The sequence below is a fragment of the Phalacrocorax carbo genome, chromosome Z (genome assembly GCF_963921805.1).
Source record: "Phalacrocorax carbo chromosome Z, bPhaCar2.1, whole genome shotgun sequence".
Lineage (NCBI taxonomy): Eukaryota > Metazoa > Chordata > Aves > Suliformes > Phalacrocoracidae > Phalacrocorax > Phalacrocorax carbo.
In genome coordinates this window covers 29353130-29641487 of record NC_087548.1, presented here as the reverse complement: position 1 = coordinate 29641487, position 288358 = coordinate 29353130, and the positions used below count along the sequence as shown (strand labels likewise).

Genomic DNA, 288358 nt, shown 5'->3' with positions numbered 1-288358 from the left:
CTAAAGCCCTAAAGCGTTGCCGGCGATAAGATCGCGAAGAAGGGGCCAGGGCCGGGTTAGAAGCCGCGATATAACTGTGGCTGCCTGGGGAAGCCTCTGCCCACTTTCCAGCCGCCGGGCGGGTCGGCTCACTGCCCTCCTTCCAGGAATAAGCACTATTTCCTTTGTTTCCTCTCCCCTGGCAGGACACAGTGGCAGTGGTCACCCTCAGGTGTTTGCCGGTTGCTGGGCTCGGGTGTCCCTCGGCTGTGCCAGCCCCCTCCGAGCCAACGAACTCAACACAAAAACCAGCCGCCTTTTAGGTTTCCTGCCATTTTGCGACATCTGCAGTGGGTTACTTTCCTCTGCAAAGTTTTATTTTACTATAACATTTTGGCCTTTTGGTTGGTTGGTTGGTCTGGGGCTTTTGTTTGTTTGTTTGTTTTACTACCTTATATGTATTTTTCTCAGCGCTCTTTTTTAATTAAAGATTAAGGAATTGGCTGGGAGCTAAACCGTGTGCTAGTTTATATGCTGGCACTCCTTGCCGCTTCTCTTACCTGGACTGATGGAGGATATTTTCCTTCATCTTGAGAAGGGCGGTGGCTCACGCTGCTAAAAGCAGCTTAACACGCCAGCAAAACACCGACGTTGAACATCGAACGTCCTTAGGCCGAGATCCCAGATATTTCAGAAGAGGATTCCCCTCCCAGCTTACTCTTGTGGGGCCAACACGCGCACACACACAGATATTGGAAGGGTTTACTGGGAAAAAAAAAAATGCGTGTACGAAGTAAAAAGTTTCTGGTACCGAACTGCGCCCCAGTCTACTTTCCCCGCCGAAACCTTTCAGGAGTTGTTATTTCCTTGCGGAACTTATCCCCGGATTAGCACCGTCCCTTAGCGTGAGAAGCCCGATTCCACCCAGGGCGGCAGTCCTGCCCTCCTCCAGGGGAAGAGGACATCTCCCCGCTCTGTTCCCACCAGCCGGGCACAGCGCACCGCGGGGACACCCCACACACATACCCCCCTGCCCGTGCAAGCCATCAAACCTCTCTTCATTGCTTTGATGACCTACAGCCTATTTCCTTTCCCTGAAGGATGCAGTCAGAGCTATTCCTTTCGAAGTGGTCGCTGCACAGCCTGATCGCAGGCCAAACGAGAGTCCTGCGAGAGGAAGTTTAACAATGAGTTTCGGGGAAATGTGCATATTCTTTGCTTGAAACGTGCTCACGGTCAGAAACCCGGGCATCCCTCATCCGGCAGCTCCGCTCCCGGGCATCCCTGCTTCTTTTGGAGCAAGGCACTATCACTTTCACTTCGGCCAGCAGTGCCAAATCAGGAAAATGAGGTGGCGCCTGCACTGGCTCATGCATAACCGCGACAGTTCAATGACGTCTGACTCGCAGACCCGCTGTTTCCGACAGCCCGATCTTTTCGGAGACCAGAAGCGCAGCACAGTTGCGTGAAGATGCCAGGCCAGCCTTAGGGAAGCTCAGCCGCCTCCCAGCAGCCCGATCCCCCGCCTGCGCTGGCGCTGCGGGGCCTGGGGGTGGGGGCCCTGCGAGGGCATGGAGGATCCCCGTTAAGCCAACCCGCATGAAGGGGACGAACATTCCGGTGACAACGGCTCCTTAGTGCCGCTGCACGGCGGGTGCCGTGTCGAGGGGACCCCACAGAAGCAATGCAGGGAGGTCCGGCGCACCCCTCACGCCGGGCGAGGGCGTCCCATGGGCACCGCCGCCCACGCAGGAAGGGCGAGGGGAAAGGGGCGCGAAGCCGCTTAAAGTTGAGAACAATAGTTCCGCCGTGGTATCGGGAGGCTCCCTGCAAAGTTTGAGGGGAGCACTGGTGTATTTGAAGGGGGAGCCAGCTCGCGGGCTGTCCCTCGCCGCCGGTGCGGAGAGGAGAGGAAGGGAGCCCGGATCCCGCTTGGGGGCGGTGGCGGCAAGGACACCCACACCCCCGGACTGTCGGTACAGCCCGGCAGTACCGAAACGTCGAGTGGGAGCACCCGCGCGGTGACCGTCCCGCCGGGACGCCCCGCTCCCCGGCGAGCAAAGCTGTTTGGAAAGCGGTGCGGGGGGGTGGGGGGGTGGGGAGGTGGGGGTTGGGGGAGTGGGGCGAATGGAAAAAGCCAACAACCTAAAACCCACCCGCAAAGCCAGGATGTGAAATTAGGATTTCGCAAGAGGCAGGGCAGGCGGGCATCACCGCCTGCCGCGCACAGAGGCTGCGGGCCCCCGCAGCAGCCAGGGGCCGCTGTAACCCGCCCGGACCTCCCGGGAGCCATGGCCCGCGGGATTCCCACCTGCCCGCCGGCTCCGTGGGCTCCACACGGCTGCTGTAGGGCGGTCCAGCCGTCCTCGGTTTTGCCCGACGCGGGCAGAGGGTTTCCGTGGCGCGGCGCCGTGGGCCCCGTTCCGTCGGCCGCCGTGGGGCAGGCGCGGAGCAGAGGGTCACGCGTGGGCCCGGGTGGACATGCGTAGGAGCAGGCGGGGGACTCCCGCCGTGCTGCTGGCACCAGGCCCGGGAGCACTTGCTGCGGTTTCTGCTTGCCTCGTAGGGCAAAGAGCATTAGAAAATAAAATACCCCGGGCCAATAAATTCCCCCAGCGCGACGCGGACTGAGCTTCCCACTTTAGAAGCTCTCCCCGTGTAAAGAGGTATTTGGGTTGTCTCCGAAATAATAAATCCCAACAGCAGACAATAAAATTTACTATCGCAGGAGTAACAGAAGCCTAAAATATTCCGAACATGTTCCTTGAACAAATAACATAATCCCTGGCACACTGGAACACATGGTTTGCTTCAAACATGTTTCATTTTGTCATCGCATTGAGTGTACAGTATTTCTCTTTGGGTGCAAGAGTGATTGATATCTTTGGAAGAATTGTTTGCAAGAACATGAAAGTTGCCAAAGCAAACACGTTGGAGGGAAGTGTGCAGAAGGGGGAGCAGAAGTATTTGGAGTAGATCTGGGTTTGGGGAGTTCACACAGAGGTGAGACAGCTAGAAGTAGAACAAATAAAAACATTCTGCACACTTCATCTAAATAAATTATATACAAAAATTGCCCTTTTGTAGCCGGCAAAAGCACAGTTACCACGCTTCCCTCATGCCCCTATAGAATGTGGGCTGGAAGCCAACTTTCTTCGGCTAATGATTTGTAACTTTTGCTCCACTTGAATGAATCTATTAATATTTAGATCTCTCCAATTCTGCTCCATACGGGCTGTCAGCATTGTTAAAAAAAATAATCTATTTACCTTCTGTTGTACGTGTCCAGCAGTGGCTTGCGTGGCTCGATGATGTACGTTAATAGGTTTTTCTTACGCTCCACTGCACCGGCCAAGGACAAAACTTCACATATTTTGATCTTTCTTTTCAAAAAATAATGTTTGACAAAAGTCATTAGATCGCGCAAACTTTGGGGTGTTAATTTAATAACTTCCATTCCTGAAGGACAAATATTTATTTTAATTCCCCTTTTATCTCTTTCTACCATCAACATCTGGGGAAAGCCGTTGCTCTGGCTGGTTGAGGTGGCCAGATCACAAGGGTACGTCGGGGGGAGATGGCGAGGAGTGCGTGTTTTCAGACACGTATTTCCAAGGCAAAAATCCATGCTTGGGCAGATCTCCGTCCCTCCGAAGCTCCCCTTAATAAAGCCCCTGACCCTCCACGCCCCACTTTCACCGCGGGAGCGGACCCCGGGGCCCTGGGAAGGGCCGTCCCCCAGCGGGGTGCGGGGGCGTGGGGCCTCCTGGTTCGACCCACTGCCCAGTCACTTTCTGGCCTGTTTCTATCCCGAGTACCCGGTGCGGGGGGCACAGCTCTGTACATCTCTGAGGGTTCCCGCTTCCCCGGGGATGAAATTCTCTGGCCAAGGGGCGGCTCTGATCCTGCGCTCCCCCCCCTCCCCCCCCGCGTGGCATTTCCACCGGGGACTGGATTTCAGAGAGGCTTAACCCATCTTCAATTCCTGCTCTCAGCCTCCCCCGCCCCCAAAACATCCAATGCCCCACCTCTTGCCTTCCTGCCCAGCCAGGGGTGAACGGCACAACTGGACAAGGGACCCCGGGGCAAGGCCACGGCCAGGACTTGCAGGAGCAGAGGATAGGATCGGTGCTGGGGTACAGTTTTCAACTAAACCTCTCAACCCGGAGCTCTGACCCTATGTTCACACTACTTGCAGAAATTCCCCATTTGGATAAAATAAAATAAAATAAAATAAAATAAAATAAAATAAAATAAAATAAAATAAAATAAAATAAAATAAAATAAAATAAAATAAAATAAAATAAAATAAAATAAAATAAAATAAAATAAAATAAAATAAAATAAAATAAAATAAAATAAAATCCCAGTGCTAACAGGGAAATTTGCTGTATAACACCCACGAGGAAAACAATGTGAAACATGTGAAATGTAGACAAACAGCTCAGCCACCTGCTGATTGTGGCGGACTACCAGGCACACAGCTGCAGCTGCCCCTAGGTCTGGACAGGCAGCATCTTCAGCCCTCATCTACTTGTTTTCCGAAACAGAGAGGTCACCAGCATCAGGGCTTCCCCTGGGAATGCAAATTCTGGCCCTGGGAAGATCCTGCGCTACCTAAAGTTAAGTAAACTCTAAACTCGAGTAAAACTCCGCAAACTCTCAGCTACCCCTCACGCTGTCCTCTGATCCTTGCAGGCCGGGCACCCTCTCCTGACTGTCTCTTGGTCACCTCCTGAGCTGCGTTTCCTGGTGAAGGGCCCCAGAAGCTGTCCGTGCTGGCGGCATGCGGGCAGGAGCACAACCAACGGGCAGGGACAAGCTACAAGCCCGCCCTTTGGGGGGGGATGGCCTCCTTCCTCGCATCCTCAGCGGCTAGGAGAAAGTCTCCTGCTCGTCCCCGAGGGCCAAACCCCCATCCCTGGCGGGGGGGGTCCCCGAGAAGGGGCCTAGGGGTGCACCTTGCCCCGCGCACCCCAGCGGAGAAGGGGTGAGATCCTCCGGGAGCACTTAATGGAAAGATGCGCCGAGCAGATCTGCCATCTGAGCTGGGCTCACTTTCTTTTTTTTTGGTGGGGGGTGAGCGGTGGGGGGATAAAAAGAAAGTAGATTCTGCCTCCGTAACGGAAATATTTGATCAGTTTTGTCCTTTGGACTCGTCCTGTCGAGTTCTCTGGCATCAGACGCGGTAGGGCGTCAGCAGCTCCCTGCCTAGACGAGGGTAGAGGACCGGGCGCCTGGAAGGGCGCGGCGGGCCCGGGGCACGGCTGGGGCTGCCCCGCTTCCTCCCCCGGCCCACCCGGGGCGCAGAGCCAGCCCTGTCCCCGCCGGCAGCGCCTCCAGGCTGCTGGGGCAGAGAGGAGTGCACCGAGCAGGCCCTCCCAGCTCCCTCCCCTTCCCTCCCCAGCAGAGGGTTCTGGAGAAAGCGACCTAGAGGGTCGGAAGAAAAGGGAAGGTGCCACTTGGACTTCCGTGCATGCGTAGGTTTTTCTCCCACGGGATCCCACCCGCCAGCAGCTCAAAGGGGCCTCTCCTGGGAGAACGGGGAAAGAACGGGACGCAGATACTTTCCCCTCGCAGATACGACTGTTTCTCCAGGAGGGCCCACCGGGTCGTTTTTTAAAAAATAGAAGACCCCACCTCAACTTTACTCGCCTCTGTTGACACGTGGTGAGCTGCAGCCACCCAAGACCCTAGGGTGCAATCCGCACCGCCAGCCCCAGTCCCCCCCGACGGCCCCAACGTGGCCGCAGGCGCCCCCTCGCCCTTGTCCGCCGGCACAAGGGGGTTGTGGCCCCCACCGGCTGAGGTCGCCTTCAGCACCCGCCGTCGGGGGCTCGTCGCCTGCCAAGTCATGAGTCCGAGCTCTTTTGTGGCAGTTTTGGTCATATCTAGCCCGTGAATTAAAGCATCTGTGTGTAGCAGGCTGGTGTTAATGAAAAGGACGTTTCCCTCCTTCCTTCCCCGTCAGCACCAGTCTTTTATTCGCATTTATGAGGACAAAAATCCCTCTATCGTACGGGGAAGAAGCGGCGCCGCAGATTTACGAGGTGCTCAGACACCGCAGCGCTGCGCTGGCGCTGGGACCCCCCGGGAGCGGTGCGCCCCGAGGGCTGCCCGCGCCCCCGCGCACATCCGGTGTGGGCTGCTCGGGGGGTGCGAACGCGTCTGTGCGCGTTTGGGGGCGTGGGGGCTGGGGGTTGTTCCCAGCTCCCAGCTGGAGGCACGGGGCACCCCCGAGAGAGATTTCCAGCCGCCTCCTTCCCTCACCCCTCCCTGCGGCCGGTTGGAAACTGCCGCTCCTCCGGGGCTCCCCGCAGGCTGCGTTTTGTGGGCAGGAGCCGCCCCACCCCCTCACTCCGCGGCGGGTGACCTTTCCCCACCCGCCCTCCGCCCCTTTTTTACGCCGCCGGTGCTTTCCGACCCGGGCCGGCGCGGCACGGCGGGGCGAGCAGCGAGGCAAGGCGGGGAGCCGGGCTCAGCACCTGCGGGCGCTGGGGCGAGGGGAGGAGGGCGGCGGCCTTTTCCCCTTCTCCAAGTTCCCTCCTCGCTGGCAGCAGGCAGCGGAGCAGGAGCTAGGGAGCCCAATCCAGGTACCCCGCACTCCATCGCTGGGCTGGGGTCGGGTGCATCCCCGCCGCTGAGAAACCTCGAGGATGGAGAGCCCGGGCCTGCCAGCAGGAAAGCTGGGGCCCAGCATAACTTAAGGCTTGGGTTGGAAGACCTCGGCCTAGCGCCATTTTTTCTGCCCTCCGTTTTTATGGCTGTGTTATCTCTTTCTCTCTACCCCCTCTTCCCCCCGCACCCCCCCTTCTTTTTTCGAGGTGGGGGCCGGGTAGTAGTAGGGACAAGTAATTCTGCTGAACAGAAAAGCTAGGCCCGGGTGGGAGTTTCTTTTGACTGATCGGGATGATCTATCCAGGCCCTCTAATTAGAGGGGGATCCAGGGTGGCATTAGTTTCCAAACATTTTAATCGAGCTTTAAGCAGAGCTCTTTTCAATGGCAGGAGATAAATGTAGCAACTGTTACCGTCCCCCTGAATGGCCACCTCCCATGGCGGGCATTCAGCCTTCCTTTCACAAGCCCTAAGCAGTTTAGTCTATGGACCCAGCAACACTCCACATATCTTCTAATTAGTCTAATTAGAAAGGTGGATTGATAGATGCAAGGAAGAGAGAGTTAAGTTAGGAAGATGCTCAATGCTGCCAATCTGCATCGGGCAGCGGTTTATTCTCTGTGGGAGGAAAAAGAAATAAAGGAGAGGGGAAAAAATATAAAAGATAAAAGAAGAAAGCGAGAAAGAAGGAGAATCCCAGAGCCTGACACGAAGGACAAGTCCCGAGGAATCCGATGGGCAGGAGCTGCTGTCTTTTAATTGAGTGGGGTACAGGACTGGGGCATCTTTCCCAGTCTGGTCTTCCCCTGGTGGGTTTGGCTGTTTGCCCTCTGGGCTGGAAGCGCTCCCCGCTGCTGGGCACAGCCCCGGCCTGAGCCGCGCCGTCGGGGCACTGCTCTCGCCCCTGTCGCTGGGACGCGGAGCCCCACAATTACACACGCGTGGAGGGGAAAGAAGATAAGGGGGAAGGGGCCGAGAAGTGGCTTGCTTCACGAGATGGCCCACTTCGGCCCATCTCCAGGCTGGGGCCGGGGAGCCGGGACCCACGGAGTCCCTAGCGAGGCTGCGTTTATGCAAGGATGCGGGATAGGGGTCTGGTCGGGGTGTAGGGGCAGGCGAGGGGCTGAGGAGGGTCTCCGCCCCACATGCCAGCTCACCACCGCCTCCTCGCAGGGAGGAAGGTGCGGAGGGAAAAGGCGCGGGTGGCTTGAGGAAGCTTGAACCTTTAATTGGGCGATAAATCAAGGAGAGGAGCATGGGGCAGTGCGCGCAGGTGTCAAAACAGAGGAAAAGTCCGTCGGCCAGCGCGGCAGGGCAGGGGCTTCCCGCCCCCTCCCTCGCCAATGTCACCCTGGTAAGTGTTCTGCCCGCAGACGGGACGGGGAGGGGAAGAGGGGGCCGGGCAGGGCCGGCGGGTCGCAACTCTCTCCGGGCCACGGAGGGGAACCGGGCCGCGCGTGGGGTCCCCTCTCTGCCACGGCCCAGGCCAGTCCGTCCACCAGTGGGCTTTCCCCTTCTCTCTCTTCAGCCAGGCCAGCACAGAAGCCCGCAGGAGAAGCGCGGTGGAAGGAAGCCCCCCCCATATCTCATTTCGGCACCCTGCAGCAACTAAGCCCCCACTCCTCTCCCCGCTCCACCTCCTTGCTCTTCCCCCCACCCCTCCGCCGTTCCCCCGAACTTGCTTGCTTTCTGGTAGATTGGGATTACAGACAAATTGTGAGCGATTTAAAATTCAAAGTTTCACTCGAGAAAAGGAGAGGGGCGGGGTGGGGGGTGGTTGCTGGAAATTAAGACCCAGCTTGGCAAAGTCCCTAATCAAACTGCTGGCGAAAGGGGATTCACAGACAAAAGGAAACAATGGAACTCTCGTTAGATCATTTTTCTGGACATTGTTTATGGTCTGGAAGGGATCAATCGTTTCAAAATGTTACCAGTAAAAATGATCCTGTGTGGAATGCAGCTAATCCTTTTAGGTTCCTGTCAACTGTTTCCACTCAAGGAATCCGATTTTTCAAATCAAAGGTGCAGAACTCAATTGCCGAGGGGTTTATAGCACTGGCACAGGGCTCCCCGCCCCCCTCCTAGCGCCCCACGGTGTCTCCGAATGCCCCGCGTGGGTGCCGAAGGCAAGGCCGTCCAGAGGCCACGGGTTGTCCGTGTCGGGGAGGTTTATCACCACAGGGCGCTCCCTCGACGGCAGCTGTGGTCTGCTCTGCCGGCGGGCGGCCGGGTGTCCAGCGCAGCCGAGGTAGGGCGGCAGCGTACCTGGGGCCGGGAGGAGGCAGGGAGCAGCCGGGCTCCTCCAGCCGGGCTCCCCGCAGCGTCCCCGGCTCTGCCCCGCCGCGGCCGCGGAGATTTGTGCGTCTCCCCGGGCGAACCGCGCCGTCCCGTAGCTCGCCGGCACAGCAGCAGCTCTGGGGCTGGGTTCAAAAGCTCTTTGTGGGAGCGCTGTGTTTTGGCTTGCCCGTGTGTTAGCAAGTTGTTGCGGGCTTCCTCTGGGTGGGGAGGAGGCTGGAGGGGAAGGGAGGTGGTTTAAAAGCAGAGGCATCCACGTCGCTTGTCGGTAGCTCCTCTCCGGTGCGCGGAGCCGGGGATCTGCCTCATGGGCGGGCAGGGGGGACCGGGGTGTCCCCCGAAAAATGTGTCCCTGTCGCGGAAAGGCAGATGTCTGAATACCCGAGGAAGAGCCATCGCGAAGGGGAAGTCGTGCTGAAAGCGATCTAAAGAGGTTAATTTCCAGAGAAGGGCCGCCCTTTGGCTTCTCGTACAGAAGCGGGAGGCGGAGGGGAGGAGGTCTGCGGTTCGGTGTTAGCGGGGCCGCCGGCTGCGGGGACTGGCGGGACAGTGAGGGGGCACACGCTCGCCTGCGCTGCCCCACGCACAGCGCCGTCTGTACGGAGAGAGACAAGTTAAGGACTTCCAGGATCTTTGACAGAACATACCGAGCTGCCCCAGGCGGGATTTGGTGCAGCCAGAGACAGGCTGGAATTAAGAATATAAATTATTTTCCACAGTCCGTAATTTCCGACCCCCATCCACTTTCGGGCAAGCCAGTCACCTGACACACCTGCCCGTCCTCGCTCTGCGCTCGACAATTGGTTTGGTTTTTTGTTGCTTTCTTATTTTATTTTATTTTCCCCTCATCAATAGTTCCTTTAATCGTGAACTATTGATCCGAAGTGACTGACTTACTTCACCCCTCCCTTCGCGCAGCCGACAGGTGGAATTTCACTGTATACACGTATATTAGAAAACTATCAGTTTCGCCTAGTGGTTGCTGAATAAGCAAACGTGACAGTGTTTATTTTTCGAAAAGAAAACCCGAGGAAGGCACCTCATTTATCTTGATTGTGTGTATTTAATGTATTTCGTGTATAGAGGTGTGCATGTGCTCTCCCGTAGCGCAAGTTGAGAAGCAGACCTACGTCCACCGCAGCAGGAAGAGTCATATTCCCAGGATTTGCAAGGATTTTCCAAAGCGTGGGCATTTGCTGGAGCAACCACCGCGGTGCTATAGATGCGCAGGTCGGTGGTGGCCCCGGGTCCCGGGGACACACACCGGAAGGTACACAAGCGTTTCAGTGCACGCAGATGGCTTTCTATTGCGTGGAGGGGACAGAAATACCTTCGGATTAACCATAGATAAGGCTTTCCCAGTCTCAGACAACAAATTAATGTAACAACTGAAAACTCTATTTATCCTTCTGCTTCCAAGATAAATTGTATAATTTATCACCTAAATATGGGGCCCCGCAGACTTCTGCATGTTGTTTTGCTCCATCAACCAAAGGGAAACTTAGAATCAATTCAACAGGTCTCTTGTGGTTTGGTGAAAGGGCAAGTTTAATTATTTTGATTAAAAAAAAAAAAACAACCCAACTTTCCCTGTGAATTCATCTCAGCGATATCATTTCTGAAATCGGCTAGGTACCGCACTTTAAAAAAAAAAAAAAAAGTTAAGTCTTCCGTAAGTCTAGTCCATATGTTTCTTCCACTTTCTGGGCATCCGGGGCCTAGCCAGTAGGTCTCTCCTCCGAGGCGCAGCCCGCGGCTGGAGCCTCGCTGCCCCCGGCCGCGGCAGCCCGCCGAGCCGGAGCCCTGCACGGCAGGCACATCTTCGTCCCAGGCGCATCTTCCGCGGGGTTCCGCGGTGATTCTCGCCGAGCGGCCGCCGCCGGCTGCCTGCGGGCTCCCACGGGCGGGATCGGCGCGGAGCAGGGCCGCGGCCGCGGAGGCTCTGCCCGCTGAGCAGCCGCTCACATCCCACCCTGCCTCCCGCGCTGCTGCAGCAGGGCGGGCCGCGGGTTTTGCGGCGGGGTTCCCTGCGTCCCCCACCCCCCGACCCCCCGGCCCCTGCAGCCTTTCCCTCTCCTCTTTCGGAGCTGCGCGGCGAGGCGGGCCGGGCGGCGGAGAGGAGGCCGGCGGGGCCGGCAGTCCGCAGCAGCCCTCCGGGCGGGGACCAGCGGCAGGAACCGGCGCTCTTCTGCAAGAGAAAAACAGGAACAAGGGGTTTACCCGTCTGGGGCTCGCCTGCAGGTCTCCGCCTCCCCCCAAATCGATGGGCACCCATCTGCGCAAAGATGCAACGAGCACATTTGCTGCCGCAGCGGGGATCCGAAAGCAGCTCGTTACCGTCGGGAGCGCCGTTTCCCCGCACACACGTACATACACACACGAATCTTTCCTCCGCATCTCAGACGCGCTTCGCAGCGCAGGACCGGGCAGCGAGCGGAGAGCCCACGGCGGCTGCTCGACGTGGCTCCCGGGGCGGGTGTTGTGGAGGGGAAAGGACTCACGGAGAAGGACGGAGAAGTCCTGCAGTCACCTGCGGCAGGTCCCCGGGGCCGTGCGGGTGCGGGCCGCAGACACCTACCTGCTTGGAGGGCGCCCGGCTGCGGGCACACGGCGGCCTGTCCCCGCCGATCCCCTCGGGTCCCGCCGGTGCGTGCGGCCGAAAGGGGAGAGGGCGAAACTTCGCTGCGGATGGGGGAGCCGCTGGTAACAAGCTGCAAAATGGGTCTGCTTTGGTTAGCGAGTCCCGGCGTAGGGAGCGTTTGGCCACGTTTATAATTTCCACGATTTCTGTCAAATACAATATTATCAGAGACTACTGAAGTACTTACTGCAAGTAATGAGGGAAAGGATTACATAGGGAGCGGAGCCTCCCGGCCGTGCCAAGGGACCATTAAACCAGATCCACTTTCCAGCAGATCCCCCGCACAGGCCTGAGTCTCGGCGGGGGCGACCGTGCGCCCTGCCCATGCCACCAGCGCTACAAGAAAGGGAGCAGCTGAGAGTAGGTGAGGCCCTTGCCCCGCCTGTCGCCCTCCGGACTCGGGGACAGCCCTAGACACCTGAAACCAGCCTGCAAGGACGGGGAGTGCACCAGCTGACACCCCGCTGGCCCCAGGGGGTGCCTCTCGCTGCACCAGAAAAATAACCAGCAGGAAATGTACGGCCTGAAGGAGCTGAGGATGGGGAAGGTGTGGGAGGAGGCTGACTTCAAGGCCGGGGAGCCGCGGACCGGGACCCGCCAGGCCAGAACCCCGGGCTGCCCTGCCCACCGCAGCCCACGGCAGTGCCGGCAGAGCCAGCGCGATGTCGGGCCCCTCTGCACAAGGCGGGGGGAGCACCCCGGCGTGAAGGGCGCAGTGTGCGGACGTGCGAACTGATGAGCTTCGAAACGGGGGAGGGAAGGAGAAGCTCCTTTATAGGGGATGTGGGAAGGGACCTAACACAGTCCCGCTTGAGAGAAACGTTATACAAGATGCTTGAAAAGAACTAATTTAAAAAAACTAATTAAAAATATATAAATCACCCAACAGAAACAAAGAAATATGTGGAAGGAAACGATAGAGACACTGTGTGTGGCATAAAAAAGCGATTGAATACATAAGGGCTTCATTAAATTCCCAATAGATAACATTTGGCTAAATCTATCCCTAGATTAAAAGTCTGCATAATAGCACCATAAACTAAAAAGTTTCTTTTTGTGTGGTCCTTCTGGAGGAACTGATTGAAACATTAGCCCCCTCGTAGAGCAATCCCCTCCCAATTCAGCTCCAGTAATTCGTCTCTCAGCCCTACGGGGATATGATGGGAAAAGGAGACGGGTTAATGAATCCACACTTTGTAGCTGGGAGGAGGAGAAGGAGACGACACCATCCTGTTTTGTCCCCGCAGCTTGGTTTTTAGGGCCCAGCCTGTTTTGGAGCAGCAGTTCGTCTGGGCTCCGTCTTTGCAAGGACTACACGTCCCCTCTGTTCGCCTTGAAAGCCGGGGCGCGGGGTGGGAGGCGGGGGGGCACGACACGGCGTGCCATTTACATGCGAATGGGGGGCTCTGCGGCGCGGCGGTGCTGCTGCCAGCCCATTAAAGGGCTGCGGGGCCGGCGCCTTGCCGAGCGGCACCTGCTCCGGCTCCGCCGCCGCCATCCAGCCCGCAGCGCAGCGCTAGGGCGCGGGGAACAGGGACGGCCGGGCCCCGGGGACGAGGCTGGGCGGCTGCCCCGCGGACTCGTAAAAAAGAAGCGAAGGGATCTTCCCCTAGCACCACAGACCCCTTCCCTGACCCCTTTCCTCAGCGCTTAGAATAAAAAAAAAATAAAGGTACACTCCACGTATTGCCATTTGCTCCTGCCAAATTCCCAGGCGAAGGCCCTGCCCGCTCAGGGCGCAGACGACCGCATAAAGCGTCGGACGAACAAGTGGCCAAGCAGTTTCCTTGCCATACACCTCTGGGCACGGCTTTCCTCCGAAGAAACCAGAGGGAAGGGCGGTGGGCACCCTCGGGCCGGCCTCCGGGCAGGGGAGGTCGGCGGGCTCCCCCAGGGTTTTCTGCGGGGAAGCCAAGAGAAACAGATACCGGGAGTCCGGAACCTGCTGTTCCCATGTAACTGCACGGGGACAGCGCAGGGGCTGACACGGCCTCTCGCCCGAGCAGCCGGAGCCGGACCGACCGCAAGCGGCATCCCGCGGCGGGGAGCCGGGGGCCGCAGTGCTCACGGCTACCGCCGCCTTCTTCCTCACAAAAACTCCCCCTCCTTGATTTTAGCCGCACCTCCGAGGGTCTCCCAAGCCGAGCTTGGTACCTCGCGTTGGGTCGGGGCGGCCGCCAGGCCAGGCCCGGGGAAAGCGGGTTGATCTGTCCGCCGTGAAAGGGATGTTCTCTGCACGCAGGCCACGTACGCGGTGCCTCTGGCATCTTTTCCCTTTAGCTTTAGAAATCAAACGGGACTCTACGTCCTTGTCCTCTAAGGGATCCGGGACACCCAAAGAGGCCCTCCAGCTGCGGGCTGTAAGCAGAGGCCAGCAGAGATCTTACACCCAGTCTTTCCACTTATTGCAAACCGCTAATTTAACCCTGCTTTGCTACAAACAAAATAGAAAAGCATCACGAGAATACTCAAAGCCCAGGCGATGAGGTACTTCCATACGTAAAAGCATGTAACCACACACCTTCCCCTCCTCACTCTGAAGAGCACTAAAAGGCAAACCTTCTTCTTTTTCTTTTTGTGTTGTTTTTTTTTTTTTTTTACGAAAATTCACATAATTTTCCCCTGAATCTACTAAATTGTTACAAATAGAGTCGTACTTGAAAAGCGCCTCCCTGGTTTGAAAAACGCATGTTCCCAGTCCACAATCAGCGATCCCATGCCTGCTCATAAAACCTGCGACTCTTTATGTGTCTAAGCTCTGAATATTGGAGGAGGGCTTTTCAGTTAAAAAATTACTGTAGTCTATGAAACAGATATATGCTGACCTTATGAGGGTTAAGATGACAGTCCGGAATTGGAAAAGCTGCTTTCACGGTTTGTTTTGTACTCTTACATATCCTTACTTCCATAGCTCGTGCACTTAATCATCTCATCACACGAGGATATCCCAATGCTCATTTTATATTATATGTACTGAAAAGTAGAAACACATGTCCCTATTATCATCACAGAAACGTAAGAGTCTAGGACAAATCTCTCTGAAGTTCGGTACATGCCCCTTATTAGTAGCATTTTCCTTTGGGCCTCCTGGAAACCAAACTGTGATGTAGTTGTGATTTAGAACACACCCAAAAGTAAAAAAATAGTTTTAAACTGGCTTTTTAATCAATCCCCATTGGTGCCTTCAATCAATCCCCTTTGGCTTTACACCCACGAGAGAGACCTATTTCTGTTTATTCCCTCTTTTGTGTTTGCTCTATTTTTTTTCCTCCCCCCTTTCATTCTCTGCAAGGGTTAACAATGGTTTGACTGCAAAGACCATATTCTGATCTTCTTCTTTGCGGTCAAAACCAGACATAATAAATTTCACGCTGTAAAATTCCTTGGCTATTGTGCTATTAATCCTGAAGAAAAAAAAATATCAGTGTCCCAAAGAAGGGAGAAGTATTAATGAGAGAAGGGTCCGAAGCCAATTTCTGGCCCGGCTCCTTTGGTCTTTGGGTTTGTTTCTGGTGTTTCTTTTCCTCTTTCTTTTTTTTTTTTTTTTTTTGAAAATTAAAAATTTTATTTCCGAAAATGTGTAAAAATTGTACATTAAAATGGTACAATAATAATACTTGCCAGTAATTTTTTAACAATATTCCTTGTAAAGAATAGGCATAAAGTACAAAATAAAAAACTCCGTAAGTCTATTATAATACAAAACACAGGTTAAAATAAGAAATGATAATCTTGACTTCCTTCTGTGTAAACATGTTAATCTTTTCTTTTATAAAAGTACATGAGACAAGTGTACTAAAATGAAAAAGTATTGCTTTGCTGTCCTCCCTCAAGCCTTTTTTTTTTTCCTCCTGTACATTACTGTTTTCAAGCTCCTAGACCTGAGAATCTCTGAACTTTAACGGTTTAGAGCCGTTATTTATCACCATAATTTTTTTTTTTTTTAAGGAGTAAGGAGTAACTTTCCAAGAGCGTGACCACCTGCCCATGCGGCATCTACACCAGGCTTTGCATAAACAGCGGACCCGGGCGGCGCGCCGGCCGCGGCGCCCCCCGAGCCCCACCGCGCAATCCCCAAGCAAAGCCCGCAGACCCTCCGGGCGGCGTCCGCCGGGCATCAGAGAAAGCAGATACCCCAGATCCTACCTTCGGAAAGACTCACAAACCCTTAACAGTTAGAGATCCGGGCCGCGAAGCCGGGGGCGGCGGGCAGGGCGGCGGCGGGGGGCAGGCCGCCCCCGGCGCTCCCCAGCGAGCGGGACAGCCCCGGCGCCGCGGCCGACTGCGACGCGCAGCTGCTGCCGCCCGGCCCGGGGCCCGGGCCCGGCCCGGGGCCGGGACCGGGTCCCCCCCCGATGATGCTCTCGATGGAGAAGGGCGAGCGGGCCAGCGCCGCGCCGCTGCCGGTCTTGGCGGCGGCGTGCAGCGAGGCCGCCAGCGCCGGGCCCAGCGGGTGCGGGTAGCCGAAGGGCGTCCGTGCCAAATCCGCCGCCGACAGCAAGGGGCTCGGCGGCGCGGCGGTGGCGGAGGCCAGCGCCGCGCCGGGGGCGCTGCCGGGGGCGGCGGGGGGCTGGCGAGGCGGCGGGGAGGGGTGGTGGAAGGCGAAGAGGGCGGAGTGGGGGTGGTAGGGCTGAAGCTGGAGGCCGTAGCCGCAGCCGTAGGGTCCGTAGGCGCAGGGCGGCTGCTGCGGGGGCTGGGGCGGGGGCTGTGGGAGGAAGGCGGCAGGGTCCACGGCGCGCAGCAGAAGCTCGGGCGCCGGGAGCTGCTGCCGCTTGAAGCGCTTTCGGCGGCGCAGGAAGCTCCCGTTGTCGAACATGTCGGCGGACTCGGGGTCCAGCGTCCAGTAGTTGCCCTTGCCCGGGTTGCCGGGCTCCCGGGGGATCTTGACGAAGCAGTCGTTGAGGGAGAGGTTGTGGCGGATGCTGTTCTGCCAGGCGGGGAACTTCTCCCGGTAGTAGGGGAAGCGCCCGCTGATGAACTCGCAGATCTCGCTTAGCGTCAGCCGCTTCTTGGGGCTCTGCAGGATGGCCATGGTGATGAGGGCGATGTAGGAGTAGGGCGGCTTCACCAGGCTGTTCTTGCCGCCGCCGGCCGCCCCGCCGCCGCCGCCGCCGCCGCCACCGCCGCCGCCCGCCCCGCCGCCGCCCGCCGCCGCATGCTGGGGGCCGCCCCGTGAGGGGGGCCGAGAGCCGCCGCCACCGTCCCCGCCGCCCGCCCCGCCGCCGCCGCCGCCGCCGCCGCCGCCGCCGCTGCCGCCGCCGCCGCCGCGTACGGGCGACCGCGGCAGCAGGACGTCGTCGTGGAGGTCGCCCACATCCTCCTCGTCCTCTTCCTCTTCCTCCTCCTCCTCCTCGTCCTCAGCGTAGGAGCGGCGGCGGCGGCGGCGGCGGCGGCGGCGGGGCTGCGACTCCTCGTCGTCCTCCTCGTCGTCCTCCTCGCCCACCACATCGATGTCGGTCTCCTCAGCAAGCGCCGACGCCTCGGACATCTCGGAGCTCAGGGTCATGGCGCGGCGGCGGGGCAGCGCATCGGTGGCGGTCGGCGCGGCGCGGCGGGCGGGCGGGCGCCCTCCCCGCCGTCGCCGCCGCCGCCGCCAGGCCCCCGCGCCGCTCCGCCGAGAGCCGCCCCGCTGCCGCCGCCGCCTCGGGCAGGCGGGCCGCTCCGAGCCGCGCCGGCCCCCAGCTCCGCTGCGCCGCGGGAGCGCTCCCGCCGCCCGCTCGGAGGCGGCGGCTGGTTTGGGTTTTGTTTCGGGATATTTGTTGCTGCTTTTTAGATTTCTCTCTTTCCGTCTCTCTTTTTTCCCCTCCCCTCCCCCTTTATGGGGGTCTTGTGGTTTTTTTTTGTTGTTGTTGTTTTTGGTTTTTTTGGGTCGGGGCTTGGGGGGCGAGGGGGCTGCGCCTGGAAGCCGGTTCCCCCCTTCTTTCTCCTCACCTCAGCCCCCAGACATTAATGGATGCGGGGCAGGAGGGAGCGTGCCTAGTCCTGGGAGGAGGAGAGGGGAGGAGGCTGGCGAGGAGGGAGGGCGGAGGGGGCGGCTTGCCGGGCCTTCGGAAAGACGGTGAAAAGGCTGGGGCCGAGTCCCAGAGAGGACGGCCTTCCTCCCCGCCTTATAGCGAGGGGGCCATCACATGGCTCCCAGCGTCAGAGCGCGGCGGGGCGAGCGGCGGACCCGGGTGGCGCCGTGTCCCCCCAACGCGGGGCGCCTCGCCGCCCCCCCCCCGGCCCCCCGCCCTCCGTCCTCCCCAGGAGGGCCTCTGGGGGGCCGCGGGGCGACCAAGGCCATCTTTGGTGGAAAAGGGGGTAAATAAAGACGCACCTCCCCACTGGGGGAAAAAAAAAACAACAAACCCAACAAAAAAACCCCCAAGAACCCAGCCCTGCAAGTCTGCCCCAAAGTGCTGGAGCATTTTCTCAGGAGCCGTCCACAGGACGCCCGGAGCTGTGCGTCTTCCCGGGCTGCCCCCCTCCCCCGGTACGGGGTCCTTCTTCCCGTGGGAAGGAGGGGGAAAAAAAAAAAAAAAAGCAAGGCCGTAGAGGGAGGTGGTGAGTTAATAAACTTCAGACTTTTGTTCTCGGGATGGTTTAGAGACATGTCTCCTCTCCTCCTTCCTCTAACCCTTCCAGAGTTTAATTTATTTAAGAATGAAATCAAATATCTCTCGATGTCGACCTCTCAGGCTCACAAAGAACCGCCTCCAAGGCACACCGCTAATCTCACAGTTTATTTGTAGGGCTGTTGTTTTTAACGGGAGAGAGGCAGCTCCCTCCATTATGGGAAACACTAACAGAGAATTAGCGTTACCTCTTTCGTATGCAAAGGAAGCAATTCACCGGCCTTTAAAATGCGAATTCTCCTCTAAGTGTAGAAGCAACACCCCTGAGAAAGCGACACAAAGGATTGCTTCCTAATTAAGTCCCACGGTTCCTTGTTTTAGGTGACACATGCGAGGACAGCAGGAAAGCGGGGACCCCTTTATGCGAAGTGGCAGGGAAAAAAAAACCAAACCAACCCCCCCCCCCCCAAAAAAAAAAAAAAAACCAAGAAAACCCAAAACAACCAAAACCCCAACAAAAAAAACTTGGACGTAAATGCAATCACCGTGGTCTTAAAAAGGAAAGCTCTGACAGGAGAGTTCTGGCAGTATAACCCACGATCAGGATCCTTGGGATCCTGGGATGGGAGAAGTAGGAGAGAGCACTTCGTGCTCCGGCAGAAGTCGTGCGAAAGGCGGACTGATGCCTAGCGTCCTGGCTGCTCAAATCTCGCTTCTCAAGCAACTCACATACAGTACTGCGTTTTTGATATATCGTCCTAATCCAGAGCTTCAAGCTACCCTGTTTCAAACCCAGTTCCACGGATTTACAGCATAATCCCTTCTACTATTTCCAAATAATCCTATTTACATTTTGTTCACTACTAAGGCGCCTGCAGGAGTATATCACCAAAAGTTACGAAAGAGAAAGAAAAAAAGAAAGAACACCCAAACCCAGTAACCGACTACTATTTTTTTCCCTGTAAAAAGACTGATAATGTCACTTGAGAATTAGTTCATAGGAATGCCTCTTTGAATTAGCTGTGGGGTCCCGGCGCAAGTTACTAAAAGAAAGGCAGAAAGAGGACTTTTCCTCTCCAAGAGGTTTCTCCTCTTTACAAAGAATTAGTATTTTTCCTTTTTACTCCCATTTTGTTCCTTTTATTGTTGCTCTTCTCCTGATACTTTAGGATGTGCCTGAACGTTTAAAACTATTCTTAAAGAGCAAAATCCACTCTCTTAAATAGGAAGAACCGCGGGGTTTAAAAATTTTGGGGGAAGAACCGCTGTAGCAGCAAAGCAGAACCAGAAGAGCTGGATCTGCCCGCGACCTCCTGCTAACGCCCACGCAGGACGCACCGGTGTTTCACTGAGCGTCTGACACCGGCGGCCCTTCGGCAGCACCGGGACCCGGGGAGCATCGCGGCCCCGGCGTGCCGGGAGGGCCCCGGCTGGTGAGCGGGCCCTCCTGGACGGGGTCGGCGGGGGTGGCCTCGGGGGGGGACGACGACACACGACGACAACGGCGGGGTCCCCGCTGGGTGGCCTCGGGGGTGGGGGGGAGGTGGGGATCCCCGGCAGACCTGGACAATACTGCAAGCCCTCGTCATTCGCGGAGTGGGGAGCCGAGGGGCTGGCTTACTGGGGCGCAGCTGAGCCAGCCCCGAGCGCGGACAACTAAAACCCGGCCTTATCTCAGGCCCTGGAGATCGCGACCTGTCTTTGTGCATCTCCCGCTCGCTCCCGTCCCAACCCGGCAGGTGCCTGCTCGAAAGGGCAAGAAAGACAAGCAGCAAGGCGAGCAGCGGGGGCACAGCCGTGGGTGGCGTTTCCCCGGCAGGACCCTGGGGTTCGCCGTCTCCCGCGGCCCCGGCCGGCCCCGCTCCCCTCCCGGCGGAGCTCTGCGCGGACGGGGGATGCCACCTACCGGCAAGGAGCGACGGGAGGAGGCGGGTCGGCCGGCTCCGGACGCCCTGTACCGGGACAGGGCGCTGGCGTGCCCCGCCGCCCAAAGCAGCCTCCGGGAAGGGCAGGGCAAGGCAGTTCAGGACACACACCGGCCCCCGTCTACCCCGTCCCCCCTGGACGCCGCCCGGGAGGGAGTCCGAGAGCCTAAAGAAAAGCAGTGTTTTGGGCGGACTTGAGAAACCCCGCTCAATGGGAAGGATGGAACTTCCCCGACCACCTTCACACCCCCGCCCCGGGGCTCTGCCGCCCCGCAGTCCTCCTCGAGGGAGCGGGGCTGCCCCACCCCTCCCCCCGCCATGGGCCACACCCGTGAAACGGCTACCCCGGGCCCAGGGCATCGGGGGCTGTCTTCCGTGGTTTCCTGCCCGCTGTGAATGGTGTAACATAACGTGTACCTAAACCAAGAGCAGCACAGAAGCGAGATGCGAACTACAGGTATGCAGGTAGGGGTTTATTTTTTTTTATGCTTGTGCATATTAATATTCATTATTAATTTGAATTACTTTATACAAGCAATTCCTGCATGCAAATACCGAACACTCTACATTTTATCAGTGTGATGCATGTATCAATCAAAGCACTCTGGTAATCCACACAAGCAGTCCTGGCGGCTCCTGCTCTTTACCAGAGCCTGTGTCCTGCTGTGGCAACAAGGCTGGACCCCTGGTGTCCATGGGACCGGTAAGGCAGTGAGGACAGGAACTTCCCCCCGAGTCTCATTTCTCAGATCCAAACCTGAGAAGGGATTGGGTGTTTTGGCAGGTCTCTGCAGCTAGAGCTGGCCCCCAGGGTCACTGGGCAGGAGCCAGACTGGGTGGATCCACCATCACCTCCCTTTGATGGGTTCTGGGGGGCCGTGCCCCTTGGGAACCCCTCAGCATCCTGGGCCACACACCCTTCCTACAGCTGGGGAGCCCATGCCTGAGCAGAGCACCCAGGAGCCCATGTTGGGACAGGGGATAGATGAGCCTACAGACCTTCGCTGGCCCTTTGTTCAAAATCAAAGAGCACCCTGGGCACAGTTTGGGGCACTTCCATGCAGCCACAGTGGCACACTGGTTCAGGTGCTCTGAATTTTCCAGAGCTGACCCTGACCATGCAGAAGGATGCCAGACCCTTCTCTGGCTCCACGTGGGTCAGGTGCCTGGTGGCAGTGTGCAACCCTGGGTGATTTGTTGAGTGTTTGACTAGGGGCAGCCTGTGGAAAGTGGGGTAGAACCTGGCCACTGGCTAAACATGCTGGAGCTGAAAAGCCTGCCCTGGGCCTGCTGCATCTTTCAAGACTCCAACACTAAAGGCTGTACTTCTTTTGGCATGGTCTTGTACACCTCCGCACCTGCAACTGGGTATTACCTGTAGAACCAGACTTTCTGTCACTGAAATGAAAGCATTTCCTGAATACTTTATACTTTCTGTCAATGTAGTTCCTTTGGCCAAAGATCAGACTGGATTCTGAGCCGCTTGTGTCATGGAAAGAAAAAACTCTCCAGCAATGACTGTACAGTAGAGTGGTGGTCTCTGTTGCACTGACATCTGTGGCCTCCGTTGCCCAGTATCACGGTGACAACCATTTTAGCTCCTATTTTTTGTGGGTTTATCCCCCTCTTCCCTTTCTGCATAGTTTTGGGGGAAGGTAGCACTTCCCTTAAGCCTTCTGCAAAAGCTTGGATTACAAACAGGGTCTTTGTCACCAGGCTAAAAATCAATCCATTGTTGAGGGGTTGTAACAGTCACCTGAAAAGCTGAAGGCTAAAGGACAATCTAGGGCTTCTTGCCACGCCTACTGGTGAAAAAGGGTTTGTCACCCTTGGTGATGACCCTACCCACCCCTCCCCACCATTGCCAAACTTTGGTTTTTTCTTTTTGGCCAAGTTAATGGCTGAGTTTTTTCTTCTTTTTTCCTTTTCCCCCTTTGTTCTATAATTCTTGCAGGGCAGATACACTTGCTGTGACAGGGGAAAGTCACTTTCTTTAAGTCCGTTTTGGACCTTTAATATCCTTAAAATGTGACAAAATGTTCTCAGAACCCTTCTGCACTTCTCATCTAACAGCATACAAGGAGAGTTTATACCAGGTTAGATCAAGACCCATCTAGCAGCATAAGCTGACTTCAACATCAGCCAATATGAGATGTTTAGGGAAGAATACAGGAATAGGACAAGTGTGCAAAATTGATTCCTAGCTGCCAGAAATCTAGGTTTCAGGGTTTTACCAATTCTGACTTTTACCTGTTCTCTAGCAAGTTCTTAATTGTTAACTAAGACCAACGTGAAAGTCTTTATCAGTCTGATGAACAAGAACTCCCAAGTATTCAGCAAACCTGTTTGAACCATGTTCAGTGAAAGCAGGGGATTCTTCATGTAGTACTTCTGACTACTTTCTAGTTGACCTCTGCAGGGTGTTATAAAGAGGGAGAGGCATCCCACAGCGCATGAAAGGCTTGTGATGTGGCTTCCCATGCTTCGCCAGGTGCACAAGAAGCTGGGAGGGGAGGGGGCACAGCTGAGACAGCTTATCCAAACTGGCCAAAGGGATATTCCTTATCATATGACATCATGCTGAGCATATAAACTGGGGGGAGTGGCCAGGGGAAGCAGTGATTGTGGCTCGGGGACTGGCAGCATTGGTCAGTGGGTGGTGAGTTGTTGCATCCCTTGTCTTTTTTCCCCTGGGATTAATTTCTTTTGCATTATCTTCCTTTTCATAATGTTATTAATATTAATACTAATTATTATTTATAAAGAAATATTATAATAACAATTATTACCATTACTATTTTATTTTAATTGTTAAACTCTTCTTATCACAACTCACGAGTTTTCTTACTTTTGCTCTTCTGATTCTCTTCGCCATCCCACTGGGGCAGGGGAAGTGAGTGAGTGGCTGTGTGGTGCTTAGTTGCTGACTGGGCCTAAACCATGACATTACTCCATGCAGCTCACTGGCGCATCGCACAACACTCTAACATATGACATGAAAACAGCACTGCACTTAAGTTCAATCTTCCTGGGCACCCACTCAAAGTTTACATATTTAGTTTCTCTTAAGAAGTCAAGAATTCTTCAGTGAGCCTTATGTCTAGACTTTTGGAGATGGTTTATTTTCCATTAATCTCTCTCACAACACTTTTGCTCCTGTACCCCATAATGCCACTACTTTCCTCCATTAAACTACTAACATATATGCATATTTTTCCAAATAGCTTAGCACTTTTCCCCTTATGTCCTGGAGCATCTACATTAGGAATGATAACATTATTATTCCCTCTTCTCAATGTACCCTGTTATTACTCTGCAGCACTAGCGATGTCTTTGGGCAGAGATTTTCCACTGGCATTTTGACAGCAAATGTTGTAATTTTTCTGCCTTTAAACTGCCACATAATTTAGGAGACAATTTTCCCGAGTAACCCATTTAATGGTCTTTTTCCACTGCTATGCTGCTTCTGTGCAGCTAATGAACTTTGCTTTACCAATCTATATTATTTGATGGTTCTGAGATGCTTTTACCCTTTTTCAGAACTGAAAAGATGCTTACTGAGCTCAGGCTCCATTTCAGTGCTACAGGCTTTGGATCAGTTTCATTTCGCAACAGAAGTTCTTCAGCTACAACTAAATCCAGGTTTATGTTTCCCATTATGCAATTACAAAAAAAGGACCAGGGAAAACAAGCCAACACTATTTCAGCATTCTAAAATAATTTTTCTCTGATGCAAAGTTTGTTTTTTGAAGGTTTGCTGTTTGATCCAGGGAATGGATCAATCAAATCTCAGAGTCCCTTGAACTGCAGTTCTTGAACTGCTTCAGTTGATTCCTGATACAACTCAGTGATGTGGTTTTCAGCAAAATTTGTCTTCGAAATCTTGCATGAGGGAATATGAGATCATGCCTTCAGCCCAGTTAATCCTAGGCTGATGGCTGGGACGGCACCTTCTACAGCTTCTATCTTGGAATAATTTTTCTGTGACTCATTTTCACTTAGTTATTTCAGCCTATTAAAACATTTTGCAAGTTTGTAATCATCAGTTGGCCTAGTTATTCTGAAATCTTTCATATATATTGATGGCAGACTGTGATAAATCTGAAACCAAAATATTCATTACTTTTACTTTCAATAGCCCACAGTGATTTTTTTTTTTTCATCTTGGCTCTATTCCCTTTTGCTGCAGGTATGCTGCCAATTTCATCTTGCAATAAATTTATAAGCTTTCTTTTTAGTTCAGAAGAAACTCTGTCCTCCCCATATCCCTCCCCAGCTCCCCCCTTCCCCTGAATCTGTTTTGTTCCTTTCCTTTTGCCAGTTCAGATACAGTAATACAGGCTTTCCCCACCCCCCACCTTCTTCTCTGAGCAAAATGATTCACTGATCAAATTTCACAGATACGCTGGACCAAATTTCTGCAGGTTCCCCCACTATCCTTTGCAGCTGTTTTATCATCCTCTAATTTTTGGCGGTGATGTTAGTTTGCTGGGAAGCACAAACTGGTCTTCAGCAGGACCTTTTGGATCATCACCTCCCTGAGATGTTCTATCACCACCAAATGGAGTAATTTCAGGTTTGTAATTCCCTTTTACTGATTACAAAAGACTCAATTTTAACAGTGATCAAAACTTTCTGTACAAATCAACACTCAGCTCTGGTGTAGTGAAGAGATATCAGAAGAGTGAATATAATTTACACATACATGAAAAGCACTACCCTGGTGGAGCCTTGGCTCTGGGAATTTCTAACATGGGAGCCTTAACATTGATGAATGAAGAATGATAAATTAATTATAAACATAGTCTTACAGAAACAAGAACAAAGGAAATAGTTTATTGAGGATATTCCAGAGAAGAACTGGTTTAAAAGGCATTTAAATACAGGATGCAATGGCAAGGTCAGTGGTATTTCTAATGATGCCAGGAGGCCCACTGAGTTCAGTTGTGGTGATGGTGGCAGCAGGACCATGGAGCAACATGGCTTATCCTCTCTTGTGTCAGTCGGTAAGCTTGTGTAGCCCTGATGGGAATGCCAGGCTCCTTTCCCCATAAATCTGCTCCTGCACCCTGCTATGCAGCACAGGTCCAGATCCTGCGAAGACTGCTTAGCTTTTTTGCGTGGTGAGAATGGTCGTTGTGATATACCACAGAAAATGGAATTTTCCACTAAGTAATAACAATGAACCATGCGAGCTTTGCAAAACAGAAACTGGCGGTCAGAGGAGGAAGCTGAGAAATAAGGAAGTGTTTGTTTTACAACTATATCCTTGAAGAAGAAGAGAAAGACTGCAAGAAGGGAACATCCTGCCCCAGAAGATGCCAAAGCTGTGAACTCAATCAAAATGGTGCTAACTAGAGGGAAGGTAAAGGTGGCAGGGGGAGATTATGACCACTGACTCAATCTGGGACTGAGAATACTTACCCCCACCCCCTGTAAGGAGCATGCATGCATGATTTACATAGCTACTGAGGCTAAAACATAGCTAACCAACAGCAGATGAGATTATTAATTAATAACCAATGAGCATGAATTTAGGCAGGTTTTTACTAGTCATGTCACAAGATAAATACATTGTAGTTTCTTTGTGCTGTGTGCTACCTTTGTAGAGTTACCACTAGCACCCATCTTTGTGCAAATACGAAATTAATAAAATACCTCTGCTCCATGGGTATCTTGGCATGCTGCACATCAGGTGAATGATTGTGCTTTAGGGAAAACAGCTGGAGCCAGACACGTGAGTTCCCAATAACCGTGAGACTTGTCCTGCCAGAGTCCTCAGAGAGAGCAAACTGAAATGTATAAGTAAACCTGTGGAGGACTGAAATTGTAGATTGTGAATGATCTCTTCCCTGAGGAACGGGGTTTACAAATACTCAAACACAGCAGCAGCTGCTTGAGTTCAGGCCTTGGAGGTGTGGATTTCGTTCTCAGAAGAGGATTCAGATAGCACAAAGACAGACAGTCCGGGAAAAGGGCACTTTATGACCTCAGTGAGGGAAAATACTGTGACAGGAGAAGAGCTCTGGGAGAACCAGAGAGCACAAGCAGAGCGTGTTCAACAGCGAGCAGAATGCAGTTGTGCAAGGGTGCCTGGTAAGGTAAAAGCAGACACACAGCTGAAGTGACAAACACACACCTGGGATGGAGGGAAGGTAAAAGGAGATAAGAGTGGCCGCGTGGGAGGAGGAAAAGTCAGGGGCACGGGGAGGAGGTTTGCATTACGCAAGCAAGGAAGCAAACACAATGCTTTCTAGGAAGAAAAAAAAATTAGCTGACGCCAGATGGGGGGCGGGGCTGCGAGCGGTGGGTGGGGGAGGGTGGGCCGGCCCCGCCCATTGCCGCGGCCCCGCCCCTCCCCGGAGAGGCCCCGCCCCGCCGCCGCCGCGGAGGGGCGCCCCCCGTCGGGCCCTGCAGTGGCGCATGCGCCGTGCGACCCGCCGTGTGTTGCGTTCCTTCCGGCCGCCATCTCGCTCCGTTCCGCGTGCTGCGGCCGGTCCCGCCGCCCTCGGCTTCCTCCTCCGACCCGCTGCTCTCCGGGAAGGTACAGGGGAGGCGGCGGGGAGAAGGAGGTTCTTGCGCTGCCGAGGGTGCGGGTCGGCGGGCGGGAGCGGCGGTGGTGGCTGGGGGAAGGGAAGGCGATTACGGGCTGGGCCTGAGGGGAGCTCGCCTCGCCTCAGTGGCGCGGCGGGCGCGGAGCAGAGCCCTTGCCGCCGCCGTCGCACGATCCCCCTGCTGGGGAGGGTGTCTGCCCGTGTGCGGTGAGGGTGGCGGCGGGACGCCTTGCGCCCCGGCCCTCCCTGACCCGCCTTCCCGGGGCGCTGTTGTTGCTTCCGCAGATGAAAGAAACAATCATGAACCAGGAGAAGCTCGCCAGGCTGCAGGCCCAAGTGCGCATCGGTGGCAAGGTAGGAGCCGCCTCCCCGCCCTGCCCGCGGGACTGCCTGTCCCTGCACCCACACCAGACCTAGGGCCCTGAGAACTGGGGTGAGGAGCGGCCCTGGGGGCTCTCAGCTCGGCTTGGCTGTCCTCAGGGGAAGCTGCGCCGCTGCAGGGATCTCCAGAGTCGGTTCAGTAGAAGCACTACGTAGTAGCTGGACATCCAGTGTTTTCTGTTTGGGTTGTTTATAATATATAACAGCAGCCTTGCAGCCTCCAGGCTATTTAGAAGGCACGTAGGATTTGAAGTGAGCAGACCTTACACTAAATGAGCTCTGGTTTGTGCATGTTACCAGCGTGTGTGTATTGGCTTTAGAGGCGTTTAATCTTTGTCACATAAGAGTGTGCATTTAGATTATCTCTCTTGCATCTCTCTAGTCAATAAAGGTATTTTACACATATTAAGCAAAGCTTAGCATATGCTGGTGATGCTCTCATTCAGTTTTAAAATTGGCCTGTGATTCTTTGAATGCCTGAACTTGACTGGTTTTTTTTTTTGTAACTGGAAATTATTACTGGGATTCTTCACCACGTTGTCACTATATAGTTGAGATGGGTGTGGAGGAAGTAAAGGGGGAAGAGTCACTTCTTGTGAGGAAAGGTTGCACGTTGCCTCCGATGGAGGACTTCCACGATGTTGCAAGGCTGCAGATTTTACAAATAAGTTAAATATTTTGTTTTGGTGGAGGGCTGTTGTAGTTCTTTGTTATGTGAAATTTGAGATTTTTGTGCAGAATATCACTACAGCTAAATGTCACAGCTCTTCTTCCAAATCTTTTTAGAGGAGTGGCAGATGAGTCTGTAGTATTCCATTGGTGGCCAGCGCTACCCCACCCTCTTTAATATAGAGGTGGAGAGGTGTGAACAGCATGTCTCAGCATGATCAGGATAGAATTTGCTTAGTAAAAAACTGTAATCTTTAGAAGCTTAAATCTGGAGTAGAAAGCAGCAGCTGTTCATTTAAATTAAACTCGAATAGTCGGCAGTTTGATATCTATGTTTAATACAGGTAAAAAGGAGGTACGTGTTCCTACATAGCCTTTGATTCAAGACATAATCTTTTGAAATTTATCAAGAGCTCTTTTGTCCAGAGAGACATAATGTGTGCCTTATGTAGCTCAATTCCTGGGGAGTCAAGGTACGAAAATAAAGCCAGTTCTATTATCATAGAATGGTTTAGGATGGAAGGGACTGTTAGAGGTCATCTAGTTCAACCCCCCTGCAATGAGCAGGGACATCTTCAACTAGATCAGGTTGCTCAGAGCCCCATCCAGCCTGGCCTTGAATGTTTCCAGGGATGGGGCATCTACCACCTCTCTGGGAAACCTGTTCCAGTGTTTCACCACCCTCAGCGTAAAAAATGCCTTCCTTATATCCAGTCTGAATCTACCCTCTTTTAGTTTAAAACCATTACCCCTTGTCCTATCGCAACAGGCCCTACTAAAAGGTCTGTCCCCATCTTTCTTATAAGCCCCCTTTAAGTACTGAAAGGCTGCAATAAGGTCTCCCTACAGCCTTCTCTTCTCCAGGCTGAACAACCCCAACTGTCCCAGCCTGTCCTCATAGCAGAGGGGCTCCAGCCCTCAGATCGTTTTTGTGGCCTTCCTCCGTACCCGCTGCATCAGGTCCACGTCCTTCCTGTGCTGAGGGCCCCAGAGCTGGACGCAGCACTGCAGGTGGGGTCTCACCAGAGAAAAGCAGAGCGGCAGAATCACCTCCCTTGACCTGCTGGCCACATCTTTTGACGCAGCCCAGGATACAGTTGGCTTTCTAGGCTGCAAATGCATATTGCTGGCTCATGTCCATCTTTGCATCCACTGGCACCCCCAAGTCCTCCTCCACAGGGCTGCTCTCAATCCCTTCACACCCCAGCCTGCACTGACACTGCGGGTTGCCCCGACCCAGCTGCAGGAGCTTGCACTTGGCCTTGTTGAGCCTCATGCGGTTCCCGCAGGCCCACGTTTCCGGCTTGTCCAGGTCCCTTTGGATGGCATCCTGTCCCTCAGGCACATCAACTGCACCACTCAGCGTGGTGTCCTCTGCAAACTTGCTGAGGGTGAACTTAATCCCACTGTGTCTTTGATGAAGATATTGAACAGCACTGATCCCAGTACAGATACCTGAGGGACACCACTCGTCACTGGTCTCCATCTGGACATTGAGCCATTGACCACTATCCTCTGGACACCATCATCCTACTGAACCTTATCCACTGAACAGTTTACCCATCAAATCTATTACCTCCCCAGTTTAGAGAGAAAGATGTGTGGGTGACCGTATTGAAGTCCAGATAGATGACATCCATAGCTTTTCCCATGTCCACTGATGTAGTCGCTCAATCATAGAAGGCCTCTAGGTTGGTCAGGCAGGATTTGCCCTTGGTGAAGCCATGCTGCCTTGCATCACCCTCCCTGTCCTCCATGTGCCTTAGCAGAGCTTCTAGGAGGATTTGTTCCATGATCTTCCCAGGCACAGAGGTGAGGCTGACAGGATGGTCGTTCCCTGGGTCCTCCTTTCTACCCTTCTTAAAGATGGGCACAATGTTTGCTTTCTTTCAGTCCCCAGGGGCTTCACCTGACTGTCATGACTTTTCAAATGTCATGGAGAGTGGCTTGGCAACCTCATCAGCCAGTTCCCTCAGGACCCTGGGACACATCTCATTGGGGCCCATACACTTGTTCAGGTTCCTCAGGTGGTCACAAACCTGATCGTCCCTTACAGTGGGAGATGCTTTATCCCCCTGGTCTCCATCCTACGGTCTTGTGGCTTGGGAGGAGTGAGGAGAGAGGTTACCAGTGAAGACTGAGGCAAAAATGTTGTTGAGCACCTCAGCCTTCTCTTCGTCTATTGATACTAGGCCGCTACTATTAAATTAGTAGTTTTCAAATCTTGTGTGTGCAACCTAAGTTGCAGGGAATGAATATCAAACTTTTTAGACAAATGACTAAACTTTTGAACTGTGGTCCTCCAAGTGTTAAGTTTCATGTGAATTTGATAATGTTCCTCATTGTTTGTAACTGGATTATGTTTGATATGATTATATTAGCGTCCAGCCAGTTTTCTGATTTATACCAGTTAACTCAAAACGTATTGTAGCCATTTATACAGCTGGGCAGCAGCACATTCTTGTACTGCTAGCATGTGGCAGATGGGCAACTGGAGTAGGAGGATTTAGATTAGTAGTTACAGTGTATCAAAAGGGAGCTTAGTTTCACCTGTTCGTGGACATTTTATGTCAGATCTTACTGAGGACTGACTATTATGCAAGGAAGCGTAGGATAACACTTTGTGCTTTTTTGTAGGTATAGATGTCTTCTAATATGGGACAGTTATTTCCCTGGAGAAATACAGAGCTGTGTGTCTGTAGGGGAGCTTAACCTTTGCTTGTGTTGCTTTCTAAACACATGTGGTCTGGAATAATAGGTGGAAGTATTTTTTAAAAACATGGTTGTAAAATACTTTGGGAAAATAAATGTTCTTCAGTATGTATGTGTAAGTCCCTCAGATGGGAGATATCTATTTGGAATAAAAACTGAGTATTTTGAGTTTTCTCATATTCATTTGTTAATGATGAGTTGATAACTCTTTCTGACCTCTGACTGTTATAAAAATTTGGCTGCAATTTAAGGAAGGTGATCCAAGGAGAAATTCATAAGCTTCAGAAATTGCCTAAACCTGCTAATTCTTCAGTTCTATGCCTATGATAAGTTTACCCATACCTATTATCTTTTCTAAGATGCTGCAGAATCCCTGTAAGAATTGTAGAATAAATGTTCTCTGGTGCATTGCTTCCTAAAACTGCACGCTTCTGACAGACATGCAAAGCTTGTCTTATGGCAAGGGAAAGACTGCTGCAGTGCCGTTGGAGGGGTGCAGTTTGGTGCACTGTGACACAGAAGCAGAGCTTTGTATGTTAAGTTGATTTGTAGATGGCTGCAGAGTAGTTATGTCCTTGAGGATCAGAGTTTGTGAAGTACTACTTAAGTATTAATTTGTAACCTTTTTTTTTTTTCTGCAAAGGGTACCGCCCGCAGAAAGAAGAAGGTTGTCCACAGGACAGCTACAGCAGATGACAAGAAACTTCAGTTTTCTTTGAAGAAACTGGGAGTCAACAATATTTCTGGAATTGAAGAGGTAATTGCTTCAAAGGAAAAAATACTTTTCTATATATATAAAAATATAAAATGTATCAAAAGCAGTTTCCTGTTAAGTAACATCCTAAACTTGTCTGTAAATTATCAGTAGGTATTTATTGAGCTTTAAGAACTTCAGTTTCCTGTGAAATGGAAAATCTTGCTAAACTGCTTCAGATACTGAATTTTTTTCTTGCAGGTGAACATGTTTACCAACCAAGGAACAGTCATTCACTTCAATAACCCTAAAGTTCAGGCATCTCTGGCTGCTAACACTTTCACTATCACCGGCCATGCTGAGACAAAGCAGCTGACAGAAATGCTTCCTAGCATCCTAAATCAGCTCGGAGCTGACAGTCTGACCAGCCTGAGGAGATTGGCAGAAGCCCTACCCAAGCAATGTAAGTTGAAACTTGAATGCATTTCATGCTGGCAGCTGACATGAAGCTAATTTGTATAGCAGCAGGGAAATGCAGTGCACTTGTGCTGTCTTCAGGGTTATTATAAAATGCTTATAAAGAAATGGAAGTCTTAGATCTTATTTATAGCTCAAATCCAAAGACAAGTATAACTGAATAAAGCAGAGGCACCTGTTAGCATATACTGCAGCTGGTCTAGGACTGGAAAGCTTTAGCCAGACTTGATTTTATAGTAGTTTACTTCGTGGTGTGGCTACCATATTCTTACATACTTTGTTCATTAAAGCTAGGTCGATGAGTTACTCTGGAAGAGTTAGGCTTTAAGAAAAGATAAACTTCGAGTATGTCTGTTTCGACACTTTGAATGGAAACACAAGTAAAGGGGAGTTGAGGACAGACATCTTGCAACTGCTTTGCTGCCTCACTGGTGTGGTGAAGGTATGTTTAGCATGGCCTTTTGATGGCTAGGAGGAAATTACACGGTATTTGTATGAAAGGGATTGTTATCATTTCTGTGTAGAACAGTTCAGAGAATGGGACTTGCATGAGCATTAAGCTAGATACACCAACTTCCTATTCCATTCTTAAATTAGTAAAAGGGCATGAGCACTTTTTCTTCCTAAACCTGCATGGGAGAAGTAGAGGAGGGACTTCAGTACATGCTGTTCGGAAAAGGTGCTGCTGCTACAGGGTGAGAATTGGGAGTTAAAGACAGGCTTGTTGACACTGGGAACATTCCTTGTGTCCTGCATGTACAGCATTACTACTTTCCTGAAATATCTTAAGTGCATTCCTTCCAAGGTATGGAACATCCTAAATAATTACCGAGAAAATGGGAGAAGCATATTATTGTGTCTAGTTTCTGGTAGTTCTGAACTTAATTTTTAGATATTTTTGTTCCTGTGCTTTGCTGCCAGCAAGACAGCCTCTTTTTCCATTCCTAAAGTTGAGGATACTTCCCTCCTGTCAACTTCCCACTGAAAAAGTCCTGCTAGAAGTAGTCTTCAGGAGGTGGGGTAAACTGCTTCTTTCCCCATGGAGTTCATGTCCTTCCTTCCTAATGTCAACCGTGTGGCTTCATTGTGGTAGCAATAGGGCTTGAAAGAAAAAAAAAACTTGAAGGATTTAAAATGATCACCAAAGACCTCTCTTCTCATAACAAAGTTGGGTATATTCTGGATAAGTGAAATTGTGCAGTTTTAATATTAGGGAAGCATGTTTAATATGCTTGTTTTGTATGACCTAGTAAATGGCTATTCCTTTCCACTTTGGGTGGATGCCAGAGTAGTTGCACAAAACTTTCAGTTCAGCATTGTCTGCTAGATTTGGAAGCCTGACACAGAAGAGTGAAGTGTCTGTGATGGTTGCATTTGCAGGCGCTAAAGTAAACTTCGCCAAGTCTTTGGGATGAGAGAGAATGCAGGCAATTCAGGAGGAAATAACATGGTTTCGTTTTAAAATGTTGTATTTGACACTAAGATGCACTTAAGCTGAAACACCTTTCTGTTGTTAAGGAATAAAAGGAGGCTTAGCGGCGACCTTGTCCCAAGCCCTTTCAGACCAAAGTTCATGCATTCAGCTGTTTTGGTTCTCTATAAATCAGGGTCCAGGTCTAGTACGAACTCATCTATTTCCTCATGCTTATTGTGAAAACTGAGGAGGATTAATGAGGATAAAATGGAGAGTATGAGACCGCTTACCCTTGGCAGTACAGCTAAGAATAGCAGTAGAAGTAGTGGCACAGGCATCCAGAGACCTGAGATATCTATTATTAGCATTATACTGCTGCAGTTTTACAGATGCTTATTGGTCTGCTACAGTAGACATGGTTGTCTCATTAGCTCTGGCAAATACAGTGGGAATGGTTAGGAAATTACTGAGTCAGCAGAGATGTGGACCAGAACACATAGTTGCCTCAACCACCTAATTGTAAAATTGCATCCAGTTCCATATTCCTCTGACTTTGCCAGGGAACAATATATTTAACCGCCTCTAGTCATGTGTGTCTGTCTGTAGCTTCACAGTTTTCATGGAAGGCTTGGGATCATAAGATCCTTACTATTCCTTAAACCTTCTTGATGTAAAATACAGAAACCTTGAGCGATACTGAATAGTCAATAAACCAAGCTGCTTTTAAGGGAAATTGGTAAAAGCAGTCACTGCACTTGTAGCTGAAAATTATTACCATGCAAGGCACTCACTATACCTAGATAGAAGATGGTGACTAATAAAACAGTTCAGCATGCATCTTCTCATTTCCCCGCTGGGCTGTTTGAGCATTATCAGTAACAAAGGGAATGTGAACTTCCTCGGTTAATTGAAGATCTGTATTTGGCAGGGGAACTGGATAAAACATTGCAGTTTAGCTCAGACAGATAATGTTTTCAAAAACCGTAAAGCAAAACAACTAATCAAGATGCAATGGCTCACCATAGTGAGCTTGACTGATGCTTTTGAACTACTTGCTCTTGCAGCTGTGGATGGAAAAGCCCCACTTGCTACTGGTGAAGATGACGATGAAGAAGTTCCAGGTAAGAACAAGCATGTAATGGAGGAAAAAGAAGTGAATTTTGCTGAGAGATAACGTGTAGCATAAGATTGGGCCAAGGATGGTAGGAGTATTGACTGGTCAGTCACTGTCACAGAGTTTCTGTGGGGAGGCTATTTCATTGTTTTCAGACACCACGAGGGACTTAGGTGGACTATTGGTTTGAGCTAGCATTTTTGTCCTGTGTAGAAGTAATAGCTATGGCTAAGGTAATTATTTAATATTTGATAAGCATGGGAAGAAACTGCATTCTCAGTATTACTTTGCCCAGTTGTGGGTATAGTGAAGTTAAATGCTCTTAGAATTGTGCTTTAAAACGAACCATCTAAAATTTACTTGGTTGAGCAGGAAGAATGAACCATGAAGCTCTGAAGTTATTTTGTCTATTTTATGGACTGGAAGTTTTTTATGTTATAAGCACTTGATATGAAGTAGAACTTTGGCGGGGGTGGAACAAACCCAAAATGTGTGGCGAAGCAGAAGTGGGTCAAACTTTAATTTCAATGTTCTTATTTTTCTAGATCTTGTTGAAAACTTCGATGAAGCATCAAAGAATGAGGCAAACTGAAGTAAATGTCACTTTCCAAATAAAGTTAAAACTTGAAAAAGCTACATGGAGCTGCTATTTTGTATTTTGACTGCTTTGATCTTAATTTTTATTTCCTGATGAGATCTCAAGATCTGTGATATTTGGATAGTCCTTGAACCTGCAGCTCTTTAGTTACTGCTTGTACACAATATAATTTTTGTGGCCTGATTGAACAAACCTACGCTTTAAAATAAGTCAAATTGCTAACAAACCTCTGCCTAGATACAATTTTTTAGTAACTTGTATACTAGCAAAACCCCGTCTTTAATGAACTTTGACATACAATAAAAATATAAAACAAACTTTCTGGTGTGGCTTTTTGTCAGAAAAGCAGGGAAAAGAATTCAGCTGTAATTATTAGAATATTAAACAATCGTAAAAGGCTTTGCTTTTCTGCAGAGCATCTTCCTTTTGCTGTGTTAGACAACTGGCTTTGAAAAAAAAGTTCTGTGCATAATGGAGCATTTTAGACTTACTCAGTGAATTCCCAGTGTTTGCAGGTCAGAGCTACATATGCTCTAAGTAAATTTGTAATCTGAATTTAAGAAATAGATGTGTAGTTTGGAAATAATTATTGGTGGTTTAATATAACATAAAGCGTGCAGGTTGAGATAGAACTTTGCTTGCCCATGAAGAACAGTGGCATCTTGGCTGTTGGCATCTTGGGGGAACTAGATACTAATGTTAAATTTTTATATTCGGGGAGTGTTTAACAGATATTTGCAGGGTGTAACTATCTAATGAGTCAAATAATGCTTTCCCAGTGTTTTAATTTTACTTATCTGAAAATGTCAATTATGTGGGGGAATGAAGTAGAGGAAGGGGGATATCTTAATAGAATTGATAATGGTTATTAATTAAGTCTGCATTTAGCATCTTCAGTTCTATTACGTAATAAATATATTTGGATGTTTCACGAATATGCTCTTTCTATCACTTGTGTGTGTTCCAGAGGAAAAGAGAATTTGGTTTTTTTCTGGGCACAAGGAAGACAACTTAAATTCCAGTCTGACCTTTGCATAGCTGGAGCTTCCAGGGGTGGGGGGCTAATCTTCCTGTTGGGGAGTCTTTAGTGATAATGATAGATCAGATTGCTTCCATAGCAGAAGCTAAGCTAGGATAGAAGAAGACCTGACTACCAGACTTCTAAGGTTGTCTCTAGAGCAAATACTTCTGGAACTGGAAATTCATCCTGACTTGAGCAGGATAAAATTCAGGGTAAAACTGCTGTAGCCCTAACACAAAGTTCGCCCTGTGCCTGGGAAAAGGTGGGGCTGTCTGACTTGCCAGACACGTTTGTCATGGTGTAAGTCATTGCTGTTGAGAAACAGTGAAGCAACTTGTTCAAGCTGTGCAACTCCTGTGGCTTGAAGTAAGAGCAGTCTGATGAGAGCGTGAGATGGCTGAAGTCAGGTGCAAGAACTTGGAGTAACAATTTCAGTTTACTTGTCTCAGTTTGCAAGTACTTTATCAGTAAATTACACTTTTAGCATTGGATTAATTCAAATTAAGAAGTGCTTTCACTGAATTATGGCAATAAGTTAGAAAAACTAAACTGCAAGTTTGAGTTTTGAAATTAAGATGGTGATTTTAAGGTAATTACCCTGTGAAAGGTGAAACCCAGATGCTACACAGTTGTTTACCACACTTCCTGTGACTTGTCAAGGTAATAAATGTGTACTGATTATTCTGAGAAATCAATTCATGTGTTGCCCATTCTGTGATTCAAATACGTAAGTCCTCAAAAATACTTTAAGCCACTGTAGCCCTTGCTTATGAGATGTTTCCTGCTGGTTTCTGTCCCATGAAGTGACTTAGAGTTGTGCTTGGATGATCTAGGCAGTGTTAGCCTTTCCTCACTAACAGACTTCACTGGTGCTTAAAAAATAAGATCCTTGCTAAAACAGTATCTTTGAAATGCAAAATAATGCTAATCCGGTGATAAGCAGCCATATGACATGTCTGTGTAAGTCTACCTGCTAGGTACGCTCCCAAGCAGGAAATACTGGCTAATCTTTGCAACCCTAGACTGTGACTGATGATCAAGATATGATCAAAATGTGTTCTTGATTATAGCAGATTCTAAATGTAAGTATTTCTCTTGTTGGAAGTTTATAGTAGTCTTCATGTCTGACACTTAAATGCTCAGTCCTGGACTCAATGCTGTGATTATTTTCTCATGGTAAGGAGTTTGGTTATGGTCTTCCTGGTCTGTCATTAACTGCTAGAAACTGAAAATAGTTGTGTTGATGTTTCTCATTAGCTTGAACTTCTATGTAGCCATACTTAATTATACCATTAGAGATCCACATCTGTAGTCTTGCTCAAGGAAAATGGCTTCATATCTCCATTCCAAGTATCTTGGACAATGGAGAAATGAACACAGATGTCTGCACTTCTATTGAAACAAAGGATTGCTTGAACTATTTTTGAAAAGCTCAGGGAATGTTCTGGTTCTGTCATATCAAGCTTCATAACAGCTTTACTCTGATGCAGTAGTGGGTACTAGTGAGACATTTTCATCATTTTTACAAACACCTTCATAATTGTTAATCTCATACTTTTAAGGGCTTTGCTCTGCTTTAAAATTAGTATATTCTAATAAAAAGACAATTAAAACCCTTTTGGAAGATGATGAAACTGTATTTTATTAAGCTAGTGTGTGTGCATATATAAAAAGCTCCTTAATATGGTTTTAAAATAACATCGTTTTTAAAGCTCTTGAGTTATTACAGATTGGATTTTTTCTGAAGTATTGTGAATTTGGGATTGTGTCTCTTAGGAAATGTTCCCAGTGAGAATTTCTCGTCATTAGTAGTGCATATTTTACATACGTGACCAGGGAAGATCACTTGAGTTGCCTTAAGATGTTCACAGCTCAGTACCTCAAATAGCGAATCAATACTGACGTATCTTATGTTGATTTGCTGGGGGCATGGGGGAAGTTCATGCAGTTCCCACTTCTATGAAATTTTGTGCTAATAATGTGTTTTCTATGTGGAAAATCATGTGGACATTACACCCTCCCTAAAACCTAAAGTGGTTTCCTGTATCTCTGCTGAAAACTTAAATGTCACAGGTGGAGTACCAAAGGACATTGGAAATCAAGAGAATAGCATCTATTTCTTGTCAGAGGCAGTGGGAGAGTTAAAAGAAAACCAAGATGTGATCAGAACAGTGGCTAGGAAAAAAAGACGTGTGAGAATGTTACAGGTGGTGGGAGGTGACTGGGGGAAGGTAGTATTTTTCAAGGGAGATGGGGGGAGTGATTGAGAAGCCACAACATGGAGGCTGGTGGATCATCCTATTTGTGAGAATGAATTAGAAAAAGTTACGGAACTAGAGAGTTAACATTCAGCACAGATAGAAAAGCCTACAGGTAAATCTGTGTTGATGATGACTAGACTATAGCCTTAAGTGACTGGTAAGATGGTGGTATGTGTAAAGAGGAGAGATTTTAAAACTAGGTGTTTTTAAACATTAACAAGTTCAACATGTCTTGGGCTTACATAAATATGTGGCTCCTGATTTTTTCTAAGCTATTCTTTGTTCCTTTTCAGATCTATAGTTTCAGCCACATCCAGCAATTTGTGAGAGTTACTGAAAATGTTTTACATTGGATGTGGTAGCTGAAAGATCCTGACCTATCACAAAGACTGGGCTCTGGAAGGAGGTATTTTTTACAGAAAAGGAGCTGACATTGCTGCTGAGCCAAGCTTACTTAGCTAAGGTAGATAGTCTGTAGCACAAGGGAGTTATCATGATTAGTTTGACTGAGTCAAACTCCATAACTTTAAAGATGGATAAGAAGTGGATGCATCTAAAAGCTCTGAGAGCCAGGAGTATAAATGTTTCTGTCTATTCTAATAAACTTAAAGCTGCGGTTTCCTGGTAGCAGAAGCTACTTGTGGTCTTATTGTGAAAGTCTTCCGTTGCTCTGTTAGTCTGCCTTCACTTCATTGCATGGATTATCATTAGAGAATGATGTTACTGAATAGGAGGAAGACAGTTTATGTAATACTGTTACTGTACTGTCTTGCTATAGTCTGGTTTTTTTGTGAGAAATAGATTTAACAGATACAGCTTGTGTATTGTGTATTACACTGAGCCAGTCTAACATTTTTGTAGTGCTGAGATTAATATTTTTACAGACGAGTTACCACCTTTTGTATTACCAATAAATCTGAGCAAATCATAGGTTAATTAGTGTTGTAATGGTATAAGCACTAATCATTGTTTTTATAGTATAAGTCTATTATTTCTTATTTAGGTGGAAGGCAGAATTCTAGGACATCAAACTGTTTTTCAGATCCTGGGCTGGTTGAAGGTCAGTTCGATCATGCAACAAGTGCTTTTGCTTTTAGATCCAATAACCAACATTTGCAACACTTTTCTTACAGAGTCAGGGATTTGATGTGCTGTGCAGGATATTGGCAGAAGTGGGTTGAGATAAGCACAGTTTAATAATTACAATAAAATAATAATGATAATTATTATGATAATAATGACAATAATGTTAATATCATAAAATGGAAAAGGAAGGGAAAGAAAAAAAAGATAAAAACCCCACAGAAACACGAACGATACAACCGCTCACCACCCGCCGACCACTGCTGCCTGTCCCTGAGCCGCGATTGCTGCCTCCCTCCCCCGGCCAGCTCCTCCCAGTTAACATACTGGGCATGATGTTACATGATATGGAATACCCCTTTGGCCAGTTTGAATCTGCTCTCTTGGTTGTGCCCCCTCCCCTCCCGGCTTCTTCTGCACCCGGCAGAGCATGGGAAGCTAGAAAAGTCCTTGACTAGGACAAGCTCTACTCAGCAACAGCTAAAACATCTGTGTGTTATCTCAACGTTTTTTTCCATGCTAAGTCCAAAGCACAGCACTATGCCAGCTAAAGTGAAGAACATTAACTCTATCCCAGCTAAAATCATGACAACGGGTCAGTCAACTCCCATTTTGTTGTGTTACAGCTGGGGGATTCATCTGCCGCCACCAGGCGTGAGTCTCATGTAAACATATGGCAAGGTAGAACTACTGCCTCAAGGCTCCTGATCCTGTAAAGGTAATGTGAACATGAGTGTGTGTAGGATTCATACCTAAACTAAAAATGAGGCGAAGTTGAAAAATTGAACAGTTGTGGCAGTGGAGTGGCAGGCTCATTGATTTGAGGTGTCTGTTTTTGTCCCTGGGACAGCTGGCATCCAAAGCAGCAGGGAGGAGTTAATGTGAAAATTCATTTATTTCCCTCCTGGCTGCTTTGTACCACTTAGTGTTAGGAATCAGGAGATGGTACAGTTCTTTCCAGTTTAGGGAAGTTCCTAAATAAAGTGAAACCAGCATAGCCAGCTTATGCAGCTGGGGTTTGCCTTCAGCATATGTTGGGTGCAGCATTTGGATAAACAATCCCCATGTACGTCTGCAGCATTTCATGCTCCAGTAATTCCGACCTGGGGTGATAATCTTTAAGATTTTTTAAATGTGTTTTTTACTGTTTGTAGCAGCTGGAGTAGCCTACAGGTCTCAGGATTCACTGAGTCATCTTCTTCCACCAGCATACAAAATTCAGACTTGCTTAGATGTGACCTCACGCGCATATACACTGGTGTCTGGCTGATCTCTGTCAGGAGCTGTAGGCTAGATGGATTGTCATTCTGCTTTAGTGGGTCAGTCCTCTCACATTTGTAGAATAGACCCTCTACCCCCATTATATTTGTTGTTCATATTTTAGCATTGTCCTATTTTAATTATTTGTATCTTGAAAATTAAGCACTATTATTTGTTTCAAAACCTGGAATTGTTTTTGGTTTTGCTTTTTCAGTTAGGTCCTATCTCTGTAGCCATCTGGTTTCATCAGGAAATAACAGTAGATTTGACAGACAAACTATGTCAGTGGGCTGTAAGTTAAATTCCGAGGGGGACTTGAGCCTTCAAGGATGCACCGGTATATTTTCTGGGAGGCTGTGGATCTTCTTGAAACCTTCACATTTTCCATGAGCAGAAAAGCATAACACTTCTAAACAAAAGCCTTTTTGGAGATGATGACCATGTTGTTATGCCTGTCATCTTACCCTGTACTTGTGACAGATGTTATAGCACAGATGCAGAATAGCTACGCAAGCCGTTTTTTGTGATGCATTTTCAGAAGCAACTGCATTGTCCTTTAGGTTATAACATTTAAGATAATCTAGTGTTAGCCTAATGGCTACAAATGCAGGGTGCAGGGATTTATAGGGTTTAGCTAGAGCTTGCTCAATTTTCAATTGTACTAGAAACCTGGTGAAGTGCTTGCACACCAAGCTTGCCTGCAGATTGCACACCACCCAGTGTCCTCTAGCTGACAATAACATAGAAAGGTTGAGTCAAGCCATTGGATGGTATGATGTGTCCTCCTGAAATACTTTCAAATGATATATACTAGGATTTATGTGAAAATGTTACTGTCCTGTAAGCTCTGTTTTCTGTTTATGAAATAGAAATGCTGATGTGCTAGAAAAATGTGTGGGCTGTGAAAAGCGTATCATGTGCCTGTATTTGCCATGTTTGGATTTCAGTGGTAAAAAGGAGCACATGCAGTTGGTTTATGTAATGAACCAAAACAATATTCCCCACAATGCAGATCTGGAAAAAAATTCTGAGATTACTTGAGTTTCTTCTGGCAGGAAAACGATGAGCTGCACGGTGCAGTCCCACAGCTGTAATCCACCTTGTTGCTGTGCCCAGTTTACATCTCCCTTTCTGTTGGGCTCTGCCACCTTCCCTGCTGATTTCTGCATGCATGGTTGGCTTCATCACTGCTGATCTGCCGAAGACTGACTGACATGCTTTACAGTCCTGTATGCCTGGAGAGTTGCTAGCTTAATTTGGTGACAAATCAACCTCAACAGAAAGATCTATTCAGACGTCATTCGTAGGACTAACCCCTAACAATATCTTTGATCTTTAAAGTTCCAAGTGAGTGGATTCCTAATTCACCCAGTTGTACATTCATTGCCAGACAGAGCAGTGTACTTCCTGAAAGTGTTATGTGCTGCACAGCAGGAGGTGCATGCAAGCGAACTGCTATAACAATACTAACGATGATCATTCTAGTGATGGGCTGTGTCTGCACTCCAGTGATTTATACTGTTGTTGTAAAGGGAAAAAAAAAAATTCTGTTCCACAATGTTCAGGAAAAACTCTGCTGGAATGCCCCTAGCAATCAGCTTCCTAGTGAAAAATGCAGAACAGATTTTAGCCTATCATCCCAATAAATATAGCCTTTCTCTTTTTTTTCTATCCCTTATCCTTTACAGTTTCATGAGAACATAGAGTTGCATCTGATTCATGCTAGGGATTACCTAGAGCTGTGAATGTGAACTGCGTAGGCAGAACGAGTTACCTAGAATTAGGGTAATCTTTAATGGTTGCTCTACTTCTGACACTTTTAGTTCCAAGTACAGTAATAAAACAGTTGTGGAAAATAAGTAGTAATTCTACCCTTAGTTTACAGCTGTCTCTTAGTTTACAGGCTGTGATTTAAGTAGCATCATCAGGGTTTAAACAAGTGAGCTTCAAGTTTACTTAAAAGTTACTGGAAGAATGTAGGACCAAGGCACTCTAAAAGAGCTGTGGAAATCCAAAATTGGTGCGTGCCATATGTACAAATTTGACTGTGTTGTTTATCGGCCAAGTAAGTATGAGGTTCAGTGGCTGATTTCCATCTCCTTGGAGTTGAGTAATATTATTTCTTCCTGCAGAAATACCACTGGGATACCAACTGCTGAATTCTCTGAAAAAGAGTGCCATGGGGTAAACCCTGCTTGTCCTCTGGCCTTGGGACAGTTCACCTCCGGTGCTACAGTGGGGAGCTGTGATCACCTCACATGGATCTTGGAAAAGGTGGAGAGCAGAAGCCCTATCTCCCATCCCTTGGCTCTAGGCTGTGGGCATCAGCACCCTGTGTAGGAGGTGTAGGATACTGATATATCTATACGTTTGTTTTTTTTTTCTTTTTTCACACCGAGGAAGAACCCACAGGAGACTGAAGGGAGATGAGGCTCTACCCTGGGAAGGTCTGGCAGGAGGTTTTTGCTTTCTTTTACTGTCTCAGAAATACAAGTGGGGGATTCAAAGACAGATAAACAGAGAAGGTAACACAGTGGAACTAGTAGCAGCCCCATGGAGAACCAGAACAGACAGGGAAGAGTATTAAGAAGTGCTCATGAAATTTACATGCAAATAGTAATGCTGGCGTTGTAATGATTAACTCCTCACTTGACTGAATCCTGTCCGGATGAAAATGTATGGATTTAAGGTTATGTTTCTGTCACCCAACACTGAGGGGACAGGCAGCTTTTTTTTAGGGATCCTTGGCAGAATGATGGTGGCACCAAGCTGTATTTAGAATGGAAGTATTTTTTTAAGAGGATATTATGATTAGTGTAGCACAGAATTTAGAATTAGAATTTAGAATTAGAACGGCACAGGATTTCGCCAAGCAGAATCAATGTAGCACAATCTATAAGTAATGTAATATAGAATTTATAACAATTTATGATTTCTAATCACCTAAATACTAACTTCACCTGTGATTTTTAATCACCTGTACCCTCTGCAGATCAGGCTGGATCTCAATACATGGTTTGCTGTGTCAATGCAACAACCATAACCTAGACCTGAAAGTCATATAAAAGAACATGTGTCACTCCCTCAGTCCTCAGAGGAAGCGCGCAATGGCAGAGGTGTCCCTGGCCATGGGGGGTCCCGTTCTCCCTGCCCAGTAGCAGTTCTGGTCCAAGCTACACTTAGGACTTAACTGCTTGGTTTTACAGACAGTGCTCTGGGTGCCTATTAGGCTCCTGTGCTCTGTGGCGGGGTCATCAACACCACCAGGTTGGCCAGGTGCCTGGGGCTTTCAAGGCTGGCCAGGAAGGGAGCCATCGGCCTCATGCCCAGGAACCTCGAGGCCAGCAGGGAGGGGAAAAAGAAATCTCTTTGTTTTGTCTGCTCGATGTACAGAACCTTCAGGGCCTGACAATGAGGGGAAAGGGAATGAATACGCGACCCGGTCAGTACCAGAAAACAGCTGCTTGTCTTATAAAATGATGTTATGCTAACGGTAGTAATGACCAGGGGTTGGGAGCATGCGGTACTGGTCACAGTTCCTTTAAGAATGGCTTTACAGACAGCATCTTAACTTCTTTTAATCAAATATTGACAATCTACTTATGGTTATTCTTCACAGTTATTAGTGGTTCAGTTTCTATCACAACCATTGCCAAACGGTGAGAAATAAGAATTTCTTTGAGCAATTACAAAGTGGATGTGTAAAATTTTGTTTTCTCCTTGGTAGAATTATTTCACACCTGTATTATTGCCCTCTAGGAACAGAGCTACTTGCTTCTTATTTTCACCTCCCTGCCAAACAAAGCCTGTCTGTCATGCGCTGCAAGGTTTCTAAGCTGTTGCCGCCAGTAGTAGCTGTAAATGAATGTTAATTCTGACAAATGCAGTACCCACTGCAGACTAGAGTTCATTTGTTGTGTACTCCCTCTGTTAAATAGACCAGAATACCCTGCAAAGTCAAACATGGATGAATGAGACAAAGACTTTGTGCGGCTCTGAAGCATTTGGCTGTTATGGCTACATGAAACTGTGCTAGGCAATTTGCTTTGTGAGGCAGAGTTCATGACATCTGTGATTACATGCTGCACATTGAATTTGGCAAAAATAAGTTAATCAGGAAAAGCAACTTGTTTGCTAGCACTCTGAAATAGTGTGCTATCATTCAAGTTCAAATGTAAAGTATTTTATTAACATTCCTGCAAAAAAATACATTAGCAGGAGATTTTTGTAAAAAGTTTGGGGAGAATCAGCTTGGAGTTAAGATTTTGACTGCAGAATTTTCAGACTCCTCTATTCATGCGGCATGCTGTGGCGAGGAAGCACGGCTGCCTTCAGAGCCATGGGCGTGGTTCAAAGGTAACTCCTAGTGTCCTCTCCCTGCCATCAAAGGCTACAGAAGTTGTTCACCAAAACAAAACCAGCAGGCTGACATTTCAAAAGGCTTATCAGTGCTGAATCAGGGGCTTTAAAATTTTTACCACTGTAAACAAAGAAAACAATTCTGAGAAGTGTTTACACCGAGACAAACAATTAATCGTTGTGCCTCAGAGAAACGCAGTTTGTGGAGTGAAGCATGCTGTTAATATTGCATAATCTACAGTTGTCTGTGCTTACTTGACAGTGATTTTTTCCAGTGAGTAAAGCTTTTTCTTTGCATAGTTTTTTGGTTCTGCTCCCCCACCCCCACCCCGCCCGCAGTTTAAGTTTTCCTCAGGGTGTGTGAACTTCGAGCCTTTGAAATACTGCTGGCTGTTCCCTGCAGGCCCCTCACAGGAGCCACAGAAAACTTCAATTCCATGCTCGTTGCCTGAGCGGCATAATGTTATACTATGGAAAGAACTCTTAATGCAGGGAACAGCTTCTGAAAGATGACCATCTTCACCTTTGTACTCACTTCTGTGGGATGCATGGTGATGACTATCTAACAACTGCTTGACATTCTACAGCAAAAAGATGGAAAATGTCTTAATCTACTTCCCTGTATTTTTCTGTCTTCCCATAGAATCAAAAAATGCATTTTCTAGGATACACTTCCAGGAAATATTTAAGAATAGTCAGTTTATTTCCTATATATATATTAACTCAATGCTGACTGAAGTTCAAGACAAAATACAAAGCAGATATTGAATATTCATCATTTAGAACAAGTACTTTCCTGTAACACAAACAATACAGAAAAAGGAAATTCTGTTCCTTATACATACTTATAACATGTATACATTTTTTTAAGACGTCTTAGAAATTAATCAGAAATGGCTCAGGCCGTGATATGTCAAGAAAATACAGTTTGCATTTTATTTGCATTAATTTTCAACAAACATGGAAGTTCAACATTTGTTTTTGCAAAGGCCGTTAAATCCCAGTTTTCCTAATAAGCAACTTTACAGTAAATGCCACTTCATATTATTTTAAAATTACTTAACAAGATGACATATTTTTCTAGATTTTGATTATGAAACTACTTCCCTCCCTTGCTTCCAAGGCATGTCAGATTTACTGTTTCTTTAATGTGATTTAATCATGCATGATATGGTAAAGCTGGTCACCTACAAGATCAGGTGTTGCTTCACTTCCCCTAAAGTTCATTCCATTTCAGATTTCAGCTTCATGAAGGAAATGGATCTCTGCACTGGTTCTCACACAAACACCCTTTCAGAGGTTAGTTCTGACCTCATTTACACCTTTTATATACCACAGATGTTTCTGTACAGAGTCAGAGAGAAATTTTGCCACAAATTCAGGTTTAATCCATGTAGGTTTAGATGTTTGTTTTTTACATTTTGCCCTATTGTGTATTCAGTCACTTTGAAAGAACAGAGTTAGCATTTTGAATTCATTTATTTCTCTGGCTCTGACCCAAAGAACTTGGCTGGATTATTCACCAGCCTTCCAGTACCTTTTGTCAGGATCACAGTGTGTGTACTTTAAATAGTATTCATTTCCTGTGTGCATGGAATTATTTTCAAATAGCAGAATTAAACAGACACTATATTAGGAATACAGTAACTTACCTGGGTCCACTCATGTCTTGTGAACTCTAGGTAAATTGGAGACTGGGCTCACTACCCATGGGCTGGGGAAGTAAGGCAGGGATTAGGGGTGTATATATGTGAATAGATGCCAGACCTCTACTGGACACAATGGAGAAATGCGTATGGAAACACATCAACACCACATGGGGGATCCGTAGGTACTGTCAGGGGAAAAGCTTCTGAAAAGTCTCTTTCAAAAGCTTATCTATTATTTGTGCAAAAGTTGTCACATGTCCCATCACTCTGTAGTTTTGATTAAGCGCAGGGATGCCAGAAAATCAGTTAGATTTTTCAACTAATTTCAAAGTCATAATTGCTGTTCTAACTAAACAGCTACACGGGGACATCCCCCCACACTGGGGGATGTGAGGCTGGAGAGCAGCCCCACAGGAAGCAGTCTGGGGGTCTGGGTTGATGGTATGAGTCACCAGTGTGCCCTGTCCTGGGATGCATCAAGCACAGCACAGCCAGCCCGTTGAGGGAGGCAACAGTCCCACTCTACCCCGCACCGGTGCAGCCCCACCTCAAGTATGCCTCAAGTGTGGGTTTGGGTGCCTCAATGTAAGAAGGACATCAAATTGTTAGTGTGTCCAGTGAAGGGTGACAAAGATGGCAAAAAGGTCTGAAGGGCAAGACTTAGGAAGAGCGGCTGAGGTTACTTGATTTGCTTAGCTTGGAGAAGGCTGAGGGGTGACCTCATTGCAGCCGACAACTTCCTCACGGGCGGGTGGCAGAAGGGGAGTTGCTAATCTCCTCTCTCTGGTGACCAGTGATAGGACACATGGAGATGGAATGAAGCTGCATCAGGGGAAGTTCAGACTGGGCTTTAGGAAAAGGCTCTTTACTGAGAGGGTGGTGAGTTGCTGGAACAGGCTCCCCAGGGATGTGGTCACAGCACCAAGCCTGTCAGAGTTCAAGGAGCATCTGGACAATGCTCTTAGGACTACCTATAACTAAATCATATGACTGTGAGGAACAGGGAGTTGCACTTGATGATCCTTATGGGTCCCTTCCGACTTGAGATATTCTATGACCCAAAGGATGACACTTTGGCTGAAGAAGCCTGGAATGCAGTAGGCTCTGGCTTCTCTTCCCACACAGCTGATGCCTGCTTTCAGGCATTGCAGGGAAGGTATTTAGGAGCTAGGAATTCTGCACTGGCAATTAGGCTTCCTTACACCAGAGAAATTTCCACCGAGGACATTCTGGCCTAGTTGTTCCAGGGCTACAACAGGAAGGCAGAGGCAGGTGGAAAGAAATCAGGTAGGAATTAAACTACCATCATAGAAGTCCTTCAATTTATTACCAACTTCTTCAAAACTGGACAAAACCAAAAGCTCACACAATATTATTAACTGGGGAGCTTGAAAACAATCACACATGGTGCACATTTTGGTATTATTAACATTAAAGACATCTACTATAGTGATGTATCTCAATATCTAAACAAATTTCTTCCTAAGAATATGTATCAATGATGTGATCAAGTAGGACACTTGGCACAGTGCTCCCCACGGTGCTCCGTGTAAACATTTAGATGGTCAAAACAGGTTTCATTTACAAAGATTTTCACGCACAAAAGCTCACTTTTTCTTCTAAAAATCATATAAAATATATTTAAAAGGATGACATTGCATATTCCTATGAACACCAATGGAAGAAGAGGAAGCATATTAAAAAGCTTAACTAAAACCAGCAAATAATTGAACTGAGGTAAAGTTACAAAACAACCAACCCTTGTCACTGATGACAGGGCTAAAAAGCAGTTTGAATCTCCAAGCCAAGAACTGACACCTGCAGAAGAGCCAACCATTATTCCTTGATATTTTGAAGTAGCCTTAATAAATGAGACTCAATAACCTGTTGAACTAAAGCAGAGAAAAAAATCAGGTTAACCAGTGTTCAATGTTTTTTCACATCTTAAAGGGTGTACTATTTTTTCCTCACAGATGCCAGGTTGCCCTGTACAATTATTTAATAAAAAACAGACAGGAATAAATTCACTCTGGGAAGAGAGTTGCCATCCCTTCAGAAAATAAAAGCCTCATATAATGCAAAAACAATACACCCAAGTAAGGCAGATTATGGTTTTTGGAGGTAATAATCTGTTCTCTGGTTTGCATAGGCAGATAGCATACAAAAGGAATTTTTTAAGCCTATAAATGGAACGTAGGCAAAAATATTTATTAGAAACTACTTCTGTGGAATGTTTTGAGATTGAACTCTAGAAGTAGTCCTACGTGTACACACCTGTGAAGTTACTGCCCTCCACCCCCCCTCCCATAAGCAGAGGGCTCTGCTTGGAGAAGCCACACATGCAGTGCTGGGCTTATTTTTGGATTCAGTTCATTTCTGTAACGGCAGACATTGCATTACTCTCAAAATGAAGGTAGCATGAGGGAAAAATAGAGAGTCCCTTCTTTGCTTCTGTTTCCCAGAACCAAGTAAGGTAGTGTAATTCACTGACCCTGGCAGTATTACTCTCTGTATCCAAGATAAACTAGAACTAGAGCTAGTCTGACAGGGGAAGAAGGTTTGGCAAACTACATCACATCATGCCAATCAACAGCACTAGGCCAAGGGGTTCAGAAGGGCTGCAGGCCTCTCTTCACTGTCCAGGGCAACATACACTCCTTTGTTCATGGTGGGGGAGCAGCTCAGCTCCCCTTGTCTGGATCACGGCTGCCTCAGCACTACACACCATTATTTGTGCCCACAGATGTAGATCCAGGTCAGTGACATCTTCTTGCTAGGGACCTGTCTTTCTGAGACAGGGATGGAAGCTCCTACCCATTTTGCACCAATATGTTTAGGTGTATTTAGACTTTTAGGACAGGGATCTTCTTAGAGCTGCAAAACCTCTACTAGGCCATCAACAGCAGCTACATGAATATGGAGCAGTAAAAATAAAAATCAAAGAATTTACATTTGCAATACTCACCACTCCGATAGCCCAAGGCTACAGCCAAATCCATGGAATTATAGCCAGCATCTGTTTCAGTAGTTGGATCAGCACCCCTTTCTATGTAAAATTAGAAAAGAAACTCCTATTTCTGACAATGAGAACTCATAGTACATTATTACTGATAACTCAGTTTGGACAGTCTACTTACCAAGGAGAATTTTCACACATTTCACGTGGTTCCCATGAACTGCATATAGTAGAGGTGTGCCTCCGTTCTGCAAAACCAGGGAAAAGCATGACTGAGCAGTCTGCAAATGCAGTTCCTTAATGTACCAGTATAATTCCATGTATCAGTAAGAGCCTTCACAGGTTTTACAAAAAGGTGATTATCTTTTGTTTCTTCACACCTTCCATCTTCTTTTTTTGTCTGCTATTATTCTGTAAGCTCACCTTCTGCAAAGACTCAGTGTTAGTCTCATTCTCCTTTTACCAAGAAGTCAGAACTAGTAGGGCCAACTTCTCTTATCCTCTGGAAGTTTTGAAACTCTCTGATATTTCAGAAGTAGAACGATTTTCAAACCCAAGCCAGTGCTGTTTCAAATTTCTGACCAAAGAACCCTCTTACATAAATTTAAGCCGGAGTCTTACCCAGTCATACTCATTGACATCAACTCCACAGTCAAGCAGCATTTTGACAATATCTGTGTATCCTTTACTGCAAGCCAGTGAGAGGGCACTTTCTCGCCCTTTCCCCAAAATCTGAGGATCTGCACCCTGAAATAATAGTAACAACAATAAATTAAGAATGCTTTTTAAAAATGTGAGGTTTTACACAGAATTTTAAAACTTTTATGTGTGTTGCAGCAGTGAAAAACTTAGGAAGGCAAATTGAACTGAAAGGTAAATAAATTTAAAATTAAGTGTGTTATTTTCCTTACATTCTGGAGGAGAAATTCCACGACTGCTATCTGCCCATGAGCTGCAGCCCACATCAGAGGGGTAAAACCTTCTTCATCCTTATGATTGATTACATTTTCTGTTTAAAGAAAAATATGCAATTTAGTAATCCCTTTCACTAATGCACTGTATGAGCTGTTGAAATACATTGACGTATCCATGGTGAATGGTCTGAGGTACCTGTGTGTCCTACAAGTCATTCTCATCTTAACTCTAAAAACAAAATTCTGTCCCAGTAGTGGTGCACATACCTTTGTCCAACATCCAACTGACCAAAGTAAAAGTTAAGATTTGGGTTTATTTATTTTTTTCAAGCTCTGTAAATCAAGCTCTGTTTTTACTCAGAAATGTTAAAAGTCTGTAATCTGGGCTTTATCTCTGGAAAGAAGAGAAGGGCTGCTTGAATAATAAGGTGGTACATTCTGCATTATACTGTAGAAAGTGGTTTTTTTTCAATAGACTGAGCCACACAGTCTTGTAAAGGATTAGCTTGTAAGGCACTATGGGTAGTAAACCTCCATTCCCTGCAAAGCTCATATGTAATCAATAGGTGTTTTGTGGAAACAATTAAGGTCTACTTCTAGTGCAGCTGGTAGAAGGAACAACTTTTTTTAACAATTATCAGACTGAAATAGTTGAGAGTTGGATCTTTTTTTTAAATATCTAAGTACTTAAAATATGCCACGCTTATCGTAGCACCATAATATGCATTTTTAGCTGCTACTGGCACTCCAGAATCCATTTGCTGTCCATATACATGGTAAATTACAAAGTATATAGACTCTGCGACTCATTACCTGCTTTCCAGTAAACATTTCAACAAAGATACTGTCATGGTTTTAGCTGGGATAGAGTTAATGTTCTTCACTCTAGCTGGCATAGTGCTGTGCTTTGAACTTAGCATGGAAAAAACGTTGAGATAACACACAGATGTTTTAGCTGTTGCTGAGTAGAGCTTGTCCTAGTCAAGGACTTTTCTAGCTTCCCATGCTCTGCCAGGTGCAGAAGAAGCTGGGAGGGGAGGGGGCACAACCAAGAGAGCGGATTCAAACTGGCCAAAGGGGTATTCCATATCATGTAACATCATGCCCAGTATGTTAACTGGGAGGAGCTGGCCGGGAGAGGGAGGCAGCAATCACGGCTCAGGGACGGGCAGCATTGGGCAGCGAGTGGTGAGCGCTTGTATCGTTTGTGTTTCTGTTTTTTTCCCTTTTCCTCTTTATTATCATTATTGTTATTATTATAATAAATATTATTATCATTCTTATTTTATTCTAATTATTAAACTGTTCTTAACCCACAAGTTTTTTTTTCCTTTTGCTCTTCCAATTCTCTCCCCCATCCCAGAGGGGTGAGGAGAGTGAGTGAGCGACTGCGTGGTGTTTAATTGCTGACTGGGGCTGAACCATGACAGTCCTTTTATCCTTGTATCTGCCCCTTATTCCATTCCATCATTCATGTCATGCTCAGGTCCCATACTATTCAACAAAATTTCAATAACCCCTACCAGCCTTCTCATCCTTTAATAAAATATAAGATTTCATTTATCATACCCCTAGTCTATGGACCACTCCTGTAAAATGTCTGTGAAATGTCCATTGAGTTCATTTAGTCCATGACATTGGGCTCCATCTATTGGACCAGTCTTTCAGAGAGATGGTGTGCATGGTGTTGGATTCTTGCATGCTGAAGTCAGTCCTTGTTCCATCACCGCAGCACTGTTAGTCCTTGTTCTATCACTGCTGCACTTTGCTTGGTTCAATGAAAGTTCATTGGCTGTTTTCACCCAAAATCAAATCCCCTTGAGGCACCCAGTGGACTCCTCCATCTTCCTGCATCACCCACCAAGTACACCCAGGTCCTCAATCAAAAGCAATCCCACGAATGGGTTTGCCTTTGCCTGAGGCAGGAATAACCCAGACTGTTTTCCCCAACATATTTTTAACGTGCACTACAGGGACTCTATCCCCTTCCACAGTACATAAGGGTTCTGATTGGGCAGGGCCAGCTCGATTGGCAGATCCCCTCATGTTGATTAACCAGGTGGCTTTTGCTAAATGTGTATCCTAGTGTTTAAATGTTCCATCCCCCATTGCTCTCAGTGTAGTCTTTAACAGTCCGTTGTATCTTTCAATTTTCCCAGAGGCTGGTGCGTGACTCCTGGGTGACTGGGGTTTCCTATTCAAGCCCGCTGGGTGATCAGTGCAACCCATTCACTCCACGTAGCATCAGTTGCATGGTGTGTGGAGGGGACGTTTCCTTTGAACATCCAGCCCAGCACTGGCAGTCGGGGTGCCAGGAGCAACTGTGCCTCAGTACCAACCACTTCTGAAGCAGCTCAAACCCCTTCATATGCTGCCAATATCTCTTTTTCAGTTGCAGTATAGCGGGCTTCGGACCCTCTGTATCCCCGACTCCAAAACCCCAGGGGTTGACCTCAGGTCTCCCCATGTGCTCTCTGCCAGAGGCTCCAGGTAGGGCCATTCTCCCCGGCTGCAGTGCAGAGCACATTTTTTACATCTTGTCCTGCCCGGACTGGCCCAAGGGCTGCTGCATGAACTATCTCCTGTGTAATCTTTTCAAAGGCCTGTTGTTGTTCAGGGCCCCATTTGAAATCATTCTCCTTCAAGGTCACTTGATAGAGAGGGCTTACGATCAGCCTGTAATTTGGAATATGCATTCTCCAAACAGCCACAACGCCCAAAAATCTTGCGTCTCCTTTTTGCTAGTTGGTGGAGACATGGCTGCTATTTTGTTGATCACATCCATTGGGATCTGATGACAGCCATCTTGCCAGTTGATTCCTAAGAACTGGATCTCTTGTGCGGGTCCCTTTACTGTATTTTATGGCAAAACCAGCCTTCAGAGGATTTGGACTATTTTCTTCCCTTTCTCAAAAAATTCTGCTGTGTTGCCCCACACAATAATGTCACCAATGTATTGTAGGTGTTTGGGAGCTCCATCCTGTTCCAGTGCATTATGGATCCGTCCATGGCAAATGGTAGGGCTGTGTTTCCACCCCTGGGGCAGTCGATTCCAGGTGTACTGGACCCCCCCCCCAAGTGAAAGCAAACTGTGGCCTCCACTCTGCTGCCAGAGGGATTGAGAAGAATGCATTAGCGATATCAATTGTGGCATACCACTTGGCTGCCTTGGACTCCAGTTCGTATTGAAGTTCTAGCACATCCAGCACAGCAGCACTCAGTGGCGAGGTGACTTCGTTCAGGCCACAACAGTCTATTGTTAGCCTCCACTCTCCATTACACTTCTGCATTGGCTGTATGGGACTATTAAAGGGTGAGTGGGTCTTGCTGATCACTCCTCATCTCTCCAGTCAGTGAATGAGCTCATGGATGGGGATCAGAGGGTCTCGGTTGGTGTGATATTGCTGCCGGTGCACTGTTGTGGTGGCGATCGGCACCTGTTGTTCTTTGACCTTCAGCAACCCCACCACAGAAGGGTCCTTTGAGAGGCCAGGCAAGGTAGACAGCTGTGTAATTCTCTCCAAGGCAGCTAAACCAAAAGCCCACCTGTACCCCTCTGGGTCCTTAAAATACCCTCTCCTGAGGCAGTCTGTGCCAAGGATGCACGGAGCCTCTGGGCCAGTCACAATGGGGTGCTTTTGCCACTCATTCCTGCTTAGGCTCACTTCGGCCTCCAATACAGTTAGCTCTTGGGATCCCCCTGTCGCTCCAGCAATGCTGATGGGTTCTGCCCCTATATAGTTTGATGGCATTAAGGTGCACTGTGCGCCAGTGTCCACTAAAGCTTTATACTCCTGTGGATCGGATGTGCCAGGCCATTGGATCCACACAGTCCAATAAACCCGGTTATCCCTCTCCTCTACCTGGCTGGAGGCAGGGCCCCTCTATTCCTGATCATAGTATTCGTCACTCACTTCTTGTGAATACAAGTCCTAAGGTTCTCTGTTAAGATCAGAAAGAAAATCAGCGCTTCTGCTCCTCAGTCTGGGGACCTGCTCACTGGAAACTGGAGCAGCAGCTCTCCTCGAGCAACCCCCATAGTGATTATTTTTCCTTGCAGCTCACGTACCTGTGCCTCTAGGGTCGAGGTAGGTTTTCCATCCCACTTCCTCATGTTCTCCCCATGATCATGCAGGTAAAACCACAGGGTGCCCTGTTGTGTGTATCCTCTCTCTTGAGCAAAGGGACACTTAGTCCTACTGGCTGAGATACTGGTCTGTACTGGTGGGGAGGAGGACATATCTTCTTTGAATTGCTAGAACTCCCGGGACAGTTTTTCCACAGCTGAGACAAGGGAGGAAGAGATATTTGCTTTGTACTCCTGGAGTTTAATCAACTCTGCCACTATTGGTGACTCGTCATCTTTCCAGGACATTACAGCCAATGAGTTTCCATGTGTCAATGGTGCGCTCTGTACGACTTCTGCTACATGGGTTGTGCGCACTGGGCTTCATCTGGATCTTTGGATGACTGTTGATCATCCAGGTCACCATAGATCATCTCAAGCACGCCTAGTTCCCTCAGGTACTGGATACCTTTCTCCATGGTCATCCATTTTCCTAGGTGCAATACAATATCTTCCTTGAAGGAGTACCTTTCTCTCACACCTGACAGGAGTTGCCTCCAGAGGCTGAGGGCTTGTTTCCCTTTTCCAATTGCTTTGTCAATGCCCCCTTCCCTAGAAAGGGATCCTGGTTATTTGGCTTCCTTCCCCTCTAATTCCAGACTGCTGGCCCCATTATCCCAGCATCAGAGCAGCCAGGTGACAATGTGCTCACCTGAATGACAGCCAAAATCTTTTCGCATATCTCGCAGCTCACTCAAGGATAGGGATCAGGTAGTTTCCATCTCTTCTATGAGTTCTTCCTCTTTCTCCTCCTCTCCTCGTGATGGCCATGCTTCTTCATCATCCCTTTCTAAACAAGTCGACTTTCTCTTCCAAGATTTCTTCTTGTGTCAAGGGTGACTGATACTGGCATGGGTTGGTCCTCTGATTCAGCTGCAATGCTTGTCACTGGCAGTTGGAGTGGCTGCAGTGTCTGTCATGGGGGTTGGAGTTGCCACAGTGCTTGTCGCTCTCCTTTTTTGTCTTTTTAGATCCAGAAGCTTCTCTTCTCCTTGGGGGTACTGAATAGTATTAAACAGGGCTTGATAGGCATGGGCCAGGCCCCAGCACATTGCAGTGATTTCCATCCCTCTGGAATTGTCAGGGTGACAACACACTTCCTCCAAATATTCTACTAATTTTTCAGGATTCTGCACTTGTTCAGGGGTGAAGTCCCACAACACTGGGATGTGCCCACTGGCAAATGCCCACTGTCTTAGGCATTTGCCCATAATATCCCACACACCCTGCCATGCATAGCTATTGAGCCTTGGGGCAGATCTCTGGATGATATTCTTAAACTGCTTATTAACCTTAGACAGAACTGAAACCGTCTGCCAAAGCAATACCAACAGATGTATCTTAACTACTTAAGGATGTTCAAGATACTGAAAAGTTGTAATGAAGGAGGAGGCATTATATAAGACGGTAGCTAAGGTGCCATTCTGTATTTCCTCCATAAAAAACCTCTCAGAGGAGGTATAATTGCTAATTGTCTCCATGAGGTGGTACCTGAAGTACAGTAATGGCTGTTACTTTTTGCAAGACCCAAATAACCAATAACGCTGAAGGCCAGTATTTTAAAAACAAATCTCCTAGGCAAAACATCTCTGTTCACTGCAGAGCACAGCAGACTACAAAAACCAACAGCAATTTTTAACATGTACTTCAATACTAGCACGGTGTAACTGGACAAACTAATATTGAGAACAGATGAATCAACGCTGTGACCAGCAACTGTTATTATCTCAAACCCTTTGTGCCCCACGTTGGGCACCAAAAAGGACTGTCGTGGTTCAGCCCTAGTCAGCAATTAAACACCACGCAGTTGCTTGCTCACTCTCCCCACCCCTCTGGGATGGGGGAAGAGAATCAGAAGAGCAAAAGGAAAAAAAAAAAACTTGTGGGTTGAGATAAGAGTAGTTTAATAATTAGAATAAAATAATAATGATGATAATATTTATTATTATAATAATAACAATAATGACAATAAAGAGGAAAAGGGAAAAAGGGAAAAAACCAGAAACACAAACGATACAACTGCTTACCACCTGCTGGCCACTGCTGCCCGGGGATTGCTGCCTCCCTCCCCCAGCCAGCTCCTCCCAGTTAACATACTGGCATAATGTTACATGATATGGAATACCCCTTTGGCCAGTTTGAATCCGCTCTCTTGGTTGCGCCCCTCTCCTCCCAGCTTCTTCTGCACCTGGCAGAGCATGGGAAGCTAGAAAAGTCCTGGCAAAACAGAATTTGGTGGCCAGAGAAGGGAACTGAGAGATAGGGAAGCACTTGTTTTATGACTTTATCCTTGAGGAGAGCTGAGAGACTGATCAAAGGAAACATCCTGCCTCAGAAGATGCTGAGAATGCGGTGATAAAAGTGTGTAGTCAAGGAGAACAACTAATTGGGATGTTGATAAGAGCTAAAACGAAGTGTCTGTTACGTGAACTATCCTCATTATAATACCAAAAATCATGCCCACAGGCCAGGAATCTCTCCCCTCTAATAAGCCCCTTACTCTCTGAGCATGTCTGGTAAGCTAAAAGTGAGCTGTATCTTTAAGTTGAAGCGAGAAAGAAATGAACCAATTATTACCTGTGACTGACCCATTTAACTGTATAAATGCCTTGTAGTCTTTTGGTGTGGGGTACCTTAGCCTTGTGGGTTACCACCTGGCACCAAACTTTGCACAAAAATGAGCTAAATAAGATACCTCTGCTCTGTGTGTAGTTTGGCGTTTTGCACACTGCGCAAATCAACCCACTTTTCGGGATAACAGATGGACTGAAATCATGGCTGATTACTCATAATACAATAAGAATATACTCTTAACAGTACTCTATTCAATATGTTATGTAGAGCTGAAATTTTGTACATGTATTCTGGACACAGAAATGTCACACTGAAGACTATCACCCAACTCAGAACAAGCAGCACTACTATACTGCAGGCATGAGCCATGGCTTAAGTTACCAACATAGAATATAGCTCTACATGTTGATTGATTAAATAGAATTGGAAAGCCACCATTTATAGAAATGTGTTTTAAATTACAAAGATAATTTAAAAAAAAATTAACTCTTCTGATGGAACAGACTCTCCCTTCTCATTTCCATACATTAGCTACATAGCTGGGGAGCAGGGGGAAGAAGAGACTTACCTACAACTTAAATTAATACTAACGTTTAATTTAAAATCCAAATCACAGCAATGAATGAATAAAAGACTGATGTGAAACAACAGTCCACATCCCTAAAGAATGCATACCTCAAATATCCTTCAACTTGTACCAGAATTGAGGATTTTTTTTAATACAGCTTTGGGGAAAAAGTCTAGCACAACAGGGTATAAATGGTATAAATGCAACAGGGTATAAATTCAAAAAAAAGCATTTAACCTTCCTCTGTCTCACCTTGTTCAATACGCGTGGCCAGATACAACATTTCTCCCTGAGCAGCCAGCTGATGAACGGATAACGCTGCAAAAATGGAAACAAAAGCATGTGTTAGGCACACCAATTTTCATCCTGCCCTATTTGGAGCTGGGCATAACTTGTCCATTGGCTTGAGCAGTACAGAACTTGGATTTGAGAGTGTAGACAGGTTTCACCTTATGTTCTCAACTGGAATCATGATCTTAAAAACTGAAAAGTTTCCAAAGTGTTTCATAAGTTTAGGTAATTTTTAACTACTATATAAAACATACTAGAAAGTAAAGATACTTCCTACACTGACTTTTTACAAGGCAACATGATCTCTTCTCGGCTGCTTGGTCAGCAACCCAAGATCACATTAAGAATATTTATCAAATGAAAATAAGCATCTTTTGATAAATTAAGGTTGTGTAGTTTAAAAATGACATCTAGGAGATCACATGTATCAGGAGACTTGTCATGCTGCTCAATAAAGCCTGTAGCATGACTCTCACTCACTACAATGTAGAATAGATCAGACATCACAAAACTATAAACAATTTGACATCTACAGGGAAAGAAAATGTTTGTGGGCTTTGGGGGTTTTAATTTTTTTTCATTTTGGGAAAAAAAAAGTACCAAGCATTAAAAGCAGAATAATTCTTAAGAGACTATGAAGAAAAAAATCTCTGATCCCATAGTAAACTCTGCACAGGTACACGTTTTTTACCATTACAACTTGGAGCAGGTCTGAAAGGTGCATGGGAGAAATATGTAATACATTATCCACATTATCTATAAAAAAATTAGCTAATGATTACATAACATGTAAATGTTCACTGTCCTCTTCCTATTCACTACATGAAAGTTTCATTATTTTTCAAAAAGACTGTGTATTTTATTAATTTTTCCCACGCAAGCAGCCTTTAGTTGTTTTTTTTTTGAACACTGGATACAGTTTATAGAGGAAATAGTTTATAGATCAAGTAAATTACAGAGAATTAATTTATAAATAAAATGCTTGACAATTAAGAATAAAAAAACTCCGTAACTAATACTACCATCTTGACTTTCATGATCTGTAACAATCATGACGTTTGCAGTGATCTGTAGCATTTACCGATCATCTAATTTTAATAAATTTTACAAGATGCGCAAGATCTGACAACAAGTATATGGAGCACATTAACTTAAAGCTTAGAAAGGATCAGAAAAATCTTTATCTACATTTTTTAGATAAAGAATTGGATCCTTCCTAGAAAATATGCTTCAGTCATGAATTCGTATGGCAGGTGGGTTACTATTTTATGGTTGGAACCACGTGAAATTAGACAAGACTATCTCAATGTTTTCTTTCTATATTAAGATTCATTACAACACCAAAGAAAAAAATCGGAAAGATCTGTCAAGCATCTAACATACAGCTCACAAAGTAATGATTAAGACAGAAGGATACTTACAGTTTACGAGCAGAGGTGTTGTAGAGACTTCGTTTCCCCTGTGTTTGTTAGTTAGGGTAGTTGACTGTTTTATTGGTGAGAAATGCTTAGTAGTTGATGGAGTATAAACATGTCTTACTTGGATACCAGGAGAAGGAGAAGTGTGGATGTTGCATTCAGCTACATTGAACAGAGGAAACAGACAGGATTCTAGTACTAGTAAGAGCATTAAATGAAAGCCACAGATTCTAAGTCAAACTAGAAAGCACTGGTAACACAAGATCTTTAAAAACCCATGTTAAGTAAGCTCTGTGATGTGCTTTTTCCACTGTGTATTGTGAGAGTTGAATAAAGGGCTGTATTAATTTCTGGAATAAAACTATGCTGCTGCCCCACAGGTTCAGTATGGCATGATGTCACCCAGAGACAGGCTGCTGTCTAAATGAGGTAAGTCTTTGTCTAGATTTTAAACATTCCTCGCTTGGATTTATCAGGTAGGATGGCTCCACTTATCCTGTCGTACCCTCACTTATGCTCTCCAGTGCAATAACATGATGCAGCTCTGGTCAGCCATGTAGTCAGTTACTGCTCAGCTCAACCCTTTGCCCACTCTTTACGCAGTCCCCTACTTGCATGGACATGACCTTCACTAATTTTCTTCACCAGGACTTTTTCCACTCCTGCTGGATAAAATTGTACCTGTATTATGAATGTCTTACAAATACTCATCCAGCAGGAAGAGAAATATTCCACAATCACTTATAGAAAATGCAACAGCAGGCCACCACTTGGAATTCAAGAAGTCATTCAGTGCTGCTGTGTTCATTTTGTACTATTCTAGCTTTCTATTAGAATCTAATGGCATCTTATTGCAAAATATGTACGTTATCTTGGCTTTTAATTCTCCAAAGTAGATTTTGAGAAGTAGCTGAGAAGCCAAATAATTTTGAAGAAGCTAACTGATTAAATACTGGAAAAAACATATTGCAGGCTTAAAGTCCATTATTGGCTAAACTGATTTGACACCCGTGTGCACCAATAATTAATGACTGGAAGCTAATTAACATGCACTCTGAATTCATGCCATAGAGAACTTCATGATCGTAAACCCAAGCACATATTCGGGGACAGAACCAATTAAAAGTAGAGGGTAGCAGCATGAAAATGAAATTACATTTTGTTTGCCAGTCAGAGAGCTACAGATGATGTGATCAAATTAAGAGACCTACCAGGGATTTTTGACCTGCGGTCCCTGGATCCGCAGGACTACTTCTAAGGGGTTCGCAAATGTTACCTAAGAAAACCAACCCTATCACTGATGGGTCTAAATTTGCCGTTCAGGTCTGCAGCTCCACTAGTATGCACTTAGGGCCTGCAAATCAAAAAAGTTTGAAAATTACAATGGCTGAACTGCAGCCAAACAATCAAATCAGAGAAATCATCAAAATCCACAATAGGTCTGTATTTGTATTTGTTATAGGAAATATGTCAAATTCAACCTCATGAAGAGATACATTATGAACAGTCTGAAATATTACAGCGAGCATTGGAAACCACAAAGGGAAATAGACTGGAGTCCTAATTCTGTGGTCCATTAATATTCTCAGCCATGAAAAAGAACAGATCAATTCAATGAAGCTGCCCAGCAATGGCTGGAGATTGGCTGCAGGGATCCAGATTTGCAGCAACATTTGCTTTCAAGTAGTGTTGAGCCAATTGCTACAACTACAGGCTTTGTACAACCATATTGATAAAACGAAGTCAACCACGTGACCTACATTATTTTTGTCATCGTACTAGTGAAAAGATACAATGTGCTGCAGCTGAAATGATCATATAGTGCTTTCAGTAGTGTTTGGTAAAGACACATACATGCAACAATGTGTACATGTTGTAGGACATGCTACACAAAAGAAATAAGCTTTTTTTCATAATCAGCACCAGCTTTTGTTAAATTACACTAGTGACTTTTTGTGCCACTACTTTTTCAATTAAAAAAATAACGTGTTTTACAAAACAATCTTGGGGGAAATTAATTTGACATTAATAATCCATTAAGCGTGTAATAAAAATGTTAGGGGAACAAATCTTAGAAAACTATTACTGATTAATGCACTTGTAAGACAGGGGCTTTTTTTAAAAAAAACAAAACTAACAGCGTAAGAGGATGACATAGTCCACACATAACAATTTGCACCAAAAAGCTCAACCTTTAAATAAGACAGATGCCACTTCAAGGTCAGAGTTAACTTGGTCTTGAATATTTTTACTGTCCTCCTCATTCAAAGATTTCACAAATCGCGAGCAGACGTTCATATCAAATCTATTGGGCAAAATGAATTTCATTCCCATGGCAACACTCTGAGCTGGGCCTTCCTCTGTGCTAGAGTCAAGCTGATGCTCCACTTTAATGTCTGGCATGGGCGGAAGGCTGTAGCCAGTGGGGCATTCTTCTACAATTAACTGGGCCCCTGCATCTAAGTTTGTTGAAGATGCCATGGCCTCAATTACATAGTGGTTTTATGCGAGATGTTTCTTCATAGTTTCTAGCCAAAAGCAGTTCTGGCCAACCAAGCTGTATCTGAAGAGATCTGGATGCCTGAAACACCTGCAACTAAACACACATAACATAGGTTAACTGCATTCTAGTGAAGCAATGCACAAAAATACACCACACTCCGCTTCATTTAAGCTTATGGCATTTGGTTTTGATAGTCAAACCTTGGTGAAATATTGATCTTACTGCTGTCACAAACTGCTGACCAAAACCTCCATTTTATCACACGGGTATTTAAGCCAAATTCTGTAACGAAGCCAGTAGGAGTTTCATTTAAGTGATGTTTCAGAATATTAGTCTGGTAGCAAGAAAAAACTCCCACCATAATCAACAAGGTTTATACCACGACGGGAATAAGCTATAAGAAGATTACTTTATTGCCTAAAAACATGAGACTTGAAGGAAAAGTTAAACCAACCTTGAGTCCCTTTACGACTGTAGGTCTTTTCATAACCCGAGTAAAATAAATGGCTTCTACCGTACGCACAGGATAAACCCCCCTTTAGACCGACCACGGCAAAACATCCCAGAGTACCGGGGGCTTTCAGACAGCACCGCGGGACGCCTAACGCCTGCCTGACGGGGCAGCCCTCCCCCCGCGCTGCAGGCCGCAGCCTCCGGGGCCGGCGTGAAGGCGAGCGGCGGCGGCGGCGGCAGCAGCAGCACCCGCGGACGCCGCGGAGCGCCCTCCGCCCGGGACCCCCCGCCCCCAACAAAGCGGCCCCGCCGCCCGCTGCCGCCCGCCCGGCCTCACCTCAGCGCCCCCGTTCCGGCCGCTGACGGGGGGGGGGGGGACGGGGACGTGACGCCCTACCGCTCCGTCAGCGGTGGGACGGAAGTGACGCTCCTCCACCGCGGTGGCGATTGGCTAGGGGAGTCGCCTCCTGGTGACGCTGTGCCCACACGTGCGCGGTGGTTCTCCTCGAGGCGGGCGTGTGGCTCGCGTTAGCGGCGGCGGCGGGAGACAGCGCGGCCCTCGGCCCCTGAGGCGGTGCGGATCGCTGCGGCCCTCCCTGCACTCTTCCCGCAGAGCCGCCCGGCCCGTCCGCGGGAGCGCCGCTCGGCCGCCGCCGCCGCTCCGTGAGAGGCGCCGCGCAGGCCTGCGCCTCGCCCGGCGGGCCCCGCGCCGTCTCAGCCATGGCCACCTACAAGCCGGTGGTGGTCCAGGCGCACCCCAAGCTAGGGGAGAGGATCACGCAGGACACAGTGTACTGGCGGGCCTACAAGGTGGGAGACGGCCCCCCGCGGGGCGGGGGCTGCGGGCGGGGGGTAGGGGCCGGTGCTTCTCCCGCCGCCTCTGGCGGCTTTCGGACAGAAACGGTACTTTACTATCGCCCGGAATCCTGTTAAACGGCTTCTCAGGAAACGAGGCCGACTTGTGCCCCAGACTGGCCCAACGGACGTAGTTACTGTGCTAGACGGTTTTTTTAAACTGCTTTCGTGCGACTGATCTTTTTAAACTTGCGTGATGGAAAAAAAGTTGGTTTTCTTCAAAACACATGATTAATGAGTCCGTTGTAATGCCTGAATTGGAAAAAAATTATAAGAGCAGAGGTTGCCTGGCAGAAGAGAAACTCAGTAGGATTGTGTTTAAAAAATAACGTGGTTCTAAATGGCGTTTTGCTCTCTCTGTAGGAGGAATAGGTTCTGTTTTGCTGTTTTCATTTTCGGTGGTGTGCTCGTGTGCATTTAATGATCTTTATCGCAATTGTTTTAGACCCCTGTTCAGATAAAGGAATTTGGTGCAGTAAATAAAATTGACTTCTCCCCAGTTCCTCCGTATAACTATGCCGTCACAGCCTCCTCAAGGGTAAGTGGCTTTTCTGAGTTTCTTACGTTCTTGTCCTTCAGCTGGTATCATATGAGTGAACTAAATGCCTTCTTGCTTTGCTAGATCCACATTTACGGCCGTTACTCTCAGGAACCAATCAAGACGTTTTCTCGCTTCAAAGATGCTGCTTATTGTGCCACATACAGAGATGATGGCAATCTGCTTGTTGCTGGCAGTGAAGAAGGTAGCATTCGCCTCTTTGACATTAGTGGAAAAGCACCGCTGAGGCAATTTGATGGTCATACTAAGTAAGACAGTGTTGTTTTTTTCTTTGTGTGCGTAAACTTGTTTGGTGTATTTGCATATGTCTCCTTTGCATGTTGCTGAAAATCTGCATAATATTGATATATGTTGCTTGCAACTGTCTCACGTAGGTCTTACTGAAAAGTAGATTTTAAAATTTAATTCAGAATTGGAGTGACTTTGTTTTAAATTCTAAATATGAATTGAGTACCAGGAGGAATAAATATGTTTTCTAATTCAGGCAGGTGTCTGTCAATATGTTGTGTAAAAATACTCTGGTGACTACATGGTGCTGATAAGCACATTTTATTTGATGCTGGCAGGAAAAGAGGTCTAAAAAGTCGCTGAACAAAACCAGTGAAGAAACACACCGGGAGGAGCCGGAATCCCTTAAAACAACAAAAGAGAAAAAGTGCATGATGATGGAGTGGGGTTGTGGTGGGGAGGGAGTTAGAAGAGAAGTTCTGACATACCAGTGAGGAGAAGACAATGATAATGCTTGAACAGATTGCTGTGCTGTGGAAGACCAATACGTGTTGTATCTAGCTAGAAAAACAACAAACCTCCCCCTTCACAGGAAAGCTCACAGAAAGACCTTGAGAGTGTTTCTATTTGAGGCCTGTAGTTGTAGATTGGGTATTATCTTATGTCATAATCACTAGGTTAACTGTAATAAGATTAGGATATCTGTGTTCTCTGTCAAAGTCATACTCTGTTGAAATGTTACAATGATAATACAGATTTAAATAGTGATTTTAAAGGACAATAAGTGTGTCCAACTCAGTTACACTTAAAACTCACTAGTACAGATTTTTTTTTCTAAGGGACAGTGTTAGTACACAGACCTCTAAATAACAAGTGAAGAATTAACAACTTTTTAATGAGCACCTAGTAGACCTTTAAGAACCTTTAAGACATATTGCATCAGTGCTTAGGTAAGCATCTGCCAGCGTGACCCTTTTCTGGCTGAATATATAAAAACTAAATGGTTTTTAACCAATAAAGCGAGGCTTTGTAACTTCCAACAGTAAATACTTTGCACTTTTAAGTTACAGAGAATACTTTATTAAGTTCTTCTTACAGACTAACTGTTCTAGAAACAGGTATATATTTTAACTTTGGATATTGTGGGCTTTGGTTTCTAGAGCTGTTCATGTAGTGGGCTTCCTGTCTGATAAATACCGAATATTTTCTGGTGGTGATGATTATTCATCAAATCTGTGGGATATTCCAAGTGCTACAGAAATCGTCTCATACAGTGAACACACTGACTACGTGAGATGCGGCTGTGCAAGTAGAGTGAATGCTGATGTCTTTATAACAGGTTTGATTTTTATGTATGCTTCTTTTGGATTGAATTGAAGAAAAATGCAGGAAGATAGTTTTTGATGCAGTAGGATATTGTTTATTATATTTTGAACATGGAGGATCTGTCTTCCTACTCAGTGCCTACTTTGTTGTTTCCTTTTTGGTTGCTTCTTAAGCTTGACACTGATGTTTGACACGGAAACCCTAAGCAAACTAATTTTTAACATCTTTTTTGCTTTAGCCTGTTAGGGTTAATGGGACTGTTCTGACTGGCCTTTGAAAGTTTTAAGAAAATCCTGTGAATATATCCTTTAGTTGGTATTGACTGAAGTGTTTTACCACGTTTCTGGAGGAGGACACTAGTTTCATTATAGTTGGTACAGCCCCACACTGACAGACTCAAAAATGAAAGGTCATGTGAGCAGTTGTTTGAAACCAGTTCCTTTTGGTTTTCGTAACACTAGTTTTGTATTAATCTATGGTAAATTACTGTGAAAAAAACAGTATTCCTTACTTCAGGAGGCACAAGAGACTAGGTTTCATCAGATTGACTGATATTTACTGTTACAAATACACTCAATTAATGGAAGGTGAATAAAATTAAGACTTAAATTACTTTTAAGGCCTGACATGTTTTTAGGGCTAGAATTAGAAGACTTTTGTTGCCTGAAGGCTGTAAATTAACCAGGGTAAACCATAAAGTGTTCTAAGTGTATGGTTTAAAACTGTTTCCATTTGGCAGGAGCTCCTTTAGGTTGTGGGACGTGGCTGTTTTAGTTCCTGAAATAATTGAAATAATGAAACTTAAGTTATTTACGGTGTTGTTTGTAGGTTCCTATGATCACACTGTGAAACTCTTTGATGCACGAACAAAAAGTAGTGTCATGACAATAGAACATGGCCAGCCTGTGGAGAGTGTGCTTCTGTTCCCGTCTGGTGGGCTTCTGGTATCTGCAGGTACTTCAATAAAATGAAATTTCTTTTCTGTGGCCCTAATCTGGGACATATTTCAGCTGCTTCTTTCTTGTGTGGTGTTTTCATTTGGTAATGAAGTGGTAAGTGATGTAATAGCTGGATTTCTCAAAGATCTTTAAGGAGCTGTGTTGATCTGGAAGGTGAAGGTAGGGGTCTTTTTGTCTCTGATTTGATTTTCTTGTAGTTGGTCCAAAAGAAAAAGACATTTTCAGTGACATGATATAGACTTTAACTAGCCCAGTGCTAAAGTGGAGGAATGAGCATACTTTAGAAATTCTGAAAAGATGGGACTCTGTCTTAATGACGACAAGATTTTCTTAATCTCTTCTTGCCATTGTGTCCGAAATCCTGTAACCCAGTGATATCTAGATAATTTTTGTTGAGGAGTATGTTGAATCATTCAGCTGTGTCTGCAGAATGGCCTAAAAAAGAGCAGGCTTGTAGTGTGTCTTGTCCCAGGAGATAGTCATAATAGATGGGGACAGTGAGTAGGTACAGAAAACTCTGTGTTATGAAGGAGGCACTTTATCACTCTCCATAAACTTCTCCAGAGAAGCATAAATGTGTACGTATGTCAAAATGTTTGTGTGCTTCCTTCTCACAGGAGGTCGATACGTCAAAGTTTGGGATGTACTAAAAGGTGGACAATTACTAGTTTCACTTAAAAATCACCATAAAACTGTAACTTGTTTATGCCTGAACAGCTCTGGACAAAGGTTATTGTCAGGATCTCTGGACAGGTTAGTGTATTTTGTGGCTTCATTGTGATTTAAGTTCATTAGGACTTTTTTCCTTTGAAAGTTATTATACATCACTGTGAATCTGTGCATGTTTTTTGGTCTTAAACGCTTTTAACTGTTAGAGATGTAACTTACTTGAAAACATGTCTTGGGGCCAAGGTACATTCTGCAATATACACTAACCTTTTACTAGCCTGAATGTCAGTAGGGGTTGCATGCGCCACTTCAGCATGTGTGTGGGAACCTCTGAATAAGAATTCATTTTTCTGAATCTCTAAACTGACCTTTTCAGTCTCCATAAAGTACCTATTCTTAACTTTAATACAGTTAAATAAGTGAAAGTGTGTTAGTATTCACCTTTAAAGAGCCTGTTTTTTGTGTCTCTGTGCTTGTTGCTTTTTGTACCCAAGGTGCACAGGTAAAATATGTCCTTCTTGAGTTTTTGTTTGTTTGTTTGGGTTGAATTGCTGAGTACCAGTACTCAAACAGTTGTCTCTGAGACATTAGAAATACTATGTGGTCTGAAATGATAGTAGTCTGTTCTCTTACTCCCTCCCTCCCTCCTGTACTTTCTAGGCTTCATCAGGCTTTATAATTACAAAGCATAAGCTGAAGGATCACACTAGATGTGCAGCTACTTGTCATTCGGTACTCACAGCACCGAAGTTCATACTTGTTGTAAGATTGTTTTGTTTTCGTATTTGTTTAAATATTTCCTACCTTCAACCAAATCATCAAAGAGCAACTGGATACAAGAATATCTGCGAATTTACTTCCAGAAATTGTCAATACATCTCACACTTAAATTTGAGAAGAAATTTTAAGAATTGCTGTCTTAGTGTTTCCCTAATAAGCATTGCTGAAGTCGGATAGTCACTACATCTGCCTTCAATTTCTTTTTCTGCCTAGCCCCATTTTCATCTTTTTTGGGAAAGCTTTATCCTTTCTTGACTTTCGTGTATCTTTTAACAGAACCTTTCTGTTGCAGGAGAGGTAATAACTAAGAAGCTCAACGGTAGTCTGAAGAATGCTTTGTGTAAATACTCAGTTTCCTTAAACTATCTATAGAAGTTGGGAGTGATGAAATTCCTGTAAAGTGTCTACAGTAAGGCGTTAGTCATGAGGTTTTAATCATTACTTTTCTGTATAGGCATGTGAAGATTTACAGTACTACTTCCTACAAAGTAGTCCACAGCTTTAACTATGCAACATCCATCCTCAGTCTTGCACTGTCGGTAAGTACATTAGAAATCTTTCTAGGCAAGGTAATTACTGCTACCTTTTAAGTTACTGAAGTAATTAATTTTTGCTTTCATTGCTATTGGGTGTTTCAGGAGAATGCTATACATGTAAAGTAGGGTGACCGAGTACATTCCTCCTGAGTAAAAAATGCATTAAGAGGTTTTAACATAATACATTCAGATACCAGATGTTACCTGATAAGATCTGTACAAAATTGTGTTTGTCAAGGTCAGTGTATATCCTAGGGATATACATAGTGTATACATAGGGAAGAACAAAGACTCTCATTTCTCTGAAACATTTGAGTTCCAATGAATAAGTGACCTGCTGGCCAGAAATTTGGAGGCTAGCACCACTTTTTAAAACAATGCTGTTTTCATGTAGTCACCCTCTTACGTAGCTTCTGAAGGATGTGTAAAAGGGACTGTGAGGGATATTTACGACTTTTGCTGCATTACTGTTGTCCTGCGCTTCTGGAACCTCAGGGAGGGTGTGTGTGGAGAGGGTGTCTTCCTTCATTTCCTGCTTTGCTCCCTAGGGAGCTAGGGCTAAGTGAGTCTTGAATTATTTTGGTTAAGTGTACGGAACCAAAAAAACCCCATATACTGTAAGTGTCTACAGCAGCTGTAAAACGTGCAATATGTGTAGTTTGGCATCTCTAGAGCTGCGTATATATCGTCTGAAACATAGTCTTTTGTTTGCTGTTGACTAAAACCCTTGAGTTTTAAATGGTCATATGAGAACATAAGATGGGTTCTACTGGGTCAAACCAAAGGCTGGTCTAATACCAGACACTGCTTCCAACTATAGTTGTAAGTAGATGTGTCTGGAAAACTAAAAACGGGAAGTGTGTATGATAAGTTCCCTGGTATTCTCCCAAACTCCATTCTCATTTTCAGATGAGACATTAGCTCATCAGAGTGGAGTTTCTGTCTAATTCAAAGAATTTCTCTTGCATAAATCTGCCCAGTCTCCCTTGAGCTTGGACAAACTTTTAACCTTTGGAGTTCCACATTTTGCTACTTTTTGTGTGAAGAATTGCCTTCTTTTCGTCCATTTGAACCTTCATTAGCTTAATTTGATGCCCTAAATGAGACATTGACCAGCTGATCTCCATCCATGTCATAATTTTGTAGGCTTTTATCATATCCCTCCTCAATTGTCTTTTTTCCCATACTTGAGAGTTGTCTCCAATCAAGCCAATTTTTGATTCTTCTTGAGGTTTTTTGATTCTTTTTTTCTGAATCTGCTACTGGTTTTTTTGAGAATGACTCATGTAAGATTTAAGACGTGGATAGACAGTGGATTTAGTCAGTGACACAATGACTTTCTAGTTTGTGTTTCTTCTATAGTAATTCCTAACACTTTGTGTTTTGTTTTTTTTTTTCCTTGCCAGCAGTTGAGCATTCAGCTAATATTTAATGTTTTCATAGAATTATCTGTTAATAGTAACAGGTCAGAACTCACTATTTTATATATGAAGTCAGTGTTTTGCTCCAGTGCATAATTTAAAATTATAATCTTTAGCATCAAATACATGCAACTTTTGTTATGTAGGTGAAGTTTATACCAGTAACTGGTATTTTGAGAAACTTTCACTTGCTTCTCAAAATCCTGCTGTTCCATGATAGCTTTCTCATAGGTGCTGGTCGTGGCTGCTATATGGCATGTAATAGCCAAAGGCAGTTGTACACCATCGAAAAAAACTCCCAACCTGTCATAGACGATACTTACAGAATGATATTAACACATATTTGAGCTTGCTTCACTAGTCAGGCTGTAGTCCCTCTAGGTATTTGTTAAAGGCTTATTAGGTGGATAATGTTGCTTACAATCAATAACCTTGAAGCTGTCACTGTCTTGAACAAGGTATTTGACCACAGGACTTCATAGAGGTGCCTTTCAACTTCAGTTATTATATCATTCTATGATTAAAGCCTCATCGTGAAGCATAAAAATTTTAAAATCTGCACAGTAAAGTATGCATCATCAAGTAAAACACTGGGTTCCTAACTCTGTGATTTCTTCATTTCAGCCTGAAGATGAAACCATAGTCGTAGGCATGACCAATGGAGTGCTAAACGTTAAACACAGAAAACCTGAAGAAAGGAAAGAAAAGTCTCAAAAGAAGAGACAACCAGCGTATAGAACCTATGTGAAAGGAAGAACTTACATGCCAAAACAGGTATAGGGGGGTGAGAAAATGTATACTGAAGCACTCCTGAAAATTTATTTTATTTTTCTGTTGTGTGCTAAGTAGAAGAAAGGGAAGGCAGGGAAGATACAAAGACATAAAAGCTTGTTCATGGGAATACATCTAATCCATTGTGTGTATGTCTGTCTTATTTTGAACCTGTCTTTCAATTCTAGGAAGATTTCTGTGTCAGTAAACCTGTAAAACGTGTTTTGAGGAAATACGACAAGCTGCTGAAGAGCTTTCACTCTTCCAAGGCTCTTGATGCAGTACTAGAGGTGAGGCATTAGTTTTTGTCTCATCAGAGTTGTGTGCTCTGATCTGATCTGGATTTTTTCTGTATGTCAAACAAATTTTATTTCAGCGTGTAACTAGAAACGAATCAAACTTCTGTGGGTTCCATTTTGGTTTTGCTGATATCAGCCCTGTTTTGTGGGTGAAGATGTTGCTTCAGTACTAAGCTTTTTTTATATATGTCCAGCCACCCATCAGGCTTTATACTCCTGAAGTTACAGTTGCAGTCATGCAGGAACTACATCGCAGAGGAACGCTGAGGAGTGCACTTGCAGGCCGAGATGAGAAGCAGATTAATCTCCTTCTTACCTTTGTGGCAAGGTATTATTTTAACCTGAGTTCTCTCTGACTATTTTGAGACCTGGTATTTCTAATAGCTTTTGACACAGAGTCTCAACGTATCACAGGTGTAACACTGGTACTCTTGAAATCTCACATGACTTCTGCTTTCTGATATCAAGGTCTGGGATTTCATGCATAGTACTGAACTAGTTTACCTGTTAGCCCAGAAAATTTTTGCTAATAGTATGATGGAGTATGTTTTACTTTGCCAGACTATTTTTGCATGTCTTCATGTAGCTGAGACTTTTGCCAGTCCTCCAATCCCCACTGCCTTCCTGAAAGGAGGGTAGTAAATATCACATGTAGCTTTTTTTGATTCTCATCTCTGACTGCTGTCTGTGACATGTCTTCATGAAGAAAAGATTGTGTGTATGCCTGTATGAGAAAGCTGCTGGTTGGTGGGAGAAGTGCAGTTGGCAAAACCAGTAAAATTGCGATGTCTTGTAATTTTGCAGGCGTGTGATTGAGCCTCGATTTACTCCTGTACTGGTCACTGTTGCAGATATGATCACTGGTAAGTACAACACAAAAAAGATTCTCAAAGCCATATAGCTATCTTGGAAATAAGGTTAAAAGTGCCAAATTTTTAAGAAACCAAACCTTTGTGGGTTTGTTTATAAGTATGAACCCAGTGTCAGGGGAATGATCCAAAAAGATATTGCCAGATAACATCAACCACAGTCAGTATCTGATTTGCACCAGCTGCTGGAAGCTCCTGAGTCTTTAAGTATCTCTGAGGAGCTTCCAGCAGCTGTTTCTATAGTTATATAGTACAAGTGAATTCTGCTTCTCCAGTGAGGTAAAAATAGTATTTGAGGTTGTAAAAGCTTCTGTTTCTCTTAGTTTGACTTAACTGTTACTATGAGTATACACTAATAATTAACACTGTTTTCAGAACGCTGTTAAAGTTGTCTTATTTGTCCACAATGTTGGACTTGTGTCAGGCTCCTTAAATGCATCGCTAAACAGCTAATATAATTTTCATGTTTTTATAGATATGTGGATTCTTAAGTGACTTTTTTCTTTACAGACATTTATCACCCTGTGGTTGGGCAGTCAGCTATTGTTGATAGACAATTCCTGAGACTCCAGGAAGCCATAGGAAAAGAGATTGACTATCAAGAGGAACTACTAGAAGTTTTGGGAATGATGGATACACTATTTGCTACTTTTACTAAGAAAAGAGCTACTTATCTAGAAGAGAACAAAAGTAATGGTCTTAGACCATTGAAACAAGTATGAATAGGTGACTGACAACTATCGCAACAAATTGTCACAAAAATAATGTGGACTTGAAATATACGACCAGTTCCCGTGGTAGCTTTTTATAATAGTGACTTTCAGAATAAGCCCCTCTGTGCTGAAGTTTTGTCTTCCAAACTGTGTTTTTGGATAGGCTCAAACTACTGAAGACAGAAAGAAGGATGATCTTCCATGCAATATTTTTCAAACAATGGAATTTTAAAATTTTATTCCAAAGTTATGTAACTTTTAAAGTGTTTTGTGCATTCAGTACTAAGTCATTATTTGATTTAGAGAAACATTTAACACTTTTCAGTTTTTATTTACCAGAAGATAATTTAGTCTAATTTTAATGTGTCATTGTCCTTATTTAAGGTTAATATTCCATCTCACCTACTTGGGCATAGGAATAAAACCATGTATGCCTTTGATAAAACTTGACTACATTGTGTTTTCTCGCCCTGCTTCATCTCCATTTCAGAATTCCATGAATTCATACGAAACAGCAAAATGACTCAAGAAAACAAGTGCATGTTATTTTTTGTTTTGTTTAGTGCAACAGAAGAAATATGCTTTTCTATATTGAAAATTTTGCTAGTTTCATTTTTTTAAAGAGTGCATATATGTTTATGAATTATAATTCTCTAGAAAATAGATAATTCTTACTTCTAAAGGGAAATTAATTCCCATTAATGTAGTATGCAAGTAAACTGCACACCAGTGTGAAAATCCTCATTAAGTAAAAGAACTTAATTTTCATGTAATTCTATCACTTCCAGTGTACAGTAGATGCAATTTGAGTCTACGCTGTTGTCAGTATGTATTTGTTGACTTCAAGCAGTGCTGGAGAAAGATGGTATGCTTTGCTTTGGAAAGACAGGTGTGCCAAAGGCTGCTCAACACATACAGGGTGACAGTAGGATAGAACTTTGTCCTTAACCTGTTTACTGTGACTTGCATTTTCTGCCAGGCCTGGAATTTATTTGAGATATGATATGAATTTCTTGCAAAAGGAATTTGCTCAAGTGTGGCAGTGAAAGGTGGGTATCAGTGGTAAAATAACTTGAAAATTTTTGCAAATTCCACCGAAAATCTTAACAACCTTTGACTGAGAATTGTGGAGCAGTATCTGGTCTGCCCTTAAATTCATATGTGAGCAATATGTCTTCCTGGCTACAGTGATTTGCTGGTTTTGAAGACTTGCAATAATAGGTAAGAATAAGGAGCATGTTCATGCAAACTTTAAACTTTTGGTTTCTTTACTGCTTACTTTACTTTTTTTTTTTTTGTTTCTGCTAATAGCTCTGAACTTTCATCTGTTAGGAAATCTGTGTGCTACTTTACATTATTTGACTTAATCAGGCAATGTCTCTTAGGAGACTTCACACAAAATGAGTTTTCTGGGGGAGGCTTTTCCTGGAGCCTCCTTATTCCATGACCCTTCAGTAGTGCTTGGAGCTGAAGGTGGACATTTCTCTTGGCAGTCTAGTGTTCCATGGCTTGAAAACCACTGAACTTGACATCAAACATATTCTTCGTTCTCACTGATGATATTGTCTAAAGTACATATCCATTGTAGTGCCTTGAAGTTTGAGGTGCAGCTAGCAGAACCATAGAAGGAATTTAGATTAAAATAGATCAGTTTAATCTAAATTGGAGTAAGATGGATTTGATGCGTGGACTGTTCAGTGGATGAGGAGTTGGTTGGATGATGGTGTCCAGAGGATAGTGGTCAATGGCTCGGTGTCCAAAAGATCAGCGATGAGTGGTGTCCCTAAGGCATCTGTACTGGGATCAGTGCTGTTCAATATCTTCATCAATGACATAGTGGGATTAAGTTCACCCTCAGCAAGTTTGCAGAGGACACCACGCTGAGTGGTGCAGTTGATGTGCCTGAGGGACAGGATGCCATCCAAAGGGACCTGGACAAGCTGGAAAGGTGGGCCTGCAAGAACCGCATGAAGTTCAACAGGCCAAGTGCAAGGGCTGGGGCAACCCGCAGTGTCAGTGCAGGCTGGGGTGTGAAGGGATTGAGAGCAGCCCTGTGGAGGAGGACTTGGGGGTGCTGGTGGATGCAGAGATGGACATGAGCCAGCAATGTGCATTTGCAGCCTAGAAAGCCAACTGTATCCTGGGCTGCATCAAAAGATGTGGCCAGCAGGTCAAGGGAGGTGATTCTGCCGCTCTGCTTTTCTCTGGTGAGACCCCACCTGCAGTGCTGCGTCCAGCTCTGGGGCCCTCAGCACAGGAAGGACGTGGACCTGATGCAGCGGGTACGGAGGAAGGCCACAAAAACGATCTGAGGGCTGGAGCCCCTCTGCTATGAGGACAGGCTGGGACAGTTGGGGTTGTTCAGCCTGGAGAAGAGAAGGCTGTAGGGAGACCTTATTGCAGCCTTTCAGTACTTAAAGGGGGCTTATAAGAAAGATGGGGACAGACCTTTTAGTAGGGCCTGTTGCGATAGGACAAGGGGTAATGGTTTTAAACTAAAAGAGGGTAGATTCAGACTGGATATAAGGAAGGCATTTTTTACGCTGAGGGTGGTGAAACACTGGAACAGGTTTCCCAGAGAGGTGGTAGATGCCCCATCCCTGGAAACATTCAAGGCCAGGCTGGATGGGGCTCTGAGCAACCTGATCTAGTTGAAGATGTCCCTGCTCATTGCAGGGGGGTTGAACTAGATTTCTAGCTGAGTTTCTGCTACTTGAGTAGAAGCAGCCAGTCGTACTATGAGTTCTACTGGGTTCACTACCTCTATGTTGAAAGCTAGTATTTGTTCAGCTGACCCCTAGTCTGCTTGCCAGACTTGTCTGTTCTTTATCTCTGCTCTTGCCTGTTATGAAAATTAATACTGGGTTTTTTCCATTTAGTAAGTTTTTTCTTTTACATTATGCAAATTTTTCTTCAGTACCTACATAATTAAGTTACAGAGGAGCCAGAATAAGATGCTGTGATACCACTGTGGTGCCTGTTGTTCATGTTCTGATTTTATTTAATTATATATTTAATATATAGCTTCAAATTTTAGCTTTTTAATAGGCTGCTGGTTAAATAAAATAGCAGGGGAAAAAAGTTCATTTAGGTAACAGTTTGCAGGGGTCTCTGTGGTGGTAAATGTTAAAAATATATTAGTGCAGTGCCAGGCATGCATATTTTTGTTTTACAGGTGAACATTTATTTATATGAAAATGTAATTATTTTCCAGCAGTGCATTACCTTATGCACCAGAATCTAATATTTTGAAGCATTAAGATAGAATGTCATGAACTGCAATAGTTAAAATAGTTAATTGTGTATTGGATTGGAGGGGATGTAATGCTGGCTGTCATGTGTTTGGGGAAAAGATATATTTTATACTGTATTCTTCATTCTTAAATAAATTCTATATTTATTCTAAACACATATAAATATATATTCTATATATTATGCTTATATAGGAAAGTGGGAATTTATTGCACACAGCATCTTCCTTTACTTCTAGGTCATTTGGGAATTACCAAGTTGATTTGTCTTTGAAATATAGTTGATAAATTATCTTTTCCCAGGGCAGATAGTTACAGGCAAAAGTGTGTCTTAGTTTTTTGATGTCCTTTTCATAGGAAGCATTTTTGCAGCTGTTTATTGGACAGAGGGAACACCTCCCCACCCTGAATACCGTTACGGCTCAGGAGCACAGTTAGCATTGTGGGTTGCCAGAAAAGAGTCTTCTATAAGTGAACGCATCCAGAAATAGACTGGGTTTCAAAAAGCACAGTAAGTTCAGGACTTCTCTTTCCTGTGTTCAGCCACCAGAATTATGTGGGAGAAAGGGAGAGATGAGCTGATTGGTCACTTGGTTGATTTTATCAAGCTTCTGACCGAACAATTCTTAGGAAAGACACTGATCTCTTTTCCCTGGACTAATTCTGCTAATGAGTGAAACACTTGTTGCTAGATCACTTGCACATTCTAACTTCTTGAGGGTAAACACCTTTGTATTTCAGCAGATACACTTTGAGGACCGTGCTGCTAGAATTTAATAAATTGTATTGCTCAAGTTGTTCAAAGCTGAGTAACTTATGATGAGCAAATAGAAAATACTGAAATGTTTAGGATCTAACATTACAATCAAGCTTATGTAGAGTGTTTATAAAATGAGAAACTGAAACAAGCTTATAAAAAGGAGAATCAGTGATAACATTGGTCTGTTGCTTGATGAGGTTGGTTATCTCACAAACGGACCTAGACAAAGTGGAGATGTTTAATGCCTTCTTCACCTTTATCTTCAACACCAGTGATGGGCCCTGGGACCCTTGGAGCCCTGTGTTCAGAGACCATGAGTTGGGGGACTGATGAAGTCCCAGCTGACCCTGAATTTGTTCAAGACTCGCTGCTCCCACTGGTTGCACATAAATCTATGGGGCCCAATGGGATTTATCCCAGGGTACTGAAAGAGCTGGTAGACATCATTGTGGGACCTCTTTCCATTATTTTTACAACAGTCTTGGGAGCCTGGAGAGGTCCCAGTTGACCTGAAGCTGGCAAATGTGCTGGTTTTCAGGCAGGGTAGGAAGGAGAACCCTGGTAATTACAGGCCTGTCAGTCTCACTTCAGTGACTGGTAAAATTATGGAGACGGATATTCTGGGAGTTACTGAAGAAACGTGGTGGACTGACTGTGGCTGGATGCCAGGTGCCCACCAAAAACACTATTGCTCCCCTCCTCAGATAGATGGGAGAGAAAATGCAACAAAAGGCTTGTGGGTGGAGATAAGGACATGGAGGTCACTTGGCAGTTACTGTCACGGGCAGACGGACTTGACTTAGGGACATTAGTTTAATTTATTACCAATGAAATTAGGTTAATGAGAAATAAAAACTAAATATCAAAACACCTTCCCCTCGCTCCTACCTTCTTCTCAGGCTCAATTTCACTCCCAGTTTCTCTACTTCCTCTCCCCTCAGTGATGCAGGGGGACAGGGAATGGGGGTTGTGGTCAGTTCATCACACGTTGTCTCTGCCACTCCTTCATCCTCAGGGGGAGGCCTCCTCACACTCTTCCCATGCTCCAGCATGGGGTCCCTCCCATGAGAGACAGTCCTCCATGAGCTTCTCCAGCATGAGTCCTTCCCATGGGCTGCAGTTCTTCACAAACTGCTCCAGCGTGGGTCCTTTCCACAGCGTGCAGTCCTTCAGGAACAGACTGTTCTAGCATGGGTGCCCCATGGGTTCACAAGTCCTGCCAGCGGGCCTCCTCCAGCATGGGCTCCTGTCTCCACAGATCCTGCCAGGAATTCGCTCCAGCATGGTCATCCCATGGGGTTACAGCCTCCTGCCTCCACCTGCTCCAGTGTGGGGTCCTCCATTTCTCCACCAGGGATGTTCATGGGCTGCAGGAGGACAGCCTGCCTCACCATGGTCTTTGCCATGGGCTGCAGGGGAATCTGTTCTGGCACCTGGAGCACCTCCTCTCCATCTTTCTTCACTAGCGTTGGGGTCTGCAGAGTTTTCCCACATATTCTTGTTCCTCTCTCTGGCTGCAATTGCTGTTGCACAGCAACTTTTTTCCACTTCTTAAATACATCATCCCGGAGGTGCTACCACCATTGCTGATGGGCTCGGCCTTGGCCAGTGGTGGGCGCATCTTGGAGCCGGCTGGTATTGACTTTTACAGACATAGGAGAAGGTTCTGGTAGCTTCTCACAGAAGCTGCCTCTGTAGCTCTGTCACTCCCACCTGCTACCAAAAATTTACCAACATGGGTTCACAAGGGTAAGGTCCTGTGTGACCAATATAATTTCCTTGTATAACAAAGTGACCCATCTAGTTGACCAAGGGAGGCCAGTAGATGTGGTACTTTTGGATTTTAGCAAAGCTTTTGATACTCTCAGTATCCTTCTGTGTCGTGGTTTGGCCCCAGTCAGCAACCCAGCACCACGCAGCCGCTCGCTCACTCCCCCCTGGTGGGACGGGGGAGAGAATTGGAAGAGTGAAATTGAGGTAACTCATGGGTTGAGATAAAGACAGTTTAACAGGTAAAGCAAAAGCTGCGCGCGGAAGCAAAGCAAATCAAGGAATTCATTCACTCCTTCCCATGGGCAGGCAGGTGCTCAGCCATCTCCAGGAAAGCAGGGCTCCATCACGCATAACGGTTACTTGGGAAGACAAACGCCATCACTCCAGATGTCCCCCCTTCCTTCTTCTTCCCCCAGCTTTATATACTGAGCATGACGTCATATGGTATGGAAAATCCCTTGGGTCAGTTGGGGTCAGCTGTCCCGGCTGTGCACCCTCCCAGCTTCTTGTGCACCCGGCAGAGCACGGGGAGCTGAAAAAGTCCTTGACCAGTGTAAGCGCTACTTGGCAACAACTAAAACATCTCCACATTATCACCGCTGTTTCCAGCAAAACTCCAAAACATAGCCCCGTACTAGCTACTACGAGGAAATTTAACTCTATCCCAGCTGAAACCAGGACATTCTGGATAAACTATCCAGCACACAAGTGCTGGACAAGTCCATAATATGTTGGGTGACGAACTGGCTGACAGATCAGGATCAAAGAGTTTTAGTAAATGGGGTTACATCTGGCCAGTGGGGTTCCCCAGGGCTCAATTTTAGGGCCAGTTCTTTTCAGTGCTTTTATAAATTATCTGGATGCAGGCATCAAATGTACATTAAGAAAGTTCGCTGATGATACTGAACTAGGAGGAGCTGTGGACTCCCTCGAGGGTAAAGAGGCCTTGCAGAGACATCTGGATAGGCTAGAGAGCTGGGCAATCACCAACCATATGAAATTTAACAATTTCGTGCTGGATTCCCCACTTGGGGTATACCTACATCCTGGTTGTACATAAAAACTGGGGACGTGAGGCTGGAGAGCAGCCCCGCAGGAAGCAGTCTGGGGGTTTGGGTTGATGGTAAGTTGAATACTAGTCACCAGCGTGCCCTGGCAGCCAGAAGGGCCAACCATGTCCTGGGGTACATCAAGCACAGCACAGCCAGCCTGTTGAGGGAGGCGACTGTCCCACTCTACCCCGCACCGGTGCAGCCCCACCTCAAGTATGCCTCAAGTGCAGGTTTGGGTGCCTCAATATAAGAAGGACATTGAACACACATGAGTGTGTCTAGAGGAGGGTGACCAAGGTGGTTAAAGGTCTGAAGGGCAAGACTTAGGAAGAGCAGGTGAGGTCACTTGGTTTGCTCAGCTTGAGGAAGAGAAGGCTGAGGGGTGACCTCATTGCACCTGACAACTTCCTCATGGGGGGCAGCAGAAGGGGAGTTGCTGCTCTCCTCTCTCTAGTGTCATGGTTTAGTCCCAGTCAGCAACTAAGCCCCACACAGCCACTCACTCACTCCCTCCCTCCCTCCCAGTGTGCTGGGGGAGAGAATCAGAAGAGTAAAAGTGAGAAAACTCATGGGTTGAGATAAAGACAGCAAAGCCATGCACACAATCAAAGCAAAACAAGGAATTAATTCACCCCTTCCCATGGGCAGGCAGGTGTTCAGCCATCTCCAGGAAAGCAGGGCTCCATCGCACGTAACGGTTACTTGGGAAGACAGATGCTGTAACTCTGAACCTGTGTCTGTTCCCCCTGCCCTCCACCCCTCCCCCCGCCTTCCTTCTTCTTCCCCCAGCTCTATATGCTGAGCATGACGTCATATGGTATGGGGTATCCCTTTGGTCAGTTGGGGTCAGCTGTCCCAGCTGCATCCCCTCCCAGCTTCTTGTGCACCCAGCAGAGCATGGGAAGCTGAAAAAGGTTTTGACTAGTGTAAACACTGCTTAGCAACAACTAAAACATCTCTGCATTATCAACATTGTTTTTAGCAACAACTAAAACATCTCTGCGTTATCAACATTGTTTTCAGCACAAATCCAAATCATAGCCCCATACTAGCTACTACAAATAAAATTAACTCCATCCCAGCTGAAACCATGACATCTGGTGACCAGTGATAGGACACATGGAGATGGAATGAAGCTGCATCAGGGGAAGTTCAGACTGGGCTTTAGGAAAAGGATCTTTACTGAGAGGGTGGTGAGTTGCTGGAACAGGCTCCCCAGGGATGTGGTCGCAGCACCAAGCCTGTCAGAGTTCAAGGAGCATCTGGATGACACTCTTAGTCATATGGTTTAGTTTTAGGTAGTACTGCGAGAAGCAGGAAGTTGGTCTTGATGATCCTTATGGGTCCCTTCCAACTTGAGATATTCTATGATCCTATGAAAAAACTCAGCAGTTTAAGTGCAACTACATATTGTGTGTGTACTTCATATTTGGATTCTGACAACCAATGTTACTCCTGTTGCCTCATTAAGGCTTACTGAAGACAAATCTGGTCAGACTGTGTCTCTGAGGATGTCCACCTCAGATTTAACTCGTTGGACCAGAACAAGGTCTGGAATGGAGTCCTAGAGAATTCATTTCCTTGCATGCTCTCTCTGGGAAGTAGTTCTGACCAGTTGCCCTTTGTAAGGCACAATGTGGTCCCAACAGCAGTTGCACCCAGCTAATTTTGTTCTTCTCTGCATGAGTAATTCTTGGCTTTGTGTCACTAGCATACACTGAGAAAAAGAGGATGCTCCTTCCACTGTGGGTGAGAGGCAGTAGTTCCACATTTCATTTGGCAGAAGGAGTAGAGTGCTAATGTAACCACAGGGGTATTAAATTGTCAACCCCATCTTTGCCTTTCTGCTCAGGGAGTTGACTGTGTGGGAGTGGAGGAGAAGAATGGATACTAGATGAGCTCCCAAACCTCAACTATTTTGTGAATTATGATGCTGTTTCTCCAGCTGCAAAGGGAACTTAGGATCTGGTAGGTTTGTTGCATCACCATCTGAGTTTACAAAAAGATGTTAAAGCTGCTTTTATGAAGAAACTGTTATAGACACTTCTATTTTTTTCTGCGTGTCTTTCACTATCAAATGAAGTGAAAATTGATGATGATCAGCTCTGGCTCTTGGAGATCTGGATTGATCAGGTGTTTGGTTTCAGCTACTATTGCTGGCTTTCTCTATACTTCTGGTAAAAAATTGTTTTGTCCCTTTTACATCTTAGACATGTTCTTTTTGTTGAACCGTAGTTCAAGTGCTTCCATTTAAAGACTTGGTGTTTGGTCATGGAAGGCTTCTGAAACTGCAACAGTTTTATTTAATAGACACAGTTGTTCTTAGATTGTTACAGAATTTATTAGTCTTCTGTGTAAATCAAAATAATGGGATGTACTTTTCTCCTTCCTAAATGGAATACTTTCTCATTGATTGTCATCACCATCTGCAACTTGTATAACAATGCCATAAAGTGCAATTGCTTGCTTTCAAGTAATGCTGGGCTACTGACAATTTGAAAAGTCATTTCACAATGCCATGCTTGTTCCATAATTTATGAAATTCCAGAAGTTTGTTATTTTAATGCAGTAAGTTTTGTAGCACATTAATTTTGAGCACATTAAAGCAGGCTTAAGACATCCCTCACTCAAAAGAAACCAAGCAAACAAAGAAATAAAACGTACCCCTTCAAAGATGCAAAAATTTTTTCTGACCCCACCCAGACGAAGCAGCCTCCCTGTATTGCAGAAGTCCACCTGGATGGTGAATTTGGCATTGCTATTGACAGCAAATAGCTACCATTAGTCTTCAGACTCTTTCCCATCTCTGCATTTAAAAGCAAACATGAAGGATTTGTAATGGCTCTAACAATGCTTGTGCAACACAAGCAAATCTTGCCAAATACTTGATTTTGATTTGCATACTTATTTGAGCTCAGAGTTTGTGCAAAGTTTACAGCTGCAATACTGAGCTGTAACATTTTCAGGTTGCTCTAGGTAACCACAGTCTACCTTTCACTGATGTTCCATGGTTGGAGCCTGTGGCATAAATGACTGAAATGCTGCAAAAGAAAGAAGCCAGAGGTTTTATGGAAAAACATCAGATCTTATAGGATACTGCAGTCTGTGATTTAAAATACAAATTTTGTAGCTACAGAGCAGATTTTCAATGAAGATCACACACATTTTACACCTGAAAAACAATCAAAACTAAAGAAACAAAAAAACCCACCCTGTATGTAGTTTTCAATACTTCTTAATTTACAATTCCCTTTAAAAATAAAGGAAAAGGTGTATAGGGAATGTCAAAACACTGTGTTGTGAAAAGATCTGAGTGTAAGTTGTGATGTTAATCCTTATCTACGTAGTTATTTGTAGCTACAATGACATATTGTGGTGGAAGATGACTTAAAAAGTAGTTTGTCATCTTTTTTTTAACATCTTCAGTGAGTGGTACTTTGCTTTCTGGAGTTTACTGTACCACGACTTCTAACACCACCTTTGGTCTTCAGGCAAAGATTATTTCAGCATTTTCTTATTTTAGTAAACAATTATTAAGACTATAATTTCAGAAGTTCACGTGGAGAAGTTTCTCCAAACTGTGTCACTTGGGGGTAGGGGCGTGAGAAGTAGGAGTAGTAGTAAGTACCAAGCCAGCAGCCGTAATATTAGCAAGCGCAAGAAACCACCTCACTGACTCTTTGCCTATGACGCATTCTGTTTTGTAACTTTAATTTGTGCATGTATGTGTTGAAAGGTAAGCATTCATCTAAACATTTCTGTTCTCATTAATTGAGGTAGTAGTTGGCAGATCACAGATTCTTTGCTTTAAGCTGTATTTAATAACAGATGTATTCAGGCAGAAACCATTCTGCATATCATGAAAAACTGAGTAAACGTTAGACAGTGATATGTACGTCCTGGGCAACAGTCACTGCTTTGATGCCAGGATGTTCTATGTGACCCAAAGACAGTCTCTGAAGTGTATGTGGTATTTTTCTTCCTTTGCTGTTTGAATATGGCCAGCAAATCTTTCCTGTCCAAACAAGTACAAAAAGCTTACCTAAATCCTTGTTTGCAAGATGGAAATGCAAGAGGTGGTTTCCTCTGGAATTGAGGTCTTAGTATCTTAGAGTAATAAATACTACATAATGTTGGAAACAATATAAATTAAATTACAACTCTTACCTAGTTATTCTCATAACTCTTTCAATCAGGAAAACTTGGAATTGAAACCCTGAGGGTCTACAGCTGTTGCAGTTCCACTTATGCTTGTCTTCTGGATAATATGCAGTTGGATAGCTTGCTGTATTCAGTGGTAAGTGCATATAGCAACTGAAGTAAAGCAATCCTTATGTATGCTTCCAGTGAAGTATGCTGGGGCTGCATGTAGAGCAAAGGTGCTGTAAGATGGTTGCCAGCCACCCCTAACGTGGCTGCACCCCATCAACCCTTATGTCCTTTTTCCTTTCCTTTATTTTTCCTCTTTGCAAATGTAACTTTCCAAAGTCCTGATTGCACTGTAGCCAGCGGGTGATTACCTTTGCAATCTCAGAGCTGGGAACTTGTTCTGACAAGTACGACACAGAAAGTCCCTGCTTCCTTGTGCTCTGCGCAGATGTTTGTCCATGTGACAAGCCACTCAAAGCAAACCAAGGAAAAGTTTCAAATTTTAAAGATGGACACACACCGTGTAAAGCCATGAAAATCTTGCTGAAGCACAAGGGATGTTGATGGGGTTTTACTGGCTTCTTTCTCTTGTTCAGGGAGCTACCTTCATGACCTGTGCTCTGCTGCAGCAGACTAATATACTTCCTTTTTAAAAGTGCTGGTGAAACTACAATGCATTTAGATGGGTGAGGGTAAGTGAATTAGAGGGGTTTAATTGTCTTAAGGACATCCAGTAAGAAGACAATAACGGCAAAGCTTGAATTCTTGATTATGAAATGTGAGTCAGGTTGTGATCTTGTGCTCTTAAGCAGGGGCTTTAAGTCTGTTTACTAGCTTGGCTACAGCTTTTCTGTTAGTTGACTATGCAACATGTAAATCTTTGAATATCAGCTAAGGAAAATGTCAGTCTAAGTTGTGTTGCTGTTTCCTATGTACAGTTTTTTTAAACTATCAACACAGGTTATTAATGTTAATTATTATCTTTGTATGTGGATTTCAGTTTAAAAGTCACGGCCTGCAAGTATCCTTGTTGGTATGGGAAAAGAGTACAGGATGGAAAAGAGGCACGACAACAGAGCACGCTTTCATCTCAGATAATACTCCTGGAGACCTTGGATAACAGTTCTTACTATTGGCTTAGTTAATTTTAAAATGGTAGCATTGCTTGATAAACTAATACTGAGACCCTACTTAAGCTCTATAGGACTAAACGGGTCCAGCTCTCTTCCTCTGATTACCTCTGTTTCACAGATATTTGGGATACCAAGGAAACGTACACTTCCACAGCATTTGAGCCGCTGCTTCACAGGAACGCATTCATGTATTGCTTACAGTGCTTGGGTAAACTTTTTTCATCCCCACAGCATTGTGCAAAAATGCTGCTGTTGCAAAGAAAGTATGCCGTCCATCTACAGCTGACAGGCCATGAATTAAGTTACACTGCAGCGAGAGGCAGCTGCTCCCAACCTGGTACTCAACGCCACATTTTCAGTGCTCTACCGTCCTTAGGAGTGAAACAGCTTATCGGAATAGGTTTAGGGAGCCGAAGCTGTAAGGCGATTTTAAGAACAGCTGAAGTTGTACGTTGCGTAGTTGTAGCAGCTGAAAGCCGCAATACGGCGTGGTCTGTGCGGATCAAAGTACTATGCCGCGTGAAACACGCCGGGAGCGACTGGGCAGCAGCGTGACCGCCCAGCCCCTGTCGTGGGCAGCGCCCGCGGGGTGCTGCGGGCTCCGAGACCGCGGCCGGGCGGGCGCGGGACGGAGCGGAGGGCTGCGGCTGCCGTGCGGGGTGCCGCGGGATGTGCCTGGTCCCGCCCGCCTCCCGGCGGGCCCGCACCCTGCCGCCTGCAGCCGCGCTCCGGCCGGGAGAGGGCAGCGCTCCCCTCCGAAAGGTGCCGGGGGCCGGTGCTCCCCCTCCCGGGGCCGGGGCGCCGTCGGGGCCGCGCAAAGTTCCCCGCGAGCGGGTCCCGCCTTCCCGCCCGCCCCGTCGAGCAGAGCGCGGCTACCGCTGCCGGTGGAGCGGGCTGCCGCCCGCCGCCGCCTCGTCTCCGGCGGGGACGGGCCGCCTCGGGGCAGCTCCCCGGGCGCCGGCCACCGGCCCGCCCCCCGGCCCCGGGCCGTCGCAGCAGCGCGGCCTCCCTCCCTCGCCCCGCGGGCTGCCGGGCCCCAGGGGCGGCGCATCGGCGGGGCCGGGCGCGCCCCGCCGGACTCCCGCAGGCGCGGCCCCGGTGGCGGCCTGGCAGCGCCGCCTCCTTCCCCGGCAGCGCGGGCGGCGGCGGAGCCCCAGCCGGGACGCCCCGCGTAGGTAAGGCGGCCGCGGCCCTCGGGGCGGAGCGGGGGAGTCCGGAGTCCGCACCGCCGCACCTGCCGCACGGCAGCCCCCGGCCCCGCGGCGCGGGTGGGCGTCGGGGCGGCTGCGCTGGGCTGGGCTGGGCTGGGCTGGGCTGGGGGCGGGGGGCTGCCCTCTCCCTTCTGCGGGGCGAGGCGGGAAGCCCCGGGCAGCTCCGGCGGCGTCCCCGTCCCGCCGGCTCAGACGCGGTCCTGGCGCCGCGGTGCGCCCGGGCGTGTCTGGGAAAAACGTTCCCCGTGTCCGGGAAAAACGTTCCCCGTGGGCTCTCGGTTGAAGTCCGAAATCCCAAAAGTGGGGAGGGGGAGGATTTTTTTTTTTTTCCTTCCACATAGGTGTTTTTTTTTTCTTGTTTGTTCATTTTTTTGCCCTAAAAGCCGCTTGTGCTTTTTTCACTTCTTGTCCCTAAGGGGACAAGATACTGGGTATCTCTGCTTACCTTTCTCAGCTGGAGCGAAAGGAGTTTTTAACTTACTGTAACTTCTTTAACAACCGAAAAATAGAAAGGAAATGAAACCTTTTCTAACGGTGGAATTCTGAGAGACAACTGTCAAAGTAGTTCTTGGTAGCGTTTTGTTGGGACGCTGGTGTGTGCAGCTTAGAGTTGTGCAAGTTTTCAACCTGCACAATGATTCTCATACAGAAAAAGGGCTCTAAAATCCTTCTTCATTTTTATGGGCTTACTCCTGCCTGTGTATTTGGTCACATACAAGAATGGAGGTAGTTCTTCTGATAAGTCATTATAAGGTACACGAATGCGGTGGAAAGCCTAACAGAGAGCACAAGTTTTTTCTTCTGTAGAGGTAGTTTGCTCTCTACCACGCTTTGTGGAAGTAGGATTTCAGGAGGCATTTGAGTAAGAGGGTTTTTTCCACATAGGTGAAAAATGAACTCTGTTCTGTGACTTCGGTGTGAAAGATCAGCAGCAAAGAAAGTGATCGTGTAGATGTATCTTGGTCTACCAGGAAATTTATTTGGCCTTGTCAGTTGACTTGTAAATTAGACATTTCTGCCAACATTTCGTTATGTAATATCAGGGAGGAGTATTCCTTTTCTTCATCTGAAACTGCTGCTGCTGCTCGGGAGAAGTTCCCATTGTCTCCCCCGAGAATAGCTTCTTTGTGGAGCCGTTTCAGAGGGGTTTGGTGTGTGAAATGGTCCGACATTCTTTTGATCTGAATAACATGTTGAATGAGAATTTGCACCAGGATATTGGAAGGATAGCCTATGACTAATATAGTGACTCAGAAGATCCAGTTCCCATTTTTGGGTTTGCCAGCCAAAAACCTGCATGGCCACACTTCAGTCAGTCAGCACCTGTGCTTACTGATTTCCTGTTTATAGTGGGGATACGGTAATCTCAGGGCAGGAACATACATTCTCTGTGCCTTCTACAAATAAGTCTTCTAGATTCTAAGGTGCTACCTAGAAGAGCAAGCAGAATTTGCATCAGCATGTCTGGTTGTGCCCAAGAGTTGAAGCTACAGAGGTCTTTGTTTGCACTGGGTGTTTTCATACTTTTTGACTGGAGCACCCTTTTTTTAAATCTTCTGTGTTAGCTTGAGTATCACTACATCCGTAGCATCTTCTCACCCCCTGTCCCAGGATTGTTTTTGGAACTTTCCTCAATGTTGTGTGCTGAAATTCTTAAAAAAAATACACAATTTTCAAAAGTTTACAGATTCTCCTACTGACTACTAGTTAAGCTGTATGAGTTGTGTCTTTCAGGCTCAGCATCATTAAGACAAGCAGGTACCACTAAACTACCTTACTAATTAGAAGAGGGCTATGAGGTGGAATAGTCGCCCTTCTCAGTGGAAGCTGCTTCTGTGACTATCAGAATTAAATATAACAACTTTTGGTATCAAAAGTTTGTCTCTTGCTGTGCTGTTTCTTTGTTGTGCTGTTCTAACTGTTCATGGAGGTGGGATGCAAATTACTAGAGTGTTATTAAAGACACAGTATATCTGCTAACTTTGTTTGCTAGTTACAGCAGTTCAGTGGATGCCCACGCCTGAGTGATGATGAAGCATCACAGATAGCATTGGAGCATGCATTTGAATGCATTTGTAGAAACAGCCGTTTCTGGTCCACTTCTTTGCTTCCTTGTCAGTAAACTGTACAACTGTACTGTATGAACTCTTTAAAAAAGTTTGCTCTTGCTCATGTCTCATGGCTTCACAGTGCCCAAACTATGGAGCAGTAAATTCTAAAAGCCATTAAAAAATTCATCATTAAAAAGCTACTATCTCTGTCAAAATGGGCATTAAAAGGAGTAAGCTAGATGAGACAGGTGTCCAGAAATAGTATCAAACAGATTTTATTTTGTTTTAGTGGTCTTACCTATATACTTGGTTTTATTTGTGTCTTTCTGTATTGTATAAACCATGTTTCACATTTCTAAGATTTCTGAAATCTAGAGCCCCATTTTATTTTTAGTTGAAATGATAATGCTACATTAAGAATGTTAATACAGGAATGCCTAAAAAATACATTTTGCCAGCCTCAGGAGCAGGCGTCTGCTTAACAGGCATTTTTCTAGAGTTGTTTTTGTGTTTTAAAATCCAAATCTATTTTTAAAAGGCTAAAAATGTGACCCTTTTTGGACACTCTTTAAATATTTTCCCTGCTAAGCAGCAGAGAGTGCCTGTGGCTTCAACAAATTAAAGAAATACGATAGCCATGAATGGGTTGATGGTTTTTGGAGGAAGATTTAGGTCTCCTTTTGTCTCAAATTGTTGAAAAGAGAGCTCTTTTAAAAGGTGTCTAGCTACATTTCTTCTGTTCACTTGCTTCAAGAGCAACTAATGTGTGGTGTAGTAACCAACACTAGTGCAAGCCACTTCATTATAAATTTAATAGGGAAGGGTTCATTTTACCTCTTAGTTTGAATGCTGTTAGATGGTGGTAAACAAATGTGCTTGTGAAGCTGCTGGCTGAGGGTTTTGCTTTGTCCTCTCCCAATCCTCCATGCTCTAGAGGTTCAGTAGAGCCAAGTGTAAAAATGAAAAATCATGTCAAAAACATTGTCTGTAAAGGTGTAAAACTCTGATTTTGGGAATGTGGTATTTATTATGTGTCTGTTTTCGGCTTGCTACTTTCTTCTTTTAATTTAATTCTTCCCAGGTCTTTCAATCCTGTCCAGAGCAAAGATCTGCATGTAAAAGAACATTCTGTACCGCGTTAGACCTGATCACTGTACAGCACGGTTCCTGGTGCTTGGGAAGCTGTGAGCAAGCCGTTATGTATACACACGTAACATAACTCAGGTGGAATCTGTAAATTCAAAACTACTGTTTGGTTCAGTTGCTGTGCTTGTTGAGAGGAAGCAGTGGGATGAACATTATTTAATGGAAACTGGCTGGTCTGTGAGCACTATATTGGAATCTCACTGGTTTTGAAGAGTATTAAGATCTGAGAAGTATAAACACAGTATGTACAATGACTCGTTATCCATCTTTGTGTCCTGTGGGTTGATGTAGCATCTACCTCTTACAGACTATTGCATGGTAAAAAATAATAAGACAGTGATAATGGTGATGTGTAACATGGTCATCCAGTGGTAGAGAGCTTGGCAGAAAAACCTCTTAATGTGCCTGTTGCGCTAGACTTTTACAAGGCGCAAGACATTTTGCTTAGACAAAGATGTTAGGTTTTAAAGCATCACAGATGATGCTCCGGGGGTTCCCGCCTACCTTCCAGTGGCTTCTGGGTTGGACGCACCCTTGCTTTCCTGTTGCTCCAGTTAATCAGAAATAAAGTTTTAATATGCTTGTCTTGATGGTGGTAATAAGATTGTAATTCTTAGTGTTTTATAGACATGAGTTTCAATGTGACCATCACCAAGAAGAAATATAATTAAAACCAGAAGAATTTAATTCCAAGGCACCTGTGGAACATCATTGGGGGTTTATTTACATAACTTGACAGTTTCAACATTCAGTCAGTTGCTTTACAATTTATGAAACAGCAGTAATGGCCTGTGGCACAGAGGTGCGGAATTATGGCCTACAAGGACAATATAGGGAGCAGGGTCTAAAGACCTCGTGCTTTCTTATCTTTGTATCGATACATGGGAGAGAAGTATGAAATACATGTTTTATACCACTGCTTATACTTTGCAGCTGTTTGCAAGGCTTGCATGAGCTGTGGTCTGGTGCTGCTTAATGAGACTTGGAGGATCGTTATGGCAGCAGTGGAGCCCTGAGTTAAGTGAAGTTCATACAAGTGACTGCTGAATTACAGAGCAGCATCAAAGCCAGAGTCCTGTCTTCATCTTCTGTGTGTCTTTCTCCCACAGTTACATGCTTTATTTACAGGGAAGGAGAGAAAGTCAAGTTGTGAGTTGTAAGCCAGGTTGCTGTAGGATCAGGAGGTGTCCTGTTGTCTTTAGGAAAATGCTAATGATACACAGTAGGTGCTAGGACACCCAAATAGTAGTCACAGTGTTAGCTGAGGGGTCACCTTGTCAACCAGCAGAAATGCTTTAGATAATGCTTTCCCTTATCTAATTTCTTTGGTGTGTACAGAGTAAAAAAGTTTGATAACTGACATCTTTTCCATTAAAATGCAGTTAAGTCAATACCTAATGCTTTTTTTTTCCATTGGTTTATTTCCTTGTTGTGGTCCTTCTAACATGTCTTGATAATTGGGGAAACCATGCTATAAAATGCTAAAATTTATAATGTTGAAAGAAACTGGATATATGAAAGTCCCATAATTGGCAATCAATAAATAAAATGTCAGATGAGAAAAAGTGTTGGAAGGATTATTGAAATGTCTTGCATCTTTGATAAAACCCAAAATACTTGTTGGTGTTCATCTCAATAACTTGAGCTGGTCAGGAGACTGGCAGTAGCACACTAGGTTAAAGGGAAGATTGTGGATTAAAAAAAAATTTAATAGAATTGTTTTCAAGATTAGTTGTTCTTTTTTGTATATTTACTTCTACTTGACTGAAACGTATACTGCAAGCCTCTCCAGTTTGCAGCACATCACAGTAAATGCTTCCATTAAATTTACTGCTAAAGTGGATGCTGAAAAGTTTTTTTTTTTTGTGTATAGATGAATCGGGCTACTGCTGCCCTTGGTGTAAGCTCAATAGTTGTGGGCAATGCCTGAAACTGAACCTCTTTGTTGGTTAGATGCCCATCTTGCTGATTTCTGTGTCAGAGGCACAGATGTCAGAGATCAGGTGTTGCTGTGTGGAATGATGTGTATCCATGATGTCATGTAGCTCGACCCTCCCCTTGCTGTGTGGAGTAGGGCTGCTCCTCAGCACCTGAGAGTGGTTGTCTATGTGGCACCTCTTGGGCACTGGGGACCTTGCATTTTGGGGAGCTAAGCAGCTCTTTGCCATATAGAAGAGGTGAGTGGTAGCATGCATGTGATAGTGTTTCCGTCAGTCCCTCGCTCTGAAATGGAGGTTGCACAAGAGCTGGTCCGTAGCTGGAGCTGAGTATTTCCTCTCTACGTGCATCCTCTTCTTCTTCCTGCCCCTCCCAGCCACTTCCAGCAGCCAAGCTGAGTTACTGTAAGCCCGAGATAGAGGAAAGACGTGACCTATTTGTGTAAAACTTTTTTCTAAATAACCAGCACTTGTGAGAGTGTGAGAAAAGCAGAAGAGGTCACTTAGTGCTGTGCTTTGACAATTATTGGTTCTTCTGCAGGAGCAAAAAGCATGCCATTAGATACACCTTTGTATCCAGGAAACACCATTATAAGCTGATTTGTCAGGGGAGGTCATGTCGAAAGTACCAATCGTATTTCAGCATGGTTCTAATCAGTGTATGAAAAACATTGACTGCTTTAGGTGAGCTAAGTCTCCAGGTTATTTATCCACTCAGGATCCATATGGAGCTAGGTACTTAGCTCCATATGTACAAGCTCCCACGGGATTCACAGTGTGACACAAGCAAAGGGTGAAGAGAACTGAAGTTGGGATGGCATCATCTCTCCAATGAGTTGTGTTTGTGTTATCCAATGCAAAAGAAGTTTATTATACTGGTGGTGCAATGTTTATCCCCCAAAGCAAGAGCTAAATTATGCCTTCTTGTGCACACTTGCCGTAGAATAGGTACACTAGACTGGATTATCCTCGCAGAGGAGGATGTTGAGGTATGTCTCTTGAGGCTCTGGAGGTCAAGATAGTCATATGACAGAAGTAACCCAGAGTAGGTCTTATTTTGTTGGCATGGCATAGGGATTTGAATGTGCTCATATTTTCCTGCAGAGGGGACAGTGGAGTTTAGTTTGGATGTGTTCCTTTAAAGAGGGAGGAACATTGCAGGTGAAGGGATTTTATACAACAGAATAGAGCACTGGTGTGAAACAGCTGGCTGGCATGTCTCATTTCAGCCAACCATGAAGTGATGCCCTGTATATACACAATCTGCGTGTGGCAGTAATTGAGAGTTGGTGACAGGCCTGAGATAAAAGTTAATGTGCTTCATCTGTTCTGTAAGGTGATGCTTGTGAAAAGCTCCACCTTCAAATACTCCTTGTGGAATTAATGTTATTGTTTCTTAATTTCTTGTGTAATCTTGTTTTTTTCTGTACAAACAGCACTGCGCTGCCCATGCTCCTGCTCTTAAGGGTGGGTTCAGGATGCTGTTTCTGGAAACTGCAGAGCTTTGTATCTGTCTGTCAAAGTGAGACACCTTGGAGTCAGCTGTGGGATACCTCCTCCCTCTGCAGAAAAGAAGAAACTCCTCTGTCTGAGTCTTGCTGTTGACTAGGCTGGCTGGATTAGTGTTTACCTTGATACCCTTTTCTTCAGTATGAAAGGTGGTTTTTTTTTTTGGCTGAACATCTGTGGCCAGTGATTTTGTAAAGGGTTTTTCCTTCTGTTTTAAAATTATACTGAAGTCAAATGGCAAGAATGTAGGTACTTGTGAGTGTGTATGGATTGATGGGTAACAGGAGATAAGTATTAACATAGTCATGGTTTAAAAGAAGTGTGCGCTGGGGTGGTGGGTGGCTGGTTTTTTGTTTTGATTGAAACTGCATGTAAGTTCTGCAGTCTGTAGGCAGGGAACTTCTCAAATCCTATCTGACTCATAGCAGGCTGTACCTATGCATTAACAAGCAACGAGCTGCACAACTGTTGTTCTTGGAAACTGGTCAGCTGTAAAAACAAGGCCACATGTGAGCTGAGACAGCCTCCTCCTAAGGCAAACTCTCTTCCTGTAGCCTGTTTCAGCAAGTAGAAGATGGCTTGTGTGTAGTTGTTTAGCACCCCTTGCTGTTTTAAAGATGTGGAGTTGCTTCTGGTACGCGTTCTCATTTGACAGGAATATTATTTTTAGGGAATGAATTTTGAAGATGTAGTCAGTTTGAAATATAGAAGTCAAGGTTGCTATGATGACTGTAATTGTAGTAATTCCAGTGATTGCTTTTATCAGTAGCTTGCTGTTTAGGTTAGTTAAGGCGAATTGCCTTGGGGATACTTTCTATGAAGTTGCTGAAAGAACAGCACCAGACACTTGGAATGTTGGTGTGGAGGAAAAGTTGCTGCAACTACATCTTGAGCTCAGGTTCCACTTTTTGCGTGTAGAAATAAGAAATGCTGCAATTCCCACTACTTCATTTGCTGCAACTACACAGCTGGGCTCAGCCTGACCTGTTTTGTTTACTGTGTCTATGGTGTGAAAAGCACACAGCTTGTTAACCAGCCACCCCTCCTCCAGCCTTACACGGGCATAATTACACCAGCGTTTCCTCATTCTGGGGAAATTTAGGGCAACTGAATAGCTGATAAGTTTAATATCCTTTTTTTTCCCCCCTAATTCTGGAAAATGTCAACTTAGTTTGCAGACATTACACTCCTGATGGGTGTGTAATAATTCCATTGATTTATTCTGTTTCTAGATGCTGTGACGATGGAGTTGAGCTGCGCTGAAGTACCTCTTTATGTAAGTTCTACAACATCAGGTTTCTGCTGGGAGAGTCCCTTTCTTTTGGATAACAGCTCATTCAAAAGCAGGGTGAATGAAACCAAAAACCATTCTCTGCTTGTCTGAGACTGCAGGCTGTTGAATGTTGCTGTCTGATACAGGCTTGTATGGGGATGATGGTTTTCAGTACTATGGCTCAGTTCTCTGAAGTAAGTTTAAAATTATTTCCCTTTTATGATCATGATTTTCTCCTCCTTCAGTAGTCTCAATTGCAGTTTTCAAAAGCAGAGTTACTGCCTGTGAAGACACCACTCACTCTCTTTCCCACAATTTATGCCTGTTTTTTGCTTATAAAATTCCAAATTGCCATTCTCTCCACTTCCTCAAATCACAAAATTGTATGTTATGTCAAAAAATGAGTAAGTTGAAGTTTGTAATAAAATGGAATTTTTAATGCAAAACCTGAAGTGATTACTTAGAATAGGTGAACTCCAGAGTTCAAAAACAGGTAGTAACAGGAGTAAGGACATGCATTAGGTAAACTTAATTTAGTTGGTGCCTTCATTGGGATGTAAGTGTGAGATTGAAACTTGGGCAGCCTGGCAATTATCATTAATAAACCATGGTTGTCTTTTTTGGCTGCCGTGGTTTGCAATGAAAATGGTAATAGCAGCGGTACATGAATGTCTAGGAGAGTAGTGGGAGGGCACTGAGTGGTTTTCTGAAGGGTTGTAAAAGGTGAAAGAAAGACAGAAACAAAACAATTATGTTCTTGTTGTGATAAGATGGGGATGGAAATGGAGGAGTACAGGTGTCCTGGAGTACTGAAGAAACATAGCTAATGCACCAGCATCATGAGTTTTCATTGTATTTGTCAGCTTGGGAATGGGAACCTCAGGCTCACAGAAATTAGATGCAATAACTTTAAAGGCAGTGGGATGGAGGGATTTGTGAGGCCTGCTCATGTGATGTTGGCTGTGTGGTGCAAGGTTTTAAAAACATATTTGACAGAAAGTATAGTCAAAGACAGGGTGCTAATGGATAAAATTCAACATGGTTTTATCAGAGATGGCTGTGTCAGACTGATTATCTCCCTACAATAAGGTAACTGACCACTTACAGAAGAGCAGTGCAAATGAGCTTAATCCAAGTTATTGAAAATGAAACATTTTATACTGTGCCTCACAGGAAATTCTTGTGGAAGATAAAGAAGGTGGAGATTAATATAAAGAGATAAGGATATATGGATACTGCAGGAACAGTTATTAGGGTAGAGAGAAAGATATTACAAGTGATACTCCTTAAGGATCATACTTAAGGCCAGTTTTGCTTAATATATTATTACCGTGAGAGCCAGATGTAGGCTTGTGAAATCTGTATAAATCTGTGGACATCATAATATTGGGAGATGTTGGTTAGTACTGAGGGGAATTCAGTTATTATGTGGGAAGATTGGATTTTCCCACCTTTTGTTTACTCCAGTTAATAAGAACATGGTACAAAGCTGTGCATTTGGGGGCTAATAGTGATACACCTTGTATGAACTAGGGACTCATCAGGTAGATGCAGAGAGGGCTTGAGGTGTATTAGTCACTTGTAGAGTGATGGATGTGAGAACATGATTTTAGTTGAGAACATTTGCCTTAAGCTTTGCACAAGCGAGAGCCTGTACCAGACCTGAGCTTTAGTAACTTGCTTGTTGTGGTCCTGGGCTTTGGTAACTTGCTAGGTATGGTCTGCAGCCTCTCACCAGCCCAGGCGGGTAAATCCCAGAGGGGTCTCCTAACTCGCTAGAAACCCAATGAGAGTGGTTTGGGTTGCTGTTAGGCGGTCATCAACTTGTTTTCCTGTGTGGGGAGCAGGTGGAGATGGTGTCTTTCCTCTGAGTCCTCAGTGTCCTACCAAGCCTGAGGATAGTGGTGAAACATGGACTTCCAGAGACTTGCAGTGGGAGCACCTGGGAACTACAGTTCCCACTAGGACTGTAGTTATTTTTTAACAGCCTCCTGTATTTTGTGTAGGTGAGTGTGTGTGTGTGTGTATGCGGGAACAAGGGTATGTAAAGCTTTCAGGGCTTCGGCATGGAATAGGAAGGGGCTATGTGAACACCCTAAGGTGACTGAGAAAGACTCAAGGTTGTCTTTCAACCCCCATGTAAAACTTTGGGAGGTCTTGGCAGACCTTACACTGATCATCTGAGGTTGATGTATTTGCTCTGGTGAGTTAGTGTCTGAAAGCATTGCAGCTTCACAATCTTGCCCATCACAATATTGTTCCTGATAGGAGTACTTCTCAGTCTGGGAAGATCAAAGAGGCCTGTCCCTCTTGAAAAAACCCTTGAGTCAAGGCATTTATTTTCTTAGTTGGGTCCAAATACTTCATCAGTTCTGGAAAGTCCTTCTAATGGCTCCTGCTTTATTTGCGCGACTTTGCTGGAGAACACAATCAAATCAGGATTTAAATTAGACATGAAAGTCCCTTCTGGTTGTGTAGTGCCTTAGACAGTTTTCATTAACATTTCTTTGGCTAGCTGAGCTTGTCTAAAATCTGTTGAATCTTTATCCAAAAGCAGGGATAGAGAAAACATCTCTTGGGAAGACTGAGGGAACATGACAAATATTTGCACTGCACTGAATTCAGGTATTTCTCTGGTGTGTTCCAGTCCCTTTTAAAGGGCACAGTGGAACTACAGAAGACCATATCATGGCAATTGCATACTGTTCGCATGAAACTTTAAAAATGTCAGCATATGGCTATAACACATTATTTTCTGTAGGAAAAGTGGAAGTGGGCAAAAGGTAGGAAATAACCCCTTCTTTCCAGCCTCTGTGAAAGCATGGGTTTTTGTTCTCTGAGAGAAAGAGAGATCTACTGTGTGCTGGGTCCAAAATTAGGGTGCTTTTCACACTGTATGTAAACATGCTTAGCATCTGTATCAAGTGGATTTAACAATCTGCTTTACTCCAAGAATGTCTACCTGAGAGGCCTGTTCTTCATGACAAATTATTGGAGAATAACTGCAGTTCTGTGTTTATGACGCACGTTTTTAAAGATTTTGTTGACTTGCTGTATGTGAGCAGTTCTTACACAGCTGGAGGATGCATTCGTACAGTGCTGGCACTTCAAACTGTCACTCTTTGTCAGTACCAAATTTCTTCGCAAATATAAAATTGTGTGTAAACTGGTCAGCCAAGTGACGACTGCTTCTTTTTTGTTACATAAGAGGGAGTGCATTCAGAAAGCTCAAGGACCTTGCTGGATTAGATAGGTTTTGTGAAATACAGTTTAAAAATACTCCATGGAATTACTCCGTTTCAGAAATGCATTATTTTGATACACTTCTCTTTATATGTTATTTTTATGACAGCAATATGATTAAAATCTAATTACAACACACATAAATGTCATGTTTAAAAATTAAATGGTAATGAAGCAGAAAATTAAATATTTGAAGCACATGCTTTTCAGCTAATTTGAGGAGCCTGTTTCCGTCTTCTGGACAGCAAAATACTGTTAACCACATCATAAAATTACTCCTTATAAGCCAGTCTAATTTTCAGGATTGACTAGCCAAGGATTAACTGAAACATCATACATGTCTGTTTTTTCAATGCTATTAATACATCTTTTAAGTACGTAGAACTTAAATTTAAATAGATTTTGCCCTTCTAAATTATGCTTTTTTAACTGGTACAAATAAAATTATATTTAACCAATTCTTTCTGTAAGGAGAGCAGCAAGATGACTCTTCATTTCCTGGTGTACTAAACACAGTATATGGAATAACATATGCTGACTTCAGGCAGCCACTGGTTTCTTTGTAGACAGAAAAAAGACAATCTGTGAAAGATAAAAAGCAAAGTATTTGGTGAAACACTTTTCAGATATTAACAAATTTATGTATGACAGTTCTTCCTTGTATTGAAAGCAGTTTCTAGTGTGGAAAAAACAATCTCTCTCATGGAAAATCCTTCCTTCTTATTTAATGATAGGGGGCTAGTTTTTGTTTGGGTTTTTTTTTGTTTGCTTTAAAGAAATGTTATTGATCACCAACATTGATCTTTGACATTGGCAAAGAAATATCTTGCTGCCATAGGTCAAACGTACCATGGGAGTAGTCAACTCTCAAGAGCAGAAAGTAAGTGATCTCAGAAGTTTGTAAATTATTCTCTGCTGAGAGCCTGAAGAATGTTTCCTGTGGGAGCAGCAGAGAGAAATAGGGATGTTGAGCCACAGAGGATATCCACAGCAGTTACCTGTAGACGTCAGAGGGGCCTCATCTCCTAAGGAGGTGATGCTGGAGGTTATGTGTCGATTCTGTCTTTCCAAAGGAGTATTCGGACATTAATTCTCTGGGCAGAGGCAGAAGCATGGGCTCCCAGCTTTGAGACTCAAGACCTTCTGCAAAATAAAATGTCCGCTTAGTCCTGTACTGTATGTTGCTTACTATTCTCGAAATACGCTTTCCTAAGGTATCACATGCTCCTGCCCACAGCCTCTGGGGTTGGCTAAAAGTGCTTGAAGTCAAAGCTTAATTAACTTCTCTTGTATTCTGCTACACTAAGACTCTACCTCTTAAGTGTCACTGCTGGTGTGTTCTTGTTTGGGGCTGGGTTTGTTTCTGACACTGTTAACAGCTTCTTTGGTGAAGCATAGGTGCCAAGGCAGGAGGGGTCCTTAGGTATTCACTGTTTAATACTGATGTACTGAAGTATTCCTATGAAAGGTGAGGGTTCAGCAGGTTTTCCAGTTTTTGTCTGAGTCGGGGAGGTCTGAGGGTAGGACATAGCACCAGGTTGCTCACAGCTGCAAAGCATCTGAGTGCCTGGAGACTCTCCCATCTTGGATAAGCTCAGCAATGGTCTTTGCCTGGGCTGCGTCTGCAGGGTGCTTAGTGCATGCTGGGCAATGTGATACTGGCTTAATGCTCTCTATTTTACGAGCCTATGTTTTCCATCACTATAATAATGTCAGTGCCTGGTGGTCTTTGTAGTGCACCATTCCTCACGATGCTCTTTTGTAGTCAGGAGCTGTTGTTTAACCTCATTTACAAAGAAGTTCTGATGTGATGTAGGTGCAGCAACGTGCCCAAAATGTAAGAAAGCGTGATGAAACACACTCCTATCCAGGTTTCTCAGATCCTGACCTAGGATGCTGGGATGGGTCAGCATGCTTCCTCTGTAACCTGTTTAGAAGTTAAATATGCCCGTATGGAGAACATTTTTGTGCGCAGGAGTTTGCTTTGCTTTGATGGTAAGTGGAAACTGCTTCTAATGCAGCTTGCTCATGGCATGTCCCATCAAGGGTGGTGCATCCTAAAGGATGCACGTGCATCCCATGTCATTTATGGTTCCAAAGAAAGGAGTGCAGCTGCTTTAGATGGAGGCAGAGAGAGGGAGGTGCACTGAGTCTGCATTCGCAGCCATCTCCTCTTTGAGAATCAATGGGAGCCAGAGGAACCATGTTTTGCCCTTTGTCCCCTCGTCCTGCAGTGAAGTGGGAAGTACCGAGGCCAAGGGCTCTTCCCATGAGGGCTTGGAGCACTTGGGGCAGTGTGTCCTGAATTCATATGCTAGTTCATGTGCACATGCAAACATGGTCCCCATCCACACCGGCATTTCCCTTTACCATTGCACTGCTGGAGCTCAGCCTCGGTAGCAGCAAAGGAGGAGGACGAAGTACAGCCTGGTGTCATGGCTGGCTTTCCAGGTTGACTTGCTCTGACCAAGTTGAGATGATGGTGTAGCTTCCCTGCTGCCTTCACTTTAGCTGCTGGCCCAGGAGGTTGACTGGAGTAGGAGTAGAAGTGCAAAATCGGAAATTAAATGCTGGTGTGGGCAAGACAGTCTGGCAGCTTTTTTATGACATGCAGTATATCTGTAGCCTATCCCTACAAAGGCATGTCTGTATTACAGTCTCAGTTAATGATCCCTTGGATCCATGCTGTTTTATTTCCTTCTGTCATTAAGTAACAATTTTGAAGTTCTTTTGATCTTTTGTTACTTTTTCAAAGGAGGTACCCTCCCTCCAGGAGTTTTTGGGCAGACACCTGGGCTACAGCCAGGTTCATTAACATCTTCACTGTTTTCTTAATATGTGATCTTGTGGTTCCTCAGGGATGAGCTGGCATAATTCCCAGGGACCCAGTCAAAAACATGACTGCTTATTCACAGTCATGCTGGCTGTAGAAGGTATCTGAGTAAGGAACAGAGAGGAGAAAGTAAAATAAAGGACATATTTCATACCCAAGGGGTGGAGAAACAGCAGCAAATTCCTAGACGGATTTTTAAAGTTCTTCAAAGCAAAGCCTGCTCTACTGATGGACAATTTAACTACCTGGTTTTCCATGAGTGAGAAACATGGTGAAACAGAATTAATTCTAAAATGTTTTAGTTCACAAAAAATCTCATTTCATTATCCAGTAAGAGAAAGCATAAGCCAGTAGGCACTGTCCAAGGAATGAAACAAGGGAGCTTTGTCCAGCCAGCTGGGAGGGGCCATCCTGCCTTGCCCCATTGCTGGCTTTCATGCTCCTCCATTGAATTAGCCCTGGTACTGTTGTGCCATCTGCACACTTGACAGCAGTGGCATGGCAGGGGAAGAATAATTACAGAGTTTCATAATGGACATTTGCATAAACTACTTCCAGGCTAGTTTCAGAATACACATGGCTGTTCTACAGCAGAGGAAACTAAAGACAAAAGTTTCAAATTAGGAGTCAAAGTCCTGATGAAGAGATCAGAAAGCAGAGGGTGCTAGAAAGTTCCATTTGAAAAAAGGATTTTAATGCATATCCAGGGATTGGGTTAATTTAGTACTCCATCAGCAACTTCTAATTGTCTGGGCTGTTTCTACCTCAGAGGTGAGAGTTTTCCAAAGTGCTCTGTATTGGTTGATGTTGCTGCAGTTGATGGCAATGCTAAAGTGCACTCTGGTATTCACACAATCCTGAACACCTCTGAAATTTTCAGTTCTGCACTGAGACCCGTGCAAAAGGTGATGAAACAAACAGGGTTTTATTTGCAATCTAGCAATTTGTTCAGGAATAATTTAAGCACATCTGCTGGAAAATATTCAGAGGTCCATAGGCAGAGGGGCTCTGAAAACATTTGGTGAGACAGTTAAAAAGTTGTGAACCATCTTGTTTGGCAGGAAGAAAATCCAAATGTTTTTTCTAAAGTATGTTGCTTGTATGGCTAGTTAGAGCTAGAGGGACAAATGAGCTGTAATTGTTACCTTCTTCAAAAATGCATGGGTTTCATGTGCATGAGAATTGGGAAACAGAATTAACAGAAATAATTCAACAATGTTATTCTGCTTTCTAAATGATTGAAGTGAAGTTCAAACTGATACACGATTTCAGGATGCCTTTGTATGATATGAGTAGGAATTGGTAGTAACACATATTGATCCCAATGTGAGTAGCTGATCACCTACCTGGCCAAGCCATGTGCCTTCCCAGTTCCTCTATGCTGAACTAAGACGTGTTGAGGTGGGAAGAGGGATGGAAAGGGATAGAGCATGGTGGGGTACAGCTTTTGGATTTTCTGCTTTTACCATGTGTTCAGTCTCTTCTAGCCAGCACTTCATGTAAAGAAGCCAGTGTTGTCCATTCTGTTCTTTCGTGTTCTTTGCTGTTGCATATCCTGGGCCAGTCTGTGTGTTCAGCCAGGCTGAAAACACTGTCTTGTTTAGATGGTGATTTCAAAACACAGGAGAGAAATGTGGTTTAAAATGTAAGTGTGTGTTGGGCATCCAGCATGCATTTGCTATGCAGAGAGCTGTGTTCGCTGACCTGATCCAGTGCTCGCTGGAGTCATGAGTGTTTTGTTGTTGACCCCTGTGGGAGTCTGATCAAGTCCATAGTGGGTGGCTTCCATGGAGGCACACAGAAGAGTGTGCACAGACTGGCCTGTGTTTGGATGCATAGCTGCTGCCAGAATGAGACTGAGGAAATACATGTGAAAGAATGGGGTCTATTTTAAAAAATATGAAGGAAAAGAGCAGGTACTTCAAAGCATGTCCATCAGCAGTCAGATCATTTTTTTGCTCCCATGGTGTATTATTTTTCCTCTATTTTTTTTCCTGTTCAGTCCTTGGATTGGGATTTTTCTGGGCAGGAACTTTATGCTTACATGTATTTAGGTAGTGTCTGCAACAGTAGAGCCCTGATGTCACATAGGACATGACAATAATAATTAATCTGATTTATATATTTTAAATCAAGTCATTTGAAATAGATAATTCCTGTTTTTTCATTAAGTTATATGTCATAATGGATGTTCATTTTCTATTAGTATGCCTTATTACAGAGGTTTTCTGACCTGTGTATGTGAACAGCTCATTCCCAAGCTTCTTAATTCCTCTGTATGATTTTATGCACCAATATAAATTGTGTTGCCATTGACAGCAAAACACTGAATAATATTTTTAATGACAGACCAGCAAGAATGTTAATACATGTTTTGGCTGTAATGCTTGAAAAGAATTTTTTTCCTTCTTCTTTTCCCTGTGTTTTTCCCCACCCCTTCTTTCTGATAAAGGTGTCCAGGCTATTTTTATTTCTATCCAGCGGTTCCAGAATTAGAAGATATCCCATTCTCCACAAGTATTGACTACTCTGCCATATGAAACTTTGCCACTGAAAACTCTTTTCCACCTTACCTGTTGTCACAGTTTGATGGTGCACTAATCACGGCTTTAAGACTGCTGGTGACATGGTAAAGAAAATAGTGGCCATGTGATGCAAAGTGCTGGTTTGCTGTAAACTTGCTCTATTGTTCAGATTGTTTAAAAACATTGGTAGATTAATTCTATACCAGTGGCCATATCAGGTACTGTCTCTTTTCCTGCTGCTGACATACAGCCGGTATAAAAAGCACACTGCCAGCATAAGTTTCGTATCGTATGCTCTCACTAATTCAACAAAAATGAGATTGTTTGCCCAGGTCTGGTGTGGGTCAGGTTATGTGGCTGGGTGCTGCTCATGGTGATGCGTCTTGCTGCCAGCTGTACCTTCAAATCAGAGATTAGCATTGCCAGCCTGTGCTGAGGAAGAAATTAGTGGATGCTTTCTTCTGTTCATCTTTATAATTTGCAGTCATTGGGGATTTCTCCCTCTTGGCTGAGTTCCTGCAGCCACCTACTTGTGATTACATAAAGTGTCTGAGCTTCTGTGTGTGGCACTAGAATATATTTCTGAAATAGCTGGTTGTTCAAGTTATACAATATTTATATGCCTTTTGATCTTCCGTTACGAGTTAATCCCTTCAGTACCCTAGCTGTTCCTTTGCCCTGCCATCACTATCATAGAATCACAGAATTGTTAAGGTTGGAAAAGACCCTTAAGATCATCGAGTGCAACCACTAACCTATCACTGCCAAGTCCACCACTAAACCATATCCTCAAGCACCATGTCTACCCTTCTTTTAAATACCTCCGGGGATGGAGACTCCACCACCTCCCTGGGCACCCTGTTCCAGTGCCTGACCACTCTTTCAGTAAAGAAAATTTCCCTAATATCCAATCTAAACCTCCCCTGATGCAGCTTGAAGCCATTTCCTCTAGTTCTATTGCTAATAACATGGGAGAAGAGACCAACACCCACCTCACTACAATGTCCTTTCAGGTAGTTGAAGAGAGCAATAAGGTCTCCCCTCAGACTCCTCCAGACTAAACAACCCCAGCTTCCTCAACCTCTCCTCATCAGACCTGCTCTCCTTCACTGGCTTTGTTGTCCTTCTGCGGACACGCTCCAGCAACTTGATGCCCCTCTTGTAGTAAGGGGGCCCAAAACTGAACCCGGTACTCAAGGTGTAGCCTCACCAGTGCCGAGTACAGGGGCACGATCACTTCCCTGCTCCTGCTGGCCACACTATTCCTGATACAAGCCAGGATGCCATTGGCCTTCTTGGTCACCTGGGCACACTGCTGGCTCATGCTCAGCGGGCTGTCAGCCAACACCCCCAGGTCCTTCTCTGCTGGGCAGCTCTCCAGCCACTCTTCCCCAAGCCTGTAGCATTGCATGGGGTTGTTGTGACCCAAGTGCAGGACCCAGCGCTTGGCCTTGTTTAACCTCATACAACTGGATTCAGCCCATTGATCCAGCCTGTCCAGGTCCCTCTGCAGAGCCTTCCTACCCTCAAGCAGATCAACACTCCTGCCCAGCTTGGTGTCACCTGCAGACTTACTGAGGGTGCACTCAATCCCCTCATCCAGATGATTGATAAAGATATTAAACAAGACTGGCCCCAACACTGAGCCCTGGGGAACACCGCTCGTGACTGGCCACCAGCTGGATTTGACTCCATTCACCACCACTCTCTGGGTTTGGCCGCTCAGCCAGTTTTTTACCCAGCGCAGAGTGCACTTGTCCAAGCCGTGGGCCGCCAGCTTCTCTAGGAGAATGCTGTGGGTGACAGTGTCAAAGGCTTTACTGAAGTCCAGGTAGACAACATCCACAGCCTTTCCCTCATCCACTAGATGAGTCACCCTGTCATAGAAGGAGATCAGGCTGGTCAGGCAGCACCTGCCTTTCATGAACCCCTGCCAACTGGGCCTGATCCCCTGGTTGTCCTGCACATGTGCCATGTAATGGCATTCAAGATGATCTGCTCCATGACCTTTCCTGGCACCAAGGTCAGGCTGACAGGCCTGTAGTTCCCCGCATCCTCCTTCCGACCCTTCTTGTAGAGGGGCGTCACATTTGCTAGCTTCCAGTCATGTGGGACCTCCCCAGTTGACCAGGACTGCTGATAAATGATGGAGAGTGGCTTGGTGAGCTCCTCTGCCAGCTCCCTCAGTATCCTCGAGTGGATCCCATCTGGCCCCATGGACTTGTGAACATCCAGGTGAAAGAGCAGGTCGGTGACTGCCACCTCTTCAACAGCTGGGACTTCATTCTGCATACTATCTCCGTCTCCCAGCACAGGGGCCTGACAACCCTGAGGATGACCAGCCTGACTATTAAAGACTGAGGCAAAGAAAGCATTAAGTACCTCAGCCTTCTCTTCATCTTTCATGGGAAGGTTACCTTCCGCACCCAACAAAGGAGAGAGATTCTCCCTGGACCTCCTTTTGTCACTGATATATTTATGAAAGCATTTTTTGTTATCTTTAATGGTAGCGGCCAGTTTAAATTCCAGCTGGGCCTTCGCCTTCCTAATCTTTTCCCTTCATAACCTCACAGCATCCTTGTAGTCCTCCTGAGTCACCTGCCCCTTCTTCCAAAGGCAGTAAGTTCTCCTTTTTTTCCTGAGTTCCAGCCAAAGCTCACTATTCAGCCAAGCCGGTCTTCTCCCCCACCTGCTTGAATTCCTGCGCCTTTGAGACTTCCTTCCTGGACCACTTTGCCCTTCAGGACTGCCTGCCAAGGGACTCTCTTAACCAGACTCCTTAACAATCCAAAGGCTGCCCTTCTGAAGTCCAGGGTAGTGGTTTTGATGACCCTCTTCCTTACTTCTCCAAGAATCGAGAACTCTATCATGTCATGGTCGCTGAGCCCAAGCCAGCCTCCAACCACCACATCACCCACCAGGCCTTCTCTGTTCGTAAACAGCAGGTCCAGTGGGGCACCTCCTCGAGTTGGCTCACTTACCAGCTGCATCAGGAAGTTATCTCCCACACACACTCCAGGAACCTCCAAGACTGCTTTCTCTCTGCTGTTTTCTATTTCCAGCAGGTATCTGGTAAGTTGAAGTCTCCCACAAGAACAAGGGCTAGATTGTGAGACTTCAGCTACGTACAGCAGTACACCAGTGTAGCGTGAAAGCTTTACGTGACACCCACACCATAGCGTTATGCTTTTTTGACTGCCTCATTGCTGCATGCTGTGCTGTTTGTGGCCTAAAATTGAGCCAGGCTTCCCTTGAACCCTTGGTGAGCTATGAGCTCCTGCTATGTTTGTGCTTGACATCTTTTTGGGGATGGTGCGTTGCAGCAGTGTGAAAGCAATGTGAGCTAGAAGAGCTGACAGAAGCTAAACAAAAAGCTGACTGAAAGGGTGCAACAATAGAAACAGGACTGAGGAAAGCAACTTTTTGTGATAAGAAAATAAGGACTTGGAAAGCATCTGGGCATATTGCACAAGCACTGAATGAAAAGCATCGGTGTGTCTCATAAGTGTTTATTTTTAAAGTGGGTAACATTAGAGACCACTTAGCAGTGCAGAGCAACATAGAGACTTGCAGACATATGTATGTCATTACCTGTTACTGTGTTTCTTCTTTTTAGAGGAACTGTTTTTGTTTTTGCAGTAAATAAGCAGTATTTTAGATGCCTGCATTTTTTAAAAATTCTGTTGTATTCTGATTCCTTTTCCTTGGGCCAAATCTTGCAGTTCTCAACAAGAAACTAGTTTTCTGCCTGTGTCTGTGAAGACAGTGAGCCTGTGTTGAGACTAGTGAGGAGGCAGAAGGTGCAGCTTATTTTGAGGCACCAGCTTTGGGAAAATGCCAGTGTATGCAATTTCAGAAACTCCCAATACAGCAGATGTACTTCAGTTTATCACTGAGACAGGAGTATTGCAGTTAGCTTGACTGAAAACCCACAAGGTTTAAGGCTGATCTCCTGTTAAAACTCAACAAAATAAAACACAACCCTTCATCTCTCCTCGTCTTCAAAACAAATAAAAAAATATCCAGCTCTGAAGTCCTCAACAGGCTAGAGCTCAGTGTGTGCATGAGAACAGTTGTACAGAAATGGAGGCTGTGCTGAATTATTTTGTGTGGCTTCTGGTGTGTTGCTGGCCATTTTGTATCACCCAGCTATTGTGTTATCATGGCCAAAGACTTTTCATAGGCCCTTAAAAAAGTTAGAATATGTACCAGCTGTGAAAGGTGGAAGAGGCCAGGCAGGGAATTGTTTGGGTGGAAGGAAGTTCCCAGTGCTCTGTGTTAGGTGACTGTGCAGAGGGTGCTCTCAGAATAGGGTGGACAAAACCTGTCTTTGAGGAATAACCTGGGCAGCGTTGATCCTGCCTTGAGGCAGGGGTGTCAGATAGTTGACTTCTCAGGATGTCTTCCATCCTTCTTGTTCTTTTTTGCTTGGAGTGTACTTTTGTCACTGGCTTGGGTGTAACAATGCTTTCTTTTTTTCTACTTCATGTGGGCTACTTAGCAGTCACGAAGGTGGCAATAGCTTCTACCAACACTTGTTTTTAGTTTTAAAAAGGCAGCACATCTGATCTGAAGTGATGAACTTGATATTTCATATCAAAAGAGAGCAGCTTATCGATCTTCATAAAGAAATTTCCCTGTTAGTGCTTTTGTCTTCAAGGTTGTGCTGGGACCTTGCTAGAAGCATCCTTCAGATTATATTCTGGGTCACAAGTGGTCACTGAAATCTCTTTTTCTAACTCTTGACAAGAACGGAGAGCTGCCTCAGCTGCTAGGCATCAGGCTTCCCTTGTGCTGTCTCACTCATAGCGAATGTAGGGGAGATGCTTCTTACTTGCAGCCAGAGGTGTCTGTGCAAATGCTTCCTCTGCGTTTCTCACAAAGCTGCCTGATGCTGAAGAAGTACCTACAAATTCTTGGTGCAGAAAGCTGATGTTGCTTGGAGAATCTGCTGTGGTGCGTTTCTCGCATGCAGGCAGTGTCTTGTATACAGGTGTGGAAGCTGAAGACTGGTGTTTTACCTGGTGAAAATGAGTGAGGTTCTTAGGGTGCTGGTGGAGTTTTGCAGTGTAAATCAGCAGAGGACCAGCTCTTCTCAAAGCAACTATATGTGCATATTTTATTTTTATTAAAAAACCTACGTGTAGGCTTTTGGGCAATGTGTGATACTAAATATGACCGTATTATCACATACCTTGTCTCCAGTCTGTACATGGAATTATGCTTGTTCTGTTACCCTGGGTAGAAAAGAAATAAATTATACTCAGTTGCATCTTCTCCTAAGTCATTCAGTTGGGGAAACCCCCCTATTTTCATTTAAGATGTCATTGTCTATACAGTTAGAAAGGTTATGCTTATAGAGAAATGTTTAGCTTTTATCTCCTATTTTGTTTTTCAGTTTGTTACCCCTTTCCTTCCTTGGGTGTAGTTGCTGTTTCATTGTGTTTAGTCTTGAATCCCATTGCATTCCATTCAAATAGGGCACATGCCTTCTTAAACAAGACCATGACATTGTTTACTGCGATCTGTCGGCAAGAACTGTCTGGTGGACGTTATAAAAATACCACTGAGCATTAGAAAGGCATGTTTATAACTTTGTCCTTGTTATGATTTGAGTATGGTTGTTTTGTGTTTATTTACAATTTTCCTACTGCTTTTTTAGCATTTTTTGTGAGGGATTGTTCGTAGTTGCAGCTAAGTTGGAGCAAAGGTCATTAAAACTGTATGGCTGCTCAGGGAAATATCTTGTCACTATTCTTATCTAAGCATAAGTAAAATATATTTAAACAATTCACCCTAAAATGTAAAGATTTTTTGAAGTGATTAATTTTAACAGTGAATAAATATTTATGTTAAATTATAGTGGCTAGTGGCAGCTTACATAGAGGAAAAAAGCCTCATTATTGCTAGCCATACTTCGGGGTTTGCATTTACTTTGAGAATGTTGGAACTTGCATTTTGGGAACAAAGAAGCCTTTTTGCCCTGGTACATAGATATTTTTCTTAGAAAATGTAATTACAAATGTCGGGTCTGGTTGTAGCATTATATTTACAGATGATATCCTTGAAAACACTGGGTAAGACATTTCTCAAGCTATTATGTTGCTTCTATAGTTTGGTAAAGACATTTTTAATATACTTTAGAATGAATTATTTTTATAGTAAAAGGCTGTTGGGAAAATAGATTTATCCAGGCTGTGTATGCAGGATAGGGGCAAATCATTTAAGTGTTAGCCGTTGTGGTGGCCTGCATCTAGAAGCCCACTAAAAGTCTTTTTGCATTGCACCGGTTTTGTTGGGGCAGGTTGCTGGTGAAGAAGATTGTGTAACCTAAATGAATTCAAAGTGGACGAAGCTTGGTTCAGTTTAAGGGCCAATTGTTTATTAGGGCATGGGGTGACTTGTAGCAGAGCAGGGATCAGACACCCTGGAAGTGCCACGGTCACCCCTTCGGCCCATCCTGCCTGCCTGGATGCCACTATGCCCCAGCTGTGAGGGTTTGTTACCTCCCTTCCCCTCTTCTCCTTGTGGGAGCCTGCCCCTGTCCCTTGATGGGATGCAGGGGAGGGTCAGAGTGCAGCTGGAGGTGGGAGCTCTTCTCCTGAGGCTGTGGGGACTCTGGTCTTTGCTGCTCCCTACCTAGGACATGGGGCTCGGGGGACCCTGCTGTGGCGTGCCTGACCTGGTCAGCTCTTAGAACCCTAGAGACACCAAAGGAAAACATATGTCTGAAAAACCTGTTTGGTTACACTGAAAGAGTGCATAGACCTATAAATCCTGTTAAACACACAAACCTTCCTAATCTCCTCCTTGGTGCCAGTGCCAGGGCAGTGTTTTCGCTGGTAATAAAAGGTATGCTTTCCTTTGTGGATCCCAGAGAGGTGAAAGCTGCCAAATGCTTGTTCAGCCAGAGGTTTAACGCATTGGGTGGGCGTCTCTCCTAATGCCCCTGTAGCTGCAGCCTCCTCTCCCCAGTCCTCCTGTATGCTTTTTTGGTTTTTATTTCAAGGATTGCAATGATCATCTTGGTTCTCACTTAAATTGGTGGTAAAACTCCTCCTGGCTTCAGTGGACCGAGGATTTCTCCCATGTGCTTTTTGTTCTGTGCAATTTCTGGCATCTTTTTGCAGTTCAGAGATGTTGATGTGGCTGCCTGAATTTCTCTGCTGTTACGGGCGTGGATGGTGTTGAGGGATCTCCAGTTCCCATGTGTCCCTGTCGTCATTCGGTAGAGTTTGAGCCACTCAGGTGTAATAAATAAGATAATGGCTAGCTGGTCTCAATAATTGCCCTTTGACTTTGAAGTTTTCTTCCTTACAAGTCCATCAGAATCGGCACTGTGACCTTGAGGGCAAAGACCTTCCCCAGCATCTATCTGAGAAACCAGCTGTGACCAGGGACTGTGTTTATTTGCTGAGACGGTGAAGTGGCACAGCCTTCCCCTTGCTTTGATTAAATAGGAATTGAACTACCTGAGGCCCCCATGGATCCTGAGAACCATGCTTAAGCATACCTACACATAGAAATGAACCTGTAACTCCCGTTACTTTTTTCCAAGTTCATGAAGCTATAAATAAGCTTGTTAGGGAGAGGAAAGAGTGGGAGAGAGGTTTAAGTGTTGTTAGACAAAGGAACGTGTGAAAACAGTGTCAAAGACACTTAGCAATTGGTGGATTGTTAGGAACCTGGCCCTGCGAAGTCCTCTGGGTCCGCACGCTTACAGTTGTCTTATATTTAGGCCACTTGGCTGGTTTTCCAAAGATGAGGTGCCTGTATGACTTATCTAATTTGGGTTTTGGTACCTAGAGGATAAGTGTTAAGCCTAAATTGGTTCTATATTCAGAAATGCAGGAGAAATATGCCAGTTGGGATGTGTTTCCAGCTTCAGTGTCTGGAATGAGCTTGGAACAAACATTACTGTGTAGGAGCACAGTGTCTCGATTTCAGGTAATGAATATATCATAATTTCTATCTGGGGTTTTTTGCTCTTTTGTACTGGTACATGAATTAGGTCTTAATTACCTACTTTTAAATGCTGATAACCATAATTTCAGTCTCTTCATGCTTTAGTGATAGGGCAGTGTCAGGTTTTTTGCAGACTTGAGAAGATGCTTTGGTCGTGCCTTGCAGAATGGGGTGGGAAGCAGCAGCGAAATGCTTTAACCAGATGTGGTGAGAGTGGTGCTGAATAAATGTTTTCTCTGAGTGTGAGATCCTAGAACTGGATTTTGCTGTTGTTTACCTACACTATTTAATTGTTTTAATAGTCTAGTGGGTATATGTTTTGTCTGAGAACCTGGATTGAACACTTGGGCTCTGCTAAGAAGAAGCTCTGTTACAAAAGAAGTAGCATCTCCCCAAAAGCTCTGGGAAAGCCTTGTGAACCAGAGAGGCATAGCTTTGGTGGAAGAATACATTACTGAGTCTCACTGCAAGGTCCAGCCCACTTCCCTCCTTCCTGTGTGCCTTGCTAGGAAAGGAGAAGGAGGATGGAGCTGGAATTGCTCCCACTTGTGTCGCTCTCTATGTTCATTTGTCTGCAGAGGAAAGATCTATTCAGGTAGTTCCTGCTGCAACCTGCTCCCTGGGCTGGGCTGGCCTTTCCTGAGGTATCCAGGAAATAAATGCCTCTGGAGGGAATAGGTATAATGGGAAGATATAAATTATCCCTCCGAATTAAGCTAATAAAATAAGCCCTTTTCTTAAAGGGCGAATGTATGGCTTCTGGGTTTCTGCCTAGATGAGCAAAGAAGTTGGTAGAGATCAAAATCATACCTGTTTCTGAAGCTCTGCTATACTTTTCTGACACTGAGCTTTAACAATTGCTACCAAAAATAGTAATCCAAAGTAAACTAGACTAGACTGTTTCACTTGGAAGTAACCTACAACGATCACCTAGCCCAACTGCCTGAACGCTTCAGGGCTGACCAGAAGTTAAAGCACGTTATTAAGGGCATTGTCCAAATGCCTCTTAAACACTCACAGGCTTGGGGCATCGACCACCTCTCGAGGAAGCCTGTTTCAGTGATTGACCAAAGTAGTTGTGACACTGAAATTTAGTTTTACTTACAATGTGTATATTTCCCAACACTTTGTGTATTAGTCTTTCTAGGCTGTTCTTATATGGCCTGGGACACCCTGAGTGTGGGTTTTTTTTTTCCCTTCTAATAAAGTTCTCTGCATCAGTCTCTTCCCCGACCTTCCTGTGACAAATGCTGGGGTGTATCATTCCTGGGAGAAGTTTTTGGCCCAAGGCTCTTCAATGTGTTGATTAAAGTTGTGGAAGAAATGTACAGTCTTTATAGTAAGATTGTCAGCTCTCAATAAAATGATGGATTGGCTGTGTGCAGAGCTGATAGCATGGTAAAGTCAATGCTCTTGAGTGATCTGCATTTAAATGCAGCTAAAGGCAAGGTCATACATCCAAAAACAGAGTACGAAGAACTCTGCAAAGAACTAAATAAGCTGGCAGGCTTTTCCCTCATCTCCTCTTCCTCCTTCTCCATCCTGAAAAGCTGCCTTTTGGTCTGGCTCAGGAGGTGGATGAATACTTCTGCCTTTTCCAGTTGCAGAGTCTGGAGGACGCCCACAACATGCATCACTTTCTCCAAGTATTTTTCTGCCTAGGAGTTTTCTAGAATAGACTGCAGGTGCTCTTTGTTTGAAAAAAAAAATAAAAAATTAAATAGTTCCGGTCACAAAGTTGGCTTCATACAGAGGAGATGAACAATGTGCTAATCACAGTGCAGTCTTGCTGCAACTCGCTTCACAGCTGTGAAAAAGAGTGGGAAAGCATCTTTGATGTGTGCATAGTCATACACAGGGATACCTTTTGTGGCAGCGATAAAAGCATTCTCAAAGTTCAGTGGTATTTTTGTTTTCATGTGGGTAATGAAAAAGCCTCTGCCAGCAATGTTTGGAGGGAAGTGCAAGTGATTGTAAGAGTGGGATACTGATCTGCCAAATAAACACATTTGTGCCAGCAGTGCAAATGGATTGTGGGTGCAGCCACCTCCATCAGAGTCACATTTGTTTGTCTAGTTGCATTACAGCATCCTTTTTGTATTAGTGCATATATATATATATATAAGGGTGTAGATTATATGTATGCTACACAGGTGAAATATTGTCTAAAAATTATATTAACTGTACAATAATTATATTAAAATCTAAGAAAAAGATTTTGGAAAGGTAGGAAAAGAATTGATCAAACATAGTATGAGGTGGTTCTTTCTGGTTTCACCCTGTCCTGTGAATTGCATTTCTTTAGCAGCATATAGATCCCTCAGGCTTTTATTGGAAGTATTGGTTTACATTCAAACCTGGCATTAAATAGATGTTATTCTGCCCTAAGGGAAGACTGTGCTGAAGGAAGAGATGCTTAAATATTCAGGTTTAAATATAGCATTAGGTACATTTTTAGCAGCCATGGCATTCCCTTTAGCACAAACAATTTTGTTTAATGTATTTTCCAAAGGGTGGCTAGCATATCTTACCTTATAAAGATCAAAGCTTCCATGGAGGTTGGTATTAAAGAGCCTCCAAAGTACACTAAGTATGCCTTCCCAAATACAGGCTGTGACCAGCTTTGACGTGTAAATCTGAAACCAGGGTGAATGCTGTAGCTCAGAGGAGAGGATGAGGGGGGCAGAAGGGCTGATGTGTGGTGGAAGGGGAGATGTCCTGTGAGATGGCAGGCAGCAGTGTGGCTGGGGACAAGTGTTGTGTGTGCAAAGCAATGGAGGGAGAGGAAGGGATGAAAGTGCAGGGGTAAACTCTGGCAGTCATAGCATACAACAGTAAAAGATTTTCAGGTGGTGAGAAGTGGAGATGACATAACTGCACCAAAGTTATTTTGGAGAGGAGTAGATGAGGAGAAAAAAGATATTTGAAGTGAGAGCAAAAAGCATCTGTGGTGGCCTGAACAGCAAACTGATGCATGTTTTAGTACTGGCAGTAGGGAAGATGATGACATAATTGAACAACGTTAAATGAGAACATCTCAAGACAGGACAGATGTGATGTCAAATGGGAAGTGCTTGAGTTCATGACAGGAGGTTGTCCTTTGTGAAATAACTCTGATGCTAGGTGCGGTAACCATACAGCATGAAAAAAGGTGCAGCTTAGTATTCCTCTGTGAAAGCTACTTTCTCTGTTATCTTTGATTCCTCTCTAGTAATAAAGGGTTTAACCCTCTATTTGGATCATGTGGGATTTTCCAAATTAATCACTTAATTGTTTGGCCAGATACAAGGTAGCTGCCAATTGCCTTCCTTTAGTAAAATCTTTGCTTAAATTACGAGCAGTTTCTTCTTCTGGAGGGTTGTAAGGAGTGGGTTATGAGAAAACAGCTTTTTATCATATACATATGAGCTTTCCACTCTGTCTTTCCCCCTCTTGCTTGTTTCCTTCACCCGTTATAAGTCAAGGAGCTGTGAAATTCTCCCTTGTGCCTGTACATAATGCAGTGTGATCAGTTTAAGATGTTCCTCTGTCCTTGCTGAGTCTAAATTAACAATTTTTTAAAAAGGATCAGTATAAGCCAATGGCGACAATTTCGGCTTGATTTTTGTTTTATTCAAGTGTAGGCTTATGAAATGAGAAATATTGCCATAAAATATCTCCCTGGTTCATGTAGTTAGTGCAAAGAAAATGTGAAAGCTGGCTGGCTAAGTAGTCCCTCAGCCTTACGGGTCCAGAGGGTGGAGGGGTGGTTTGGGAGTTGAGGCCACAAGTGCCCATGCGGAAGAAATTCTGCTGTGCTCCTCTGCACCAGTCTGCTGTCACTAAGCACCCACTGAGCAGTCTGTGGAGTCTCTTCAGGGACTTGCCCTGTTCCTGTGTCCCCAAAATAGCCATCCATAGTACTACTCAACAGACAAAAGGAGCTATTCACAACTAACATAAAAAGATTTTTAAAAAAAGTGATAAATTATTATCAATGATAATAATAACAACAGCAATAATAACAATAATAATAAAAGGTTTATGGGTGTAACAGTGCAAAACCCAAAGCGAAATAGGAGAAAACACTTGTCAGTTATAATAACACTTCAGGCTACTAAAAAGAGGTGCCTTATTTGTTTCTGGGGATGACAGCCATGGTTGCTCTTGATACTAGACTCCTAATGTTTACATCTACCCTTACAGGAACAATCCTATCTAAGGAAAATTTTGTGCCTGAAACTAGCCATTGCCTCTTCACCCGTAGTTCAATAGATGAGCCTGTATTTAAGAGGAAAACAAATGCAGGATTTGCTTTGTAACAAGTGATGAGAAATATGTCCTTGGGGAAGTCAGACAAAGATGTGACGTGGGGAGTGGCAGGAGTCTTACTGCAGTAAAGTGTGTGCTTGCTATAAAATGAACAGGGGAAGGAGCTGGATGCTTATCAGGATGGTCAAGGACATAACAACGGCTTTCAAGCATAGAAGTTTCTGTGCTTTGGTGCAGGTTTTTACCAGACTTGTTTATGGAGCTAGTAGAGTCAGTACTGTGGTAACTAGTTTGAGTAGAGTCAGGGTAGGCATCGTTTGGATGTGTGAATGGCTGAGATATTCTTGTGCTGCATATTTTCCAGAAAACACCATTTCTGCCAGATGTTGGGGCAATTCTGTCTTATTTAGAACAACTGTGGCAGCCAGGGACCGTGGCGGAGCATGCTGTCCTCTTCGAGGAAATGCAATTTCATCTAAATTTCCTCCCTCAGACATGTCAGAAGTTTGTTATTGTTTGCTGCTTCTCAGATCCCTTTCCTGTTCTTTTTTGAAGCTATTGTATGACAGATTTTTCTTGGCTGGTTGCTTTCTATTTACTATAAAGAAACCCACGGGCAGATATCTGGGAACTAGGGTATTTATTTTTTTTTTTGAAACCAGCACAGTCAGTTGTAGAATTACATTAGTGCTTTTGTTTTGTAAACTGAGTAAGATAATTTCAAGCACTTTTGAGTTTTTTTTTTTTTTTTAACACAAAGCACGCTTTTATAAATAGCAAAATACTTGGGTTCAGTGACTCACTTGTTATGATACATTTTAAATAAAAAGTCAGTTATATTTGTGTGGGTTGGGATGAAAGGAATTAGTTGAAAGATTTTATTTAAAAGGCAGTTTTTAAAATCACCTTTGCTTGTGCAGTGTTATTTTCTAAGTGGAAGTAGAAAACTACAGATTTGTCATTGGATCACAGCCTCTGTATAGTTGAGTTGAAAAGGTTATGATAAACTTCCATCTCAAGTATATATCAATGGGTTTGTTGGAGATGAGAAATTTACTGGATGTTTCTGAAAGCGCTTTCATTTTTCAGGGACAGGTGACAATAAATGCAAAATTTGACAAAGACATTTACCTCCCTGAGGATGCCGAGTTTTACTTTGTTTATGATGGATCCCTGAAGAGGCATATAATGTTCGCTGAGCGAGTTAGTGACAACGCTCTTCAGTCCATTGTTCCAGGTGAGTGTTAACTCCTGTTTACATTTTTCATCCCTTCACTATACCTCACTCCCATTTCAAAGCTGGCCACAAATGGACAATTTGGTATAACTCTCTTTTATGGCTCTGTAATAGAGGAAATGCAGGAATTGAATGCAGGCCTTTAGAATCCGGGCTGAGTTTGACTGACCATAGATAATCCTGCCTTTGTAGCAGTCCACAGCAGCACAGTATCAGGCGTAGATGGTGTTACTGGGCTTGCATAGTCAGGTGTGCCTTAACGCACAATCTCATGAATGGCGTAATTTTTAATGTGAGTTAATTTTATGCCACAACTGTTTGCCTCCAGGCATCCTAACACCTGCAAAAGTCATGTTTTTGTCTGAGCCTTCCCTGGGTGCAGCAGTCAGCCCGGCTTGCAAGCCTCTCATGGTGGAGGTGTGCGGTGCTTGGAGCTCTGCTGGAGCTGCACACAGAGCAGAGGTGTTGGAGAGACTGTTTCAAAGGGTGCCTTGCTGCAAATGGGGGATTTGTGTTGCCTCCCAGCCTGTTCTCTGCCTTGGTGTTGTCCCCCTCACGGATGTAACATAAACCCTGGTTGTCACCTTTATTGTGTGCTTTGTGACTTCTTAATTTTTGCGAGTAGGTGGCTATAGACATGATGTGCTTGTGCAATAGGATCTGCTTGTTATTAGTTCTTGTTTTCTAAAGGGTATTTAGAGCCTGAAAGTAACTGCTGAGTATAAAAAGGGAAAGTTTGCTGCCATTACGTGGTGGCTCCTTTGATCCTGTAAATGTTAAATGATTGTCATAGAATACAAATGGAGAAAATGCAATGCTAGGCTTATTACAGGTTAGCAAAGCCTTTTGGTTTGGTGTTTTTTTTTTTTTTTAAGAGGGCTGAAAAGACACTGTTAAATGATTGCATCTGGGCTAGGAATAAAAACAGGAGGCCACAGGCAACACTTATTCCTCTGCCTGTTCCCAACAGAAGCCATGAACAGATGAAAAAAAAAGTGTGAGGTTAAAATATAGCCCTGCTGATGTTAGTGTTGTTTCGTAGTTGCCAAATTAAACATAAGGGAGTGCAGAGCACTTCGAAAACAACTGCAGATGTGGTAAGTACATGCTTCGTTCTGCAGTTACTAGATTGCATATGTACTTGTAGTTGCTCAGGGACATTTTGGAAAATTTAGATTTGCACCTCTACTATGTCATGTACAGCTTGCACCTCTTCTAGATGTATGACATTCACCCTCACTTAGATGGCAAAGGAGGAGGAGGAATGCACAAGGTGCTTAAGAGGTTTCAAAGGCAAACTCACTTGGACTTTGAGGGTCTCACCTGTAAGTTAGAGAGTTGATACAGCATTTAATCAGGACTGCCAAAAGCATGAAGCATGCATTATTTAAAAGCTTCTGGGTTTTGTCCTACATGGAGACACTGCGTAGGTACAAAATGGGTGTTAATAAATAGGTATCTTACTCAGAGTTTATGTTGCAGGCCACTCTGCCACTCTTTAAATGAACGTCTCATTTTTTAAAATTCTTATCAAAGAACCCTCAGGCTTTTGATTTGTGGGATTTCATCCTGATGTGGTTACCTCTTCTTTCCATTGTGGTTAAAGAACCTTCATCTTGGTTCTAGAATTAATTATGTCAGTATAATTGGGAGGACTGGCAGTTCGCGGTCTAGCTGAATCTAAGTTAATCACCAGAAATGGTTGGTAGATGCCCTACACCACATACATGTAATTAGAGGGAAGAATAAAATAATTCATGATGAATAGTCACAGCTCTTAGAAGCAGGGGAATGACGAAAAACTAATGCATTTTCTGTATATAGGTAACGTTAGTGATTGATTTACATTATAATTACAGGCCATGGATGCCAAGAAGCAGTTTCTGTGTCTGTGCTAATGTACACAAGGGGATACTCACCTGTGGTGCTTGGCAGCTGTCCCGTCACTTACAGAGAGAATCTGTCTTGCAAGTTGTCTCGCTTTCTGCTAGACCACACAGAATGTGTCACTGCCGCTAGTCACAAGATGTTGCTGGATAAGTTTGGGCTAAGGATAAAAGATCTGCAGTCCCTGGATAATGATTTGGTGATGGCCATTGCTCATGAAGAATTGCCATCGACCTGGAACATCCTCGGAAGCTGCTCAGAAGGTGGTAAGGTTTTGTTTTAAGTTGGAAAGCTTTTTAAAAGTGGTTTGGTACACAGTTCAGAGCAGAGTAACTCACCATTTTATCCCAGGTTCTCAAACCTTGTGCTTTAATTTGTGGTTAAGATGAAAAACTGTTCAAGTAAGAAAGGCGTAATCAGAGATTTCGTTTGTGCCCAGAGGTTTAAAAAGGATAATAATGGTTATTGTAACTCTTCTCTTCAGTAACTCAGTCTCTTCAGAAGCTTTTTGGGCTTTGACTCACTGTGAATGCAGTTCTTTATTTATAAATAGAGCCTGCCTTTGCAAGATTAAAGAGCTGTCGGTTTGAAAAAAGCAAGTATTGAGACAGTGAAGTATTGCTGCCATGATTCCAACCAAGTGAGATATTTAATTACTCAGACAAAAAGGATATGGTCATAAAACAGAAGATTATGTTACTGTAGGCATTCTCATTTATGGAGTAAAGAAAATTTTTGTCATGGTTCTGTCAGTGTTTATGCTTTATTTATGACTATGATCACTCTTTGGGGAGAATATAATTAAACCAGTTTTGTGGCTTTTTTTTATTGTAGAGGAAGTAGGATGAAAATATACACGAACCTTTACATTAAGGTATGCTATTAGAAAATTTTGTAACAAGATCAGGTGAATCTTTCCTGGTTTCAGGTTTCATTGCAAACAGAAAACTGTAGTTAGGTTTTGCTGAAGAGTATAATTTTTTTTGCAGACCCAGCTGATTTACAGCTGAGGTTGGAAACAGTGTTAAACTTGATGGGTTCACATGTTTTTCATTGAAAATTCGGTACTTTTGGCTGTTTTCCTTTTAGTACTTTAAATTGCTGAAAATTGGAGGACAGGCAGTTTCCATATGAGCCAAGCTGAAAGAGAGATTCATGCAAGCTTCTGGGAAGTAAAAACACAGCACTTAGCCCATTTCTTTGGGTGAGGGCTTTCTTCCTGTCTTAAATCTTTCTAATTCTTAATGACAGATAGCTTGAAATCAGCTACTGCCTTCCTCAGGAGAAGGATGGTTTTTGTCTGTCTCTTGTGAACAGCTCTTTCAAGTGATAGAAAAACAAATACCAAGTCTCATTCAAATACTGGCTAGACAGGAGAGAGAGAAAAAAAAAAAAAAGTTGTTTCATTTTGGTGTGTAGTAAATATTTGTTCACATTACTCAACTGCTGGAACAGCTGTTGGATCTTAGCAATGAAGACCTTGATTCAAAACCTGAAGAAATCAGCTGTAGTTTTGTTCACAGACTTGGCTAAGCTTTTTGTCAAAAGCAGTTGAAGTCTAACCGAGAAGCATCGCAGCATAGCAGCAGTACTGAGAGGTGCTCAGGCAAAGCCAACTGGGTACCACCTTGCTTGAAACATGGGGAAGTTTATGCTGGGTGCGTTGTGGGTTCAGAGAGTTGGAGATCAGCTTGGTTGGTACCAGACTAAGTGTTGCCAGGGCAGCTGCTATCCAAATAGCAGAATTCTTTAATTTTTAGTTATGCTAATTGTTATTTTTCAGGTATACTGCAACATTTATATGGAAAAGAGTATGTTGCCCTCATGAGACTTTTATAGGACTTGAATATTTTTGTTTCTATGTCTTTTTCATACTTTGTTCACTTATCAGATTTAAATATTACACATAAGCAGAATTTGAAGACAGTGGAAAAGCAGGAAATGCTCCAGTCACTATACAAAGTCTCTGTGAATGCTTGAAATGTTAGACAAGTGTGTCTTGTGCATGCTGCATTAGCAGTTGCCTCATGGGCACTATTGCACTAAAGAAGTGACATCTCCCTTTGTACCCATTATTGCTCTTAAATGAAGCCGGGATCTTTCCCCTTGTTTCTGAATACAACAAAAATGGATCCAAATTCCTGGGGCCTGGTGGCAATGCTCATGCATAGTGAGGAGCTCTCAGTGCAGTCCTGCCTGACAGTGCTTACTGGCTGTCCGTGTTGAGTGTGAGGACCTCCTGAAGGCTTTCCAGGCAGTTTCTCCTTCAGACTAAAGGATGTCAGTCATTGCCTTTGTTTCTGAGGTCCAGGCTTGGGCTGGGCCTGAAATCTATTTTAGTATCCTCTAAGCAGCTTATATAAGCAGCATGTATTCTTTCTCTCTCCTTTCTGAAAGTATAGTTTTGATTCTTCTTACAGCCATATTCTCCTTTCACCTGACTCAGAAGCACTGACTCATGTTGCTTCCTCATGCTGTCTCCATCACTGTGTTTTTGTCCCCAAAACCCAGAGGCCAAGCACAACTGAAGGTTGCATGTGGCTGAGGGAGCCCTGTGCATGCAGGAGAAGGAGAGAGAGGGAAAAGGGGATCGACTGGGGCAGGAGTGCTTCAGATCCCAGCACAGGTTAGAAGAGGAGTAGGTTTGTAATCTTCCAGGGTTTCATGATCAAGGGTTATCCCAGCAATCTGTTTCTTCCCCAGATCAAAAATGGTTGAGAAACAGGGAATTTACAAGGATTTAGAAGGAGGATGAGACCTTTCCCTACCTGCTGTCTTTGCAACTCCTTGTCTTGACAGTGTCAGGATGTTCTTTTAAGTACTGTTGTTGTGAAAGACGCGTGTGCTATCATCCATCACTAGTTAGGACCTTGTGCCTGTGAGATTCTGTCAGTTTTCAGAGCTGCAGGGCTATTTTTATTGGAAAAAAATTACTTTTGAGTGACACATTTCTGGAGAAAATTGTTGCACCATCTGGTGTTTTTGGACGTCATTCATTTTTATGAGGATTTAGAGACATACAGATTGATGGAAAGATAGAAGAATAATTTATTCATAGGAGTTTTGCTATTTGGAAAAAGTGTTTGTATTCCCTTTATAAGGCATAAAAAGGACTGAATAAAGAGAGGGCCTGGATTGTCTAGGGAGCATTGCAAATAATTCAGGAATTTAGTGCAGTTGCACAGGTCAGGACTTGTTAGCCACGTTAAAGTTCAACAGAAGAAACAGGAAGGCACGAACCTTTTGGTAATCATCACTTGTAATAACTGCCTGAGTGACAACTATTTCAGGAGCTGCTCACTAACACAAACTGGTCAGATGTTGAGATCACTAGGCCCACAAGGAGTTTGCTGCTAGAGGAAACTGGGCATCCAACAGAGGTGCTGTGCTTAGATGTTTATTTGTTGGTGGGTTTGAAGAAAGTGGAAGGAGGGGTAGAGAGAGAGAGAAGCTGAATTTCTTGTTGATTGCACCTTCATTAAGGATATTTTCCTTCTGAAAATTGGATTATTCCATTTGTGAAGATAATCAGTGTTAAACGTTAGGCCAAATAAGTTGTTAGAGCTGCCAAAAAAAGGACACTTCCCAAAGTTTTTCAGTTGACAAAAAAAAAACAAACCAGAGAAGAAAGAATCATAGAATCATTAAGTTGCAAAAGACCTATAGAATCATCAAGTCCAACCATCAACCCAACACTACCGTGTCTTGTAAACCATGACGTGAAGTGCCGTGTCTACACACCTTTTAAATACCTCCAGGGATGGAGACTCCACCACTTCCCTGGGCACCCTGTTCCAGTGCCTGACCACTCTTTCAGTAAAGAAAATTTCCCTAATATCCAATCTAAACCTCCCCTGATGCAGCTTGAAGCCATTTCCTCTAGTTCTATTGCTAGTAACATGGGAGAAGAGACCAACACCCACCTCACTACAATGTCCTTTCAGGTAGTTGAAGAGAGCAATAAGGTCTCCCCTCAGACTCCTCCAGACTAAACAACCCCAGCTTCCTCAACCTCTCCTCATCAGACCTGCTCTCCTTCACTGGCTTTGTTGTCCTTCTGCGGACACGCTCCAGCAACTTGATGCCCCTCTTGTAGTAAGGGGGCCCAAAACTGAACCCGGTACTCAAGGTGTAGCCTCACCAGTGCCGAGTACAGGGGCACGATCACTTCCCTGCTCCTGCTGGCCACACTATTCCTGATACAAGCCAGGATGCCATTGGCCTTCTTGGTCACCTGGGCACACTGCTGGCTCATGCTCAGCGGGCTGTCAGCCAACACCCCCAGGTCCTTCTCTGCTGGGCAGCTCTCCAGCCACTCTTCCCCAAGCCTGTAGCATTGCATGGGGTTGTTGTGACCCAAGTGCAGGACCCAGCGCTTGGCCTTGTTTAACCTCATACAACTGGATTCAGCCCATTGATCCAGCCTGTCCAGGTCCCTCTGCAGAGCCTTCCTACCCTCAAGCAGATCAACACTCCTGCCCAGCTTGGTGTCACCTGCAGACTTACTGAGGGTGCACTCAATCCCCTCATCCAGATGATTGATAAAGATATTAAACAAGACTGGCCCCAACACTGAGCCCTGGGGAACACCGCTCGTGACTGGCCACCAACTGGATTTGACTCCATTCACCACCACTCTCTGGGTTTGGCCACTCAGCCAGTTTTTTACCCAGCGCAGAGTGCACTTGTCCAAGCCGTGGGCCGCCAGCTTCTCTAGGAGAATGCTGTGGGTGACAGTGTCAAAGGCTTTACTAAAGTCCAGGTAGACAACATCCACAGCCTTTCCCTCATCCACTAGATGAGTCACCCTGTCATAGAAGGAGATCAGGCTGGTCAGGCAGCACCTGCCTTTCATGAACCCCTGCCAACTGGGCCTGATCCCCTGGTTGTCCTGCACGTGCCTGGTGAGCGCACTCAAGATGAACTGCTCCATAGTCTTCCCTGGTACTGAGGTCAGGCTGACGGGCCTCCAGTCATGTGGGACCTCCCCTGTTAACCAGGACTGCTGATAAATGATGGAGAGTGGCTTGGCAATCTCCTTCGCCAGCTCCCTCAGTACTCTTGCATGGGTCTAATCTGGCCCCATAGACTTGTGAGTGTCCAGGTGGCTCAGCAGGTCATAAAGTGCTTCCTAAGATGGAAGAAAAATGGAGTGGTTTAATCTGAATGAGACAAATGCTTCCAAGTAACCTTTCCTGTTTTATTATCATCAGGTTAGGGCATCAGGTTTAGGACTGGCAGCCCCTAAGGACCATCAGACACAGGTTGAGCATCTTCACTGCAACTTTTTTGTCCTTGACACACTCAGGCTTATGTCCGTTGGTTGTCGGAGGGGGAGCGGGAGCACAGGAGCATGGACCTTGGAAGGAGTCTGAGAGGCCTGAGAGCACCTCAGTTTCTGGTTGTTTTAAGGGCATTGCTGGGAAGGTGAGTTCAGGTTGTCTGCGTCACTTAACTGTGCTGGTAATAAAACAAGAAGAGTTGCTGCCGGGTTTGCCACTATTTATAGTTCTTTTCAAGAGGAATAGTGCTCTTTTAGGTTCAAGGCTATTAGTAGAAGCAATAAAATTACAGCCTGAATTATGAAAATTAATTGTGGATTGTAGGGAAGGAAACAGTGTCTATATTTGTTTAAATCCCTTTCATGAAGAAGGAGAATTTCCGTTTTATTTCGTAAATGCTTTGTAATTGTTTTCTAGGAATAGGTCTTATGGAGTGAACTGAAGTACCCAACCTCACTGCTTTATAGTCTGCTTTTGGGGAACACTCTTCCATTTTCTGTGGCATTTTTTACTTTATTGCCTTCTCCCTTCTCTTTTCTTTGTAAGTCCTCTGACTGTCTCCACCTGATGTTAAATACATTCCTGCTAAGCTGTGCCAGTTCAAACCTGGCTGATGCATGTTGTATTTTTGGTTTAAATTAAAGAAAATTCTGTCTGTGTCTTTTTCTCAGTTAAAATTTTAGATTTATTTTTTCATGGAATTAGGAAAACACTAGGAATAAATTAGGAAAACACCGTGGATAAATATTCTAGGTGTGGTGAGGTTTGTGAGGAAAGGTAATATGTTTTTGGTCAGACGGTTTAGGGTGTTAGAGAAACAGATCAATCTTTGCCCCTGTAGGACCTTGGTCCTTTAGAACCTCTGCAGGGCAGAGGGAGGAGGATGCCAGCCGGGGCATCAGTAAGCAGGGAGTGTATTCCAGTGACTGCTGCTGACCAAGAAATCTGTGGCATGAGGCAAGATATTGGCAAGCATGCTTCAGCCTGCAGGTCCCCAGCAAGTGTATGATCCTCATCTCCGGGTCTGTGCGGAGAGGAGATGTTTGAGATCCCCCTGAACATGAAGAGGTTCTTCAGAAAAAGCCTCGAGCAGTTGGTGGAGATGGTGATATGCAGAGTGACAGTAGAGCAACTACTGTAAGAAATGCAAAGGATTAAGTTTCCTACTTAAGCCAATACATAAAGAGTGGGGCTCAGGAGCCTGCTCTGTTGCTGGAGAGACCAGTTACGAAGCCATGGTCTGAGCTTGGGTTCGCCCTGCGAGCCGGAGACCTTCTCTGCTCCTGGCTGAGAGGGTGTTCCTGCCTGGTATTGAGCACTCCGGTGGTGCTCAATAAATAAATGTCTTAAACCAAACAGCTCAAGGGAGTGTTTGGCTGCAGTACAAAGAACGAGGAGTATCCATCTGCTAACAGAAACCATCTCCTGTAGTGCTTTGCCTCTTTGTTGGGGTCACCAAAGCAGTAAAGTCAACTGAAACTTCACCTGATGATGTAGGTGGCCGTACCATGTGCAGCCTTTACTGCATGGAGCTGGTGGATGGGAGCCTTCTCTAACCCTCCTGCTGCTAAAACTGCTGGGGGAAGACTCCAAAGTCCACCTTTGCGGTGGAGTTTAACCTTCCCCCATATCCTCCTTTTCTTCTGCAGCATTGATGCCAGCCTCTGGGTGTTAAGTGGTAAAGGTATGATGAATAGGGGAGCTAGTTAAAGAAAAGGGGGACGTTCCAGACATCTGGTAAGTGGAAAGGGAGATGCCACTGCAGCCCTGCCCTCAGGTGGGCTCTCACGTACCTGACTTGTGCATCGTGGCCACTGTCTGTTCACAAAACCACTTTTGTGTGTTTCTGCATTAGTGGGGTGCGCTGAAGATGGCTTTATAAACAATCTCCTACATAATGGAAAAATGAGAAAATGAAACAGTAATGTATAAAAGTATGAAGCCAGGAAAAACTGGAATTTGTCAGCTAGTGTTGATGTCTACCCCTGCTTTTCAAGTCACAAGCCTTGAGGTTTTTAGTCTCCTTCCAGGAAATGAATGAGATTCATAGCCCAGAAGTGGCTTAGTCATTTCTGTCAGAGAGAAATATTTGTTTTTAGTTTATTGTTTTGGACATAGGAAGGGATTCAGGTGCAAGGAAGAACAAAAGGATTTATTTAATGTTTAAAACAGACTCTGTTTGGCTCAGCTTTGTGTAATTAAGTGTGTTTTGGATGGAGAATCGGGATGCGATGCAAAACAACGTCCTGATAGTGCATATCTTTTACAGCACCGCCTGCCTTGCAGTAGCTGGTCCTGTATGAACCAACCAGCAGTGCGTCTTTCAAATCTTAGAAATTGTTGGTTATGTGTCTTGTTGGAAAATGGTATTTTATACTATTTAATACCATGAATATGTTGAAGAATCCTTGTGTTTTCATTTTTTCCTTATTTTCTTCCTGTTCACCACTGAATGTAGTTGAATTATGTTGTTTTTTCACAACGATTTTTTAATAAATGTCTTGATTTTTATGTTTTTGTTGTTGTTTGTTTGCCCCCACATTTTGCCACATTTGAAATCTTCAAGGGAAGGGGAAAAGAAAGTGAAAACTGTGGTAAAATGCTACTTGTTCTGTCACAGTGAGGAGATGTAAGAGGAGGTGGTGAATGAGGAGAACTGAAACTGGAAATTGTTCTTAAGAAAAAAATTCTAAAACCCAGTTGTTTCAGAACTTTACCTTTCTTTTAGTGTGAATGGTTTTTTTTTAGACAGGTCTATTTAAAAAGCTTATTATCAGTCATCATGTCTTTTTGTTTTTTTTTTTTTTTTGCTTTGATATTGCTGATCCTGGAATAGAACCATAGCAGAATTTGGATGGAAGGGGTCCCTGGAGATGGCCTGATCCTACCCTCCACTTGGAGCAGGTCTAGCTTCAAAGTTGGGTCAGTTTGCTTGGGGTCAGGTTTTGAGCACCTCCAAGGACAGACAGTTTGTAACCTGTCTGGGGGACCTGTCCCAGTGTTTGACCATCCTTGTAGTGAAAAATACTTGTATGGAAAGAACACATTCCTGTTTCCATTTATCCGTCCAACTTTGCAATTTGTATTTCAGATTTTAGTATCATGAAGCTATTAGTAATTGCTTTATGTCATGAGGTTCTGCTCACTCTTCAGCAGGCTCGGTGGGAGAAATAAGAGCAGAGTAGCCTAGCAAATGCATGGTCTGCAGAGGTGAAGGTTGGAGTGAAAGCACAGCTGGTGGAGCTGCCAGGTGGTTCTGCTACCACATGTATTCAAGCTAGCCATGAACAAATTTAGCTTAAGGTTAGATGAAGGTTATTACATTGGGCAGATAAAAATCAGTTACTAGAATGTTTGTGGTGAGATAATAGAAGTTATTATTGTATGTGGTATCTTAAGACCACAAAGATTAATTACTGTTTATTAGTTACTTTTAAAACTAGGTTCTTTTGTAGCAGACATATTCATACTGCATTGATTTTAAGATTTGGCTGCTGGAAGAGTAGTGTTGGAGCAGAGAGAAGGCTACCCCTCCTTAGGGAAGGCCTGGAACACTTCTCCTATGAGCCTGGAGAAGGCTCTGAGGAGACCTTATTGCAGCCTTTCAATATAAAAAGGGGGCTCATAAGAAAGATGGAGAAAGATTTTTTTACCAGGGTCTGTAGCAACAGAACAAAGGGCAACAGTTTTAAACTGAAAAGGTGTATTTAGATTGGCTGTAAGTGAGAGATTTTTTTATGATGAAGGTGGTGGGACACTGGAACAGGTTGCCCAGGGAAGTTGTGGATGCCCAGTTACTGGAAGTGTTCAGGGTTGGGTTGGATGGGGCTTTGGGCAAGCTGATCTGGTAGAAGATGTCCCTGCTTATGGCAGGGGGTTTGGGCTAGGTGATCTTTAAAGGTCCCTTCCAACGCAAGCCATTCTGTGGTTCATTATCATTGTTTAGCAAAGCAGTTCTGCAAATGCTTGAGTTGGATTCAGTGGACTTAAAAAGTTGCATGTACTTGAAAACTTTGAAACATATATGCCGTCTTGGTTAATGGATATATAAGCACTATAATTCATGCCATTAGTGATTAATATTGGTAACTGAAATGCAGCAATTACTGTTGTCTCCAAAGGCTGAAATTAGAAATATTTTGCAGACCTTTGAGGAAATAAAACCATAGTTCACTACTTTCCTCTGTGGCCTAGGATCCTGCAGAAGATCCTGTGCCCAGCTGGACATGTTTTTGCCTAGAATCTGAAATGGGGAGACAAGAAACCATTCTGCTGCCCAAAATCTGGGTAGAAAATAAGTGTTGGGTAGGCAGGCTAATGCACTAGATCATTTTTGGCTAGCCACAGGTCAGAGGGAAGTTTGAAGATTTTTTTTTTTTTTAAATAATGACATGAAACATTTTATATGTGTTCTAGAAATTAGGTACATATTAGGTTATGTGTATTATGTGTATTAAGTTAGGGACATACTGTGTGCATGTTTAGTGATATTCTGGTTTAAAGAATCCTGTCTGCATCTTGTTAATGTGACTGCTTCTGTTAGAACTGCAGTGAAATAAAGGTTTCAGATGCTACAGGCAGGTTTGCTGGCTGTTAAAGTGCTAGAGTCTGTGTCTTGAAGCTCCCTTTTAATCTGATGTCTGGAATTTGTTTAATTTATTGAAAGAAATTTGGCCTGTTTTTCTGGGATTTGACTCTGTCTGAAAGTTTTGATTCCACTTGAAACGGAAAGGTAAAAAGTCTTGGATAGGTTGCTGTCAAAGAGAAAAAGCTGATCACCAGTGGAAATCCTGTGGTAATTTTGTCTGCAGAGCAGTAGAGCAAGTCCCTCAGGTTCCTTGCCATTCTGGCTTTATGAGATGGGGAGATACAGGTTTTTTTAATAATACAACACTTCAAGCCCAACATTTTCAAAAGAGACTAATGATTTTGGCTTCCAGCTCAGAGAGGACATTCCGAAATGTCCAGCTTTGCAGAAGGCAAATCTCCTGTTAAGATGTCTGGAGAAGAGGTACTCAGCTGAGACATGACAGCAGCCTTCAATTATGTAAAAGGAAGCTCCGAAGGGAAAGGAATGAATTGTTTTTCCTGCCCATTTTGGATGGGATGAGACGCAGCAGGCTTATACTGGGAAAGGGTGAGCTAGGTTAGGCATTTCAATGTTTGTAACCATGAGGGTAAAAGTATCCCTTGTGTAGACTGCCTACGGAGGTTACAAAAACCTCTAGCTGATGGAAGGTTTTTAGAACAGATGAGACAAACATCTGTCAGGAGCACTTTAGGTTGCACTGATCCTGCCTTAAGGAGTGGACTAGAGACCTCTTGAGGACTCTTCCAAGTTTTTATGTATATTTTTTTTAATGATTCTATAAAAGAAATATTCCTGACACTTTCAGAGGAAGTACTTAAACTGAACGGTAGTCAGCTGTGAGCCACTGTATTTGCATGTAACTACACGATACCTTTGCTCAGTGCATTAAGTGTTTCTGAAAAACACATCTATTTGCTTTTTGGCCACGTAAGTGTCTCTGCTGGGGGACTGCTTTCCATTAGACAGTTTTATCTTGCAAATATTGATGCAGAGTAGAAATTTGACCGCAATTTACTGCTGATTTTTAACTGTATTATTCACACAAATGTTTGCATGTTACCTACATATGCTTCAGGAGCTTCATCTTTCCTTTGCCACTGCAGCGTATAATTTCCAATAATGTGTTCTGAACTGGTTGGGAATAAAAAGTCCATTGAATCAGGATGATAAATTTCAATGGAATTTCATAAATCACTGGAAACCTAATAGATTTCAGCCAATTGTTCTGAAAGCTGTAGAGTAACTGCCCTTAAATACTTGACTGCTGAGAAGGTACCCTTTTATTTAACTTCATACCAAAATATCAGTGTAAGGAACAGGCTGAGTGGTACTTAAGCTTAATTTTATTTATTGCCTTTAAATTGCAGAGGCTTTGTGTTTAAGAATGTGTACAGGCAGATAAACCCTTCTTCGAATAAAGGCCAGGGAACGGCTTGAGTGCGGGATCAGTATCTAGAGTCTAAGTCATTGTGTACTCTTTTATTTTAAGCTTCATCCTGTTGAGCTTGATAATCGTGTGCTAAAAAGTGGAGAGGAAGTATTGGCAGGTGAGGTCACCTTTCTGAGAGAGACACAAGAATTATCCTGTATATTTTACCCACATGCGTGTTAGCTTGTGGCTCGCTGGGCTGCTAAGGATCTCTTACTGTGCTGATAAGCAGCCTGCCTTGAAAAATCACACCTATTTTTAAATTTAGATACTTGGCCTTGCTTCCAGATGTTTTGTTTTGCTGGGGTAATTGCCTCTTAACTATCTTCTGCAGTATACTGGGGGATACTTGTGCTGAATGCTATGCTATATACAAAGAAAGAGAGAAATACTGAGTTATCTAATTGAAACTATTTTCTTTGGCTGCTGGAATTAGATGGTATTTGGATATCCTAGTTTAGCTCTGCAGATGCAATTAGGTATCTGACTCTCTTGATTTCAGTGAAAGACTGATTCTGCCAAAGTACTTTTCTAGGTCTGAACCTGAGCTGTGATATTTCCACAGACTATAACAAGTTTCTTTTCATGCTTCCTAGGAAATAAAATGCTAGGGTTTGTTACTGATAATTTGTTTGTTTGCTCTATTTTTTCAGACTCTAAACATAAAGAAACTCTTCTCCACCTTGTGATGAAATTGGGCTTGATTAAGCTTTCCCAGTTCTTAGCAGCCCAGCCTGGAGGGTCATCAGCATTAGCATTACCTAATGAGGATGGAGCAACACCTTTAGATTTGGCTTTACAAAACGGCCACTCCAAACTTGTTGAGGTCTTCACAAAGTGAGTATAACCGTTTGCTGCTTCCTCTGAAAAACTCCTATCAGTTAGGTGATGTGGGGACTACTGTTGTTTTTCTCAAGAGTTGTGTATTTTGTGTTGGTTTCTGTTGCTTTTTGACGTTATTACAATTTTAAGTGATAAACTTATATTTACAATTAAAGGAAGTTTATGATATATGTCCTTTGTTACATTTGCAAGTCAATTAATAGTGAAATATATATATAATATATATATAAAAAATATAAAATTAGTAGTGCAAGTCAATTAATAGTGAACTGTTACCGAAAAACGCGTTAAAAAAGTGACAGAGGACCAGCTGCACGATCAGGTACCTCTCCCAGCACTATCACAGCTGAATTCTGACACATTACCAAAAAGTAAAGATATCCCTTAAGTTATATATATATATATATATACATATATATAATATTTAGATATAAACAGAATGTGATAAATAGGACCTGACTTTCACAAACCCTCAGCAGACTTTGTGACCTCTGTAAAGCTCAGGTTTGAATGAATAAGGGAGAGTAGGAGCAAAGCCAGTGCTGCTGCTATGACACTGTTTTTGCTGGAGAGCTCCCACACTAACAAGTCACTTAAAGGACAAGTGCTTTGTGGCACATTTCAGCTGTCTGGAGGTTCCTATGTACGGACCTGAGGAGCTGTATGGTGCATGTGTTTTGGGGTACCAAATGATCAGCGTCTGATGCCCCTTCTCACTGTTGGCTTTTCTTTGCAAATAGAAATATGCAAGAAGTTACTTTTTTTTTTTTTTGGTATGTGGCTCTTTAGGTTCTGGCTTCAAGCAGCATATAGTTTATGTGAGACTTATCTGTACTTCAGGTTGAAAAAAAAATATCCTGACTAACGCTTGTACAGTACATTATGTTATGAATGTCTCATTTGTTCGTAACATTCAAACAATGCTGTATTCTCTTGAGATACTTTCTGTTTTTCACTGTGGAATAACAAACCTGCTAGCTGCCAGTCATGTCCTACTGCTATATATGGCAACATTAACAGGAAAAGGTACTATTGCTAATTTACAGCAATAAGGAGAAATAGGTATTATCAGAGCTCTTTCTGGCTTATTTTAGTAGTGAGTAACCATATAGAGCTAACACTGTTTTTTTCTCTGCCAATGGCTAGAAGTAGCAGCGTGTTCTTAGGCCTGAGTGGAGTCATTGGTAATTATTTGTTTGCCCAGCTGTGTTTTTGGTGCATGTTTCAGATTTTCTGCCTCTGGTTTTTGCAGCGGGTGTGTTGGGATCCTGACGGACCGTGCCAAAGGCAAGCAGGAAGCTTGCTGCGGTTGTGTTTTTGTTCTACCTGTGCGTGGAGCATCTGCTTTGGTTTAAAGAGTGTGTTGTTCCAGTTTCCAGGGCAGTCACTCACTTGACATTTCAAGAGCGGAGATCAGTGAGGGTGCTTGCATGCAGTTTGTTCATTCGTCAGGAGCTCTGACACTGACATTTAGCCACACTGCACAGCACTTGCTGGAATCGGACATTAAGCTCTTCAGAAGATACTTCTGGGACAGAACTCTTCTTTACCAGGTAGGTACCTACCTAGCTCAGGGCATTGCCTCAGATTTTCTTCAGTAATTTCCAGCTATAGGCTTTTCAGGCTGGATTCGTTTTTCTTGAGTAGCCTTTTGATTTAAGGTGCCTGTGCCACTAATGGCCAGTGTAACTGCAGGATTACTGTTGTAGGCTTCTGTTTTGTGTCAGTGTAGGCACATTGTACGTGTGAAGCTGGAGGGTAAGAGACATTGAGAACTTTACCAAAGCTTCATTTACCTTCAGTTGTTTTTGAATTGTTGTGGACTCTACAGTGAATATCCTTCCATGAAATCTCTTGTGTCTCTAATTGCGTTGCCATTGTATTCACACTGGTACTTTGAAATATTTAATTTATTTCCATTCTTTTGTCTAGTAGTGTAATGCTGGGGAGTCTTTATCAAGAGCCAACCCAGTCTATTATTTATGGCAGAAATACAGAGTACAGACTTTTGCTGTAGAGTTTAGTTACGGTGTAGTGGGTGTTATCTTACTGTAATATGTCTGGAGCACTGCTGTGTTATTCTTCAGGACATCTCTCAATTTCAGTAAAGTAAGGAGGGAGAACTCTTGAAAGCACAAGTTCTTTAATAGCAATGCAAGTGCTCACTTATGCTTTTATATTGAGACTGCAAGGCTATATAAAACTAGTGAACTAAAACCACACTAAAAGTAGGCTTTTCTCTTTTTCTGGTCTTAAAATTCAGCTTTTCTTTTCCATGCTTAACTTCAGGTTTCCTTATTTGTGCACTGATTTTCCTTGAGTTATCTTTATTGCATTCTGCATGTTTTTTTTTAACTTAGACTGTGATCCATGTGTTATGCTTAACACAAAAACTTAAGGTATGATGTATTGTATAGTCCTTATGTGTCATCTCATGTAACTACACTGCCAAGATTTTGATTTGTTCCAATATAAAGAAGTTACTCTGTTTGTAGCTTTCAGAATACCTACAATTTAAGTGTGTTTTTTCCATGGAAAACCCACGGAAACAGTAGTAAACCCAATAGCAAAACCAAGACTGTAATGAGAATGCACTGTTATTTATATCATTGGCTGTTTTCTTGCACTCATCAAATCCTTTTTCTTCTTTCTGTCTTTGAAATGGAAAAAAAGAAAGAGTGGTGTGTTAGATATTTGCATGGCTGTCAGAGACAAAGACTCTTAAAGGCTGCAAAATTCTGCACTTGGTATTTTCAGGAAAAAGCCTACTAACCTTCACTTGTGGGTTTCCCTTTTGCTCATTCCTGTAGTTGCAGGAGTCTAGGTCCTCCTTGTGGGAACCCTCTTCCATCTGTGCCCAGCATCAGTGTTGCACTACTTTTAATAAAGCAGATATAAGCCAGAAGAATGGGGAAGATGACATGATTTAGTTAATTTCCTATACACCAGATATCATCCTGAAGTGTATGTACAGGGATGATCAAGCTGTCATGTTTAAACTCTGTGTTATGTCCAAAGGGTAAGGTAAAATTAATTTTCTTTCCCTTGCAAACAAGGGCATGCAGCCCTTAGTTGGATCCAAAGCATAAGGTAGGCATTAGAGGTTTCATATTAATAGTCTTTTTAAAATAGAGGTAGAATTTATTGCTGTACTGGAGTATTCAGCTCATCTACAGTAGACTAAGACTGTATATCTAGTTTATTGTATCTTGAGGCTGCATAAATGACCACATTGCTATTTTAGGTTTTGGTCAGAAAGACATAGACTAATGAGAAAGGGCTTGTCTCAGTTACGGTGGCGTGCAGCATTGGATTTGTGTGTGTGAAAGGGATGACTTAGGGAACAGCACAAACTATTTTTGCATTTATTCATGCAAGAAATCCCAATCTTTCACAAGTATGTTCTTCAGTCCTTGGTCAGTGGGTTCTTTTAGTCTCTTGACTATTCCTTACAAGTCTAAAAGAGTAAAGGAACTTTGTTAAAACAGAGAAGTTGTTGGTAAGCTAGAATTACCCATATGGGAGCCATGCCTTCACTGGAAACCTTCAGGGGCTCTGCAGTGCAAAAAGTGTAAACCCACAGATTTTGTGGCTTTGCGAGGCAATATGGAGATTTCTGAAGATGATGAGGAAGAGCATGGAATTGCTTGAACTCTCTGCAACCCCTGTGGGGCAGAAATAGCTGTGGTGGCAGCAGTGCCCATCAGTGTGGCTGTGTGGTTTGTCATGCACATCCAGCAGAGCCCTAAGCAGTGTGTAGGGGTGATCCGTTTGGCTGTCTGAATCACTGGAGGCAGCACAGCCAGTGCAGGGGAGAGGTCCTCTATGAGAGGAAAGGAAATCCAAGGATGAATGGACACATGTCAGGGTGATTAAAAAAAAAACCAAACAACAAAAAAAAGGCAGGCCAAACCAAGGTAATAATCCAAAATGATTAAGATAATTTGAGTAGTTTTGTTGGCTGCTCATGGACACATTTAGTAGTTTCCCAACGAGGAGTTGACTTATTTCTGCCAGGTAGATGTGGAAGCAGGAAACTGTCTTGTGCACCAACAGATGGGCACAGAAAAATCGAGCTAACCCCACTGAGGTGGGGGATGTAGCTAGCTTGACAGCCCTATGCCTTTCAAGTCAGTTTGGCTGCAATATTCAGCCTGGAGTCATCCCTGACTTTTTCTTTTGTATTCAGGTTACCATACCTTTTCTCTGCTTGCTGCTCTGGTAGATGGCAAACACACAGGCAACCTAACAAGAGGGAAAGCTAGAAGCAAGCAGAATTGTAGATGAAATCTCACAAAAGGAGACATTCTCTCCTCCACCCCTTTTGCTGATAATCTTTGAAGGTAATTGCTAAAATGAGGGACTGAATCTCAGCCTCCTCTTCCTTTTGAGCAGGAGTGATAGAGTCAGTGTGTGTATCTGAGCGAGGGGTCAGCCTGGCCAGGGGCCATGTATGTGGGGAGGGAGTGGCTCCTGCCTTCTAGGCTGGGTTTACTGTGTAGTCAGTGTTAGCCCTGATTTAGGCTTTTTGTATAGCCTATATGTAAAAATTGTTTATTTTATAGGGGTGCTTTCAAGGTTAATGACTTCTGAACAGAGCCGTTATGCAAAGCTGCTGTGGTGCTTTTCTCATAGAGAAGGAGGTTATAAACAATGAAGTACAAATGTTAAATCTGATCATTTAGATCCCTTGTGTCTTGTAAGCAGGAAGAAATTTATCTCTGCCCTGAAAATATTTTATTGGTTTCCCTCTAGAGGAATTGCTATTGGTTTCCTCTGGAGGGTAACCGATAAAATACTGTGTGGAATCTCTATCAATCATTTTTGTATTGCTTATAACATATTTGTTTGCTAGTCTTGATATTATTTTTGAGTTTTCAGATAAATGTCATGGGCATCAAATACAGTTACTGTCCTTTTGATTTTTTTTTAATAGAGTATTAATTCAAACCAAGTTGAAACAGTGGAAGGTCCAAAAATGCCCTGCAGTACAGCAAGCTCTGTAGAAGGTACAGTTTCTTATTCCATAATGTTGCAGTCTTTAAAAGCTCTGGAAAGTTGACACAGATTCATACACTATTTATTTATTAATGAGAATCATGTTTCATATGATATTAGAGACCTGTAAGTAGATAACAGTGGAATACAGAAGTCATACACTACGAGAGTTGTGTAAATTGTGATACTCCCTACAAAATGTTGTTTTTCCAGTGTCATACTGAAATTGTTCACAAAATATTATGACATTTATAGCGACTGGAAAAGCCTCAACTGATTTTATTGCAAGAGCCAGAATAATGTCAGAAGGTTCCAGGAGAGGGCAGTGTTTAACTGAATGAATGCTCCAGCGTGCAAATTCCAGTAAAGCTGAATAACTCAAGTTAATAAAGATAGGAGCAGAGTTTTGTATGAATAGTTTTGGGATCCAGCCCAAGATTTCTTAATGTGGAAAAATTCCCATGTGTTTCAATTAGACATTCAGTATTTTGGTGAGCGGTTTACCACTGTAAGGATCATAGGACTGTGCTTGCTGTTGAGAATGCTCTTTCATTACCAAAATACATCCCTGTGTAGATCACCCTGAAGAAAATCACAAAAAAGGCCTTTTTTCAGCATCAGAAGTATGACACTTTGGGTGTTAACATATGATTATTAGGAATTAATTAGAAGTTTTCGTCAGTTGGCCATTTGCTTATGTGGCTGGCACTGTATATTTGGATGAAGCAATAAGATGAAAACTGTGAGCTCTGTGAGAGGCTTTATCTTGCTCAGTGCTGGAGGCATCTCTACTGAGGGGAGCAGAAATGTGAGCACCTGCATAAACTGCCAGCAGGATCAGGACCAGGCTGCGGGAGAGGAATGGGACTGCAGTTCTAAGTGGCATCAGCTAGTAACTTTAGCTGAATGGATAAAATGGGGACACAGTCATTGTGTAGGTCATATTTAAACATGTAGGCTGCAGTTGTTAGTGCTGGAAAAGGAGTTTTATACCCAACTTCTCCAGCAGCATTCATGCAACAAGTGTTCTGCTGTTAGAAGGTAAATTTGCAGAGAAACAATAAGCGATTGTCAGCAGTTGCAAACTACACATGTGTTACTAGAAGTCTAAGTGGCAAATTACCATACGAGGTTTGTGAATGACTTTGGTGACACAGTGTGCAAATTCATTGACTCTGGGTATTTATCTGAGTGCAGTACCCTGACCAGCATGATCTTTATGCTGCTCCTCGGGTATAGCAAGTGAAGGGCCTGGACTGGTAGCACTGTATGTGGCAGTAGCTTGGGCAATATGACTTCTAGGTTATGATTACTTTGATATTTTTTGCTAAAAGAAGTCTTAAGTGAGGCTGACCTGGGATAAGCAGGTAATGAACATCAGTGGCTATTGATTGCCCAGAGCAAGAGGCACCATTCAGGATGTCTAGTCTCATTTTTGATTCTTGCTGTAAAGCCTCTTGTTGTCCTTTTATGCCAAAGATCTTTTGCATAGATATTGACATAGGCCCATCTGTGCATCAGAGTTATTTTGTGCCTTTGTCTCCGTTCCCCTTGGCCACCCCCACCTCATTTCAGTTCAACAGCAGTTGTGCCACATTTTGGTAGCATTCAGAACCTATACAAACAAATTGTGATAATCATGCTTGCAGTTATTTACTTGTAGACATGAGGAGCCTGCAGCTATTGTTTGTAGCCTAATGGGCAGCAAGGTTTTTAATCTTAGGTTTTGATATTGTTATTGGTGACCATATTTCTATAAACAAGGCTTTTTTATTTTTTTGCCTTTTTTGCTAACCACCACCAAATCCAGATACTGAAAAATCATGAATGATCATTACTGGTGACTAGTAACCTGTCTTACAGTCTCCACTTGACAGCATTCAGGAGACCAAAAGAACTTTTTTCAGGATTGAGTTAAAATTTTTGCTGCTAGAAACAGACATTATATGAAATGATTGACAGAGTACTTTTTACAACATACTCAGTTGCATTCAGTTAACTCCTTTATAAAGGGGCTGCTAAGCTCAGGAGATTCATGTGGCACATTCATGCCATGAAAGGATGCCCCTCAGATTTTAAAACTGCTGCCATTCCAGGAAGTAATAACTAATCACTTCTGGGTAGGCCTAAAGTCAACAGACCTCTAAAACACAATGCTATCAGAAGCCCTGAGCTGTTATTGAGTAGAGGTTGCTATAGCAGTATGTTGCTTCTTGTGAAATGCAGTCCTGCGAAAGCAGTGGGTCAGTGTAAGGTGATGCTACTAGCTCAGCAGTGAATCTCCATAGCAACTTAATTAAATTCAAATACACGGAGTGATACATTATCCAGTGAGGATACAGAACAAAAGGTGAAATAGATGGTATTTTGGGTAATTCACTAGTTTGTGCTTTTTTTTTCTGTTTTCTGACCTTGAAATCCCATGCCCATGAGTTAACTGAAATCTGTTATCTGTAGGATAATCCATTTACTACTACAGAATATTAGGTATAGAGCAAACAGCTTTTTACTTCTGAGAACTGTGAAACTGGATAATAATAATAATGCCAATTGCATGGCAATACTGTAAAAAATATCTCCCCACTGAAGCTCTTAAAGTAAGATTCTGCAGATACAGTTACAGAAGAAATAGTCTGTTCCTTCTAGCTGAAAGATGATACCTGGGATGCTTTGTTTGATGGCACTAATGATTTTGTGTTCTGTGATTGCACTCTGTTAGAATGCAAAGGGAATTATATCTGTGACTGCTCCAGAAGGTTAACTAAAGAAGGTGGATTAATTAAAAATTAATGACTGAGATACCGATCAGCATGGACCCAGCCCTGATTCCTGCCAGCTTCTGGGGGCACTGCTGAGGTCAGAGATGACAGGTGCACAGATTGCAGTGGGCCCATAACTGGGTCCCAGAACTTCAGCTCACAGACACCTGCAGGTGTGATTTAGATAATAGGCAGCTGTCTTTGAATTGCTTTTCCAAAGTTATATTGATACAGGTCTTTTTTTAAAAACTTGAGAAAAGACTTTGTGCCGTGCCAAGAAAGGACAGAGGTTCCAAAACCCCACATTCTTCAAGGCGATCTCCCAAACTACCCGATACTGGCTACTGTGTCATACTTACTTTAACTATTTGCTGGAGCTGGAGAATGGAGAGGGATTTGAGTATCTGAGAACAGATGTGAACCTTGAGTTGAAAGACTCACTATAAAATGAAACATATTTACCAGCATAACTCTGGCTATATAATTATTATTATTTAAAATATATCTACTAAATGATAATGTTCCTGGAAGCTGGGTGATGCTGGTGTTCATTTGCATTCCTGTAGCCAGATTACTCCCCTTTGCTGTTTCCCGATAGTCCTAGAGGCTGTGTTTGGGTAAAACTTGTGAAGTGTGGTCCTTGTTTTGCATGTGCTGTGTCCATCCCCCAAAGCCCCTGGAAGAAACCATTAAAAAAAACAAGAGTGACAGAAATGAAGTTACTTTTTACTGTTGAGGGTGAAAATGCAAGGTCTGATTTCAGAAAACTCATGAAACCCCTGCAGAAGAAAAGCAGAGCACAGCTGCTCTGCAGAGTTGGTGTGAGGCATGGCACTAGAACTGTAGATTTTCTGAGTGTGTGTGGGTTAATCAGCAGCTGGCTGACAAATAGCCATGCTTGTCTAGTCTGAACATAACTGTGACAATAACATAGCATTTGTTGTGCATCCAGCTCGCACGCTGCCCACGGGGACGCTGCTGTGGGGAGATGCATGGGCTGCCCATGTCTATTGTTCTGGCTTGCCTGCCTGTTTGCCTGCTGCTTATGTGCCCCCTTCTATTCGAAAAAGGAGAGAGACCAGCAGCAGAAACCAAAGGAAACCCAAACTGAATTTCCTTGTTATTAAAGGCAGGAATCTTTGCTTTTACAGGTCCTGAGAACATGGCATCTGATGAATTGTCCCAGAATGATACGAAGGTACAGTTTTCTCCTTATATGAATAGCTAAGCTTCATCTAGGTTGAGAAGCAGCAACCTCTGCTTGGCTATCTGAGCACCTCCCAGAGCTAACAAATAAATAAGGTGGCTAATGCCTGCCAGACAACATTTCCTGCCCATTCCTATGCTGTGGGAATAGTTACATGTGTAGATGATTATTATCTGAAGGAACCTGTTATGTGGTTGTGGGCTGGAAAGCTGTGTTGGAGAAGCAAGCTCCGCTTTTGGACCAGAAAGCTCTTGTGTTACGGTGAACCTTACTGCCTTCAGGGAGCTTGCAGCTCAGCTGCCAGTCTAGGGTGAGCACACCTGTCTTGCACAAGCTTCGTCCTTGAGATGGCATGATTCATTACATCTGAGGAGTTGGTCTCTGAGAGGGACCTTGTGGGTAACTGCAAGTCCTTAACTGGAAAAATGCTTGATGTAAAAAATACAGCAGTTCCCATTGTCTTCTACATGGAGGTATCTAACAGCTCTTGTGGTGGACCAATATTTGTGAGAAGTCCCACTATGGTTAGTCAGTTGTATTTGATCTCTAGTCGTATAGTCTGCTTTCTATTGATATGTGTCTGTTTACAAAACCAGAAAATCTTTGTCTTGTTTTTTTTATCACCTTTTAAAGCAGGAGCTTGATTATTAACTCACCTGGGTGTGAAGCTAAATTAATGACTTAGGTTGAGAGAAACAAAATCTGGTAAAATCTGGCAAACCTAATAAAGGTGATATTTTCTCAATAGCCAGTGACTATTGATTTTTTAAATCACATTTGAATTTAATGGAATATTGTGGAACTGCCACTTTTGTTAGGTCATTATTATAAAAGTGGTGACCTCTTCAGGCTTATTTTTTTAGTTGTCAGCTGTGTAGAATATTGACCATTTGTTTGGGATTCACATGTTGCTATTGTAATCTGTGTCATCTCAGAATTATATCTCTGCAGTATGCATTAATTTTGGAGTCTCTGTTGAAAATGTATGTTGGGGCAGTGTTGCAGCCCATAAGTCTTGCTGGGGGGAAAAGGTTCTGGTACCATATTGACTGTCTCTTGTTTTGATCTAGCAGAAATTCCATAGCTGACTCTATAAAGAATGAACTGACCTATGATATTTCTACAGGTGTGAACAGCTCAGGCATTATAGAAGGAGGCGTCTTAGAAATATGGCTCTTTCCTCCAAAACACTGTATATTGGATAGTCAGGGCACAATTAAACTTTGTAAGAGAAGAGCAGACTGAAAACTGAAGTTTGCAAGGAATGGTTTGGTCTCTTCTTCGATTATATTTAGAATTTGAGTCCACAGGGTTCATGCGCATGTCTTAGAGTCTGGGAGTGGCATTGTTGCATTTTCTACTTTTGCATTTATTAAATGGCTAAAATGAACTGACTGCTGCTTGATAGTGTTTGAACTGAATTCTGAAAGCCTATAGCACAACTTGCAGCTAAGCACAAATGCAACTCTTTGTCTTCAAAGATATAGCTCAACTTTTCTGTTTCTAGCCTTTCCGAAACTATGTGGTTCCTTCTAAAGAAAATGAAGATCATGTCCTGTTGGGCATAGGTAAGAAAAAAATAATTATTTTGACTTCCCAAAAGCTATTGATATATACTGTGATGCTAAATACACACAAGGCACTTTCTTTAAAAGAGGTGAAGGTCATTGATATTTCAGCCTAGCTTGGCAGAAGATCAATCAGTTATATGTCAGAGAGAGAACCTCTTTCAAAGCATCTCTGGTATGGGTAGGTGGATCCAACAGTACCACGACACCCTAGGAATTTTCAGTAGTATATTAAGTGTTAGTAGGAACAACAGTCTTGAAAATAATTTCTGATAGAGCCAACATATGTGACTGAAGATGAAATGAAGCATGTAGAAATGTATAGATGCCACAGCAGTATGTGGGTTGTGGGCATGGTAGGAGAATATAGCCAGTTGCACAAGACAGTACATTTAAAGACTGAAAATCAAATTGAAAGGTGAGTATTTTTAAGTTTGGGGAAAGCTCCAAGAGCCATGTGCAAACATGGGATCCTGCAAAGCACAGCAAGGTGGAAAAAGACAATGAATAACTAAGCTCTGCTAGTGGGAGCTGCTGTGTCAGGCAGAGAGCGCCAGGCTGGCATCACTTGCCTGTGGTCCAGTGCTGAGCTCAGAAAGAGCAGCCCAGATGGTGGCATTCAGACAGCCCATACGCAGACTTCAGTGGCTGCAAAACGAAGAGTTGCTCTGTGTGTGTGGAAAGGGAGAGGATATATGTGCATGAATGAGGGTGGTATATGTTAGAGGGAAATGAGCTGATGTAAACTCAGGGACACAGTTGTAAGATAAACTAGCAGATTATTTTAATAATCTCTCATTAAAATCATCATCTAGCCATCTCTGTTTATAGTCATTGTTATCCAAATGCCTGCAGTTCAGCCATTTAATCATCTTTGTTTCACTCTCCCATCCAAGGAATATGGGAGCTGCGAAAGGGAATTAGGAGTAGTAGAAAAATATTAGTATTCACAGTTATCCTGACTTCAGTGCTTTTGTGCTTTGTACAGTGTAGCAGTCCTTGCCTTGCACAAAAATTCAGTACACATACATGAGATGTTAGTGCCCACATGATCAAATCTGTTTTGTCAGGCAAGACCAAAGTATTGGACTGTATCTCAGTGTAGGAGGGTGTGGAGTCATTGGGGAGTGATTATGGCCTGCTAATCTGAAGTCACATCTGCTTCAGTCTCCATTCCAGTTATACCATCTGGAGGGAATATAAGGTAGCTTGAAAGCTGACAGTGGAAGTCCTCCACCCTGAAATTACAGCTGATATTCCTTTTTCTTACCCCTGAAATGCCTTTTCCTTCTAAGGCATCATTTGCACAGCACTTCTTGTGACCGCTGGAACAGGAGCCAGGACCTCTGGCTTCAGACCAGCTCAGTCTCCTCTCTGATGCTTAGATGGGCAGCTGCTGCAGATCTTGAGTCCTCTGCAGGGAACAAGCGAGCAACTTTGGCCATGGTTCATACTGTTAGTTAGGAATGGTAGATTGCAGAACCTTAGAACTAAAAAAATGGTGAATTTGCATACAACTTGGTACAAGATTTAGGTGCTTAATATTTGATTTAAATATATTTTCTTAGGCATTTATTTATGTATAAGGTAAATTAAAAATAGGGATATTAATGTGTAGATATACAAATATCTGTAGATATACAAGTGTATATAAATACCTTTTGTCCTGAGCACAGGCTCAGCTTATATTAAACTAAGAAAAATTCCCTATTATACCTCTCACCTGAAAAAGAACCAACTGTCTGTCTCTTCCCTAAACTCTAAGTTCCTTGTGGTACATTTAAGAAGTTGAGTTGTTTATGGAGAAACTGCAGCGAAATAAATTCTGCATGTTTTAGAAGTAAATCACTGTAACTGAGAATATGGCTGCCTTATGTGAGGAGCGTGGACTTGTTGTGGGCTGCACCATGGGCTGTCGTTGCCCATCTCTCAGATGTGTACTCAAGTTGGCTGAAACACTCATAACATAGAGATCTGATGGGATTTTTCAGGGTCTGGAGGGCTTCCAGTCAGCACCGTGTGTGAGATGTGATGGGGATGAAGTGCAGGCTGGGGAGTGAGTAGTCTATTGGGTGTGCAATAAAAAGTGGAAGTGTGGAGGGATGAAGAAGGATGGAAAGAGTTTGGTGAGAACCAGAAATGTGTAAGTTGATTTAAGCTGGTTTTATTGGTTTATCTGAATGTAAAAATCAGTGTATGTTCTAGCCTGACTCATATAGCCATATCGCTAAATATTGTAGTTCTATTAACCTGTATTTTTTTAAATTACTTTTAAAAAATTGTTTGCTTAGCAATGTTGTTAAATGGCAATTTTTTTGGCAGGAAAAGCACACAGTGGGGGATCAGGAGAGAAATGGAAATGGTTGTCAGTGGGGGAGAGGAAGAGGGAAAATAGCTAAGGGGAGCTGAGTGAAGAAGAATGAACAGAAATGAGCAAACTCTGGAATGTCACTAGGAAGATGGATGCATAAATAAAAGAGGACTTCTGAGAGTGAGAAAGTGAGTGCTCTTTGAACGGGTACAAATTCCCCCACTTCTCCTTCTCACTTCTTTTCCACATGGTTCTTGCTTTCAGAAACTTTTAACAAAAATCAGTCTCATCATGGATTGGTTTAGGTTGGAAAGGGACCTTTAAGGAAGCAGTGGCTCCTGGAAGGGCTGTGCTGTTCCTGCTCTCTGTTTTCTTTCCCAGCCTGCCCTTTCAAGCATATTGACCATTCTGGCTCTTTCCCCACAACCAACAAAGTTTTTGAGTATCTTTGCAGGGGTGCTTGCAACAGTCATTAGGATGCTAAAAGGGTACCAACTCTCCTTGCTCCCTGTCGTCTTCATCTTTGGGTTGGGACCTGTCTGCTTTAGGCACCATTTGAGTCTTGTAGTTAAATTTTGAGAACTGTACTTCATTTTTTTGGACAAGAGGCTTCTTGTCCTTCAGGACTGCTGGAGAGCCGCTGAAGTCCCACCCTTTTGTAGTGTCATGGTGTGGATGGGCCATTAAGAAGCCATGTGAACTGGAGATGATGGTTTTTGGGGTTGCCATGTTCAAGAATTGAAGGAGCAGGAGTAGAATGTGGGGCACAACAGGGTGCTAGACCAGGCTGAGCAGGGTCTTGTATGGAGACTCCTGAGTTCAATGCTAGTCACACCTGCCAGTGTTCTTCCTCCTCCTTCTGTCTCCCCTGGAAATTGTTAGAGATCTGTTTTATGTTTACAAGAGAAGAAAAAACAGATTTTTGAAAGAAACACACTGGAAAGATTGAGAGACAAAAACAATATCCAGTTGGGGAGAGTGAATGAAAGAAACCAAATGGAAAGCAACAAAAACCTTTTTTTTTTTTTCCTTTCAATATTAAGCATATGTATTATTGCCAGACATTGTCATCCTCAGAGTCAGCAACCCTGTACATTTTGGGAGAGAGTCTGGGAGGTGACAGCTGAATGCTGTTACTGTTGGGCATGTGACAGAGTTAGCTGGGCATATGTTTTTAAACATTTATAATTCCTTCCTGTTCTGCATAGCTGGGTTTGAAAGAGGATGATCAGAAGGCCATTTATAAAGCTGCAAAAGTCTCCTTTTTCTTTTTTTTACAAGGAAATATAGCTTCCCCCCCCCAAACTTCAGGAAGGCAGAATGATGTTAATTTTTCAAAATACTTTCCCTGCTTTTCTAGCTACAGTGACAATTACCTACTGGTAGTGGTGTCTGTCTAATCTATTCTGTTTGCTCTTCCAGTGGTGAAAAAGTACTGCAGGCCATGTTTTGCACTTTGAGAGATAAAAGTACTGATGCCGAATTTTTGGCAGTTTGCTGTATGTGACCAGGCAGCTGCAAACATTTTTAGTAGAGTCTGCCCTTTGATTTTCATGGTTCCACAGAAATCCCAGTTTAACCACAGATCAGTTTAAGGAACAGAACATAATGATCTTCTCTGTGTAAACCAGTAGGGCTGCACTGTAATCTGCAGAAAAATCTGGTTTCAGTGTTGCTGTTTTGTTCTTTTTTAATTAGATGGCCTTACCATGTTTGGTAATACTTAAAAAGGAGGGTTTTTTTAAAGGTAGAAAAAGCACGGTCCTGCTGTCTGGAGTCCCACCTTTGCACATTTTTTGTTAGGTCTGTCAAATGATTATTTTTAATACTTATTGTGGTTACATCTTTGGCTCCTTTTCAAGTGTTCGTTTGCTTTTGGTTTTTGATGGGCAGAATATTTGCAGTTGGAAGTGTTTTAAGTTAAGTGTGCCTGTTTTGACATTGGAACTACAGGAAATAATTTTATGCTTATTGGTAGATAAAAGTGAAAGTTACATGTTGAGTGTTGCCTATTTGAAACAGTTACAAAAGTCCTGTGACTAAGGCTATGCAGCTCTTCTCTGTTTGTGGTCATTTTTATCTTTCCTTGGCAGCTTTCAATCCTATCTTTCCCTTATGTATGCTTTGAGAGAGTTTGGGTGATCCAGCCATACCATTTCTAGTCCAGGGGCTGCAGTCCTTTGCTTCAGTTTCTCTCCGTAATGGATTTACAGTAGGACCATGGGCATATGTCACTTATCTTTTCCCTATGTCTCAGTTTTTCACCCGAAACAAGGAACACCATGGAAAGTGAGGTGAGAAAGAGGCACTGCAGTACTTGGATGATTTGGGATATGCAGGTACTCAGACTGGTTGTGCCAAAGAAGTTCTGGAAGGTCGATTTGTGGTAAAGGAGGCTTTTTAAAAACTTATTTTTAGTTGAAAGGTAGGTGGTCTGAAAACTGCAGAGAAAAATAATAGCTGAAGGAAAGTGCAGAGTTATTGCTGTAGCTAATGACTGTGGCAGTTGCACTCTGCCCTTTTTTTGCTGCAGCTTTCAGAGACCCTTATGTTGCCGTTTCGACTTTTGCAAAACGTTTGGATGGTTCCTTGCACCTTGCAGAAGAGAGGCTTAACTTGGCGTTGACCTGTCACAGTCCTGCCAGAAACAACCTTTAAACAACATTTAAACATGGCAGTAGTTTTATTTCAGTAGCTAAAACATATTCTCATTTGTTTGGATTTTATATAAACAACTAAATATTGAAGATTGCAGAATAGTTGAGAGCTACAGAAGATGTGGGAAATAAAATCTTCCTGGGATGTAAGCCTGAACTGAGCTTAATTAGAAGGCCGTGGAGAAATCTGGAAGAAGCAACATTAGGCACTGAAACAAGCATGTTCTTGTTTCTTGGAGTTTCCTTTGCTCTTGATTTTCTGAGACATTATAATTCAAGTTAACCTCAAAAGGAAGACAGAAAGAAAAATGAACAAGTTACAAACATGTGCTGTCTGGCTTCCCAGAACTTGTCCTCCTCCTCTGCCTAAAATCCGAAACAAATTTGCTCGACAAAATAATCTTTCAAAAGGAGGCTCTTTTTACCCTGATGTTTAAATAAGCTCTTCTGCCTGTCTTCTGCCCAGTGTCATTTCACGCTAACATAAATAAACAATCTTGGATATATCTAATGTCAAGTTACTCCAGAAATACATTGTGAAGAAAACAGTCGTAGTCTTGAAAGTACAAACATGGACACGTTTCTCAGCTTTCTTCCCCCTTGAGAGGCAGCCTTTTGCTTGAAGTCTTCCCTGAAACATGGAAAATTGGATTTTTAATGAGATGGATATTTGGTGAACTTTTTTGGCAGAGCAGGCGTAAGTGTAGACTGAACAACCAAGTCATTGGCGAAAGTTCAGGAGTGAGGTCCAAGTCAAACTTGGGTTTGCTTTCATGTGAGGCCATGTGTGCTCTCTGTGTTGCTTGGTCTCGCACAGGCCTCTGTGGAGCTGCAGCCAGGAAGAGGTTTTTATTTACTTAGCCCTTATTTCTCAAGCTTTTGCAAATAAGCTCAAGGGATTTTTTCATCAGGATACAAGACAAAAAATTATAAGCTTTCCATCCACGTTTGTAGTGCGTATCCCAGCTGGTCTTTTGATGTGAAAAGATACTGGTCAAGGAGAGTATTTAGGCAAATTATCTCTTTATGTACTTTGCTGGAAGTGCTTAGTGGTTGTTTCAAGAGTCAGGGCATACCGACCGCTGTCACGTGAATGTAGTATTAATGAGCTTGTTATCGTAAACCATATAAGATGAATGGTGCGGTAAAAAAAGGAAAAAAAAAAAAGTATAAATCTGCAGTTGGTCATGAACCAGACATCAGAAAGGTCTGAGTCAGAGGAACGCTGTGAAATCCTACAGCGGGACAGTGAACTGGACAACACAAAGAGTTTGGGACAAGGCCTGAGATAATGCAGTGTGCATGGTCACTGGCTCTTTGGAGCTGCATTGAGTCAGGATTGGGCACAGGTCATGTTTTTGCCTCAATTTTGTAAAAACTCTGAACCCTTCTTCATCCCAGTCTTATGGGTGTTCTCCAAGGGTCTTGCAGAACTAGTATAATTTATGCAAAGTTGTTTCTCTTAAATTTTTAAAGGTACATTGCTCCTTTAGTTTATCAAGGAAACAAGATTTAAGTACTGCCATTTACAAACAGTTGCTTTTCAAAAGAGGTCAGTGTTGCTAATAATGCGTCATTCATTGGATATCACAAACATAGTATTTTTAGCATGGAAGTGTTATTCTTGTTATAGCTGTTTTAACTGTAGTTGTCAACCTGGTTTCAAAGAAAATATTAAAAGAACAGCCTTAAGAATTAATTTAATGATTCATATTGTAATTTGGAATACAGCTACAGGTGAAAGGTGAAGAGTTAGATGTAAATTTACATGGCAGGTCTTCTTTCAGTCTGGATGGTTTGCAGCAGCACTGTGATTCTATGTACACTGTATCCTGTCTGGGGTTGGTAAAAAGATATATCCATGTGGAAGTAAATGCAGTGAAGCATAAAAACGCTTGGACTGGCAGTCTAGCTTAAAGCAATCCAGAAAATGGCACACACAAATTGACTCTACTGCAGCCTGCCGTGACTGTGGAGTGTTTCAGTAAACCCTGGGGTCAGTGTAGAACAGTGTTTTTGGAGACGGGTAGGGTGGCCTGTCACTCTCAGCAGGGTGTCTGTGAAGGCAGCAGCTGTTCTGTGTTCATTTCCAGGCTAGTGTCCAAGAAACTGCACAAATAAGCCAACAAAAAATTGACCCAAATTTATAGTACTGTATCATTATTTTGTATTTTTAATTAATATTCCTGGCATCTGTCTACACAGCATCGATAGGAGATGCTCGTTACAGAAAAGGGGTTTCTAATGTGGGTGGGTTTCATCATCAGCTGTTTGAATGGAAGAGTGGAGAAGACCTGCACAAGTGGAGGTGTGAGTGGGATGTTTGGGCCTGGGGGCAGTCAGGGTCATTTAATCTCATGTCAGAATGTCCCTGCGTTGATATCTGAATTCACCGAAGACTATGCTTTTCTGGGAGAGCAAAGTCTGCCGCTTTAAACTGGTAGTGGGAGGAAGAGTCTCTGCGATGCTGGACGCTAATGATCTTTCACCCTGTTGAAACCTGTGGCTTCATCCGAGTTGAAACAGTGGAAAGCAGGTGTGTTTGCAATGGAAAGTGTGCAGTGCAAAACACTTCCCGTTCCTCCTTCCCCTGCCCAGGTCCCTGGCCTTCCCAGCCTTGTCCTGCTGTGAGTGATGCAGGATGGGGAGCGTGCTGCGGGGAACTAGTGAGAGAGATGGGATCCACCAAATACTGTCATACATTGCGCAGTGATGATGGACAGTGACTGCCTGCCTGGACATTTTCGGGATCCACTGCTGAACAGTTTAAATACCAAACTGCTGTGTTACTTGTGGGAGGCCTCGACAGATCTCTATTCCCAAAATAAGGAAATAAATGGGCCAGTTCCCTAAACTGAATGCATGAATCACCCATCAGAAATTTAGCAATAAGGAAGATCGTAAAAACAAGCCAGGGAGGTCATCTCAAGATCTTAAGGATCTGGGCTTGGTTCTGTGTTTTTCAATGATTGGTTCGTCAATGATTTGGGAAAGGGAAGAATAGTGATGTCGCAAGTTTTTCTGACTGTGCTAGTATAAACTCTCATAAGAAAGACCCAGCTTTTTGGTAGAGAAGAGAGGTGGTAAAAATAATGTGTGTGACAAGGCAACCTATGAGACCTGTGAGGCTGTTGCCAACAGCAGTCTGCGCAGCCATCGTGTCATCATTGTGGGCAGGTAGAAAGAACGTTAGAGTTGGAGGGTGCTTGGTGGGTGGAATCTGGTTGATAGCATTTTGCTTTTAGTGTCCTTTAATTCACATTTGCTGAGTTTTCAACGTGATTGTTAAGTCTAATGTAGGGTAATGCAGACACTTTGTCCAGGTGCATTGGCTGGTCCTCTCTGTGGGAAGATGTGCTCTAATTAATAAAAACAGTGGAGTGAAGAAGGTAGGAAAGCCACATGTGCCTGTGGGTCACAGAGGCTGGTGGAGAAAATCACCTAGCCCTTTCTACACCATCCTTCCTTGCCAGAGCCTTCTCCACAGCTTTGGAAAAAGAATGCAGACTCTTCTGGTCCTGGGGCAGAACCAAGCTGAGGGGGAATGAACTTAATCTCTAATGCCAGGAGAGACTGCCCAGAGCACACCGGGCAGGGCATTTTTGGTGGAGCTGTTGTTCAAGCAGCTCTCATCTCACCTGTGTCCAACAGCAACCCTCTCCAGCCCTGTTTCTGGAGTTGGTAGCCCCACTCTCCATCCCATGTACATCCCTACTCCATCGGGGGAGGGGACACTGGGCCCAGAGGGGTTGTCTCCTGGTCTGCCTGAGAGAGAGATCTGCCAGCCCATAGTTTAGCAGTGTTTGGGGAGAGGGAGCCCACCTGCTCGGTGCCACAGGACTGTCCTCTGAGTGTGCCAGGGAGGCAACAGTGCCATTCCAGGGAGACTGCAGATGCTGGTGACATTCCTCTGCTTCCTTCTGTCTTGCCACGAGCTGCAGGCACGCTCAGACAATAGACAATAGACTGTAATATCTCTGAAAAACATTTATATCATACAGATGTGTTTTGGCAAGCATTGGGTGAAAGAATTTAAGGCATTACATTATTTATCAAAAGCATTAGCCTTAGGTAATGCACACAAAAAACCCCATTTGTTCTTTATCTTCACATCTCTACCTTGGCATACATAATTGAAAACATTTTTTCAGTGGAAAGTAAGGTTAATATTTTCCAGCTAGAAAGCACCTTTTATCTTATAAGCTGCCAGCTGCATGCAAATGCCACCCCTTTGGAAAGAGAGTGGCAGGTGAAAAGTGGGTTGGATCATCCCACAAAGTGCAAGAATGGGGAAGAAAAATATTTTTAGCCAAAGACTGTAAGGCAAAGCCCTTCTTTGTGGCAAAAAGCGGCATTTGATCTTTCATGGCTGCATAAAGGAGTTTTACAAACTAGAAAAAAAAAAATCTTTCACAAGGCCCAAACAGAGCAAGTAACGTGAGGGATTTTCAATTAACCCTTCAGAAATAGGAGTTAAGGTTGATAATTTATCTGTGCTTTCAGACTGCCATTGACAAATTCCCGTGCAAGAACCTATTCAGGGGAGATTGCAGTAAGTGGGTGAAAGCCTAAGAACTTGGCCAAGAAACAGAAGATAAACGGCAGGAGTAGATGTTCAGGTTTTTATCACAGCAGAAATTTAGTAGCTGGGTTCTCCGAGTGTTATGCAATAGGGCTGCTGTTGAAAAATTATTTAACAATCCCTAATTACTCATTTGTATTAGAAGGTTCTACATGAATGCAGCTAGTTTAAGGGAGGGGGCAGGCAATAACTGAGCTGTCAGTGAAAACATTTATGCAGCGTACAGAGGTCATTCAGTAAACTAAATGTCTTGGCATGTAAAATATTTTAATGCCATTAAATACACCGGCTGCATTTCCACATCATGAGTGTTTTGTACGGTTCTAGTTATCCCTCCCTGGACTAAACATAAGTCCAGGAAGACCAATGGGAGTGTGTAAGTGTATTTTGGTTGAACATATAAGTGAAAAAATCCAGAATTGGCCAATTTAGAGAAAAGATGCACAAATGGAGATATCACAGAAGTAAGCAAAATTTACTGTTTCACATAATGTAGAACAAAGGAATAATTGCTAAAATAAAAAAATGAGAAATTTTAAAGCCAGTGTAAAATGCTCTTTCTAAATGTAAACTGCTGTTCGTCTGTGGAGCGCTGCCTTTTGTACACATCTGAAATTAAGACTTTTATTCCAGTTGGTGTTAAATACATGCAATGAACAAGAGAACACACTTGGGTAGGGAAAATTGCTGTGTAGAGGGGAAATCTTTTGTATTGGAGCAGTTGGGAAGACATTTCCTAAGCAAACAAGTTGTCCATCAAATATGCTCCATCCTTTCATTTTCTCTCAAACTGAGGCTACGATGGGAGGCAGGTGAGTGCCCTGCATGGGGTGCAGGCAGGAAGGTGTATGTTAGTGCCTGCATTCCTGTATGCTGAGGGGATTTATCAGTGCAATTTGAACCTGACATTCCAGGGAGCAGAGATATTTTGAAGTGGATGCTTAAAGCATGGATTTATATCCTCTCTGTATTTTCAGTCATCCATTGTCTGTTGTAATTCCCTGGGGCTGATAATTATGTATATAAATCAAACAAAGTCTATGAGAGTGTCTAATATTTAAAGTGAAAGTCTAAGGCTTCCAGGGTCTGGGGTGAATTTTTCTTTTCAGGCCTAACAAAGCTGGTAGAACTTCAGTTAAGGGAAAGGCAGAACAATGATGTGTTTCAACTGTGTTTTATATCATTTGCGCACTTTATGAAGTGCTTGTATAATAATTATTTTATCCCTGAAAATCTGATAGGTATTTTTCTACGGGCTTTTGAATTAAATTTGCATTTGAATTGCATTATTTTCTATCAACAAATACATTGTTATCTCTGACTGAAATGTGGATTGAGGAATCACTTGAAACATAATACAGAAGTAGCACTGCAGACCTCAGCAGCCTGAAAAATAATTGAAGTGAAGTAAGGAATGTTAACAAGCTCAAATGTCATCATCTTCCAAAAACTGACATTTAAGCTGATCCACATTCCTTCCCCTCCTTTATGTGGAATACAAAAACACATACATTGTGGAGTAACTAAAAGAAACGTTTGGTGGAGTTGGTAAAGAAACAGTGGACATGTTATTTTTTTATTAGCTCTTGTATAGCCACATTTGAGCCTGTTTAAAAAAATGTGGTTTGTGTAGTGTAAAGTGTTGGGGGAAGGGATAATGAGTTCCTACTGAATACTAATTGCCTACGAGTTGTTCAGGGAGACTGTATAAGAATGGAGGATTTGTTGTAAATTAGTCACTAGCTGTATTGTGCATTGCTGTGAGGTTAGACCAGAGCTGTAAAGGTGCCAGCTCTACAAAATCCTTATGATTCACTGTCTAACTTGGTGACTGTGTGAAGGAGAAAATACTATTCAGACTGAGTATTATTGGAAAGAGAGCTCTTCTAATGACAGTGCAATCTTTCTTTATAACACTTAAGCTTTAAACTCATTTGAGCTAGAAGGATGGGAGCAACAGATTTTGAGTGGGTTATCAGTGCTTTCCCGGGTGCCACGTCCCAAGGTCTGCCAAAGTTGTAAACTCTGAGAGGAGGGGTATTACTCTGCAGTAATACAGGGTCCAGCAGATTGATTTGTACTCTTAGCTCACTGTTAATCTTTGGCTTTTTTAATTCCAGCATTTTTCCTGTCCTTAATTTGAGAGCCCTTGTAAACCCCACTTTTAACTTGGAAAGAAAGGTCTGAAAAAGCTTGCGATAGTTTGTTTACTTTTGAGACATATTTTCTCATTCCTTACTTGGCTCCTATTGTTTTCATTTACATCAAAATGGAAAGGTGAGTTAATGATTCACTGGCACACAGTGACCTTTCAAATCTGGACCACGATGCAACAGCTCCACTTGAAGCTCTCATTCTTTAACCTCCTTGCTTCTGCCTTAATATTTTCAGCCTGATCTGTCTACATGCCTGGACGCCTGAAGAGAGCAAACATTTACAGCTTCTCCCTCCCCTGTGTTTAGTGGGCAATTTGATCCTTCTTTGTCCATTCCTTTATTTTACATCACTCTTAGACTTGACTTGCTATTGAGAACAACAAAGTACAACTTTGGGAATCTGCTCTCTGTTTATTTAGCACAAAAATGGATTCAGACTCTGATTCACCTTTTAATTACTCTTGGCCTTCCTTACCTAAAATGAGGATTCGAAGAAGGGCATCCAAACCAGGTAGAAAAAGCTCTCTTCTTTTAAATGAATCTTGCTTAATAGCTCTGCCTCCTTTTCATTGTCTGGTTGTGTACAGATGGCTATAAACACCTTGTATGAGGCAGATTTTCTTTCTATCAAAAGTCTGTGCTTTTGTAGATAATGGTGTTGGAATTTGTTAAGAAGAAAGTGTTTTCTCCATGTTTTGTGCTGTTCTTTAAAATTGATTTTTACTCTCTTACAGCTTTTTTTTCCTTCTGGTTGCATGTGTAGCTCTCACTGAGCAGTTCTGACACCCTGGCAGCTGCACGGCAGCGGCTGCAGAAAGCTCTGCTGGTTGCAGTTGTTTTCATTTAGGGAGAATTTGGTAATTCAAATATGCCTCAACAGCTAACAGGAATTTTTTAAAATTATGTACAGAAGTCTTACAGAATGAAGAGGGAAATATTTTGCTTTCTATTTTAAAAAAAGCAAAAGGATCAGTTACTCTGTTCGGTGGCAAGGTCAGTTACTGTCTTTGCAAGGTTAGACATTGTCCTCCTTTGTGGAGAAGTCTTTGGGAGGTAAGCATTATAAATGTTGTCAGTATGATAAAGGGGGTTTTAAGGAGCTTGAAAGGCAATGACCAGCAAGTTTACATTAGGAAGAATTATCACTGAAAGCTTTAATGAGGAAAGATAAATTTTTACTACATTTAAAAGCAAATAAATGAAGAGAAAGAATAGCAAAAAATGTAGTTTGTGCTTTGTTCCATAAAATAGCTTTTTTGTGTTTCAGAAAGGGAAAAAATGAAACAAGAGAAGTAAGATCTATCAGTGTCATTGAAGTCAATGAGCCAGGAGAATCACGTTTACACAGACTGAGAGTTTGACCTAGTTTTAGAGTGAAAAATGTGTACAGAATGCACATTTTAATATGATAAACATTTTCTGAACTTTTTACTTTTATTCATGGGGAAATCCGCTATTTCCCAAGTACACAGGAGTTTCTGCAGTGTGCATGGATGCACATGCAATTTGCAAAGAAGATGAAATAGGTCGCAAGTTGCATGGTGTGTGTTCTTTCTATGTCTTATAAGGACTTGTTTTATCTCTAAGTGCTGTGGCTGTGCATCCATCTTCCATGCCACTTTTGTTGTTATTTATTTTACGTTTAGACAGCCTTTCTTTTTTTTTTTTTTCAATACTTCACCCGTTGTAAAGCACTGTATACAGATCTGGTGTTTGCGTGTTATGGTATTACATCTTGTTTCCCATCCTTGTTAATAGTATACCAACTCATGTGGCTTGTATGCACAGGTGACCATATATGTGGGGTTGTTGGAGCAAGAAGGTGCTTTTGGCTCCATGTGCATGTTTTAGTGGTGAAGTCCAAGGGTTCACTTGTGCTTGGGGAGTTGAAATCCTGGCTGCCCACAGGGTAGGAGAAGTGCCTCTGCAAGGGGGCAGCATGCTCATGATCTACACTCATCATCTATGTTTTTTTCTGGTAGTATCTGAACATGGCCCGTTGATCCTGGCACACAGGTGTGGGGCACATACCCGACAGCTGCATTTCCCTCATGCAGGATTTCAGGTCTTGGTGAATAAGAGACCTGTAGTGCCAGGCAGGAAGCAGTGCGGGATTCTTCCTCCCCACCCTGAAAGTCATGAAGTCATTGTTGTGTTCCTGCACTGGGTACTCCAGCTGATCTGGGCAATGAAATGTCAGCCACCAACTTTTCCCTCCAAACCAGCAGGCTGTTGGTTTCCTGGTCTGGGGTTGTTCCCCCTGGGAGCTGTGCAGACCTCCAGTGGGAAAGCCCAAAGCAGAAAGTCTCATACCCCACTTTGCACTGTATGCATCAGTGTTTTCAGATTTTAAGTTCTCTTAAAGTGCCCCAAGGTCAGCTTTTGTCCCTGTTCGGGGACCTCTCAGGCTGGGTGGTAGAGTCCCTACCCTCTCCCTGAACTCCCAGGGGCCTGCAGGACCCAAGCGCAGCCTCTGCACGTTTGGGACCATGCATTGCAGATTCCCTCCCTCCTGCTGGGGCTGCATGTGCATGGCATAATTAAAGGTTAATTAGGCTTAACGGAGAAGTGAACATGACTGTGTCTTAGTGATTGAGCTGAGGAGGGGGTCTAAGTTTTGTTCCTTGTTGCAAGATCCCTAATGGTATTTATTTTGATATTTAATGTGAAATGGACATAAGACAAGTCTCTTCTCCCCTCCCCTAGTGCTGCATAGCCCCACCTGTTCAGCGGCAGTGGCTCTCAGAACCTTTTTGGAGGCTTCAACAACCTTCAGGTGTGCTGAGAATATCTGTCTCAGACAAGTCTATCCCACTGTGCTGGGAGGTGAGAGTTGTGCTCCGAGTCCACTTTAGGAGAAGTGGGAACTGAAACAGAGTATCCTGTATCTTGGGAAAGTACTTTATCTATTGTGCTGTTGTGTAAAATGAGTCACCAACTTATTTCTGCTTGTGTATTCATTTGTATAGTAGGTAAGGTGCCTGCTTCAGGGAGGGAGGTCAAGGCTGTGAATCCCATGTTAGAAAGGGACACTTTCTTGCATCCTATGTTTAGGTGACAAATGATTGACAAGTGCCTTTATCTTCAGTGTTCTTAGTGGCTACTTTAGGACCGCATCTTGAACATGATGGTATGATTTATTGCAGCCGGATGCCTGGTGCTTTTCATGCAGTATATAGGAAGCGCAGTGCTTTTGTTTCCACTCCATACATGTAGAACAGTTAAGTGTTTGTCTTTATGACAATGGCAATTTGAAGCCTACTTTGCTTTACACTCCATGTAATGCTGTTCTTACGTACTTAATTTTACTGTCATAAGTAGTCATAAGTAGTTGCACTGTCTGCATGAAGCACTAAGACACCTGAATTAGGGATACAGATTCGCTCATTGAAACTGGTTGTAAGGTCCACATCCACAGATGTTCATGTTACTTTGGTCAGCCCCTCGCCAGGAGCATGTGGACTTCTTTCTCCAAATTCAGCTGACCACTTCTGGATGTAGAGGAGTATTTCTGCAGTACTGCATGACCAATGTGCTTAGCTGTCTGCTTGTTGTGGTTTAACCCCGGCTGGCAACTAGGCACCACACTGCTGCTCACTCACTCCCCCCACAGTGGGATGAGGGAGAGATTCAGAAGAGTAGAAGTGAGAAAACTTGTGGGCTGAGATAAGAGAGTTTAATAGAAAAAGCAAAAGCCATGCACACAAACAAAGAAAAACAAGGAATTCATTCACTGCTTTCCATGGGCAGGCAGGCGTTCAGCCATTTCCAGGAAAGCAGGGCTCCATCATGCATGATGGTTACTTGGGAAGAAAAATGCCATTACCCTGAATGTCCCCCCTTTTCCTTGTTCTTCCCCCAGCTCTATATGCTGAGCATGACGTCATACGGTATGGGGTATCCATTTGGTCAGTTGGGGTCAGCTGTCCCGGCTGTGCCCCCTCCCAGCTTCTTGTGCACCCCCAGCCTCCTCACTGGTGGGGTGGGGTGAGGAGCAGAAAAGGCCTTGACTCTGTGTAAGCGCGGCTCAGCAATAATTAAAACGTCTCTGTATTATCAATGCTGTTTTCAGCACAAATCCAGAACATAGCCCTGTACCAGCTACTGTGAAGAAAATTAGCTCTATTCCAGCCAAAACTAGCATACTGGGTTTTTCACTGACTTCATAACTCTGTTACTTCCAGTTATACATTAACCCCTGCTCAGATTGCTGGGGGTAAATGTGATGAGTTGTCTGAAAACTATTTATTATAACTTGAGAAGGGAATTTGTAATTTCTTTCCTGGCTTGTGGCTTGGTTACATTGATGTATTTCACTTCTCTTTTGCTGTGTCCTCTCTCATAGAATGATTTAAGTTTTGATTTTTGTGGTAAAACAGTCAGTGTTATGGTCTTGCCATTTTCCAACACAGGTCATTCAGGGCTATACATTTTCTTATGCCAACATAAAGCATGTTTTGAATTATTGCTATGATGATCATGGGGGTTTAAAAAATATTTTTATAAGCTTTTGTGCCTCATAAAATATGCAGCCTTTGGTGTATGACTTTGATGACAACATGGCAGAAGATGTAGACAACTTGTACCTAGTTACTCATTGGTCAGGGTCTTTTCTTTTATCCATGTTTGGAGATGATCCTTCCCAGCACTATGGCTTTTGTTCACCTATGTCTAAATAACGCATACATCTTTCTTGACTGTTTACCAGGCAGATGGCAAAGAGCCACAGGCTTTGCTAAAGGAGGCATGCCTTTATTTTATTCTTCTTCTGTGGCCACGGCCAGTATACAGCCAGAGAGTATTAGCTCTGGCGGGAGGATGAGCTTGGTGAGGTGTATGTGCTGGATTGTTTCAGTACAAGAGCAACTAAGCTGTGTCATATTAGGGTCATTTTTATCTTAGTAAGCATCTTGAAATCCATCACTGACACCTTTCAGAACTAAAACTCTTTGAGACACCTTCAATCTCACATGAAGTACCATTTTGCCCAGGCAGTCTTATCTGTCTTTCCATAAGTTGTGCTGAAGTTTTGCCAAAAAGAATCTCCATCCTTTATTGGATGCAGGGGGGAATATTGCCACCAAGGATGAGGAACTTAATGCCTTGTTTACCTCAGTCTTTAAGTCAGACCACTTATCCCCAGGGTAGTCAGCCCCCTGAGCTGGAAGGCAGGCACAGAGGACAGAACAAACCCCACATAATCCAGGAGGAAGCCGTTTAGGACCTGCTGAGCCACCTGGACACTCACAAGTCTATGGGGCCAGATGAGATCCACACAAGAGAACTGAGGGAGCTGGCAGAGGAGTGTGCCAAGCCACTCTCCATCATTTTTCAGCAGTCCTGGTTAATAGAAGTCCCGGATGACTGGAGGTTTGCGGATGTGATGCCCATCTACAAGCAGAGCCGGAAAGAGGATCTGGGGAACTACAGGCCTCTCAGATTGACCTTGGTACTGTCAGCATGGGTTCATGAAAGGCAGGTGCTGCCTGACCAGCCTGATCTCCTTCTGTGACAGGGTGACCCATCTAGTGGATGAGGGAAAGGCTTGGATGGATGTTGTCTACCTGGACTTTAGTAAAGCCTTTGACACTGTCACCCACAGCATCCTCCTAGAGAAGCTGGCGGCCCACGGCTTAGGCAGGTGCACCCTGCGCTGGGTAAAAAACTGGCTGAGTGGCCAAACCCAGAGAGTGGTGGTGAATGGAGTCAAATCCAGCTGGTGGCCAGTCACGAGCGGTGTTCCCCAGGGCTCAGTGTTGGGGCCAGTCTTGTTTAATATCTTTATCAATCATCTGGATGAGGGGATTGAGTGCACCCTCAGTAAGTCTGCAGGTGACACCAAGCTGGGCAGGAGTGTTGATTTGCTTGAGGGTAGGAAGGCTCTGCAGAGGGACCTGGACAGGCTGGATCAATGGGCTGAATCCAATTGTATGAGGTTAAACAAGGCCAAGTGCCGGGTCCTGCACTTGGGTCACAACAACCCCATGCAATGCTACAGGCTTGGGGAAGAGTGGCTGGAGAGCTGCCCAGCAGAGAAGGACCTGGGGGTGTTGGTTGACAACCGGGTGATCATGAGCCAGCAGTGTGCCCAGGTGACCAAGAAGGCCAGTGGCATCCTGGCTTGTATCAGGAATAGTGTGGCCAGCAGGAGTAGGGAAGTGATGGTGCCCCTGTACTCGGCACTGGTGAGGCTGCACCTTGAGTACTGTGTTCAGTTTTGTGCTCGTCACGACAAGAAAGACATTGAGGTGGTGGAGTGTGTCCAGAGAAGGGCAGTGAAGCTGGTGAAGGATCTGGAGAGCAGGTCTTATGAGGAGAGGCTGAGGGAGCTGGGGTTGTTTAGTGTGGAGAAGAGTCATCTGAGGGGAGACCTTATTGCTCTCTTCAACTACCTGAAAGGAGGTTGTAGTGAGGTGGGTGTTGGTCTCTTCTCCCAAGTTACTACTGGTAGGACAAGAGGAAATGTCCTCAAGTTGCATCAGGGGACGTTTAGATTGGATATATGGAAAAATGTCTTTACTGAAGGAGTGGTCAGACACTGGAACAGGCTTCCCAGAGAGGTGGTGGGGTCACCGTCTTTGGAGGTGTTCAAAAAATGTGTAGATGTTGCACTTTGGGACATAGTTTAGGGGCCTGGTGGTGTTGGGTGGATGGCTGGACTTGACCTTTGAGATATTTTCCAACCTTTATGATTCTGTGATCTGCAGTGAGAATAAAAGCTTTGAATGGGTAGGGTTGATTTTTGAGACAATACTCCTCATCGTTCAGGCCAGAACAGCCTTCCTGCGTATTACTACTGGTACCCAGTGCATTGAGCTATTCCCTGCTGCCCTGTTAACCTGGAGGAAGGCCTGTGGATGGTCCCTGTAAGACTGAGATGACTTGTAGCCAGCCAGACAGGCAGGAGGTGATTAGTGGGGCTGTAGGAATGCAGTATGTGATGTGGACATTCGCAATGGTTTTGTCACTTTTTAAACTATGTGGGCATGTCTGGTGGAAATAAGTTACTAGCACAGTCAATGTGTAATTAATAATGCTCTCCCCTGCATTCATTGAAGTCTTGAAATACTTCTCTTGTTACAAAGTTAGTTTGATGTAGTCATCGCTTCGCGTGTGTTTGAAATTGCAGGGAGGAGTGGGAGTAGGGAAGTACAGTGAGGCCATATTGCAACATGATAACCAAAATAACCTGGTACCTTTTGTCTGTTCATTTAAACTGCCAGTGAATATTTATTTAGTCATCTCATCTTTATCAACAGAGTGACTAGAGTAATGACAGAAAAACATGGCATTTATCAGTGATAATCAATAAAGATTTACTGATGGAGAGTACTGCAGATAACTTATTCTGGTATATCTTGTTGTATTTGCAGCAACTTTCTTCAGAAGTTGTTACTGAGGTTATTACTCTCTTACAGAATTTTAAAATAATGTAAAATGTGGTATTAGAAGTTGCTATATAAATAAAAATGTGACTAATACGGGGATTTTGTTGTTTCTGGCTCGGGATGTGTAGTTCATAGCACAGTCCATTAACTGTCTGTAGACACCTCAGTAGTGGGGACTGTTGCTGAAGTCAAGAAACTGTCTCCATAGGCTTGGATTTGCACTGTGATTTGGGAATCCCTAGCACCTGTGCTGGTTTTCAGGGGTATTGAACCTTTGCAGCCTAGCACTGGAGCCAAATACCACCCAGTGGGTTAATATACAAGAGGGAGTGCGTGCTGGGGAAGGTAATAAGCATGCCAGAAGCAGTGGAGAACCTGACTGTTTTTTTCTTCCTGGTTGTTGGTTTAAGACCAGCTCTTGGAAAGCTTTACTTGCCACTAGAAAGTAATGCCAGTTTTGCCAAATCACATTTTCATATGATTTTAGCTACCAAAGTCGTCTGAACTGCTGTAGAAAACAATGCTTTTATACTATTTATAGACAAGGGCTTGTGGACCTTGGCAGACATAAGGATATGGTTTGTAGCTTTAGCAATTTGCAAGATGGCAGTCACTAAAATCATGTTAAAATTCTTGCATGAAGGAGAAGCAAGGATTGTTTAATGGTATGAGATCCCACAAGGCCTGCCAGGACTAGAAACCAAGTAATTCATAGTGTGCCATTTCTAAATGGGAATTTCCAGCTTTCTCTAAGTATAGAGCTTACTGTGCTTGGGCTTTATGAGATAGCATCTTAAATAAAAGCTGTGGTGTAGCATTGCAGTTTTGGCAGTGGTCTTGGACACTTTTTTTTTTTCCAAAGGAACAAATACCCTAGACCTTGACAAGTGTAGTTTCTAATCCAGTCCTATTTCTTCATTGCAACTTTTCTTGCAATCTGATGGCCATAGGCAGCTTGCATGAGGCTTTGAGCAACCTGATCTAGTGAAAGATGACCCTGCCCATGGCAGGGGGGTTGGACTAGAGGGGGATTGGACTAGATGGTCTTTGAAGTTCCCTTCCAACCCAAACCATGCTATATGATTCTGTGATCTTCCAAAAGCAGTTACGCTGCTTTAGGAATATAGCCTGGGGAAGGTCTTTAGTGGTGCCTTTTGCTTTCCATTTTTGTAGAAAATAGATTTCTGATACAGACTAAGAAGGACTTCTTTTCATAATTTTCAATAACTGGAGTTTATTGAGAGTTTTGATTTCGGATATTTTGCTGGGTATGATACTTTCTCTATCATATCATTCTTATGCTAGTCTATCTCAGTTCATGTCCAATGGCAATGCTTGACTTACAGCATCTTAAAATAAGGAAAATTACATTACAACTGTGATTTTTTTTTAGCCTGTTTTCACACAGCCTAGAACAAGACTGGTTTCCACTTTGTCAAATTTTGCTCCTTGTACAATCAGAAGATAATATGAGGCCTTGACTAGCAGCTCAAATGCTGGACTGGTGCATGCTTTTCATACTTACAAGCAGCTTTAAGAGAAGTGGGCCTGCAGGACAGACTGACAGTGTTTCTGTAGCACTTGGTTAGGTTTTCTACTGCTCAAAGCTGTAAAATAGTCAGCCCATGCAGCTTTTTATAATATTTGTGTTCATGAACACACTATTGAAAATTGAACTCTGAACTTCTGTTAATGATTTCTGGTGAAGCAGATAATTTCTCATTTCAGTACCAAAAGCAGATCAGATGCTGTTTTAATCCCAAACATCTTGTTTGTGGGTCAAATCTTGATTGATTGCTGTCACCCTGTAAAGGCACTATCAGTGGTATTTTATTTATATCCCTCTTAGAATTTTGTTGCTGTTTTTTGTTTTAAGAAAAACAATCTGCTTTATTGGTTTAAGATTAGTATTTTTGTTGCTCCTAGTAGGTAGAGTGCTTTAGGAGAATCATTATTTGAATGTAATTGAACAGTATTCTGTTCATATAATGCATCAGATGTTAGGTGTTTAATGTATAGGCCAGAATCATGCATATTTCATCCCAGCCCATAAATCTTATCCTAGGTACTTCTGCAACCACAGATCTCTACAAAGTTCTAGCTTAAGTGGAAAGTAGAAGGTTTTGCTAACAGCCTTAGCTGTAAAGATACTGGAACACTTATTTTTAAGTTATATGAATGATTCTGTGCTACCTTTTAGAGTCTTGTCACCTACAGGCTTCTTGTGGCGACCTGTCACAAGTGGGGTCCCCCAGGGATCCATATTGGGCCCAGTGTTATTCAACATCTTCATAAGTGATCTGAATAATGGGATCAAGTGTAGCCTGATGAAGTTTGCTGATGACACCAAGATGAGTGGGGAAGTAGACACTCCAGAAGGGAGAGCTGCTGTGCAGGAAGATCTGCATAGGCTGGAAGAGTGGGCCAGCAAGAACCTTATGAATTTCAACAAGGAAAAGTGTAAGGTCTTGCACCTGGGAAAACATAACCCAGGAGTGCAGCACAGCCTGGGATCCACCTGGCTGGAGAGCAGCTCTGTGGAAAGGGACCTGGGGGTCCTGGTGGACAGGAGGCTCAACATGAGCGAACAGTGTGCTGCTGCGGCCAAGAAGGCCAACAGGATGCTGGGTTGCATCAACAAGGGCATCTCCAGCAGAGAGAAAGAAGTCGTCATCCCGCTCTGCTCAGCGCTTGTCAGGCCACACCTGGAGTACTGTGTGCAGTTCTGGTCCCTGCTATACAAAAAGGATGTGGACAGGCTGGAAGGGGTCCTGAGAAGGGCCACCAAGATGATCAAAGGACTGGGAAGCTGCCATACGAGGATAGGCTGAGAAAACTGGGTTTGTTCAGCCTTGAGAAAAGGGGGCTCAGAGGGGATCTCATCACCATGTACCAGTACTTAAGGGGTAGCTACAAAGAAGATGGAGACTCCCTTTTTACACGGAGTCACATGGAGAGGGCAAGGGGGAATGGACACAAGTTGCTCTTGGGGAGATTCCGATTGGTCACGAGAGGGAAATTTTTCACAGTGAGGACAGTCACCCATTGGCATAATCTCCCCAGGGAAGTGGTCGACTCGGCCACGTTGGACACTTTCAAGAGTCGTCTGGACAGGGTGCTGGGCCATCTTGTCTAGCCTGTGCTCTTCCTAGAAAGGTTGGACTAGATGATCCCTGAGGTCCCTTCCAACCTGTGATTCTGTGTGATTCTGTGGTATAGCAAGTATTAGCCAATTACAAAATGGGCAGATTTTTGAGAGGCCACACAAATATTACTCAATTTGTAATCTTAAGATTTGGTGCTTAATGCTTAACTTTGCTATTTTTATGACAGTATATATACATGAAAAGAAAACGGTTTGAGATTTAATGACATATTTTCCACAATGTCTTTTTTCCAGAGCAGAGACACTCTACCCTTGATCTTCTCAGAAAACTCAAAGCTCCACCTACTTTCTTAGCTGCAACCAGACTTTCTGCCATGCTGAGTGGAGGTGATGAAGTATATGCAAACTGCATGGTTGTAGACCAAGTAAGCTTATGCTTGAACTTTTGGCAAATTTTTCATTATCTTCTGTTAAAGTAACTTATTTGTGTCATAGCAGGATCTTCTGGATCTGTCAGTAATGCTGTGTTGTCAATCTGTAAAGCTCTAAAATAAAACCAATAATACCTTACTCTTCTCAGAGGAACCCATTTATGAGGTCTCTTGTAACAGATTGAATTGATGATAGGAATTATTCTCCTTGGCCTTAAGGAGAACTCTAAGGCAGCTCTTACTGTCTTTTCTGAGTGTTTGTGAGCTGGATGTTATTTACTTCTTTCTAAGAAATATTAACACAGTGTAACTTGCTAATGTGCACTTCAGATGTTCTGAATTCTATGTATATTCACAAAAGAGATGAATTTGCTGATGCTGGCTAATTTCAGGTTAATTATAAGCTTATAGGCTCAACAAAAATAAGATATTGCTGAGAAGGTGAAATTGATGTCCTACAACTGGCACAGAGCATTCTGATACTGGAGATCCTGACTTAGTATTTGTGTTATTGATTTACTTGTCACCAGAAGTGGGGATGAGCCAGAGTGTTCAGAAGAAATTATATTTTGCATCACCATGTTGCACCTGAAATCCCTAAATCGCTCCCCCAAATGTCATAACTTGGGCGGGGGGACTAGTCCAACTCTTGTGGGCTTTCCGTAGGGTGAAGGTTGGAATATAGGAGTAAGAAGTGATCAGATCATAATGTTAGAAGAAGGCTGAGATTTTGCAAGTGTGATTTTTTTCCTTTTTTTTTTTTTTTCCCTAAAATTCCCTGAAACACTTCAGCCACTGCATTCACTGCAGATCCAGTTCATTGTGACAGCTGAGATGGAAATTTCAGTAAGAGGCCAGCATGTTCAAAATGCACCTAAGGTTACTGAGAGTGAGCAACTGGCAGGGGACTACATATGAAATGTGTGAACCTTTGATTTTAACAATATACAAGTTGGAAGAACAGAGCTGCAGAAGTGCAGCTCCATTACAGATGCAGGTGTTACTTGAGTGTATAGCTGGGGGGTCCTTCAGCTTGGATTTGATTAATATATAGCCACATTCAGCTTTGTGAAATTGCTGACTGGGGCCAAATTGTTCCTTAAGCGCCACACAGCAGGAGCCAGAGTGGCTGCTGGAGGAGGTCCCTCTGGTGCCGAGGGCAAATGCTGCCCTGCCAGGGAAGGAATAACTTTGAAGGATGGAAGAGCTGCCTAAGACCTGGGAGAAGCATTTTACCTTCATGTATCTCATCTGCCCAGTGCACCAGAAGTAATTCCAGACTTGTGTGCACCATATCTGTGAATGTAAATATTGGCTGCTGTAAAAATGCCAGCAGTTCTTTCTGTCTTTTACTACAAGAAACATCATTAGGATGAGGGTGAAAACACATCTCAGGTGGGGCTGAAGACGAGGAAGTCAGCAGTCTAAAAGACCAGGGGTTTGGAGATTCTTGCAATCCTTCCTTTCTTCTTGCTTTTATATGGGTGCTTTTTGGAGGTTGAGTGTTTTTACAGGCTGTGTGACTTTTCAGTATTATTCAGCATCTAAATAGATGACACCTAACTAAAAGACTGACAATAAACTGTATTTTAATAACTTCTGCAGAATCAACAGGAGAATTCAACCTTGGTTGCACAAAGAATAATTTCTTACCAGAGTCTAAATTCTGATCCCTGTACCTAAGACAACATAGTTCCCAACTCCATTCCTGTCTTTGTGCAAGAGGAGGGGTGCTTCATGCCCATAATTGCTTAATGGTAAAAAAAAAAGATTCCTTTCCCTTCCTCCCCTGGACAACCTCTGTTCCAGGTCATGCATGTTTATATCAAAGCTTAGGAAATCGGTGCTGGAAAATTAAAAGTGCATGATGTGTAGGCTGATTCTTCTAAATAAAATTGCATAATGTTTGAATTCTCCTCCATATGTCTCCCACACTAATGTATTATGCATATTTTTTGCTTGACTCAATGATATTTTTAAATAAAAGCTATAAATATATGAATTGATATGTTTAACAAAAGGTATAAACATGAGTGAGAAATCCATTAGACTTGCAAATACCAATTCATTGCTACTCTATGGAAAAAAGTAATGCAAGGTCTAGAATCTCTTAGCCATATAACCTGCCTTCATTTCATGGTACTGTAAAAAGTAATAGAGGGAAGAAAAAGGCAAAATGTATAACCATAAATAAAATGGCAAACTACTCTGGTGCTTTTTCCCTGACAACATATCTTGTTACTGCCTCTTACCAGCATTCGTTTTTTTCTCTGCAGGCCGGAGATTTAAAGACTAACTACATTCATGGAGATGGTGTCAGCAGTGAAACATGTCTGAATCCCACCAACTCAATCCTGATGGCTAAGAGCTCTTCATCTCCCTCCCTTGAGGAGAATGACCAATATATGTATGATCCAAATGAAGGAAATCAAAGGCCAATGAAAAATGGAGAAAATGCAGGTGTAAGACATAATGTTTCACCTTCTGATCCGTATGAAGTGGATTCATGCCTTCCATTCAAGACCCACGAATCTGTTAAGGATCGGGACCAACTTTATGCTGACATGAAAAAAAGAAGGTATGGATTTGACTTGATGATATGGCCAGAATAATGATTATTTATGACAACCTTTTATTTCAAAATATGAAGCAGAATCTGGAGTAATAAGTAGTATTACTGAGGTAAAATCACCATTTTCAATCACTGATATTTAAATTATCTTAGTGATTGGATTTCATAAAATAGTTTTGAAGACATTTTTAAAAAATAAAAGATGTCTTCTAAATAAATTTATTTTTAATGCAAATTTATAGTTTTGTACCTTTTTTCTTGTATGCATTCTTTAAAAAAATGAATCAACTGTTCACTGTAAGAGTGTCCATTGTGGCCTCTTTATCAGAAACCAAAATTTCACGCTAGTTTTCCTCAGTTATATTTTCCATTAAGAAAATAGTCCAAAATCTGTTTAACTCTCTTGCAATCTTTCCATTCTTTGCACTGGCCTGTAGAAGAACCAACTTATTCCTGAATTTTTTTTAATCTCAGAAGACACAATGCAGAGTACAGGTCATGTTTCTGATAGGTTCAGACTGTTTTCTGCTCTTTTGATGATACACAAGGTTTGCTGCCAGCAGAGCCAGTTGTCTGTGGACCCTCCTCCAGATGACTTTAGGTTATGCTGGGAACTGATTGGCTTCAGGAATGCAGAGAGCTTCAAAGATGAAACTATAATTTTTGTATTTAACAATCAGTATACTTCCTTGATAAAAAGGCTTTATTGCTCCTCTGGATAGAAGAGACATGAAATCAGTTCCTTCTTGTACAGGAGGAAATTTGAATCTCTCTCCTACCTTTCAAGAGTGTTTGGGATAGTTGGAGGTAGGGCATCAGATCTGTGTAAAAACAGTAAAGAAGCACTAGCATCTGTCCGTTGTTGATTAAAGTGGGCAACAGCATTTCTCTACCTTAATTTTGAGTTTCTTATACAACTGTAAAGTCCCACTTAGGAGAAATCTTTCAACACAGATAAGACAATAAATGTCAGACTAGGAGTCGTTATTTCCCAAACCTTTTATTTTTGCTAGCTACTGGGATATTATGCAGATTACTGTAAATACTCTTCTTCTGCCTCTCTGTCATAAATGTTTTTCTCCTATACATTTTAGATATTCCCACCTTTTTTAAGACCAAGGTCGGGTACCTATATATGGTCTTTAAGAGCTTATATGAATTTTCAGAGAGATGTGATTGACCTTAATATGTCAAATATAAGTGATCCAAATATTACATGCAAAGTAAGACTATCAGTATGTAATTCCAGCAGCACCTTCCTTGAAGTATCTGAGGTGATGTAGCAAGTTACTTAGCAGATCTTTAAACCAGCTTTTTATGTCAGAAAAATCCCCTGGGGTAGGTTACCCCCAGTAAGACACGTATGCTTGTCTGTTGGCATAGACGTATTGCTTTTCCAAGTTTAAAATGTGGCAGTAACTGATAATACAGTTAAATAACTTGTTTCTGAGGTGTCACATGGGCTATTACTAGGGAACATTGTGAAAGATGGTCTCCAGAAGTGTAATAAGGAAGTAGTTTTGGACAGTATTGATTTGCCCTTTGACAAAGTGAATTTTAGTGGTGTGTGAAGGAATTGTTGTGCTATTCCTGGTAAGAACTCTGGCTATTTAGTAATACCACACATAATTTAACGTTTTATGTTGCAAGGCTGGAATGTTATTGCAAGCAGTCAAACATTCCTTCCAGTCACTCTGATGAAGAGACTATGAACTTGCTTTTGCAGCTAACAGCACCCATCCTGGGAGACCCTGGTACTGCTGAGAAACCTTACTGCACTCTCCTGCTCAGGAACCCTTGCCAATCAAATAGTCTCTAGGTGTTTGAAGTATTGAGCAGAAGAGAGTTTTCAGTCTGTTTGTAGTCCTCTGTGTTTTAAGTTTACATCTTTTGAAGTGAATCTCATAAACTGTCTCAGACCCTCCTTCATCTCTCCCGTTAGTTTTCTCTTCCATCCTCCATCAAGTCACAGATGTAGAAAAAAGACGTCTGTGAGTGGCCATATCATATCTTTCAAATACACATGTGCACAAAATATCCCTATATATAGCCGCATATCTTAATACTGAAATCTGAGCTAGTTGTCTCAGTTCCCCCTATCATCTGTATAGAGGGACAGGTAGATGTGTGGAACAAAACATTTCATTTTAAGGGAGATGCTGAACATTGGTCTGATAATCATCCCCCCGCAAAGGTGGCTGACTGTGGTGGGAGTCTGCGTGATCATGGGCGATATAAATGTCTGACCTGCAGATCCACCAGGTTGGGTCAGACGAGTGCTGTACAGGGTGACCGAGTACGTTGACCAGGTGACTGCAAACCTGAGAGGGGACTCAGAGCATGACTTACCTGACGCAATCATGGTGGTTTGGGTTGTCATTGATTAGTGTATACAACAGTATCTTTGCTTGTTGCATTAAGGTTGAGATGGATTGTTACTAGAATTCATGGGGATTAAAGACTTTGTTGCTTGCTTCAGTTCAAGCCTCGATGACCTTGAAGTAGATGGCGGAAGTGGAGATGTTTCGGACAGATCTCACATTCTCTACCCTCCCCTTGGCTCTTCAGAGACCATGGCTTGTAGCAGAGATGGATTAGACTTACCTACTAGTCTGCAGCCCAAGGTATTTGGTACTATCTGGGTTAGCATTGTTTTCTTTTTAACTAAATGACTGAAAACATGTGAGAAGCATCTGAATCTGAAGGGGAAAAATGAATTCCCAGTTGGCAGTGCTAGTCCCTCAGGAGAGCAGCACGCACAGGGTTGTGGACACAGAGCTCCCTGGTTGTGGCTGGGCTCAGCAGCAGCAGTGGGAAGGGTCCATCAGAGATTCATTTCAGCTTTGAAAAAAGCATGATTTATAAGACGCATTTCAAAGGGAATATCTCAGGTTCAATGAATCAGCATTTTCTAGCCAAAATATACTTAGTGAGGAAATGTTTAACCAGCTGTAGTTATGTGAAAGGGTAACAGCTTTGTAAACTATAAAAGCAGCCTGCTGCTGGTTTTAAAACAATTGCTAGAGTCAGGGAAATTTGGCTGGGTTTTGTGCATTGACCAGTGCAAATCTCTCCTCTTCATTATTGTTTTGTAAGCATCCTGGCTACATTAATTTTCATTTGACCATGGTGCCCCTTCTGAGATCTTCAGACACATACATAGAGTTGTTTTTTGTTTGTAGGGATTCTTTATGTTTTTATTAGACAGAGTTCTTGCCACTGTAGAGCTTTATCTGACCTTTAGCAAATGATTATATGAAGGGAAAAAGAGTCCAGCACAAACACTGAATTCTGTTAGGGCTACTTAAAATAAAAAAAAAAAAAAAGCAAGCAGTTTAGGAGTAGGCTTTGTTGAAATGCCAATGTTGTATCAAAAATCAGGGGGTTTCCTTTCAAGCCTCATCACTGACATGATAGGGATTGGAAAATCTTTTCATGGACAATAAAAAAAAATGCAGAGAGAAAAAAGAAGTAGGCTAACTCCTTGTCTCTGGAAACTCTTACATCAATAACTACAAGGCAGGGCATTAGTATACCTGAAATGCTCTTGAGGTATTAAAGTAGTAAGATTAATGGCTCCCTTGGAGAAAGAAGATAGTTTGGTCATCAGTTATAATGGCCAACAACATTGGATGGTGCTTGCCACCAAACTAGAGAAGAATGTAAGCTTTCTCTTAGTCTCTTAGTCTAATTTGCACCCACAAATTATTTCCTGTATGTCATGGTTTTAGCTGGGATAGAGTTAATTTTCTTCCTAGTAGCTGGTACAGTGCTGTGTTTTGGACTTAGTATAAGAATAATATTGATAACACACTGATGTTTTAGTTGTTGCTAGGTGGTGCTCACACTAGTCAAGGACTTTTCTAGCTTCCCATGCTCTGCTGGGTACACAAGAAGTTGGGAGGGGAGGAGGCACAGCCAAGAAAGCTGATCCAAACTGGTCAAAGGGGTATTCCATATCATATGATGTCATGCCCAGTATATTAACTGGGGGCAGTTGGCCAGGGGGCAGCAATCATGGCTCAGGGACTGGCAACATCGGGTGGCGGGTGGTGAGCGGTTGCATCACTTGTGTTTTTTGGTTTTTTTTCCCCGCTTTCCCTGGGTTTCATTTAGCTCTCTCGTTCTTTTCCTTTTCATTATATTACCATTATTATTATTATTATTATTATTATTATTATTATTATTATTATCATTATCATTATTACCATTATTACCATTATTACCATTATTACCATTATTATCATTATTACCATTACTACCATTATTACCATTACTGTTTTATTTTAGTTATTAAACTGGTCTTATCTCAACCCATGAGTTTTCTTGCTTTGGCTCTTCCAATTCTCTCCCCTATCGCACTGGGGTGGGGGGAGTGAGCAAATGGCTGTGTGATGCTTGATTGCTGACTGGGGCTAAACCACGACACTGTAATATGTAAAAATTTATCATGGTGGATGTATGACAGGCTTCTTAAAAATTCAGATGAAGCTGTCAAAAATTCTACTTCAACTTAAAGTTTTAATGAAACCAAGAAAATGTATGCATGTGGTCAGCTGCTTGGCTTTCAGAAATTCTGTCACTGATTTATTTTGTTTCTGTTGCTGATGCATTTTTCAATTTCTTGTAGGAGTGCACAGTGTCTGGGATTCGGTCGCGCTCCTATTCCTGCTCCTCGCCCAAAGGTTTATTAGGAAGACCTTGCATTCCTCAGGACTTTGCAGTTGGGGATTCAAATGAAGGTCTGTGCTCTGGCTTTGTACCTGCACAGCCTCATATCATGCCTGCCGGCTTCAGACCTAGTGCTGACAGTTTTACGCAGGCCTGACTTGTACACAGACCTCACCATTGCACGTGAAAGCAGGGTTCGGTTGCCTTTGGGTACCCCTACCATCATGCCTTGCTCTTCTCCCATCTGCTGCCCCATCATGCCCCACCCCAGTACAGCAGCTGATCCTTGGGAGGGCACAGAAACTGGGAGAACATTAGTCAGAAAAAGTAATGCAGGCAAGGGCAGTAATCTTTTTGGAAGATCCTTAACCCATCCTCCTGCTGCGTGCCTGGCAGAGTCTGTGAGGAAGCTCAGGATGACACAGAAGAGGGGAATCTCTGAAACACTGATGGGCTATTGTCATCTCCATAGGCTGGGGACCAAAGCCCACCCTCTCCATCAAGTGGAGTCAGAGATGTCTCTGCAAGAAGCTTGTAATTTTTTACAAATTGTTTCTAACACACTTTATTTCTAGACACATAGTTTCATATTTAGAAGACAACCCACACTTTTCACAGTAAGGGAATGGGTTATATTTGAAAACCATGCAAAGTGTGAAATACATATACTGTGCTTTTCATATAGATTCCATTACTTTAAAAACACTTGCATTTCAAGAGGCTTGGCCTCTGTCCCTATAATCCTCTCTGTTGCTGTAATTCCAGCTTGTGTCTCCCTCCAGTGTACCTTTAGCTTTCCACTAGTCCTGAGCAGGACATGTGAGTTACAGTGAACCCAGTGGGATGGACACCCAGAGAAGCTGTGGGTGCCCCATCATGGCTTAGGTTGGATGGAGCTTTGAGTAACCTGATCTAGGGAAAGATGCCCCTGCCGGTAGCGGGGGGAGTAGGACTAGGTGATCTTTGAAAGTCCCTTCCAACCCAAACCATTCTGTGATTGTGTGACACTGAATGTGAAAACACACAAAAGTTGTGGAAATTTTATTGTTAACTTTGAAACCAGTTAAATTCAAGTTCTGTTAGGAAGGTGAGATGGCAAAAGCTGATGGGCATACATACAGTAACTGCAGACACCTTTTTTCCATAAGAAACTGTGTTAAGCAGAGCAACAAATAACTTGTTTGTGGTTGCTCAAATTCACTCTAAGATTTCATGTCCTCTTGTAAGGAGGAGTATGTACTGCAGCATGCAGCAGTGATCTGTTTTTCCCCATTGCGTAATATTTGTAACCATTTGTATCCAACAGATTAGGTGAGAAGTCTTTGGGAAAACAAGCCAGAAGAAAGAGAGGGAAGTTTGTCACAGAGTGGAGGATGGCAGATAAGCAAAGCCCTGTGGCATGTGCTTAAATTTAAAACAGAATTCCTTTGACCTCACAGCTACGGAACTGTTGATGTCACAGCCTGTTAAGCTTCACCCAGACACCATTACCTGCTCTGACCTGATCTGGGCTTGGGCCCATGTCCTATTCATTCTCTCTCCCTTTCCTCCCGGTACTGTCAGTGCTGGACCTTTACCTGTCTTGTGGAGAAGGTGGAAATGTTTTCCTGTCCATGCTTGGGAAAGTGGCTGTTCTGCAGCCTGCACTACAGATGTGGTGTGCTGCTGGGAGGGGAGGGTCGTGGTCTGCTAGGGTTCCTGCTGGTGCTTCCCTACCACCCGCACCTCCTGCCTCATCCCTTCCTTGGCAGCATTTTGTGGGGACAGGAGCGTTCAACAGTGTTTGGCAGCTGGCAGTGGTGATTACTGTGTGGGGCAGGCACAGCTGCACTTGTTTTGAGCAGTTGCATCTGGTTACAGGACTAGCCCAAGAGCTTGGTCCAAGAAGCTAGGTCAGATAGTTCATCCTGATATCTGCGGGCTGTAGCGGGATTGTGTCTAGGTCTGTGCAGGTGTCTGTGCACTGAAAACCTGTCCCTTCCCCTCTGCCCAGCTGCCAGTGCTTTGGCCATCTTGCTTGGGGCTTAGCTATGTGGGAGGGAGGTGCAACTGGCCTTGTACATTGCAATGAGACATAAGCCAAAGCAGATGAATGCAGGATGGCAACAGGACAGTCTCTCTCACACAAAGGACAAGAATAAAATGGAAATCACTATACATTTGTGGTGGAAGCTTTTCAGTAGGCTCAGGTTTAAAACAACTACCTGCTTTTATTCAAGATGGTATTACCAGGCTGTAACAGTAAAGGATTTGTCCCTGCTCTGTAGATGGTGTGCTCATGAACAGTGGTCGATCCCTCCTTCAGGCTCTTTCACTCTCTAAGTCAGTGTCTCTGCTCCACCCTTGTAGTAAGTACCTCAGTGCAAACCCCATGGTGCTGTTCTGCATGAGGCTGTCTTTATCTCCCATGGGGATGTGGCCTTCGTTTCTTCCAAAAACATCCAGCAGCACAGGCTGTGCCTGCCAACTAACTGAAATAGCCTTTTAGTCTCATTGCTTCTTTGGTAAATATTCTAGCTCTCACTAACCTGAAGTCTACATTTGTCTGAAGACATGCTGATTAAGTGAAGCATGTTTAAGTTTGTATCTAACTTTAAAGAAGGCATAGTCTGATGCTTTGACTTAGGCAGTTGTTTAAGTATCTTTCTGAACCATACCTGTGGTAGCTTTGCAAAAAATGTCTGCAAAACGGAATGGCTTCTAATTTGGAAATGGAAGAGTGGTTTCTGGTTTTTTTCTTCCAGAACAACCCAACTGAATTATTTATCTTTCATTTTACTTTTTAGAAAGATTGTTGAAAAGTATCTCCTTAAATCACCTCTGTTGTTTCTAGGATGTAAACTTGTAAGACATTACACATCCTCTGCAGTACATAGACTAGTAATGTTCCTCTTTATGTAGAGGGATTTAAATTGTTTTGATACTGTACATAAAGTTGCATAAGGCAGATAATTACAAATGTTAGAATGCCATTAAGATATTTTACAACAAATTATGTAAAAAGCAAAAGGAAGTGTGAATCATTCAAGTCTGGGTTGTTAAGGAAAAAAAAAATTTTTTTTTTTTGTAATTCTTAAAAACAGACTGTTTGCAGACCCTGGCATTCACTGATATCCACCTCAGTTCTGACAGATTCTGTCAACTAAACAAAGCTTAATAGGCAATGGCCTTATCTAGGAAAAGTTGCTTCTAATGTATATATGTTTTTGCTTTCCTGATTTTCAAATGACATTGCAAGCCCTTAATGACAAGCTTATGGCCTGCTGGAGGTCGTGTGCTTCAAATAAACCTGACAACCCTGCGATCTGAATGCCAATAACTGTTTGTGTCTTGCAGAGCGAGCATACAGTCTGCCCGAACAGTGCCGAGAGAAAAGGTACGGGTACTTGTCGCTCCCATGTTTTGAGGCACTGGGAGCAGGTCTGTGCAAGAATGCCATCTAGGGAGCAGAGCAGGGAAGAGGCCTCGGCACCCCTTTTAATGGGGTGTTTACCAGTGGTTCAGAGGGGCGCTCCCTGCCCAGGGGTTCTGTAAGCCCATGCCTAAACCCTGTGCTGAGCTCAGCCCGGCTCTCTCTGTGCTGTCCTCACTGTGCATGTCCTATCCACTGTAGGAACACCCAAAACACTGCAGTAAAAGCAAGGGAGCTTTTGATACCAGCCATGATCTAGGCAAGCTTGTAACATATGGCACAACCACAGCACTCCACCATCTAGTGTTACTCCTTTTTATAAACAGGGATTGCAGTCTTTTTAATAACGTCAGCTAAACCCACAGTAAAACATGTAATTGTAAATGTAGGGTGGAACAAGCGCCATCCAGATTCTGCTGTGTTTTAAGGGACTGTTGCCACTGGTATGAGGTGTTTTGACTGGTCTGTGTTTTAGGATTCAGGTGGAGGACTGGAATAAATACATTGTACCCTCAAAAAATGAGTCTGAAAAATGTAAAGTGAGTCGGACTTTCAGCTTTCTGATGAACAGAATGACCAGCACACGTAATAAGTGCAAGGTAATTTGGGATTTATGTCTATATTATTATGTATAATTATGTCACTATAATTAAATGAATTATAGATGAGAATCTGAATTTTTATGTAAGGATAAGTTGTTGTTTATTACAAAACCACATTAGTAGTAGGAAGAAACTTTTAACTTTATTTTTTAATTTTAAAACATACAGGATACCCTGAAACAGCCTCTGTATTATAAACCAGCTGTCCTTTTAAACAATAGCCTTTGCTGAACCATATCAAGTATTTCCCTTGCCATTTTTTGATGTTATTAATAATCGCATTTGACAATTTTGCCAAAGTTTAAACGTATGACTTGCCTTTAAGAAATAATTTTCTTTGTTAAATGAAATTAAGAGGTATGGGCCTGTTCTTGCAATTACGCTCAATAAGTACATGAGTCTGTAACTTCTACATTGGCACGTAACCAGTTGAATTTGCCTTATTTGAAGTTAATGGGACTTCTTGCATGAGTAAATACTGCTTAGCATTAAAGAATTGCAGATTGGAGACCTGCACAGTCAAACACACATACTATGAAAGGTAGATTAGAGCACTTGTGGTTTAATTTTGAGACATCTGAAATTTAGATTAATGACATCAATTAGCAACTTGAGAGATGGATTTGGCATACCGGATCTTTCTGGCTGGTCTTTTGGCAGTTTTGCAGGCTTTCTAGTACATCCTCTTGTGCCCCAGGATATCTGACTGTACGTGGATGTGAGTGGTTGGCTGAGGTGGTGTCTTCACAAGTGACAGAACTGGCTGCGAACATGTATGTCCGGTCCAGCAGCTGTACCAGCCTGTCTCCTAGAGAATGACTGTCAGGGTTGCTCAGGGAAATGTATGCGCGCACCAATAGGAGTACTGTAAAAACAGGCAGAATTTATTAAATTCATTAACACTCATTAAAAATAGGTTATTTCTAATGACTGTTAAGATCTAAAGACAAGTAGTTTAAATTTACATAACTGCAGCTTTAACTGCAGAGGCACGAGTTTGCATGTATGCCTCAGGGAGATGTAGGCACTGATATTTGTTCATATGTGCAGTGAGTCAATGATGCTTTCTAAATTTTATTTTCTGGCCCTTTCCTTTTTGCAGCTTTATAAATGTATTTCTGCCAGTCTTCCTTGATAATCTTGCTGGCTTAGCTGCCAGTGAAAGCAATGCCTGCATCATTTTAGGACTTCAGCAATGTTGGATGTAATAATATACTGTACTGTTACAAGTCTTCCAGAGCATAAATGTTTTATAATCATTTGTTTTTAAAAGTGAATGCGTTAGTGTTTTTAAGATTGAATCAGTTAATCTTCTTTTCTAATATCCCTTTTTTTACTTTTTTCCTGCCTGTGCTCCCGGGGATGAAGACAAAAAATAAAGATACCAAAGACAAAGAGAAATTGAGTAGGCACAATTTTACAAACGGGACTTTCTCAAGAGTTGTCCCATGTATGGCCTGTGAAAAAGCCCTCCTAGGAAAGGAGTCACTGCAGTGCTCCTGTAAGTAGTTGCTGGCTTTCGTGTGTGATATTACAGTGTTCTGAGTCCTGCTTGGGGATCCAGGTTCAGTGTTTTGTAGAAACCTTGCATAGATTTGGATGTACCTGGTTTATGTAACAAGCTGAGGTTGGCAAGGCAGTGGGAGGAAGGATGGCAAGTGACAGCTTCAGAAAGGGACCACAACCCTCTACTAGCCCCAGCACATTAAGCAAAAACTGCTTCCTAGCCAGGGGCTGTAACATCAAAGCATCCTGAGGGCCATTTTAGTAAGTGGGCATGGAGAAGGGGAAAAAGTAAAGCCTCAAGGTAACATTTTCTGTGGGCTGGGGATCCTGATGGGCACCAGGCTTTGAATCATGCCTTCTCTTTCAGATTGCAATGTGATTGTGCATAAGAGCTGCAAGGAGTGTGCTCCTGTGTGCACCAAGGTAACTTCCTATACCACACTGTTTTTACTACAGCATATCTGCTTTCCAAGGGGTCTAGAAACATCATGAAGGAAAAAAAGGAAGTACACAACAGCCTGCCCAGACCCAGTGTCGGTATGGAAAGGGCTGCAAGGGTGTCAAAATGTCTAATGAGAGCAACGGAGCAAGTTGAACAACAGTTTGTAGAAGAGGGTCAAAAATGCATATAAAGAGATACTTGGATTTTTGAAGAGTTGCAAGGTCCTATTGTGAAATGGTGTGCCTGGACGAATACAGAAAGGGATTAAAAAGAAAGGCTTCTCAAAGCTACAGATATCCCCTTGTGTATGAAGTGGCATCCCCTACGTTTCAAATAATGGAAAGCAGAGATGGAAGGGACTCTGGGAGGTGACCTGGTCCATTTCCTTACCCTCAGGCAGGCTGACTTCTAGGTAACAATTGGGCAGATGTTTGTCTGACCTGTTCTGGAAAATCTCTGGAGGAGGACTCCACAGCCTGCCTAGGCAGTTGCTCCTAGTGTTCAGCTACCGCTGCTGACAAGGCAAAATCAGTGCTAGAGCTGATGGATACTGTCTCCTTATAAGTAGTATCATGGTGAGGTAATCATGTCACAGAAGTTGTTTTCAAGAATAGATGTGTAAGGCTTCTACCCTCAGGGAATAAAATGGGACTTGAGAGAAGTGTGCCACAGCAATACAAGCCTTTTTTCAAATTAGTGGTGTGTGTCTTTCAGGTGTAGCTGAGTTTTGCATCATGGTGGCTTGTAGGGAGAAAATGTTCCCATATAGACCCTTGAGGGTAAACAAGCCTTAAACTGGACATAAGTCAGGTGTTTTTATTTATTTTGGTTATAGGTGTCATGTCATAGCCTTGCTCAAATTTCTGGGCAACTTTAGGGCATTAGGACAGCTGAACTGGTAATTTTAATTACTGGGATTGGTGGGATATTTGTCAATGGGAGACAAGAGTCCCCACCACCCCTGACTCCTCTCAACAATAATGAGGTGCAGAAAGTGTTCACTGACTCACCTCGAGTGAAATACATGCCTAAGCATAGCAGGCTTTTTCTACAGGTTTTGCAAAAGTCCACTTTTGAAGGGGGATTGATTCTGCCTCTGGTACCCAGGCTTCCTCAGGTAATGCCCTACCACAGGTGCTTCAAGCTTATTTGAATATAAAGCCCTAAATGTGAACTCCTTTTCTTGCAACTTTCACAGGCAGTATTCATATAGGGAAAGTAGAATCCTGTAACTCAGTGACTTGGTTTCAAATAAACAGATTCGGTTTTGTGTTGTAGTACAACTAGTACTCGGAATACTACTCGGAATATTGTTATCTACCAATAACTTGGATTGATTGGTTATTGGTAGAAATTAGGACCATAATTTAGGACTGTTTTCTTGAAGTCCTTTTGTGTGATGATATATGGCACTGAGTTACTGACTTGACTTCTGTGTGTTATCAGCTATGATTTCATGGCAATTTAAAAAAATTCTTCTTTTTCTAGAAATCCCAGGAGAGATACCATAATAAAACCAAACCCCAAGCTGTTGTAACAAGTAAGTTAGGTGTAAACCTAGCACTTCTAATTTAAGCCTTGGTTAAAAATCATGGGACTGACAACGTGAAATTTACTACATCATTTTTGTGTGTCTATTTCTCATTTCAATATCTGTAAGAAGGTGTGTGTGTCTCTAATATGAGTAGGATTTTTTAAGAGATGGCTGTTGAATTAACTCATCTTCTACTGAAATGTTTTACTACATTTTGTTTTGAGTGAAAATGAAAATCAAAAGTAGACAGTTCTGTCGTGCTTTTGAGTATGTAATTTACTGTATGCACATATATTTGCATGTTCTATGTTCAGGTTGCGATGCTAGAGTGTATATAATTTGAGATTGTTTTCTTATCAGTAATATCCATGGTGGAGCTATTCCACTTTGCCTACAGGCTTATCCTTATTTTCCATCGGAGACCGTCACGGTCTTGTACCATGGCAAGCGGACACTCTTGATACCCAATATAGATCTATATGAACACCAGATAGCATTTCACAGTATAACAGTGCTGTTGATGACATACTCTACATTGTTTGTCAAAATAATGTGTTGTGCTTTGCCTCACAGATTCCCTGCCTGGAGATGTTTCACAGACAGTGCGTTCTTCTTCCTCTGTGCCTATCGGACTGTCTGCTGGACGGAGGGAAGCCTTACAACAGTCCCACTTCTTGTCCAAAAGTGTCCCCAGTGCCAGTTTTGAAAGGTAGAGGGCAGCTGCTGGGGGGCTATGCTAAATATATCATTCAGCATTTTTGAGAAAATTGAAAACATTAAATAAATGTGGGATTTTTTTTTCTGCTGTAGAAGATCTACACCATTTTCTGAACAAGACTCTGAGACTAGCACCTGGAGGTCCAAGTCACGGTCTGAAGAAATGTTACAAGCATTAGGGACCTTTTCTTCAATGGAACCTTTTATGATAGAAGGTGAGAAGTATTGTAGAGATACTGTATTTTATAACCTGCATCGGAAAGTGCAAAATAGGAAACTCCTTAGTTGATATAGGAAGCCATTTCATCTGCTAAAAGAAGAGCACGTATTTTTTATAATCGTGTCTGCATTAAAATACCATCAGACACAGTAGTCTTAAAATACAACTTTTCCTTTCTTCCTTGTAACTGTCTTTTTGATAATGTATAGAATATTTTTGTATGGTGTTATCATTTTAAAGTAACAGGGATAAAAGTATTCAGCATCCTTGCAGAACCAGAACAGCACTATACTTTTATTCTGCACTTGTCTTAATCATGTCCATTGACAGTGTACATTGCAAGACTCAAACCTACATCACTTCTATTTCCTCAGTAGCCCCGAAATACTACCTCTCACTGGTGAACTGCTCTCCTAAAATGGCTACATATCCTTGTGAAGTGAATAGAAACAGGCTTTTTCTGTAGCTAGGTGTGAGACTGAATTTCAAACTTAAGGGCATTCACTCACAAAGGATGGTGCAGATATCTCTGACTGGACATCTGCAAAATGGCCAATGCCCCTCCAACACCAGAGCTACCTTTGAAAATATTGGGTTTTATTTTTAAATTCTAGAAATTGTCAAGCGAAGAAGTATAAAAAGGATTTAATCTGAGAAAAGAAGGGTGGGTTTTTTGTTCTCCTCCCCTTCTGTCACATTTGGATTTCAACACTTTGGTAATGACAGCTGGCAAGCTTCTCTGTTGTAAAGCCACTGCCAGTGTTTGCAGAAGCTTTGTCTAAAGTTCATCCCTGTGATGTGTTCTCCTTTCTATATGAATAAATCTGCATGTGCAAGGGGACTTCCTTTACTGTTCATATGCCTGGTGTTAATGAGATACATGTTTTGTTGTAGATGATGTGGATTTGTCTCAGTGGACTGATCTCTGCATAGATGCACAAGAGTTTGAGGCAGAGTCCTGGAGTCTTGTTGTGGATCCAGTGTTCTGCAGCAAGCAAGAAAAGGATGTTACCAAGAGGCAGGATGTAATTTTTGGTCAGTATTTCAAAGCTTCGTATAGGTTTAAAAACAATTTGGCATAGAAAATACAGAGGGAACCTACACATTTTATGCCCAGAAGAATGAATACTTCAACTCAGAATAATAAGGAGGTTCAAAGAACATTTTTGTCACAAATTACAATGTCTCCTAGACCTAAGGAGATGGAGAGTAGTGATTACCAGAGACATGTCTACTCTGTTCACAGAACAGTTGAGGTTGGAAGGGACCTCATCCAATCCCCAGCTCAAGCAGTTGCAACCCCAGCCTGTTCAGTGGGGTACAGCTGAGAGAACTGTGCCAGAGCCAGATAAATTAAGCCTGCCTGCTGATGTAGTCTATTAGGTTTGAGGTTCACACAGAAAAAATGATCATGACTGTATATTTGAGAGTTGCTAAAGTCTATCTTAGAGGGTGTGCAACATGTTCAGGTGATTACTGTACTATGCTGTTTTCTTTTATACTGCAGAGCTGATGCAAACAGAAGCACATCACATCCATACCCTGTTCATTATGTCTGAAATATTCAGGAAAGGGATGAAGGAAGAACTGCAGCTGGACCACAGCACAGTGGACAGAATATTCCCCTGCTTAGATGAGTTACTGCAGATGCATAGGCAATTCTTCTGCAGAATGAAGGAGAGACGGCAGGAATCATGTGAGACGGGAAGCGAACGTAATTTTGTCATCAGCAGAATTGGAGACATCCTTGTGCAGCAGGTAGAGGCATCAGTTCTGTTAATCCTTTCTGTACTCAAGCTTCACAAATGAAAGGATTATTGACTTTAAAACTTTTGTGGGCAAGAAGAGGGCTATGGTTGCCTCATAAAATTCAAAGACTGTCCCCTTTAGATTACTTAGGGTAAAATAGCAATGAGAGAAAATCAGAACTGACAAGTAACTGCAGTGAACTTGGGATGAACTTCTACCTATATGGTACAAGTGATGAGGAGAGCGATGAATTTTGTCCTGTTCACAGTAAAAGGCTGCTGCCATCATACCATGGACTACAAAAAATGGAAGCAATGGATTCACTTTTCTAATAACTGAGCAGAGGTGTGAAGAATTGACTGATGATGGAAAAGAAACTGTTAATTTCTTGTAGCAATCTGGCATGGTGCATCTTAAGCTGCTGCTCACCAGAGAAGGGGTGGTCACAGTGCGTTTATGGTAGCTGTAGAACAATAAGTAACTGCTTGCTGGTCAGTTCCTTGCAATCAGGAGTGTGGCTTTTCACCTTTGGTCAGTCAGTTTTCACTCCACTGAAATAAAGAAGCTGAACCGTTACCTTGTCTAGAAGTGGTGTGGAGATCAGACAAATGCAAATAAGGCTGAAAGGGATTGTGTCTGCAAAGAGGTGAATGAAATGCTGTTGTAATGATTATTCTAGCTGTTATTGGCAAGACTGTAGTGGAGGTCACTTGTGCTCTCTAGAGCCTACATTCCTCTTCTTGCTCCTAAAAACAGCTAGCCTGTTTTCATTCTGTGGTGACAGGCCCTGTTAGCAAAATTCAGAGAACTTGAGAAATAGGTAGCAGAAAAGTTCTGTATTTGTACAGAATAGATTAATTAAAGGTATACACTTTCCTGTTAGGTGCAATGTTGAGCATGACTGACTTACTAATTAATTCAGTTTTCAGAGGAAAATGCAACTAAAATGAAGAAAATATACGGAGAGTTTTGCAGCCATCAGAAAGAAGCTGTTAATCTCTTCAAAGAGTTGCAACAAAACAAGAAGTTCCAGAATTTCATTAAAGTAAGTTTATATGGAAACGTAATCACTATTGACAGAATGCTCAGGAAAATGAAACATAGATTTTACTTAGATTTAGGATAGAAATTATATTCAGTAACTCACTTTTAATAGCTAATAAAAATGGGAAAGTTTTTTCCTCCTTAACCAGTGAGCTGATAAATTAATTTTTTTTTCTTTCAAATTTTAGAAAGCTTTGGCATCCAGTGTGTATTACACACATGTTCCTGTTATAGTACACCTCATCCCTCAGGGCAGCAACTGTTCCTTGAGGATGGTTCAGATAACGCAGCATTTTGTTTTACCTTATTCTAATGCATTTAAATCATATTTCCTATTAGTCAATTGGTGCTGTAATATGCATTTACTACTTAAGGTATATATTTATATCTGTGCAGCTGAGAAATAGTAACCTGTTGGCACGACGCCGAGGAATCCCTGAGTGCATTTTGCTCGTCACCCAGCGAATCACCAAATACCCTGTTCTGGTTGAAAGGATATTGCAATACTCAAAAGGTGAATAAAAGCTTAAGTGTTGCTTCATGTCTGGAATCCTAGCATGTTTCTAACATAAGAAATATGCACTGCTACAATATAGCAAAGACGGAATTCACAGGGCAATGCAAGTATCTACTGTTCAGGTACATGTCACCTAAACAGGGTGTCTGGTGTATGTAGTCTTTCTCAAAGCTGGGCTGTGAAGTTTTCCAACATTCCACCCCAGTGAGCCATAGAAGTCCAGAAGAGCATACTTATTTTAGGAGAAGATCTTGAAAACTTGAATGACTTCTGGAATTCTGTAGAGCACTTTAGAAACACTAATAGCTTACAGATATGGCTCCCCAAATAGTCAATAAATGAGCATTGTAGAAAGTTGCATATCTAAATGCAAACCCTTTGTGCTTGCAGTCCTTTTTCAAGGTTTTTTTTTTTCACTTAGCCAGAAGAGTAAATACTACATTATTTACTTAGCCAGTAAATTTTTTTAAAATGCTAACAGCTCGTAAATATGTCAGAAGCTATTCAATATGGTTTTTTGACCAATTAATAAATCTGAGGTATATGTCATCTTTTAATAGGCAAGTCAAACAAAGGTAGATGCCTCTAATATTTCTAGTAAATTAATTGCCAGGTTCAATTTAAAATGACATATTTATCAATTTAAGCTTTGCATTATGTTGATTTTTCCCAGAAATTAAAGAATGATATCTGCTCTTGAATATGCTGACTACTATCATGTTGTTTATTTTTTGTTCCATCCAGAAGGAACAGAGGAACATAAAGACTTGTGCAAAGCCCTTCGTCTAATTAAGGACATGATTGCAGCAGTAGATTTTAAAGTGAACGAATATGAGAAAAAGCAAAAGCTGCTGGAAATTCTCAGTAGAACTGAAAACAAAACATATACAAAGCTGAAAAACGGCCATATTTTTAGGAAGCAAGACTTGATGAGGAAAGAGAGGGTACTTCTTCATGAAGGTTTAGTGTACTGGAAGACGGCGACTGGTCGTTTCAAAGGTATTCCATCTGAGCAGTAAAATCTAACTTTTAATTTACAAATAATGTATCTTGTTTGGTTTAAGAATGAAAATACTTTATTACTTTGTATTGCAAAGACAAATTCCTGAGGTAATGATATTGAGAATATACCACTATATGCTAGAAGACTAGTTCCAGAAGCTGCTATGGTTTGCGGGTAATCCACTATACATCTGGGTAAGAAGACAAGTTCACATACAAAGCCATCAGCTGCATTTCTTCTTCGAGTCCCCTGCTTTTAGTTCATTGGTTTGCAGTTTCATCCCATAACATAGAGTCTTGACTTGTACATTTATATTTTTCACAGTACTGGCCATTTAAAGGAATACATGAAGAATCACATGCTATTCTTCAGTGGTAGTGGGACATCCTGGAGCTGTAATGTGGCTGGAGGATGATTTCTGCATGCAAACCCAGAATTTGATTTTTGGTGTTAATCACATGTAGGAGTTGAGTTTTTTGGGACTTACTAATATTTGCTGTACAACTTTATAAAGCTGTCTGCATTGTTATTCCAGAAATACTTTAACCAGTGTAATACTGTGCTGTAAGTATATGTTACAGCATAGGCAAAGCAAAATTTATGTGGGATAGTCTTTGCAGGGTGCCTGTGAGTGGTCTGGGGAGACTGTACTAATGTTGGAGCGAGGATTTCTTCTTTCTGTGGGCCAGTGCTCCAGCACAGTGCTGCAGAAGGGGAAAAGCAGGAAGCGTGGTCTTTCCTGGGAGATACAAAGTGATGGCTTGCAGCTGCTTCACGCAGATCGTAGGCTAATCCAGACATTTCCTGTTCAGTTTACTGTAGGATTCTGTGGGATATTTATTGATCAGGGCCTCTCCCTTTTTAAAGGTAAAAGAAGAAATTAACTATAATTGTAATAACTTTAAAAAACACTTTCCTTTTCTCATTTTAAGACACTTTAGCTCTGCTTCTAACTGATGTGCTACTGTTCTTACAAGAAAAAGATCAAAAATACATCTTTGCAGCTGTTGTAAGTATATTATCAGAAATTCGTATATACATGTTGCACTCTTATTTGTATATTTCTTAAAGATTTGGTCTTTTTCTAGGTTCTTCCCACATAATGTTTTTTTTTACTAAAATCCTGGTAGTGTATTCAGAACAGTAATATGCCAGTATATGGAAAATTAAGTTTTTATCAAAATTAAATAATTTTTTGAGGAAGAAAAATGAAAATAACAGAATTATTTTTTTAGCGTCATGCCTCATCTGATTATGAAGGCAGGAAGCAGAGCAGGCTCTTCTAATTATCTAAAATAAATTTTAACTTCTGGTTCTGTAAAACAAAACAGAATACTTTTAACTGCAAATGTAGTAGTAAACACATATAAAATGTATGAAAGGTCACGGAGAGAATTTCCCAAACTATATAAATATAAACACCATATGGATACTGTGTCTCAGTATCATTGAGCCTCTGGGATTTACTTTTTAGCACATTCTCCGTGCTTTACTTGTTCATAAATACTATAATGTATTTTAAAAAAATAGTTTAAAATTATGTCTGAATACTCAAAACTTTCAGGCACTTACACCTGGCGAGAACACACATAGTCTGTCTATACCAGGGCTAGAATTAGTCCAACTAATTGAAAAATTGTGCTCTTCTAGAAGTGTGGTGTTTTATAAGAGAGTAATTTGTTGTTTGCATGTGCTGTGACTGTTTTCCCCAGGACCAGAAGCCTTCTGTTATCTCCCTTCAGAGGCTCATAGTAAGAGAAGTAGCCAATGAAGAAAGGGGGATGTTTCTGATTAGTGCTTCATCTGCAGGGCCTGAGATGTATGAGGTTCATACCAGCTCCAAAGAGGAACGTAACAACTGGATGAGGCATATTCAAGATGCAGTGGAAAGGTAGAGGAAAAGGCTTTGAGTTTTCATCCTGGTAGTCCAAAGCAGACAGGAGGTCGGTTAGATACTTGTGGCAGTGTGCTCTGTGTTCTGCATTGCACTGGATCCATCCTGTGAGGCCGGGTTTTCCTTTGAGCTGAGGATTCACAGACCCCAAAACTTCACCTTCACTTCTGCCAATCTTCCCATGTTACTTCTGGTTTCCCACTGGATAAGCAGACCCTTCCCGCTCCCCACTAGATGTCCTTACCAGCCACTGTAAGCTTCCCTTGCCTTTGCCTTTGGCACTGGATGCTTTCCAGAGTCCTGCAGGTGTCCTTATAACCATTTTGGGGAAATCCCCAATCATGCCTGTTATCTTGGTGTCAGCTCCTTAAGACTGGCAGGGAAAGCATTGCTTATCATGGGGCCCAAGCTTATGCTTAGCACAGCAAACCTGTGTGAGGGCCAGCCACCCATTCACTGCACGATGCAGCCATACCAGAATTAAAAGGAGCCCTTCAGTCTGGTTTGTGTCCAGTTACTGCTTTTTAAAGGAGACAAATGACATGCTTCTGGATTGTAGCAAAATTGGTGTTGATGTTGTGTTCTGTTTATTACGAACACAACACTGTACTGAAGATGAATATATGACATGCAGGTTTTGCTTCATCCATCTTTGTTTGTCTTTCATCTTTGAAGTTGTCCAGAGGAAGAAGAAGAAGGAAAAATGAATGAATCTGATGAGGACAGGCGTATTGCTGAGGCCAAAGCATCCAGAATTCAGAAATGCCAAGGTGCGGTACTTTTCCTACCACTCTGATTGCTCTGAGGATGAATAATGCACCCATACTGGCTGGTGGGTTCATAGTGGCTTGATAGGTAGGGTCACAGCAGAGAAAGCTGGGGTGGTCTGGTTGATAATGTGAATTTATTGAAAGAGAACCATTTTTTTTCCAAACAGTTTATATTTTTGCTACATTACTGTGAGTATGAAAGAAAAAGAAAAATGGATGCTTTCAGAATGAACACTGAATTTCCCAGACTGGCATCAGGGGCAGGTAGTTCCCTGTTGTGGAAATACCTCAAATGTTCTGTAATTGTATGGCTTTGTGCTTGTTTATGGCATTTCATCCTTTGCTGCTATTATTTTTGTCTGAAAATATAGCTGATAGGGATAAATCCTGCTTCTTTAGTTCCCCTGCACCTAACTTCCACATCTTTATACTGCTGCGAGGAGAGAAATTTCATAAATGTCCTTCCTGTAGAGAGCCACGAGGAAGGGCACCCTCCACTGAGAGTAGGTGTTCTTTGACGTTGAGTCACTGAATCAGTGTATCTTCTGGCTGCATGAGCCAAAAGCTTCCAGCACTGAACATTGTGAGTGCAAAAGGAGGTAGCTGAGGGCCCCAGAGCACAGCCAAGGCCATCTCATTAGGGCAGGGCACTGGCCTGGCCCTCTGCCAGGGTCTGTGCCAGCTTTCATTAGGATGGACTACAGGATGATTTTGGTTCCTCGCCACTTAAAAAAAGCCTAGCTTGGGTTGGCAATGTCTGTGTGGTGTAAGGATTAGAAGAGTGAATGAGGAACATGCTTGACCTGCAGGATAAAAAAAAATTAATGCAGTGTTCAATTTTGGTTGACAGAATCACTGAGTAACCAGGACCAGCAGATCTGTAGTTATTTGGAAGAGAAGTTGCATATCTATGCAGAATTGGGAGATATGAGTGGGTTTGAGGATGTTCATATAGAACCTCACCTGCTTGTCAAACCTGATTCTGGAGAAACACCACAGGCTGCTTCATTGCTGGCAGCAGCACTCAGAGAAGGTGAGTTTGTATGGGAAGAGTGAACTGGTGGCTCTTCACGTGGGCAGATATTTCAAGAGCAAACTGCAGATGACATTGGCAGGTCTGCCAAGAAACACCTGCCAATTGCTGTAGGAGCCATGTTTTTTCTGTATACCACCTAACAGAGAGATAATAGCCTTGTGCTACCTACAGTGCTGTCCTCCGAAGGAAGGGAATGGTATTTGTGGTTACCTTGCCTAGTTGGAAGTTCAGCTAAACTCCTGCTAAACTCCACTGAAAAGAGTCCAGGTAAACTGAGCCATATTCAGGATGAGGCATATCATCTTTGAGAAGGACTACAAGATTTTAGCATCACCTAGATTGAGAGCTGTGGGCTAATAACAACATTTCAACTGATGGAGCAGTGAAGGTTGGTCTCCATCATCATTATGAAGTCAGAGCATTTTACTGATAAAATTGATAAAACTTGGGTGGAGAATGTAAGTCAGTGATGCAATAGTAAATGCCATTATAGCTAAAATGGCAGACTGTACTTAACACATCTTATTCTGTCCACTTTTAATTTTCTGTTTCTGTAATGCTAATGTTGATGTTGATGATTTCTTGGACTTTTCAGCACACTGTAAGGAACTTAGAATTGCTTACACTGTAGGCAATTCATGGGGATCATTTTCCAGAACAAAAATAGTAAGTCCCTGAGCTAATAGCAGACTCTGTAGGAATAAAGCATTGCTTAGAGTAGAGAAGTATAGAACTAGGGACTGCTTAAGCAAATAGGATATACACAAATCCATGAGATGAGATAAATCCAAGGCTGCTCAGGAAGCTAGCCAATGTCATTGTGAGGCTGCTTTCTATCATCTTTGAAAGGTCACAGTGATCAGGAGAGGTTCCTGATGACTTGAAGAAGGCAAGCATCACATTCCCTCTTCAAGAAGGAATATATAGGGAACTACAAAGTAGTCAGTCTCACTGCTGTCTCTGAGATGGAGCAAATCCTCCTGGAAGCCATTTCCAAGAACTTGAAGGACAAGAAGATGACCGGGAACAGCCAGCATCAAGGGCAAATCACGTCAGACCAGCCTGAGGAGGGCAGTGCATGTTGCTTACCTTGACTTTTGCAAGGCCTTCAACACTGTCTGCACTGGCTGTAGTATCCTTACAGCTGAACTGGTGAGATGCAGACTGCATAACTGGGTAGAAAATTGGCTGGACTTCTGGGCTGAAAAGATCATGATCAGTGATACGGTATCTAGCTGGCAACATGTTATTAGGGGTTTCCCTTAGGGGTGGATCCTGAGACCAACACTGTTCAACATATTTATTAATGAAGTTAACCAAGGGATAGAGTACACTCTTAGCAAATTCATGGCTGTCGCCAGATGAGGAGGGCTCGTCAATGTGCTGGAGAGACCGCTACAGCCTGGGAAAAGAGCTAAGCGAAACCCCTAGAAGTTCAACAAAGACAAGTGCAAAGTTGTGCATCTGGCATGGAGTAATCCAATGTGTTGGTACAGGCTGGACACTGACTAGTTAGAAAACAGCTTTGCAGAAGTTGACCTGGGAGTCATACTCAACAGCAGGTTGTCCATGAGGCAGCCATGTGCTCTTGTGGCAGAGAAGGCCAACTGCCTCCCAGGCTGCTGCATTAGGATAGTTGCTAGCAGGTCAAGGGAGGCTCACCCCTGGTGAGTCCTATCTGGAGTGTCGTGACTAGTGCTGGGCTTCCCTGGGCAAGAGAGGCATTGACAAACTGGAGCAAATCCAATGAAGGATACCGAGGTGACCAGGGGGCTGGCACACATGATACCTGAGGTAGCTGGTCTGTTCAGCCTTGAGAGACGAAGGCTTCATGGGATGTCATTGCTGTCCTCAGCTGCGTAACAGGAGGATACAGAGAAGCCAGATTTTTTGTGGAGGCACATGGTGAGGCAACAGGCACAAGTTGGAACATGGGAAATTCCAACTAAATTAAAAGAAAAATTATAGACCATGAGGCTGGTCAAAAACTGGAACAGGTTGCCCAGAGAGGCTGTGAAGTCTCCAGCTCTGGAGACATTAAAAGCTTGTCTGAGCAACCCAATATAATTTGGCCTGCTTTGAGTAGGACATTGGACTACATGACCTCTGAAAGTCCCTTCCAACCTAAATTATTCTATGATTCTATGTCATTGATTTATGCATTAGGAGCTATTTAAGGGGCCTCTGTAATTCTGCATGTTTGCCTCTCTAGTTGAAAGTCTCCATGTTGCTGTAATGACATCACAAGTAAGTGAAACAGACAGATCACCAGAGGAAGGTATTGAGGAATTAAGTGTGAAGCACAGAGTTAGTGCCGATGAAATCCTGGAATCTGTTCCTGGTGGTGAGTAAAATTTGATGCTTTTACATATTCAGAGTGCTAAAATAATTGATACCGGATTGGTTTTTTTTGGAAAGCTTTCTCAGTCTGTGGCAGAATCAATAGAAAATAATATAATAAAAGTTGTATTTGGGCAAATGCTCAGGTAGTGTGAATTGTCATATAATTTCATTGAAGTAAAAGGATGGTTTGCATCCACTGCACCTTTTTCCATGGCACATGCCTGCATTCAGCAGTATTGAGTCAGATTTGCATATCTGCCTATGCTTTCTTGTCACTGTTCCTCAGCTCCACAGCAAATCTATATCACAGTATAGGCCATTTCCCAGATTAGCTAATTTTTGTCAGAAGGCCTGAAAACCAGGATTGACATTCCAGTAATTTCCACCGTAAAGGTATAGCATGGATTTCTTGCAATAAAAATGCAAAAAAAAAAAAAGTCCTGTAAAAAACATTGTTGCAGAGCATTTTTAGAGATATGGGTATACTTAAGTCCAAACCTTCATAAGTGAAGCACTGCTGATTTTTAAGGTAGGAAAACTGGATTGTCCCACCTGTGCCATCCAGGCTTCTGAGTTTGTTTTTCCCCAGCCTAGAATCCATTATGTAACTCCAAATTATGTAAATCTCTATTTTCAGCACTCTGTGAGTAGCTGTAAAAAAGTGTGCCCTTTGTTTCTCAAGTCAGAATATGCTTTGATACCTTTCTCTTGCATTTTATTGGGGCTTTATTTGTTAGATGCAGAAATAAAAGAAGTAGAAGAATCAACTGAAGCTGATCTCAGTGTTGACAAGGAAATGGCAGGTTCCATTCTAGAGGATAAGGTATTGTACACTGATTTTTCTTCCTGTGTTGCACATAGCACTCTGGGAACAGGGAATGTCAATGTGGTCCAATTTTTTATGGGGTATCTAAAGACTGTTGTAAAACACAAAAGCATGGGATAGGCACATTTCACCCAGATTCAGGTAATTCAATTTAATAGAGGTCACTGCAGTTAACAATGAATTTTAAAAATGCAATCATAAACAATCCAAATGCAGAACAATTTTCCTGCCAGGCTTACAGGTCAGTGGGTTTTAATAACAGCCACAATGTTTTTGTACCACTTGTATGGGCCACTTAAGAGCCTGGTTCTCTGCTGTCATCATTCTCTATGGAGCTGACAATAGTATTCCCTCTACTCCCTCCTCCTATTCACAGGATGATGAAAGTCTCCTGCAGTGACAGAGACCTCAGCTAATGCAAGGAAGATTTATGCATTGGAAGAACTTCGTCCCAAGAGCAAGCATATAAAATAGGATGGATTGTCTTACACCAGCTTGCTCCAGGATTTTGAATTAAAACAAAATGGAGCAATTAGAAAATAGAAGAGAAACTGCCCATTTTTCAAAGTCCTATAACTGATAAGAAAATCTGGGGAAAAAGCAGAATTGAAAGTCAGTTCTGGGCAAAATTACGAATGTCAGATTTCATGTAGCAGCAGAGTGTTAGAGCAAGAGCAGTATGAATAATCATTTGGAAGTAAACTGAACTGTAATTGTCACAGCTTACCATGTCAGAATCAGATTTAACCAGGAGGTGGCAGAACGAGCAAACAAAAGAGGCAAGGCAAGGGCTTTCAAGGGGGGGAGGTTGTTCTCCTGCCTGGCTTCAGTCACTGGGTTTGCAGTTCTGGGGTTGCGGGGTGGCAGCACCGGGCTCAGACCAGCTAGCCTGGGAAACTGAGAGCTGGAAGGATGGAACAAAAGCCCCCAGCTCAGGGCCTGAATGCTGACCAAGCATCAGAAGGAAGATCATTGCCTGTGCAACATGTGGGGTCCCAAGCAGGCGGCAGTGGGAGGTGGTCCCCATCTTGTTCCCCTTGCTCCTGCCTTGTAATCACATCTCTGGGGGACTGTCTGAGGTACTGTACATGCAGCCTGCCCTGGCATCTGACCATCTTCATCTCCACTGCTGCTCATTGCTCTGAACCAAGGTGCTAAGGAAGAGTGGCAGGGAGGTGACGGTGGCCTGCACCACAGGTTGAACAGCTCAGTATATTGCTTTGGACCTAGTTGGGCTTACAGGGCTTGTACTGAAGCTGTAGCAGTGCAGCTGCAATGCGTTGTTGCCTTGGCTAGCTTGACTAAACCGGCCTTGGGCTCATTCCCTAGGACTCAAGTGGTGCTGCAGTGAGGAGAGCAGAGGCGCTTGGGCTGGCTGCTTGCTATTCCTTGGCCATGCCAAAGCCAGCTAAGCCTTCAATCTGCCTAATCACCTCCTTTATTAAATTAAAAAGGGCTTAAAAAACTGAACAAAACCCCACTCTTGTTCAGCATGCAGGCTCTCCTATGTACACTCATTCTTCCTCACCCTCCCAGCATCTCCTTCTCCTCTCTCTCCCTGTTGGCCCTGCTTTTCTTCCTTGCCTGCTGCTTATCTTGGCCTCCCAGCAAAGGGAAAGCGGAACTCCCTTGTATGAGTCCTTGTGCTACACAGAGGTATCCGTACAAAGTCCTCTGCTTCTCTCAGCAGAGCTCAGCAGTTATGTGCCGTGTGGGTGCAGTAAGAAGCAGAGGAGGAGGTGAAGATATGGAGAGGGAATGGAGGGAAATACTGAAGGGAGATGAGAGGGAGAGAGAAGAGTGGAGGAAATGCTGCAGCTGGTGCTCCCTTTCCCTGTAGCTTGTCTGTGTTGAGCTGTGTTTTGGGGCCTGGCCTTTTTCATCTTCATTTGCAGTTATCAGAGCTAAATGGAGCAGCTGCTTTGCTCCCTGCGGTGGAAAATGAGACTCTATCAGAGAGAGAGCAAATATTCCCCAAACCCTCCTCTGCTCCCCTGAAAAAGAAATGAGAAATATCATACAGGAAGTCTTTTCAGCGTAGCCTCAGAAGGGATTGTTTTATTTCTCCACTGTTTCACCTTATCTTTCTCAGAGGAGCTGTTCTTCATGCTGAAGGGATTATGGGTGGCTTCACCCCATAAATTTAGAAAGCTTCTTAGGAAAAGGGAGCAGGGTGGAAAGTGTGAAGTGGCTGAGACTCACTGCAGTGGACAATAGTAACCACACTGGTGTATTTTGCAGAGTATAGGGAGCACACAGCCTTTGCTCAGCGCCTCACAGCACATCTAACGCTAATACCACTAATATGATTTCTGCTAGCTTCTTGCTACATTAATATCTCTATTTTTGAAGAGTCTTGTGCTGTTTCATCGTACTATAAGTAATCTAAACCCACTGTGCTGTGTATACAGAAGTCTGGTTACTGTATTTCAAAACTGTCAAGTAAACAAAGGATGAATGGAAATGTCTTTTCTTTGTAGCATTAGTCACAAGAGGATTAAAATTGTGGATGAAATATTTTTGTTTTTACAGTTGTGCTTAGAATCTCTAGTGATTTCCACGGAAACTCCAGTGTTGATGAATTATTAGTCTTTGTAGGTTATTGCTTCTGTCTTTTTTCACATACCCACAAAAGGTTTAATTCAGCACTGCATATATTAGCGATATGAATGTCTCCACTAGTTTAAAAAAAAATATTACCTAGAAGATAAAATTCTAAACGTAAAATCTACTTTTTAAAGCAACATTTGTTTATTTTAGGGAGGAAGTATGAGTTTCCCGGGATCTACAGGGACAGAGGTGAGTTTATTTAAATCCCAGACACAATGTAGTAACTATTTAGTTAATAGTGGTCAAACCTTTGAAAATCCTTCTCTTTTGTTTTCTAGATTGTACAAGCAATCCAGAATTTAACCCGTCTCTTGTACAGCATACAGGTGACTACTCCACTGCTAACTTTGTGATTGCTCTTAATAATTTACTTCTTAAGATTTGTTTTCATCTTGCCCTACTTTTAGACATTATGTCAGTGGATACTTATCTCTACCGACTGCTGCATAAGTTGTCATATAATATATTTTTATTCTATATCAGTGGTAGATTTCCTTTAAGAACTGAATAATCCTTGTTGCTTGAAGATCAGTGTGGTGTCTGCCCCCTGAAAAAGATGTGAGTGGAATCCAGAAATCCAGGGGGAAAGTAAAATTATGGCTATAACTGAACTGATGTCATTTAATGTACAGATTTCTGAAATTATAGTTCAAAATATTGAAAAATTGTAGTATTTTGTTTAGAATATTCTCCTGGCCACTAGTAAACTGAGCCTCTGCCACTTAGGTAGCAAACTCAACCCATTTTAGATATTTCAACCTCAATTAATTATTGTGTATATTCTGTAGGGCCTTAGTCTGAAGTTTTTACCTCTTTCAACATTTCAACGTTTTAACTTATTTTTTCTTATTTAGGTGCGGTTTTATAGGCTGTGCAGTAAGTGCCTCAGCAGATATGGCACTTTCTTGCTTTTGTTTATTCTTAATCCCAGATATTTATTTTTGTGTTATTGGAGGGTGTCACAATCCTTAATGCAAACAATATCACAACATCCTTGTGAAGGACAGAATATAGCGCACTTGGTTGTAAAATAAATTATTGAAACATCAAAACTGAAATAATTACTATACTGCAGATTTCTGTCAGCACAGGTATCTTAGTCAGCTGCATGTAGCAGTATGGTCCTGGTGAAATGGCTATGTTGGTATGTTGGCAGGTACTTGTAGGACTGATGTTGGTAGGACCGCGCTGTTCCAGGTATAGCAAGGAGAGCCATAGGACTGGAGTGAGCTGTACTGGAAACAGTACAGAGTTTTATCTGTATAAGCCACATCTATGTTTAGTAACACTTTGTTGAGTGTATCATTCCCAGTGCCTTAATGCCCTCTTTAACCAAGAAAAATAATTTTTCCTGTGTGTCTTAACATCGTTTGATGGAACAAGGACCCCAGCTGTAACTGAAGTGTGCATACACCGCTCTAACGTAAACGTGTAAAATACTACCAAGTGTAAATGAGAAGCCATGTTAAAAGTTCTTGCAATGACTGAGTGCTTTTAGAAACATCTCTTGGTAAAGGCATGAACACAGGATTTTCTCTACTTGCATGAGAAATAACCTCCCAAAAAACCATTAATTGATGATATTATGGGAGGTTGAAGCATTTTTATATAATGCTTCTGTGTGAAAATACAGAAACGGATTAATGCAAATATTGAAACATTTGTGTCTGATTTTGTTGTGGTGTCTAGGCAGCACTAGCTATCCAGGACAGCCACAGAGAGCTCCATAGGTTACTCCTCCAAGAGAATGAGAAGACTGGTCGGGGCCATGGTTCTCGGCTAAACCTCCTTCTGGAACAAGAAAAATACAGGAATCTGGAAAAACAAAGGGTGGAGATGGCCAACATACACAAACTGAAGCAGCAGTTTCAGCAAGAGCAGCAGCGATGGCTTCGTGAATGCGACCAGCGGCAGCGGGAGCAGGAGGCAAGGGAGGGCCATCTGGGACAGCGGGAGAGGGAATGCAGGTACCAGGAGGAGCTACTGGAGAGGAGTCGACAGGGACTGGTGCTGCAGCTGCAGGAGTACCAGCAGAGCCTGGAGAGGCTCCAGGAGGGCCAGAAAATGGTGGAGAGAGAAAGACACAATGTGAAAATGCAGAAGAAGCTCCTCTGGCACTGGAAGCATGGTCAACAAAGTAGCCTGTTATCATCTGCAGGCACCTATGAGGTGTGTGGTTCCCTGCCATAATTATATCCCCAATTGCAGACCTAGAGGGACCTTCCCTAGTACATGTGGATTTTGTTGGTAACGTAACAAGTGAGCATGTGGGAAGCTGAGGTTCAGGCATATCCAAGGGCTTTGTTTGAACCTCGTGAAATGTAATGAGGGGAGGTGCAAAGTCCTGCCCCTGGGAAGGAACCACCCCATGCATCAATATGTGCTGGGGTCCACCCAGCTGGAAAGCCACTTTACAGAAAAGGATGTGTGGGTCCTGCTGGACACCAAGTTGAACATAAGCCAACAATGTGTCCTGGTCACAAAGAAGACTAACTGTCTCCTGGGCTGCATTAGGCGAAGTACTGCTAGTAGGTCAAGGGAGGTGAACTTCCCCTCTGCTCTGGCCACACCTGTAGTACTGTGTCCAGTTCTGTCTCCCCAGTACAAGAGAGACGTAGAGAGCTATGGAGTATGGGGGGAGTGATGTGTGTCCAGTGAAGGGCCACAAAGATGTTTGAGGGACTGGGGCATCTTTCCTATGAGGAGAGGCTGAGACTGTTCAGCCTGGATAAGAAAAGGCTTATGGGGGTTCTTATTAATGTACATAAATACCTGAAGGGAGAGTGTAAAGAGGATGGAGCCAGGCTCTTTTCCTTGGCACCCTGTGACAGGGCTAGAGGTGGTGGGCACAAACAGAAACACAGGAGATTCTCTCTGAACATGAGGAAACACTTTTTTCCTGTGAGAGTGACCAAGCATTGGCACAGGTTGCTCAGGGAGGTTGTGGAGTCTGCATTCTTGGAGGTATTCGGAAGTCATCTGGACGTGGTCGTGGGCAACTTGCTCTAGGTGGCCCTGCTTGAGCAGATGGCTTGGACCAGGTGACTTCCAGAGGTTCCTTCCAATCTCAACCATTCAGTGATTTTAAGCTGGGTGACCTAAAGAAGCCAAATTCAGACTGATGGATATTAAATTGAGGAGGTGGAAGTTGTAAGCGTGAGAGTCTGTGTTTTATTCTGCTTTGCTGCTGTGTTTGCAAAGATACATTGTGTCTCCTGCCTCTTGTAGGAAAGCTAAGTTACAGTAATGCTTGAGGCATATAAAGCTTTTAGTGACGTCTTTGGCGGCTGTCCTTGTTGCTGGACAGCAGTGCTGTCTCCAGTGAGGAATAGTGGCTGCTCCAGGAGTGGGAAAAGCCAGGCTCCCATGAACCTCATGTATGAGCCCCTGCTGTCCTGCTACCCTGAAACAAGCAGCCCCTTAGGGGAAGAGGGTGATGTGTGGCTCCATCCTTGGCAGTGTAATTTGTTGGAGATGGTGATTATTAGGGGATGTAAGTTAAAGTAGCTTTGAAGCTGCTTAAGCATTTAATACAAAAAATGATTAAGTTTTAGTTGAGGGTGAAGGATAGAGTCTGACTCTGAACTCAGCTGTCTGGGTGCTCACCTCCCAGGTGGGACCTGGCCTCTGGTCCCTGCTGTGATGTGTATGGTCTTCATTTCCATTACGGTTCTCTAAAGCACCTGAAAATCAAAATATTTTGCCTGGCTTTTGCATATATTGAAATCTCACTGGCCCAAACGGCTTTTTTTTCCCTCAGGTTTTTGTTTGCACAAGAATATCTGTAGAGCCTTTATTCAGGCCATTACCTCCCTAGTTTTTCAGCTGACAACTGACCCACAACAGGCAGGGACCATTTGGGGTCTATGCCTGTGCTTGCATGAGGGTGTAAAGGACTGGCCTCTGGCCTCCCCCTTTTCATCCAGCTTTTGTGAACACTGTGTGAACACGACTTATCCATATATTCTTGCCCAAACAACGAAGGCACTCTTACTAGTATAGCATGTGGTACAATTTTGACTTGTTAGACAGTGCATAAGAAGTGGATGATAAAACCAAAACTGAACTTGCCCGTCAGCTTTAATGGATGGGCCTTCTGAAATCTTCTGAGCAGAGGAAGTTGGAGGATGATGCAGAGATGACCAGGATCACACAGAGTGGCAAAATAATGAAATGCTGAGTGTCAAGGTGTAGTAGTTCTTAATGAACTATTTCATGTGTAAGACTACTTGTATTTTTATTTCAAGTAAACTACATGACTTTGGATGTATTCCAGGCCTTGAGATTGTCTTTGTCCTGCAATTTGCACTATCATACTCCTTGCAGCAGCAGAGCTGGCTGGGTGGTTGCCAGTCAGCCAGTATTCCCAGCCCAGTGTTTTTGCCGTTACATTGAACCTAGTTAGTTTTGGATGGCCAGACATTGCAGCAACTCACACTGCTTTTTTTGTGAGCTTGGCCTTAATAAACACCTGCAGGCCAAGAGTCTCTGCATGAGTTGCATTTCCAGCCCGTGGGAGCAATGGCCACTTGCTGAATGCTGTTTGCCATCCCCAGTTTGACTGCTGCCATCCTGTTTTCTATGATTACCTGTCTATGTGAGGTACAGCATTATTTTTGGATTGCAGTGTATGCAGATTAACATATGTGAAATGATACCTTGTTGAGCTATGGGGCAAAATATTAACCCCCTGAAAGAAGTCAGCTGAACTTAGCGGATCCCAGGTAGCAGACCTTCATTATTTGCTATTTTGCAGTTATTACTGTTTTTTTCTGTGTTTTGAAGGGAGCCAAGGCAAAATGTACTAAGTTTTTGCTGTTTATTCCTGGGTACACGCTCAGTTTAATGTTTTGAGGTTAAATTCTGGGAAATGAGGTTACTATTTGCTACAAATCCCCATTCTGTCTGGCAGTGAATTTTGTGAATCCAGGAATAAGGATTCTTCAGGACAATCCTCTTAATCATGTGGTTTAGTTTTAAGTAGTCCTGTGAGGAGCATGGAGTTGGACTCAATGATCCTTATGGGTCCCTTCTAACTCAGGATGTTCTGTGATTCAGTGGTTCTGGTGTGGACAAAGGTGAAAATGCTGTTCTCTGTTTCCCTCCACCCCCCTTCTGCAGATAATGGAACATAATCTGTCGGACAGCTTACATGGCGAAAATACATTCTACTTAAATGAAGCTATAGTGTGTGTGTCTCTAAGCGGTCTCAACAGGTCAGCAGGCTCAACAGATTCTTCTCTCATTTATGAGGATGGTGTGTATGGGCTGAACATCTCAAACTCTGATATAGCAAGGATTAGTGAAAATCAGGCGGACTTCAAAATGGACACTTCTTGTCAGCCAGCATTAACCAGTGCACTGTGGAAATCCACTGGTCCTTACCAGCAGATGTCTTTTTCCTGCAAAAGCAACGAGGATGCCTTTAACAATGGTAATTAACACTTTATTTAATTAACAAGTAGTATGGGCAGTTTGCCACCTCTCAGAATGAGTAGTCCGAGGAACGAAGACGGCTCGGTAGTGGTGGAAGCAACAGATTTTGCTAAAACAACTGCATGCTATTTTGCAAGCTTGTTGAGGGTAGGTGAGAAAATGAGCAGAACATAAATATAGAAAACTTTTGAAAAAAACACACAAAACCCTTGTTTGTGTCTGCGTAACAGTACTCAGAATGTTGTTCTCTCCAAATCCTTTCCCAATGGTTTCTGATTTTTTTTTTTTTTTCTGAACTGAAGTAACTCCTGCTATTTCAAGTGCATTTTAATGTCTGTTTTAGAACATATATGCATCACTTGACGATTTCTAGTTAGAATAACTTTTGGTTTACCATCTTAAAATGATAATCAGTGGTCAAACACCCTCTTCTTCATTGAGAATGAAATGAAGGTATCTCTAAAGATGCTGTAGTTGTAGAAAGAAAATTACAGCACTTCTAAGGGATAATATAATCTTTGACAATATGTTTCTATGTTAGTAAAAATAGCTCTTAGTGCATTACCTTTCTTCTTGTATTTTACCAGAATCCCCAAAGTTATGTAGATTGCATGGCAGTTATTGATGGTGGCTATCAAAATGGGTTGAAGAGGCCACCTATCTGCGCACTGCATTGCATTGAAAATTCCCTGAAGGACTTAGAAACATGCTAAAGAGAAACTAAATTATCTGGGTTTTATTTCTCAGGTTGCACAGTGGCAGTTTTGATCTGATTGGTGTCTCTCATTATTGTGACAGTTGTAGAGCAGCATGCAAAAACACAACAGCTAAAAGTCTTAGGGAGCAGTGGTGTGCTTTTGGTGTAACAGATTAAGTGATCTGGTGGGTTTTTACTGCACAGTGTGAAATTCGGGTGAGACATGTCAAGTCAGCACTGCAGCAGTGCCCAAGCTCCCATTTTTCTGCAGCTTGCAGTGCAGGATGACTTCTGTCCCCACACCAGCTGCACGCAGGTCAGGTCACAGCAAAGACCAGTGGGCAGCAGGATCAGAAGTTGAAAACAGGTACAATGGTTTTAAATTATCTTAGGTCACATCTTGTAGTTGTTCAAATAAAAAAGTCCTTGATGAAGGAACTTGCTCATAGTACTCCTTGGAATGTATTAAGCAGGCATCCACTGCAGCCTTACTAGTCCTGAGTACATGGATTGCCAAAAAAGCATTTTATAATCAAAGGTAGGGCAGGCTATTCTCATCACCATAATCAGCAAACCAAGCTGATTAGTAAAAGAGATTAATATTTCTAAAAATGCCTAAATAATTAGCCTGGTGAAACTTGTTCTAGTTTGACTGAAGTTGTCATTTTAGTAATAGGTTAGCTAAGCTAGTGCAAATTTCAAAAGGAACACATATGTGGGTTTAAACCTCTCAAAAGTGGATTAGCTTGCTCTGGCAAATGTTCAGATGCAAGCTAACCAGGATACTTTCTATTGAGCCCACATGAGAGGGTCTGGTTTAATTAAACTGGCTTGTACCAGCTTAATTGCACTGATTCTAAGATAAGCTGGTGGAGCTTCTGTATGTAGAGATGCCCTTCACCTACAGGTGAAGGACCAGCTTTGTGTTCAGCTGCTGTCACAGCATCTTGTGGAGACATTCTTTTCTTGCCCTGTGCAGTCCTCGCAGCTTGGGGACCAGCACTGGCTACAAAGCCTGCCCAAAAGGCAGATTAACAGGCTAGCATAAGTCTCTCTGGCTAAGTCATGTCTGTAAAACCTGCAGTTACTGCCTTGATTGAGTCACAAGGCACCCTTGGCAAAGCAGTGCAGCAAATCCTTGCAGCATCCTAATGGTGCAGATGGTGGTGCGAAGCCCCTTGGCACGTCACTAGCGCAGGCCCAACTGGGAGCCTCCCTCCAGAGAGATGTGCCATCACATTTCACAGTCGCATTTGTAATTCGGAGGGTGACAAGTATTTTATGCTCTGATCGTGCAGTGCATGAGTCTGCACAATTTAGACATGCTTCTGTCATGCATCAGGAGTCACTGTACGAGGAGCAGGGAATGAGAAGAATGCTAAACTTCCCCGAGAGACCGATGGCATCCGAACACCCTGGCAAATGGCTTTGTACATGGAAATGAAGTAAATCACTTGTTCCTAAGCAATATGAATCAAGCTGAGCAGTACGAACCTTTCGTACAAAGAAACTGATTTCCTTTTTGTTGGTGTTTTTTTGGCTGTGCTCTTTTGCAAGAGAGTTTAGCAGAGTTTAAGAAGGTCTCTGACCTTGTGCCTCCATTTCCTGACACCTCTGCAGGATATAGTCAGTTCCAAGCAATGTGAAGGAAAATAACAGGGATGCAATGACAGAAGGGCTAGAAAGAATTTGAAAGTTAGCTGAAACTTAGTATTTTCATGTGGATGAATGTTTCATGACATTTTCCTGCATTTTCCAACAAACTCTCTGTATGAAGTCTCATAATGATCTTTCAAAAAACATTCCTAAATAGTAAGTCTAACTAGTACTAAGAAACAAATACTGAGTGTGGTTTACTGGAAATAGGCACCTACTGAATATACGCATGGCCAGATCTTGCATATAGTAACTTTTGTGTGTACACAAAAAGAATTTCTTGGTTTTGATTAATTTTCCTAGAATTATTAGGCATCCTGTAAGAACTCTGCTCTGTCAAAAAAGCCTATATTATTTAATGAGAAGCACCACATGAACACGTTTTCAAGGAGTTAGTTAATCATGCTGCATTCTACCCTATGTTAAGTACTATGCAATTTAGCCTCATAAGTATACTCAAATGGAAATGGCCACATTCCTCCAGTGCATAATTTTCCATTCATATTTTATAAGGTAAGACTTATGTCTCTTCACATAGCTAGCATCATGATTATATATCGTTGTTTTATGTGTATGGGAGGGAACTTCACTAAAGACCTTGGGGCAAGTTCCCACAAAGCTGAAACTGGCACAAGTACACTCGCTAGAAAAGGTGTGTCAGTCAACAGGAGGAAAATATGATTGAAAGAAAAATGTGTTAATGCTTTACACTAATGGTTATGAAATTATCTGCATGAAAGAAGACAAGTACTTTGACTAATTAGGAATCAGGGGATGTATAGGTTTTGTGTCAGGCTAGACTGAGAATTGAATAAATTACTCTTGCATTTAATAGACGTGTCAGGTTAACTAGCTGAAGTGATGCCTAAGGATTTACCTATGGATTTATCTCTTTGATTTCAGGAATCAGTGCAATTTTAATTCTTTTAAGCTTTGAAGTGAACAGCATTGTTTGCTGGTACTGCTTTTCAATTTTTTATTCAGATGTTTTGGCTACAGGAATAGAGTTGAAAAGTGATAGATCTGGAAAACCGCACTGAAACTTTATTGTGGGAGGTTCTTTTTCCCCCAGACGTTTGCAGTGTTAGCATGAAGGGCCTGTATGCATGATGTAGTGAAAAATATAATTTAAATATTTATGGAGAGCATAGAAAAACCTGTGATCTCCATAAACAGACAAATGCAAAACCAGGGAGCAGAAGTAGGGCTCCACTTGGCTAATAGATTTGACAAATCTTTTTTTGAAGGACAGGAATTTGTACATATATGCATATAAACAAATGTGATATTTTGATTTTGGCAAAATAATCCATTTATAGTGGTTTTCATCAAAGAAAGTGGTTTCTAGAGATGTAAAATATTTTATTTGCAATAGAAAAAGCAAGAAGCCCAGAAACAATGTGTAGTATTGTATAATTCAATTTTTATTTATTCTTTATAACAAATTCCCTTCCTTAAGGCAGACTGTGCTAGTGGTGATTGCTGTATTGAATCGGTTCTTAAAACTGTAGATCAGATTAATTTGTTTTAGTTTCCTATTGATAATTGAGATGAGGCTTAGAACAACACATTATTTTTTGGCTACCATAACATCGGTTATGTCCCATGACATTGTATAAAAGTACCTGCCTATGTCTGCATCAGGGACGTTGAGGACAGTGCTGGATGGGCCTGGCTCTGTTCTCATATCTGCGTAAGATGAATTTGTTTCAGTCCGAAGAGGTATACAATGCAAAGCTGATGCAAGTGTGATTAAAAACCAGGTGAAATATGCTTTGCGCTACAGTGTTAAAAAGCCATCGGAAGACATACAAGCTGTTTCCCTGTGGTTCCAAGTCAGCTCAGGATTTTGGCAAGGCGTGAAGCTCAGTAACTCAGTGCCTTATTCAAATAAGCGTACAAATACTGCTGCTAGCGCTAGAGGTGGTTAATGGGATCCCATATTGAGGACCCTGTTGAATAGGATTGTTAAATAATGACCAGCTCCCACAAAAAAAGTCATCACAGTTCTGCGTATGTGACCATTGAGAGTTAATTTCTGTGCTACTGTTGCTCTGTGAACTCCTTCTGAGTATATGTGACCCACTCGTCTTCTGAGCTGGAATGTAACTGCCCCATATAGCATACACATTACATGTCTTCTGTTTAAACAGCATCCATTGTAGCCAATGGCAGGCCAACCCCTTACCACTTGCGGAATGGAGTGTGAAGATGCGTTTCTGTCTATTTTGAGTTTTTCTGGTGTGTTTCACAATATTTTTAATAGTGCAGTTTTTCACTGTTTGCCCTGCACAGTTAGCGAATTCTTTCTCTTCCTTCACTTTAGAAGAGGGAAGGAGAGAAATCTTTTAAAAGTAAAAGATGACATTACCATGGAGCTCCTGGTTTGTCAGGAAGCCTCCTGAGCAGATGTGGTATTTTGAGCTACTTTAAACTTTTTTGTATTTTTTAGTTAAGCAGATGCCAAATTGAAAACATGCAATTAATTCCAAATTGCCCTTTCTGTGTTCAACATATCCCTTCTGCGCTTAGTATGGATGGCTGCATAGGTAAACACAGAGCCCATTCAGTGCCTGACATAAATTATAATAAGAAGAAAATGAAATGCAAAGATATAAGAATATGAAGTTGAGTAACATCAGCACCCACGTTTCCCAAGTTCAAAATTCCATCGATTTATTAGAACAAGTAAGGTCTTTTAACTCTGTAACAGATAACAGCAAATTTGCCTCCTTTCCGAACCACAGAACACTGAGTTTCATGCTCTGCCATAAGACATCAGTTTCTGTGGGATACTTGGTGGAAGTGAATCACAGGGGAAGTATTTTTTTTCCTCTTGGGAATAACATTGCCATTTGTTTAAAGCAGATGGCAAAAGAGATTAAATCACATGGCACTATGATACCAAAGTGAAACATATGTCGTTATATGTCATCTGCAATTAGTATATTTCAAGTAACACTTGCTTTTCAGCTCTGCAGTGCAAGGGTTTTGTTGTACTGTTACTAATTTTCTCATCTCAAAATACTTCTCATTTCTGAACATAACCACAGTATTACATAACCTTTTAATTAAGGCAGTTAATGATGTTCTGGTTTTATTTTGTACGGTAATATAAGTACAGAATTTCCCGTGTAATGCCTGTCTGATTTTATTCTTTCTAGTATCTTCTTATTTAGATCTCATTCATTAGGAGGGAAGTTTAAAACAGTGCACATCTTTAACGTGATGGAGTGAAGAGATTGTCCATCCCTGTCTTTTGAGGTACCACTGGTGTTGGTGTAAGTCTGCACACCATATTCAGGGTTTCTTTGCCTGTGGAATTCTTAAACAACAACAGGATGATGGCCAAATCGTTCTCATTTTCCTTCTATTTATGGTTCCAGCAGCTTCAGTGCAGTGGTTTTTGAAGTCAGTAGAATTACTGGCATCAATGAAACTGGTATGGTTTGGACCATATCTCTTACACAGATTTATTCTTTACTTGGGTAAGGTTGTTCCAACAGATACGGGTTTCAGGGAAGTAGAAGGAGGGAAAGGAGCATGTTTTGAAGCAGAAGACCCTGCTCAGGGGGCCTTTGCCAGACAACTGGTTTGTAGTGAGGCAGCTCTAGCTCAAGGTTGTGCAGAGCTGTGACTTTGGCAGCAAATCTCAGGGAAAGAGGTGATTTCTTAGGAAGAGCCATCACAAAACAAGAGTCTTGTTAATTGTTGTTTGATGTCAGGAAGATAGCTTGGGAGGTCCCCATTTTCCTCAGGTAATGTAATATGTGGGTGGAGACCTGGCTGTGTGCCCTGCTTTAGTGCATTAAAAATGTTTTGTATATGTTTTGTAATGGAGTTAGAGCCTGAAATAGATGCACAAGTATGAATAAATAATACATCCTCATGGCTGGGAGAAGCTGTTTATGGATGATCAAATTTTGCAAGATACTGAGTACGCAAACACACCCTGTAAAATCATGTAGCTGAATCACCAAGTGTATCTGTCTGGCTTATTTTGAAAAGTACAATCTCATTTTAATTATTTAGTATAATGCTTTACATATTCCAGGAAATGGCCTGTAGCATGTTGTATAAAAGTAATGAAGTCTTAGTAATATGAAACCTCCTCAGCAGCATCTGCTGTTAAATATTTATTGAGAAACTCGGGAAGATTGTCTGTCTGTCTTTTACTGGCATTCATCACAGGAGCACCCAGTTGCCTTCCACATAAATTATATTGGCTGTAGCCAAACTGCTACAGGAGATTTCATGGATTATCTTCTTCTGCCTCCCCAGATGCTATAGAAAACTTTCCTTTGGGTGTAAATTTTTGGTGGGGCAGTAGAGGGGAGCAGCCTTGGTGCTGGTATGGAAGTTGTTTTTAGTTTAATCAAATAGGAAGACTTCCAAAAGTCACCTGCCGAGATTCCTTGGAAGTTTGATCTAGAGCTGGACCATAAATGATACAAAAATAAATGTGATTTGGCTGTATTTGTTTAGGGTCTGCCATAGAAAAATCAAAGAAACCCTTGTGCCTTTAAAAGTCATTTAACATATTCCATATTAAAGAATACATGGCAGATAGGGAAACTAGTATATTTGGCAAGGATGAAAAGATTTTTTTTTTCTTTTTTTTAATTGAGGTTGAGAATTGCAGGATAGTTGTTGGCAGCAAGAACTGCAAAGAAGCTGTCTCCTATGCAGAGGAACTTGCCATTACAACACAGCAGCAACAGGAAAGGGTTGAAAGTCCTATGTAAGGCTTCTGCATTAAACACAGGCAGTTTTGAACTGAAGGTGAAAATGAATGCAGGAGGGTGTTTTCAAAGATCACATTACTTTGTTTCTGCTGTGGGGAAGTGGCCAGCTCTCTGGTGTGGTGGGATGAGACTGGTACAGAGCTGCAGTGCAGGAAGTGAGGGGGCTGGGAGGGCACCAGACAGAGCTGGACCAAAGCAGAGCCGGACCAAAGCAGAGCCAAGGTTTATAGAGGCACAGCTGCAGGACTAGAGATGAAGAAGGCTTGTAGAAAAGGCAAGGTATAAGGAGGTGGTGTTGCATTTGGGCTTAAGGGTAAGACCATTGTTGCCCGTAATGGGGAGAAGTGGGAGCAGAAGAAAGAAAAGAGAATCCAAGTATGTTCCATGCACTCAAGGAAAGCACTTGGCTGAAGGGATGAAAGCACATGCTTATTTGATAATTGTGCTTTTTTTCTGGCTTTGACATCCAGTTTTCCCTTTAGCTTTTATGCAAACTGTTTTCACAGCAGCTATATGTTCACAGAGCATTTAGCAAACAATTAAAAAGGGCACCCATTTCAAAATAATCAATCACACCCTGCAACTTCCTATGCTTATGACGCACAACTTGGGGAATGTGCAACTTTTCAATTTTTGCTGTTTTTTTAGTGACTGCAAGAAGCAAACGTCAGTGCATGTACTTCCTACCAGCCTGACTAAAAATGGATAAAAATGCCTGTGCTAATACTCAAACTGCAGTCAAAAATGAGTGACTATTTCTCTTTGTTTTGAGCTCCGGGTAGAACAAGTATCTCTTGTGAATATCAGACTAGAGGCTTCTCTCAATGCTCACTCTTACATTAGGCCCTTATTTTTTCCTGCATTAATGAACAAACAGCAGTTTCTATTGAAGGGTAAGATTAGCATATGATTTAAAACAGGTGCTTTGCCTTAATTTTTGCTTCTGCAGCAATTCTATATATTGGCTTAGTATTCCTCTGCCACTTACTCTTGAGTTTTGATCACATCAGCTTTTATGAGTAAGAAGTGATGGATCTGGTTTGTTGTTGGGAAACTACTTTGTAAAACCGAGGTGCTTAGGAGAAGACTTGGGAGTATTTTATAAATGCCCTCTTCCTTTCGGCTTTTGTAACAGAGTTGTGCCCTTCTGCTACTAAAGAAAATATTTGCCAAAGTCCAGAGCATGCTCCTTTGTGTTGCACCTGAAAGACTGGCCAAAGGCTGGGGACAAAACCAATTGTTTGCCAAGGCCTTTGATTTAATGTTTTTTTCAAAGCAAAATTATAGCTTAAAAAAAAACCCAAACCCATCCATAAAATATGAAGCAAACTTAATCAGCACAATAATGTCTCTCTGTGGTAATGGAGTGCTCAAAAGAATAGTTTTGATGTGTAAATGTCCCCCTTTGAAACAAAGGGAGTGAATTCCTGTGCCAGAGGGACTTTTTTCAGGGTTAATGCTGTTTCTCTCTTGGGGAGGGAAGGAGAGGAAGCTTCACCGCAGCATTTTACCTGCGGGGTGCAAACTGGGACAGCAGACAAGGGTGGTGTGGGGATATACTGTCTCACAGCAGAAAGCGGGGCTGGTTTCATCATCTGCCAGGTCTTTGGAAATGCTGTTTGGGTCTGTAACTTCATGGGGTTTCCTTTTCTCCAACAAGCATTCAAGCAGGAGCGTTAACCCACTGACCGAAATTTGTTTTGACTTCAGCCTGCTGGCCAAATTTGTATTCTGCAAATTATGCGGTGGGGGAAACAGTTGCAGCCCACTTTAGGTACACCTGCATTAGACACCCTAGCAAAGAGGCTGCGGGTGTTTGCCTGTGCTTCCCTGCTGCTGTTGTCAGGGGACAGACCAGGCGCCCCTGCCCCTGGAGAGGTGCCCTGCACAGGCATGCTGCTGCGCTGGCTGGAGCAGTGGCCCCGCGCCGGCAGCTGGTCATGTTCCTTGTGATCCTTTGTAGGAAGGGTGTTCTTGGGGTTTTATGGTTATTTTCTCTTGATCATTTGAGTGCAGCTGTGTTTAATGAGCTGGAAAAGAAGTAGGTCAATAAAACATGTGTTCGTTGTTAGCAGAATACCTGTTGGACCATGTGTGTGTCTGTAATTGTCCATCTAAAGCTTCAAAGCTTAGCACAAAGACAATTTAATAGGGAATTCATACCTAAATAAATTAATATTAAGCAGAAGCAGACAGCTGGCAGGCAGGATGCCCTGCCAAGGTGAGAATGTGGGTATTTAATGCACAAACAAGTTATGATTTCAAGTCAGACCTATTTTTAAGTCTTTCTTATTGATATGCATTAAAAACCAGCATGCCAAAAATAGTTTAGATGCCGTGTGCTTTAAAGCCAACACAACAGGTAACAGCCACATAAGTAAGTTAAAATTTTAAATTAGTTCAACTTAGGGGCACGCTATGAACTTGATGTTAAAGCAGTATCACTGGGTAACATCTGAACTTGGATGTTTTAAAAATCTTTTCTCTGATAACACCAGTGTTAGAAATAGTGTGTTTACGGGGCTCTGATTAAAGAAAAGAAGGCTGCATCATCATGTGACTCCAAAACCTGGAGCTTTAAGACAAGTATCAAATAAATGAGTTGGAACCATTATGGAGCTTTATGATAAAGCAGTTTCAGTGGAATAAATGTAAATTTTTGTTTTAGCCAAGAATTTGGTCCAATTCTGTAGGCCAGACTTTTCTAAGGAATTATGAGGCAAAACCTGAAAACTGAATTGCATTGTTTTACCTAAGCCAACACTAAACAAAGAACAGAAACATGCAGAATAATGGTATTTCTGGTAATTTTACTATGATCAAAAATCTGAAGTACAGACGTGAAGAAGAGTTATGTTGCAGACCTTATTCATCATAGGCTTTGAATTCTTCTGTTCTGTAACAAAAAAGAAAAAAATGCACCAAAAGCTGATGAGACTAATTAATGTAGGATCTATTGCGATCTAATTGCTCATCTGCTTTTTGTGAAAAGACCTCTTATTCATAAAGGTGCTTGTTTGGCTAAGAAATGCAGCTGCTGCTTTTTCACAGGGTTGGGCTAGTTAAAAGTAAATAGCAGCTTTAAAATTCTCAGATTGATTTCCTGCCTTATTCAGTCACCTGGGAAATGGATTAGGCTCCTCTTTCCTTGGTAGCTACAGGTCAAAATATTTTTCCCAGTGTTTTTTGAGAGCCAGTACCAAATTCCGTTCCTGTTGTGAAATGAGATTTACTGAGGTGCGAAGGCCCAGTTTCTCGATGATATTTCAGGTCTCGACTCCCAGTTAAACTGCAGGGAGCCCTCAGATCCTCAAAGCTTATAGATGCCTTTTCTATAACAAGTGGTCTGAACCTGCGCAGCAGCAGCTGGGTCCTGGCTGTTCCAGGGTAAGGACTGCACTGCCCGAGCAGGTCCGGTGCTGCTGAGGGTTTTCTTTCTGCCACCAACCAACAGCTCCATAAACAACTGAACCTGCGGTATGGAAACTCCATCGCAAATTGGGAAAGTCTTAGTAGGCACTAAAAAACCCAGTTGTAGTACCTTTCACCAGGAGGAAAGGGAGAGAGGCTGACAGGCCTGGAGTGCCCTGGGGAACGCTAATGAATCTGCATGGAAACAACTGGGGGCATCATTAGAGACAAAGAGGTGCCATGGGATTTGCTGGTGGGGGCTTTCAGTGGAGCTCATGGGAGTTAGGCTGCCGTTTGCTATTGAGCTGTAATGGCAAATGAGAGCCTGTTACCCTTGAATTCCTTTGAATATCCCACACCCGGTAGACTTAGCATTGGTTTTGAGGTGTCTGCTTGTGCTTTGCATTATGCATGAGTGCCGTTGGGGGGATTAAGTACAGCAGCTCTGCCGTTTCAAATAACTTTGGCCTGAAGTTGATGTGTCATCTGTCAGTCCAGATGAATTTGGTATAAAAGCTGGTACCAGTTATTATAAATAAATGATAAAACCAAACCTAACTCTATATATTATTTTCAGAGGTGTAATGGTTTTGAGAATCTTTAACATATTTGTTCCTAAAAGTGGCATAACTCCCTCTTCATTTAATGAAATTTTATTTTGTAAAGAGAGCCAACATGTGACAGAGATCTCTGAAAGTCACATCAAATTAATTCAGTGTATTTATGCAGTTTCTGAAAAATCCAAGTGGTGAGTTCCTTCCAAACCTCCCCTCCTTCTTTTTTTTTTTTTTTTTTTTCCCCTCCGTGTGTGTAAACAGCTGGGAAGCAAAAAAAACCCGAGTATTCAGCCCGGCCTGACCTGAGACCTGACCCAACTTTAAGCAGGAGTTTGAACCAGAGGCCTCCTAAGATCCCTTCCAACTTGAATTATCCTGTGATGCTGTGAAATTAGGGTTAGAGCTGGAGAGCAAAACTGAGGGCTTTCTATTAAAAACAGAGACTTGAGGAGGATTTTTTGCCTAGAGGGTTTCCTAGTGCCTTGATAATGTCTTCCTGTCCTTCCTATAATCATCACTGTGGGTACTCCAGGCTTACCTGAAGAGGTGTGATCCTTGGGGGAGAGAGAGGAGGGGCGAAGGAGAAAATCTGTGGCATTTATTTGATGTGGCAGTACTTACATCCTATGACAACAGACTGAACGTGAGAATCAGTGTGACTAATGAGTTGTTTACTTGGCTTTTGTATCACCCCCCCCAGGAGCATGGGCTGTGTTTGTTTTGATATGTATTGATCTCAGATTCCTGCAAATGGCATTGCTTTGTCCTTCACCTCCCGAGCAGTTTATGCGATGCCACTAATCCTGCCTCTTAGTGCTACAGGAAGGGTAGGGCATGGTAGCTAGGATGCGGAATGCCACTTTTTCCCCATTTCCCATACAACATTAGCATGATTTTAACCAGGAGCTGTCATTTCTCCGAGTTTGGACCCAGACCCCATGTGGAGAACTGAGGTCTCCATGGAAACTCCCGTGAAAGCTGGCCCCATGTGCTGCAGGCCTGCCGTCTGCCCTTACTGTTATATTTAGGTTGCCTAGAAGAGTATTTTTATTTTTGGGGTAGTAGAGTGTATCTCTGCAGTTTCCTGATAGCTATCCTTATGGTACCAGAGCTAAACTCCTGGAAAATGGGGAAAAATTTTATTTGTTTTTAATGTTGGATTTGGCAGTAAATGTGTGTGTGCATGAGACAATTTGTGACTTTCTTCCAGGATTTGATAGGAACAGACTCTAATTCCTTTTGAGAAAATTTGTGGGGGAGACAACAGAGAGTGCCTGGGTTTTCTTTATTTAGCAAAATGTCTCAGCTGAGATAAAAAGGAGAAAAAGCTGGGCTTAGGTGGTATTTTGTACTGTGATGTGGCAGTGCTGGACTGAACAGGCTATACAAACCCAAAATGTTGAAGTGCTGTCACGGATCACCTAATACTTGGCCTCCAGCCTCAAACACATCCCTCTTTGCTGGGGAGTTTGACTAATGCAACACTGAAAGAGTGGATTGTTCTGGTCTGCTGTTCAGTTTTGTCTAGGGAATACATGGTGCAGCTGAGGTTCTGGGTCTGGCTCTTTAGGAAGGAGTTACCTGGAGTGTTGTAGGAGTAATACATTTTGCATAATTGAGAAGCAGTTAAAGGGTGTTTCAGTTTGCACATAAACTCCAGGGTCTGGGATGCGGTGAGTTGCTGGTGATATGCCGACAGCCCTTGGCTGCTGCAGAAGTGGGAGGGAGCAGGGACCTGGGAATCTCACAGAAGACCCTGTGGAAGGGTCTGAGCTACAGTTCAGCTTTGTTAAAGCTTTGGCAATCTGGGAATATTCTCCATACTTACATAAATATGAATGAAATATTGTGATCCTTAGGGGTAAATGAGCAAGAGGAAGGCTGTGGCCAGGTACAGTCACCTTCCCTTGTCCTTTCTGTGCAAGGGGTGAAGGATTGAGGCAGCGGGCAGAGCCCAGCTCAGGCAGGATGGGTGCATGCAGAAGCAGTAGGAGCACTTTTACTGGGTGCTGGTGATGTGGGTGCTGGTCTGGTGGGCGCGCTGTTGAGCTGAGCACAGCCTGCCCGAGCATCGCTTGGCAGGTTGGAAGGGAGCAGAAGAAGGGACAGGTAAATGCTGAATTTAAAGAAAGGGAATAATACAAAACTTATTTTTGTGGCTGATATTGGCAGGTGAGTTACAGTTGCAACGAAGGAAGCTCATAAAAGGCCCATGCTCCTTATTTACCTGGCTCTTGATCCTTACTGAGTTCCAACTGTCAGATGTAGTGCAGCAGAGAATGGGCCTGGAGGGGGGCTGGGGAGGTTCTCGTGGGTGTCCTGGCTGCCTGGGGGGTAGAGGAGAACTTCCTGGCATTGCTTTCTGGTAGCAGCCACCTTCGCCAGCCCTCCCCTGCCTTGCTCTCTGCATGGATAATTGGTTTGTTCCCCCAACCTCCTTTTTTTTTTTTTTTGAACATCCTCCATTCTCAGGGATCTTTAGTGGGCAGCAGCAGATGCTTTCAAGGGTGGTACTGATGGTACTGAAGGGTTCTTCCCTGTTTTGCGAGAGCATTTAAAGAGGAGGATTTCTCCCAGTGTTTTTCTGCTTGGGGCCAAGGGCAGCCCACTTCCCTGTGCTGCACTGGGGAGCTTGGGGGAGGCTTCTTGGCAGCTGTCACTACTCTGCATAACGAACTGGTGCTTGCTGGCAGACTAGTCTGCTTTCTCCACTATCCCTTCACCTGAGGCTGTTATTACCAATTCTGGCAGTTCGTCCACTCTCCCTGAGCAGCTGCTCTTGGGGCACATCACGATGCTGCCTGTGATACCAGCTGGCCTCCTGGCTGGTCTGCTTCCAGCATGGCATGGGGCAGGGAGACAGCAGGCACCCTCCCCACCGGCAGACTGAGTATGTCAGCCTGGGGACACATTGTGCTTTTATTAGGCAGCGACTGTTTGCGTGCCATCCGAGCGCAGCCAAAACCAGCCCCTTCCCTCCTCAGTTGGATTTAGCACAACCTTTCCAGCCTGAGAAGCCACTTATCACCCCAGTGGCAGCTAGGCTCTCACCTCCTGGGTGTTCTCCTGCTGTTCAGGTTCTCCAGATGCAACAGAATTAAAAAAAAAAAAGATAATAAAAAAGCAGCTAAACTAGCAATAAATCATTTATTTCGATAGTGACAGAATCTGATTTGTTTTTCCAGGATGCTGACAGTTCCCACTGCTCAGCTGAGAGTTGTAACAGTTAATGAGAAATGGTTTGGAAGCAGCTACTGTTTTAATTGGTGAAGCAATTACTGTTCAGTTTTGATGGAAAATAACTGCATGTAAGGTGTTTCTTTTCTGGGTTTTTTCAAATTTGTAATTAGGCTTCTCCAATTATGTACTTCATAAACTTTGGAAACAGATCTTTCAAATAAGTGCTTACTGCCTGGTATTCTTATGCACATAACTTTGTTAGAGGTGAATAGACTCACAGGACTTAAAAGGAATATTAATGTGGGTAAAATTACCCCAAAATACAAGTGTTTAGAGGTTGAGGAGCTTTCACTGGTAGGGCTCTTTTTAATAAATAAACCCCCCTTCATTTCCATAAAGAAAAGCAGACATGGGATAATTCTGGTTTCTTCTATTGCTGCAAATTGTAGTCTTTTTCTAATACGGCTATCAAAAATAAGTGAATGCAAGAGTCATCTTTTAGAAAACTGGGCTGTTTGAATAAGTTAGGGAGTCAAATCCTTCGGTGTTACATGTTGCAAATAACATCTGCAATCAAGACCTACTCTAGATTTTCACCAAGACCTAAACTCGATCCTTTACATCCAGTGTGAAACAGTAAAAGAAAGGGAATTTGGGATTAATTTTCTTATCATTTTGTGTCATTCCACTATGTCCAAGCATCGCTTGTGTATAAATACCTTGCCTCTGCCACTAGCCCTGCAGTCTCAACACAGATATAACATATATGTGGCTTACACTGGGAGCTGAAGCCCCAGAGCCTGTTTGCTCCCCCCAGCTGTGTGAATATCAAAGAGAAGATGCTGAAGGCAGAGGCAGCAATATGATGTGTTCCTACATGCCCATCGCATAATAATCTCCCACCGCTCCACACACCCTGTGGCAGGGAGCGGACAGGGAGCCTAGGCTTTGCAGGGTGCCAGCAAGCTCGTTTTGCCTTAAACTCCTGCCTCGGTGAACAAGACTGGTTCAAGACAAAGCCACATGCGTCAGGGGAATGCCAAATGCGGGCAGGTGTCTTTTAAATTGCCACCAGTTAGAGCAGCACAGTATGTAAAAAAACCCACCATATCTCCTTCATAATAGATTTTCATTGCACATACATGGGAGAAAGGGTAGGGACCAGAGGAGGTATGAAATGCCTTTTTAGCTCTCTGCATGAACGACCAAGGCTCAAAGGACCCCAGTGCTGGGTTTGCTTGCTTCTGGCTTTGCCCGTGCTGTGGGAGGGGTGCAAAGCGCCCCTTCTTCCTGCAGAGTTCTTTCTGCAGAGGGGAGAATGAAACGTTAACTCTCTTGATGTAATAGCAGAGGTCAGTTGGGCCAAGATTACAGTGAAAATTATTGCAGCCTGTCCATTGCACACTTTTCTCATCTCTAGGTACAAGGATACACACTCCCTTGTTATGCAGCTTGTTTTTATGGTAAAAATTGCTTTGCAGAAATAAAGATGTAGAAAAGCCAACTACTAAGGTGTATTTCCTGAGGGCCTGAAGTGGTACAGAAAGCTGACTAGGGAGAAAACCCAACCATGGTTATTTTTGAGTAGTGCATAGATCATCACAAAAGCCTTCAGAGCTTGATGCTGGAAAACAAGTACCTGATTCTTTTCATTTGCAGGAGAAAATCTGAAAGATAACAAGTGAAGATCCTTGTGAAATAGTTTGTTAGTGTTTGGGTGCAAGTATTAGCTCCACGACACACCGAAAGGATTGAGACAAGAATAGAGTAGGTAGTTTGTCCAAATAAACACAGGTAAACTTGGGAGTAAAAGCTGAATGGTTATACATCTGTTACAGACTACAAGTGCCGGTCAAGTAGACTTTAAACTGGGTTTTATCAGCTGATTCTTTTTAATCCATAAAAGGAAGGCTTGCAAATAAAATTCTGTGTAATGATGGAAACTGTATTCCTTTTACAATTGTATTATTACTAATAGAGGTACTAATTGTGTGCTCTCTGTTTTACTCCAGCCCAACTCTGACATGTATGCCTTTCCATTGTTGTGTGTCTTGTTAGTGAAGTAAGAGTATAAATTTCTTTTATGGTAAAAGTAGTGACAGGGATCATCCTTTGGATGACAGTGGACAGACTTGAACAGATTTCAGTAAGTTTGAGTAAGGTACTTCTCACCAGGCTGTGGTATAATTCGTAATACAGCAGTGTTTTCCCTTCTAGACAGATGCAGCAAACTAGAAAATGGTGCTAATGAAAAGGTCAGAATTTGCTCTTTACGATGGCACAGGCATGACAGAGGATGCATTGTCACATGTCCTTCTCTTATGCATTACAGATCTGAATGCATCACAGACCCAGGTTCCCCAAACAAGCATTCCAAACCAGGGATCCATCCAGCCACCACGGGTAGATGCACTGCTGGTAAACCATGAGCCTGAGAGCCTGCAGGATGCAGAACATGGAGGCAGAGTAGAGAAGATTGTTTACCTCTGATGGCTTGTTTTCTAATTTCAGTAGCACTTTGGAAATATAATTGTGTTTGATTTTCTAAATGTCCATAGTTGCTCTCTGTATGACCAAATGGCTTTAAGGATGGTATTTAATATTCAAGATCTTGCCCATGATAAATATAACAATTAAGTTATTTTGAAGCCTTTGTTTTATAATCTTTAATTTATGACATGGTTTCAAATGCTTTGCAAGAAGCAATGGGTAGCAGGGGAGATGTAACATTTTGGAATTGTAAAGGTGCCACCGAGAGCTGTGAAACCTAGTGTTGATTTTCTCTTGAGCCCTGTTTTTAAAAGGGCAAGCTAAGAGATGGGCCTGCTATTTGAGATTTCAGAGTATGGATCAGTAACCTTCTAACAGTTGTGATATAACATGAGAAGACAACAATGTAAGAATGATGGCTGTAATCTTTGCTGAAACGTGCTGTGTACCCTTAACTATTGGGTAATTTTCCTTATCCCCTGGCTCAGGAACTGCTCAGAAGAGGATGTTTTTCATGGTCACAACATAATTGTATAATTGTAAGTGTTTGTTCACGTCCCAAAGCTTATCATCATTTTGGTACTACTGCCGGTTTCTGTGCAGAGGTGCAGTAAATCAGTTTGTTACTGTATTATAACTGTACCTCATTTCAGTAAGTGCCGTTACACATTAAAATTTACCAGGTGGAACCATCTCACTGGTCAAAAGAAAAGAAAGGGGGAAAATAGTAGGCTTTTAGTTAACTGAATCCTTCTGAAACACTGTTGCTTTCCCATGTAGGAGCCAGCTAGCTTCCTGCTTTCAGGTTCATGGGATCATCTGTGCATTAGGCAGTAAGAAACCAGCACCTGTTTTGTGCCTTTTTTCTTTCAGAAATATTTGTACACTGCTGTCAAATTGAATAAACGTTCTTTGTGTTCCTGCAAAACTGTAACTTTGATTCATTGTCAGGCCCTCCAAAGAAGTTTGGGAACAGGAGATAAAAAAATAAAATCTCCTTGCCGGGGTTGTACTCTGCCCCGCTGCAGATAGCGCCTGCCTTGGTCCAGCGCAGCCAAAGCTTTGCTCCAGGCACCTGAGGTGGCAAACAAAACCAAGGATGTGCAGGCATGGGCAGCCCTCTGGACTGGCCAAGGGCCGCTTAGCCTGGCTGCCGGTACTGGTAGTGGTGCAGCAGGGATGCCAACTGCACAGCTCCTGGATCAGAGCTACTTCACATCTGCCCAGCTCACGAGGCAGAGGAGCGCAGGATTGCCCCTGCCCATTTGTCTGGATGAGCCACAAGCGTCATATGGTTTCCATTTTACCCTAAGCCTTGTGTTGTGCAAAATCTCTTGCAGGGGCAGAGATCTAGATAGTAAGTGTTTGTCAGCAAGGCGTTCCCAATATTGAAGACTCTTTTCCAGGGACTGGTGTGCCATTTGGAATATTGAAAAGCAGAGCTTTCTGAGTTGCATCGTGCTGGGCTACCAGACTAGCTGTTCAGTTGGTATCGTGGGCTAACAACTGAGCAACTGATATTCTTGATGAGCAGGATCTGATTCCCAGCTGGTATTAATTGGTGTGCTACTGTCCTCAGGGAAAGATTGGGCCTGCAGATGTATTTTCTGGTTTCTATTTCCAACCTCCAAGACTCCTGTTCACTTGACAGAACTTCTTTAATATGTCTCCTTGTAAAAAAGGAAAACATTTTTAGAATTTCTGGAAATGTTTTTTTCAATTCTTTACATTTCACAGTTAGACTAAATCTAAAATGGGAATCTGACCTCTCTTAAGGGTCCTACGGTAAGGTCAGTCCACAGTTTCTCTTTTTTACCAGTCAGCAATGAATTTAGAGTTGCCATCTGGACAGCCTTTTGGCAAATTTCTGAATAGCCAGACCAGTTTCTTGAGATGCACTATGTCCCAGGATACGTGCATTACCCAAGGATCAGCAGGAAATTGGGAAAAACTGAGTAGTTTTCTCCAGAGTTACTCTCTCTGCATTTTATTATGCCTTCGCTGAAACATCTGGTACTGGTTACTGTCAAATCCAAGCTGCTGGATGGATAGCTGCTGTCCCAGCCCGGTGTGGGAATTCCCATGTAAGTGTCTTGCCACTGGGAGAGGAAGAGAGGATACTGCTTCTCTCATCAGTTTTAATTAAGGGGCTGGGAGTCGAAAAGTGGCTGACTGGGGCTTCAGCTGTTATGCAAATTCCTTGAGTCCCCTAACATCAGGCAGCATCTTATTTTGCTCACCTGTGCTTACAGTAAAACTTCTGGCACTTAACTTAAGGAAGGCAAAGGCAGGAAACAGGTGGCCTCGAGATTTAGGTATTTTAATTGTAGAAAATGTTTAAACTATAGGCCAGTATGGTCTCGGCAGGTGCTCTTTATAACAAGATGTATTATGCACCCCTGAACTCTGTCCATTATTTAGGCATTTCTTAATACTAAGCAGAATTTAAATGCATCCCCACTGAGACTCAGCCATTTTAGCAGGCTTCATTTTCAGTCATTGTCAGGCATATCTTAATCATTGGCCTTTTTTAATTAGAAAAATAGATTCAGGAGTTCTCCTCTTCACCTTTATTACATTATTTTGAAGTGGACATATTTGCAAGTACTGTTGTTTTTATTTTTAACTCATCCCCTATATTGTGGGGTTTTTTTTGCCATGCTTCTCAAGGCATCTTGCCTCTGAAAGCTCAAAATCTAATTCAGTAATTTCATTTCATTGTTTAAATTAAAGGGGCAGTTGCTGTACCACAAACCTCCACTGTGCTGGGCTGGGCTTTCTCTTTGTTTTTTCTTTTTTTTAACTTTTTGCATCATTTAACAATGGGGAGATTTCTTTATTGTAATACCTAGACTTTGTAGAGCATTTTCTCCTTAACGTTGTTGTATGCTTGTAAAGCTCTCATATCTAACAACTTGGAGAGATTTTTAAGGGAAACTTGCAACAAAGCTTTTTTTTTTTTTTTTTTTTTTTTGAGCAAATCTATAAAACCAGTAAAGAAGGAATTCATGAAAGGCTCAAGCTTACAGTGGGCTGGATCCAGAACCTTGGATTTATGCATTCAGTCATATACAGAATGAGGCCAGAATAGAGCAAACGCTTCACTTGGCTGCTGTTTGAGTGTTAAGGTAAACAACACACTTGCATTTTTAAAAGATTCTTCACAAAGCTTGTCCATGTAATTTTCAAATGACTAAATTAAATACAGATTAAGCTCTTAGCAAAACTCCCCAAAGATTGTTTACTAAAGTGATTAAAAAAAAATCTATTAATGTTTGCCATGAATCATTTTACTTGGAGTGCCCTGTGGGCTGCATTTATTTATATGCCACCCATTTAGGTTAAAAAAGTGAGTAAGATTTTTCACTGCTTCTTAATCAAGTAGGTGCAAATTCTGTAGTAATGTGCCATAACACCTGTAGAATCATGTTCATGGTGGTGTTCATTCAGAGAAAAGCAAACAGGCTGTGCTGTGGTAAGTAATGTGTACAACTTGTTCTGACTGAATTTTGAAAGCAAAGAAGAGTTGCAGATGAGGCAGTTTTCCTTATGCTTTTGATGACAAATGGGAAAAGAGAGTGACTGCTTGGATACCTTCTAATGAATATTCTGTTTGAAAATAATTCCAGCCCCAAATCTTTCTCATCCAAAGCCTTCGCTGTGCCCAGTTCGTATTACAGAGGTAGAAATAGCATAGGTTGTGGGTCATTAACGTACGGTAACAGGTTGGATGTCTGATTTTTCTTGTGGAATTGCAGTTGCTTTGTGCTTTTTTTTTTGCCAGGGTGAATGGAGGTATTTGTTGTTTTCTCATCTCTAGTAAATATCTGTACATAGAAGCACTGCAGAAGTACCTGTGAATATGCTCAGTTATCATCTTGGGCATAAGCACAGCTACATGGTAACCTCCAAAAAGGTCTTCCTATCTCATTTGCTGCCAGGTTATAAGGCACTGAGGATGGCCTGATTTCAATGGCTTGAATTTTGCATAAAGTGTCCCTTTACCAGGCTGATGTGAAACCAGAGTGTTTCATTTCTTCAATACAAAGGAAAAACCTCAGAGGACAACCTTGCTGGCATTAATCTAAAGTGTTCTCATTAATATGGCCCATTGCTCTGCCAAAGTGCATCAGACAATAGGCTACTAGGCTTGTTTTATCAGGAGATCACCCAAGACTGAGAGGATTGTGGAGGAACTTGCAAGTGTTTTGTGGGTCATGGAGGTGAAATGGTCCGGGTGTGTCATCTGGGAAGGTCAACGTTTTTCACTGACATGCAGAGAAGTGCTGACAGCAGCTCTCTCCAAGTCAGTCGTTGAGTCCCAGATTCCCAGTGAGCTGCGTTTCCTGTCCTGGGGATCTGCTATGCAGAAGTTTCTTCCTCTCCTCGCTCGCTCAGTCTTGGGCTCAGCTAAGGATGTTCCCATCCCTTACATGGAAGAGCTTTGCCACAGGGAGGTTTGCAGCACCTGCGGAATTCTCAGTTTGGGTCTTGAAATGTCCTGGGTGGGGACCAGGAGGAGAGAAAAGAAACATGAAAAAGGCACTCTGTTTATAGAGAAGGCAGGAAGAGTGTCCCCTACCATGGGATGATTTCTAGGCTCCTTCATGGAACAAGCTTTTTTATTTGGGAAAAAAAAAAAACCACCCAGTAATTATCACACTACTTACTGTTTGTTAGAATGATAATCTGAGAACTGGCTAGATGCCATATTTTTTAAATCCAGTGCCAGATGGAACAAGGATCAGATATTTACAAAAGTGAGAGTGAAGCATGCAAGTTGAAACAAAGAATTTCTCCTGTGGAGGCTGCTTAACATACCCAAGGGAACCTTCTCTATCAGCTTTCTATAAAACTGCCAAACCATGCCTACAGGAGCTATGCAGAGGTGTGAAGCTTTTTCTAAACCAGGTTACCACTGCTAACAACAAAGCCCTGTAAGGATGAACAGTCCCATGAACTGAAGATGGCTTGTGCCCCCCATAATCCAGGAGCAAGCAGTTTATGACCTGCTGAACCACCTGGACACTCACAAGTCTATGGGGCCACATGGGACCCACTGAGAGTACTGAGGGAGCTGGCGGAGGAGCTCACCAAGCCACTCTCCATCATTGATCAGCAGTCCCGGTTAACAGGGGAGGTCCCAGATGACTGGAAGCTTGCCGATGTGATGCCCATCTACAAGAAGGGCCAGAGGGAGGATATGGGGAGCTATAGGCCTGTCAGCGTGACCTTGGTACCAGGGAAGATTATGGAGCAGTTCAGGTTGAGTGAGCTCACCAGGCACGTGCAGGACAACCAGGGGATCAGGCCCAGTTGGCAGGGGTTCATGAAAGGCAGGTGCTGCCTGACCAGCCTGCTCTTCTCTGACCAGGTGACCCACCTAGTGGATGAGGGAAAGGCTGTGGATGTTGTCTGCCTGGACTTTAGTAAAGCCTTTGACACTGTCACCCACAGCATCCTCCTAGAGAAGCTGGCGGCCCATGGCTTAGGCAGGTGTACTCTGCGCTGGGTAAAAAACTGGCTGAGTGGCCAAACCCAGAGAGTGGTGGTGAACAGGGCTAAATCCAGTTGGTGGCCATTCACGAGCGGGGTTCCTCAGGGCTCAGTGTTGGGGCCAGTCTTGTTTAATATCTTTATCAATCATCTGGATGAGGGGATTGAGTGCACCCTCAGTAAGTCTGCAGGTGACACCAAGCTGGGCAGGAGTGTTGATCTGCTTGAGGGTAGGAAGGCTCTGCAGAGGGACCTGGACAGGCTGGATCAATGGGCTGAATCCAACTGTATGAGGTTAAACAAGGCCAAGTGCTGGGTCCTGCACTTGGATCACAACAACCCCATGCAACGCTACAGGCTTGGGGAGGAGTGGCTGGAGAGCTGCCCAGCAGGGAAGGACCTGGGGGTGTTGGCTGACAGCCGGCTGATCATGAGCCAGCAGTGTGCCCAGGTGACCAAGAAGGCCAGTGGCATCCTGGCTTGTATCAGGAATAGTGTGGCCAGCAGGAGTAGGGAAGTGATCGTGCCCCTGTACTCGGCACTAGTAAGGCCGCTTTTCAAACACTGTGTTGAGTTTTGGACCCCTCACGACAAGAAGGACATTGAGGTGGTGGAGCGTGCCCAGAGAAGGGCAACAAAGCCGGTGAAGGGTCTGGAGAGCAGGTCTTATGAGGAGAGGCTGAGGGAGCTGGGGTTGTTTAGTGTGGAGAAGAGTCATCTGAGGGGAGACCTTATTGCTCTCTTCAACTACCTGAAAGGAGGTTGTAGTGAGGTGGGTGTTGGTCTCTTCTCCCAGGTTACTAGTGGTAGGACAAGAGGAAATGTCCTCAAGTTGCATCAGGGGAGGTTTAGATTGGATATATGGGAAAATGTCTTTACTGAAGGAGTGGTCAGACACTGGAACAGGCTTCCCAGAGAGGTGGTGGGATCACCATCTTTGGAGGTGTTAAAAAAATGTGTAGATGTTGCACTTTGGGACATGGTTTAGGAGGCCTGGTGGTGTTGGGGTGATGGCTGGACTTGATGGTCTTAGAGGTCTTTTCCAACCGTAATGATTCTATGATTCTGTCAGTGGAGGGTAACCATACTCATCCTCTGTGGCCTCTCTTCAGATTATGATGCTGTTGACTCTGTGCTACTGATGTCCCATATGCGTGAGGAGCAAGGTTTCAGAGTGACATACTCATTTTCAGTGAAAAGGAGAATACCAGAAGGAGTAAAATTGCCTCTCTGCTGACGTTGCTTTCCTTTGCAGAGTCCCACATGACCAGATGTGGTCCGATTTTAAACCTGTCTGCAGCCACCTGGTGAAGTGATAAGGTGGCACAGACTTCATAAAATTATCTCCAAGTGCCTGATGCTTAAGTAATATCAAAACAGCTTGTATCTCAGTGAACAGTGTCAATGCTGCAGGTGAAGGAAGGACTTTGAGGATTCAAAGCTAAGGTGTTGCCACCTTTGAAGCATGCATCAAATCATTCATTTACTTTAAGATCTGGCAGTGCTTCTAGATGCCGTATGGAGAGAAAAAACTTGCACATAGCTGTATCTGTAAGATTCCCTTCCATCTTCCAGATGGTTTGAAGACTCTATCCCACCATGGAAATGATGTCCTGGCCTCAGCTGACCTTCATTAGCTATCTAGACTACAGCCATGCAAAATGTCTGGACAGTAAGTCATGTGACTGTAGGAAATCCTGTTGCTGCTCTTGAATACTGTGAAACATGTCTTAATAAACACGTCTACCTTCCAGTTGTTGCCCAGGCTTTCTGCAGGAAGATTATCAAGATAATTTTATTTGGTTTTAAGTCCTCAGTAGACATCTAAAGCTCCAGACTAGAGGGATATATGGTTGGTTGATATATAGCTGACACAGCAGAATTTTTTACCATCAGGTGAAACGCAGAGGTATAGGAGGCAAAGCTTGCTTGTGGCTGATCCACGGATGGGGAGTGAATTCCCTGAGAAACAGGCATTTGCTAATGTTGCAGGTGAGCTACGAGGCATATTTCTCCAGATGGCCCATAACAGGAATGGTGGGTGCAAAGAGAATGGTTCCAGCTCTGGGGCTGGTACATGGCTGTCAGCTGGATGGTGCTGGCAGCTTGGTAATCCTGAAAACCTAGCTGTGGGAGGACCAAGCCTTTTGGTGCTGCTGAAGCTGATGCCACAGGCCATGCTGGGAGCTGGCTACATGTTCAACCCTGCTTTGCCATACAGAGGAGTGGTGGGGCCACAGGGCAGCCCATGTGCCAGTCGGGTTACCCCTCTGTCTGGCTGTCATCCCTGCAGTACCTATCTTGAAATTGAATGTTTGTGTGCAGGTTGTGAAAGGTGGCTTACAGCCCTGGGAAACCACTCTTGGCATGTAAAATGAAAGCTGAGCGCTGAAGGGTATTTCACAATACGAAGTAATTATTGACAAAGGGTAGGGCTCATCAACTGTTTTACTGGAAATCTCAGTTTGCACAGCAGAAATGGTTCCATTTCTAATTGTGAACCCAGCTGTTCTATTTTGATTTACAGCATAATTCTTCAAAGACATCAGGATAACAACTTTCAAGGACAATATATCAGCGTGGCATGAGACTGCCAAAAAGAGGGGACACAGTTTAATTTATTTGTAAGGGGTTAGTCACTTCTGCTTGTCCTGCAGGCAGGACTGTGTTGGAGTCTCACAAACTAAAAACCCCATGAGATGGCCGGGACTCCCAACATGCTTCTCGAATATTCTGAACATGACTAACAGAACATGGTTTACAGACACCAAACTCAAAATATTCTTCCTCTGGGAAACTAAGAGCTTAGAACATCTGGGCAACTGAAATTCCCCAAATGCAGGCCTTCCATCTGTAATTTCAATTACATGTAACTCAATTAGTGCTCACCACTTGATTTCCCAATTGCCTTCTGATAAGCAGGAACATTTCCTTAAACATTGCTCATGTTTCCAAGCTATTATTTCTGCAACTTCTGCCAGTGATTCTGGGGTAATTACAGAATTGGACCTGAACATAAAAGAGACCTGAAGGCCATTAGTTATTTGGAACATGCAGACCTGAATCCAAGCTTGAAAATCTCAGACAAACGACTCCACTTCAATACGATGTTTTCCAAACTCAAGATTATGAGTTGTCACACAAAGCAATATGGACTCAAAAATAAGTGACTGGGGAAATAAACAGCACAAGAAATCACTTCTTCTCTACAGTGTTCAGGGAGTTACTGATGAAAAAATATCCATACAGGCATTCTATGAAATTATGCTATTATAACAATAATTTGTTGTTTCAGGGGTTTGTACTGGGTTTTAGTATATAATTAAATTACTGGGTAGTTCTAGTGCTGAAAGTAAAAACTGAATATAATGGACTGGGTTAATATGGCACAAGAATTCACAGCCATGTAACAGGAGGATTATCTCCTTCCATAGACAGGCTTTTCGTGGGTCGAGGACCCATGACTGGCAGAGGAGGAGTGTTAGATTGCACTGTCTGTCTGGTCCTGCTGGAGCTGCTAAACTCCCCTGGAGGTGCCGTGTCTTGCTTCTGAGTCCATTGCTACACCATGGTCATCCCCCCCAGCGCAAAACCAGGATGCTCTGGGCCCTTTCCAGCAGGCATCTGGCCAGGGCTTTTCTCCCCAGGGGCAGAGATGTGAGCGTGTGGGGAGCTGGCTCACAGGCCTGGCGCATGGTGGTGAGGCTGGTTTCCCCATGCTGCCAGAGTCCCCACTATGCTAAAAGGCGTATTTCTTCTGTATTGCAGAGTAGCTGTACACTGCACATATAACACTAGCAGCTTCTTATGTATTTGGGAGCTCTCTGTTATGTTGCCATTTCAGTTACTGTTAAAAGACATTTGACAACGATATGAAGTAGTAGCTTCTGAAATGCAACATCTCTGTGAAAAGTCAAAATTAATTTAAAATTTTAAGAAGCAACAAGGGTCAAGTATGGTTATAATAACTAACAACATGTGTGTTGTTTAATCTTCAAAGCAAGTTTTACCTTTAGAGGTCCATAATTTACTCAGTAAATATTGTTCCTCTTACTTCAAAAGGAAGCAATAATTAGATTATCCCTGGACTCAGATTAACATTTAATTTGTACATACCTTCAGAGCAACATAGTTGTCTGCATACAATAGCAAAATAATTCTTTTCAACTCTGTGTGTATGCTGTCAGTGTTTAAAGTTGTAATTTAATACCCAGAGGAAAGGTATGCAGTGTATGAAATGCAAACACGCAGAAGTTTTCCAAGCCAACATGCCCTCCATCCACTTGTCACTGGTGCACAGTCACAGCCTAAAGCCACCTTCTCCTGCCTCTTCCCCACCCACTGTTATACCCAAGTCCCTTCTTGAGTCACGTTTTTGGTTTGGGTTTTGTTGTTGTTGTTGTTGTTGTTGTTTTCATTTTTTCTTTTTTTTTTTTTTTTTAAAAAAAAAGAGGTAATTTATGGGTTTACAGGATGATAACTGGTGGGTGTTATTCTGGCCCCATGCAGCACACTGCTCCAGCCCCACCAATGGTGACTGGCCTGGGGGCACAAGGGTCCTCTTCTGGCCCCTTCCCCCCTTCCCACAGCTGTCTCTGGAGAAGGGGCTTGCTGGGCATGTGCGAGATGGAAAACAGCAGGGACAGGTCATGCTTCCCTCTTTGAGGCTGGTGTAAGAGGTTTTATCCAAACAGCTTCCCACTGCCTTGCTGGCTATGCAGGAGGCTGGGTTGGGAATGGATTGCTCCTGGCCTTTGGCCATCAGGACTGACTTCTCTGGGAGGCTGAGATGAGCTTTTAATTCCTGGGAAGCAGGGGGCCCTGCCACCCAGCTGGCAAAGCGCCTGACACCATCATGGTGGAGACATCCAGCCCAGTGCTTCGTTCAGTGTAGCTAGAGAGGGTGCAACCAAAAACCAAGAATAGGAGTCCCTTGCCCACCCAGCAACTGAAACAAGCAGCTCTTCCATGAGCTGTAACAGCTGCTGTTACTCCAGCCTCCATTAAGATTTATATAGTGGGGATCACACCGTGCCAAAACACATGCTTGGAGGCTAAGCCGATAAGATAGCTGGACCAGAGAGATACAAAATACACCAAGAAAATACCTTTTTGCTGCTGGTATTTTCATAATCGCCTTTATGATATGAGGTGCAGGCACAGCACTGCAAAATATTTCTATTCATTTTCTGAAGCCCGACAGTTTCTTTTAAACATAAAAAAGTGGTAATGGGCTTCTTTTTAGGCTTTGAAAAAGAGCATGTCTGCTTTAATGTGACTTATCTTGAGCACCATTATACATTTTAATGAGGTAATGAATGAGGAAGGGTCAAGTAGAGCAAGGACTTGCTCTGTTCCCATCAACACTGACACTACATTGCCAACACAGAAATAATTCTGTGGCCATAATTTGAATAAAATATGTAGTGTAAGATGCTCTATTGAATATTCCAAGTCAGGGGAGTCTGTTGAGCATTGTTGCCATGGGGACCACGTGAAGGTTGGATTAATTAAGGCCTGAGCAGATGCTGTGGAATATGTAGTATAATTTGTGCTTTCTGCTCGTAATTAATGTGCGTGTGTGGGGGATGAGAAGGGAAGAGAGAGATACCCACCTCAATTTGTGTGTAGCAGCTTTTCAGGTAAAATGAATTATTGATATATGAAAAGTGATGCATCTATACATGTTAAAAATACAGATTAAAAAAGAAAAAAGGAATTATCAAAAACAGCATCTAACTGGCTCATCATGTTTCATGTGCAAGAATCAAAGACACAAGCTTCCCTCCTTGTTCCTACAAAATTCAGAAATTCGGAAAAGCTAGTTCACCTGTGAAATAGATTCAGATTAAAGAGTAGCATTTAATGTTAGCCTAGAAATCTCAAACATTGCATAGCTTTTAGGGGCATTTATATGTGTATATAACATTATGCATGCAAAGAGAGAGGGGGTACGTTATACACATGCATGTGTATGTAAAGTTTAGGCCTCCTTGCTCTTCTACTGAAGTCTGTTTTGTACTGCGGCGCCCAAAGGCAGCACTGAAACATCATTTCAAACCCCTTTCCTCTCCCTGTCCTCAATGAGCATTTGCTGTACTGCTATAGCAGAGCTTGAGATCTTTAAGATGCTATTAAATTCTTTCCTCTTTGGCTAATGGTGAGGGAGTAGTGCCCAGTTCTCTAACAGTGCTTCAGCATGTGCCCTGAGCTTCATAGTGAAGGTTCTTTGGGTATAAGGGACCACACATAGGAGAGGCACCCTCCAAAGAGAGAGGTGGACTTGGTGGTGGACATCTACTGTCCCATCACCACTTCTGTTCTCCTTCCACCTTTGCATGGGGAGATGGATAGTCCCAAATTTTCAAAGCCTCATCCAAAAGCAAGAGGGAGGAAAAAAGTCATAAGCTATCCCATGGAAAAAAAAAAACCACTACCTGAACTTGGTCTTTTGAGCCTGTAGGAAGTGGGAATACAATACTCCAGAGCAGCCGTGGCTGATTTGAGAAAAACTGGTTGCATTGGGACTGCAGCTGCTTGAAAAAGAAATTCAAAAAGTGCTCACAGTGTTTTCTGAGTATTTCACTGAAAAGAAATCAGCTTCTCACAACTGCACACATTTTCTACAGTGCAGAAAAAGTCTTCACAGTGTTTCCAAATGTTGCAAAAGCCCAACAGCTCCATGTCTTACAAGAACATGTGTCCAGTATTTCTCAGTTAGAAAATGTGTTCCTACCACACCTAGTAGTAAGCAAAGTTAGGCATTTCAATCTAAAGAGGTAGAGGGCAAAAGCAAGGATATTAGCTTGCTGAGAGATACAAAATAAAGTATTTCTGTGACACAATTCTCATCCTGGATCCTATTTTTAGGAATTATTTTCTAAGCACTCTTGGCAAAATTTCATTCCTGAGTCTGCTGCTCATATAACAATCAGGTAGGTGAAATACTGTTGGTTTTTTTTTTTTTTTAATTGAATTATTTGTAGTGTAAAAGTCTCTGAATCGTCTGTGTGACTGAGGAATGAAAAGTGATTGATGTATTTTTCCAGATTTGTGAGAAATAACAGCCAGACGAATGAATGCTGAAGTATGTCTCTTTCCCAGGTGCTCAATCCTCTCTTTCTCTGTCCAGTTTGCCTGCTAAATCTGCTGCATTTTCTGCTAGTTTCTTAATATTCAAGGATTATCTCAGATGCTCTCTTGGGAAATGTGGCTTCCTTACAGTTATGGAAATAATTAGAAAAGATTACAGCCTGGTTTTTGAATGAGACTAGATTTATTTCTGTTTTCTTTTTGCTAATGAGAGGCTTGCTAGTTCTTACTTTGATTTAGAAAACATTTTTTTCCCCTAAAGAAAAGTACAATCTAATCCACAATGTGAAAAAATAAATCTTTGAGAGAAAGTTGAAAAATGAACAGAAATGGCTGAATCGTTTTGATCAAACGAATATGCTTAAATTAAACATATATAACCTTTTAAATAGAAAGTACTGATATAGACTGGGGTATTGATTCAGCTACCCTGTCACTAGGAAATGTCAGAAATTAAATGAACACCTAGCAAGAGCATCTCCAGATTTGTGGGGAAATTCAAGTGAATTTAGTTCAAGTAAATTTGCTCTTGTCTCTGCCCCAATCCTGAACCTTTAGGCAAATCAAACCTGAATGATTTCTATACATATATGCAGACTTGTCTCTTTAGACACACAGTACAGTTTCATCTGGAGTATACTTTCCTTTTATACTAGTCCAGACTTTTCTTATATAGATGGTTTCTGAACACATGTATTTAGTTACAAGCTACTTGATTTCAGTGGCAATTTAGATGCTATCTCAGTTTTAGGTAGATGCCCAAATACCATTTTTCTCCTGCTCCCTGCTCCTTGGCTCTTTGGCTGAGTATGTTATTGGCTGACCTTACAGTTATTTGCCATCTTTTTCTTCAAGAACTATTTTTCCCTTTCATTAGTAATACACAGTGAAATGTTGCTATGTTTTTACAATATTTACATGAAAGCCTTTGTACAAGTCCTTATTAGATCATTTTCACATACCATTCTCCCTTCCTGGACTTCAAATTAATCCTTATTTTCCCTGAGGTCCTTAATTGTCTGTCTTCCGTAATGAAATAACTGAATGATAACTCTTGAAATGATCTTTTGTATCTGAAGGGTCGTAGAATATGCCTACCCCAATCAACACCAATAAGAGCCTTCAGCTAGGTATAAATCAATTAGCTGGGATGCTAGACAAAATGTAGCTGTGACAACCTCAGGCCCCACATGTGTTAAACTCCTTGGCAAGGAGAATGACTTGTAGTTGAGTACCATACAGCTGCGTCTGAAATAGAGTTTGGACATTGTTAAGGTGTTTTGCATCTTCCATGCCAAAAAAGTCCAGGGCTTTCTCAGGAAATGTTTGGTGCTAAAACTATTGAATAGGTCAAGGATTCATGTTCTGTGTTTATGCCTCAATTTCTTTCCCTGGCACTTATTACTGAATTTATGACTTGACTTCTTTAGGAAGGCTTTCAATATGGCTTCTCCTATCACTCCTGAAACAAAACTGGGCAGGGTATTTGTCAATAAAGATAAAACAAAGTCTTGCATCTGTGCTAGAGTAACGCTAGACAGCAGCAGAGGCTGGAATCTGTGGGATCCAGACCCAAGGGACCTGGAGACCCAGAAAAGGAGTAGTAGGCCCTGGACCCATCAAGTTGAGTCAACAATCTGCCCTTACAGTGGGGAAGGCAGAGCTGCAAATACAGCAGTGTTAGAAAGAGCATAGCCATCAGGTCAAGGGATACTGTTGGGTACTTGTCATGCTATTTCAATGATACTGTGTCCAGCTTGGGGACCCAGCACAAGACAGTTATTGGGAAACTGGAGTTTGGGGGTCCACAGGAGGATGGAGTGGATGCCATACAAGGAGCATCTAAGGCAATCATGATGGCTTAGTCCATGGAAGAGAGGGCTGAGCTGCAGTCTTACTGCTGCCTTCACCTGGGGAATATAGAGGAGACGGAGACAGACTTCTCTCAGAGTTGCCCTCGGACTGCTCTCAGAGGACAGGAAGCAGCAAATGTGAATAGCAGCAAGGGGATTTCCTATTGCATTTAAAGGAAAAGTTCTTCATCATGGGGGAGGATACATGCTGGGACAGGTTGTGCAGAGAGGTTGTGCAGGGAGGCATCATTGGATATTTTCAAAATGTATCTATCCAAGACCCTGAACAACCCGACTTAACCTGGAGTTAACCCTGCTTTGAGGAGGAGGTTGGACCAACCACTTCTAGAGATCTCCTTCAACTTAAATTACTCCCTGATTTTGTTAGAATCACTATTAAATCTATCCTGTCCCATCCAGTCTACCAGCATATAAAAACATTATTCTCTGCATCGCTCTACTAGAGCCTTGGTGTTTCATTTGGGTTTTACCACCTCCTTCGTTCTGATTCTGACTTACAAGGCATGTAACAGATACTTACTACTGTGAACAGACAAATTTCTACTCTTATTTCAAATTCCATACTCTGCAATTACACAGATTTATTTTCTATCAATACAATTCCAGTGGTCACTGTTCTTTACCCTGGATTTTATTACACAGTCACTGGTCTCTGTAGGGCACAATATATAACTGTGTTATCTTAAGTGTTACACCAAGAAGGACTTTCGCTTCTGTCAATTATTTGGTTTCACCTTCAATTTAGCTGATCTTCTGCAGGCAGTAGGTTCGGAGGCTGGGCTGGAATATTTTTTCTTAAAATATTCTTCTTGGACTGAAGAACACAAGCCTTGGCTTCACATGCTGTCTAGAAATAATACCTAAGGCAACCGAGGATCTGAAACATGATAAACGTCAGTCCACATTGTTTCAGTTGTTTATCAAAGCTACAGAATAAAATCTTCGCTAACATAGAATTTCCTGCTGAAAACCTGTGACCTTAACAGGTATTTTTGCACACATACTCCAAACAATTTGTGCCTCTTTTTTATCATTTAAGTCCTACTAATTATTTTTACAACACAGAGGTTCAAGTTTCAAGTTCTTTCTCTTGCACTGATGTGTAGTTTGAGGTTATGTGGGGTTTTCTTTAAGGTTTTTAAGAAACCCATTGAAGTGAAGGCGAAGACTTGCATTGGCTTTAATAGGCCCAGGACAAATGCCCTGTAAGCATTTGGGAAAGGTGCCAGCCAAACACGCATGTGTCCCTTTATTTACCAGGGACAGAAGTTCTAACAGTGCAAAAGCCATTGCCACACCACATGGCATGTCACCTGTGGGGCTGACAAGGAGGCTAGGGGCATTTTGTCCTTCTTCCTTTGACATCAGTGGGGCTGCCCAGGACAGCCACCCACAGGCACAGCGCAAGGGGAGGGCAAGCATCTGCCTCCCAGGAGTGGCATGGAGATCCCCAGCTCCCATCTGGAGCTGGCAGAAGGGGATGGAACTGTATTATTTAATGACCAGCTAGGCAGTGTGTGAGGCATTTCTTTCTCAAGGAGGTTAAAGTGTTTGACCACCACTGCTGGGGCTGGATCAGAAAGGCAGAGCCTAAGAGCTGGATCTAGGACCATGCAGCAAAAGGAGTGTCAGATCCTGCATGCTGAGTGTTAAGACAGCTTCTGGGGAGAAATTTTTCAGACTCTTGCTACCACAGTGTGCACCTTCTACATTGGGAATTAGCACATGGACATTGGGAGATGCTGCTAAGGGTCAGGGCATGCCAGCAGAGACTCCAGCATTTGGGTGGTGCACTCAGCTGATGGTTTAAGGATAGGATCTAGGAATAGGTGCAGCTGATTGGTAAACAATAGCAGAGGAGATAATGAACTTTCTGAGTGACTGAGAGCAATTAGTAAAATTTCTTGGAAAATCAAATCACGTCTGACATTCCTTGGTATGAAGAGCAGGATGTCCAGGCTGCGGTGGTCTCAGATGATGTATTATTTTATATGTTCAATATGTTTTTTCTCATTGTTAAAGGAAAGAGCAAAGGCTAAGGGTGGCATGTCTGGTGTCTGCCACACCTGAGGATCACGTACCCATTTGTCAGTTTCTTAAATATTACCGCTTCTTTTGGTATACTAGTATCAGGGTCTGAGTGATCTTCCTGTTGACAGCCAAGAAAAATTATCTGGAAAACAAAAGCAAATGACAAACTTTAAAGATTCATGGTAGGTTGGCCAACATAGCTGCATGCCTCTCCCCTCCAAGCCCAAGCGGAGTAAAGATGTGAGAAAGGGAGAAAGATGGGAAACCGGTTTAGTGATGGAGTGTCATTCAGCTGTCCATGTGCTAGAGGGAAATGAAGGGACTAATGTTTTCAGTCTTTCTGTGGCTGCAGAAGCAGGAAGAGAGGCATCTACTTCATTCCTGACTCATCCTGCCCATTCCTCAGATGACCCTTCTCCCACCACCAGCGCTCGCTGCCTGTGGAAAGCAGGGTGTTATGATCAATCACCCTTCAAGTGGCAGGGTTACCTGCACGTCTTGCTGCAAAGCCAAACCGGGTGCAACTGCAGGAGCAAGGGAAGCTCATTGCCATTTCATGGGTGAAAGTTGAGGAACCACGGATTTATTAAACCAGGCGGTTACAAGGTTTTCAGCAGCACCCCTGATCGATCTCAGAGATCTGCTCATATTCATCATATAGCCATGCAGCCAACCCTTCCCAAGTACAGAGCCATTGGGAGGGTGTGAATGCTGTGTGCTAGAAAAACAAGGGCTCAGGAAAATTGTAATGGAGTCCCTGAGGCCACTGAAGGGTTAACAGCCAAGAACTGTTCTATAGGGATTTCCCAAGACTCTCCTATCTGCCTGATCACAGCATAGCTCTTTGGCATGCCAGACTGCAGCAATTTTTCAGGAAGCACAGAGATAAGATACACTCTGGGAAACAACAAATTCGAAATCCAGGCTGAGGAAGTGCAGCTGTGTCCTTTCACAAAAACAGGTGCATTTTACATATATAGTGGGAATACATATAAACAAACAAAAAAAAGAACAGAAAAAGAGCAGGCTTGCAGCCAACGTCGAGCCTCCTGTACCTCCACCAGCTGCAAGGGTTTTAATTTGCTATTTGCAGAACAGAGCTGACACTTCTGACTCTTAAGGCTTCACCACTCTGCTAATTCAGATCAGCATTGCACTGGGTCAGGTGGACCAGCTGGCAGAGAGGGGGCATGAAAATTCAGATGCATTGCTTTATCTATCTATCTATCTATCTATCTATCTATCTATCTATCTATCTATCTATCTATCTATCTATCTATCTATCTATCTATCTATGTCTAAACATATCTGTATTTGTTTGTCTGACCATATTTCATGGAGCAGCTGTGGACTAGAGTCTTGATTATGGTGGTGCAAGCCTGTAACTGACCTCAGTGAGCTCATGGCCATCTATGTCACTGGAGTTGAGAGGGATTTTTGTCACGCTAATTTGTCACTTTTCAAGCTACCTCCTCTCACCCCATGTGGAAGACATGAAATAGTAGACCAGTATCTCTGCTGTGCTGCTTTCCCTCAGTGGGATATCTCTTGGGGAATTTATCTCAGGCTGTGGAAAAAAAAAAATTAACTATAATTGTTTCTGTTCAGCAGTTCTTAGTTTTGTTGCCTTTGAACTGTGTCTGGAAACAAATACCTTTCTTCTTTATTTTCCTCTTGGGACTGTCACTAGATCTGCTTTCAGGTGGTTTAATGAGAAACAAGTCTCTGTCGACAATGTTTAAAGAACATGATTAATTGCTTGAGTTGAGGGCTGCAGCATGCCTCCATCTAATACTTAGAAAAGCAGGAGTCAGGGGCAGGACTGTGCCCTTTCAGGAGTGGGGCTGTTCCTAGGTGCAAAAAAAGCCCAAACATCCCCTCCTACACCATCCCAAGCTCTAAGCTGTGACACTGCAAACAGGCAACTACTGCCCTGTTAGGGTCCCATCCCCACCATCTTTTGCAGATTTGCCACCTGGACATTTCTTTACCTTGCAGACTTGGAGCTGTGGCTGCATACTGAATGTCCAGGGGAGGGTGTGCCAGGCACTTTGCAGCAGCCTAACCACAAGGAATTGAAAAGGAGCTTAAAAATCGTGTCTGCACAGAGAGGAGGCAGGATTGTTGGCTCTCCCAGCTCAGCAGAAAGGCAGGAGGGGAGAATCAGATCAAGGGCTAAGGGGGTTCGGGGATAAGCTGAGTAAACTCGTGGTCCTTGATCACCAGGACGTGAGGCTGTGTTTCTGCTCAGGGCTGGGACAAACAAGTACCATTGCAGCAAAGAAGCCTAGCACCAGTTTGCTCTCCTCACCAGGGTGACTTGAGAGACTGAAAAATCCTGGAAAATACTAGCTGTAATTTGATGATCATAGAGCCTTGTTGATGCATGATTTTCCTGATATCCCTGAGGTGGAGGAGACACTGTGAGAGCCTTAGGAAGGGTCCTTGATGATTCAGAGGCCTCTTTCCTCCAGGAATCACCTCCCCTCAATACATGACAAAGGTTTTTCACACACCAGGAGCTGAGTCAAAAGTGCTGGGATGTATTGGCAGGGCTTGAACATTTTCTGACCCATGTCCTCCCAACATGCATGCCTGCTCTGCACCTCGGCATTTTCTTTCCATATGGGTGAGTGCTCTTTAAATCCATTTATCATTTTTCTCCCTCTCATGACAACATGGCAAAATGGCTTAGAGTTTGTATTTCATTGCTGGCCTAGAAAATGAATGGCCAGTTATGATACTGCTGGGTTAAAACTGTGGCCTCAGATTGTCAGCAGAAATTTTGGCACTCATTTCCACGGGGATCAAGTCTTCGCCATTGCCTGAAAGGGAGTGAAAAACCTTTGAGCTGGGTCTGGCTGGCTTCTGATTTTGCAAACCAGCTTCCAGCCCCTCAAGCCAGGCCAAGTTTGTTCCAGGCTGAGGAAGTAAGTGTACCTCTCTGTGCTACTTTGGGAGCTGGGACTGAAGCAGAGCAACACTTTCCAAGCAAGACGAATTCCCGAATTAGGTGGATAGACTGAGGACGTGGTAATCCCTCCTGGAAAAATTGGAGAGAGACACATTTAGGGGAAATCTTTTAGTGCTGTGCACACGGTTAAATAATTTTAAGGGACCAGGACATGAGTCTTTACTTTTACCATGACTCTTTATTTTTCTTAGGGATAGTATGAAATAATTTAGTTGTTGTCACCACACATATCCTGCTTCAGGAAAAAAAATGTTAAGTGTGCAAAGATTCACTGTTATTCACATTTGATTACTAGATGGCCAGCACAATATGGTGCTTAAAATGAATCATGTTGGCCAGCTTGAAATGGGGAGATGTGCTGAAAAATGGGCTGCTGAAAGGGCAACATTTTCTTTCTTGCCAGTACTGGCACTTACTGCTATGGAAAAGCAAGGACTGTTGTGAGGCAAATGCAAAGGCTGAGAGCTGCCATGAAGTAAGCAGGGGGAAAAAACCCAAACGCTGCATCTGAAGGAAGGGTGTGGCCGACACATTGTGTGTCTCTGCTGACCTGGATTAATCTACCCTATTGTTTTATTGCATAGTATTTTAGAATTAGAAATTATATTGCAAATGCTACTGAAGCAGCCAGAAAGTTGTTTGGAGCCTGCTATAGAGTTTGCTTCATTCACAGGGCATTCATTAAGACTTAGGCCTGCAGTAGTGATTCTTAGATATTTATATCTACTTCATTCACCTGGTTCTATCGTACAGAGTCATTTACACTTTTGCGAAGAGTGAGCTCTGGCTGTAAAACATGTCACATCAGGTTGGTGAGGTTTTACATTAATTCTCTTCTTTCATTGCATGTGGACTGCGGAAAGCTCAGAAATCAAATGAATGAATATATATATTATTTCTGTATGAATTATATCCCCTGTAAATGCTATGGCATGCTTACAAAGCTTTGATTACTCATCCCACTCCGAGCTCAGAAACTGCTGATCCCCACAGAAGAAAGGGAAGTCTTTGAAGTCTACCAACATTGGCATGTTATAGAGTGAATGAACCTGAGAGAGAAGTGCAAGCCCTTACTTCTGATATAGTAGAAAGATGGCAAGTTCCTACAGATTTTTACTCCCAGATGACATCAGTTTGTCTCTGGCGACTTGCAGCTTTTCTAGCACTGCAAGATAAATACAGCTATGCCACAGAGTGCTAGGACTGCACCCATCACCTCTGAGAGCATCTTCCTGTTCTTAATCCAGGGAATCAGCAAACTGCAGAGCAGATGGTGTATGAACCTGCAAGGGCAGATCTGCAACCAGAGTGCATTGGCGTCTCTCCCGTATAGTGGAGACAGAAATTCTGCTGATTTATACCCTTTGAGACTCTAGCCCAAGGTAATGGCATGTTCCCTTCTGACTTCAGTAGGAGCAAGCGCTCGTGTTCGGAGTGAGGCTTCCTTCCACTAGAGGAAAAACACAGCTGTTACATGAAGTCCAGGAGAGAGAAGCATCAAAAGCTGCCTCAACAGCAGTGGTTAGATTTAAACACTGTGCACACCTTTAATGTTCCAAAGAGCCAGATTTCAGATGTGTAAGTGCATTTTTTGTCTGATGCCAAGAAAACAGATGTGAGAATTATTTCCTAACAGCCACAGGCAGCTTCACATGACTAATTCAGCATCTCTCAAAACTAGGTGCCTGCCTAGGCGTGTGATGGAAAGGTGGGAGGAAATCGTCTGGGTATGTACATTCCTTGTGGTAAGGCAAATTTAGCCCAGCAAAGCCCATGACTAACAAATACCAAGCACTCAAGATCTCAAATTATAAAATCACAACACCCTAAAACCTCTTGATAAGCTTTCACAAAGCTTGTAAACCTTGGTAAAAAGGGAGCACCATAGGGCTCAGAAAGAAAATTTCATGGTGGCCAATAGGTGTGTACCAGACTTGGGGAAAAGTGGTCGAAAAACTACCTGGCAGAAAAGGACCTGGGGGTGTTGGCTGACAGCCGGCTGATCATGAGCCAGCAGTGTGCCCAGGTGGCCAAGAAGGCCAGTGGCATCCTGGCTTGTATCAGGAATAGTGTGGCCAGCAGGAGCAGGGCAGTGATGGTGCCCCTGTACTCGGCACTAGTAAGGCCGCTTTTCAAACACTGTGTTGAGTTTTGGACCCCTCACGACAAGAAGGACATTGAGGTGGTGGAGCGTGCCCAGAGAAGGGCAACAAAGCCGGTGAAGGGTCTGGAGAGCAGGTCTTATGAGGAGAGGCTGAGGGAGCTGGGGTTGTTTAGTGTGGAGAAGAGTCATCTGAGGGGAGACCTTATTGCTCTCTTCAACTACCTGAAAGGAGGTTGTAGTGAGGTGGGTGTTGGTCTCTTCTCCCAGGTTACTAGTGGTAGGACAAGACGAAATATCCTCAAGTTGCATCAGGGGAGGTTTAGATTGGATATATGGGAAAATGTCTTTACTGAAGGAGTGGTCAGACACTGGAACAGGCTTCCCAGAGGTGGTGGGGTCTCCATCTTTGGAGGTGTTCAAAAAATGTGTAGATGTTGCACTTTGGGACATGGTTTAGGAGGCCTGGTGGTGTTGGGGTGACGGCTGGACTTGATGGTCTTAGAGGTCTTTTCCAACCGTAATGATTCTATGATTATGATTCTATGACCTTAGAAGTATGTTCTGCCATTCTAACCAGTCTAAGTAGTAATGCTAAAAATAAGTAACAGCCTCTTTCTGCAGGTTATTCACTGTTTTGTAATTGCCCTGAAACTGATGTGAGAGTATCTGACGGTACTGCCTGCTGGCATGGAGCTGCAGGAGAAGATCATTCTCAGAACAAACTACCTCATAGATCATTAAACTAAATTTTTTCATTTTAAGATAATGTCCTAACACTAATGATGGATCTAGAATGTCCTCCTCTGATTTCCTTGTAATTTGTCATCCCCTAATTACCCAGCAAGGTACATCCTTCAGGGGATGCTTCTGCTGCCTTGTCAACTTTCTGCAGTACCCTGTACAGCTCTGCTGTTGGCTGCCTTCTTGTTTTGCTCTACTTCTTATCTCTAAGTAGTCCTAGCCAGGAACATGGATTTAACCCTGTCAGTTCTGCAATGTTTCCTGAGCTACATCTCTGCTGCAGAACTACCTCCTTCAGTCCAAGCTGAAATTTTGTCTAAACCTCTTTAAAACTACTTTTTTCCATGGTGCCCTGCAAAGACATGACAGCTGCTAGGTTCCCAGTGGAACACAGCTAGTGTATGTGATGTACACTAACACAGTCTTCTTGTTTGTCTGTACCCAGCACCTATTTCAATGCCTCTTGTCTCTTTTTTTTATATACGGCTTGCTGGGCCTTTGGGGTAAGACTTGTCTGTGGCTAGCTGTGCCAACCAAATGGCTCTTGTTTCAGATTGCAGCTTACATGTGCTACAATAACACAAATAGCAAATAACCATAGAGTAATATTAACAATGCAGTTGAAGCGTGTGTTTCTAATTTGTATGTCAAACTCACACTAGGGAAGTTTGTTGATTTATATTTGTGTAAACGACAAGGTACTTTTCAGTGAAACTCATTCCTGAAAAAGCGTGGTCTATACAGAGTTGTATTGTGCTCACAGGCTTATGGGCAAAATTATCTCACCTTAATATAAGAGTAAAGTTAAATGCATTGTCTTCTTTTCATATGCAATAAAAATGAGATGTGTATTCACAAATCAAAAGTACATCTGATATAATCCGGCAGATCATGCTTTAGAGATGTTTTTGGACTCATAAAAAAAAAATCCTATGCAAATAGCTGATAAAAACATTGCAGTGGCTTCAGTATTTTTCACTGATAATAGACTACAAATTTAGATTCCTGTAATAGCATTGTTCAGTCAGCTAGCTGTTGAACTGTCTGTGGTGTAGAACTGTGCTATTTTTGTTTTTTTTTTTTTATTTTTTTTTTTTATTTACCTTTTACTTCTATCAGTTAAGCTATGTAAGTCCCACTTGAGAGGCAAATGAAAAAGTCAGGCTAAGAAATCCTACCGAAGTTAATGAGATTTTTGCCCCAGGAATTGCTGTGCTTGTGACTGCCTAAGTAACCCACACAGACAGGCAAGCTGCATCAAGTCTGCACCAAGGCAGAGGTAATGGCGTGAACTCTGTCATCACCTACAGATGATGAAGGACGTGGGGATGGTGCTTTTGCCAAATCTGGGGGGAGGTGGCCCTTCCTGTTCTGACTGGAGAAAATTGAAAATTACCAACCTCAAGACAAAGAGAGGCAAACTAAAAAATATCACTGGGAGGGACACAGGGGAATCTAGGGACATAGGCAGGTGTGGGCTTAGTGACCATGCAAACTTGGCTTAGGGTATCATTCTAAGCTGGCAATGCCAGACTCTGGCAGAGTCCGGTGATCTCTGAGTAGAGGATAAATGGGTTGGGGGATTTTACACTTAAGGGGTATGTTATTTTTTCTAATGACATCTGACCTCTTGTGTTTTATTTTGTAAGGAAACACAATGGTGTCTTTACATAGTCTTTGCAGAAGCTATTTATATCCACATGCCTACTTGCTCCTCTGTCCAAGGCTTCGCAAAGATATTTTGTAGGATAGAAGATTCCACTTTTTGGGAGAGGGTGCACTTACATTCAAGAGCCAGGACTGCACCTGAGGAATAGGAAAAGGCTGCTGGGCAGATGTTGCACTGTGGTCATATGCTAGAGACCCCAGGGTTAAAAGGCAGGTTGCTAGACATGGGCTAGACCCCAGATGCCTGCATACTCCCTGGGAAACAGGGGTTGGATCTCCTAGTAGCTAGGTGATGAGCATTTAGGACATTTGGACATATGCCATCACAGCTGCATCGTTCCTTGCAAAGCTGAGTCATTACCAGTTTCATTTATAAAAGTCACTACTTCAGGAGCGTGCACAGTTTTACCCCGTTCAAATAAGCAAACTAGCATTTGAAAACAACTGTGGCTGCTTATGTTCTTGCCCTGCCACATCACTGTGTACCAAGTGGTAGACTAATGTGCACCAGCCAAGTGGTCACTTGTGGAGTAACAGACTGTGCTGCAGTTCAGCAGCTGTCATCAGTTAGTGGTATCTTGTAAGAGAGAGGAGACTGAAAAAGCAAAGCTCGTCAAAGGAGAAAGGTGAATGCTGCGTTAACATCCTCCATGACTCCCTTTCCTGGCCTTCCTCCTGGGGCCATCTCCTCAGAGCTGCCACATCAGCATGGAGGTTCTGCAAAGGACCATAAGGTAGTCTTCTGTGTCCTTCCCAGATCGTAGCCCTCCATATCGTTCTTTGAGTCCTGATGAGGGAGGCAGCTCTTTGGCAAAATAGGGGAACAGGTTGCTTAGTTTAGCTCCTTCTTTCTTAAGTCCCTATAAATATAAGTTCATGGGTAACAGTAACTCACAGAATCACAGAATGGTAGGGGTTGGAGGGACCTCTGGAGATCATCTTGTCCAACCCCCCTGCTTGAGCAGGCACACCTAAAGCAGGGGGCACAGGAACGCGTCCAGGTGGGTTTTGAATGTCTCCAGGGAAGGAGACTCCACAGCCTCCCTGGGCAGCCTGTGCCACTGCTCTGTCACCCGCACAGTAAAGAATTTTTTTCTCATATTTCTGTGGAACTTCCTGTGCTCCAGCTTGTGCCCATTGCCCCTTGTCCTGTCATTGGGCACCACTGAAAAGAGCCTATTCCCATTGTCCTGACATCCACCCTTTAGATATTTATAGATATTGATGAAATCCCCCCTCAGTCTTCTCTTCTCCAGGCTGAACAAGCCCAAGTCTCTCAGCCTGTCCTCATAAGGGAGATGCTCCAGCCCCCTGATCATCTTCGTAGCTCTCTGCTGGACTTGCTCAAGCAGGTCCCTGTCCTTCTTAAACTGGGTGGCCCAAAACTGGACACAGTCCTCCAGATGTGGCCTCACTAGGGCAGAGCAGAGGGGGAGGATAACCTCCCTCAATCTGCTGGCCACAGTCCTTTTAATGCACCCCACGATACCGTTGGCCTTCTTGGCCACAAGGGCACATTGCTGGCTCAGGGTCAGCTTGCTGCCCACCAGCCCTCCCAGGTCCTTCTCAGCAGAGCCACTTTCCAGTAGTTCAGCCCCCCAACCTGTACTGGTGCATGGGGTTGTTCCTCCACAGGTGGAGGACCTTACGCTTGGTTTTGCTGAATTTCATTATGTTCCCCTCGGCCCAGCTCTCCAGCCTGCCCAGGTCTCATTGGATGGCAGGACAGCCTTCTGGTGTATCAGCCACTCCTCCCAGCTTGGTATCATCTGCACACTTGCTGAGGTTACACTCTGTCCCTTCATCTAGGTCATTGATGAAGATGTTGAACAGGACTGGGCCCAGCACAGACCCCTGGGGAACACCGCTAGTGACAAGCCTCCATCCAGACTCTGCTCCATTGATCATGACCCTCTGAGTTACAAACTCACAAATGTTAGTTGAAACCCTGATAGTCTAAAGGCATAAACGGAGTTTAAGAGAGATAATACAGTGAGGCTGCCTTGTAGGAGACTTTCAAGTGAATAATAATTTTTATTAAATACAGAGCTCATATCCCACTGGGTTTTACCAGAGTCTGTTTTCATCCTGAAAAATAATAAATCCATACAGAAGCCTGTAAGTGTGACTGGTGCTGTTTGTTGTATCTTGGTAGAAGCAGGTAGTTCTTTTTAAAGGAGATGCCTTTATTTTGGATCAAAATATGGAGGTTTCTTTTAAAAGTACTACAGTGACCTTGTTTAGGTAGCAGGTTTTTTTCATGCAGTGTTTCATCGTTTCTGCTCTCATGCATCATTTTTCAAATCTTCCCTCATCAAATTACCACAGCTCTAGGGGTCCTGAAGAAATGAGAGTAATCACTCACTGTAATTAAATGTTTCATATTTTATTAGGCACTGCATGCAATATGCAGCATGGAGATCTCATATGAAGCCTGCCATATCTTTATCTATCTCTCTCATACACCTGATTGAATCAGTCATGACAAAGATTTATTTCCCTCAGAACTTTTGTGTTGCGGAGATATATATTTTATTGTGTCGGGGGGCTTTGTCATCTTAATGGGCAGCTGCCAATGATTGTCTCACCTGCATCTGAGCATGAGAGAAAGGGAGACAACATGAAGTCATAGTCTATTGGCAGTGGCCAGCTCTTCTTATCAAGGTGGAGGTAATAAAAAAGGACATAGAGCCCCAGAAAAGCACAGACATTTGCAGTGCATACTGGTATGGCTGACAGTCCTCAGTCAAAACTTTGAACAGCTCTCAAAGGGAGATTTTTTGTCCTTGTCCAGGGCTCAGTCAGCCAGGCTAAACAATTACCATTGCCCACGTAAGTCTCAGAAAGCTGTCAAGAAATTTAAAATTTTGGTATTAAATTGTATTGCTGGAAGGGCTTTGTGGTCTCAGTTTTCAAAAGCTGAGGTATCATTAGTGAATTTATGGGGGTACTTCAGATGGCAATTTTCACATAAATTATTGGGAAGGCTGAAAGAACTAGCTCAGAAATAAACTGAATAAATGCCCACAACCAGCAACTCAGAAAGAAAGGAGAGAGAGTGATGGCTAGCCATAAATGCCCATCTCCTGTGTTGATCCTGAAGGACCTGCTCAGGAGTCACTGGGAAGTGACGCTGTTGCTCCAGAGGGAATGATGCTCTTTCTCACATTTATTTATCTATTTGGATGTGTTCTTTGATTTCCAGATCTATTTTTCTTTATGTCCTGGGTAGAAAATATAAAAGGCGAAACACTCTAAGAGCCACATGAAATATATTTATTGAAACCCTGAGAGAGATAGGGAAAACTATGCAAGCGGCCCTGTAAAAAAAGAGAATAACTCAGTAAGTTGCAACAGAGCAGGAAGTTCAACAATAACAAAAAAAAAAAAAATAAATAAAAGGGAGCCACAACTATAAAATTCAGAATGAAAGCAAAGAAACCCCATGAAATACCTATTCCAGCACAGAAGAAGAAATAAAAAGAGAAAGAACAACCATAGAGGAGATATATTAAAAATGACCTTAAACATAATGTTAAATCTATACCACTGCACTAGGCTGCATAGGACCTGTATTTTGAGACATCGGCACATTAAGCTCCGGATATTGCCTGGAAACCTGAGCTAGCACCGTGTACTTGGACAACCATGTCAACGTCATTGCTCCAGAGGTCCAGTATGTGCTAGCAAGAGGGTGAGCATTTTCTCATTCAGTTACAGCAGGCTGCTTGTGTTGCAGGTTGCCAGTACTGTTAACAACCTGGTTTCCCATGATACTAAATAGCGTAGGCCTAAGGACAGGGGGCTGGAATAGGAAGCAGGGTGCCTGCATGCTCTAGCCAGGTGTGTCCTTGGCCTGTTGCAAGACCATAGGGATATTGTGCCACTACCTTAACAGGATATGTGATATTTTTGTGCATACATGAAACTCAGAGACATATATAAATATGTTTGTGTGTATGTATGTGTGTATATATATAGAATGCATCAAGTGTTATATTTTTGGCCTTCTTGATGTTTAATGCAAGTTGTTTGTATTAATGGAAAACCAAACTGCATGGTCCATTTAAATTTTTGTTTTAAACTTAGTAGCTGTCTTGAGATAAGCAATACTCAAGAGACACGACCCAGCTACAGGACATCCTGTAGATATTGCACATCTCAGCAGCCATCAGATCATGCCCTCCTGCAGCCCTGATCCACACTCCTGCCTGTGCTAGTGTTGGCTGGGGGGGATGCCATGCTCCAGTGAGGTGGCACTGGGTCCCATCTGTGCTGCCACACAGGGGCACAGCAGGGAACAGAGCTCAGTTACCTCCAATGCTCACACCTTCATGGGTTTTTCACCCAGAGTGAGCAGTTGAAAAGGTCTTTCCGAGGTAAGAAATCCCATTTCCAATGTCAGTTCCATAATCAGATGGAGAAAAAATAACAGCTGAGGTGTGTACATGCCATTGTCACTGCCAGCAAATCCACTATGGGCAGAGATGGGGGCTGGTGTTGGGAAAGTTGCTAGCTCAGCGGGTAGTGACAAAACGCTAATTTTAACAGTTCATCCTTTTTTGATACATTTGAAAAATACATTGTGGGCAGATGTGTCATTTGTCTGAGAGGATTTTAATAAACTCTACAGCCTTGCAGCTCTCCCTTTCTGCTTTGCTGAGCAGGCTGAGACCTGGCCTGGCCCATGTTTCTTTCTGTGGGACAAGCACCTAAACCCAGGATATTGTACTGGAAACCCTAGCTGCCTTATACAGCAAACGTGTATAATGCTTTCCAGAAGAATAAAAGGGCAGCAATGGTGAGGCTGTACAAATAATATGATGAATGCATGAGTATCTTTTTTCCTCTATGTTTGTATCACAACACATGCACAGACAAGTAACGTGCTAAAGCACATTATTAAGATTGTTATATCGATTAATCAAAATGTAGGAAATGCCAGAATGAAGACTGCCTGTACTCTTTTACCCCTGGGCCCTCATACCTTATGCAGCATGCACAGTTTTAAGAAGACCACATATTAAAGTTCCCATATACATATGCCTCATTAAGTGCACAGGGCAGATGAGTCCCCTCAGTGAGCAATTATTCAGTGTTTTATTCCATCCTTGCTATTTAATATGAGGTTTTATATTTAATTTATTACTCATCCCTATAAATCCTGCCGTGATGATGAAGTTATTAACTGCTTTACAGGCTTTTCTGTGGTACTTAACCATTATGAAGCCTGAATGTTTTACAAAGAATAATGAATATATCCTCCCACTAGCTCTGTGGGACAATAGTGAGGGTTATCTCCACCACAGAGCTGGCAAGTTGAACCACAGAGTGATTAGGATCAGAAGTATTCCCTAAGTTTAGAATTATTAGACTTAGACTGTTTTTGAGTATATGGGGTACTGGACTATTTTTAACCAGACTTTTTATGTTGCTATTGGAAGAACATTTGTTTCACCCTTGAGGCTGATCTATCTTGCACACTGGGTATTGTTGAAAAAAGACTGTGACTATGTACCTGAAGTTTGTACTAAGCTGTAGTTGCTGCCCAGATGACAACAGGGTGTTCCTTACTGTCCACTGATTTTGCGATAGATATTTTTTGGCCCCCTTAGGTGAAAGATTAAATATTTTTTTATAGCTAGTAGAGGACAAACAGTTAGCACTTCCAGCTTAGGGCTTAGACCCTGACCCACTCATCTCCACTTTTAAGTCATGGCTTTTTCCCCATACTGAAACTCCAGTATCTCCCTTTGAGCTCCTCATGCCAACCCTGTCTTTGATCAGTCTACCAATATTGCTGCAGCCTACAAATGTAGCCAAGAAAAAATACCTAAGCAAGAAAACCACTGTTAAAAGGCAGCATTGGCATGAGAACAAATAGTTACAAACTTCCCACAAAGACATTTAGGCTGTAATTTAAAGGAAGATGCTTAAACATCAGAGAAATATGCAGTGGCCTTCAACCCAGAGAATGGGCAAAGAAAGGTACTTTTAAGATGTAGGTGAGTGAGATCCCAGATGAGCAACCATATATGTGGTGCCTCCAAGAGCTGGGATCCCCTTCACTCCTGTGGACACTTGTCTCCTGCTCCTGCCTCAGCTGAAACAGGTTCCTTGGTCCCATCAGGTCCCTTCTGTCCCAAACAGGGTGAGGGGAGGTGCTGGGGTATGTGTAGCACAGCTGGGTGCCAAATGACATTTTTGGCTTGTATCTAGTGTACAGGGCTCTGAGCCCCTGGTCATGGCAGGGAAAAGGGAGAGCTTTTTACCCCTGCTTTTTACCAGCCACTGAAGATGGATAGACAGGGGACTCAAGAGCTCTGCAGGTGTGAACACACCACTCTGTGTGCAGGACAGGTGTTACTTAAATAGTCTTCAGGATTTCAGTTGATAAAATCAAGGTCTGCACTCAGTAGGGGTGATTTTTTTAAACTTACAGTCTGGACAAACTTGGGAACAGTTTCACAGCAAGACAGAAGGCATAAACGTATAGGGTGAAAACAGTCTTATTCAGCTTGCCAAATCTTTCCCAAAGGTGACAGGACACCTTGAGATACTCAGGGCAAGGCCCTCAAGAATATCTTTTTAATAAACGTAAACCAACATATCTTCCCTAGATCTGTAATTTTAAGTGCCTTGCACTACAGCTTTCTGTAATTTCTACAGCTGCAGAAAGCAATAGTGCAGAAACTTAATACAAACATCTGGCACACGTAAATGTCAGTCCAGGCAGTCAAAACTGAAAACAGGGTCTTACAATGGGAAGTGTCTGGTAACCTTAAGAATGGGTGGAGCCAGCATCCCTGTCTGCAATATTTAATTTCACCTTTCTGAAGCATGTTGCAAGTGCTCTGTGCCTTTGCTGCATGTCCTGTCATGTTGTTACACACCAGGAAGCTCCCTCACTCCCTGTATGATCAAGACACTAAAATGGGGATACATACCTGTATTTAATTTCTGGGGTGAACTGGGGTTCGCCAGCTGTGCATTGGATTGTACCTCTATGTGTATAGAAGGAAATATGTGTGTGTGTGTATGCAGGTACATGTAAGCATGTGTGTACATGCATGCGTGTGTGCAAGGATGCTGGAAATACTTACCACATGACTAATTTAACTTCTGAGCTATGACTGCATCCTGGCATTTGACAATGTGTTTCAGAGCAGAGGGTTTTGACCTGCTGCCCCACTCCCCAGTAAGGATGTGCCCCTTGCTGCTTCAGGCAACTTCTCTGTGGTGCCCCCCACACCAAAGGTGGGGGCATGGTGCCATGGTCCAGATATTTCCCCCAAGCAAGGAGGCATGGCATGGTCAAAGGAGCAATGCACTGCATGTGGCAGAGACTGTCTCCATGCCAGCTACTGCTCAGACAGCGTGGAGAGGATTGCCAAGACAGAGGGGTAGCTGGACCACATTTTGGCATCACAACCCGTGCATCAGAGATGCAGAGATGTGGAAATCCCTCCTGTAGGCTGTAGCAAAGACAGGCAGAACAGCAGCATCATTCAAAGAGGTGCAGGATCACTGCCAAGCTGAGGACATGGGCTATGTACATCAGTAGGTCCTTGTTTGCCCAGTCACTGGGTGAAGGACAAGACCCAATGCCTGCCTGCATGGCCTCAGCTCTCATTCAGGTCTGGGGGCAGGAGCAGCTGCTCTGCACAAGTCTGGGGCAAGAGCTGTGGGGTCCAGCAGCCACAGGCCAGGGGGGCTGAGGAACAGCTGGGTAGGCAGAACCTCACTATATGGGTGAGTCCCTTCAAGGCAGTGGTGCCCCAGGCTTTCAGGCACACTGTAGAAACCATCTGAAAGTGTGATCCCACCTTTAAATTACAAACTTGCTGAGAGCCACGTGGCAAGGACATTCACACAAGAAGGAAGATGTTTAATGCTTTCTTCACAGAGGTATGAACCCTCATTTCCACAGTAAACTGTCCCAGCTGATATTCCAGCTCTAGGCTATAAGAAAACTGGTGAACTCTCCTCTCCCCTGTGACTGGTGCTGCTGCAAGGCAAAGAAACCGAGCTTCATCTGGTGAGCAAGAGAAGGGCTAGGTGGCGAGGACTCAGGAAAGGGAAAATCCCAGTCTCTGTTGCCAATATTGCTTCTATGTTTCATCAATGGCTGTTCAATGTAAAATGTAGGAATGGTGTAAATTTTACTTAATTTGTACTTAATTAAACCACACTTAATTAAACTACACCTCTAAGTGCTTTTACTGGATCTGGCTCTGAGTTGTATTGCAGATTCTGAGCAGGTAGTGACTGGGAGAGGAGTCTTCAACAATATCCTCTAAATGACTTTTTAAGATAAAAATAAACTTTTTTTCTTCTACAAGCAGAGTAAATTACTGGGCTTTCTTCCTGGCACAGTGAATATAAAAATAGCCTGGCCATAGCCTCAATCTAAAAATCTATAATGAATAACAAAAAGAATTGCTTTAGGTTTTTTGTAAAGCATCTACTTGGGATGGCCTGAAATGAAAATGAATTGCTTTATCTAATCTTGCCAGGAAAAGCATTTCAGCACAGAGGAGTATGAAAGTGAATACTTGACCCTCCTTGGAGGCCAGTTTCCTTACGGGGTCGGGCAGAAAGACAGCACCTGATGATGGCTGAAGATAAATCCAGGATAAAACATGGAGTCTGACTGAGAGTTCAGGCTTTGTAGTTTATACTTGAGCCTTATCACCACTGAAAGAAAATTGAAGTGATTATATAGTACTTTGAACTTAATGGAAAGAAGAAAGATAGTGAATGGTTGATTACATCTGTTCTTGAATTCATTCAAGTACAGGCCATTGTCCATTAAACTGTTGCCAAGGCAGCATTAGCTAGCAGCTAGAAAGCTCAGGATCCTCTCTCTAGCCTTTGCTGTGAAGATTAACAATATCACCTCACTTGTCATCGTCATTAGAGAAGGCCAGAGCAAAAAGTGCTGCAGGAGGTTTCGGCGCTTCTCTGTTGCCTTCAGATTGGGTCCAGAGCAGGCTGCAATGAAAACAGTGGGACGCTTGGGCTCCCATGGGTTTGGGGCCACCTGATTCACAGGAACTTATGAAAAACCCTCTTAAATTTCTGTAAAACAAGTCGCAAGCTGTAACTCCCAAAAAGTTCCTCGAGAGTCAAAATATGAAGAACTACTGTTTTTTAGGAGACTTTCACACAATGTTGAGGTCTGACTCATGACTGTGAATGCTCATGCTTGGCAGGATGTGGAATGTAAGGGAACAGCCAGAGACATATATGTGCTGGGTGCCCCGAGGTGCTGTAGGAAGATGTTTGCCTGGGACCTGATGTGAGGACCTGCTACAAAGGTGGTGAATTTTGGCCACTACTAAGAATAAAATAGGTTGTCACAAAAGTTATGTAGCTGTCCCTGGTTCAGACCAAATGGGCTACAAACTCGCCTATGGTAGGACTTCAAAAATCATAATGAAACTGCAGTAGAGTGGAGGGACAGCAGAAAGAGGACTGGGATTATAGTCACATTTTGACTGTGATCAAGCCACTGTGGTTTCCTTTCGCAGGTTCATCCTGTAGGGCCAGCTCAGTGCCTAATAATGACACCTATTGTCAGCATTAATTACATCACTGCAGAAAATGCTGCAGCTGGCCATGAGGTGTCCTCCATGGCTCTGCAGAAAGATTCTATGTGACCATAGTAAAATGCCATCCTACACTGGACTCATGTCACTAACAGCAAAAGTGCTCAGGGTCCAAATGATGTGGAAGAGAATAACTTTCTGCTGAAGCAGGCAGAGCACTAGTACTAAAGCTGTTGCCTAGACATGTGTCAGAGCTCGTCATGAGCAACAGCAGTGAAGATTTGAGCTTGTTGGTCTGAAAGAGCAAGTGTGAATAAACCCAATTTTACACAAGGAAATAAAAAGTAGTTTTGATCTTTCTAACATTGGGTTGCACCATTTGTAAAAGACTTGATCTGGTCAAGACTTGACCAGTCAACAGTTTCCTCTTGCCTTCTGTTTCAAAAGGGTACAAAAGACACTTGCACTATGTTTCATTCTAAAAATAGCTTAAATCAGGGAACTAGTGAGAAGTTTTTTATTCTTCCACTGCAGATATATACCAAAAAGAGAGATTGCTGGCCTGTATATATCTTAATTCCAAGTTTAGCCACAGGAACCAGGCACTTTTATGTGAATCCAACCAACCAGGAAGATGCAGAAGAGGCAAAATTCCTCCTCATTCAGAAACAGAAAAATCACTTCTAAGTGGTACATTCTTGGTCTACTCCCACTAATACTGAGATAAGTGAGAGTTTGTCTGGTGGAATAGAAAGAGTGTCTGGGCACTGTTTAGGTACACTAGCACTCTCTTTGAAGGCAGTGTGATATAGTTTTCTTTGCACATTTACAATGTGGCTAGGTTGCTGCAAGTTTCTTCCTGAATTCAACAAGTGGCATATGCTAAAACTTAGTTTTGGCATATGAGAACAGCTTACCCTTATCTCAGAGCAACAATACCAGTGCCTCACAGTCATGGTGTCCAGAATGGCTCCAGCTCCTTCCTCTGCCCTCCACATCCCTCCCAAGTCCTCCCTTCTCAACTCCTTGCTGCACCTCACCAGCAGATAGCTGGGGACTTGGCATTCAGGTGAGATGTGCTGGCTGGTGGAGGAATTGGTGCCCTGAAAACTTGCCTTCACTGAAGAAATTAATCTTCTCTTCTAAGTAGTTACTGATTTTAACAAAACTAGGAATTAGGACTTACTGTCCCTCTGTCAAATCAATTGATTTCAAGTGGGAGAGAGCCCTGAAGCTCAGAGTAAAGATGGCCCAAGAGAAAGTTAGTAAAATCTTGTTTTCTTGGGAGATTGGTGAAATAGGGATAAAAATAACCAGTTTGCCTGCCCTTCAGTTGCGAGCTAACAAATACAAGCATACATCCTGACTTTTTCTTATGAAATGATGGCTGTTCTTTAAAAAAGGTGGAAAAGAAATATATATGTGCATGTGTATGCATAAACACATAGGAATAAATGGTGGGATAACTTCAAAACTGAGTTTAGACAGTGAAGACAAAGAACAAGTCATCTGGAGGCAAGCTCAAACCTAAGTCCTAGATAGAATCTTTTCTGGACTTTATGGAAAAGATGATGCAGATCTAGATCCACATTCTAATGCCCTAATTCAGTAACAAACTCAGAAAGACTCGAGAACCTGACATCCCTGATGTGTAGAAAACCTCACATTTCACCCCAGACAGAACCTAAAAGTCACAGCTCTAAGACAGTGACTCTTTTTTCATTACGACCTTCTTAGTCTTAAGGTCACACTTGCACTTCCAGAAAACATTCACAGATCTTGACTCCTAGAAGCCAAGACTTACTACCCCTTCTGAAAATAATCATGAGTTTGTGAAACTGACAAGGCCCTGGGCCTCATTCTGTTAATGTGTCGTAAATACCAGAGGTGTTTCAGGATGTTTTTCATGTAGCAAGAACTTCACCTTGGCACAAGAGCTCTGTTGCTTAAAACAACCTCACAAATATTGCAGGGTGAAAAGTTGAAGAAGGAGAGGTGAAAGGCACTCCTTCCTTCTCTGATAGCACCTTTGCAATGCTGGGTACATCTGTGCCCATACGCAAAGGGTTCTGGTTAATCTCTACGCCATCCTGGGTGTTGAATCAGACTCCCCACAGTGTCAAACCTCTGAAGCTGGTACCAGAATTTCCACCTTAAGCACTGCTGAGCCTTTGCTATTACTTTTACTTGTGAAGTGTTTTGAGATAGGCTTTTTCCAATCAAACTCTGTACTCAAAATCTCTCTGCTACCCTAGAAAATGCTCTCCAGAGCAGCCATGCTTCCCACTCTATCCCATCACACCCCACCTCAGTGGTAGCCTGCAGAGACTGCCTGTGCATAGCTTGTACTAAAGGTGTATGTAGGCAGTGGACTGACTTGCCCAGGAGGTTGGTTTTAGCTGCACCTTTCCCCAGGACTGCTGCATCTGTGTTGTGTCTGGCACACCCTGGGGCAGCCAGGGCTGCCCTCTGGATGCAGAATAGGCTTAACCCCCCATAATACTTCCTCTTAGCATTTTCCTTATTAATGTACTTCAGCTCCTTCTAAACCATTGATGTTTCCAACAAGCTCAGATTAATTTGGCAATAGGGAGTTAGCTTGGCTTACCTGATTCTTTATTTATATTTGACTTATTCCTGGACCTGCAGGACTCTTTTGTTTACCTATGCATGCAGAGCCCTGTTACACAAATGCAAGCAGGAAAATGAGTAGGTGTGTGGTAAATGAACTCCTGCATTAGACTGGCATTCCTAATTATTTTGTCAAGTCATTTCCCAATGGGAGGATAATGAAAAGTGAAGCATTAAAGTTAATGAAAAAATTCAGGTTGAGAAATCAAACCCTGAAACAGGAAAGATATTCCTGAAGTGAATGTTGCCAACTGTAGAACAATAATCTCTGTGGTCTTGCTGGATATTGATGATAAACACTCTCACAGAAAGTAGAAAGACAAGTGGGACAGAATTATTTCTGCAGTGGGGTCTCTGATTTGGGACGTTTCCTGGGATTTGAATGATCTATTTTTTAATATTAATAGTAGTTGTTTACTTTTATTTTTCTGCTGTTTTAAAGGAGGAAGGAGGGAAAGGAACATCTGAACTACTTGGCAATCATAACACATATGTTCCATTGGCTTCATCTGATCACAAAGGTTATAAGCTCTACCAACTGTGCCGGGAGAGCTTGTAAATTTTCTAAATTAAATGAAGAGATTAGGTTTGCTGAACATGCGAAAATCTATTATCTTTGCCAGTGGAACTATTAAACTCTTTGATCCACAGCTGTTTGGCCTGAAGTCTCTCACAGGCAAGCTGATCTTCATTCTCCATCCTGCCTTTTGCCAGGTAAAATTCCCCAAAGCATCTGAACCTCAGAGGAGCCCAAGTTGCCGTGACCTGGGTCTTTGTGTGCTAAGGTCCACATGATGGGATTTGTCCCACCTGGTGTTACCTCTCAGAGAAAGATATGTCATCTAAGCCGGGAGTCCAGCTCTCCCTGTAGCCAGCAGAGATACCTGTGAAGATGGCAGGCTGGTCTGCCTCAGTGTGGGATGAGCACACCAGGTAGGAGTGCTGAACCACCTGTCTCATTGATCATGGGGACACCTGAAGAACTAGCTTTTCCTTCCCATGTTGGTGAGGTGAGATGAATTTGACCCAGAGAGCTAACCCAGATGATGGACAGATAAACGGACCAGATGGGCACCCATTTCAACACCTGTGTGTCTGGGATTCACTAGCTGTGTGTCTTTACATGTAAGTCCTTTGAGGGATGTGATCCAAGCCTCATTTCACCATGTGATCTTTTGCACAAGGACATATGTATTTCTCTTCCAGGTCTTCTAAGGAATTATCAACTATTTATAACAAAGATCATATGACAGGTTGCATTTCTGTCTCCAGGAAAAGGCAAACTGCTTATTTTTAAATACTACTTATTCCAATTTCTTAAGGGAGCAAGGCTTATGCTGTTTGCTCTGCGTGATTATTTTCCTCTCAGTCAAGCCCTCTTAATATGCTGCGTTCCCTCTTGCTTGCTCCCTCCATAGCCTCACAAATATTCAGTTTTCAGATGACCAGTGGCATGGCTTTAACACGAATGGTGGACAATTTCCATACCCCAGATTCACCTACAGCTTATAGGTTAGGACCCTCTCTTATAAAACATAGAAATATACAGGTTTGAGCTTTCCAGTCTGAGGATGGTACTCAGACCACCTCACCCATTGCCTGCATATGTACTTATACATTGAGCTATTATGTCAAAAACACCCTAAAAGTCTCCCTATCCCAGTTTTTTAGACTAAGAAAGCATACCCTTGGATCTAGCCTTTAATGTAGGATTCATGTCTTCTACCTTTAGCCCTCTATAAGACAGGTCTCTGGTTACCTGTACCCAGAGGGATGTTCTAGGTACCTAAATCCAGGTACAATGACAGATTTCAAAGCAACCTCTCTGATTACTGTATACTTTTGTCTTAAGGGTGTCTCTTCATCGCTTCCCAGATGTGATAGGTGAGGGAGTCCAAACTCAATAGAAAGCAGGAGATGCCTTACCAGAGATGGAGATAGGCACCATCAGATATACACCTTACCCTAGGCTGGTACCACCCCAGAGATTTCTGAGGAAACTAGGACAAGAAGATGGGGGCTGATCCCTAGGAAGACGTATGTACAAGGATACCTGTTTTTTTGAACACAAAATGCCCGTCGGGCTATATGCTCTACTTAACCAAGATGTTAGTATTTCAAACACATTAGAGCCCTTGATTTGCTAAGCAAGTCAAACTCTCCCAGTGTCTTGACACAGAGTTTTTCGTCTTACCTCCTCCATATGAATTTATCTCTTCTGAATGTGGGTTACTGGTCTTGTTCTCAATATTCCAAGTAACACTGATTAGTATGCTGCACAAAGCTGTGAACCCTTCTCTACATCTACTTTCCCTAAAAATGTCTAGGAAGACATTTACATTTTGTACAGTTGTATCATCCTGGCGATTCATAGTAACTCATGTAAGTGAATAAAATTCCCCATTCTTTCTCAGTCACTTCCCCAGAGTCCTGCAGAAATGTAGAGTGAACCCCCTGGGTGAATCCCCAGACTACTGCAGAAAGCCTCATTTTAGATACTAAACAGATGATCTTGAAAAGATTGTTAAATTTCACACTATTACTATCATTCCAGATTTAGGGGTTATTTCCTTCTACCTGTATCATGTTCAGATGTCTTCCTATGCCAGGTTGTCTCCTGCAACTGGCTAACGAGCAAATTTCATTAACACACATCTACTTTTTCAACCACAGTCCTTGATGGAAACAGGTGAAAAGATCCTGGTTCCCCTGGGAAATGTTACAAGTTCTCCTTCAGCACAACCCATTACCATCTCCCCTTAAAGCCATGTCTTACTTTTTTGCTGCAGTTTGTGTGCTTTCCCTTTTTTCTCTCTCCATTTAAACCAATGATTTCCCATATCATGAGTGCTTCTCTGATGTTCAGACAGCTTCACTTGGCTGCATTACCTTCCTTTAATCAATCAATCAGCTCCCTTGCAAGGAAAGGCATTAGGCTGGCCTGGTACCCTCCAGTTGGCAGGGTCAGGCTGTAGTTCTTTCTCTGATTTTTCATTAATCATCACATCATTAATTATTCTTTTCCTTTAAAATTTGTCCCATACTCTTGCATACTATTACATACTATTGCAAGTTCACTTTCTTAATTACAGTTACTATATTTACTGTTCTCAAGTCATGTGGATCCCTCTCCTTCATGGCTTGACAAAATTACTTGGAGTGGCTGCCAGGTCTCCAAGCATCCTGTGGTGAGGGATCTACTCCCCACTGGCTGAGTACATCTAGCTCTCAGAGTTTTCCTTCTCCCCTGAGGAGGTATTTTCCATTTCCTGACACTCATCCTGTATCTATCCTCCTTTTCTCCAGATTTTAATGTTCTTAGAGAAAACCAAAGCTGAGTTCCATTTAGTGTTTTCACACACCTACGCCAGCTCTAATCCTCTCAGTATAAAAACATCACCTCTTTCGTCCTTTAAAATCTTTGTGTTTCAATAGCTAAATAACTTTTTACTATTTCCTTTTATTATTGCTATTTAATTTCCTCTGCAAACTTCTAACTCAATTTGACTTTTGGCAATAGTTACCCCTGTCCTGTGATTCCTGGCCTCCAAAATGAAGTTTTCTTTGCTGATTAGCTCTTTCCTCCTTTCCAGATGGATGGTAAGCTGGACTTTCTAAGGTGGTTCTCCATCCATTTCAGTCTGCAGCCCCTTCCTGCAAGTTTCTCTCCTTTCCTGGTGAAGTGAATTCCAGAGAACTCCTTGCAGCTTTTATTGAAAATAAATTATAGGTCTCCTCCAACCGAAGTACCATACAACTCTTTGGCCTGACTGGCCTCACTAATCAGTTCACCTTCTGAAATCCATGCTTTTAAAACTGAAAATCTGACTTGTTTTCCTATATGCCTCCCTTTCATCTAAAATGAATCAACTCAGTTTGGCTAATGGCTCGGTTTAGCTCTGAAATTAATGTTAGTGTTTCCACTGGCTGTAGAGACTTGGACCTGTCCTGTTTAAATGTTCTCCAGGGCTGAGGGTGTAAACACAGTATTATGGGCCACAGTTTCATCTGGTTTAAATTGCTAAAGCTCTGCTGGAATCTGGCCAGTCAAGTGGAGTCTCCCTTGTCTAAGAAGCTGAAGTTTTCATCAAAGTATTTTGGAAGTAACTAGAGTCTATTAAATTACTAAGAAAAGAGATATTTTTGCCATCTTTCCACAGATGAAACTGCAATAAAATCTATGTTCTCACACTGTTTATGGTAGTCTCCAAATTAATTTACTCTACCTGTCAAAATATATTATCAATGCCTTCCATGTGCATTACCTCATTTGAGAGCCTCTTCTTGTTGTATATAGCAAATGGCAGGAAAAATTTAATGTGATACAAATAACCTTTGGATTGATTTAACTCTGCATGCCCAGACTCTCCTGGTCCTCCTACTTGTGGTGATTGCAAGTTAGCATTCAGGCAGCGACAGCAGTAATGAGAGAGGGAGAGACCAGCGCCAATCTTCAAAATCTGCAGTGAGTTAGGCAAAACAGGCTAAAAAGGGGCCAGAGGCTATTATCATATCAAAGTTTGACTAAGTGGAAGCACACTGAATTGGACAGCAAGATTACACAGTCTGAGAGTGTTAGATCCTCATCACTTCTTCTCCTCCATTACATTGTGCCACATCGCTATCACCAGGCATATCTAAAGACATGCCAGAGGAGAGAAGAGGAGGACAGAGAAGTCAAAAGGACTGTAGCAGAAGTAAAATATGCCAATTGCCTCCAAGGGCATTTTGTATCTTAGAGCAAAATAATATATTTCCTTAAGGTTAAGGGTGAAGTTGTTCAATGCAAGCTAATATTAACGGAACCCTTAATGGCTTTCTGCCTCCCACCACCCAATGTTAATATTGCCTGGTAGTGTGCTGTTACTTATTCAGTAATAATACAGTGTTAGCTGGTCCTGAATAGCTGCTGACATTTGACATGCTTTGAAGTATTTGCATGGGTAGCTCCTCTGTACTGGGATTTAAACAAAGGGAGGCATGAATTCCAGCATTCAGCTTGTCCTTTCCTTCCTGCATCTTCCAACTTGTACCTGCTCTAAAATACATAACAACCTTATCATGGGCTGCTTGGTTCATTGTAACAGGTAGGCTAAGAGAGCAAATATGGATTTTAGAGATTACCTGCTGCGTACAGGAACACAGGTTGGCAAACATTAGCCTAAGAATGAGGCAATTAATTTTTGGCAGGTATTATAGACTACTGAGGAAAACAAACCAAGCCTCTTTCTATTTTTAACACTCTGATTGACACGGTGCCCTCTTCAGACTGCAAGTTTGAACATTGGAGGCTGTGCTGATGGAGAGGGGATGTGCTCCCACCTCTGACTGCTACAGGGCAGGAGAAGGGAGCAGGAGGGGGAGAAAAACAGAGGCAAAGATGAGTCCTTCAAAGGCAGGGGCAGCTTTTTGAGTGGTGGATTCCTGCTCACACTCTCTGCATGCTTCATGATAACACCACTGTAGCCATTGATGAACTGAAGCTGAGCTGAAGAGAAATGCTTGAGTCCAAAAATGTGTCCATTTTGCTTTTTTAGTTCCCTCCAAATTGTTCCTCTTTTAAGGTATTGAATCCAGTTAAATGATAGGCTAGTACAACTCAAACCACTTGGACCACTCCAACACCAAGCTAAACTCTCAGTGATCAAGTAACCAGTCCATCCCCTCTTAGTGTATGCTGTCTTCCTGAGGCACAGGTCACACATAGTTCTCTAAACATTGAAAACCCTCAAAACAGGTAGGAGTGTCACCAAAACTCAAACACTTCTTGATCCTCTATAGTTTATAGTGCACTAATTTCTGACATGGGTCGTAGATTTTTAGCCTTAAAGAGCAAACAGACAGAAAACCTCACCTTCTTTCTGTCTTATGTACAAAACATTGTTTCCTCTTTGGAAGTAAACTCCAAGTTCCAGATGCATGCACACTAAAGCAAAAAAGTAATTGTAATATATATTTGTGCTATACAAGTAATTTTTTTGTGTGTGTATTTTTTAAATTTTATTTATTTATGTTTAGTGAAGGCATAGATGCCAATATAACAAATTTTAGCCTGCTGACATGGTCTTAGTTTTCTCAGTTGCCTTCTGCAGACTCTGTAGAGGTATCCCACACATTTCCTGGAGTTCCTGGGGTCCTTAGTGTAAAAAACCAAATACCCACTGCACTATGCAGCAGCGCATACTTGAGGCTTTGGTGCACTGTGGTTCTGGACACTGGTTTTGCAGCAATGCTAGAAAGCTGAATTCTAACCTCATTGGGTGAGGGAAACCTTATTTAAAATCTGAGAAGGCTATTGTAGTTGTAAGTTAAGATTTTTCCTTTCCTCACCAGGAGACACTGTGAGAAAATGGAGAAAGTGATATCATTAATGTTTATCAAACCTAGGTAACTTAGGATAGTGGGAAAGTCTGACAAAATCTATTGCTTAATGTGTTGGCTTTATGAGCTTGGCTACGTGAGGTATTTAGGGGACTGTTAGTGTGTAAAAGGTGAAAGTGGGAATTTAGAATTCTAATAGCAATTTCTATGCCTGTGTTGATGCTGTGCTTCTTCCCTGCTATGCCGTGTAATCTGCATATAGTTTAATGCATGTAATACTTATGCATATCCTATAGTATGCTTAGAATTTAATCTGATTATCTGCTGCCATTAGCTTAGTCCAGTTTGGAAAGGCCAGCAGAAGGCACTGAAGTTAGTACTGTGCTGGCTGTCCCCCACCAACTATCATGCATTTTCCCCATTGCTTTTCAGCCAGAACAAATATATCAGTTCTTCATTTTCCCACATCAGTGCCAGCTGCAGTGTCAGAGAGGCATGCAGCTCTCAAGGAGCACAAGTGTGTCTCCCACGCTGGAGGCTCACCAAGAGACGATGGCTGGACCGTGCTGCCCTGAAAGCTTTGGGGAAATGTTTCCCCTCCCACCGGCTTTGGGAGGCAGTGAGCCCATGGGTCCTCTCAGTGCTCTCGGCAGAGGCTGGGTAGAGGATGCAGCGAGTCCTGGCTAGCTCAATCCTGTCATCTCCTGCCCATGAGCAACTTCTCAAGTGTCCTTTCCCCTCAAACAATTGCTTACAGTTTGCAAAGACGTGAAAACGTTGGTATGCTGCTCACACAGTCAGCAAACAGCCTTCCTTTTTATACAGTTCACACTCAGAAGCCACAGTTGGAGTGGGAACAAGTCACTGTGGTGTAAGGCAGGGTGTGAGATTGCAGTGCATCAGCTGTGCTGGGGAAACACTGCATGCTCTTGCCTGGTGGATCTCTACAAAATACAGGAGATAGATAGCTTCTTGCCCTGGGGAACAGAGTGCTCCTCTATCTTTGTATGCCATGATGTGCGGTCTGGAAAGCTGCCTGCAAGCTCATTTGGCCACGATGACAGTCTGAAGCCTTGCAATCAGTCTCTGATGTCCTTTATTGTCCTTTTCCTATATCTTGCTGTGTTGCTTTTTCACAAGTGTTATTGGTGCGAATTTCATTGTGGAAACTTCCAGCTATCAGACTCAATCTTGATTGGTGTCTCAAATTAATATTCCAGTGCCTCATTTTAATCACCATCTATTGCTAGAGGTTTTTTTAAGAACAAACAAACATTTAGATGCAGCTATTCACTTACTTGTAGAATAATTTATCTGATAAAGATTTTGCTTGATATTTTATGTCCTTCTTCCTCACAAAGAAGGGTATTACAGCTCTGTGAAATTTGCCATGTACCTACTCCCAGTGTAGAAAACACTGCATCTGAAAGCAGTAATAAACCAACTTTTCCTATCCGTCTCCTTAATGGCCCTCTGTTTTTTCATAAGTCTGAGATAAAGCAATGAGAGATTTCCCTTGGAAAGTGTTGGCTCTCTCAGAAGACCAATTTCTTTCAGCATTGTAAATAATGTATATGTAAGGAAAAATTTTCACACTTTTTATTCTGCTGGTATCTGGAGGAGCTAGTAATCTTTCCTGCTGTCCTGCTGTTACTAATTCATGTGGGCTTTTTTTTTTTTTAAACAAGCACATAATAATGCTTAATCAGACCCATAATTCCCAAGCTGGAAACTGCAATTAATAACTGTGATGATTAAGCCTCTCAGACTGTTGTCACGTTTCTGTCCTTCCAGCTCTAGAAATGAGTGCTGAGCTCACAGCGTTGAGGCCAGGTTTAAAATCTGACCTCACAGCACTTTGTGCTGTGATTGGGCCTGTCTGGTTAATCTTGCTGCTGCTGCTGTGATTCACATATATTCACTGCTGTTAGCAAGTCTTCAGTGGGATGTCAGCTATGGAAGGAGTGGAAGAACTCAGTCTTGGAGTGATTATTACTCTGCTGGACCAGTATGTGTGACTGCCTGACAGCAGTTTACACTCATGGGGCCGTATGAGGATCTCACTCCCTTGTGAATTGTGCCCGCTTTGAAGTCAAAGAAATTCTATTAACAGGGAAGGAGTGTGAGATCAGAATCAAACACCAAAGAGTTGTGATCTTCCTTACTAAGAGGCAAGTGTAGGGTTTTCATTTTTCGGAGGTTGCTGCTTTGCAAGCTGACATGTTTGCTTTGCATAATTATGCTTGATGACAGCCATACCCAGGGAAGGGAGTGGTGATGTTCAATGCAGGCACACATATACAAAAGCCAGTGGCAGGCGCCTGCAGAATATTGATAACAGAATAATGCTTGTTGGCAGAAAAGCATGTGTGTAGCAGCAAATCTCTGAACCTCATTCACAAGCACTTTGAAGACCATTGGCATGGTGAGTTATGGGAATGCAAAGTGTTATTACTCTACAGCTTCTGTTTCCTTCCTCCTGGGTTGCTCTTTCAGACCAAACACTGCACATGTGTGAAAGTATCTACATCAAGCAAAGAAATGCAGTGTGAAGATGGGGGTTGTGTCACCTTTTCATATTTTATTTGTATGTGAATTGTGAGAGAAAATGAGTTTCAGGGAAGCACGTGAGGGAGGATCAAAGTCTCAGCAGCACAGCCTGAGACTCAGCATGGAAACGTCAGGTGCAGTGCTGTCTGAAAAGCCCGTTTGAAAACCAGCAGCTCTGGGATGGTCAGAAACCTCCTCACCAATCACTGAGTAGCTAAGCTTGAATCCTCCACTACCCTGTTCCAGCACAGACAGCTCCTGGCAGGTTTCTTTCTTTTATACCCAGTTTGGGAGGCAGGAGAACTTCAGGCTAAGACAGCATATTTTCTGGACATTTTATAACTCTGCTCCAGGGATTCCTGTTGCTGATTGCTCTTCTCCCTTTCCTTAGCTGTCTTGTCAAATTTGACAGCTGAGAGATTTGAGGGAGAGATTTGTTCTGCCTGCCCATATTTTTTTCTCATTTATTCTCCCCAGAAAATCAAGAAAACTAAATGCTGAGCTCCTCTCCCTTTTCAGACAACCAGGGCCAATGCAAACACCAGGTAATGGCTTCCTCAGCTGGAGCTCCTCCATCTCAGCTGAGCTGCAGCTGCTTGCTGATGTTCCCCCGCAGGGAGGGACCTCTCTGTTCATGGGATGCTGGTAAAGCTGTTAGGAGCACCACGTGCACCTCACTTTAACTCACCACAAATGGTTTTTCTGTCAACATGGGCAGTGGAAATAGATTAGATCATCTTCTAGATTATTCTAGGGCTCTCTGGGGCTCAAGCCAAAATAGCCTGTTTCGAGAAGTTTTTGACTGTAAAGAGCTTATTAAATGTCCTTTCTTTTCCCTGGGCTTTGCTGGGGGACAGAGACTGTACTTTAAGCAGAAGCATCTGATTCTGTGGCACTCTTTTCAGGAATTAAGAATGGAGATCTTTATTTTATCCCAGTAGTGTGATGTAGGATTGAGGTTATCATGATAAAATCGGCTCATTTTTTTCTAAATTATGCTCTAGAGCTCCTTATATTTTCTCACTGCTAAACAAAACTGTTGTTCTGAGTCCCACACCTGGTTCCACTGTGGTGAGTCCATGCCATTGCCACCCCTGGTCCAGCCCCAGGGACGCTGAGGAAGTCCCAGCCCTTACTACTGCTGGGGGCCATGCACAAAGCGCAGCTAACAGCCCTGCAGCTGCGGCCAGTTGTGAGGCTTCTGCCTTCCCCATTTTGCAGCTTATATAGCTGGTGAGAGGCAGCGGGTTTCCTTGCTAAGAGTCAGTAGAAATACTGAAGGTGCTGTAGGATGGTAACAACAGTGTATGCTGTAAAAAGCAAGACTGTTAAACACACAAGCACTGTTGTGCATCAGTTTAAGCTCTGGCATTGAAATGGGTGATGTTGCAGAGTGGGGCATGTGCCCCAGGTACTGGCAGCTCTGCTGCTGTCCTGTCACCTGCCAGAGGTGAGAATAGGCTGGGGGACAGCAGGTCTTGGTGTGGCCTGCAATGGGGGTCTCACCTATCCGGTCTGGTTGTGTTTCTCTCCTACCTGCATGCAGCATCTTTTATCGGGGAAAGAGATGCTGGTACAGTGCTAAGGATCCCCCTTTATTTAATGGCCAAGGACTTTGTTTCATAGAAGTCACAGTAAGAAAGCAACAGCTCGTGTTGAGAGAGAAACTGAACAAAAATGATGGGTTGTATTGAATTTGGCACTGCCTTGCAGGGTCTGTCAGCAGGAGGGATCACAGAGGTTGGCTGTCATTTTGTCTCATTTCGTTAAAGCATGGCACTGTCTAAATGATTGAAGGAGGAGGTATTGACTTACCTCTGCTGTCACCATCCTAAAATATTAGGCCAGTGAGAGGGCTTTCACTCCAATTTACAATCCGTCAAAAGAAGATCAAAATACGATTTAAAAATCTCCAACAAATCAGAGGAAGGGGAAGACTAGCTGCCTGAGAGGCAGGCAGTGTCTTTGTACCCATCTCCCTCCTTTCAGTCAGACGAATACCACAATCTGTCTCTGGCTCCTAGATGAAGGGGTATATTCATCTGCAGAACTCAGCTTTTGTTATGCAGGATTTTTGTACTTTTTTCAACACAGAATGTTTGCTTGCTATGAGCCTAGTGATCTGACATGCTGGTGAGAGAGGTTTTGCCTTTAGCAAAAGAATTTCTTTTGACCAAACTGTAGGTTGTCTGTGTCAGCCTGTTCCCACTCAGCATTTTCACTCTCCCACATGCATCTTCGATGGGAAGGGAATTTCTAAGTGTCCTCCTTCTCCCAGTCCATCCATCTGCATGGAAGTTCCCGGGGTATCTCACAGCTACTTGGTTTTTCCACTGTGAGGAGTCTTTCTAGCTAGTATGAGTGTTAATGACAACACTGGTGCTTTCACAAATGGAATGACATTGAAAAAGTAAAATCCACTGTCCAAACTCCTTGAAGTGAATTTTATTTCTTCCTAGAATTAAAACACAAGATGCTCTGCAGGCACGCAGATAAAGATGGAATTTTAATGATATCCACTATGATTTGCTGTAGTGATAATAATGAACTCCTGTTTCTAATGACTTAGGTACAATTTTCACTTGGTGAAATCTGTCCTTTTGTACCTGTATTATGAGGAAATGCAAAGCAAACACTGTGAGGATGATCTGCCTCCTGTCCTGCAGAGATCCTAGGAGAAGTCCTCACACACCAGTGACAGAGCAGAGAGAAAAAGCGCAGTAATGTTATCACTTTGTGGCACTAGCTACAGCAATTTGTCATAGGTTGTCTTTTCTTTGAACTCTTTCTGAATAAAATCAGGCCCTTCACCCAAACATGACGCTCAAGTGTCCTCAATACAAGACAGCACAATTTTCAGGACAGCATCAAATCATAGTATTGTGTGATTTTATACAGATCAGTGGTTCCCAAAATTTCTGGACAAAAAGTCAGGATTCCTCCAAGGTCACTAGAGGTTTATTATCATTAAAAGGGCTGTGGTTCTGCTGGCCACTTGTGTTAACCTTCCAGCATGTAAAAATCTTTGTCTCCACTTCCATAATTGAATAAGGGACAATATTTACCTGCCGTTCTTATCTTGTGAGTGTTGTGAAGATTCATTTATCCTCATATTGTGTAGTGCTTTGGAAACAGAGGTGCTATGTCAACATATGAAATACTTGAGTACTACCATTATTTTTTACACAAGACAAATTGGAACAGTATTTTTCATGGTAGAGCTTAATATGTCATATAATGAAGAAGGTGAATTAAGGTTCATGGAAAACTGTGTTGCTTCCTCTAAGAGTTCAGGACCTGAGAGTGGGAACTGTAGAAAAAAAAAGAGTGAGTACAAATGGAACAAGTACATATCAAAAGTATCTTTCTTTATAGACACTGTCTGCTGAGAAACAGTAGGTATTGATTTCCCACCATTATTTCTAGCAGCACAGTTTATACTATTTTTTGAAACATTACTTAGATTAGAGAACACTTGGAGTAGCAAAGACCCTTGTGCTGTACCTGAGAGCACTGTGGAGCCCAGTGGGGTGCCTTCCCCTTGTTTTGACTCCCTAAGGGCCACTGCAAGCCAAACACATCAAATTATGATAATCATAATAGGATATGGCAGAAGTAGCAAATCCTATAAATTCTGTAAAATTCTATCAGGCTATTTTACTGGAAGTCTTTTTCTAAATCTGCTGTTTAAAGCTCAAGGGCATGAAATATCAATTTCTTTCCTTTAATTTGAAGATTTCAAAGGAAAAGTTATTGCGGTAATACCAAGGTTGTAAATATCCCAGCATGAACTTCCCCAGAGAGTTTACAACACGTAGGCAAGGCTTCACTCCAGAAAGTAACATGGCATCTTTCTCTGCCAGACGGGACACAGGGAAGGGTGGATAATTGCTTTTCTAAATTTTGTAATCACAGGGAGATTGGGACCTAAAGATTTACCTTGTGCTTGTCGTTTTCCAACAATCCTGTAGGGTCAGGATTGATTAACTTTTGTGTATGTGTGCAGGAGAAAGTGAGCATGGGAAGAATTTTGTCCTTGTACTTACATCTGTAGGGTTGACCACAGCTGAAGCTTTGGTATCCTGAGCATGGCTGGCCCTTGGTACCCTCTAAACACAAAAATCCTTGCCATACCCTGGAATTTTTTGCATTGGCTGTAGGATGTGGTTAGTGGAAGGGGCAGCATATAAGAGATAGTTCAGAAGCTCATTTAATTCTGCATTAGTAATGTCATGGCTCAATCCTGTGGGAGTACTACAGGTCCTGTACAAGCTCCTATTTCTATGTAGGGACATGCCTTTAAGGGACAACACCAGTTTTATATCAAAGATTTCCATATTTGGATACAGTTATTCTGCTGAAGCCAGTATAAACAAGGCTCCAAGCATTAAGTAGTATTACTAATGTACCTGGAAATTCTCACTTTAAATTGCCATCCTAAATTCTCATATGGGTGTCTAAGCCTGGGAAACTGCTGAGCAACCAGCAGCTCACATGGGATGTGATCTGATCTATGCTGTGAAATCGGTTGCAACCTTGCAGCTGCAGTACCATCTGGAAAACACACAAGGATAAAGTACTAGCTGCTCTTCCATTTTGCATCAGTATTTGGAGAAGTTCAGAAAGGTCACCTTCCTCGTGGTGCTGGAAGTGACAGTATTTCCATCTGGGGCCAGGGGATAGGGTCATGAGAAGCAATGGCTCCTAAGTTGCAGTGACGTTTTCCTATGCCCAAATTCTGGTGACTGATACTATTTAAAAGCCAATTTACAGGTCAGAAATGCCATGGTAATATTTTAGGTACATGGAAAAGTGAGACATGGGTGTGTTTTCCTTTGTTCTATTAATAAACACTTAATAGCTTTGAATTAAACATTCCCTCATACTGTGAGCAACTCTGTGAAGAAGCTATACTGCTGGCCAACCTTAAACATCAAAGTGAAGGTGTCTTACCTTAATTGGCAGGTAAAACAGACAGCAGGTGACAAGAGGCTACCTGCTTTGAAGATAACGATTGAAAATCATAGCCCTTCATGTCAAGCCAACGCCCTTCATTTTACCTCCTCATGACTCTGGTTGAGAAGACAAAATGGAAGGGTAGGAGCCTTCTGCTGTGACAGCTACATCTGAAGGGCATCTCATCGTCCTGTCTGGAAGATGGGGAAGATGCTGTGCGGTTAGTATTGGAACTATGTGGAGGCAAGTTCATCTCTCCTGCCTTGGGCTTCGGCTTGCTCTAAAGGCATAAGCTGTTTGTTTTCCCAAGGAGGAGAACCACAGAGTATTTTTATGTTTTATGACAGGAGGTTATTCTGTACTTTCTTATGAACACAGAGCTTAACCAAGAGGCAACTTTGATCAATTAAACCCAGAGGGAGAGATCTTAAAATCAGATGAACAAGGTTGACCTTCTACATGCAATTTTCTACGGAATTAACTATTGGTAATGAGTGGATGAGAGGATTAGACATCAATTACAAGAGAAATAACTATTGATCCAAAGTGAGTTAACTGTGGAAAGCTCATGGTTATTTACTTTAGATTTAATTTATCTCACCTCCAAAAAATGCAATCAAAATACTTCCTACTCTTTAAGTACTTGATTTTAGCTTTCTGCAAGACTGTTATGACTAGCAGGTAAATACTGGAGCTTCCAAGCAGGCTCACACACATCTGAACTATCATAATACCTAAAGTGGACATGTTTCAGAGATTAGTAGAAGTTATCTTCAAAGGATGAACAAGGAGAAGGACTGTCTTGAGGCACTGAACAGCATTTTCACTGGAGTAGGATTTTACTGCTCAAAATTATATTGAAAAACGACCCTTTATTTTTAAAAATCTAGCTTTACTTTACAGAATAACTCAAAATGAGGTTCTTAGATTTATGTTTTCAGGAATAGTTTGTTCCATATGATGCACTTTTGCTGCAGAGTTATTAGCATCAATCATTGCACAGAAATTTTGGCTGGACATGGTAGCTCTGGTTGCACACATGTCCCGTTAAGGATCTAATTCAGTCATGAGGACAGGGTAAACACTTGCATTAATACCAGTTCAAGTGAACTGCCTTATACTTAGTTGTTATACTGTCGCCATAAGAACTAGATAAACAAATGAGAAGATATTCTGGTACCTTGTTACATGGAGTTTAATAGGAGAGAGATACCTATGTCTGTTTTAAAAACAGATCCTGCAGGCAACATATGGGGTACCTCTGAAAATATTCTCTAATCATGCAGGCTCCTCATGTTAATGTCTTCCACAAGCTCTGGTGTACAGGTTAGGTTATAAATGCATGCCATTAATTTACTTGCACAGCCTCTGCAGTGCATCTAAATCTTCATCAGAGCCTGAAATGAGTGATGAAAGTGATCACACTGTATCAAACTGTGTTGGGAAACTTAAACAAAAGTTTTCTAAAATGAAAAATGTATATTTATTTTGCTTTTTAGTTTCCATTACAAATTTGTAATGATTTGTTAATACTGTTTATTTCAACTGCTGACTGCGACTGAAATATTCTTTGCAAGCCTGGAATAGTGAGAGCAGCAGCATAAACCTAAATCCTGACGATGTCCAGTAGTTTGTTTGATTTATACAAGCTATGTGGCATTTACAGCACATGTAAGAAGATGAGGCTTGCTCTGTGGTAACCTAAAGCTGCCTTTGACTTACAGTGGATCTATATAATGAGACCAAAGGTTGTTGTATAAAAAGTTACAGTGTAACTCATAGTGAAACAAGCCAGAGATTAATGTTTCAAACACAAGAGGAAAAGACATAGCTGATTAAGAAATTGAATGTCCATGTAATTATGGTTCTTGCCAGACTGAGATGTCCTAAAAGAGTACCTCCAGTGATAGTTCTTCTCTGCTCACTTACTGGGTTAACATAACTAAAAAGAAAACAAAAGGAAAAAAAATAATAATAGAAATTACTTAGGGGTTCTTTTCATAAATTAGGACTGCACAAGAGTTTGCTTTGTCTGGTAATACCACCATACCTGAAAGTGAGAATGTGTGGCTGTCACCCTCATACAGCAGGTTTGCTTTTCAGTTTCAGTGAAATGCATCTTATGGTTTCTTATACAAATTCAAGCCCATGAGAATTACATATGACTGCCATACCTGATGGCAGTCCTCCTGCGACTCTTTTACAATTAGATACATTTTCAGATGAACTCAGACAAAGAAATAAGCCAATTTGCTGATACTCTGCAATGCCTTTCTTGAAATAAATGGAACAGATGCCACCTTAGGGCCTGAATTTTATTAATTGCTTTATAAAGCATGTTTTTCTTTTAAAAATACACTCTCTGCATTGGCCTACTGACCCTGAGAATACAAACCTTATTATTCCAGTTTAAACAATTGCCAGTGCTTCGACAGTTAACAAAGCTAAAGCTTCTCCCAGCTGAACACCAGATTCCCTGGGGAATCCAATCAGGCTGCTTTATTCTGGTCTTTTAAAAACTCAGGTCAAATAGCTGTTTGAATTGTAATGATCTCCATGTGAATTCTGGTTTTGATAGCAATTGCTGATATCCTCTTATATTCCAGATGGACATACTAATTGCATATCTCCTGTCATATGCAGTGCAATGCTGCTGCTGCTGCTGGTTTTTTACTCATGTCCAAACATTTAATTGGTTAAACAAAATTAATATGATAACCATGAGCTATGCTACTTTGGTGAAACCAATACCCAGTCTCACGCTACACTTATTAGAAATTTTAAGACTTCTGACTGGATAGGTGGCTAAAAGGTGCTGTCTATATCCAGAAAGCTACAGTTTTGAAAGACTCAGAAGGAGCTCTTGAGTCATTTCAGCTGCAGTTTCCCTAGGCACGGTGTGAAAAGTAATGTCACGGAAGAATCCCAATATTGCTATAGCAATCCTTAAGAGCTTCTCAACAGACTGTAGGGGTGAGAAAGCTTTTAATCCTTCTTTTTTTTAAAGTATTTATTATTTGATTATTTTTCACATCACTCCATCCTACCCTTTCAGCCAGCCAGCAAATAATGGAGGATGAGTGTCAATGGGGCATTCAGAGTTTGACAGTTTTCACTCACTAGGACAACTGTACAGCCTTGAAAACAGGAATAATCTGTTTAGGTCATTATGGTTATCCCTGCTCCCAGCAAGGTTAAGTTTTCCTCACTTTTTAAATATTATCTTGCCATCTCTTACAATGCTTCGTTTAGCAGTTGTCACCATAGTACCATTCTGCTAGATGGGAGTCTGCGAACAATGAGAATAGCTTCCTTTCTTTACTCAAAAATTCTGCAAATTAACTGTAATTCCAGAAATACAATAATATAATTCCTTTTCAAAGGGTAAAAATAGATATACTTTTCTCTTTTTGCTTTTTCATTGTACTTTTTCTATATCTTTTTCTGGAATAATTATTCTGTTACCTCTTCAAAGGAGAATTTTTACTAGGCCTGTTTGGCTAACTTTCACCTCATATCTTTAAAAGCAGTGGCAATACATGTCCATTTTAAATTAAGTAATTCCTTACATGCTCTACTGACTCAGGTCCTAAATAAGATCGATCATGGTTAAAGAACTGGATTGCTGTATTCACCTGCTTGGAAGGAAGGATCCAGAGCATTCAATGGTTACTTTAAACAGTTGTGCCCAGTTGCATACCAAGATTTGAAATGCACTAACTTTACTGGTAATGAAATGCCTCATTTGAGGAACAATGTTACCATTTTCCTTGATGTTCCAGAGAAAATATCTAGCCAATGACATAGAGACTAACACTGAGAACATTGAGAGTGTTGATAATAAATTTATCTAGGAATGCATATGCCGAGTGTTTTCCTAACTCATGGTGCTGCCATACCTTACTTGGAGTGAATTCAGTGTAATCAAGAAATGTGGAGACAGAGGGCAAAATATATTGTAATGCTCCATTGTTTCATTTACAGTGACCTCACAGATGTTTAATGTGCTGAAGGGCCATAAAAGCAAAAGTCCCATACAAAAGCATATCTTGAAGGGCTTTCTAAGACTGAGTCAGTGCCTGTTAAATGTAATTTCTGCCATCAGGGTACATCAGCCCTGGCACTGGAAGGCCCCAAGTGCTACAGTCGCATCTGCCACCGCAGTGCAGCCATACCCTACATCTCCTGCGATGGTCAGCAGGCACTGCTGATGCCTGGCCTTTTCTTTAGCCAACACACATACACACCACAGCTCCCCTTTCAGCCCTGGTGCTGGCAGACCATGCTGTTCAGAAAACTCGGAAGTCCCTGGTTCACTGTAATACGTGACCTAAATAGAGACAGGATCATAATCTCAGCTTTCCAACTGGGGCCATTGCATACTGTGCATGCCCCTGTTTCTGTTTACCAAAGGTCTGTAGCTCTGGATTCAGGGGTAGGAGGAGTGCAATACATCCTGCCAGCCATCTGTGGTACAAGCTGTGCCTTGCCTCTTCTAGGGTTTTACACAAATGTTTTACTTGTGCCCTGGTTAAAAAAGAAAAAAGAAAAAAAACAAAAAACCAAAACCCAAAACAAACACAGCCCAGAGAATTAATTAGTCCTCTGTCTTATTACCAGCGTACAAATGAATTTTGGCTTCCAAGTTAGCCGGTTTGGGAGCAGCAGAATAGGCTGGACGTTCATTTTAGCAATCGTGGATTTCTGCCCTGAAGATTTTGTTCAAATTAAAGCAACTTACTTCTCACCCAACCGTCTGTGCTGAATAATAGTGGCAGATGGAGAGAGGAAAATCTGGATTTTTCTGCTTTCAAGGAACCGCAAAAGCTAATGAGGTAATGTTAATTGTTCTGCGGCTGTAACTGAAAGAGGTCTCTGCACAGCAAGTATATTGCTTCCTCTTTCTCTTGAGGGTGGAGAGAACAATGTATGAAAGAAGTGCAGCTGAGTCATTATCTTAGGGTGTGATAAATCAGATATTCTTGTGCAAAATTATATTCTGGGGTAGGAGCTAAGGAGCAATTTTACTTTTATTTGTTTATATTAGAATAGCTATTAGCACTGTAAGTGCTACCTGAGTTGCGAAAATGGATCACATTCCAAGGAAAAAGTTTTTTTCAGATGACTATTACATTTTAGGTCTTCTAAAAAGTAGTTAAGACACCTTATCAGACTATTGGTGACATAAAAGTCCAGTTCTCTGCCCACTTCTTACTTAGAGCAATTTATCTGTGCAGTGCACTATTCTAGCCAAACACAGCAGTGCATCTCATTTTTTGACAAAAATCCTCATTTCAATAACCATTTTGCTGCCCCTACTTTTTACCATGAGTCTGTGAGATACAGGACTTTTCCTTCTCTAAGGATCCCACAAAACTTGTGGTATGGTAAATAATTAAGACTGATGGATATGGACAAAGTAACATTTCCTTCTACATTTCATAATTTTCTGATCTTTTTGGGGGCATGGCATCTTATAATAGATGAAGCTTTCACCATAAATAAGCATTTTGTCTGTTGTTTCCTAAGGAGCCATTCACTAGTTTAACAAAACAGTTATGAGCTAATAAAGATCCTCTCAGGTCAGCCTGGGAGATGGACATGTTAATGCCCCCAGGCAAAACGCCATTGAAACCATAATGTCAGGACTGGTCACAAAGACTTTGACCTGTAATTGTGTCCAGAGAGTTCAAAAGCAGGAGAATTTCCAGGGGAGGAGAGAGGAGCAGGTCTGCCAGAGCATTCACTGTATGCAATTAGGGAGGGGTTTTCAACAGAGGAAGCAGGCACCCACCAGCTCCCAGTTGCTCTCAGTGGGAGCTTCTGAAAAACCTCCCTCCAGATGCTTTGGTGATCAGGTGCTGAAGGTGAATTTTGGAGACCTAAGGCTCGAATGCCATTCTCACATGTGCCTGCGGTGGTCCCCCGCAGCGCCCCAGGGGATACCAGGAAACCAAATTAAGGATGAGGAAAGAGTAGCGCCTTCCTCCCTGTGTGCAACTGCAAACAATAATGGCCCAGTGCATTTCGGTTTTCCCAGTGCTAAAGGTTGTATGGCATTTCTTATCACCCGGGGATTTAAACCCTGAGGGTTAAGACCAACAGTTCCCATGGAATAAGTGCTGACTGGAATTTGCATCCAAAATTCAAACCAAATTGAACATTAGCAATATTTTAGCATACATTAGGCTAATGATCCAGCACTCCTTTACTATATACAATAATTTAAGCAAGAAAACGCAGCCAATTCCAGCATAAAACAGGCACTAGAGAAATATTAAGGCTGATTTTAGAAAAAAACAAGCTTAAACACAAGGGCAGAAGGAAGGTTGAGAGAAATTTACGCTCAGTTATAGTTTAGCCTGAATGCTTCTACTTGCACTGTAGGTACCACACAAAACAGAACTTTTATGATACTTTTTGTGAAAGCTGACATATCCAAAAGCTGTCTTTACTAGCCCCATGAAGAGATAATTGCCCAATATAAACCTCAAGAAGAAATACCTATTAAAGCACTTCCTGCTGTAATGTTTCCAAGACATGCCTTGAAAAATGTTGTCGTTCTCTCTCAGAGTGACAGATATTGCAGGGAACCACAGGCAACCACCCTCTAGCAGGCTTTCAAGATTTTGGACAGTGTGGTGCCTGTTCTTCATTCACTGATTTGTGAATCAGAGTTGTATCTCAGTAGCTCCAGTTCAGTGGTTAGAATTACAATCTACAGCTTAACAATCTACTAAGAAAAGTGATGGAAAAGGAAGATGTGTGTATTAATATGAAAAAGTTACAAACATTTCTGAGTGCAGGATATTACAAAATCACAGCAGAGTCAATTAAAGGACTTGCATTTAACCAGATGTGCTCTAGCTTGTAACAAAAACCTTTGTGTAGCTGTGAATTTTGAGGAAACAAAATGTTGCATCTTTGTGACAATGCACACAGAAAGGCAAAGCCATAAATAAGAAGTCATCTTATATTTTCCATTTCTGGCTTGGGAAGTGGCAAATGTGGCCATGCTCCAGCATGCTGCAGCACAGTCCCTATGCAGAAGTCCTGACGATGAAAATGTTTGCATAAAACTTCATATTCATAAATATTCCAAATGCAAATCCAAGCTTGGATGCAGGTTTCATTTTCCCTTTAGATTCTTTCCACTCTGAAATGCTTTGAAAGTTTTTACCCCCATCCTCTGACCCTCCAGTCCCTGCCTCTGACACACAGAAATGACTGTCCTAGGATTTGTGAGTAATGAAAATGGAGCATATTTTCTGCAGCGTGCCAGATGGTGCTTGTGAAGACCAGACACACAGGAGATTCCTAATTAAAGCTTTAAACCTGGGGATGAGAAACGGCAGGCGCAGTCTGGTGGGTGCCCAGATAGTGGACACACAGGCAGCCTGCCTAACAACCTTTTTGAGAGCACCCTCACACCCATCCTCAGGGAACTCGTAATGACAAGAGACAGTTAATTTAAAGCTAATTGAGAAATCTCTATCCAGTCGTCACACAATAAAACAAGGTGCCAGACCTCAGCTGGCATCTGCACCCTGACAGGAAGAAAATGGCCAGAATGGGGCTGCAAAAGCTGCCACCTCGTTCTCACCCCAGGCAAACAAAGCTACTGAACCCTTGAATGTTTATGGTTTCAGCAGCACTTCAGCCCATAAATAAGAACCGCTGAGGGGGAGCGCCTGTGGCTAGGAATAAAAATGAAGCCTGTAGCTCCATAAAGGCTCTTTTTTCAGCAGTAGACCTTGCAGAGCCAAGGCAGGGAAGTAAGCACAGCACCCCAAATGGGTGCCCACTGGGACAGGCTGATGCCCGCCCCTCTGTGGGTAGGGGGGACCCCTGAAGCCACTGTCTGGGGCACTACAATTCCCTCACCTGCTGAAAGCGTTAGGTTTTATCCTGTCCCTGCCGCCCTCTGACACCTTTCCTAGCTTTTGTATGGCAAACAGTGCTACATCAAGGACAACTACCATTAAATCCTGCAAAACTAATGCCAACCTCTCCACTGTAAAGCCAGTCCCTACACTGAGCGTTACCACAAGCGGCCAGAGGGGAAGAGATACCAGCAGAAAGCACAGTGTCTCTATAGCCACGAGCACCCAGCTGGTTTTAGCTGCCCAGGTCTTCCTCCCAACTGCTGCTTTGCCTTGCTGCAGAGTAGGTAGATGGCTGTTAACTGCAGGTCTTGGCCTGCATTGCTGACATCCGAGGCAGCTTTTCGTGCACTGAATAGGTTGGTCCTGCCCTTCTACAACACCACACTCCCAAGTGCCAGGAGAGCCCTCAGTCCTCAGCCTCCCACCAGGACCAGTTTACTACTTCTGTTTGTATTGGTTGAGCCTCTGGAAATCCAAGCTCTCCATGAAAGTCCAGCTAGCACGGGTGGCAGGAATCAAATGGAAAACAGCTTATGGACTGGTGCTGAATCCTTACCCCCATAGGCTGAACTCCAGGGGAACTCACTGAAGAGAAGGTTGTTTAGAGACATGTTGATCTTTGCTTCTACTACAGTGTAGTTTAGGATCCTATATAGACATGCCATGTCCTTCACGGGTCTCTGGTCTGCCAGTGAATTTCTTTCCTTGTTGGCCTTTCCTTAGTTCTGCCCAAAGCCATCAGCCCTCACCACTATTTTGAACTAACCTCACATGTGATAGAATGAAGTATTCTTAACAGGTAGTAAATGTACTAGAAGACTTTCCATATCCTGATGAATTGCTGGTTTCTCAGTACCATAACCAAACATCAATTTGCCTAAAGGGCGCAACTTTCAGGGAGAGGTCGCCCATTGACTCCCAAACATACGGGCAAAATGTGAGGCAAAAGGGACTTCTGTCACAGTTTTTGGAAAGGATGGCAAAATGTGAGCTATATCTCTACTTTGTGCTATGAAGCCGTTACAGCTGCTGGACTCTGTATGTAGTTGAGCTAAATCACCAGCACTTACTGTAGCAGAGAAATTGCTCTATATAACTGCTTCCCCTGGCCTGACTGAGGGTGTAGCTCCTTATTACATTAAATTTGGTTTGAGAGATCCCCACCTTTTCCTGCCTCTGGCTGCTCATTCCAACCCCTAAATAAGATTTAGTCTCACTCCTTGCTGGGCCAGTGATACCCTGGGACTACGCTTAATGCCAGGTCAGGGATTCAGGCTGAACCTTGCAGCCCCCTTTTTGTTTGTTTTGGAAAACACAACATGGAGCAACACTTTGAGAGCAGGATTTTTCTCTTTCTGAGGAAGCCAAATGTTTCTGACTTGTGAGCGAGTCCCAGCTACTGCACACAGATAAAAGGACTGGAATTGCTTGAGCTCCATCTGCTTTCATTGGCTGTGGAGCTGACCCTCTGCTCCCACCGAAGTTACCGTCTGGACACCAAGTGTTTTATAAACTGTGAGGAGTAATCCAAGAAGTAGCTGAAAATACTCCCATTCTCATTTTCCCCAGACTCATTCTTTGGCTAATGCTGCAACATTACAGGATTATGGGTGTCCTATAAATACATATTACCACAGATACTCCTGCATAGGCACACCATAAAATATGCTATAGAAAATGATAACATTTATGAAATTGAGTGGGAGAGAGGAACAGTTTCATTTCTTGGAAATTTGGAAATCCTTAAGAAATGATGGAGAGGATTTGCAATGTGAGTAGATTAATAAAACTCCTATTCTAATGGAGGAAAGTAAATTAGCCATGAAAGCAATATCACAGACTTGAAAAAGAGCGTGTCTCATCAGAGAGCTGTGGAAATGAACAGCAAACTAATCTGCAGGGTGCAGAAAGTGTGAGATTAGTTCAGAAGAACAGGAAGATTTAATTAAAGACATATACAAACCTAACTGCAAAGCATGTATTATTCTGCTTTTGAAGAGCTTGAAAAAGACGGGCATAAGCAGAAGGTGGGAAAGAGAGCTGAGGAATAGCAAGGACTGCTAGTCAGTGGCAATGCTGGGGGTTGATTACTCCTCCAGGGAAAGCTGAGGCAGGGTAGAGGCAATTTAGGGTGGAAAAGGGCAACTGAGGTAAAGGAGCCTGTTCTTACCTGAATTTTACATTTATTACTGTCCCTATAAGGCCAACCCAGCTCTTTCGAGGCTGAAGAAAAGAACCCACAGGGGCAAGTAGCAGAAGGCAGCAGAATAGCATTTGGCTTCAAGAAGAGAAAAAGGTTAAGGGTTGTATTTCTTAGTTATAGAAGTGCAAGCTCATTGGTTTCAGCCTAGTCAAGAGCAGTGTTTGCGCCCCACAATACAAGGAACTGATTTGTGCATTCAGAGGACACAATAATTAGCTGTTAATTTTTCTTGGTCTGCTAGGATCTTGTTTTGCAGTGATTTGCAGTCATGATTTTCTGGACACTAATATTATTAATCCTGTGACAGCATTCCAACAACATTCATACATGGAATATGCAGAGGGATCAATGCCTCATTTTGTGCAGTTTTACTAGTAATATTTTAAAATTCAGCAGACCTCCTTCATTACTAGGAGCTCAGCTGTTTCTGTTTCCTAAAAGGAATAACACCTTCAAATCCTCCAGCTATAAGACCCAAAGCAAGAATCCCGCCATTGAATATTCCTTCAAATTTCCTATGAGTAAAGGGGCAGCATGTGCCAGCTGAGCTACATTTCAGAGGGCAGTCCTTCTTGGCCCCTGCCAGCTTTACTGATTGTTTAGCAGCAAGAATGGCCCACAGGGCATCACAATTGTGTCCTTTCCAGAGAGCTGATGGGAGCTCGGTGAAGGACACTGCTGCCAGTTCTTGCGTAGGAAGCAGTGTGTGGGGAGCCTGCTTGTGCAAAGCCTGCCTCACTTTGCAGTGAGTCACTAGTTAAGATTACTAATTTGGCTCAAAGAGTTCTTCAGATGTCATTCTCTTTCAGGAAGAAAAGAACTATGTAGTTGCTTTATTAGTGAGGAGAGAAATTGATTGGTTGTAGCCAAGACAGAAATCTTTTTGGGGTGAAAAGGGATTTCTTGTTTTAGAAACAAAAACTCACAGCTAGTTGCTTGAGCTTTGAAGAGCAACCTGCCTGGAACAGAGAGCAGAGCATGCAGACGCAATATCAAGAACACAGTGGTTATAGAAAATGAAATATTATTTACCTTAGTTTATTGAATAGTAAGTAAAGAACTGAATAGCTTACTGATGGGGAAGGTAGCTGGTTTTGTGGATGTTTGTTGGCTTTTTTTCCCTCTTCCATGGAGGAAGGCAAATTGGATTTCTGCACATTTTCATTTTCCAAGTGTTTTGGTCCCCAATAATCTTAGTTTACCCAATATGTAAAAGGTTTTGTTCCCAATCTGTTATGTTATCTTGCTGTCACTGCTTTGAGTTCAATAGATTCTACTCATTTAAGCATGGCAGATCAAAATGTGCCGTGTTTTGTCTGGCTGCCAGAGTTCACCTGAAGATGATGTTAGTAGTGGTTGTAAAACTGATGTGTCTGTGTGTATGTCCATGAATGCAAATGAGATCAGGAAAAATAGATACACAGCTAGATCAAAAAATGCAGGATCTTTCTGAAAACAACTCAGAGGAAGCCAGAGGGAATTTGTACTGATGAATAACAGTTTGAGGAGATGGTGCACGATGTGTCAAGCAGAAGAAATGTTGAAAGGAAGTAAAATTAGTGTCAGTATCTGTAAGTAGCTGGCATATTTTTGGAAAGGAGGACAATTTATGCCAGCCCTGTGGACATGGTCTGCCCCATAGGGCATCAGGAAATGCTGATTTCCTGCCAGGCAAGTACCAGCTACTCTGCTTAGGGTTGGCATCATGCCCAAGAGCACGACGGCTTCTGCAGGGATGCAGGAGGCTGGGCATGGAAATACCCACTGAACACTCAGAGAAAAAGCATGTTTTGGTGCTCTATTCATCCCCACCCTCCTCCTCCTGCTGCTACTCTTCCATTCTGTTTGACAGAGTCACCTCCAGCCTCAGGCTCATCTCACACACATCAAAACAAAGTCCTGCTCCAAATGAGCTCAGTTTTAGCAGCTTTGTTGGCTTATGCACTTGAAGACGTTTGAATTTCCCATCAGTGTGGGTGCTGCCAGAAATTTTCTTTGGCCTTTTTTCTAAACTTGTAATTAAGACAGCACAGTGATTCTTTGTAAAAACGCTGATTTCAAGATTCTCAGCAGATGAACAATAGAAACAGTACAGATGGCGCCCTGCAGATTTCGGTTCTTGCAGTATTCTAGGAATTCAAGACTACGCACTGTCTATATACGGGTCCTTTCTATTTCCAGATACTTGTGAAAAGCTACACACAAGCACCAAATTATAATCCTAATAAATACAGTTATAGGATTATTTTTTGGTAAAACACTTTCTAACACTGCAAAATGTTTTTTTCACTTCTTCTGATGTTTTAATTTACTTTTAATATGTTGCAGGTCAGAACCGAGCCCTTTCTGCTCAGAAGACCTCAACTGAAATATCATACCTTGTGCTGCTTTTTGTCCACCATCAGGTCAACAGATTATTAAGAAAGTCAGCACAACACAAAAACATCATTAATAAAATTGGTCACTTCCCATCATCCATAAGATTAAAAAAATGCATTATGTCATCATTATGATGAGAAAAAAAAAACCTGCCTGAGGTTTCACAGCAAAGCAGGTTCAGAGGGTATTCTGAAATGGCTGAAATAGGCGGTTGGAGAGAGAAATTAGAGCATTAATGAATATCACAGTAAAAGTCTGTGAGATGGGATGGAGCAATGCCCTAAAATATGACTGGAAAACATTTCTGTTCTTCTTCAACATTAAGTAGCATTTGAATGAGACTTTGCACAAGGCTGGTGTAGCTTAGAGCTCAGATCTTACTTGAGGCTAACGCCTAATCATGTGAAAATTTCAAAATCTGTGTTGTTAGATTTCATCCCAAAATAAAAATGCGAGAGAAACTGTTGAATTTGTCACAACTCTGCCATCTTGAGAAGCAGAAAACCTTTTAGGCTTCCTTCCATTTTGGTGTGTATCTAAATGAGAGACATACAAAAAGATCAAACTGAAGCCATAAACTCAGGAATTTCTGACCCTGATCCAGGCATATTGTTGTGGGGGGAAACTGTATGGGAAGAGCATTTAAAACCTGGTATTCTGGATTTGCTTGCTGAAGAAAACTGTGACAGCTGTGAAAGTCAGAACCGCATCTGGATTTTGTCCAAATTAAACTTTTTCTGGCTAGCGTGGACCAGAACATTATTTGAGGTTAAAAGAGTTTTCTTTTCACAAAATACATATAAAGAAATAATAATAACAGACATACAGACATTAATGGCATTTCATATAGGATATTAATTTCAGCCATAATTACTAGGTAAATTAAGCCTATTTCTTACACTTTAAAAATATCAGCCTTTCTTATACAGCAATTTAAAAAAATGTGACTCTTAACTCAGTATAGAGCTTGTAACAGTGAAGCAAATGAGTGCTGCTGGGTGCTGTGGAGAATTGGTTAGGGAGGAAGGTCTCCAAAAATTAACACCAAGCTTCACATGACTACACAAATATAATCATCAAACTGTGACACACAGAGCCTATATTCTTGCTTATAAAGACAGTCTGGTGTTTTTACACTTTATTTCCCTCAACTTTGGATGCAGGCAGAACAATAACCTCCATGCAGCTAGATAATTGCTTTCATCAAAAGCTCTGAGGGTGATGTCATCTCTTAATGGCACTCAACTATTAGTTCATAGTTGTCATCATAAAATTAATTATGTTCCCTACAAGACACCCTTAATGTTAATTTTGATGGTTGTCTTATTGATTGGCTATTGAACTCCTCATTGTGCTGGTTCGCCAAGGTCTTAGCCTGAATCTATGTGGAGTGCTTTTGCCCTGGGCTAGCTGCCAATCTCCACAACAGGGCACCTTGAAAAGGTCAGGGCCACCAAAGGCTGGCTGAGGGTGTACTGCCCTTAACTCAACTGAAAAAGTACTTCATTAGGACAGAAATAATACGTTTCCTGACTTTCTTTATATGAACAGTTATCTGATGATAAGTAAATTCAGGAGACAAGCTGTCTGTTCCTCCCCCTCATAGGTATTAACACTGACATTTTACGGCCTGGCCAAAAAAAAAAAAAAGAAAACAAACAAACAAAAAAACCAAAGAGTGAGCAAGGGAGCAAGAGAAGCGCTGGCAAAAGGAGCCGAAGGCAGAAAGCATATTCCCAGTCATTGGGCCCCATAACCACACTTCTCCAAGGAGCAAAGTGCTTGCAGCTCCCTTTTTCTTCAATAGAAAGTGACTATGAAATGGAAAGGAAAGCATACAAACATGGTTTTCAATGTGTCAGGCGTAGGGTACAACTACATTGTGAAATGGAGGATGGTAGGATGCACTAGGGAAGCCTGAGCGGGCAGGGAAAGTACTGGGGGAGCACAGGGCAGAATGGCACTTTACAGCTGTGCAGGGCTGGTGCTCACTAACTCTGTTAGTCTGGAGTTTAGATTTTTTGAAGGCTTCATCAGCTTGGGCCATTGCTGTGCTAATGGCCTCCTCAGCTGAGCTGGTGTTGAAGAAAGAGTTCTGGCATCTCTGCTTCTGATGCAGGCATCTGCCTGTGCTCCCAGGCACAGCTTGGCCCTGGTCTCCCAATGCCTGGCCTCTGTCTCCCTGCTGGAAAGCACTGACTTTTGGTGCCTTGGTGGGCATTGCCTTGGTATCACCTCTGTACAGGGGGTACTTTTACCTCCTCTACACTGAACATTGATACTCAAGGGCAAATAGCAGAGCATTATGTCCAAACATCTTTTTTTTTTTTGCTTCAGGACCGCACATTAAGCAAGATTAAAGCTGTCAGTTAAAAGCTGTTCTACATTTTATATCTCAGCTTTGTACAGCATCTGGGGTGTTTACCACATTATCATTTCAAGCAGCTTCTTCACATGAAATTCCCACTCTAGCCATAGCGTATCCTGTCATCAGGTTGCTTCACAGAAAACTCCTTATAACCCTCCAACTGTTAACAACAGGGAAAATGTTTATTTCTTTGTACATAGTCCCTTAGCACTCTCATTTTCCATTACCACTATGGGCTGACTTTCACAGTCTGCTGGAAGTTACTGAATGAGCAGAAAACTACATCCAATTTGAAAACGAAACAGAGGCAGATGCCTACTTGATTATATACGTGCTGATGGCTGTCAGTAGCCATTTGTCCATGGGTATAGCTACTTAGCTGGGGTACCTTACAGGGACACTTGGGCCAGAAGAATGGGTGCAGAAGGCACCTGAATGAGGGTCTGCAAAGTGATGGGGTGCAAGGAAGGTGCTGGGGGCTGCTGCGGCAGGGGAAGGTACATTGCTCCGGGTGGAGGGAATGGGGCAGAAGAGGATTTGCTCAGTGTCAGGAAGGAAACAAGGACTGTGTGTGCGCACATGTGGGTGGGTACAGGGGTGGAAAGGAACATATCACACGTGTGCTATGCCAGGAAGTCATTTAATCCTTTATCTGGAGCAGCAAAATTCAATTTTTTCTGTGGTTCAGAGGCAGTCAAGCCCTCCCTGTTAGTGTAATATAATTCAGGGACAGCAGGCTGAGAGAGAGGTCTAGCAATGAATGCAGGACAGCCAAGTACCATCTTTCCTTTGTCGGTGCTACCAGCAGGCTGAAGAATTTTATGACACCTATTGGTCTCATTTGCAGGAAGGTGAGATTGAGAGAGTTGGGAAGTTATTTTTGTAACGATCCAATCAAAAAGGAAATGGACATTTCCTGCTTCGTTGCCCTTCCCTAGTATGCAGTGGTCATAACGAATAGCATGGGAGCATGGGGTTTCTATTCATCTGTGAATTTCTGAACTTTGACCTTCATTTAATTCTGTATGGAGAGTCCCCGCAGCTCATTTTTTTCTTTACTATTGTGGCATTTTTCCCTAAAATTAGAATATTAATTGAAATCTGAATTAGAATCTGATTGCAATCTAAAATGAATGGGGAGCTGTGACTTTCCAGTTTTCCGCAATCATAAAATGACATGGCTGAGAGAGCTAAATCTAATTGTGTGGGTATTTTTTTTTTTTAAATTTGGTCCTGCTTATGCACTTGGTTTTGTATTCTAATAAGCCCAAACTCAGGAGGCATTTCTAATCAAATAGCTAGAATTTTATCTCTGATTATGGATGCATATTTGTAAGAATAAATAATCTGGGAAACAGCTGTGTTTGGAGAAGCATTTCTAAATTACATGTATCTAATTTCTCCCAGTTGATAGCATTTTCAGCATTTCTTGGGTCTGTTAGTTTTGGTTTCAGTGCACAGCTTCAAACTCCCATAGCCCAAGAGAGCGCATTACTGCTCCTACAGCAGAGCAGTAAAAAGTCAGCAGCGGGTTTGATATTCAGCACTATAAACAGTGCTTTGGGGGGAAGCCCCAGTGATACTGGGCTTGTTCCAGGCACCGATTGGTGAATCCTGCCTGTTTAAACACACATGTAGTCCTATTAATTTTATGGAGAAAAATGTGCTGGAGAAAATCCATGGGAAGGCCCTGAGTAGTGTGGGAAGACTCTTTTTTAAGCAGCTGCTGCATTTTGCAAGGTATGAAAGGCAATCACTTTACAAAGATTCCCTTATGTGTGCTTTCAGTTTTGTAGCCTGATCTGGACAGTGTGGTGTTGGTGACAAAGGTCCTTTTGATTTCATTAGTAGCAGATGACAGTTTAAGTCCTCATCAGAAGTTCTTGGAAAAAGATTTGTTGGCTTCAGCAGGTGGACCAAGACTGATCCTCCTTTGCTTTGGTCATCTAACTGAGGTGCCTATTTTGGGAGTTTGGTGACACTTGATTCTCTCTTTGAGCAATACCAAATGTGAGATGGGCACCTCCGGAGGCTGCCTGAACCTGCAGCTGAGAAAAATACCCTTCCATCAATGTCTGTTTCTCTTGCATGGGATGGCTGGGCCATCTGTGTGCCTTACTCAGGTGCCTTGGTTTGCGGGTATGGCTGGAGGTTGAGTGTGGATCTCACACGGGAATCATCAGCTGCACTTGCTATTGAATCTGTGGGAGTCCAGAGACCTAGGCAATTTAAAAGGAAGAAGCTATGCTATATTTCTCAGACAGGTTCTTCATTAATTTTTCAGCTATAAGCCAGGGAGAAAAAAATGCCATTGCCTAATAGCATGTACAATATGCTAGTATCAACAAAAATTGTTGGTTCCTTGTAATTTTAATGCAAATTTGCTATATTCCTGCTACAAAAATACTATTAAAAATAGATCTGTATGAAAATATTCTTGGGGTGCTGTCTGCATCAGGTGAGAGCCTCACTTCATGCAGATTACAAAGCCACAGAGCTACCTGTCAGTGGAATTGGAGAGTACTGTCAGAGTTGTTTGCCGAGCAAGCCTGCTGGTGGTCACAGACTCTGTCCTGCCCCAGTTGCGGTTCCTCATGGCTCTAAATTGGATGCTTTAGGCAAAGGTCACATTGTGGTATCAATTACTGGCTACTACCTGGAAAATTTAATTTCATGCCCTGCAGTGGGTCTGCTTTCTTCTCTGCTATGATTGGCAACTGTTTCCCTGTCGGTAACTAGAATAGCTCATTTACTTGAAGTGATTAAATCCCAGAAGCTCACTGATTTGGAAGGGTGGCTTTGGGTTGCTAGCATAACTCAGAGAGCTCTTGCACAAATGCATTCAGATGAATAGAACAAGATCTTTACAAGGCCTCTAAAGAAATTGTATTGTTTGTGATTTGTGTCATGTCAATCCACTCCTTGTAGTCCAGTTGGCGTTTAGCAGATGCACTGGGTATGTTTCCTGCAGGTTAACCATACCAAATGAAAACCAGAGGAAATTAGTGAGCTAAGAAGTGCCTAATTTTAGGTAATGAGACATCAAAGTCCTGTTAATGTTACTTATTTTTAACATAAACACTTCTGCTGGAAGATCAATTGTCAATTTTCTTCTGTGTTTTAGAAGCCTCTGAGGAGCTTCTTAAACAGCTGGTTTGCATTTTAACAGATCTTAGTGCTATTTCCAAGATCCAGAAATCTGGGCCTTCATTTATTCTCAGAAATTGTTTCCTTCCCAGAAGATATATTATGTAATTGATTTTAAAGCAGAACTACTAACCAAAGTAAATGGGGATTTCTGCTTGAAAATTGTTTATGTAATACAGGCCATGACAGGGATTAAAAATAGGTTCACAGTAGTGAATCCAATCCTCCATGCATCTAGAAGATCTAGGTTTATGGTTTTGCTCATGTGTTTGCTTGAGATGTGAGAAGCTGCTCCAGCTTCATGAGGAACAACAATTTGAAAGAAAATATCGGTGAGGAATATAAGGTATTATTAACTATTATTTAGGTGAAGAGAGGCTTATTTTAAAGTAATCAGTGGTTACTATGACAATGGAATTTTGCTAGTCCAAGTACTCCAGGACTCTCACAGTTCAGATTTAAGACAGTTCAAACAACCATATCATCTGCAGGTGCACTGCAGAGACCTTCCTCAGAGGGCACATATTTTGGTATAACAAAAAACAACTAAATATTATTTGAAAAGTATTTATGCCAGGTACCAACATTCCTGTGGTGGCAGCAGGATCAGATGATTTTGATAAGACAGCAAGTTGGAGTTTGGCTAACTAAAGGATACAGAACACTGAGCTGTGGGACCTAGTGTTTCTTTACTAACAGCCAAAAGGTTCTTCTTGTCTTTGAATTCAGATCAAATTGTCTAATCACTTTCCATGCACTTTTTAGTCCTGTTTGCCTGTGGTACTGCCAAAGTGGCTAGGGTTGCATTACAAGTAAAGTTTACTGAGTGGGGGATATAGCCCTACCCCAGGAACTTCACAATACAGAGATATGGACATCACTAAAACTCTTTAGGAAGAACTGGGAGATCCAAACTAAAATTTCTTTTAAAAACATTTCAGTACAAAGTACCACAGAGTGAGGAATGAAGAAGGGATCCAGCTCTACACATTATTTCTTTTCTTAGGAGTGTTGTGCTGGTTTTGGCTGAGAAGGGGTTAATTCTCTTCACTGTGGTGGTTGGGGACTTTTCCAGCTTCCCGCGCTCTGCCGCGTGGGCAGGAGGCTGGGAGGGGCGGGACCATGGCCGGGGCAGCTGACCCCAACTGGCCAATGGCAGGTTCATTCTGTACCATGTGACACCATGACCAGTGTATTAAGGGGGCAGTTGCGGCTTGGGGAGGTGTGGTGTTGGGTCAGTGGGTGGTGAGTGGCTGTGTCGTGTGTGGTTTGTTTTGGTGGTTCATTCCCCCCCCTTCCCCTTCCCTGGCATTTTGTGCCTCCTGTTGTTTTCCTTTCCATTACATTTTCTTTTTTTTAGATTTTAATTTTAAACTGTTCTAATCTCAACCCGCAAGTGTTACCCTTCTGGTTCTGTCCCCCATCCCACTGGTGGGGGAGTGAGCGAGCGACTGTGTGGGGCTGAGCTGCCGGCTAAACCACGACAGTCTTTTTTGGCATCCAGCGTGGGGCTCAAGGGTTGGAGATAACAACAGCTGCTGGTCACAGCACCATGTTTTCATTTTTGCAGTTTGTGTTAAAGATTGGTGTTGGTTTGTTTAGTCAGCTCTGTTCTGCCTTGATTAGTGATGCTTTGCCTACAAGATTTGTTATGCAAACACTGGTTTTCATCTTTATCTGGTATTTGGGGTTTTTGCTGAAATTGTTACTGTACTTTGGATACCACCTTGTTGAGGCTATTAGCAACTATACCTCCTTCTCTGAGAGATTTTATATGGAGGAAATACAGAACGGTATCTTTGCTACTTTCTTCTATGATGTCTCTGCCTTTATTACAACAACTTTTTTGTATCTTGAACATCCTTTGGTGGTTAAGGTATACTTATAGTTAGTTTTTGGGCATGTTATTTTGGTTTTGACTAAGCAACTTAAGAATATTACCCAGAAATCTGCCCCAAGGCTTGATTGTTACGAGTGGCAGGGCATGTGGGATAGCACGGGCAAATACCTAGGGCAGTGGGCACCCCCAGTGTTTTGGAGTTTCACCCCTGAACAAGTTCAGAATCCTGAAAAAACTAGTAGAATATTTGGAGAAAGTATGTTGTTATGCTGGGAATTCCAGAGAGACACAGATAACTGCAATGTGCTGGGGCCTGGTCCACATGTACTGAGCCCTGCTCAAGAGTATTCAGTGCTCCCAAGGGGAAGAGAAGCTCTCTGGGTTGAAAGGCAAAGCAACAGGCACTGTGGTCACTCCAACCCCGATGACAGGCACTGCAGCTACTCAAACCCCCAGGACAAGCACTGTGGCTACTCAAACCCCCACAACGAGTACTGGAGCTGACTCAGAGAATCAACCCTTGCCAGTATGAGTTGCACCCATACACAAGAAGAAATATTGGAAGCGGACGTCAACTCGTTTAGAAAGGGATGATGAAAAAGCAAGGCCATTACGAGGAGAGGAGGAAGTCATAAATGAAATAGAGACCACCTGATTGATCCCTGTCCTTGAGTGAGGTGCAAGATATGCGAAAAGTTTTCAGCCATCGTTCAGGTGAGCACATTGTCACTTGACTGCTCCAATACTGGGATAACGGGGCCAGTAGCCTGGAATTAGAGGGAAAAGAAACCAAACAACTGGGATCCCTTTCTGGGGAAGAGAGTGTTGACAAAGCAATTGGAAAAAGAACACAAGCCCTCAGCCTCTGGAGGTGACTCCTGTCTGGAGTGAAGGAAAGGTATTCCTTTAAATATGATGTTACATATCGCCCAGGAAAATGGACAAGCATGGATAAGGGCATTCAGTGTCTAAGGGAATTGGCTGTACTTGAGGTGATTTATGGTGACCTGGATGATCAACGGTCATCCAAAGATCCAGATGAAGCCGAGTGCACATGACCCATGTGGCGGAAGTTTGTACGGAGCGCAGCATCTTCGCATGCAAACTCATCGGCAGTAATGTCCTGGAGAGAGGATGAGGCACCAACAGTGGCAGAGGTGATTGATAGACTCTGGGATTACCAAACAAATATCTCTTCTTCCCTTGTCTCTGCTGTGGAGAAACTATCCCGAGAGGTCCAGCAACTCAAAAAAGATATGTCCTGCTCCCCACCTCTACAGAATAGTGTCTCACCTGTTAGGAATAAGCGTCCTTTGGCTCAAAGGAGGGGATACCCACCACAGGCCACCCTATGGTTCTACCTGTGTGACCACGGAGAGGACATGATGAGGTGGGATGGCAAGCCTACCTCGACCCTACAGGCACGGGTACGTGAGCTGCAAGGAAGAACAGTCACTCAGGGAGGCTCTTCCAGGAAAGCTGCTGCTCCAGTGTCCAGTGAGCAAGTCCCCAGACAGAGGAGTAGAAGTGCTGATTTTATTTCTAAGCGTAATAGAGGGACTCTTGATTCACATTTACAGGAAGTGAGTTGTGACTGCCATGATCAGGACTAGAGGGGCCCTGCCTCCAGCCAGGAGGAGGAGAGGGATAACTGGGCTTACTGGACTGTGTGGATCCAATGGCCTGGCACGTCCGACCCACAGGAGTATAAAGCTTTAGTGGACACTGGCGCACAGTGCACCTTAATGCCATCAAACTATATAGGGGCAGAACCCATCAGCATTGCTGGAGTGACAGGGAGATCCCAAGAGCTAACTGTATTGGAGGCCGAAGTGAGCCTAACTGGCAATGAGTGGCAAAAGCACCCCATTGTGACTGGCCCAGAGGCTCCGTGCATCCTTGGCATAGACTGCCTAAGGAGAGGGCATTTCAAGGACCAAAAAGGGTACAGGTGGCTTTTGGTGTAGCTGCCTTGGAGATGGAGAGAACTACACAGCTGTCTACCTTGCCTGGCCTCTCAAAGGACCCTTCTGTTGTGGGGTTGTTGAGGGTCAAAGGACAACGGCTGCCGATCGCCACCACAACAGTGCACCAGCGGCAATATCGCACCAACCGAGACTCTCTGATTCCCATCCACGAGCTCATTCACTGACTGAAGATCCAAGGAGTCATCAATAAGACCCACTCACCCTTTAACAGTCCCATATGGCCAGTGTGGAAGTCCAATGGAGAGTGGAGGCTAACAGTAGACTATCGTGGCCTGAATGAAGTCACTCCACCGTTGAGTGCTGCTGTGCCAGACATGCTAGAACTTCAGTACGAACTGGAGTCAAAGGCAGCCAAGTGGTATGCCACAATTGATATTGCTAATGCATTCTTCTCAATCCCTCTGGCAGCAGAGTGCAGGCCACAGTTTGCTTTCACATGGAGGGAGGTCCAGTACACCTGGAATCGACTTCCCCAGGGGTGGAAACACAGCCCTACCATTTGCCATGGACTGATTCAGACTGTACTGGAACAGGGAGAAGCTCCAGAACACCTTCAATACATTGATGGCATCATCGTGTGGGGCAACACAGCAGAAACAGTTTTTGAGAAAGGAGAGAAAATAGTCCAAATCCTTCTGAAAGCTGGTTTTGCCATCAAACAAAGTAAAGTGAAGGGACCCGCACAAGAGATCCAGTTCTTAGGAGTCAAATGGCAAGATGGACATCGTCAGATCCCAATGGATGTGATCAACAAAATAGCAGCCATGTCTCCACCAACTAGCAAAAAGGAAAGGCAAGCTTTTTAGGTGTTGTGGGTGTTTGGAGAATGCATATTCCAAATTACAGTATGATCGTAAGCTCCCTCTATCAAGTGACCTGGAAGAAGACTGATTTCAAATGGGGCCCTGAACAACAACAGCCTTTGAAAAGATTAAACAGGAGATAGTTCATGCAGTAGCTCTTGGGCCAGTCCGGGCAGGACAAGATGTAAAGAATGTGCTCTACACTGCAGCTGGGGAGAATGGCCCTACCTGGAGCCTCTGGCAGAAAGCACCCAGGGAGACCCGAGGTCGACCCCTAGGGTTTTGGAGTCGGGGATACAGAGGGTCTGAAGCCCGCTATACTCCAACTGAAAAAGAGATATTGGCAGCGTATGAAGGGGTTCGAGCTGCTTCACAAGTGGTTGGTACTGAGATACAGCTGCTCCTGGCACCCCGACTGCCAGTGCTGGGCTGGATGTTCAAAGGAAACGTCCCCTCTACACACCATGCAGCTGATGCTACGTGGAGTAAATGGGTTGCACTGATCACCCAGTGGGCTCGAGTAGGAAACCCCAGTCGCCCAGGAATCTTGGAAGTGATCATGGACTGGCCAGAAGGCAAAGACTTTGGGTTATCACCAGAGGAGGAGGTGACATGTGCTGAAGAAGCCCCACTCTATAACAAACTGTCAGAAGATGAGAAGCGATATGCCCTGTTCACTGATGGGTCCTGTTGCCTTGTGGGAAAGCACCGGAGATGGAAGGCTGCTGTATGGAGTCCTACACGACAAGTAGCAGAAACTGCTGAAGGAGAAGGTGAATCGAGCCAGTTTGCAGAGGTAAAGGCCATCCAGCTGGCCTTAGACATCGCTGAACGGGAGAAGTGGCCAGTGCTCTGTCTCTATACTGACTCCTGGATGGTGGCAAATGCCCTGTGGGGCTGGCTGCAGCAGTGGAAGCAAAGCAACTGGCAGCACAGAGGCAAACCCATCTGGGCTGTCACATTGTGGCAAGATATTGCTGCCCGGGTAGAGAACCTGGTTGTAAAGGTACGGCATGTGGATGCTCACGTCCCCAAGAGTCGGGCCATTGAAGAACATCAGAACAACCAGCAGGTGGATCAGGCTGCCAAGACTGAAGTGGCTGAGGTGGATCTGGACTGGCAGCATAAGGGTGAACTATTTCTAGCTTGGTGGGCCCATGACACCTCAGGCCATCAAGGGAGAGATGCAACATACAAGTGGGCTCGTGATTGAGGGGTGGAACATCCAGGCACTGGGATACACATTTAGCAAAAGCCACCTGGTTAGTTAACACAAGGGGATCTGCCAATCGAGCTGGCCTTGTCCAGTCAGAAATCCTACATACTGTGGAAGGGGACAGAGTCCCTGTACTGCATGTAAAAAGTATGCTGGGCAAAGCAGCCTGGGTTCTTCCTGTCTTGGGCAAAGGCAAACCCCTTCATGGGACTGCTTTTGCTCGAGGACCTGGGTGCATTTGGTGGGTGATGCAGGAGGATGGAGAAATGCGATGTGTGCCTCAAGGGGATTTGATTTGGGGCAAAACCAGCCAATGAACTTAATGGCACAATGCGAACTGCTATATAATATTGTGTGTCA

At 43.4% G+C, this 288358-nt stretch overlaps 5 protein-coding genes across 14 annotated transcripts; 3 read left to right on the top strand and 2 right to left on the bottom strand.

Annotated features, from left to right (window-relative positions):
• Positions 1-10959: 10959 nt before the first annotated feature.
• FOXD1 (forkhead box D1) lies at positions 10960-17991 on the bottom strand. The gene has a single exon (XM_064438644.1). The coding sequence runs from the start codon at positions 17036-17038 to the stop codon at positions 15701-15703; it is 1338 nt and encodes a 445-aa protein (XP_064294714.1). The 5' UTR covers positions 17039-17991; the 3' UTR covers positions 10960-15700.
• An 8405-nt stretch (positions 17992-26396) lies between these two features.
• BTF3 (basic transcription factor 3) lies at positions 26397-34941 on the top strand. Its single transcript, XM_064438225.1, has 6 exons — positions 26397-26555; positions 26851-26919; positions 30971-31084; positions 31283-31484; positions 33977-34033; positions 34572-34941. Exons 2-6 carry the CDS (start codon positions 26851-26853, stop codon positions 34616-34618), a joined length of 489 nt encoding a protein of 162 aa, XP_064294295.1. The 5' UTR covers positions 26397-26555; the 3' UTR covers positions 34619-34941.
• A 12616-nt stretch (positions 34942-47557) lies between these two features.
• Positions 47558-62507, bottom strand: ANKRA2 (ankyrin repeat family A member 2). Of its 3 annotated transcripts, none has more exons than XM_064439236.1 (9): positions 62398-62507; positions 61297-61700; positions 59108-59266; positions 57648-57713; positions 50125-50222; positions 49835-49960; positions 49395-49461; positions 49223-49303; positions 47558-48149 (listed from the first exon to the last, which is right to left on the bottom strand). In XM_064439236.1, exons 2-9 carry the CDS (start codon positions 61583-61585, stop codon positions 48094-48096), a joined length of 942 nt encoding a protein of 313 aa, XP_064295306.1. In that variant the 5' UTR covers positions 61586-61700; positions 62398-62507; the 3' UTR covers positions 47558-48093. The 3 variants fall into 3 exon arrangements, with proteins under 3 accessions (XP_064295306.1, XP_064295307.1, XP_064295308.1); XM_064439237.1 differs by having other exon boundaries at positions 61297-61694; positions 62398-62459; XM_064439238.1 differs by lacking the exon at positions 62398-62507 and adding an exon at positions 62062-62315 and having other exon boundaries at positions 61598-61700.
• Positions 62508-62561: 54 nt separating this feature from the next.
• On the top strand, positions 62562-75452 carry UTP15 (UTP15 small subunit processome component). Its single transcript, XM_064439235.1, has 12 exons — positions 62562-62870; positions 63361-63453; positions 63538-63722; positions 64863-65041; positions 65857-65982; positions 66605-66740; positions 67891-67975; positions 70018-70167; positions 70353-70454; positions 70658-70791; positions 71268-71326; positions 71843-75452. The coding sequence occupies exons 1-12, from the start codon at positions 62781-62783 to the stop codon at positions 72052-72054; spliced, it is 1551 nt and encodes a 516-aa protein (XP_064295305.1). The 5' UTR covers positions 62562-62780; the 3' UTR covers positions 72055-75452.
• A 9311-nt stretch (positions 75453-84763) lies between these two features.
• ARHGEF28 (Rho guanine nucleotide exchange factor 28) lies at positions 84764-215107 on the top strand. Of its 8 annotated transcripts, none has more exons than XM_064437841.1 (37): positions 84764-85338; positions 93250-93293; positions 115197-115344; positions 117204-117494; positions 129187-129370; positions 130749-130929; positions 134313-134385; positions 138285-138331; positions 139848-139908; positions 162403-162533; positions 164816-165117; positions 167591-167735; positions 169742-169853; positions 172050-172130; positions 173119-173158; positions 173670-173793; positions 175165-175297; positions 175670-175725; positions 177233-177284; positions 177852-177987; positions 178089-178210; positions 179110-179250; positions 179723-179973; positions 180887-181009; positions 181405-181522; positions 182270-182524; positions 183461-183537; positions 184241-184419; positions 185098-185192; positions 186043-186225; positions 188441-188572; positions 189309-189394; positions 192158-192196; positions 192286-192333; positions 193697-194176; positions 197129-197441; positions 214022-215107. In XM_064437841.1, exons 2-37 carry the CDS (start codon positions 93261-93263, stop codon positions 214177-214179), a joined length of 5130 nt encoding a protein of 1709 aa, XP_064293911.1. In that variant the 5' UTR covers positions 84764-85338; positions 93250-93260; the 3' UTR covers positions 214180-215107. The 8 variants fall into 8 exon arrangements, with proteins under 8 accessions (XP_064293911.1, XP_064293910.1, XP_064293912.1 ...); XM_064437840.1 differs by having other exon boundaries at positions 117204-117497; XM_064437842.1 differs by lacking the exon at positions 172050-172130 and having other exon boundaries at positions 117204-117497.
• The last annotated feature ends 73251 nt before the right edge of the window (positions 215108-288358 follow it).

Coding starts and splice junctions, on each gene's coding strand:
- FOXD1 (XM_064438644.1), bottom strand. CDS start 17,038: ATGACCCTGAGCTCCGAGATGTCCGAGGCGTCGGCGCTTGCTGAGGAG.
- BTF3 (XM_064438225.1), top strand. CDS start 26,851: ATGAAAGAAACAATCATGAACCAGGAGAAGCTCGCCAGGCTGCAGGCC. Junction 26,920..30,970: donor AAGTGCGCATCGGTGGCAAG/GTAGGAGCCGCC, acceptor TTTTCTGCAAAG/GGTACCGCCCGCAGAAAGAA. Junction 31,085..31,282: donor ATATTTCTGGAATTGAAGAG/GTAATTGCTTCA, acceptor TTTTTCTTGCAG/GTGAACATGTTTACCAACCA.
- ANKRA2 (XM_064439236.1), bottom strand. CDS start 61,585: ATGGCATCTTCAACAAACTTAGATGCAGGGGCCCAGTTAATTGTAGAA. Junction 50,223..57,647: donor GGCCACGCGTATTGAACAAG/GTGAGACAGAGG, acceptor TTCTTTAAACAG/AAAATGTAATCAATCATAAG. Junction 49,961..50,124: donor TGGAATTTCTCCTCCAGAAT/GTAAGGAAAATA, acceptor CTATTATTTCAG/GGTGCAGATCCTCAGATTTT.
- UTP15 (XM_064439235.1), top strand. CDS start 62,781: ATGGCCACCTACAAGCCGGTGGTGGTCCAGGCGCACCCCAAGCTAGGG. Junction 65,042..65,856: donor TGCTGATGTCTTTATAACAG/GTTTGATTTTTA, acceptor TGTTGTTTGTAG/GTTCCTATGATCACACTGTG. Junction 70,168..70,352: donor GAACTTACATGCCAAAACAG/GTATAGGGGGGT, acceptor TTTCAATTCTAG/GAAGATTTCTGTGTCAGTAA.
- ARHGEF28 (XM_064437840.1), top strand. CDS start 93,261: ATGGAGTTGAGCTGCGCTGAAGTACCTCTTTAT. Junction 173,159..173,669: donor GAACAGTGCCGAGAGAAAAG/GTACGGGTACTT, acceptor TCTGTGTTTTAG/GATTCAGGTGGAGGACTGGA. Junction 175,298..175,669: donor GGAGTCACTGCAGTGCTCCT/GTAAGTAGTTGC, acceptor CTTCTCTTTCAG/ATTGCAATGTGATTGTGCAT.